This window comes from Lipophrys pholis, assembly GCF_963383615.2.
Source record: "Lipophrys pholis genome assembly, chromosome: 19".
Taxonomy (NCBI): domain Eukaryota; kingdom Metazoa; phylum Chordata; class Actinopteri; order Blenniiformes; family Blenniidae; genus Lipophrys; species Lipophrys pholis.
In genome coordinates, this window is record NC_137647.1 from 15,629,720 (window position 1) to 15,880,564 (window position 250,845).

The window sequence follows — 250,845 nt, forward strand, 5'->3', positions numbered from 1 at the left end:
AAAACAAGCCTGAAAACAAAGAATGCAGACAGTTTGCAAAGAATGTGTCCTCCTGACATGCCACAGATGATAATAGAGGTTTCACTTTTCTTTTTTACTTTTACTTCTCATGTATTCACTATCAGAAAATGCAAGAGATTGACAAGTGAGCACAAAGTACAAGGTTGCATGAAGGCTGTATGAGTGTCTGTTTATTGTTTGAGATATTGTGACAGGGTTACAATAAAGAGAAGACTGAACCACGTCACATTACCCTCATTATATTGCAATTACGTTCTTGATTTTGAAACAAAGGTACACAACAATGATTTGATAAGACCTCTTGCTTAATGAGACTTTGCTGTAACTCCTGTGTTCATTCAATTAGTAAATAGGTCTTCCATTCAGGTCTAGGCACCCCAATTCTCATTTTCCCAAGTGCGACACACCCCACCCCTTGCTTCTCCAAACTTTACCCACCCCCTGCCATTAGCCTTCAGTGTCCCACATTGGGTGTTGGCATTCCCCCTGAACATTCAGGACATACAAACTCCTCCCCCAAAAACTCCTCGGATCTTCTGCACCACCCCCCACCCCCACCTTTCCTTCCAAACCCGCACACACACCCATTTGATTGTGATTGACAGTGTCTTTGTTCCATTGTGCGGAGCTGTCGCCTCTGATGAAGACACATACACTGAGGCTCTGCTCTCATTGTACACTGCACATAAACTACAGGTCTACCACCAGTTGCACTGTCCTCTCAGGATCGTCCCTGTACATTTAGACTTGCTGACAACAACCGGCTTGGGCACAAGCAGTGTCCTCCAGGCCAGACCGCAGCTCTTTCACAGTGTGGACCAGGACCAGGGGGTCCAGCCCTGATGGGCTAAGGGGGCCAGCTGGAGAGGGAGGCTCGGGGCTGCGCAATGTGTCTGAGGTTGTCATTAGTTTTCACCCCTCCTCAGGGATGGGAACCAGGTCACATTCTCTCACACGGCACAAAGCCGGGTGTGTGTGTGAGAGGGCTGGGGGTTCAAGGGAGGGGTTTTGATGGGGAGCAGGCCATGACCTCTTTATATCCATCAACAGATCACTAACTTGGCCCATAGACATGCTCGTATAACACATTCACATGCATGCAAACACATGCTAATGTGTGCGCATGTGCACAGACAGGCACACTCACAGAAATGCATATGCAAAAAGTAGCATGTGCTCTGCATGGTGGCCTAATATGTATTTTTTGCTTGAAAATAAAGTCTAACAAATAATTTTTTTTAACACCTGTTGCAAAGCAACAATTATCATTCTGAAGCGATTTTCTAAAATTACCAGTAAAAACAGATTCTTCCAATTAATTTGAATAATGAATTAATATGAAAGAAATTAATAACACAAATATTCTTTAAAAAAAAAAAAAAAGTGTCTGCATCATCATCTAAAAGCTTGATAAGGTTTCATTGCACTCATTTTTTTTTCAAGTAAAGGCGATGTGTCTTTCCAGCTCTACTTAACCAGCAGGCATTTTGGCTTGACATCAAACAAAAAGCACCATGAGAAACTGTTTGTTTGTGATGGCTCTAGAAAGCTTAATATCTCAGTCAGCAGAATGCACAATTCCTTAACTTTGAATCTAGTTCACTTTTACTGTAACTAGTTGTTTGCTACATTATCTATTACACCTGGGCTTGTGGGCAGTGAATTGCCAAAATGTCTGCAGTGACAAAGCTCCATCCTTAGAAAGCAACAGGTTGGCTCCAAGAGGGTAAACAATGAAATACTGCCCTCTCCTGGTTTCCAAGCAGTCTCGCAAAGGAAAATCTTTGAATTTAGACTAGATAAGAAATTACAACTGAAATACCTGAATAATGACACGAATAACCCTGGGGAAAAGAACAGAAAAATTAAAAAGAAATATTCAGTTGGGAGTAAATCAGAATTCTGTTTATTTTTTCAAAATCAAAACCCTAGATTAGAAATATCTGACCCAACTCACAATAAACTTTAAAAACCAAAATATTAAGCTCTTCAAAAGATTAAAAATATGATTCAACAGCAGTTATCACTATGAGAACACTACATGAAGGCAACAATAAAATTAAGGGTAACAAGAAACACAAGAAAAGCAGATACATATTATGACTCTGTCATAATTGCGGTGAGCCTGAGTGTAAACTTATCTAAGGGGGAGAGTTTTATTATTATTATTATTATTATTATGTACTTATATATACACTTAATTCTTTTTCATGCTCATTTTTGTGTGCTAGGTTTTCTTGTCCATCAGACTTGTAAAGTGTTTCATGCTCTCTGTGTTTGCGAAGGCATTATCTAAACACTTTGATGACAGTCTATTATTTCCTCCCATTAAGAAAATACCAAGACATGGCCCTTTCTCCATATTACTTATGTACAATAATTCAAAAGGTGTTTGCGATTCTGTGTTGTGGTGCATGCTTGTTTCTGTGGCAGTACAAGAGGTCACCTTGCATTTAGCATCTCTATGACAAACTGTGCAATCGTGCATGTTGTCAGGTAAAGCTTATCATGGTAGTGTCGCTGACCTACGAGGCGCCTCATTTCTCTAGGTTACAGGATTTAATCTACCTGTGCAGTCAAAATCTCAGGGAAAGCCTTTGAGGAACTGGTGGATTCAACAAACTGGGAGGATCTGGGGCACGGGAAGGATCCAGATCTTCAGTTGGGCGAAATGGTGCGTCTACGCAAGCAGCTGCATGTCAGGCACTTGAGGATGCTCATGGTGATGTGCATGAGAGGTCCAAAATTGAAGAGTAGGTTGTAGAAGGTGTTCACAGACAAGCCGCCAGTCTCATCTGCGTATTTCAAGGCCACAATGGGGGTGTACAGGCTGTTGGTCAGATTCCTGAAGCGAGGGCTGTTTGACTCAATAACCTTTTTAGTGCACTGGAAAGATGAGAGACAAACAGTTTTTAGAGAACTTACTGCAATAAAGGCTGACTGTTTGTACATAAAAGGTATCTTGATGAGAGTGTGAGTTAGAAGCTAGCTTCCTTACATTGGCAATGTCCTCAGGTGTCTGGCCCATGGCCTCAAATATGTCTATGGACGATGGCAAGTAAACGTCTTTAAAATATCTAACAGTGTCTGCATCTGCTCCTGGATACTCCATCTTAGCCACATCCTCCATCATCTTTGTCTCAAACTCAGTGTGCACTGGGCCAGGCTCAATCATCGACAACCTAGGGGCGGTCAGAGACGGAACAGTCTGTGAGGATGCATGTATGGTGCAAACTGAAGACAGATGTAAAGGATCACAGAGGACAGAAGGTTATATACCGGATATTGAACTTCATCAGCTGCACAGCCATACTCTCGCAAAATCCTTCCATTGCAAACTTAGAGGCGGTGTACACATCATTGAACACCACTCCTAAACAAAAACAGGGAGACAATGACATCACTGCTTTATATTTTTTTCTTTCAAACTGTATATGGGAGCTTGGAAACAAAGTCAAACTAAATATTAAATATTAAACTAAGTATTCCTTAACCTGCTCTGGTAAGATACGTGGTGCTTCTTGATATACATTTGGATCATAATCATACCCTGAAGGCCCATAACGCTGCTCATGACCACAATGTGTCCAGAACGCCTCTTCTTCATGTCTGGCATCACTTCTTTGATCATGCGAACCACACCAAAGAAGTTAGTTTCGAATACTCTTTTCATCTCCTCGATGCTGATACTTTCCAGCGGCCCGAGCAAGCCCACTCCTGCGTTGTTGACTGACAAAAAAAAAGAAAAACACACACAGACAAACAGATGACACTCTATATAATGCTTAGCGCTGTTGCTTCATAGAAAGGAAGTCAATGTCTGATGTCTGGCTTAGAGATATTCTCTTGCAAGTACTTTCTAAGAGTGATTCAATTTATTTCCACAATCCAGTAATTGTTAAAAAAACTGCTTTTTGGTAAATTTCCCATAAGAGTGTGTGTGTGCGCGTGCTGGTGGATTACATGCAGTCGTAGGTATAGGGTATAGGGATAACGTAGGTATAGGAGGTGGTTGATCAGAAAGAATTGATTATTAGATATTGCCACCAGATGTCAGTGTGTGACCACTGCAGAAAAGTGTGACATAACACTTTATTAAAGAGCTTGTGGGTCTTGAGTAATTAGGTAAGAGGGTGACATGTTGGACTTTGGAAAAGGGACACGTTCAGTAATACATGACTTACCCAGACTAAACGTTTGCCCATAAAAAACAAAACAAAAACAAAAGCAAAAAAATGTTTGTCAATATAGGAATATACTTATTGCTTCATAACATAACCACCTAATAAAAAAGAAACCAGATATATTTAGTATTTGAATTTCATTTGAGCCCCAGTTTAGACATTGAAGCCTTTATGGGCACATAAAGTGGCAAGATTTTATCTCTTTACTGTGATGGCTCTCTCTGGAGGAATAATGTATCTGCCCTGAGGAATGTTGAAACTATTTCAATTTCCTCCTTCTACCTACTCCAATCATTCCAAAACAACAAATTGTGTAGCTACTGAGTTAACCCTTTATGGGTATAGGACCATATATGGTCCCTTTCAGCTTTGTATTGTTTCTTTAAAAACTAGCAAGTACAAGTGAATACAAATTACAGAACATATACATTTTTTTTGTATGACAATCACATTTTGTTAAAGACTGGTACCATGTGACGATTGTGATGGAGAAATGTTTTTTATGTAAGTTAGAAATTCAACCTGTTTTGATTTATTTGTTTATTTATTTAATTGATTTTATGAAAAACAGTGTCATGTCATTTTGATCTGTTTAATACTTCTCAGTGGATTTCTTATGATGACATTATGTTGTCTGGACTTGACCTGATCAATAAGGCACCCAAATGGAAGTACGACTGTCAATGATATGCAGTAATGGGACATTGATTTAGTTTGTAGAATACGTTGAGGGTTTACACTAAATCTACGTATTCATAATATTGCTGAAACAAGCTTGTTTTCCTCATCCCTTGCTGATTAATTTTTCATCCGTCAGCAACAGAGAGCATCCTGGCTTTCTGCTGCACTTAGTGATTCTCCATCTGTAGAGTGGACGACTGAGGACTCAGTGGGTGGTGAGGGTGGCAGAGCACATCATTGACGGACCACTGCCTCCCCTCAGAGACATTTACACTGACCGACCTCAAAAGATCCGGTATATCTTAAAGTACCCAACCCACTCTGGATATCAGCACTTTTTCCAAAACACATTGAAATACATTTAAAACCGGCTCCTAACCCCAGACATGCACAATATTATCTAGAGGTAGAAACATTTAACTAGCAATCATGTCTCTGGATTGTGTAGGGGAAGCAGGAGCACCTGTAAAAAGTTCACATTGGAAAGGAAGAACCTGCAAACTCCACAAAGACTGTCCTTGGCCTATGAGACAGTAGAACGCAAAAGTGAATTTATCCAGATATGGATAAAAGGATACGTGAAAGGATCTCAAAGCTGGACAAGGAGCGAGGCAGAGAATAAAATGTTGTGTCCCACTCACTCAGAATATCAATATGGCGGTCCTTAACTTTGTTGATGCACTGCCTGACGGACTCGTCACTGCAAACGTCTAATGGAAACAGCGTCAAGGTCTTTCCATACGCATCTCCAGCTGCTTCCACAAGCTTGTCCTTCTTCTTTAGGTCCCGCATTGTGGCAATAACTGACGGAGGAAGAAAGAATGTTTATATCCTATTCAATTGATGCAGATATTTTTTATTTGGTGCGCAATCACAAATCTGAAATGTGTGTGATATCGAGGTGGGAAATAACTCGACCCTTTATGTTCCTCATCGCTGATGAAGTGGCACACGACTGAAGCAACCATAAAATGAAAGTTGACGCGCAGGAGAAGAACACACATTCAACGTTGTGATAGAGTTAAAAGCGTGGCGTTAGTCCCGAGAAAAGACCACGCCTCAGTTTGCAGAACATGAAATTGATTTCATCTGAACTTTACACGCTGGGCCACATTAACCTACATACAGCACGAGTATCTATCAGGACCAGTCTCCCTGGCTATCAGCGGTGTTGACTCGCCTTCCATGGCTTCTTCCACGCTGTTCGCTCGACTCACACTTTGCTGACTGACGTTATCTCGCAGGGAAAGTGAGGCAGTGCAGTTGCATAATAGCAGTAAGCAGGAGTAAACAACCTTGTATTCCCAGATTCATCGACATCTACCTGTTGTCCTTGGCAGATAACAGCAAACTCAGCTGATTCTTGTCTCAACAGACAAAAAAAGAAAAAAAAAAAAGAAGAAAATGTTATTATGCTGTGCATGTTTTTCCGCTGTTACACATTTCATGATGGAAAAAGCATGAAAAAAATACAAAACAGACCTATTTTCGGTAAGGTTACTGTGTCTGTGCCATAAAACACGTCTGTATAAGCAGTCAGACAAACTGTTCATTACTGACATCTTGTGAAAACTGATTAATTCTAATCTTGTGATTTAAGAAAAGAGTGTCTATGAAGCAAGAGAAAGATTTACGTATTGCTAGAGAGGCGAACAAGAGAGCCATTGTTCCTCAAGCCCCTGAAGGAATTACTCTTGGGCAGCTTAAACATTCTTGAAAGAACCACAGTGCATTGCAAAGAACTGGGGCAGTCTGGAGCTTTCTTTTCCTGAGTTATGTGCATGTTACTGCAGCTAATTATTACTTTATGTACGAAGCAATATTTAATCTCGGCTGGATTTTCCAAGAAACTGAGCAGATCAGCTTGATTGCTCAGACATGGCCTTATTGAAAGCAGGTCACAATGTGAAAAAAATCTGCTCTAACCAGTGTTTGGAGGGAGAGCGCAGTTAATCGCTTTTGTTTGTCATCTATTTCAATTTCATAAATCCCATCAGAATCCAGTGGCCCTAAAAAAACCCAAAAGAAAACTTACTCTTGCTCAGTTACTTTTGAGGAGACAAAAAACAGAATCTGAGTGACTCCACTGATGTATTAGTTTAATTACAGGATGAATGAAATGACAACAGTAATTAAGGGTTTCAATGTTCCCTCAGGCATGGTTGCAATTCTGCGAGGAGTCAAAACCACTAATAAAGTCGCAGGGGTCCTGAGGCGAACCTCCACCAACAGGGGTGGGGCTGATAAGGTGGATAAGGTGAGCTAACACGATTCCGTCTGAGGCACCATGACGCGGAAAAGATGTTGGGTTCAATTACAGTCTCCAGAGTGACATTAATGATGGCTGGGAAGCAGGAGACACACAGACCAACAATGTCAAAGTGGGACACCCTAACTCCTCCGTGTCCCAATGAAGACTTCAAACAAGGCCCTTGCTTTGGAGTGAACCTTCGCTTGTACAGGTCTCAAACTTTGTCCCCCTTTCAACACTCGCCTCAGTGAGGGGACTATAGGCACATTAGACACGGCACTAAACCGGAGCAGGCGGTCTACAATTCACCGCAATAAAAGGGGGCTTTGTGCCGGAGAAGTCACTTGAAAGAGAACTGACTAGAGTCCTTTTATGAATCCTGCCTGGCAAGCGGCATCCTTGCAGAGCCCTGCCCTGGAAACTGCGCTTTCAGATGATAATTGTCGAGCCGAAGGGGCGACTGAATCCCAGTAACTTACAAAAGGGATATGGATCCGATATTAGTGGGGTTAAAAAAAAAAAAAAAAAATCTCAAAGGACACGACGCTGAAACGCGTACGAGCGTTTACGATGGAGCGACGCGCACGAAACTCGTCCTGCGTACGCGTCAAGGAGGCATGTCGCGATTGCGGAGTTTTGTAGGTAAAAGTAAACACGGGGATAATTCAGCGACTGCTAAAAGGCTTTCTACTGATAGGTCCGATCAAAGAAACAAAGTAGAAGACGGCGCATTTACCATGGTAACGCTTCTTTTCATCTCTGGCCAGCGTGACGGCAATTCGTAACCCGATGCCGGAGGAGCAGCCGGTGATCAGCACAACTTTCTGCCCGCTGTTCGCCATGATTTGTCCGCGTAGACTCTTGTTTTTCAGCGGTCCTCTCTGCTCCGGATGGTCGCTGCAGAAAGAGCTACCGATCACCGGACTTTAAAAAACTAAAGCGGATCATGCAGCCACAGCAGCCATGTGAGCGCTTAATTCAGTCACATGTTCAATAAAATCAGTAACTCACAAAAAAAAAAAGAAAAAAAAAAAAAAAAAGAAAAAAAAAAGAAAAAAACTAACGTCGCAAACACCCCGTGCAGGTTGTTTTTTTTTTTTTTTTGAAAGAAGTTGCTAGATGTTTCCAGTCCACAAAATGTAGTTAACCCCCCCCCCCCCCCCCCCCCCAAAAAAAGTGTGGACGTGCATGTGCGTGTCGCAGAGGGGGCAGTGCTTATTTGACTTCTGAGCTGTTGACCCCAGCAACAAATGATAAATAATAATAAAAAAATGTTTCACAGAGAGATCCACCACAATAACTTGTAAACAATTTATATTTTAAACTTTGATTTTCATTTTTCCACGACACAAATCAAATTTGAATCATAAAAAATAAAACTAAACTGCGTTGTTTGAACGAGGTTTTGAACGAGTGTGGTATAAAATAATTAAAAACAAATCATAAGAATGATTATTTATATGGCTTTTATTTCGAGGCATATTTCCCAGCTGTTGCTTTGACAATGGACTCAGTTCAAGGAGTCCTTGTTGTAATTCATAATACTTCATTCATTAAAAATATTTTCAAGGACCTTAAGTTTGGATGGGATTCATTGTAATTAGTTAACTTAATGGACTGCATTGTGCTGCCATCTAGTGGTAAAATACACTGCAGCACGCATAGACGTTATGATTAATGGAGAAATGATGCTCCCTGCATCTAAATGATAAGACAGTTTAATACAATATGAAATGAATGGTCTGAGATGTGTCTGTAATTCTTTTAGCAAGGGTGTGTGATGCTCAGTCGCAGACTTTGTACCTGAAGCATGAAGGGGACAAAGTTGCACTGATAAAATCTCAGATAAGACTTCCTTCTTTTCCTATGATGAAAGGACATGGTGCAACAGTCAGGGTCTATCTTGCTCGGGCTTGTTGTTACATGTGATGCAATCATATGCAATCTGTCATGGCATTAAGGGAGACCTGACACACAATGTACACTGCGTTTTGATTTTTTTATAGGCCTGAGGAGAAGAAGACTGAAACAGTATGTTTTCCAGATGCTTTTGGAATGAGACTAATAATAGCATGCAGTGTGTCTAAGGAGTTATTCAGAGCGATAATAACTAAGAATCAAGTCGATGAAAGTTTTCTGTTTTCTTTTCAACACAATTGAAAGTTTTATTTTTATCTACGTAAGTGCATTGTAAACATTGCATGTGGATTTCAAACACAGCTGTTTCCCTGTGGATGTTTTCTTATTGTTATTTTTAAGCAGCTTGATTGTATTTTATACAACTTTTCAAAGATACGTAAATCGCACAATGTGTACACATTACGTTGATGGTTCAATGTGGGTTCGCAAATTAATTGTGAATAGATAAAATCCCCAGAAATCACATTGTCTGCCATATAAAATGTACATTTATGTTGATATGCAATTTTTCCCCCTCCTAAAGGCATTTACACCAAATGCATTAAATACACAGTGCAATATATAAGTGACCCAAAAATCACAATTGAACAAAATACTAAGAATTTTCATAGACTTCCAATCATGGCTGATTTTGATATACTGTGTGTTTTGCTGACAACACCCAGCAGACTGTCACCCTAGTTTCTTTCCCAATTTCCTTTTTCTGTGTCCCAACGCTGATTATTTAAAACATCCCTAAGCTATGACCCATTTCTCACATGGGGAAACAGAAGTTAAAATAAGATAATAAGAGAAGAATTTACATTGTCAGATAAAGTATGTTTGAATCCAGACTGACAGTGTGAGAGAAAAAAAACAAAAAAACAACAACAATGGGCTCTGCAGCAACATTTCAGTTCACATATTTGTAATTCACTACATTGTCGACATTTGACTGACAGTAAGTACATCAATATACCACAAAACATGAGCTGATAAGATTGGTTGAATATGATTTTTTTTTTTAAGGATTCACTATTGTTGCCACTGTATTTCAGGACTAAAACAAATGTGTGGCAGGTCAGTAACTGGTGGTCTTACCAAATGGGTCATGAGTGAAGAAAAAAGTGACTGTGAACCGTTCACCTAGATTATCCATCTAACTCTGACTTAGTACTTAATCCTGTGGCTCTTTTGTAACCGAATCACTGAAGTGAAGTGAAGTGAAGTGAGTTCTATCCATCCATCCATCCATCCATCATTTATCTATTACTGTTACACACCAGCCTGAACCAAGTGCTACTATTATTGTCACATTTTTGATTTGCAATTGGTCACCATAATTGTTAAATATATTATTATTATTATTATTATTATTATTATTGCAAAAGAAGTGAAAGTGGTCCAGACTGATTGTCATCTACATGTGGATAGAGTGTTAGAAGAGCTCCCTGAAGCCACTGGGATTAGGTTCATGGTGTCCTGGCATGCATTCTCCTGTGCCTGCGGATAAAGTGGACAGGTGTGGATCGAGACGAGGGAAGGTGTCGAGCTGTGAGTGATGTCTGCCAGCCTTCAAGCTATTTTTTGTGGAATTTCAGAAGACTGAGGAACTAAGACAAAGAGGGAAAGGGACAAACAGGAGGAACAATGCAAGCCCAAACGTGTTTTATGATGGGCTTTTTCTGTTTTTAAAGTATCCTTGTAAAGCTGTTTCCTCAAACTTTCTCCTTTCCACTTTCTTTACTGCCCTTCTGCACTTTTATGCATACAGTAGAAAATTCTCATTCAAGCATCTGCTTTTTCATTATTCCTACTCAGAACTTTTCACCTTTCTCAGACACCTTGGAGCATACTCCAGCTGTGCCCTGGGCCCAAATCATCTCCAACCTCATTGCCAAAGACAGAGTCATAGAAAATGACACTCCAATCCTTTCTAAAGCCTTTTTTTTTTTTTTTATAGCTTAATAGTCAATTTCCTGTGTACTGGCTTTGAGGACACATGAACAGATGCTCCTGGACCTTTCTCTGCTTTTTCAGCTGACTGTATGATGTCTGTTTTCATTCATCATTATTAAAGATGCTCTGTGTGATAATAGTTGCTCATGAAAAACGTTTTTACTATTATAAAAATGAATGCAGTCATTGTCGTTCAAATACATCCCTTTCACACTTTACAAACACAGTGTCAATTGGACACAGATAATATGGGAATGTTTGAGTTTACAGGGGCCGGTGACACATATTGGCAGCCTTGCTTCCGTCAGTCTGACCCTAGGCAGCTGTGGCTACATACGTAGCTTACCACCATCGAGTATGGAGTGAATGAATAATGCAATGTAAAGCCTCTTTGAGTGTCCTGAAAAGTGCTATATAAAACCTATGCATTATACGTATGCATTATTACATCACACATCAAAGCCATCACTTGTATTGGTCTTCCTGTTGAACATATCTGTGCGGCAGCATTGGACAAGTGACAAACTGAGGATGATGCCAGTGAAAAGATCATTGATGGTAGCTACGTGAAAAAGGCCCAAGGGACAGGAATGTTTGCCACAGGTCAGGAGTGGCGCTTTCTCCTCTTTTGTGTGCAGTCTGCAGAGGAGGTGTGGAATGCAAACTCCATGAGAACAGAGGCTAAGAAAGGGACGCAGGAAAAGAGTGGCCGGGGGTCTGTGCATGGCAAGGAGACTTGAACTGAGAAAGAATGGGTGCAAGGAAGGGAGTGAAAGGGTTTTGGGGAGTCTGAGAGAGACACGGTGCAAGGTTAATTGAGAGAACGTGCTGAAAGAGAATCTCGCAAGCTTCGTCAAAAGAAGAGCGTTAACTGTGGCTGTAACTGGGGACCACATATAATGCACATTGCTCAAAGAGTACCTTGAAATCAATAACATCAATGTGGCTTTTCTGAGCGCCATAGTGAAGGACATTTTGAGGGACATTCATTACTGTTACGGCTAAAGCGAGTACATTACTTGCACATTTTCAAGCGAAGGCTGCTTAAAATGCTTTATTCAAATAGTGTACAATTTAGATTGCACCAAACAACCTTATTCATGTTGAGGCAACAATAAACAACAATTTACATGGCACTACATTGAAAATTCAACAATCATATAGGCTGTGAAACGGGCAGTTAAAGATTAAAGGAAAAAGAAATGTTCGACTCGCTCTTGGTTAAAAATGTAGGCAGATCAGGTCCTACGAGGGCTGATTACTTATCCTCTCTGGAACCAAGTGGTAGAGCTCTTATGATCAAATAATCCTAGTTTTTTGAAGTTATATACCATGAGTGACTATAAAACTAGAAGTAATTTCAAAGAAAATTGTATGACTACATTTTGCATTATAACCTCTACTCATGATAACATTTTCCCATAACTGCTGTCCCACTTACAGATTTAAACACAATCATGTTGCTTCTTGTCGTCAACCAGCAGTGGAGAGGAGTGTACACAGCACGTGTGCGTGTGGTCACTGTGTAGTATATTCAGTCTATTTGTTCAAACAGTTCATTTAACAGACATGGTCCTTAGATGTTAATTAGCTTAGTCGCCCCTCATCACTAATGATTATAATTATCACCAGACTGGCAGCTCCCTTTACTTACTGGTCTAGTGCAAAGGAAGTTTTTCCACATGCTCTCTCATGGTCACAACCCTTGGTTGGTAACTTCTTTACAGAAACATTCATTAACCGACTGTGCAGAGTATTATACGTTAATGCCAGAACTTTGCTTTGAAGTGCATGCTCTGGTGATGATTATGTTGCTTTAAACCAAGTTAAAGTGCAAAAATACTAAATAGGAATCATGTGCAGTAAGTGCAGGCATGATGAAACACCAAGCAGCCAGTCTTGTCCTGTCCTATGTGCTCACTCTGCTTTTTTGCCCTCCTTGGTGGTTTGAGTGGTTACAAGATGGTGGTTTAGTATGAGGCGGTGTCGTTTGGTGAGAGCTCATATATATGGACGCATGCTGAATAATATTATCAGTGGTCAGTGCTTCGACAACCTATGAGGGGAAAAATTCCCAAAAGTGTTTAATTCATATATAGCACACATTGGTCGATGCTGGGCATCTGAATTTCACCAACTGGGGATGAATAAAGTACTCATCTATCTATCTATCTATCTATCTATCTATCTATCTATCTATCTATCTATCTATCTAACAAACAAACAAACAAACAAATAAATCTGCTATTTTAAACTTAAAGTGTTCCTTTGCTCAATTCAGTTTTTGAAAAACTTCAATTTTAAGTCATTCTGCATAAAAGTGCACTGAGACCACGGAGCTTCTTTTTCATGTAATATGTACTGGAGAAAGATGGTAGCTTGAAGTCACAGACTTACAATGTGCAAGAAAAAGAAAAGGCCAACGCTCTTTTAAAGCTGATTCATAATTCTGCTTTAAATGGTGAAGTTAATTGACAGTGGATTAGTTGCCACATTGTAGAATACACATTGCTACTAGTAAGACATTCATCATGCGTGACGTATGACAGAAGGTATTCTATTTTTAAAAAAGAGTCTAAATAAACAAGACAACATAATTTAATAAAGTTGTAAAATAGGACCTGAAATTATTAGTCGGTAGCTTTTTGATATCATTTTTGATATCATTGTCCTTTCTGATATCTTGAATAACAGCAAAAAAAATATAGATAAATACAGTTCTGCCTTTAATGATACATAAATCAGTTATGGAGAGTTGAAAGGGGGAGCTGCCTCTTTCTTCCTGATCATTAACCTGCTATCCTGTTCTGGCATGTTCAGCAACACAAGAAGCAGATTGCAGAGGGACTCAACTAAAGACTCTCTATTTCTCAATGTTCATCTGCTCCTCACTGCACTTCAACCTTTCGTGATTAATCACAAAAAACATCATTTATCAGCATGGAAAAAAATATGGAAGGAAAGATTATTTCACTTTGTGACGCAATATCACATGTCAATCATTCTCTGATTTCTTGGAAATATCAAATTAAATTGACATGTGACCAGACATAAAACAGAAAAGCTTTTTTTCGTCCCCGATGTCTGGTAGAGATACATCTTTACCAACTTATCTGCAAGAACATGCAAAAAAAGATAAAACTGAGTATTTTAGTGGTTTCTCGTTTGAAGTTTTTAAAATTGTGTTGATTGATCCTTTGCTGCAACTAAATAGGCCATCCAGCTTCCAGATCAGTTTTTTGCAACATGTATGAGATTATTTTTGTTGGAAAATGATGTCTATCTAACGTATTCAGTGTCAGACTCAGTAATCAGACCCTCCCAAGTAATTAAGTTGACAAACCACTGGTCTGAGACAAATTAATTGATTTAATCTTAATTTCATTTTTTTTTTTTTTCACCTTATCACACTGTCTTGCTTAACATTTAAATGTATGTGTTGGCACATGCTGGCACACTCAGTGCATGTTTGGTGCGCACCATGTGGAAAACTGATGTCTGGAAGTTGTTAATGTGAAATTTATTTCCGTGATAAGGAAATTATTCCATAATGGAAGCATGAGTAGTTGTGGTTTGTGTGTGTGTGCGGTGCGTGTGTGTGTGTGTGTGTGTGTGTGTGTGTGTGTGTGTAGGCTGTCCAGGTTCAGTGCTTGGACATTTGTACATAGGACACGCTCTGGAAATATTTCTCACCCAGAGCTCAGACTACTCACTGGACTCTTAGTAACTATCTGCTAAAAGCTGCTCGGAATGTGGCCCTGACTCAGGCTGGCTAAGCTGGCACTGAGACGGGAGATGGTGGGAGGTCAGGGGGTCCATTGTTTACCTACCACATCAACTTCACTCTGCCCAATCATCTTCATGTTCCCATCAAACCTCTTTCTGTCTCCGACTGCCTTTGCTGCCTGTGTTCTGTCTCCTCAGAAAGTGTTTTTTCCTCTCACTGTGTGGTTAGAGACTCTTCTCCCTGCAGACATTAAGGGTTGGCTCATTTTCTCCAAATATTCTGTGGGATTTAATCTCACAGTTACTTTACAAAAGCCGTCATTGCTTGGACTCCAGAAACATTATCTTTGGTACTTTTCCAATTAGACAAGGTCTTCACATGTCTTATCTCTCAGCATGTCTGAACTGAATCCACTTGTCTTAGAGTTAATTAGACTTCTGGTTGGCTATATTAAGCATCCCCGGGTTATCAAAATTACACAGGTTTGGGCTTTGGCAGATGCCTGCAGGAACAGATGTTACCTGCAGTATTAAGTGTAGGTTACATCACCAAATCATTTATGCAATCACATCGACATCATAAAAACCTCCTGATGTTTTGAGCAAATCTCATTATTATCATATATAGAAATGTGTTGAAATTAAACAGTACTCCATGTTTCTCGGCTACTTTCTAGATACCCTTGCATTCAAAACTCATTTAGAGCTTTTCTAATCCTAAATGAACATTTTTACCTGTTTAGCAGGCTGGTAGCAGTTTATATTATTGGTTACATTAGGGAATGTGCAACAATAAATTCTAATAGTTTTAAGTCTTGGTCATACTGCCAGGTGTAACTTTCCTTGAACTCACCAAGCTGACCAGTCCCACATTGTCAGCAATTGGTAACTTCTGAACTGAAGTCATTCTCCAACAACGTCTGTGTTCAAGCTTCAGCCTGAATTAACATTACAGAAACTCTGCGGGAGATGTTGACAATAACTTGCTTGGGGGGGAAAAAAACATAAGCATTGAACTACTCAGAAGTGTTGCAATATATTTAGTCAACTCATCGCCATGAAATTCTGTCTGGAAACCTCCCACAGCTTTAGACGATTTAACCAGTGAACTGTGAATTTGTTGGAAACAATATATAAATAGTAGCATATCACATCATAAAATCCATTCTTATTATGCGTAAAACCATAATAACAGGCACCCTGTGTCATGTAATCTTGTTTCTAATCAGATGCTGAAATCGGTACCCTACAATTATGTAATTTCAGAAAACTACATACTTTCAAACTTTATAATCACAGACGATGAAAGCACTTGTGCCAATAACATAAAATTACGCTCTTGTAAAAATGCATAATTCCCATGGATCAAGTTTCCACCAGCCTTCATAATGAGTCGTTGGAGGACCCCCCAAAACAATATGAGAAATAAAAAAAAGCCCCAATCGACACTTACATGAAATGTTCCACCTTGCATGCTACTTTTGTTTCACCTCAGCTTGTTAATACAAGTACTCTCAACAGGCAAGATCTCCAAAAGTCAAGGTTTTGACAGGTTACGAGGTAAGAACTTTGTCCTCTACATCACATCTGCGGGTAATGACAACCCCAAAGAAGCGAGACCTGACAAATTACCGCTGGTAATAAAGGTGATTTACGATGGAGTGCAGGCGCAGCGCTCATCCGTGCGCCCCAGGACAACAACATCCCGGGGGAGGGCAGGGGCGGAGGAGGAGAACCGAGAGGGAGGGAGTGATGTTGAGAGGGAGAAATTGAATGAGAGGGACATAGGCGAAAGGCGAGAGGAGCCACCCGGACAAAACTTCTCCAACAATCAAGCAAGTGGAACTACAGAGCGGCGTCTCTCCTCGCCTTTACGCATGGCTGCCTAGTTGCACCAAATTGAAAGTTGCGCAGAGTAAAGTTGTGGGTGCGGTAGCAGACGGGTTGTCCGCTTTGGAAGATGGACCAGTTAATATGGACCTGGTCGCTCAGGACAATATCGCTGTTTGTTTTTCTTCTACTCCACTTAACGACGGCGCAAGCTGGTAAAGTATTAAAATGAACACCTGCAGATAAATAATAAAGATGGTCACGTGCGGGAGATGGCCGAGTGTTGCTTATAGAAAGGACACAGCAGTGCTTTCTATTTGAGACACAAAGTCCCCTTCGTTTTAATACTTCCCAACTTGAACTTTAAGGTACCTTAATTTAACTCTTGGCCCTCAGCCAACCAGAAGCTATGAGCGCTTGGGTGTAATTTTTCTGCCGTGGATTTTAAGGTTCATTTTGTGTAACGCTGACATCAAAGCTTCGAATCCATGTGAGTGTTTAGGTGATGCTGCTCCCTGCCCAAAGGAGCCACTCAAGGCTGCGATTAAAATTACGAGCTGCTTCAGATTACAGAAGTTGTCGGGACGATTCAAGTCTGTGCCAGTGATTGCAGTTACATTTTTATATTATTTATTGTAAAAAGTGCACCCTAATGACTGATTCCAGTCAGTTCACCCAAAGCAGGTTTTGCAGTTTCTTCCCTGCGTCAGGTGAGCTGCAGGACAGGACAGCTATCAAGGATGAATGATGTCATGTTTGAGTTTGCTTGTGACCGGCGTCGGTTTACTGTGAAAAGGTTTAACGTTGGCTTGAGAACGCGGTGAATGGCTGAACACTGAAAGAACTGAGTAGATTAAAATTCCTGTCATGGATCTGTTTAATGTGCCCTCTGCTCACATAGGTCTTAAGTGAAGGCGCTTAGTACTAACACTCTTACTGCCTTGGTCATGATTATTCTGCCACACTTAAATATTTGACTTGTTTAGTTGTAAGAAACTGCAAGAATCTCTCATGTTAAATACTGACTTGTCTGACTCAGTGTCACCAGTTTTATAGATATTACAACTGGACTAATGTTTTTCAAAGATCCAGCCAAAAATAAGACTTCCAGTTTCAATGGCATAGCTGAATCTGGTTTTATCAGTCTTATGCAATCAACATTTAGTTGACCAGCACGTGCAGCTGGCATTTTGAGATGCAACTCCTGCATACACACTCCATATCATTTGGTAGCTGTCACCCACACAGGTAGCCATGCCCAGAGGACATGTTGTAGTCTATCTAACTGGTGCAGACTGCTTCATTGCAGGTGCTGCAGTTAAGTGACTCCCTGATGGAGTGCACTGTGCCTCTACGACTGGGGCGAACCCTATGGTCACCACAAGTACTCACAGATATTTCCTTCGCCGGTGCCTTTCCACACCCATCAACTTTATAGCTGGCAGGATTTCTTGGAGTTCACTTACTGAAGTGATGGCAGGAGGAAGTGAGCCAGCCGACCTAATCGCATTCTAGTGGCACAGTGGCTGTGGTGTACGCTGCTCTCTAATGAGTGCCTGTGAAGTGAGAGGCTGAGATGATTCAAAAGTGCATGGGACATATGGTGGTGCAGATATGGCAGCCTCCGATTTGTGCATGTGGTTGATAATGTGTTTGGGTCTCAGTGACTGAATGTTTGTGTGCGTGTGCGTGTGCCTGTGTGTGGGTGTGCAAGTGTGTGTGTGTGCATACTACAGTAAAATAATGTTTTCCCATATGCTTTCTGTGTGTGTTCGAGTGAGATGAGAGAGTACTTTGTAGTCCTGCTTGCTGACAGGAAGTGAAGCATTCTTGCACACGTTCTCATTTAGTTTCTGTTGGAAATCTCTGTTGCTTTGCCTCCCCACATTTTGCTTTTTGTGTTTTCATTCATCCATTCTAAATCTGGGAATGGCGTCTGTTTGTTTTTATTTTATATGGCTTATCTCTTCGTTTACATCACCCCTCCCTTCTCCTGCTTATACCCTGCCTCGTCCTTAACTGGTTCTGTGACAGGGGGGAAATTGTGCATAGAGCCCTCTCACTGTGTCCCGTTTGATCCAGTCTCCTTGCCAATCCTACAGCAGACTCCCAAAGGAAAGCAGCAAGCCTTGTTCGCCTTTGATCCAGCAACAAATTAGTGGCAAATGAAAACAAATGGAAAAGGCAGCTGAATTTAGCAGGATGGAGAATAGAGAGTGAGCAATTTCATGAATGTCACAGCTCTGCTGTTTTCGATTACGCAGGTTGGTGTTAGTCTAATGGAAGCTTTAAACGTTAGAAGTGCCAGATATGCTGATGTGCGGCCCGAGCTGCTGATACCTTTAGATTAGGCAAACTGTCTAGAAGTCTTTAAGTAGAAACGATGCTTACACAATTTGTGGCACCAGATTGCAATCTATCGTGCTCAACAGACATCTGGCTTCCAGAAACTCTGATTCCATCAGGGTTCTATTGCTTATTGTATCTGATCACAGGATGCTTTAAGCAGGGATGGGCTAGTTGGAGACACATCCTGATACACCCAACTGTAAAGAGCATGCATCATGAACACATCATGTCCACCAAGAGGTTGTCTTTCCTCTTGTTCCACTTTATGAGTCTCAGACCAGTCTCAGCATCCATCACATTCACATCTCAGTAAAAGTCCTGCCAAAGTCACCTGTAGTCACTTTTAAAACAATATGCTAACTAAACTAACAATGTGGCCTGTCTCTGAATATATGTTGCACAGATCTCGGTCTGAGATTTACACTCACCCCAGAGATTATTGAGCAACTCCTTAAGTGTCCCTCAGAAGCACAAATACAATGACCACACAATCAAACCTGCATGGTGTGTTTTCATATTGTATAATTCCCAGATTTTGGCCACTATGGTTATACGTCATAATAGCTGCCTTAATGTTATGTCTGAGAAAGTAAATGATGGCTTGGGGTTGAATCTTAAGTGAACCTGGTCAAGTGTGTGTTTGCATGTTTGCTTTTAGGCTGTTGTCTGTGCATGATGGGCGCATGCTGTATGTATTTTCATACATAACCGTGACTTTACGCTTGTTTATGTATTTATTTTTGCCGTACTTATGGTACATATTTGTGATTACTACTTACTGCACAAGCCTTTCAATGGAGTTCTGTGATTAGAAACCAGGTCAGGCTAGGTTAGGGCCAATGCTCGACAGCAGGGGGACACTATTGTTTTGGACTGGATTTACTGCAACAAAAGTTCTCATAAATATAGAAATACAAATGCAAGTATGAGTTGTGTGTTTGCCTGAAGCGGCTGTCCAGTCAGTTGCCTGAGGGGCAGGTGTTTTCTCCATGGGCTAAGCAGCTTTTGGCATATTACACTGTGAGCAAACAATGAGCAGAGCAAACTGTGGAGATCGAAGAATGTGGTGGTAATGTGAATTGGAAAGAAATGTGGAACCAGATTCCACCAAAATCCTTTGGCTTCAAGACTAAAAAGTGCAACTGATGTCAACAGCATGTAGTTATTGACCCACATTCAGAGGAGAACTCTGGGAAAACCACATTTTTTCAATTGTTGTTGAAGTCATGACTTTTGATATTCAACTCTCATATGAATATGAATGGTGCAGAATCACTGTATATTAAAGGCTCCAGTCCCATGGCCCTAGTTTTGAAAAGTGGCTATTGAAGATGGCTGGATAGATGTATTACTTTTTAGAATTACATATTACTTACTTTGACTTGACAAATCAATATTTGAGCCTATGGTCATCCCTTTCATCATCTCTTTTGAATATTAATACAACCTCTTAATCCCATCACTCCAGCTGTTAGTGATAACTGAAAACTGTCGATAAATATCTCTGCCTCTCACTTGCTCACTGCACACTTCCTGACCAAGAAATGCTTCATCTTAAATGTATGATAAAAAATATATACTGTATAATCTAATAAATGTCATTCATATTTCCACCATGCTTTCCCACATTTGAATAAGATCTATTCAAATGCATGCGTCAAAGTGTATGACACATAAATAAGATAGAGATTCAGAGAGAAATTTAAACCAAGACCAAAGGTCCAAAGTGCTGTTTCTTTCTTTTCTGATTGCTATAATTGAGCCACACTTAAACTGTTGTTTATTCATCGTGGCGTGGCTATGTGCGAAGAGTCAGTCTATCAGTCTTACTTGCCTGCACGTGCTTAAACTTTCATCTGTTCCGCGCGTAATAGCAATCTTCAACTCATAGTGTTTTTATCCTTGCACACCATGACCTAAACAACAGGTCACGCCCAATCCTAATTGGATTATAGGCTACTCTTCTTCAAGCCTGGGAGAAAATATGTCTGGATTCAGTCAATTTTCCACTGGATCTGTTATTATTTTTTCAATACAGTACTAATCAAAATCTTTCCAAGGTTGTCATTCTTTAGGTGTTGTCTGAAGAAATGCTCTTTTTGCAGAGTATGGCATTTCACTGCACTTGATTTGAAAGGGGAAAGAGCTATTTAAATAAAATAATATTGCTGGATCTGCACATACTCAACACACGGTCATGTATCATCATTTGAATGATTATTTGGTGTATGCGCACGCACGCACGCACACACACTAATTTAAAGTTCAGATGTCACTTTATTTCCTTCACTCATCTCAGGGTGTGGTCCAAGATACCATGGGAAGTTCTCAGTTCTTGCTTTTTTGGCTTCATTTCTTGTTGAAATTCTCCAGTTCCCAGATGCAATAGTGTTTGACAGTGTAGTATTGTGTGTGTGTGTGTGTGTGTGTGTGTGTGTGTGTGTGTGTGTGTGTGTGTGTGTGTGTGTGTGTGTGTGTGTGTGTGTGTGTGTGTGTGTGTGTGTGTGTGTGTGTGTGTGTGTGTGTGTGTGTGAGAAAGAGGGGTATTTTCTGGCGGAGCTGTGAGTGTAGGTGGTGTGAGTCATAAAGAATGTCTTCAGAGACATTTTTGCTTTAGAAACACGGAGAACACCATCCATTATGTCCATGTATGACTGAAATGGTGCTGAGTTGTGTGTGGCCGCAGGGTATGGAGAGACTGTGTCAAGTGTCACACATTCAGAGATGATACACAGATCTAGACTGTTTAGTGGCATTTCCAGGCGATAGAGCCCGGTTTGTGAGTTGGAGGACTAAACCCGTTTCTGTCAAGAAGACTGTCTCTCACTGTTGCTGGGCAGACATAGTTGTCTTAGATCCGAGAACAGGACATTTTTGATCTCTGTGTTTATATACATTATTATGTTGTTACATCCTACTTACAAGCTGTTAAGTGCATATTGGTTGTGGAGAAGGCAGACAGAATTGCCGGATGTCTGTGAAATAGCTCCATGTTTCACCTCCCTCCCAAGTACTCTGACCTTTTAGTGAGATTGGAAAAATTATTCTGAGTCATCAGTCTTCGGACGTTTTTTTAATGCTAATTCCAACATGTTGAGACATGCTTGCAAGTGGTGGGGTTAGTTATGTTTGTTAGTAGCCACACTGAGGCCTTCCTAAAGGTGCTGTTCTCATTTATGCTGGTACACTCTGAGATTCTCTTGAGGTAACACACTTTGACAGGCGAGCTAAGGACATGCCTACAACAAAGCCAAATGAGATGCAAGCAAAACCTGTTCAGACAGTCAGTGCTGCAGGATAGGCAAAGGGCCTGCAAGAATTGGCATTACTCAAAGTAACATAAAAGAATCCCAAGCAGGGAATAGGTAACATTCTTTCATCGATTGTAGCTGGGATCTAGCCTTCATATGGCAGGTTTCCAAAGAACCTGAGCTGTCGTGCTTAATACCAGATCAGGGTGTTGAAACTGTGAAATAGGGGATAAATTCTACAGAAGCGTGATTGTGTTTTATTGGGAACATATCTGTATCTTGTGTGTCGTGTAAAAACTGCATTTTAAACACCCAATTCGAGGTTTTCTCCTGTTCTTTGAATCAGCTTACCATAACCTATCCTCTAGAAGCTTATGTTGCTCACTTGGGCGTGGGATGGCTATTATTGTGTGCACGTTTAACTGCCAGATTATTATGAAAGCAGTTTCTTTTCTTTCTTTCTTTTTTTTTTTTGAAGTGTTGCTGCTACCTGACTCAAATTTCTCCCTGTGGCATTGTTTTTGGATTTGGACTGATCTCTGTTGGCCTGTGAGTGTCAGAGGTCACAAGACTCCTGTCAGACGGTTCCTCAGCTATGTTAGAAATTGAGGAGCAGCATGGCAATTGAGGCCAAATCATCTTTTTTTAAGTGATTCAAGTGATACACATGGAGCTCATGAAAATGTCCTTGTGTACAAAAGTTATTTCCTAACTGATACTAAAGACACTGAACTGAACTTTTATTCATCTTTTAACAATCTGCCTGTTTCAAAGAGGGCGAGAAAGAGAGAGGGAGAGAGTATGTGTGTGTGTGTGTGTGTGTGTGTGTGTGTGTGTGTGTGTGTGTGTGTGTGTGTGTGTGTGTGTGTGTGTGTGTGTGTGTGTGTGTGTGTGTGTGTGTGTGTGTGTGTGTGTGTGTGTGTGTGTGTGTGTGTGTGTGTGTGTGTGTGTGTGTGTGTGTGTGCGCGCGCGCGCGCGCGTGGGTGGTTGTATTAGATGCTGACATTTGACCACAAATAAACTTTCAACTTTGCTATCCCAGAGGAAATTGATGTGCTGGAACCAAACATGGCCACAGCAGAGCTACACAGAGCTCACTTGGGATCGGTCAAAGGCTGAGAGTCCCACTAAAAAATTCACCGAAATGCAAATATTAAAGATTAGATCCCAGGCATGCTGTAAAGAGCAAAGTCAACTTTTCTTAAGACTAAAGCCTTCAGACAGAAATACAGATGCTTCCATGTTACATGAACTGACCTTCAGCTGCAAAAACAGATCCTCACTCTGCAATTTCCTTAAAAAGAATATTAGGCTGTTAACTCACTGTAACTTTAACCGGCATTTGTTTATCCAGTTTGTCTGCCTTCTAGGAGAGGGCTGCATAGTGGTGTAGTGGTAAGCACTCTGGTTTGGTGACAAGATTGTTCCCAGTTTGAGTCCGGGTCTGGCTTAGATGCCTTTCTTTCTCTGTGGGCTTGCCTTCGCCAATTTCATTTTTAGCTCCAGTGACCCATGCATTGAAATTGAATTGATAGAAGTAGTTGCTTTTCTTGGTCTGATTTTAAACAAAAATATTGGAAATATTATTTCTCCAAAAGAATTGCAATTTGTACATTTCTCAGTTATATTAGCCTTTAAAATTGAAAATAAAATCCGCACTGATGTCCATATTCCTGATCTGGGTGTGCAATATAAGTTTCCCTTTTGAGAATGATCTATGCCTCATTCCTTCTCACTCACTTCTTAATCTGCTGTCTGACCTTTAATGAAATAATACAAATGACTGTGTGCGGTGAAATTTTAAAGTCAGTATTCATACTTTTAGTACTTTTCACACTGTATGACTTCTTTATTGCTTAGTGAAACTTAGTAACTCGCACTGAAGTCGCGAGTTTCTGAATGCTTTTCTATATGCGCCTTGTATTTTTAGTTGTCAAATTGTGTCAGTAATAAAAAGTTTAACCTATTTATAACTCAGTTGCCATGCAGTAGGACTGAGAGGGCTATCTCTCAAAGCTGCTTTAAATGAACAACGCCTGCTTTGCAAATAAATAATGCCATAAAATGTAACATGGGGTTTTTCTTCAAGCAATGTCTGGGCAACAGTAAACTCTCTCCACATGTTTAATTAACAAGGAGTATAAAAGGCGAGCACTGTATGAGCTGCAAGAACTACAGGAGGCAATTTGGGTTTAGGATCCTCATTTCAGATGCCTGGAATGCTAAGTGCTGAGTGGCTCTCTCCAGCAGCTGGTGGGAGACCGGCTGTGCACAAAGCTCTGATCCTGACTAATGCTCACGGCAGCATTTTATCAGCAGAACATCTAATAACACGAACAGTGGACTGCAAATAAAGCATGGGTTCATTGTAATGAGCAAAAAAACTTTACAGTGGGAAAAACCTCATATCTAGAAGGGAAAAAGCTGCTGTGTGAATTGGAAATACACATAATTTGACAATGTGTTTGTGCTACCAAAAAAGCATCAATTTCCTGGATTAGTGAAACTGATTGTGGTTTTCAAAGTTAAGTGTTTACTCCAGAATCAGAAATGATAGGTCGTGCTGTGGCCATGTCTGAAACAAGGGAATACGCATAGAGATAAAATCATCTTCAGTTTTGAGCCCTAAAAGTGTTTGGATTGTTTTATAATAAGCTGACTGACATGTTATGGCTTATTTCATCAGTGGGTATCACAGTCATTCAAGCCAGTGTTTTCAGACTGTGACTGTGTAGTTACTGCCTGGTGCAGGGTGAGCGGTGTGCAGGTGTCAGCTGTCAGGTGTGCTGCAGCAGGATTATGGGTTAGGCTGTGCACCACCCCTATCCTCTAATAACACCCACAGAGACCTGGCCACCTGCCGCCACATCTCAGAGGAGCTCGCCTCTTCCGACTCCGAGGAAACAGGAAGACTCTGCACTTTAAAACCAGCTTCCAGTCACACTAAACCCAGCTCTTCAGCTCGCAAACAACCAGCACTTAATAGAGCTGGGCAAAAAAAGTGCAGCGCTACAATTTAAGTGTTAAAATGACCCGACTAAAACATGTTTCTGCCATCTGCAAAAAGCTTCACCTTTTTATACACTACTACAAACAGGAACAAACATAAAGCAACAACAACAACAACAAAAAAGCTGAAAGCTTCTTTTACGTTTAATAACACTACCTCTTTAACAATATTGATTTAGCTCCTATTAGCATGAAAACATATTTTCTCTATTTTCTCTTCCGCTATGACCAGATGGTTCATTGTCTCTCTCTTTCTTTCTTTTCCCAGCTGATCCCGTTGATGTTCTCAGAGTGCTGAAGCTTTCAGAGAACATGGAGGGGGTGTCCTTGGAGGCTGGCCTCTGCAGTGACAGGAGGGGCATGAAGGAGGCAGACCTGGCCTATAGGATCAAAAAGATTCAGTTCAGCACTCCCACCAAACAGCTCTTCCCTGGTACTGGACTGTCTCTTCTAAACTTGACCATGTAAAGAATAGCCACTGAGGAACTTGAAGATTTCCAGAACAGGGAGAAATCTCTATTTTTCTGTGTGAAACATTAAGAAATATGACTGAACTCCTTTTGTTTTCACCTTCCTCACCTCTTAGAACCCCACTATTTTAATGGCCAATATTTTTCATCATTAATAGCTTTACTCAGGTCTCACTGACAGCGGGTGGTGCCTGGATGTTATAAAGATGTCTGTTCCCTGCTGTGTTTACTGTTGTACAACTTTCCAATTCTCCTCTCCTCCATCCAGCCTCCAGATTTCCAGAGAGTTTCTCATTGATGGCCACCATGCGAGCAAAGGAGGGCTCTCAGTTCTTCCTGCTTTCATTGTATGATGATCAGGGGGTGCAGCAGCTGGGGCTTGAAGTGGGCCAGTCTCCTGTCTTTTTGTATGAAGACCAGCATGGGAAGCCACCTCCAGAATTGTACCCCATCTTCGAGAAGATCAACCTAGCTGATGGAAAGTGAGTGTTTTAAAGGCTTTTACGTTCAACATCAGCTATTAAGAAAATATCTATCTTTTGTTTGATTTATGTGTAGTCAAGAGATCAGATCCCCCGGCAATATAGTCATTTTTCGATAACATTGGATGAAATATATTCCCCCAAACATTCTCAAATATTTCAGCTGTCTGTTTATGTAGATTACTGTTAGTGTGTTTGGCTTCAAGTGTCCTGAAAAGGAATAAGATGGTTGTGTGACACTCCATGCAATGCTTTGAATGATCTGATAAGTCAAGGAAATCAATGCTGCCTCATTTCTTGGATTCAAAGGCCCCTCTGCTCTGCTTGACTTGTAAAAGGAGTGAAATAGTTCTTTGCAATTCTGTTTCTACTGACACACATATCTTAAAATATAAAACACATCCATATCCATTGGATTTCCATATATTTCCCTCACAAAGATATACCAACTGTTGTTGTTTTTTTACACCAATTGTTCTTTCAGATGGCACAGAATAGCCTACAGTGTGCAGGACAAGACTGTGACCCTTTACTTGGATTGCCTCAAAGTTGAGACCTTGGATCTACTACGAGGGGACAATGCTGTTCTCAGCACCGAGGGTGTGACTGTGTTTGGGACACGCCTCCTGGATAAAGATGTTTTCGAGGTAGGGCGACCTTATTGCGCTCTGTGCACTTTCAATTCTCAGTTTTTCCGTTTTTTGTCTTAGCATTTCTGGTTGCTGAAAATCACATTGCGGTAGACGGCAGCACAGTGTTTTAATCTCGTCTATAAAACTACTTTAAAACAGAACAAACAACGCTGCTCCCACGATGTTAAAGTGGGAACACATGAAATACTGGCATCATGTTGCCCCATCCTTCCTTAATTTGGACTTGAGAGGACGAAATGAGAAAGGACTGTGGTAACTTCCGGTAACATCTTCGCCCTGTCATTAGCGGCTCACGGAGCAGCTATGATAAACTTTAAGAGTACTGAGGTGTACCAGTATCTACACAGTGGAAAGGTGGGCCGTGTGCTGCCCGCCAGAGACAGAGAATTCACCTTTTGAAGGCAGCCACGAGTCCCAGCCGGTCAGCTAGAACTAACCACCATGCTGACCACCGTGTTAAGCACTTGCAGTGGCTGAAGCAGAGCAACCAGCTGTTCCTGCTGCTTCAATACTGTGGAAGGTTCAAATCTCCTGATATGAAATAAACCAAGATGAAATCCTTTCAAACTTGTTATTCTTTATTACAACTACGAGCTTTACACAGTTGGACGTGGACAACTCTTTCAATTAACAGATGGATTGTCAATCCCGTTCACCATCCAGAACGAGCCGCTACCACGAGCAATGGCACAACACTACTGTAGTGTGGCAGCGCCCTACTTTTGGCGCCAAATAAGGTCAATACCAACCATTACAACTCTTTAGAAAGAGATAGGCAAATTATTATATCAGCTCCACTTTCTTATGTGTTCTAATTTTCCCCACTTAAAAGATGTTTGTAAAAGGTTAAAAATAGTTTGAATTACCTGTCTCCGAATACCTGATGCAGGGTACTGTGGTGCTAGTATGCAGTTTATATGAAGCTTGTGGTTTTGCTATTCTGTACTGAGGCAGACAAAGTAAATGTGAGTATGTATCTTGTGACTGTTGTGTTAATAAGTTATGTAAGTGATTCCGAGCTTCATGGGGTGATATACAATGCATATTAGCTGAATCATCCAACAAGGCTCAGTAGGTGTTATTTTGATGACCCTGTTTTCTCAATATAACTTTTTGTTTATTATTGTATTTGTCAGCAAAGATTTCTCTCATTTAATGAGAAGACTCGCATTTTACTGACACTGCTGCTGACCTGAACAACGCCACAGCCACATGAGTAAAGCGATTATGATTGAGGCAGGTTTTTGATCAATTTACACACTGACCTAATGGTGATCCAATTATACAGCTATACCTCTATAAATTTTTCCAAATCCCAAGTGTGAAACCAAACCAGGCAGGCCTAATTTCACAGACATTTGCAAAAATCTCTCTTCTAAGGAATTTAGGATTCTCATTCAACTTCGTTTTCACTCATTTCACATTAAATTTCTATTTAAATCACACTGTATGTGCATTATTTAATACCACACAGATTAGAAGTGAAAACCTACTATATAGAAAGACTGAAATATATTTAATATGCTCAATTCTTTACCTTTGGCTTTAGAACCTTTAAGAAGAAATGGCAGAATTACAAATGTTATAAGATGACAAGGGTCACTTGTCTATCACAAGCTTTAGGAACAAGACAGGAGGTGTTTAGAAGAGAATTGGGTGGAGAGGGCAAGCTGTTCAGACATGTCCAAAAATAACACAATCTCTTTGCTTTTTGGATTTGTCAGTATATATCTGTTGGCTGTAGCTATAGATGTTCAGCTTGGGTGGCCATCTGTGAGTCTCATCAAAAAGGAACATGCCTGACAGTACATGTTTGTAGTTCACAGCTTCTTTTTTTCCTTGCGGAAAATGCCTGCTTCATATGTGGCCTTATAGAGTAGCGAAGGACATGTATCTCATGTTAGAAGGCTAAACTTTTTCAGAAACATAAAGAAAATATTACTCTTATTTTGAAATTCTTTTATTATTGCTATAGTATAATGAAAACAATGGAGTATGCATTCAACTGCAAAAGAAAAAACTAAAAGCAGAAAAGGATTCCAACTAAACTGCAGAAGTGATCCCATTTCCCTTTCTTTTTCACTGTGGTAACCTTTATTCTCAAAAAGTCATTCTCTGTGCGTTGGAAGACAATACGCTGCCGCTGCTGTATTGTCATTCCCAATGAGGCTCCACTCTAAATCTCTCACCCACAGCATGAAATAGAGCTCAACCCCTTCTGCCTGCAATGTCTTTCAGGCTGTGTGACTGATCAGGAGCAAGAAATGAAAAAAATATCACCAAAGCTGGACAAAGGCATAAGATATTTGGGCTTGTGGGGGTAGTAGGTAACACTTAAGTTCAGTGTAATCACCATGTTACCATCCCCCTGTCTCCTGATACCAACAAAACCCCACAATCTGTAAAATAGGAACACAATGTGTTGAACTGTAAGAAATTATAGCTCTGGGTGATGTTATAACTCCTTAATGCTTAACAGAGAGAAACCACAAACATCTTCAACAAGTGGAACAGATGCCCTTGGCCCTAAAAATTGAACACTTACATGACTTTGGTCTTTATATGTGGAGTTTAGACCTACCACTCTGACCTTGTCCACACAGTAACTTCACCTTCCCTGCGCCCCGGCTTAACCTCAGCAGCCCCTCCCATGTCGTAAGTCACGCTCCACTCCCTCTTTGCCCTTCCCTCTCTTTTTTTTCCCAGGCTTTTCAGTTTTTAAACGACTTTATGTCCCTCCTCAGTTAAAAAATATGTCTCCTTGTGGTCTCTATAAATTTCCTTTTTTCAGAAGCAATAGAGACCATTTAATCTCTGGCTCGGCTCCAAAAACACTCCCACAACATTATTTATCATGCTGCGTGAGGAGTTATGACGGTGATACCAAATTGGTGGTGATGACTAATATGTTTTAGATTATGTGTTCATGGGATTCATCTTTTCGATCAGTCCATGCACTTCTTGTTCTCATGTTTGCTCCGAATGTAATCTATTTAATTGAATCAGTTTTCTGTGAAGCATGAGAAAAAATTCCCAGTTGTTATAGATTTTTCACTTATTTAAGTGACGATAAAATATGAGGTGTGCCCCTATGTATTCCAAGCTGTGTTAGTGTGCATCTGAGTGTTTGTGATGTACACCTTGGGTGAGACTGGTATCACAGGGGAGAAATGGGGCAGGGTGACCTCTGGGCCTGTTTTCCCAGGCCCTGGTTCTTGGGGAGGAGGCCAGTGTTCTGGCCCAGTTCTTTCACCATGGGAGCTCAGCGTGGGAGCACAGGGACTGTGGTCAGCCACTAATGTCTCTATTGCTTCCAGATTGCATACAAATGACCAAAACAGTTTGTTGTTCAAATTCAACACTCTCTTTGCATTCGTAGCAAAGTAAACAACAAGACCAGTTGGGCTCCTGCTTAGCCGCTGTGTGCCGTCTGTATGTGTGTCCAACAGGCTGACTGCTTAGATAAAATCCAGCTCCACTTTCAATTGTTGGGAAATTTAGATGAACTCTGTCTCACTTTGCACAAGAAATAGGGAATTGTTTGGCTCAGTATGACAGACATGTTGAAACAATGGTTGCTGACCATATCGTCAAAGCAAAGCTTATTTAGAGTAAACAAGACTAACTGGTGGAATATCGTGCTCAGAGCTTGACTTTGCCATTTTCTGATGGCAGACGGATAGTTTGGTCATTCCTCAGGGTTTTCAAGCATACAAATAATGTTAAAAATGTGCCTTTTTTTGTTATAAAACTGACATTGCTCCCTCACACAGTTAAGATTGTGACTCAGACAAGAACACAAGTATTTTTCTCAGAGATAGAGATCTGATTAAGCTAGGGCAGGAACAATTCTTCTGAGAAGGTAAATTCACTTAAAATGTGTGGAAGTAGTATAACTTCTGGCTGGGCAGCACACCTTAATGCAGACAGCATGGGAAGCCAGCGACCACTCTCCGAAACACTAATGAGCCTTTGCCAGCATGTATGACCTCATGAAAACTGTTTGTGACCCATCAGGAAAAATTGTGGATTCGTCTGAGGTGTTTTTATTTTAAGCGTGTCCTCACATGTCTTCAAACGTCTCGCCCTATCCTAAATGCAGGATTGCAACCCATGCATGGTTTTGGGCAATGCTTAACTCGCTGTGTTTCTCCAGTGAGGACCCCTGCAAGGCAAGAAAAACAGGAAAACTTCTCTTTGAAAGCATTTTCTTTGATCTCAAATTGAGATTGGATTAGATTGGATTACCTCTCTCTCCCCCTCTCTCTCTCACCTTAGAGTGCTGTGTTTCCTTTGCTTGACATTGGCTTCTGGCCAAAACAGAAGACAAAAGGATAATTGGATAAATTCTTCCTAAATTTTAAATCTCAATGACTATTTAACACTCATTGAGGCTCACAGTTTTACATGCAATTACTTTGCTTGGCTCTGCATTTCCTAACACACAAAAAAAGTGTTTTTATCTGTATTAGAAGATGCATGAGTTAGTGGGTAATAGAGTAACTAAAGGGTTGTAGTTATTTCACCTCTGGCTGCTAAAGTCTTAATTAAAGTGATTACATTGGGGCTATAATTAACACAACATCAAACAGTTAATCTAAGTTAATTCATCACAAATGGCTGCCCATCTGTCTTTTGGACCACAGTTCAACAGCAATGTGTTTGCTATAGCTCATCAATTACATACATTTCTATCCCAGATTTAAAATCTTGGCCAACATTGTGCTGCAGGGCTACCAGAATTTTGTTTATTCTGATTTACTTTCTGATTAGAGATCAGCTCATCATCATCAAGTTTTCTTGTTAATTTATTTTTCTTCAAATATTTAATTAGTGGAAATGAGCAAAAGAAACACCAAACATCAATAAAAATTTCTATAAAATGCATATATAAATATTGGTTTGATAGCATTATTATGGTATAATATTATGTGTTGTTATTCATGATTTGTGGATAATATTAGATGTTTAGTAATTTCTTGTTAAATCGCAAAATTATCAGGCAACTAACTTTGTTTTGAATATCTGTTCATTTTATGGGAACTATAGATACTGTGTGATAATATGATGTTGACAGACGACATGAGTGGTGTTGAGTGTAAGGCCACTGAAGCTAAATGAGGTTTTGGGCTCGTGGCTGCAGGGTCCAGCAGGGCTGTCTCCGTGCATGTTTGTATGTACACTGCGGCTCTGCCTCCAAGGCAGGATGGGAAGTGAAAGGTCCTGACAGGGAGGTGAGAGACAGAGCGATTTGACTGTTTTATGTACACAGTCAGACCCTGCTGGAGTTATGGGAACACAGAGCAGGAAAAGTCACAAGCAATTACAGCAACAGCAATTTGATAATGACTCTATGGTACACTTTGTTATGGTCCTGAACACATGTAGCCAGGCTGCTATGGTTCACAGCACTTGTACTGTTGTAATATGTTGTTACAGGTTCAATCTTCTTGTCATCTTTAGTTGTTTTTCACTGTGCATTGCTACAAAGCAGACTTTGTATGTGTGCCAAAGAAGTGATACCTCTCTGTCTATTTTCTGGTTTATTTCAGGGAGATATTCAGCAACTACTTATTCTGGAAGACCCTCAGGCTGCTGCCAACTATTGCGTTAACTACATGCCAGACTGTGACTCTACTCTGCCCTACAACAGCCAAACTCTGGACCTGAAGGTTTGTGAGACGAAGCCTGATCACACACCCAAACGTTTGTACGGTTCTGTGTCTTTGCAGTAAAACACAGTTTTAGGATATGTCTACTAACTACAGAGGCATGGTTGGTATTTTTGAGTTATTTATATTCATTGTTCTGTCTAAGCAATATGACGGTTTTCTGCGATCATGTATTTTTGGATTTCAGCAGACCTGCGGGAGCTCTTGCTTTACAGCCAAACAGTAAAAGGAGCATAATATCTATCCACATATCTACGTGTCGTACAGGCTCTATGTGTATGTCAAAAGAAACTTAAGAGATGGGACAGAATATGCCATCAATCACAGCAGACATGTCTTCTTTTTAAAGCAGCCAGCAGTAAAGCGTTTCTAAGGTCAGGTGTTCTTTTTGGAAAGACACTCACACTCAGTTAGAAGCCCATAACTCACATATAATATAATAGCTCTTGCTTTCCTCAAGGCATGTATAAAAATAAATCTATCATGGAAATGAATTACCGCATATTTCTTTGGTTGTCTGAAAAGTTGAGATCAGAGGAATGATAGTAGCTCTGTATTTTACAACTTTTACTGAGTTTTTCGGAAACACAGTTCCAAGATAACTGTTGCGTTTGTGTGTGAGACAGACTAATGGGAGTGCATGCTTGTCAGCAGTAAGCTTGGTGGGCCAAGTCCGCGATGATGCACATGTTGAGTGTTCGTCAATGCTAGCGTGAGGCCAGTGATACTCATCCAGCTGGCTTTCACAGAACTACAGCTGAGCAATGAGCTTTGAATCAAGAACATGGTAACATCTGTCACCACGATGACCTACTTCCCATCATTCTGTCTTACACGTTGACCTTGTTTACAACGGAAACTAATTCAAGTCACTGATGTCTTTTACAGGCTGCGTCCTTATTTTCAGTCATGGCCATTCATATCACTGACTTACAATGGTTAACATGGGCCACGGTTGCAGAGTAAACAAAGAATTAAAAGCTCTGTATGGTCGTCGACAGGGTGATCTCTGACCTTACATGCAAATATGTCTTCTACTTTGACTGAGAGAAAGCTGCTCTACATTTGTTTGCGCCTTCTCATTTCGTGTTTGCTTTAGGTTTTACCAGCTCAGTGGGAATCACAGCGGGTGCTTGACCTCTTGAAGGGAGTCACAGGACCTGTGTACATTTCCTGAAGAAGGCTGTTTCTTTTATTGTGTTTTCATTCACAACAGTGTTTGTTTTCTTCCTCCATCTTCCACCTGTGCCCTCATCCTGCATTCTGCTTTCCTCCGTAAAAGAACTCTCCGCTTGGGTCTGATGACTTGATGCAAAGTGACGAGCCGGCAGAATCAAAGGTGGTCTCCAAAAAGAACAGGAAAGACAAAAAGAACAAAAAGAAGAGGGACAAGGGCTCTAAAGGCAAACGCAAAGGCAAAGGCAAGGGCAAGAAGGGATCCAGGAAGAAAAAACATGAGGAGGGCATTGATGAGGAATTCCTTCAAGTGTCCACAACACTGCCTCAGTATCAAGCACACGGACTTTTTCAATCCATTGTGTTGCCACAAATTAAGAGTACTCTAAGCACTGATTTTTCCACGGGAGCTTATGACAACACTGTGCAGATGCCCACCCACGAATCTGTCTTCACAACTGACGGCCCCACGGCAGTGCCTAGCTTGCTACCTGCACCAAAGGTTACCGAGGAGGTAGACAAATTTACCTGTAGATGTTGTCCACCCCGACCCCCACCACCAGTTCTAACCAGTCACTCCCCTCCTAACCATCCAGAGCACCTCTTCCTCATCTCACCTCTCCAGTAGCTCCCTCCACTAACCAGCACATTCCTAACCACTACCTTGTTTGCAGTGTTGCCAGAAGATATTATTTTTGGATTCATTCGTTATGAATAATGTCCATAATATTAAATTGCCATTGTATTTTTTTTGCCTTCATTTTTTTTTTTACATCTAATAGCAATAAGAAATCTCTGCATATGTCTGCTTCCTATTTGTTTACTAATTAGCCAAGTAAACTAATTGTCGTGCTCATGCTGATATTGTAGCTGTTGCAGTCTCTCTCATGCTGTCATATGAATCGTGATGTAGTCCATCAGCTAATTACATTCCAGCATTGTAATTAACTGCACACCTGTCAGCCTGTATGCTGGATAAGCAACACATTCTCATTAATTCCACCTGTTTTGCTAACATTCCCGTTTTACGCTAATAAATGTGCCTTTCTTGGCAGAACAGTGCACTGCAGAGAAATGTTCAGTGCCTCATGTTTTCATCTTTGCCATGACTCATATAAGTGTACGCACTGACCCCTAGGAGGATGCAGCAGTGAAGAAGCCAGTGATGGAGGACCAGGGAGATGATCTTTACGAAGGCCTCAATGATAATCTGTCAGTTTCCACAGTAACAGTGAGCGCCAATGTTACTGATTATGGGGTAGGTTAAATGCAATTTCCAGAAATGACTTCACCTTGTTAAGGAAACACTGAGAGGTAGTTGGATATTCACGTCACCTGTTACTAATGGAGCGCCCAATCTCTTCACAGATTCTTGAATATGACGACTTCAAGAATGACACAGAATATGAAGAGTATGAAATATATGATGAGGGCTTTGACTTTGCAGAACGGGAAAGAGCCGAGACGTGGGCTGGAGAGGTAAGACTCCAAGTGAACTCATACATCAAGTGAGTGGTCATGTTTTCAATTGACTGTGTCAAGTGATTTCTGACAGTCCACATCTATTCATCTGCCTCCCCTCCTCAGGCAACCCCCAGAGCAGAGAAAGGTCAGAAGGGAGAGCCAGCCATTATTGAACCGGTGAGCTGCTAGAAGCATTTAATGAATGGTCTCAGAGCTTGAGTTTTGACAACTGGAATGACCGGATACCCTCCTAATATACACTAAATACTGTCTGTGCTTGTTTCTAGGGTACATTGGTGGAGGGGCCCCCAGGCCTACCAGGGCCGGAGGTAAGCCAAATCAGTCTGAACTAAAAAACAGAGGTGCAATCATTTTGACAGTTTGCAAGAGGTACACACTAGGAATAGATCAGATACTAGAATATGATAAGATCTTGTATGTGATGCTAAATAACTTCTCATACTGGAAATGAGGATGTTTAATTTGAAACGTTTACAGGTATTAATCACTGAGGCATAAATACATGTTTTCTGCAAATGACTGATTTGTTATTTTGGTTCAGTCATACTCTTGCAACAGTGATAACTACACTGAAAAAAGAAAATAGTTGGAAATAGTTGGACCAGCTTAACTGAATTGCCTCAATTGGTAACATCTAAATGAATCAAGTTCTTTGCAGTTAATCTAATTCATTAACTTAAGTTAAGATACATTTAGATGTCACCTGTTGAAACAATTCAGTTAAGTTGGTCGAACTATATTGTTTTTTTTCCAGTATATTTTATGATACTATCAGAATTTATACATACTAATGCCAACACTTTTTTACCATATAATTTTTTTTTAACTATGAAAAATTTGATTAGCTTTAGGCCTTTGGAAGATCAAGCAGTGTGATCGTAATTTCATTGCAAGCATAACTGTAACAGTTGTTTGTTTGTGTACTGCTATGATTGCTTCCTCTGCAGGGATTGCACGGCCCAGCAGGACCAACAGGCCCTCCAGGTTCAAGAGGAGATCCTGGTCAAGTGGTGAGCCTGATTTGTTACCTAGACATACTACTTGAATGTTGACGTGCTTGGTTTGACCTCACTTTGACACTTGACTTAAGGGACAGAGCAGTAGATTCTATTATGACCTTGAGACATGTCTGAGGGATTACCATGCCCTGGCTCACTGAACCAAACCCAGTGGAGATCAGGGACCGTGTTTGCTCACACGTGTGACCTGATTCTTTTTTATTTTTTTTTATTTTGTGCCTGTATGGGATTGCTGGAATGACCATTTGTTCGCATGATTCATCACAGTGGAATACGCTCCCACACACAGATACACAGACAGGCAGATGTACTTCTAATTTTCGAGAAGTTGAAGCTTTTCATAATTTTTGCTTATCAAAAAATGTGTTATCATCGCGTAAATTTCAGATGTATTAAGCATGCTTTTTATTACAATTTTCAAAATTGTGTGCTTCAAAATTGAGTGAATTTTATTTCATATAGCTGTTTTAATGTAAATTGAAAGACTTCTGCTGCAGCATAAAACACCTGAGTTGGTTCAATAGCTCAGCTTGATCCAGTAACATGCTTAAATATGCTTTGTATTCCTTCAAGTAATGAAATAATCACTGACACTTTTTTTTTTTTAGATACATGATTATAAACAAAAATGTTTACCTTTGAGGTAACATGGTGTTTTGGTCTCGTCAAAAATGTATAGAATTATACAGAATGAAAAGTCAGTTGCATGACAAAAGGCAGCACTGAAGAAATTACCATTTATGCATAAAAATATTTCAGAGTTGCAAAGCTTTATGACTTTCACTACAAGCTACATTAAACGACTTCCTAAGATGGGTATTACAGTGTGTAAACAGAAGATAAAGTAGTGTGTAAATGTGTGGGTGACATAATGTGGAAATGTGCCTTTTTTTGTAAGATTAGATTGCACTGATGTTTTCCCTTCCTTTTAGCTTTCAGGTCTTTCTGGTTCTCTCCCTCCCACATGCAAACCATAGCCACACAAACATTTCAGTCATACTTCCATCACTACAGAACACACAACATTGATTTGCATTCATTTCCTGAAGGCCTCTTTTACCTTGAAATCACCTTAAAGTTTTCTGAATTACACTGCTGTTTTTGTCCCCAAAAGTGCACAGATCCACACACTACAACACAGAAAAGCTGAGACTCACATTTTTTTTTTTAATGTTCTCACTCTCAGGGCCCCCAAGGACGCCCTGGTCTTAATGGTGCTGATGGGATCCCAGGCCCTCCAGGAACCTTGCTCATGCTACCAGTACGACATTTCAGCACATCATCAGTGTGGTGCAATGCCCTGACCACAAGGGGGAGCTATGTGATCTGACTTCATTTGCATTTAGGGAATCCTGCAATGGGAGGTAACTCCTCTGCTTCTTTTCCAACAGTTTCAGTATGGAGGCGATTCCCAGAAGGGACCAGTGGTCTCTCACCAAGAGGCCCAAGCACAGGCTATCCTGCAACAGGCTCAGGTATACTTCTCAGAAAACCACAAAAATGGTGACATCTTATTTATGTCACCATTACACCACAGGGATGTGTTGCATATGAATGCCTGCTCTACCTCATCGCATATGTTGGATGCCACATCATTGTGCCTTTAGATTCATTACCAGCTATAAGTTACTCACTCGTCACCATACTTTCTTTGCTAAAGTAGGATGGTCGTCTTTGTCCACTTGTGGGCTCCCCAACTGGTACACCTTCAACTTTAAAGCTATTATTAGGTTACTCCCACCATACCTCTGCTTATACCTCACTTTAAGATCAACTCCAACAAACAGCTTGCATCCTTTGGGTTTTCTATACAGCATGTCTCTATCCCCAGAACATAGATTGAGTTTAGGAAGAGGGCATTCATGTACTCTGCTCATCTTGCCTGTAACACTCCTCAAAAACCACTAAACTGATCACCATTATCAATTGTAAAACTTGTGTTACAGACTTTTTAATGGGCATTTGTGAAGTGTGTAGATGTTTTATTGAATAGTACCGTCATCATGTTTGTTTTAGTGGTCTTTTAGTACATGCTATGGTCTTGTTTTTCCTGCCCAGGTTCCCCTGCTACATCCTTCTCTGCTCCATCTCGCACTCCCCATCCTCTAATACTCCCCCATCTCTCTCCGGACTGTGTAACATAACCCACCCACAGGACTCTTGGACTTTGTCCGTTTCTTGGCCTATTTATGATTTCTTCTCTATGTGTGTCTTTCCATCATCCTTTATTATTAATGCTGCCATTTTGGCCCGGCCTTGCTCGTAAAAGAGGTCGTTTGATCTCAAGCAATTGCTCTAAAATAAAGATCAAATACCATCAGTAAAGCTTACATTAATCCATCACTATATCATTTCATGTTAAAAGTCCTAACGGTACCTTTCCCGATGCCCAAAACACCTCATAGTTGTATATTTTCTTTTAGCTGTCTCTTAAAGGTCCTCCAGGTCCACTTGGTCTTACCGGGCGCCCAGGGCCACTGGTAAGGCTTTCTTCTTTTCTTTGATCAAGTTTACAAAAGACCTTAGGGCTCCTCCAACCTCAGCTTCACATTGTATAAAACTCTGCTCTCTCATTTTAACTTCATTATTGATTGTGAATATTAGGCTCAAATCCTTTGTAAAATCCTAATTCACAAAAATCAAGAAAATAAGAACAAAAGTTCAAAAATTTGTAGTTTTTTTTTTTTCCTTTATGGTTTGAGCTTGTGTGTTTTATTTCTTCATCACATTATTGAGTAAAGAGTTTGTTTTTCTGTTGAATCATGCTACAACCATTTCAATTAGATTTTTACTTTTCAGGGTGTTCTCGGGCTCCCTGGTTTGAAAGGAGACGAAGGAGAGAGTGGCCCTCCTGTAAGAGCAAACTCACGTATTGCCTCCATCATAACAGTTTTTTTTTTTATCATATATCGATTTCCTTTTGTTCTTTCACCTTTCTTTTGACACCTTTTCCCATTTGTCTTGCTTTTCTAATTTTTCATGTAGGGACAACGCGGTTTGCCAGGCCCTCCTGGAATTAATGGGAAGCTGGGCAAGAGGGTGAGAAATCTTGAGTCATGCAGGTCTCCAAACCTTTATATCTGCAAGTTGTGTTAAAAGCATACTGTGCCTGATGTACTGTAAAGAGGAAGCTGTGTTAACAGAATTGCATATCTCATAGGGGCGCTCAGGAGTGGATGGAGGTCGTGGAGCTCCAGGGGAATCGGGCATCAAGGTAAACTCTTAGAGATCCTGGTGTACTACACTAGACTGATAATGATCTCTGCAAATAATAAATAGAAATGAATATTTCTATTCCTGTACAGTGATCATGTTTTTGCAAATGTGTTATTTCCACATGGCTATTTATAAGATTATACCATTGCTGCTGTTGTTTTTGTAGCTTCCTTGCCATCCTAAAATTTCGTTTGTTTCCTTGAGCACAATAATACCACACATGTTTAGGCGGCACTGTTTTATACAATAACAAACTATCTCCACTTGCAAGTGTAAGCCTTTAGGTATTAGGCAGCCCCCAGCCTATTATACATTTGTTATTGACAACGAGGCAACTCAATACGTAACAGCTGCAGGAAGAGCTTAGTAAATAAATCAGTCTCCCCTGATGCTGGGTCTGACAGAACAGCACAGTCTTTATCAGTCAAAGCAGCATTTTAGCAGACCTACAGCTAATCTGAGAGCTCCCTCTCCCCAGCCCACACTCACAGCAGATGGGAGGTTCTTGCCAGGGGAGACTTTCAGTACAATTCTGCTAATGTTTACACATAACCATGTGTTCCAGGGATTAATGCACTTGCCTCTCTTACTTATCAGGGTGACAGGGGTTTTGATGGCCTGCCGGGTCTCCCAGGAGACAAGGGACACAGAGTGAGTTTGTGACTTGACATTGCAACTGTAATTATCAGGTCATTCAGACTCAAACACTCAAACATATCATGCAAGAAAACTTTACACATCACATTGGAGATGTTTATTTGCATGCATTTATGATGATTTGTCTGACAGCTGTTTACCCCAAAATGCTTGATGTTGTTCTGCTGTAAATAGAATGTTTTGTTGTAGGGGGACAGAGGAAAACCGGGTCCTCCAGGACCATTTGGAGAGCAAGGAGAGAAGGTGAGTGCATAGTAGTAATCAAACCTAAGTTCAAAACATGACTGAAAATGACACAGAAAGAATAAGCCTACAGCTTTGTGCTTTGTTTCTTACAACGTGTCTATCATGCTGTGTTAAAAGGCAATCCCTGTCAGATCACTGTATGAACTCTGTAAAATATTTACATGGTAAAGTACCACAGAAATAATAAACAGCTGCAATGTTAACTTCTCTGTGTGCTAACTTAAGTTCATTCAAGGCACCAAGATTAGTAAAAAACATGAAAACTAGCAAGTGCACCCATGAAACAGAATTAGGAAGAATAGCGAAATGGGTTCTGTCAGAATACTGCCAATCCAAGCAGGTAAACAGGTGAAGTTTATGATGATGGCACATGAGTATCTGCCTAAAGATTGGACAGCTCTACCTGTCAGGAAGTGAATTGTTTTAATGAGATTTTGTTCCACAGGATATGTCTGCAGGGGTGAAAATGTTTTGAATGTTTCCAGACTTAAGACTGAATATTAGATCTATGTGTTGAATCTGTTTCCTACAAATTTGTTTTCAGGGAGGCGATGGACCTGTGGGGCCAAGAGGGTCACCAGGTGAACCTGTGAGTGTCTATATTTTAGAGTATATGATTTCTTCTCACCCTGCAGCAGCAGCAATAAAAATATTTGTTGTTGCTTGTTTCCCTATATGTACAATGATTTCCACAATCCATGAGGGGATTGCAGGTGATTACAGTACTCCTGAAGTAATCAGCCTCAATACATGAGGACAATAAAAAAAAAAGATGCTGCTCAATACAATCATACAATAACAAAACTGCACAGCATTTCACATCTCTACCTCTCTCTGCTCTTACACACACAGTCACACACTCGCACAAAATGAGGGCGGTCACACCTTATTAAGACAATGCTGCCACAGTGTTCACCCTAGCATTGAGAGAGAAAAGGTCACTGGGAAAAGGCTTGCATCTTGATTTGCATTGTAGTGTATTCAAATTCTGTCATAGAGACTCTGTCTGGAAAACACTTTTGAATCGCTTAGAGACAAAGACTAACAGCACCACTGAAGAAGCTGTCATTGTTCCTGTGTAAGTGCAGTGAGCACTGGTTAATTGGTTATGACTCACACTCCATCTTTCCCCCAGTAGGTGAGGTGAGGGCTCAGCAGGACTCTGTCCTTCCAAATAGATACGTAGTGCAGGAAGAAATAGAGTTGCCACAAGACATATTAGGAAAACAGAGTTAAACCCTGAAGACACAGGGAGGCAGAGGAGTGAGCTTTTCTGATGAGAGAGCAGGAGTGATGGGAGAAGTGAGGCTGCAAGAGACAAACGCGACAGAAATTTGGTTTGGTGCTGAATGAGATAAGAGAGATGGAGTAAGGAAAAAGGAAAAAAGCGAGCCGGAGAGGGAAGAGATAAAATCCTGGCCTGAATGATTATATTTCCATATCAATCACTTCCCAGGAGATCACAGATGTGGCTTTGGAACAGGTGGCTTGGCCAGCCTACAAAGAGGGAGGCTGACAAAAACAGCACACACACACACACACACACACACACACACACACACACACACACACACACACACACACACACACACACACACACACACACACACACACACACACACACACACACACACACACACACACACACACACACACACACACACACACACACACACAAATATAAAAGTCTCTCCGTGCTTTTCACTCTCTCGTGCTCCTTAGTGTTGATTTGTGATTTTGTATTCCAGGCTCATTCAGTCTCATCATGAATGCAGGTTGGCTGCTGACTATTTGCTATGTTTTCTCTCCAGGGTCCTCGAGGTCTAGTTGGGCCAAGGGGACCACCTGGCCCACCTGGCCCACCGGTAAGTCAACATGGCTTTGATTACAAGATCAGAGCCATTCAGTACCTTCAGCTCTATAAAAGATTTTCCAGTGCAAAGGCTCATCAATATGCTTCTACAGACAAACCCCACAAGTCCATTGAACAGCCTCTTGTTTTAGAAAACCATTTTAATAACTTGTGTGCATTTTTTGTCAGGGACTTCATGGCAATGATGGAGTACAAGGGGCTAAGGGCAACCTGGTCAGTGGTGTTATACTTATTATTGCATTTAATCGGAAAACACAAGTCGTTATGTCCTTTTGGTGCTCCTGACAAGCAGCCATGTGATATAAGTTTATGAGAGAAATCCTTTGGTAACAAACTGAGTGACTCACTGTGCTGCTTGTTCTCAGGGTCCATCTGGTGAGATAGGGCCTCCAGGTCAACAGGGAAATCCAGGAGTGCAGGTAACATCCTGATATAAAGAAACCGTCCCCAAGCCATGACAGTTAATGAACTCCTTGTACAATTTACAATTCAGACATGAAACTTTCATGCAAGACATGACATTCAGACACAGGAACAATTGCCTGTGTTTTGATAAATCTGCTTCAATTGAAGGTTTCGAACATTGACTGTACTTTTGTGCATTTACAATATTATTAAGCCATATAAAGTGAAAATAAAAACTTTGCTTCATGAGCCCCTGAAAGGGTCTTCATGAAGATACAAGGTTATTTGTTCATTAATTCATAGAAATGAAATACTACTTACTCTTGTAAGATAATGTAATTTAATGAACACTAAACTCTGCTTTACATCTGAGTAAAAAAAAAAATACATTGATAATGCATTCATGATGTGAAAATACACACGTGCATTAATAATGCTAAAACCAAACAAAACACTCTGAGGGTTTTTTTTTTTCTGCTCATCTTTTGACTGCTGATTGACACTTTGTTGTGGCCTAGGGCTTGCCTGGTCCTCAAGGTCCTATTGGATTGCCAGGAGAGAAGGTAGGTGGCATGTCTTTCACTGAATTTTAGAATTAAAGATGTGACCTTGCGAACCTTGTCATCACATACCCAGGAGATGCAGTCTGAACAGGACAGTATACCCCAGCCACTTCTGGCTCCCATTCAGACAAGACAGGGCTAGACAGGAAATCAATACTCAGGAAAGACACACAGGCATAACAGGCACTCAGGGCGGCCTCAGTTGGTGCACATCGGGAGGCCAGATTAAAGAAATAAAAAATGGACTCAGTCATAAATACAATATGTAGCGGTAAAGTGGGAAATGTGGTCTCTTAGGGATGACCTGAGGTGTGATGTATTTTAAGCTCAGCTCAACTATTCATACCTTTTCATATCCTACACAGGGTCCCCGGGGGAAATCAGGCATGCAGGGACTACCGGGCATTGATGGTCCACCTGTAAGTAAGCACAAATGCAAAACTGTATGCATTAGCACATACACATATAACTTGGGATTTCTGTGTCGATGCCTTCGCACGTCAGGCCAAGTGCTCAAATCGGCAACTGTCATCTGGTTTTCAGTATTTTATTCAGACAATATTGTCAGTCTCAATCTACATCCATAAAATAAATAGACTCAGACACATCAGTCTAATGTAAAATCTGAAGTACTGGAATTTAATCAATGCATTGATGTATAAACTTCGAAAAGTAAGCTTGTGCATACAGCACGGTACAGTAGTACATATATATACATAGATAGATAGATAGATAGATAGATAGATAGATAGATAGATAGATAGATAGATAGATAGATAGATAGATAGATAGATAGATAGATAGATAGATAGATAGATAGATAGATAGATAGATAGATAGATAGATAGATAGATAGATAGATACTTATATGTGTGTGTTTGCCTATAAACAACTCAAATCTAATGTATTCAAGATAATCAAATTTAAAAACGTTTTTTCCACCATGAGGAAAAAATACACAAATGCCAGTTCATTTCTAGATTGCATCCAAAGCTGCATGACATTTAGAAAAAAAATCATTTCTTATCCACAACAAATTATTTTAGACCATAGGTAAACACATAAGAATGAATCTCTGTAAAACATCGTCTATAGCACTTCCCTTTCACTGTGACTGGGAATTAATGCTATTTACTTTGGTTCCATTCTAAAATAAAAAGTGACTTTATTAATGTTATGTATGCAACAATTGGAGAAAATGCATGATCATTTGAATAATCTGTGTCATGTATGTCTGTATGTAAGTGCACTATTTATGTTTTTTTACTTTGCTGCAACACCAATTGCCCTACGGGGCCACAAATAAAACTGAATTGAAGTAATATATATGTTGGTTGTACTTCTTTTTTAGGGCCACCCAGGACGAGAGGGCCCCGCAGGAGAAAAAGGCATCCAAGTGGGTGACTCCATGTCTTAGCCTTGTCTAATATAAGCTATATAATTATATTAAAAATGGTGATTTCATGCCGTTTCCTTCAATCTATTTTAACTCTGCATTCACCCCCATTAAGGTTCATAATTATGGACATTGTGTTCCAACGTTGTCATCAGCGTTATTATACAAGAGTATTAGCCCATTAGAGTCAGCGGCATGCACTCATCAGAGTCAACTGCTTCATATGCCTTTTTTTTCTGATAATAAAGGACGGAACACAGTGACATTATGATGATCATTCATATGTGGTCCGAAACAATTGTTTTTGCTGGCTGCTTTAGTACAAGCAAAGTACAGCCACTGCTCCAGTTTACTACTTTTGTCTTTGTCATGTAGGGTTTACCAGGTGCTCAGGGGCCTATTGGGTACCCAGGGACACGTGGAGTGAAGGTGAGACATAAATGCATCGTGATCTCTGGTGTGATGTTCACTGATATATTTATTTCCTCTCACATTTCATTCCATGCTTATGTCAGCCTGTGACGGACAAGCTGTTATGACTGACAGGCAACAGGTGGACAGAGAGCACCTCGGCTCTCAAGGGGACTACTAACAACAGAGTGTGGAGCGTTTGACGGATAGGAGAAATGTCAGAGCCAGATTGAGCTGAGCTGCGTGCGTGGGAGTAGAGCAGTCCATCTTGCCTGAGAGTGCTTTCAAAAATGTGGAATAAATGGCATTCCACTTGGTGTTTGTTTTTGTTAGATCCACAGGTTTGGTATTTTATTTGGTAGTTTAGCTCATCATCCTTTATGGGAACAAGACCTTGCTGGTAATTATTAGCATGAAATGAATGTGAGGTCAATGACTGCTCAACAGTGAAGCCAAGTTACTTGAAACGAAAATCAATACATGTTTAAAGATGAGTTCAGTGTTTTAGAATGAGTTATTTCTGGGAACACTGGTGAGACACAGACTAAACACTGTCCAGGAAGTTGAGGGTAGGTTTGTTTGTTAAATTGAGTGTTTTTCCTTCTTTTTCACAGGGAGCGGATGGACTCAGAGGTCTAAAGGGGAGCAAAGGAGAGAAGGTTCGTCAAACTGTTATATTGTTGCTTGTTGTCAAACTGCGATATGTGACTGGAAGAACACGTTGCAAATTATATAGTGGTCTTTCGATTTAAAAGAGATCACTTGACTTCATCTCTTCTCAATGCTTTGAAGGGAGAAGACGGCTTTCCAGGATTCAAGGGTGACATGGGTCTCAAGGGGGATAGGGTGAGTGGTTGTGCCTTCTTAGTAGTAGCCTCAATATCCTCTCTGTAAGGTTCTTGTCTTTGGGAAGAGATAAAACAGCCCCTTCCTTTGTATCCTTGTTCTTGACTTTAGGGTGATAATGGAAGTCCTGGCTCTCGTGGAGAAGATGGGACAGAGGGGCTAAAGGGACAAGTAGGACCCTTGGGAGATGCAGGGCCTCTTGGGATCGCTGGCGAGAAGGTACAAAATTTACATTTCAGTTGAAAGAGGCTGCAAACACAAAAGCTTAATCATCCCTCTGTTGTGCTGCTAAATTTGCAGTATTAGCTTGTGTTGTTTTATTGTTTCTCAGGTTTAAAATATGATTAGATCTTCATTTTTAATGAGTGTTTGATTCCACTGGAATATTGAACATATGTGTTTTTATTCACTTGTATTTATCATATATGGTTTTTACTCGGGAAGAATTGTCAAAAGAAAAGTTTGCATGTTTGGCATTTCATTTTTGTTTCATGACTGCAAGCGTTAATTTTAAAAGATTTAACTACCTTAGCAGATATCCAATACACTGTGTGCCATAAAATGTTAAATAAACAATACGTTTTGGTTTTTTTTATTCGTCTTCCCCATTCCTGTGCCTTTCTCTCTGCAGGGTAAACTTGGTGTGCCAGGCTTGCCAGGATACCCAGGAAGACAGGGTCCTAAGGTGATTTTTACATTGACGGGCTATTATCGTCAGTTAATGTGTCCTCTGGTTCCTTTATCATCACTTTAAACAGCAAGATGTGTGTCTTTGGCTGCACAGTTTCCTGTCTAATTAAAAATAAAGGAAGATAAATTACACATAAAAAAGGCTATTTTATTTATAGTTCATTAATGACATCAATTCATTACATGTTGATGAATGGTGTGTTTAAGGCTGTGTTGGGCTTGTGGATTAGATTTGCTTTAATTTGATACAGTAGTTAATTATGAGTTAATGAGACATTGGAGGTGATGTGTGATGAATGGAGCGCTGATGCTGATTAACCTCTACTTGTATCTCCAGGGATCACTTGGCTTCCCCGGTGTGGCCGGGGTCTCAGGAGAGAAAGGACGAAGGGTGAGGACTGTGCCTGACATTTAAATCCACACCACATTCAGACTTCTTTGGAATATGCATGTTTGTGTCTCACGGGAAGTATCTTGAAGCAAATCGTTAGTAATTGCTGACCTTTACAACGTAGGGTCCAGCTGGTCAGCAGGGTCCTGGAGGTCAAAGAGGTTCTAATGTGAGTATTACTATAGCATCCATGCCTACGCGCTATACTGACTTTAATTAGATACCATCAATTTACCATAACTTGAGGGAGTGACTCACTCATACATGATTGCAATGTTTTCATAACACTACATATTTATCCTCCACCTCCAAATGAGTTATATATGTGCTCATCAGACTGTTGTTTGTTTACCAACAGGGAGCTCGGGGGGGAAGAGGAGCAAAGGGGCCCACTGGAAAGCCTGGAGAAAAGGTAAGCCTCACGACATTGGTAAAGACATATGCACCTGCAGTTATACATACATAAACACACATCTGGCCATCTCATAAAGTATGGATGAATGCTTCAGCCAAGTTAGAAACTGGTTGTTGCTATTCACTTCGAGATGACAGGCCATCTGGTGCAGCGAGAAGCTCCTGTCTGGCAGGGGATGCTTCAGTTTACACTCTCACCCTCAAATACCAACTTGGGAAAGCTAAAGCCTGTTGTCAGGCTGGAAATGTTTGAGAGGCTGATGTTTGACTGTGTTTTTATTTGTTGTTGTTTTTTTTTTCTTTTCCCACATGGCAGGGTTCTGCTGGACAAGATGGTCCCCCAGGATCCCCTGGAGAGCAGGTAATATTTCCACTGTTGCACGATGCATACACAAACCTAAATATAACCTCCCTAGAATCACTGGTGCATTTGGCCTACATGTGTTATTATTTTAAAGGGTCCCCCAGGGCCACAGGGAAGACATGGTGAACCAGGACCTAAAGGGCCTAATGTGAGTGGCCTTGACATTTTATATTATATATACACTTATTTTCACCTTTCCGGTTCACTTTTGGTCATTTGGAGTTTGTCACAATGATGTAGAGGAATGTATTATTTCAGGGTCCACCTGGAAAAGATGGGATACCAGGCCATCCAGGCCAGAGAGGAGAACCAGTGAGTCACCGCTAATCTAAAACAAGTTTCATATATTTTGTTTTTCCTAAATAAAGAAGATACTTAATGTTATTGTTAGAGTTCCACAGAACGCACACTTACTTTTCTGTGGTCTCCAGATAAGACGATCTTTGAGCGTAGCATATCTCACCTCCTAATCGAGGGTCACCAGACTCATTTGTCTTTTTCTTTAGGGTTTCCAAGGCAAAAATGGACCACCAGGCCCCCCTGGAGTTGTTGGACCACAGGTAAGAAAAAAAAAAAATAGTAATATTTTGATTTCTTTAGTATGTGGTTGTCGTATTTGAATAGTTGCTCACTGTGGTTGTTTCAGGGTAAAACTGGTGATACAGGGCCAACTGGAGATAGAGGCCATCCGGGTTCACCAGGACCACCAGGCGAGCACGGTTTACCAGGAACTGCCGGAAAGGAGGGGGCCAAAGTGAGTGCTTTTCATCATAATGTCAGGATCATTATCACCTGCTCGTACCACCTTATTACCGTTATATTAGATAAAGCCCAAGGACTCTCCCAGTTCTGCCTGAATATCTTATCTCCTGGGTCACATCCTATCCGTTAATTGGCTAATAAATAACAGAGGAAACCTCATAGTGTTGAGTGTATTATGGCTCATAAAAGATAAATGTTCTTTCGTGGTGTGACTTGCTGGTTGGTGTGATTTGTTACTGTGTAAGGGGCCCACTATCAGCTGGCTACTTGCTTTTTATCTGATCATGTTTGTGCTTCTGTGGTTTCTAGGGCGATCCAGGTCCACCTGGCACCTCAGGGAAGAGTGGCCCTGTCGGGCTCCAGGGCTTCAGAGGGATGAGAGGGTCTCCAGGAACAACGGTAAACTCCACACCATCACCATTTCTCACAGATTCTCTCTAACTGTAGAGCTTTGAAACAGATACAACTGTGAGAAGTCTGAATCAAAGTAATTTAAAACTATTGTACTTCCCAATTGGTGGTAAATGATGCAGTTGCTGCTTGATTATGGAGGCTGTTTGTTCTGGTGCTTCTCCAGGGTCCTGCAGGTTTGAAGGGAGGAGAAGGCCTACCTGGGGTTGCAGGATCTCTTGTAAGTCAGATTTTGTGAAATTGCTTTCCATCCCATTCTCCCATAGCATTCAGCCACGATGTAATATAGCATGCTAGGACATATGAACCGGGAGGCTGTTTCCATGGTAACCAATCATTGGGCCCACAGCATTAAATAAGAGAGTGAGTCATGTGATGCACTCACCTCATCTCTCTGTCTCCCTTTATTCCCAGGGTGCCACAGGAGAGAGGGGCCCCGCTGGGCCGGCTGGTGCTATTGGACAGCCTGGACGACCTGGCGGTGTGGGTCCTGCTGGGCCGATGGGAGAGAAAGGCGAGCCAGTAAGATTTGGAACATTGTTAATTTTGTTTCTTGGGCAACATTGTCCATCGACACATAAGGCACCGTCAACTCCCACCACTGGGTGATAAACATGTGCTCCTGCTTTGGAATGTGTCATTATGAGACAGAAAGCAGGAGAGAGGTAAACAAAATACAACAAAACATGGCTGTGATCAAGCCTGTTTTCCTCGAAATGAGTTTCCTTCCTGGTACGATACATTAATCAATGTGTCTTGCTGCTATATCAGAATCATACGTGTCCTAGAACTTGCTAGATGTGTGCTGTTTTTCCATCTGTTCCCCAGGGAGAGAAGGGGCCCCCGGGGCCAGCTGGGCGTGATGGGGAGCTGGGACCTGCAGGACTTCCAGGAGCTGCAGGACCTCCTGGACCTCCAGGGGAGGATGGAGATAAGGTACAGTAGCGGCGAGAATGTACTGCAGCATTACTGTAGGTTTCTTGCTGACGTTTGGACTCATTTGTGCGCGCGTGTGTGTGTGTGTGTGTGTGTGTGTGTGTGTGTGTGTGTGTGTGTGTGTGTGTGTGTGTGTGTTATCACCACAGGGAGAAACAGGAGGACCTGGACAGAAGGGCAGCAAAGGAGACAAAGGAGAAGCTGTGAGTATAATTTCTATGTGAACAGTTGCAACACGACATCATTACTTTGCATCACCAGGAGGTAGAGGACAAACTGTTTTATAATTGGTTTGAGGTAATTCATTGTAATAATGTGTTGTCTGGACAGTGCATCCTCTTGTGGAATGAACAGATGGCTTTAATCATGTACTTTCCTCAGTGAATGTGTACTTAACTGTGTTGTTGTTTCTTCAGGGACCCCCAGGACCTGTTGGAATGCAAGGACCTGTGGGCCAACCCGGACCTTCTGTATGGCCACCACAGATCACATGATAATACATCATCGATGTCATCGATTTGTTTGTGCATAGTTAGCTGTTTGTAATCTTTTTGTGTTTGTTTCAGGGTGTTGATGGTGAGCCGGGTCCCCGTGGGCAGCAGGGCATGAACGGGGCCAAAGGAGATGAAGGACAGAGAGGCTTTATGGGGGCATCTGGTCCGGCTGGACTACAGGTAAAAAAAACTAAACCCAAAAAACACTTTCAGGAATCACTGTGACTCTGTTTGTTCTTCGATTTGACATTTACATTTTAGCATTTTCTTTTCCATTTCATTCTTGTCACTATATCTGCATTTGGCATTTAGGGAATGCCAGGACCTTCGGGGGAAAAGGGAGACAGTGGACATGTGGGCTCCATGGTGAGTAGAGCTCAGCCATCTACCAAAGACTACTGTCATCTGAAGTCCATTACTGTGGGTCACTGCTCATTTCAAGTATGCTCTCCACTTTACCGACACGTTGTATTATGATGACTTCTTTTTTAGCAGTGCTTCACACTTGACTTGAAGGTTTCTGAAATTTTTGCAGTGTAATGAAAAACATTTGATCACAAAACAACTCATTAAATCTTAATGCTCTTCAAACAACTCATTTTGGGAAAAACAATTAATTCTTCGCCTGAAAGATCTTGAGGATGCTTCTGTTTACCATAGCTACATTTCCATTTATGTTACAAACACGTGTCGCACATGAGAGGATTGAATTGGTCGCTACTTTTACTACTCTCATTTTTTTTTTTTTTTGTGAAGTTTCATTGGAATGACATCAAAACGGGAAGTTCTGTGTGAAGCCTCCAATTATCATCGCAGAAGTTATGCTTTATATTCCCTATGGACCCTAAAGTAAGATATCATAATGTGAAAAACACAAGCAGGACCAGCATTTACAAATGTTTACCTATGTTTGTGAGTAGACATAAAACGTTCCAAAATAACTTATTCAGTTGTTACTGACAGTGATAAGAGAATGGATGAAAAAGGCAGAACAGTGTCCTAAAATAACAGATGCGTACTGCTATAAATGTACAGTAATCAAAACAGGTACAATTTATGAAACAATTAATGTGCAAGAGAAAGTTGTTCCAAACACCCTTGCTGACCTGGTGTTTGTATCATTAAGTTTTACTGTACCTGCGCTCTATGATCTGCGGTTTCCAGGTTCACAGACAACAAACTTGAGCTTATTAAACTTTAATTAGTCGCACACATTAAGTTCATTAGCACCAGCTGTGCTGATTCTGCTGCTGTGTGTCAAAGTTGTGAGCCAACACTTTCCTCTGCTGATAATCATTAACACTTACTGCCCCCAAACTGCAGGAAGCATTTTCAGAGGAGCAGAGTTTGCTGAAGTTAGTGACTAGTTTTAATATTGTTTTGAAGCCAGTTGTCTAAAGAAGTAATATCATAATCAAGAAATATGGCTCTTTAGCTATCATTTGCATGTGTTAGAATTCCACACTGAACCCTAAAATTAAGCTAAAATGAAAAAAACAAGCTAAATCCAGAAATTGAGCAGTGCCTGCAGCATCTAATGAGTTGAGAATTGAGTTTTCTGATGCAACAACCTTGACAGCACTGAACTGGCATGCAGTTGCACCTTTAATAAAATGAAGCAAACCAAAGCTACTGTGGTATTTTTCTAAACAATTATCAGAATTGACTTTTTGATCGGTCGTAAAAATTAAGGCAGAAAAGTAACCATTATTGTTAATTATGCTCCTGCTTTTTTTTTTTTTCATAGTTACAATAAATTTCTGTATTCTCTATTTCTGTAGTTTTGGAGAACAACTGAATGGTTATTCAACAGTATCAGAATAGCTTTTCAATGTCTGTTAATGCTTTCCCTTTAATGTGCAAATATGTGCATTTTGGTAGTATCTAATGAGAATATATTCAGTGGGAAATTGTGACAAGAAAGAAAGTGGTTCCAAATTTTAAACTTTGAATATTCTCAAGGCACTTCTCAAGGTCTGATGGATCCTGTGATAAGTCTCAGATTTATAAAACACAAAAAAGAGACAAGCACCCGAGAAAGAAGAGGTGGTCATGTAGAAAAAAAAAAAGAGGGGCAAAATAGAATAAAACAGAAAAAGAAACAAAGTGACAGAAAGGAGGCAGTAGAGCAATGGAGTGGAAAGAAGAGGCGGGACAGTCATTGTGAGCAGGAAGACGGTGTGACAGCTGCTAATCAGATTAGCCTCAGCCTTGGCTGTCTAATGAGCATCCTCCTTTGTGACAGTCATCTCACAACGCTGTCAGCCATGAACACACGCTCAACCAGATTCTCTATAGCCCCTCTTCACCACAGCCAGATTAGGGAGGGAATGCATTAAAACGGAACCAAAACAAGAGAGAGAGAAGAGATGCAGAGGACTCAGTGGGAAAGTTTCATTCGTGTGTGAGTGTTGCGGATCACAGAATTCCTCCCACTAATGCAGAAGTATCTCTACATCGAAAAAAATATCTGTTCCTCTCGTCCCGCATGGTCTCTCTCTCTTTCTCTCTCTCTCTCTCTCGCTCGGCCGATTGTCTGTCTTTCTGTTTCAGTGTCTTTACAACATACGGGTCCCTCCAAGACTTGGGAGTGATTCAGAGCACAGCTCAGCATCTACTCAACTGAAACTATAGCAGAGCACAGTTAGGATTAATTGCTTGGTGCTCGCTTGAGCTACACAGAAAAGTCAAATCACATGCTGTCACTGGCTGAGAGAATATGGTCTTGCACATCACAGCCAAGAGGTTTCTTATTAATAAGAGGGAATAAGACAGAGAGAGTGGGTGGGGGAAATGAGAAAGAGTCAGAGCCAGTGTCATATTGAGGGTAATGACCTGTCCGGATGTCTTCATCATGCCACCATGATAATAATCAGAGCTACTGGGGCCAATGCATAAGCAATCCGCCATAGCTGACATGCACCTGATGTAGGACACGTCAGTGAACTCCCTGCCTACATTCAAACTGTGTGTGTGTCTAACTAATCAACTAATTTCTCTTTGCACAGGGTCCTCCAGGACAGCATGGCCCTCGAGGTCCTCAGGGGCCTATTGGTGGAGAGGTAAAGAGAAGCATTTGATTCATATATATTTTTAATCACTCTATATTTTGAATTAGTCATGACTGCATTACATGTTGTATAAAAACATTAACATGTACAGGCCCTCTGGAGTGTGTAAAAGCTGAAATAATAATTTGCTTCTCCATGGGTGTAAATATGCTTTGCTTCAAACATTATTCTCCAAAAAATTATCCAATGGAACAAAAAGTGATGAAATCACTTGATGCAATAAGTGCACAAGCACAGTCAATTAAATCTGGCAAAGTTAATCAGTATAATCAGCAGTACCAAATATAATAATTTGGCCTCTCCTAATGAATAATGTGCATATATTTTCATAATCTCCGTCTATCGCATGTTTGTCTGATACCCTTGCATTGCCGGATAATTTGATGATGTTTAAACAAGTTCATCTGTTGTTAATAATCATGCTCTTTTTGAAAATGACAATTCACATATTAGGAAAAACTCTTCTGTGCTATTTTGGTAGCTGAACATACCAGATGGATAGCAGGGAGAGGTCTTTGTGAATCAAAAAGAAACATCCGAGTGAACACAGTTTTGGGGATTAAAGGCGCTGACAGTGTTTTTCAAATATGAATACAATAGCTTATACCTTACATGTAACAAAAGCTTTGTGTTTCTCAGCCCCTCATCTCTACATGCAGTCTTTTTTCAATACTCCCTCCCAGAGACCCTCTGCTGCTTTTGAAATTTGAATTATTAAATAGTAATAGGATATAATCCCAGGGAGAGAGTTATATTTACAGCTCTATGAATCATTAAGAAGTATTAGACTATTATCCCTGAGAGGCAGTTATATTTACCTCTCGTAATGGCCGTCCCTCCGCAGCCTCTCATAACGGTCAATTATTCAGCAGAGAGCTGCGGAAAGCTGTGTGACATGCAAGCGCTTCATCACGGGAAGCCTGGCAATACGGCAGTGCCGAGATAGTGTGATCCATAAATGGATTGGTGCAGGAATAGAGAAGAGTGAAATAGGGGAAAGATAGCATGTGAAGAAAGCAGCAGACGGCGGGAGCTCAGTAGTCGTGTGCCGCTCTCATGTTTGTGCACTCTGCCGACGGTACGCATTGATGGGTTTCATCTCAAGAGTGCAATACATTGACATGCATGTACTTTAAGACACATGTCAATGCACACGGACAAACAAACAAACTGATGGAGAGGAAAAAAGAATCCACTTTACTGCCAACGAACAAAACCGACACAGCAGAAGGGACTGTGCTTCACTAGCCTTGCGATCCCTCTGCAGTCGGTTTCTGTGACAGACAAACCAAAAATACTGCAGCAAACTGCAGATTTAGATTTTTCAAAAATCAAATGAATATTTCAAACTCGCCCTTGTTTTATGATGTTGGAGTTCAAGCTGTTCTTTCTCCTCCACCTCAGGGCGCACCTGGACCGCCGGGTGGGGTTGGTCAGCCTGGACTTGTTGGAGAGAAGGTCGGCGTTTCCCATTAGCTTCCATTAACTGCGTACACTGCCTGTGCCACTGCACATATAAATACAAACTATAGTGTGTGGGGTATGTTTGTTTTGTTTTGGGTTTTTTTATCGTGGAAATCTTCCTTCCGCATCAGGGTGAAGACGGAGAAGCAGGAAACCCGGGGACAGCTGGAGAGCTCGGCACAGCTGTGAGTCGTATTGTGTATTCACCTCATTAATGCACAGTATTTAATTGCTTACTGTCTTTGACCTTTTAATGATTCTCGACTGATTTGTGGGTGTCTCAGGGTGCCAAAGGCGATCTGGGGGAAAAGGGTGATTCTGGCCTTCCGGGTGCAGCAGGGCCTCCTGGGCCCCGAGGAACTCCAGGAGAGGATGGATCCAAAGGCACCCTTGTGAGTCTCTGTGGATCACTGACATTTTCTCATTCTGCTTTTCAGGTCAGGCCGCCTGTTAATGTCATGATGGTTTTTAACTTGCTGTTTTTGCCATCAGGGTCCTATCGGATTTCCTGGAGATTCGGGCCCCGCTGGAGAGCCTGGTGTCAGTGTGAGTACCTTTGGTTTATGTTAATTTGTTTTGTTTGTCACGACTGTATCTTGTGGTATTTAACCGACATGTTTCTTCATTCAGGGTGTAGATGGTGGACCGGGACCTAAAGGTGACAGTGGAGAACTTGGCAAAGCAGTAAGAAGCATTTATTTATTTTTTATTTATATATATTTATCACTATCAATGTCTTTCTTTTTTGTGATCCAATCACCACCAATATTATTGTAAAATACAGTCACCGTTATGTTGTTTCTATATTATTGTTACTGTTACTGTGTTTTTTATGTTTATTATTATTGTTCTCGAATGTAATCTAATGTTATATTAACATTATGTTCAGTAATCTCTCCTCACTGCTTTTATAAGTAGATGAACATTCATTTTTTATTCAACTTCTGTTTCTGTCAGGGACCTCCAGGTGCCTCTGGAGAGCCCGGTCCTCCAGGACCTCCTGGACGGAGGGTGAGTTATATATTGTAGATTTTTGTCTGCAAGTAATCTTATGCTGTTTTAGTGTACATGATTCTTTGTTGTTAGCAAATCATGGAGTTTTCTCGACAACTGTCTGTTATTTCTACCAGGGTCATGTCGGTGCCGTGGGGAAAGAAGGGAAGCAAGGTGCGAAGGGAACCAAGGTGAGGGTTAAAACATTGAGTTTAATGCCCTTCAACAATGCACTTTGATCCAGTTTGTTCAAAATATCCTGCTATCTGTATCCGTCCTTTTGACGTACAGGGGACGACAGGAACTCAAGGCTCAGTGGGGAAGACCGGTCCGACAGGAGCCCAAGGCCAACCAGGCAGGTCTGGCCCAGAAGGGTTTCGAGGAATTCCAGGTCCTGCGGTCAGTATGCTGAGAATCTTGAATACCAATTCTTTTTTTTCTTTTTTTTATTAAAAATGTACATGCTAACTACAATCGACTGTGGTCATAACCTCAGGGTGAACATGGGCTAAATGGACCACTGGGACAGACTGGACCCTCCGGACCAATAGTAAGCAGCGTACATGTAGCAGACAAGGCTATGTGCCAAATACAAGTGATATTTTCTGTAGAAAGCAATTTTCAACACAAGAAATGCATATTTTATATGATTTTCTTAATAGGGTCCACCAGGACTTCCAGGATTAAAAGGAGACTCTGGAAGCAAGGGAGATAAAGTGAGTGTTTAGTCCTTGATGTGCCATTCTGAACGTACAGGAAAATACTGATGATCCACGTCTCTCGCTGCAGGGTCACGGTGGGTTGCTTGGTCTTATTGGCCTCCCAGGAGAATCGGGTGAAAAGGGAGACAGAGGCCTGCCAGGAATGCAGGGTACACAAGGACCTAAAGGAGATGAGGTACACATGGCTGTAACGCGATGAGCCTGATAGACATCTACACAAAGAAAGTTCAGTCCAATGACAAGATATGGATGACTGTGCTGATTTCCTAGGGTCTGACCGGTCCACGTGGCCCGCCCGGCGCTCCAGGATCAACTGGACTCATGGTAAGTCACAAAGCTCACACAACAAGGTGCTTTACTTTCTCCAAACAGAACAATTATCTTTTCAGCTCCTGCTTGATGAGTCATTTGACTTGGAGTGCAATCAGTTGTTCAATCAGAATATGCAGATGTATGAGTAAACAATTGTAATTTAGCTCTTTTTTTAAACATGTTTTAATCGTTCATCTCTAGCCATAAACGTGCTCCATGAAACACACCTCTGCTAATATAGAATACAAAAATGAGCAGCAGTAATTATCAACAACAGGAATAGTTGCAGACTTGCTCCTGCTGCAAAACTGTTGCCCGGTTTAATATCCCACCATCTGCTATCCCGCTTGAATCAACTCGGAGTCGTGTGGAGTCTGGGTCAATCCCGGCTGACTGCTGGTGAAGGCAGGGTACACCCGGTCAATCACCGGGGCAAACACAGAGAGAGACCGTCACAAACACTTAGTTACATCTACGAGCAGCTTTATGGTCAGCAACAAAGCTGAAATGCATGGTTTTGAATTGTTGGAGCACACTGGAGTTCCCAGAGGGAAAGCCCATGCACAGGGAGAGCATTAAAAAGCTCAAAGTGGGGATATTCTTGCTGTGAGACGAGAGCACAAACTACCACACCACCATGTGGCCTTTATTTGATATCAGTTAATTATTTTCTTAACTGTTTGCTTGTATGTTTTGCCTCCACTATAGGGTGCAGGAGGTGAGAAAGGATCCAGGGGTGAAATGGTGAGTCGATTAATATGTATTTCTTATCTTTGCGTTCACACCTCTGCGTAAGAAACCAGCTGCTGAAAACATATGCTGGGAAGGAAAGATTGAGTGCATTTGTTAGCCTCAGTGTACCATGCTTCATAAGCACAATACTCCACTGTGTTTAACGCATGTCTTTGGAACTAAAAGCCTGCCGTACATCCACGCTTGCCTTGTGTGTAATTTCTCCATTGGGCCCTTTTAATAGGATTTGGTTCTGGTGTGTGTGATGTTATGAAAACCACTATAGAGTGTCTTGAGAGCCAAGGCTTTGAGCACAGAGTGCTGATGCACACAGATGGATAATCCTATAAAGCGGCAGCCATAGCTGTCTGGACGAAGTCAGGATTTGGCCAAAGGGTGTGAGAGAGGCTCCAGGTGAGACATGATTGACACATGGTTGTGTTCTCTGCTCTACTCCAGGGTGCCTCCGGTCCAAGAGGAGACCGTGGCCCTGCTGGCCCCCCAGGACCCCCGGTGAGTACTTACAAAAATGATTCACTTCCTGACCTTCTTTTTGTGCCAGCTTTATCCTCTTACTTTCTTTTTTGACCTCTTGTTCACATGTCTGTGCTCCCTTCAGGGACTCCCGGCAGCAATGGTTGAACCCCTGCCTATTAGGGAGGGCAAGCGAAAAAGACGAAGGCACTCAGATCGGGCAGGAGAAACAGCTCAATCAAGGGAGACGGCTGTAGACTTGGAAATGGAGGAGCTCCTTCAAGGAGATCAGCCTCTGGAGGATGCAGAAGGAATGGAAGAAGTCTTTGCAACCCTCTCCTCAATGAAAAATGAAGTGGAGCTCATGAGGAGGCCTCTTGGAACTTTTGAGAGCCCTGCCCGAACTTGCAAAGAGCTCATGATGGTTCAACCGAAGTATAAAGATGGTGAGCAAAAACCTTGGTACATATTTTGTGTACCACCAAGTAGTAGGGGTTCCAAGATTTCGTGACCTTCCAAAGCAAATGTTGAGAATGCTAAAAAAACTACAACAATAAAGAAACACCTGAGCAGAGTCCATGAGGAAAAGCCTTTTCACTGGAGTCAGCCTATATGCTTCACTGCAACATCATTAACATTTCAGGGCTCTGACTGATTGGCGAAAACAAATGGGCTGGCAAAATGTCAGATTATAAGACATGTAAGTTTTATTCCCATTTATTCATTTTTTTTTCTCATTTCTTTTTAAGATCAAAAATTAAACATTATGATAAAAAAGAAGGCTTAATGGACAAAACTCCGACACAATCCTCCCAAACTGACTAAGGGGTTGCACCAGCATACATGCTTTGCCTCATTTATCCTTTTCACAAATTCTTTTTATTGGCTACCTCAAAGTAGCACGTACAGCTTTCAGTTTTGTGAACTCTAGTCTGTTACTACAGTTGGCACTATTGGGCAAACCTGTGGTGCCTCTTAATTATGTGTGAAACAATTAAGTAAAAATTGTGTTTTACTTGTTATTTTAGTTCATTGGTCTGTGTATTCCTGGGATTTCTAGGAGAGTACTGGATAGATCCGAACCAAGGCTGTAACCGAGACTCCATCAAGGTCTTCTGTAACTTCACAGCTGACGGAGAGACTTGTCTCTACCCTGACTCAAGAGCCGAGATGGTGAGCCTGCAAACTCTTGTTGTCATGTTTTAGAAAGCTGACCATGTCACTTTATATTGCAGCACAACTCACTCTTTGTTATTCTTGACCCTGAAATTTGACTCATCCTCCTCCGTCGACTACATCTCTCCCCTCATGTGTGCTTTAGGTGAAATTAGCAGCATGGAGCAAAGAAAAACCAGGAAGCTGGTTCAGTCAGTACAGAAAAGGCAAGCAGGTGAGAGAAATACAAATGAATCAAGGCACAACTTCTCTGATTAATCTCAGCCTGCTCTAAATGCCAGGCAATCTTTTTTTTGGGTAAATTGCTCATCACAGCTGAGAGTGTCTGACTAATATCCATGCATGAGATAGGGATGGGGGCGTCCCTCATGAGTGTTTGCATGAAGACATGTATGTGCGTCCCTCTATGTGCAAGAGACTGCAGATACCAGTCACTGTTTATTCAAAGGTCTGTTCAGTGTATAATCTGATAATTCAAGGCATTGTGTGCAGTGAGACAGCTGATTTCATATTGCAGTTGATGTGAGCAGACAGAATGAGTCACTGGCAGCTGTGACTGTCGATCATTCGTGTCCTTTCATGTGCACCTGATCCGAGGTCTCATAACCCTCTGAGATAATCACAGAGCTGCCATCATGGTGGTTCACTGGCTGTCTCACACCAGGTCCTTGGCGCAACTTGAGTTTTGCCCTAATTCTTGTTATCAAATTATATTCATCGTGGAGTTTTTTTCTTTCTTTTTCACACAAAATCAGAATAAGCTGGAAAGATTATAATGATGGTAATATATTTTTCATTTGAATCATTTTATGACATATACTGCATAGGGACAGTTGAGATTTAAGTATAAATATCTGTTTCGAACATGTTGCTGAAATTATTTTATTTCCCTATATTGTACATTAAACCATGTGCATCTGTGTCGTCCAGTTCTCCTACAACGACAGGGATGGGAACCCTGTGCATGTAGTTCAGCTGACCTTCCTGAAATTACTGAGTGCAACAGCCAAGCAGAGCTTCACCTTCACCTGCCAGAACTCCGCCGGCTGGTTTGACAGCACCTCCCGTTCCTATCAGCATGCACTCCGCTTCCGGGGCAGCAACGATGAGGAGCTGACACAGGCCAAGAGCCCCTTCATCAGTGCACTGCATGATGGATGCCAGGTCAGTGCTCCAACAGTCCGGAGGAAAAAAAAAAAAAGACAAGATTAGCCCTAATGAAACTAATGTTTTGTCAGTTCTGTTGCTGTTCCTGGCTGGTAATTGATTCAAGATGTAGGCAACCATCAAGTCACTGACTTGAATAGAAATTTAAGCGAGACAGAGGTGAACTAGTTAATCAATTTGCTCCGAGAAGATTCTAATAATGGGTTTAATTTTTCTCTTTCAGTTCCGCAAAGGTCAAGAAAGGACTGTTTTAGAGATAGACTCCCCCTCAGCAGAGCTGCTCCCTATAATAGATGTTGCTCCGGCAGACTTTGGCGGCAATAATCAGAAGTTTGGATTTCAAGTTGGACGAGTATGCTTCAACGGTTAACATGCTGGCATCAAAAAACACACAAGAAGACCTGCGTAACCTGTATTCACTAAACGTAACAGGACTGGAACCACTGCCCAAAACAATATTTATTATATTATGCATCTGTCTGTGGTGGGTTTGTGGTATGATATTTCAAACTCTTCAACAGCCAATGAAATCATTTCCATGGCTTCCAAACAGTAAGAACGGTGGCAAGAAAGAGGATTGCAACTGAGGAGCCAAAGCACATTGACCAAAGGGAATTATTTGAATTGTATTTAATTTTAATTGTCTTTTCAGTTGTTTTGTGTTTTGTTTTGTTTTTATCTCACTGAAAAAGTGAGCCGTGTTTGATCCTCCAGAATTCTGAGGACTGCATCACTTGACGATGACCACTCATAAAGAAGGTGTGTGTCCTCAGATTACGAAGAGGAACAGTCCGTCCTACTGTATGGGTCAACTGAGGGGAACTTCGCAGACAAGGATGAACTAGTCACTACCTATTGTTTCACAAAGACTGACAATGAATAAATCTGAAATGTCATCATACTCATTTGCTTGCTTGAATTTCCCCATAATGACAATTGCATTGTGGTTGTAAACGAGCCCAGCATATTAATTCCACTCAAGCCCCTGATAATTAATTTCCTGTGTGCGGGAATGATAAATTGTCCTTTTTACCCTTCAACTGCAGTTTGCTCAGTGAATTACTTTGCTTTGTATTCCATGGGTGTAGGAAGTTATTGAACCCAACATTTACTTGAACGAATAAGGTTGTTTCCTCTATTGGATTGCCTCCCTCCATGGGCTTGATAACAAGTATTCTGAGCTATTCATGTTTCCGCACCCTACAGTTATGTACATGTCAGAATCTTCCTATAATAGGATGTGTAGGGTGTACCACATACCTCAGCACCTAGGTTGGAGATATTTCAAAGCATCGATAAAGAGCAGGTTGATTCCAATATTCTTTAGTGTAAACTACAGACTTTTAAACTGATATTTTTCGTATCTGTTGAAAGCTTTGTATTATTGGTGACACTGTCAGTTTTCGTTTTTTGCCCCACTTAGAGGTTTTTTCTGTCTGTTTTGTTCATATATTGGAATTTAAACATATTGCATTATTGTTTCTTTGGTATGATTTGCTCAAGTGGTGCTAAAGATAATTCAACTGTGTTATTTTTTGTGTGTGTGTCACTATGTTTGTGTGTCTCTGTGGGCAGGATTATAGGACTAGAGAGAGAGTAAGGGTTATTGCTCTTTCAGCACCACAACACAACCTCAAAGGCCGGGGACTAGTCTTCTGTTTTTTGCACATCTTCTGGCTGACTGTGCCAGTTTCACAGGGCCAGAGAAAAGAGGTTAGGAGCAGTTCAGAGCAACATGATTGATCCATTTAAAGGGAAGAGCCACTCACAAACCATATTTGCATTCTGCAATTCCAGTTTTATTGGATTGTAAATTTGATATATTCAAACACAGACACCCCCCCCCCCCCCCCTCCCAAAAAGAAACATTATATATATATATAATGACATCAAGACTGGAGTTAATAATATGACGGTTTGAGAAGTTGATTCATTTTAATGTTTTTTTCCTGCTATGGGATTCTTTTTGAAAAATTCCTTCTTTTTTTTTTATAGAGCTGTGAAAAAGAAATCATCACATTCCAATAAAAATTACTACGGGTGCTATTACAGTGTCAAGAGTGTAATTCCATTATTCACTGTCTGTTGAGCAGCTCCAGGATTTGTTTGTAGAAGACATTCTCACTACAGTCTGTCTATGCGCATTGGCTTAAATTGTCTTTGAATTAAGAAATAGAGCTGTGAAATGTTACAGAACTGACACATGCATGTGAATTCTATTTTATGGTTGAATTTCCTTCAAACAAAGGAAATATCTTAATGCGCCAACTACCTCCTGAGACTCAGATAGCAGACTGTAATTTTGCAATTCATTCCCACGGTTGTATTTGCCTAATGGCATTGAAACAGTACAGTTAATAACTGCTGCCCTCCTGGCCCATTATCCACTGCTCTTCCTGTGTATAATGTTTGATGAGCTCAATTTATATACTGTACAGTTACTCGGACTTTTAACAGCAATAACCCGTTGTCTGAATGAAAATAAAACGGCATTTGTCAAAAGTTGATGTGCAAATAAAGACAAACAAGAGGAATTGTGCTCTTTGTTTCCATCTCCAGGTGCTACAGGCATGTTGAAACGGTATGCATGAGGGCAAGTCGCTGTCTACATTGTCCAGTCAGAGTGTAATCAACAAACAAGATCTTTCATTATCAACTAGTTCTGCAACATTCACTCAACAAGCGTGCAATCAGGATCCCCATGCAGTCGATGTAATCAACTTTGATTTGCTCCCCAGTTAATTTATTTCAATTAGTTGTGTTTCAGTTCCCAAAGGGGAAGGAGGCGAAGAAGCGGAGGCGAGGAAAGGAATGGTGGAACGACGGATGATGAGAACACAAGAAGAGGTCAGTAATAATATTCAGGCTGTGACGTTTTGGTCATTACCTTGACAATAGAGAGCTATCTGGATGAAAATTTATGCAATAAGGAAAAAGTAATGCATTTTCAGAGTCGTGCAGAGACATGTCACATGCATGCACACAGACATTCACACTTGAAAGATCCTTTTATTGCACATATCAAAGTACAAGGCTTCCATTCCCTTTGGGGCCCATTGTTCAAGGTCGGCATCTGTAGTAGAATAAAGGTTAACTTTTTTTTCCCTCCCTTTCTTTTCCACGCAATTGAATTTTAACCACACTAAGCTCTTGACCAGGAAAGGTCACCTGCTGCCACACTACCTCAGAATAATGATCAAGCAGAAGAGCTGTGTGACTGTCAATGGTCCTTCCACAGTATTTTGCCCTTTTCCATTGTCCACATCCCACCCTGCAGTTCCCATCATTTCTGTGACATTGCATCTTCTGAGAGGTCTACTGTTTTCTGTTTTGTATTGAACCTGTGCTCAAATCACTGTCGTGCCACGTGCAAGTGTGATCAAAGCTAACCGATTTTCCCCAAAGACGAACCAAAAAGAAAAAAAACACCAACAACTTAGAATTGAGTTGTCAAACATGAAAACCATTTGGAAAAACCACCGCAGAGCAGTTTCTTCTTTGGCGCAGAGATAAACTACTGTGAGCAAAGCGACGAGGGGAACTCTTCATCCAACTGATCCCAGAGCTCAGCTCGGAGAAAGCCTGTGGGAGTCCCGTGGAATTGCTCTCCCATGTGTGGAAATTGGTAGTTTATGCTTACAACCATAAACACAGAAGACAAATAGCGATGCTTAAAAGTGTGGATGAATGATGTTTTGATCTGTATTAAATTATATGGCTCTATAAGAAAACATTCTAAAATGATGCATAGATATTTACTTTTTCAGATGACAGGAAATAGGTAACTCGTCATGTGTGTATCTGTCTTTGTGTGCAATCATGACTTAGCTTGGCACATGTCAATGACCTGTTTCTGAACAATATGTCAGAAAATGAGCCACGTTTTGAACAGAGGGTTGGGACTTTTTGATTTGAAATAATTCCATTATATCATTCATTTTGCAACTGATTGCAATACATCAAGGAAACGAGACTGTGGGAGAAACCACTGCAGTGTGGCGAGACAGGATTTCTGTGATGTGTTTGGCTTCAAACATTATCTACACAGTGACACATTAAACCTGTCTTTGTTTTACATAGAGAATGTCTACACTCATCAACTCATGTAATCTTTATCATACTAATCGGAAAATGTCAGTCATACTTCAGTCAGCTAATCTATTGGCCAACTGTTCAATGATGTTCACTGGTCTCTAAAAGCACATAAGCACTTCTCTGATATATGGTTTGCATTGATGAGCTGTTTCAGACTTAGTTGTAGATCAGTGTAACCGAGAGGCAGGCGGGTGCTTAGTTTCTGCATATTGGAAAAAGAAAGATTGAGGGGTTTCTTTCTCTCTTTTTCTTTTTCTCATATCTTGCACTCTTTCTGCCCCCTTCTCCCTTGTGTCCACATCTCTGTCTCATTATTGTGGATCTGAGAATGTTAGATATGTTTCTTTATTGTTTGTTAGACTGTCTGGTCGCCCCGGTCTCTCTCGCTCTAGTTTTCCCTGCCCACAGCTCTGCTCCTGTGACATTGATTTTAACTAAGCCTAACATGTCGCAAAGTCACGGAGAGAAATGAACAAATTAAACAGATGTTCAGATTAATTAGAAAGAGTCAGCGGGAACATCTACTTTTGCGAATGAAGCATGGGACATTCTGTATGTCTCAACATGTCTTCCTAAATCCGGATTTCGTGTCCCAGTGGATAATAGCCAACTTGATTTTCCACACTACTGATGTGGGTATGAGTGTGCATGCTGTTCTCACTTTAACATCCTGCACTGTACATGTGGTGGGCAATAACTGGCATCATCTCTGGCTTCTGCTCAACATGCTCCTTGATGCGTAGGACTGGATTTGTATTTGTATGGGTATGTGAAAGCATGAGCATTTGCGGTGGAGCAGAGGGGGTTCTCTTATTAGTGTGCATGCAAGCGCCTCTCCTGCCAGGTCCCATTCACAGTTCCTTTATCTCGCGAAGGGTGGGGCAATCATTTCCACACATGCTTTTTTCATCAAAAGCTCTTATCACCAAAGCTAACATTAGTAAAACTGGTTTTTTTTAAGAAAAATAGAGACAGAGAGAGAGAGAGTTGAAGGCGAGGGAGGGGAACAGAAATCCCTGGGCGAGTGGACAAACAGCTCGGTGATGATTCGGAAGCCCAAGGCCCCATGTGACTGAAAGAGTGTCAGATGATTATCTGGCAGACGGAGAGCCCAGATTTAAACACGCAGCTTGAGAACCACCCCCCCCCCCCCCCCCCCACCACACACTGCTGCAGCTCTCAGCATCCACCACCACATCCACAACCACTATGACTGTCATGCCATCCTCACTTAATGTCCTCAGGAAAAAGAGAACTGAGTTATCTCAAAGATTCCCCGGACAGCCAAAGTAATCAGCGGTGTCTTATTTACCAGAATGGGAGAGGGAAGGAGAGAGACGTAGAGGGATGAGGGTGAATTGGAAGCAGATATAGATAGATAGATAGATAGATAGATAGATAGATAGATAGATAGATAGATAGATAGATAGATAGATAGATAGATAGATAGATAGATAGATAGATAGATAGATAGATAGATAGATAGATAGATAGATAGATAGATAGATAGATAGATAGATAGATAGATAGATAGATAGATAGATAGATAGATAGATAGATAGATAGATAGATAGATAGATAGATAGATAGATAGATAGATAGATAGATAGATAGATAGATAGATAGATAGATAGATAGATAGATAGATAGATAGATAGATAGATAGATAGATAGATAGATAGATAGATAGATAGATAGATAGATAGATATTCATTCATTGGATATAAACGGTCTTATATGAATCACTCAGGCCAATTTGCACATGAAAAGATCTGCATCAATTAAAGGCAGGAGTTAATGATCAAGCTTAGCCCTGATCAGGAACAAAAACAAAAAACATAAGGAACAACCACAAGAGAACTGTATCTTTGTGTATTAGAGAGAGAGAGAGAGAGAGAGAGACCCAATCACTCAATAGAAATGATTTTTCCCATAAATCAGACAAGGCAGTGAGAAAAGAGCAAAAGTGAAAGACAGAGACTGAGTGATTCAGCTGTGGGAGTACATTTGCTCAGACCTCAGTTGAAAAGCCAAGGAAACTAATCGTTTCCATTCACCTCAATAAGTCTGGCTGTTCTTGTCTGTGGTACTGCATGCAAAAAAATAAATAAATATAAAATCCTCATCTTCTTCCCTCCACCTCTCCCTCTGTCACCCATTTGCCTCATCTGTATCCCCCCTTTTCTCCTCGCTCACACTCCAAATGATCAATGCACGCTGTCTTTTATCTGTGGCGGCACTGACACGGTTGTTATTTTATCACAGAGAATCAGAAGTGGCAGCATTTCATGGGCACCTGGACATTTTTCATAAATCTTGCAAAGCAGAGGGTGAGCTAGATAGAGAAAATATCTGAAAGTATGGTGCTCAGCATCATATGGTGGTAAGAAAACACAATATGTTTTCCACAAATTTGTTTTGCACAAAATTGACAATGTCATGTAATTTCCTGTGTTTATACCAGCAAAGAGATAAAGCATAGCAATCAATACACTTTCAGATGAGACCGAATGCATTCCTTTCTCTGAGCATGTCAGTGCGACCGGCACGGTTTGAATAATGCTTTCATATGTTTCACTGTAATGAGGACAATTGGGCCTGACTCTGCTGCTCTTCAATATTTTACAGCCAACCTGAGACATGAAGCAATAATGTGAATCTGCAATCGGGAAATACTCTTGCAGTCACTCTTTTTCCTATTTCTGTCAAATGTTTACTTTTTCATTATACAATCAAACATTCATAGCTCTAAAAAAAAGAATCTATATCCTTTATCTTATCCATGCAGACACATGTAGTATCCACGCTGTGACCACACAAACATGCATTTGGGGCTCTTGATTGGTGATGGGGGGGTGGGGGGGGGGGGGTGGATTTTCTATCACTGAAGCAATTGGAAAGAGTTGGCTACAACACTTGTATAATATGCCAATTCACTTTGTATGAAAGTAAGAGTTTCTGTTCGGATGATTATTTCACTGTTAAAAGAAAACCTTTTCTTTGGGAAGGGGAGCAGCTCTTTGTTGAGGGATTCTCACTTTCTCTAGAAGTTTCTTAAACACTGTGTACCACAATATAAAGATAGAAGAACCAGTCTCACTGCTCTGCCCTGTTTCTATGGGAGTGAGTAAACTAGTATAAAGGTAGAAAAAGCAAGCCAATGTCAACATGAAACCTCCATCATTTAAAGAAATAGGTTTTCATGCTGGTGTTTCATTTTCTTTGACTGTTCCACACACTCTGCTGCACAAACAGAGGTCTTTAGTTAAACCCCAGCTCTCAACCCATTTCCTCTAGGACACATAAAACGGCCATTTCTAGTTAGGTCCCATATGTATGCGCGTTTCAGGATCAGATGAAAGTGCAGTGATGTGCTGATTGAATGCTTTGCCGCCTGAATAAACCAGAACCTACTCGGTTTAAACCACAACGCTTCAATTTGAATTCTATTGAAGATTCAGGCTCCACTGGTGCTCTGTGTGCTGTATATTTTCTGTCACGTCTTTACACATCCGTACGAGTTTATGGTCATGTTGTAGAACGAATGTATGCTTGTGATAGAGAGGTGTGTGCTGCAGTGCTAATGAAAGACTTGGGGTTTCAGGTGCTGGTGCTTTGAGAGAGAAGGTGAGTGACAGGGCTCATGAATAGTGATGGTCGACAGCTGCTCATTAACCAAGAGACTGTCAGTGAGCAGACTGGAACAGCAGCCCTTCCTCTATGTTTCTACACACTTTCTCATAAACACACGGGTATGAAAATACATACACATATGCAAGAACCTATGCTGATTTGCCCACAAGAACACTCTTACACACACACACACACACACACACACACACACACACCTCCCCTTCATCTAAGTCCCGTCCCTGCTGTCGAACGGAGGCCAATCATACGTTTCCCTGTTGACAGCATGAACACAGTGTGCCTATTACCTGTGAGCTCCCACCACTCCCACAGGGGCAAGACCCTCACTGAATATGAAAACACCTGCTGGATGTAAATTCTGAATGAGACTCAGAGTGCAAAAGGTAAAAAACATTAAGGCACGGTGCTGAGAAAAGAAGCTAAATCCACTTTTTAAGTACTTTCAGTCTGCTGTGTTGGAGGAATGTCCACCACCTTCAGATTCTGCCTCTCTCTCATTTTGACAGCCTTGAAAGAAAGTTAATACTCTGATGCAAGGTGACCTAGATACTGGACCGACATATGTTTTGTTACTTTTACAAGTTTCTCAACTGTAATGAAATGGGGAGCAAAATAAAAATACAATAATAATAATAATCATTGAATAATGATTCACCAGACACTTATGGCTGCAGAGTCACAATGTGGGACTTCTTTATATTGCAATCCCAACTGTGATAGATTGTGTGGATGAGTAGACAAAATCCTGTTTCTGTTTGACTTAAAACATAATTCTGTATGTTTACATGAAAAGACACACAGACAGACACGCACATTAAAATCAGCTGTAACTGTCAACCCATTTCTCTATCTTCTATGTTAACTCATCAAAGTTGCAGGGGGGGGTTGGGAAAATCCAAGCTCATGATGCGTCTTCACTCATTGAAGGGTACACCCATTCCAACAAAGGCAAACAGAGAGAAACAAATACCCAAATAATTCATGTACCTATGGGCAATTTTAGAATCACTGATTAAATCTTAAATGCATTTTACAGGAGTGTGGGAGGTAACCGGAGTGGCCAGAGAACACACAGTAAAGCTACAAACCGGGACTTGAACACTGGCTATTCACACTATGACACAGGAGTGCTAACCACCACACCACTGTGCCACCCCAGCTAGATCTACGAATTGTAAAACTCTACTCCAGTAAGACCCTGAAGTTTCTTTTTAATTGTGTGGCTCAGTTGGTAGAGTAGGCTATCTTAGAATCCAATGAAAGTAGATTCCATCCCAAATATCCCCCCGTTGAAGTGTTCTTGGGCAATACACCGACTCCAAGTCGCTCACACATGTGCTGGCACCTCGCATGGCAGAAGGCACCCTTGGTGAGGGTGAATGTAATTTCCTGAAAATGTATTAATTTAACTTCCCCTTTCTTCCACAGGAGTTCATTTATATTACTGTACAATTGGGTTAAGGTACACAACAGTATAGAAAACTGATTTACTGACCAGTTGACCGGAACCATCAACCATCAAAATGAACAGCTTAAACTTTACCTTGTCTTCCCAAACCTAAGAATACATCTTGCCCCTAAAAAACATGCGTGACATTATCCCAGTGATTTGGTCATCAATCGGAAGACGCCTGTGGACTGTGTTCAGACTTTAGACAACACAAAGTAAGTTAAACAATTATACTTACGTATGAACAAACACACTAAGGTAGACATTTGTTGCTCTTCAATACAGTAAAGAAAAGAAGTATCTGATTTTATGTAGACATTTAACAGGAACAGAATTCTAACAGTTGTCACCACCATTTATTTGGAAACATATCAGTGAATTTGACAGCAGCACAGAACTGTTGTTGCTGAATGACAAAGAATAAACAGCAGAACAATATCTACTTTCAGGCCTACCTGGAATCCTAGTCCCCTTCTAACTTTTTGGTCAAATGTCTGCTTGACATCAATGACAGCAAAACATCCTGCAAATTATAAGTGCAAATCATAAAACAGACACTCTCCCAATTCTCACTTACACAGAAGCAAGAAACAAAGCTGTGCCTCACTACAATTCCTACAACTACCATGGTAATGTAAAAAGTCCTTTCTTTACTCCACGATCTTCACACGGGTCGCAGCTCCTCCAAAGCCTTTTTCCTCCCACTCTTTTAATACAGGCAACATAAAGCCACTGCTCACTGAGACATTCCCACCCACACAATCTTGCTAAACAGCTTTCTCCATGTTAGTAGTCCATTATTGATCCCTTTGCAAATACTGCCAAGAGTCCTTTACACCCCTTCGCCTATGACTCCAGTTCAACCCCTCACTCTCCTCCCCATCTTTTCCATCAACTAATGTGGGGATCTGCATTAGTGCAATGTTCATTGGGGAATTGAAGCTTAGATCAGTGGCTTGTCATCATCCAACTGATCCACAGTGAAAATGACAGGGTTGTACAGTATAGTGCTTATTCAGTCACTGCATAACATTGTGTGATGCAGGGCTTATGCTTGAAGCTTGACTGAGTTTGATGGCTGATGTGTGGAAGAACAAATACCGTCTGTAAAGCACTGCTTTTATCCTTCAGGCTACAGGTTTGAATTTTTTTTTTTTTTTTTTTTATTGAGACAGTTACTTTGCTTTTTCCAGAAAAACAATCAAGCGAAATGTCCAAAGTAAGCATGTAATCCGTAAACTGCTGACAGATCAATCTGCCAGTTACAAAATAACTGAGGCACACGGCCATTTGAGAGCACCCACACCACTAATATTGCCTTTCAGATACAACTACAGAGAAAACTTCAATAGGGCGCCCGTGATGCACTCTTGCATAGATGTCTCCGTCCCACGGGCAACAGGACGTGCCCAGTACTCAAGCTGCTTGCTGCAGAATTGCAGCAGTGATTTAGCAGGTTGTCTACAATGATCAAACCACTTTTTAAAGTTGCCTTACAGACAGACTAAAAACATAAAAGTGCTAAGTTTGACACTAAACACCAACTTTCACGCAGATCGCAAAATCTTGACTGCTGATGAAGTTTTAAACTGGGTTTCAATCATCTTCATAAGGTTTCCACTTGTAGTACTGCTTTAAAAACCAGTAGACGTCACATTTCCTTCTGAATATATTGTTACATTTTTGCTCATTTAAAAAAAAAAGATTTTAAATGAACAAATATCTGTCATTAAAATATATTCAGAAGCTGAATTCAATATATATCAATATTAAGAGGTCCCTGTAGCGGCTGCTGCTACTATGAGCATTCTTAGGTAAGTCATGAAAGGCTTTGCGCACCTGGATTTGGGCAGTTTATCCAATTCTTCCGGGCATATCCTATTAAGCTTCAGCCGTCTGTGTTCAAAGCATATGTGGAAAGCCATCTACTGATTTATCCACAGACGCTAAATGAGTTTAAGCGCGGGCTTTAGCTTGGCAACAATAGAGAATTTAAACTTGTGATGAAGCCACTACAAGATTGTGTCCACTTTGCATATGTACTGGGTCCTTGTGGTGCTAAACGCATGGTTTTGTGCATTTTGGAGCAAATTTTCTTGCTTAATTGCAGGAATTGTCACTTCCCTCGAGTCATCCCATCACTGTCAACTTAAAGTATTCACAAAAATAATAATCACAACTGACCTCAGGGATGATTTCAGATGAGTGTACAGCTCTTGGTGTCTTCCATGATGCTTTGCATTCAGCATAAAAAAGCTTTATTTCTTTACTTATGCATGGAAATCATCTCCTCCTATTCACACATACCCTTAAATGTTGATCATCAAAAATACAAAAGGGCTTTTTCCTCTGCTCTACCTGCAGAGGCTGAAAGTGCTGCTGAGATGATCGTCTGTCTGCAGAACCTGCCAGAGGGACAGGATGAGACAATTGTCCTTCTGTCAGGCTCTATTAGCTCCAGGCGTGTTGGTTTCTTCTTTCCAAGGACCGCAGTCAGTAACACAACCAACTGTAAGAGCTTTTACCTCTTCCAGTTTTTAGTGGGCAGTGCACACACAGCAAACACTCAAAGCCTTAATGTATTCATGCATTTCTCTGATCAGTGCTTAACCACAATTTAACTGAGATGTGATACACATGTGTGAGCCTTTTTGAAATGTCTGCACAATTCAGTTGCTGCAGTGGATTCATGAACTATGGCAGATGTGTCTGACCGTGGTTTCAAACAATCGAGAGTAAGCGTCTTCTTGAAAAGAAATGCGAGAATGTTTCAAACTGTGTTTCAGCATGGAATAAGTTATTGCCAGTTGAGGATCAGTAGGAAAAGCCAAATAATTGTGCACTAAATCAAGGGATCCATAATTCACCAGCAGAGCACACAAAACACATCTACTGTGTAATTTAAATGCAAGAAGGGCTGTGTTGCCAACTATTGCACATTGCAAGTGAAACACACTCTGAACACAAAGTCTCAAGTAATGAAGTTTAGCTCATTGCCAGAAAGGATGTATTTTTACAAAAAAAAATAAAAAATACCCAAACATAGCAGTGTGAATGAACTGACGACAAAAGGCATCATGCGAGGCACATAAGTAAATGTACAGAAACATTCCTTGTTTGTTAACAAATTGCAGCATGCATACAGCTGCAATATTTAAGCACCAACCACAAAATATCAGAAAACAAGTTTCGACCTTTAGAGAAGCCTGTACACACCCCTTCTCTGGCAGAAATAGCACTTTAATTCTCCTTAGATAAATTATATTGGGGGGGGGGGGGGGGGGACAAAATTCTCTCTCCATTCCTACTGCCAACACATTCAAACGAACAATGAAGGAATAAGGTATAGACGGTATGCGTGGAGCAGCAACTCTGGTTAAAAGCCTCTGATGGAATGCTCCTTTTGTTTGTAATCGATTCAAAGAGAAAGGCATCCACTGTGTAATCGTAGCCTCATTTGATCTCAAATAAACCATGCTGTCCTACACAAGGGAGGGAGCAGGGCAAGGATAAGTTGGAAACACCTTCATTACACTAAACTCACAAAGCACACTCACTTCCTTCGACTCACTCTTGCATGGTGTGTCGCACACGCACGCACGCACGCACGCACGCACGCACGCACGCACACACGCACACACGCACACACACACACACACACACACACACACACACGTAAAAGCATACACACACACACACACGTAAAAGCATACACACACAAACACACTCTCTGTGCCTATCTTTGAATGAGCTTGGGATTGATTCTAGTCACACGAGAGTGAGGCGAAATGAGCAGTCACTCTGAATAGGCATAGACGTCAAATAATCCGGATATGAACGTCAGAGGAATAATTGAAGAAAGTGTTTTATATGTAAAAGACAGAGCAGGATGAAGTGGAATTGAATCTCAGAGAAAATGAGGAGTGGGTTCTGGTCCCCAGGGACCAACTCACAATAACTCCAGCAGTTTTTGAAGAACATAGAGGATAATTAGACTGGTCAGTGGGTTTCACGGGGCTTCGACAATGCTCACGTTCACTCTTGTTTTAATCTGTCCTTCATTCTCACTCTCTCTCCATTTGTTAGCCTCTTTATAGCATCTCAAAGTCAATTGTCAGTCTATGTCCATGTATGCTTAAGCTCCCTCCTTTCTCTTTGTCTCTTGTTCTTCCTTTGTTCGCTCCTTTATCTGATCATTGCATTTCTACGCTCAAATTTTTTCACTCACTCCCTCTTCCTGCCTCTCTCTATCCATCTATTGCTCTATCCATCCCCCAGCCGACGTGAAGCTACATCAGTAGAATTTATCAGATATTCCAGGCACACATGGATGGAGCTGACAGGCATAAAACATGAGAATTTTAAAGTGCCCGTGCAGGGTTCTTCAGATTTCTCATAAAGAGTGGGAAAAATAACCGTGAAACCAACGATGAAATTATTATTGCCTACATCCTGTTTGAGGGCGAATCTCTTTCACTTATTCTTTGTTTAACAAATGTGTAACTTTCACCTCTACAACATCTCCTGCTTATGTTTTTTTTCTGACTTTTCGATCAGGGGTGACCGAATAAGTGTGGATACTAAAGCAGCCTCCAAACCCTCCATGTGCGCTCACAGCCTCAGAGGTGGTAGATTTCAAAGAAGCCGTCACCTCACCACTCCACAGGAAAGCTGTGAGCTACATGTCATCCTGTCACCTTATCCCTTGTTTTTCCAAATAGTATACCAGCTAGTTTATTGGCATGACTTAACATGTTTCTATGGCAACAGGCTGGCCCCTTTATGTTTGGGTTGTTGCTTAAAGCCCGTCGTCCCAGGGTGGTGGGACAGACGATTACAATCGATCGGAACCGAAGGCATGAAACAATGCCCTTCCCTCTCACAAACACAATCAGTGCCAGACTAACATTTGGCCATTACACAGTCTCTATGTTACTTTCCTCATCACATTACCATGAACAACACTCAAAGACAGAATAAGAGATGAAGGATCTCAATAACTGGCCACCGTTCATTGTTCAGTTTCCCAATTTCACTTAGTTGTAAGTGTCATCATAAACTAAGAAGACTTTGAACTAATATACAGCTAGTCAATATTGTACCCAGATGAAAATCATTACAAAATCAATTGACGCACCATATTCGCATAGGAGATTCCTGAAGCTTCCCATAAGCATTTGTCTTTCTCACTCACAGGTCATAAACGTACAGGGAGCGCAAATAAATCTTTATGCTTCGCTCTGTCCTTGCACTTTCTCTTCCTCTCACTACCTCACTCCATATGACTCTCATGCTGTCTTCTCCTCTCACTCCAAGTCCCTGATTATTGATTGGGACCCTACAGGAGGGTGCAGGGATAAGATAAATAAGGAGTCAGTGGCCATGAACAGCTCTCTCATTCACCCTAACATGAAGGAAAGGATAATCATCTGTCAAATTTGAGGAAGGGCCCGTGTATTTCTCAAGCCACTTTCATACAAATGTTCTCACCGTTTACCTTGGTCCAAATGATCTGCCAGTTTGAAGCCTTTCAAAGCTTCGACAATCAGAGTGACTCTGATAGTTTGGGCTGAAAAGTGTTTTTACACCTTCAGTAGAACTTGTAAGAGGTTTCTTTTCATACCAATGCATAGAGTTCTCCTGTGAAAGTAATATAAAGCTTTCAAATGAGTGAACAAATGAAATTAAGTCCAGCTGATAAACATTCAACTGAAACCAAGTGGGTCCTCAACTGCAAAGTGGAAAAATGCATCATTTGAACAAGCTCATGCATTTTTTTTTTCACAGCGATAATCATCATAGTGGAGCAGAGTTCATGAAGTTCTTCTACACGAACCATAACACATCGCATCACGCATTTCCCCCATTAATCACGCAATTTTCACAAGAAATACTGTGGAGCAGAACACAGGTGTCTTCACCCAAATACACAGCATGCAGGCATGTATGAATTCATCTATAAACACGAACACACACAGTTGGGTAAATAACTGTCGGTATCTCCTGCAGCATCGAGAGCAGTGACGCGAAGCTTCCCCTCAGATTTTGAAAGGCCTATCTGTATCAGGAACAGCAAACCGAAAAAGCAATTTGCTTTGTCACACAGAGACATGCTTGACTACACTGAATAATTGCACTGCAGTTCTGGAAAGAGCTGTTTTCCTTTTATCTAATGAAGGCCTTCAGGGAAATGAGCACGGGTCTGTGCGTGAGTATCCGCATGTGTGTTTTGTGTGTGTATGAATATGTGATATATGTGTCTTAGGTCTTGGGTATGAAAGATACCGTGTGTATGTGTCGTCGTATAGAATTGTGCAATGGAAGATAAGTGGTATACTCAGAAAGAGAATATTCATTGCATTGAGACGATCTGATCCAATTTTTCCGTGTTGCTTTCCTGTCTGCTTTTCTTTCACATTGTTCCACCAAAATATATTGATGCATCAAATCTGCATGTTGGCTCTGTCCGTTTGAAGGCTCCAAGCAGTCCCCTGATTCAATAATGCAGAAGCAGACTGGAGAGTAAAACCCCAGTGCCTGGCTTCAGAAACTAACCGGTGAGAAGTGCTGAGTCCACACTCCTTCCTGCTGGCCTGCCTCTGTGGAGCTTGGCGAAGCAGTCTTGGAGCAGAAGGGACAGCTTCAAACTCCAACCACTATACAACTGAGAGTTGCAAGAAGCTCTGGTGAACATTTGGTGAGTTGAGACTTAAGAGAGTCTGTTCAAAAAGGTAAAAAATGTTTCTTCTTCCTTCTCTCCACTCAGATTTATTGGTCACAACAGGACCAAAGTCAAATGAAAAAACCTCAATATGAAGAAGAGAATACAGAGGGATTAAAAGAAAGAAAGTGGGATGAGAGACAAAGATGAAACAAAACATCTCTTATGACCGTATTCAGGAAAAGGGGCTTGTGAATTGCCATAAAAGCTCTAAAACATTTGTTCCACTGTGGAACTGTAATTAAGCCATCAGCGACAGTTTGGAGTCTTTGACTTCATAATGAAGCTGAATGTGTGCAGTTCGTGCTCTCTGGATAAGCTGCTGTAATCACTTCTATCGGCTTAATTATGTAAAACCATTCTTTTATCTAGCTAGTGTCTACTTCTTTATCTCTTACTCCCTCACTCTCAGACTGCCATGTCTCATATTTCGAAAGTAGAAAATCACAGGGACAGAGCAGGTATGAACATGTGCCATGTGATATCAATGTGAGACAGATAGGTTGGTAATTGTCAGGCCAGATGACGTCTGGAAGATAATGTACAGCAAGAACTGAATGTAACAACGGGCCCTGTATAAGGGATGAGGTGTGTCAGCTGCAGGTAACTATCAAATAAGCACAAAGCTTTCACTACTGAACAGCCTTTTCTTATCTTCTCCTATACTTACCTTAGAACTGGTCAAAAGAACATTCTAGCAGAAAAGATTCTGCTTTCTTCTCTCTTTAAAGATCATTTGAGATGTTAGGACTGTATCTTCTCATGTACACATTTCTTGAATTACAGTCAGACACTGCAGTGGTGTGAAGGAAGTAAAGGTGAGTGCTGCAGGTTATTTGCAAAGGAAGTAAACATCTATCCCCATGTCCCTAATGGACGCACCCTGACTGTCCCCGTCTGAGATGGACCGACATCAAAGCTCCCATTCCACAGTGCTTCAGCTATCACGACACCACAGCGTGCATGCTGCACACAGACAAAGACACACACGCACACAGACACACACACATACACACATACACGAGCAGTCGCCCCCGGAGTCTGGCAGTGGAGAGTGAAATCTTGTGACGCTCAGGAACTTTACAACACAGACAGGCTGCAATGGAGGAAAAAACCCTGAATGCACGAAAAAACTGGAAACTGCCACCGTTCCAATGGAGCAGAAAAAACTGTGGAGAAAAATGTCAACAACAAATAGCTGCTGGTTTCTATTGCTGCAGGCGACGTGGACTTTGGTTCCCTCATGTTTCTTTCCTCCCACATTATGCATCATCTTTTCATCCAATTAAACACAAACACACGGTACAGAGTACAACTCAGGGAGCATCTTATTGCTGTTCATTCTGGGATAAAGAAAAAAGAAAAGAGAGAGACATATCAGTGAGAAAAAGATGAGAAGAGGCTCTTTCAAGATAAAGCAGTGGTCAGTTGTGGCTGTGTGTGTGTGTGGCTTCACTTAAAAAATGAATTTCTTGGCGCACCATTCTCATGTACCTGCTAGTCTGTGTCTTCCCTCACTTTTTCATGTTTTTGTGAGTCGATGGAGGGCAGCGATCCACTGTTTTCACTTGGCGACATGAGCAGACTGCTGTGCACTCCTTCTAGAGGATGATTGATGATGTTTGTGCAATTATGGCAAGGTGCAGATGTGACGCACAACAGGGCCTTTTTGCAGAAAATGCAACTGAACATGAGCTGTCCTTGTCCTGAATGTCTTGGTTGTGTGTGCAGGTAGTAAAGTGAGGCGACCCGAGATGGATGTGAAAAGCCACGTTTAATTCCATCTTCAGGCAACCGATGAAAGTTTCACACCTTTTCTCATGGGCACTCAAGCGCAGGTTGCTATGGCAACGGAGCACTCTTAACCCCCTGACCCAGCAGCTGGTAGAATGTCACCACCACTAACTAGCATTAACTCCTTCAAATTCAAAATATTTATCCTTGCAAGAGAAAGGAATAAGAAGATTTGATTAGCTGACTTTGACTCAACACAGATATGACAGCATAATGTTCTGAAAATTGACATTTTATCATATTCAAATTTTCACAATGACTCACCGTGCAGGTGAGTAGCGGAAGCTGTGGCCTCTATTTGGCTGCACAAAGATATTGCATGTTTGGGGCTGCTGAATAAGGTGTTTCCTGCTGTTTACACAGACGTGGCTTAATTAGACATTCATTAGAAAATGTGAATGCAAGATGGATGTGGTTGTAACATTTTCCGAAGGCTTTTTTTTTGGCATAGCTGTCTGTGTTATTTGCAGGAGTGTCAGGGTTAACACTTCCCCATCTGTGTGTTTATTGACATGTTGGTATTGCAGCAAAGCGTGTTACTGTGCGAGAGATTGTGAGTCTATTGAGTATTAATTTTGAGCTGAAGACTGGGAACTGTAAGCTTCACACTATCCCATGCGCTCACTGAACAACCCGATCTAGATTTAACATTCTGGATACCTTCAGGAAGCATATGGTCTTTCAGTTCTATTGCATAATAACTCTGCAGCACAGGCAGCAGCAGTAACATTACAAAGATCAATAATAACCACAATGTTTGTTATAAAACAGACTCCAATGTTCACTAGATGGATAGCACAGTTCATGTACTTCAACTTCACAAAATCCAATTAGACTGTGCATCTTTGTGATGATTCACAATCCCATCAGTCACAGAGCATGTGCACCTGTCTAAAATTCACATTAACCATGAACAAAATACAAAGCATCTGTTTTTCCTTGCCATTGCTGCCACAGTTCACTCTCCGTGCATGTTTAATATTCTTCCTGCTTTGTGATTGTTTGAAAAGAGTCAAGTCTGGGAAATAGAAAATCTATATAATGATAGGCTTGGCAATGGTGGCACAATACAAATAGCCACATCTAAACAGCTGTGTTTTTAATGCATTAGAATATTACCTTTGACAAGATTGGTGCCCGTAGGCAGTCAGAGGCAAACAATCATACACACACATGCAAGCAGGCACACATAGACAGACACACAAACACACGCAAGAACAGAAGCACACACACACACAGCCAGTGAAGCACAGAAAAGCTAGTGGTTGTTAAATATAGTCCTCTGGCCACTTCAGAACAGTAGGTGTGTTGCATGGTTTCAAATATTTTAGTGACACACATACACTCACTCAGGGAAAAGCACAGAGTAGGGCCAGATTAAATCACAGAGCATGAAATACAATCAAACATCCACAAGCCAATAACTAACATAAACAGTCAAGATAACCAGGAGAAGATGAGGAGTGAAAGCGAGAGAGAAAGGCAGGAAAAATCCTGGTCGTGGTACATCAGCCGAACACTGCGTGGTTGCATGTGAGGTGACAGAAAGGGAGAGATGCCTGGTTGCCTGAGAGGACACACAGTCGCCCTGAAGGTCTATTTTCTTCTTTCTCGCTGCCTTGTTGGACTGACTTGGGGATAAAAAGAGGGAAAATGCTGCATCTTTAACAAATAGGTCATGCTTTGTTTGCATTTACCTTAGAAGCATTCCCCGAGCTTCCCCAGTGCCTTAGGTCTTTTAAATGTAACAAGGGAAAGAGATGAAGGACAAGATGGAGCGAAGCAACCAGGAGAAGGGAGGAGTCTGTTAGTACACAGTATTTCCTCAGCATGACCATTAAATACCGGGGCACTCTGGCCCAATGCAATGATTCAACATCACTTTTACTCACCCTGGCAGCCTTGGGCCTCTCTATTATTCTCAGTCTCGTGCTTTACTGTATACATAAGCAGAAGCACCATCCAAGATGGTATGCTATAATACAATAACATTGGTGAAAACAACATCACAGGAAAACAGGAACAATTCCTGCATTCTGTTTTGCAGTCTTCTCATTCCCCCCATCACTGTTTTGCCCCCTCTCACCAGCTCGTTGCACCTCCTCATGCTTTCTCCTGCTGGGAAAATAGAGGGGTGTACACTGTGCCTGCGAGGGCAGCAGCAGGGGTGGAAAAAGTCAAGCCTCTGCTGAACTATACAGGGCAAAGGGACAGGAAGAAAAAAAACCATCACAATGATATCTTTCAGATCATGTTATGTACTAATCACACTGTTTTAGGTCTTAAACCCATGATAAACTGAAGTCACTGGGCATTTGCAGCCATTCTTTCATTAAATACATTTGAAAATTTCAAGAAATATTAAAAGTGGTGGTACAATTTCAACACACTCATGGAAAGGTCACCATGTTTTGGGATTTGGAGAGAAACCTGCATACTAACTACCAGCTCCGCTTCAAACCTGGATTTCTTCACTGTGTCTTAGTGTCAACCACTGCAGCATCATTCCCCCCCAGCGAACAAAACAGAAGAGATGAAAGAAACTATTGTTTAGTGTTGTGCGCAACGACTGTAATAAATGAAGACCATCTGTTCAGCCATTTTTTTATTTTAATGATATACAGTACTTATGTGAAAATCCTTCTAAACTTTCTGTTACTGTAGAAGTCCTCCAGCCCAGCACACCTTCGTGTAAAATAGATTTGTTACAGTGTTTATTTTTGCTTTTATACTGCAATATAACTACTAATAAAACTATCTTAGTCTCTGCAATGGATTAATGATACGACGCGTTTCATACATATTGATAAATTAACTGATGGACTAGATTAGACTTGTTGGGGCATAGGGCTTGCCTCATTTGTTATTTCAGCAGGAGACAAAACCTGTGTGTGTGGTGCTTTATCTCTATACATAGTATAATGTTCTAGTTCCCTTTTAATGTAACTGCTACATTAAAAGAAAAGTGGCAGGCACTGAACACACTCTTTACTCTGTAGTTAGTCAGAGATTCATGTGACATGTAGTGCATTTACTTCTATGTCTTTAAGCCAAGCAAGTCATAGAGGGCATGGACAACACGCACCGTAGAGGTTTATATATTTTTTTTTCTCCATAAATTCAACTCCAAGCTCCAAAGATACAAGCACAGGTTGTCAGAAAGTGGTGCATCACAGCCCTTCTCTATAAATCCCCATGACACAGCTGACAGCGCACAAGAGGCAAACATATAGAAGCTGTGTACTCAAGCAGAGACACCATCAACTGGCCTGGACAAGACTTAATTAGAATGCAAACCCATCATTCAATTACCTGCATAAAACTAACAACATTCATTATCTTCATTGTAAGTGAGGCTACAATATTTTTTTTGAATTTCTATAAACCCCAGAGAAATGCTGTGTTTTGACATATTATAATTAGATATATGTCACCCGTGAATTAATGGTATTATAGATCTGATAGTCAACAATCCCAATCACTCATGATGAGCAGAAAGGCATAATTATTTTTAATGGCAGGTCTTTCCTTAGGTGCAACAAAAACATATACAGAGCAAAATTTCTCTCTCTCTCTCTCTCTCTCTCTCTCTCTCTCTCTCTCTCTCTCTCTCTCTCTCTCTCTCTCTCTCTCTCTCTCTCTCTCTCTCTCTCTCTCTCTCTCTCTCTCTCTCTCTCTCTCTCTCTCTCTCTCTCTCTCTCTCTCTCTCTCTCTCTCTCTCTCTCTCTCTCTCTCTCTCTCTCTCTCTCTCTCTCTCTCTCTCTCTCTCTCTCTCTCTCTCTTCCAGGCTTGTCTGCATGTGCTACTTGTTTGACTGGGCTCCTCTCACACAGACGTGCTGCTCCTAGCGTCAGCACCTTGCAAGCACAGCAGTCACCTTCCAACCTCTGCGACTCTCCACCGCTCCCCTCGCTCAGTCGCAGTTCTGGTTTGTTTTTTTGTTTTTGTTTTTCTGTTTTGTTTTTTTCCATTTCTTTTTGCAGGACGGAGAGGGGCCGCTGTCTGTCCGCTCAGCCCGGATACAGTCCCCCTCCCTACAGACACACACACACACTCAGAAGTCGGAGCTTTTGCTCTCACCACCCGCAGAAGAGTCTATGCAACACAAAAGACATACGGCTGGTCGCGTTCCCGAGCCAGAGAGGGCTGCCGTGCGTCCTGGTGATGAGGCTGGTGGCGCACAGCCGATACAGCGTTGAAGGAATCCCTCTGTGTCCGAAGAAACCGCCCCAGTGAGGGAGAAGAAACGGGGGGAGAGCTGCAGGAAGTGGGGTCGGCTGGGACGCGATCATTCCGACAAGAATGCATCTCTTCAGTGCCATTTTCCTACTTGTGATGTTAGCTGTCGTGCCCATTGAGGTAAGGACGCTTGCTCTATGAATCAGCATTGCTTGAAAAGTTCTTAAAGCGCCGTTTACTGCCTGAATATGAATTACCCATTATGGTGATGATTAAGTAGGAACCAACGCCTTGATAGGAATTGTACCACAGTTTAAAACAAGTGGCACAGACATGTGAAGACCTGGTACGGTATCTCACAGGCAAATTGCTATAAAATAAATAAATAAATACATTATATTGTTCAGAAGGTGCATCCATTCAGTGTGTGATGTACTCTTGGAGGAGAAAACAGCGTAGGAGGAAAGTTCACACTAATAAACAGAGCAGCAGAGCCGACTGTAAATCCACTTCAACTCTCACATTTAAGACGTATGTATGGATGTCGTTTACGATTGAAGTGAGGGCGCTGTGTCAAAGAGGAAAAAGTCAAAACAAACAATGAGCATTTAGTCCTTGATGGGATACTAATTGATCTGCAGGCGCTCTGATGCCTGTGATGCCCTGGAGGTCGTTGTTTACAGATCTCCTCTTCCACCTATACATCACTGACAGAGAGATCCACCTGCTCCAAACTGAGAGCGCTGACCAGGCTGAAAGAGCTCAGAGAGCCATTTAGCATTGTGTGATTTGTGGCTGTGAATACAAGCTATGGGTAACTGGTGTAGTGTACCAGAAAAAAGGTTGTAGATCCCTGGAGATGCGGGGCGTGTGTCTGCGCATGTGGCGTGAGCCAGTGTATGACACTGGAGAGGAGAAGCCGCGTCCGTTTGCTGTGAAATGACGAGCTGTGATGTGACAGTTGTGAATTGAAGTGAAGGACGGTAAATTATTTGACCCAGAAAAGCTTTCTGTCAAGGCAGGAGCGTTTGAACTTGCAACGGGGGTTTCAGCCGGTTATTGGGCATAACTCATGACAGACCATAAAGTGTATTGGTTTCCTGGCAAAGCAGCCACAATGTACCTGTTACTCAGATTTGTATAAAGGAGGCAGGTTTGTGAGTTGGACAGGCGCGGTATGGCACCTTGAGTGTGATGCGGCAGCAGATTCAGAACTATGGACAGCTCCCTGTCGCACCCTCGGTTAAAAGCAGTCCGAGTCAATTTAGCACCACGGACAGCGCCTCCTTGTATGCTGGCAGTGAGTGTCACCATTTGGCAAAGGCCACAGACAGACTGAAGACAATGTGAGACAGAGACAATGAAAGGCTGGTTCACACACACACACACACACACACACACACACACACACACACACACACACACACACACACACACACACACACACACACACACACACACACACACACACACACACACACACACACACACTTTTGCGGTTTATACAAAAATTTGTTCAGCAGCATCACACTGAACAGAACTGAGAAAGATGTCTTCTTCTTCTGACTTCCTAAGCATCATGTTAGGCAAAGGACACTTTCACTGGCTTTATGTGTTAGTGCACTATTTTTTGATATTGTTTTTTAGTTACATGCATCAATTAAGTAATTAAGTCCAAACATAACAGCAGCACCTATCATCACATATCACTTATCACCAAGCATGGATATATTCAATCAATGTTCCATGACTGTCATGTACATACATTTATTAAATTGGAAGAAAACAAAAAACAACAATGCAAAGTGAACATATTTGATCATTTGCTTGATAAAGCTTTCAGGAATTAGTGGGTATAGTGGAGATGGTTCTCTACAAACAAAATGTTGTGTTTCCTTGGGTTTGGTCCAGCATTTGAACATGCTGATGTTTTAAATCTTTAATACACAGAAACATTTGCCTAGACGTCATTGTTTTATACACCGTGTCCACAGGGTGAGTAAACACTGCAGTTGACCTTTAACAGAGTAGAAACTACAGGTTTTTTTTTGTTCTCTCTACAGGAGGTGCTTTGATGAACAGGTTACACTTTACATCTGTGTGTTGGTTTCCAAGTATAGCAGGTTCAGCACAGATGGCATTCCAGGAGATGCAACTGATTATACTAGTAGTAGTTTCCACCACAAAAATCCCTTTAAACACACCGTCATCTTCTTCAACCTCTGAATGTAATCTAAATCTAAATTCTCGGTTATTTAATGACGAACTGAAAAAAACGACAATCTAATAAATCAAATAGCAAAATCCAGCTTTTTAAACTAAATAATAAATTATAAACAGCCTCTGTCTATCCGGCAGACCTTGACAGCACCATGAATAATCTTCAGTGAGTCAAAGTGAGTAACTATAAATGAAGTGTGGAATCAATGCACAACTGAGGCAAATGTGACAGTTGAAGTGTAGCTGATGATTTGCTATCTTATTTCAATTCCTTCTTTACTGGGTTCATACAGTAATTGGCCCTGGGGGGCAATTTGCAGTAAGTGTTTACATTAAATATTGAAAGGTCTGAAAGAAAATATGACACCACCCATCTTTTGAAGATTGCGCTACAAGCATAAAGAATTGATGATTTCGTGTGTATCTACAGCAACGAGGTTAATACTCCCAAACAGCACAGTTGAGATATTCACCATTTTTTTGAATCACAGTTTCAGCACAAGCCTTCATGAAATATTTAAATGGCTTTAATGAGACAGATGCACTTGTTTGTACGCTGCATGTATTTGCTAAGTACCCATGAAACCCGGAGGTCCTTGGTGCTACTGATACAGATGGGCACCTGCTTGACCTTGGCACAGATAAGTTGTAATGGTGCACACATCGAGTCATGCATGACAGTGTCACTCACGCAATCCATGACCATAAGTGCCTGTATGCACATGTGTGGATTTTTACACAACATTTCCAGTTTATTCAATCACTGTATAATGAATTGCACACACAATACATTTGATTTTGAGTCACCTTATACAAGGTTAGTATGAGGGTGCACACTAAAGATGTTTATGTGCTTTATTTGGGCTCACATTTTAATGTGATTTCTTTGAATAGTAAATAATAAGGATGTCAGATATACTGAAATACATACGTTACGTTAAGATGGTTAAAATTCATTGTTAGAATGCTTGTGGAGCTTTTATATTTTCACACATAATGTTTCTTTGAATTCAGATGATGACTGTTCATGAATAAATATAGTTTCTTTGTTGACACCAAAGCCTTGGGAAAAAGATCAGTCAGAGGCTTACAGATCACAAAGATATGGCTTTACTAATATTTTTGTCCAACAATCATGATGGGTTAAACAATGCGCTGAATCCTCACTGATTTGTGAGAAGCCATTGTCGAAGGAGACAAAGGTTTTCTTTTTCTTAATTCTCCATAGCTATACAATTAAGAAGCTGGTTTAATGAACTCTTTTATGTACTTGAAAAATTAAATCGCATGTTTGGAGGCAAAAAAAAACAAACTGTTCTTGTGATCCCAGTGGAGCAAAACAGTGCCAGGGGATCGCTCCTATTGGTTTAGGATGTCTGGCCTCAGAGTCTTCCAACATTATGGTTGAGAGTGATGGAAATGAACACTTGCTTTGGTGTTTTCCTTTTCAAACATCCAGTGCAGTGGGGAAGAAAACCTAATTGCTTGTCATTCTCAAGAGCAGAGACAGAACCCGGAGAAAGCAATTGGCTAGATTTTCCAGTAATTTATTTTATCCCTCCACTCAACAGGGACTCTGATAAACAATCTGTTTGAAAAGACGACCATTTAGGATCTTGTTAAGTTTAGTTTCTTTATTCTAGGATTGTGTGATGAATGTAGCAAATTTTCAGCTAAACAGCAAGTGGCTGTTAAGTATCAAGCACTTGTAAATCATAGTGATCTTTAAAGTGCTATTTGGCTCAATCATTCAGTTAATTTACATTGAACTATTTATACAGTAAAGTGCTGTAATTTAGCAATAAGTGAAAGAAATTGTTTATTTGTAACGAACAATGTTATCAATCGTAATGATGCATGCAGAGGATTTTCTTGGCCTACCTTAGAACCGACTCCACATAGAAGCAAAGACAAACAATGGAGTACAGCTTCCACGTGAGGACAGCCAGGACAGACCTTGGGCAGAGTCGGGCAGGTCAAACAGCTGGGTTGGCTAATGTCCAACTGAGACAGCTTTAAACAGTCCACCATCCGGGCTGTGACCCATTGGCAAAAAAAACAACCTCTTTTCCTAGTGCCAGCCCAATGAGAACAAAGCAGTGTGATCAAAATGAAAGCCCTTCCCCAGACAGAACCATGATCAAGCTACTTCTGGTACATTTCTCTTCCTGTCTACTTGACAGAAGCTCATTACACAACAATGTGACCAACTCACTGCATGCAAAATTATTAAAAATTTGGATTTGTTGGGTTAAAAAAACAAAAACAACCTTGAAATGACTGTGTTGTATGTGGCTCTATATAAATAAAGTGAATGAATTGAATTGAATTACACCTGTCATTATCATACCTGAACATACACAATCACATTTTTTTGATGAATATAGAATATTGATGCTGTGTGCAGCTGGATGACAGTGGAGGAAACAGTGGTGTCAGTCCACACGCATCAGGAGGAAAGGCACGATGTAGCAGGCTGGACAGACTGTACTCTGCCAAGCAGCAGTGTAACCACCACCTATAGAATTAAACAAATGAAAGGCCGTGGGAGCATGGGTGTAAATCTGCCAGTGAGATTCAAAGACATAAGGTCTTAAAACCACAGTGATATGCAGCTAGACAGTTGCAGTGCCTGCATGAAATATTAATGTTGCATGACCGCACAGGCCTACGCAATTAGGAGGTCAAGCTGCAACATCTTTAGATCATATTCAAGAATATTACATATTCTGTATGTAGATCAACAAGCATTCATTTTCACCATTAATGAAGTCGATGTCCATGAAATTAAGTTTCTCTAATATGCAGCAATAATCTGCAATCAGTCAGTTTTGGCCCGTTAACTAAAATAGCACACGCTACCGAACATAAGCAAATTTTCTGTGTTGTCTGTCAATCACTAACAATCATGTCTAGCACCATGTGGGCGAGGAAGCGAGCAGGCAGGGTTGGATTAGCCACTCTGTCTGTATCCACCTTCATACGCTCCTCATCAATACACAAAGGTGCTGCTTCACAATCAGCCATAGATAATGAGGTTGCATTATGTTTGATTCACTGCTGCTTGGAGCGATTGAATAGTATGTGCTTGTGTCACGACTGATTAGAGCAGAGCTTGAATTAGGGCTTGGTAATGACACGGCATTGTGTGAATCAGCCACTGTAGAGAGATTTGTGTTATAATAGAGATACTGTTTAAGACGAGAGCCACAGCAGAGAGAGTGCTATTGAGCTTTTGTGCTGTGTGCGGCTCACTCGCTCCTCTTAATGTTTGATGTGCTTTCATGTAGCTGACTGCATCATCAGAGGTGTTTGTATGTTTGTGCTTTATCTATCTGCACCCACATCAGCAATGTATGAGGCCAAAAATGTAGTCCTCAAAAGGCTAACGTTTTATTAATCGTGCAAGACCTGTTTATAGGGTTGAGGCTGAGAAATGTGTTTTCTTTAGTTTTTTCTGTTGAAGAATCAGAGCAAATCAATCCTCCCTTTTGGCAGATAGAGCTACAGCACATTGAGTACTTTTTTTAACACAAAGAGTTGTTGGCATATGTGTCATGCGTTTGGTTTTGTGACAATGGCGTACCTGTTCTGGGTCAGCTTTCCAAGTGTAACATGTTGATGACTCATGCTAGGGTGACATTAGTGTGAAATGATGGTAGTTTGCTTTTTTTTTTTTTTTAAGGTGCATTTCAGCTACAAAGTGAAACGGGTGGCTGATTTCACTGCTGCAGTGCCTCGGATGAGGTTCACAGTCAGGCTGAGGTTTGCGTGGTAATTGGTTAATGGGTGCAGTGCTAGGCAGGGAAGCATGTGAGGTCAGCGGCCTGATGTTCAGAACAGCACTGTGTCCTTGTCATAGCTGGTAACCCTAAATGAGCAAGGCTGTGTCAGTACGGCTGTACATTAGCTGGAATAGCATTTACACATACATGTGCTGACAACTATCTTGTGTAATGTATACCTGACAACAGATATAGATATAGATATAAAGATATAGATATAGATACAACATTTCATTACTTGTGGCCTGAGCAATAATGTATTACTGTTATATTTGTTATTAATGCAAATAATGCACTTGCATTTCATTACATAATCTCATCAGTAACTGAGCCTGATTTAGCTACGGTTATTTCCTCACTAAAATACAGTTTATTGGAGTACTAGTGCTCTCGTCACTTCTGGATTGAATCTTTCTGACAGGAACATGAAAGATGGACACTTGTAAGTAACATTATCACAATATCTACAGCCGGTGTGTGGTATTAGCAGCGTTGAACACATGACAATAACCTTTCAAATGCCAGTTAAATATCAGCAGCTGCCTGTAGTTAGTTTCAGCTGTTTCACTGGTGCTTCATCTTATTTGTTCTAAAGGCAAGGCGAGTTTATTTGTGTAGCGCCGTTCACACACGAGGCAACTCAGAGTGCTTCAGAAAGGCAAAGAAATACATCAGATTACATTAAAATCATAGTATTAAACGAGATATTAAGAAAACAAAAAAGCATTTAAAATACAATGGGTTATTAAACAGGAGAATAAAGAATAAAATGACGCTAATAAAAATACACTTAGAATAGTGAGAAATTCAATTGATTAAAAGGAATAATGTATTAAAATCATGAGAACGCTGCAGTGAACAACGTTTCAGCCCTGATTTGATTAAGCCGGCAGTTGGAGCAGACCTCACGTGTTCAGGAAGTTTGTTCCACAAGTGAGGAGCATATGAACTAAATGCTGCTTCATTTTGTTTGGTTCTAGTTCTGGGAACACACACTAGACCTGTCCCAGGTGGCCTGAGGGGTCTGGATGCTTCACAAGGGACTAATAAATCTTGCATATATTTTGGTCCAAAACTATCCAGAGTTTTGTAGACCAGCAGTAACATTTCAAAATCTATCCTCTGACTCACAGGAAGACAGGGGAGTGTTTTGAGGGTCGGTGTGAGATGGTCCAGTTTCTTGGTGTTTGCAAAGACTCTGGCAGGAGCTTTCTGGTTCAGCTGACGCTGCCTGGTTGATTTTTTTGTTAAGACCTGTATGAATACTGGTGCAGTAATCTAGCCTACTGCAAATGAAAACATGAACAATATTTTCCAAAGAGGTAGTCGAGTGATTGATTGAACCTGGCAAATTAATATTGTACATTGATCTCATTTGAAAAAGAGGATTTGTGTCTCAATAAGGTTACTTATATAATAAAGATCAAATAAATATAATTGGTCTGTGATGCAACTCTCCAACACAACTCTTTAGTTTGGCAACGAGTCTTGGCTACACTAAATTAGTATTGCCACGTGTGCATGATTATGACAGCTTTGTAAAGCAATTCAAAACTAAATTCCTTTTAGTAATGTTTTTCTCTCATTCCTTCAGCAATGCAGAATCGAAATCTCTTGCGTACAGTTTGTGTATACTCAATGTATTACATATTATCCTCAGAGGACATTAGCATGTTGAATATTTTGCAGACGGTTTAATGACAGGAGACCCATCGCTTCAACTGGGGAATGTCAAAGTCAGTATAAGAGTCAGGTAACCTTGGCATTTAGTTTGTGTTTTAAATGACCACTTACTCATTCTGGGCCACAGAATGACCACCACTCACGCTCCCGGCTTGTGTGGGCTCTAAGTGACCTCTATTGCTGTTTTCAGCTGTGTGCTGTCCTAAAATGACCATTAGCATTCCTGTGGACCAAGCTGCTTGACTCCAGGGCAATGTGTAATAGCCATTAGAAAGGTCTTTAAGGGCTTTTGGGATGGAGCACTAAATACAGTTGTTAGAACTCCCTCATTTGTACAGACATGGTTAACCTGGCAGCTAACCAGCACCCAGCTGTACACTTAGAGATTAATGACTATTTTATACATGCATGAGGAAAGGCAAGTCGATTTACATGTGTCATCTTTTGAGTGTCCCTTTCTGACCCGTTTTCTCCCTACCAGACAATTTCACAATGTCTGACTAATGCGCAAATCATTTCTCCAAACATTCACCGTGCTAATATAATGCATAGGATGTTATTTGTATGCTTGCTGTCAACAGTGTATAGACGGATCAGCTTGACTGGTGGGATGAATATCATCCCTATATCACATTCCCTCCCCTACTTTCTCCCTTTCCTTCTGTGTGAGTATGCTGGAGGGAGCAGGACTCCCAGAGGTTTATGTCTGTGACTCTAAGCAAGAGTGACAGTTCTCTGACAACACAGAAAGCAGGCATACACACGCACGCCCACGTGCACTTTTTCTTACACACACACACACACACACACACACACACACACACACACACACACACACACACACACACACACACACACACACACACACACACACACACACACACACACACACACACACACACACACACACACACACACACACACACACACACACACACACACACACACACACACACACGTTGTCTTTGTCTCTCCTCCTCTCTCCCCTTTGCTCTCTAGTTCACAAACATGTCGGCAATGAGATCCACAAGACGAAGAGCCAAACAATGCATCGACTCCAACAAAGATGACTTAGGCTATTTAGACTGCAGCAGTGGACATTTTGAGTGACAGCTGCCAATTAGAGCACAGCCGTGCTTGATCATGTGGTCAATACTAAACACATCCCATCAGCAAAAATGGTACCCATTCGTTACCCTAGTAACTGCCACCATGGGACTCACCCGGTAATTTTTTTTTTCTTCATGTGTGTGGGTGCCCATCTGCTCATTTTTACATTGCAGTAGGCACCTCCTGACCAGTTTTCTGTACGACCTTGCTTTCCCCTGCTCGATGAATCTTTTATGAGCCTGGCAATGTGGGTTTCTGTGTAGAAGATTGGAATATAAATATGGCTGTTGTGCCTAGAGCTCCTCTTCCCGCTCTGATACAAAAGCTTTCATAAGACTGAGCAGATTGGGCAAGCTGCTACTTGAACAGTGCTCTTCACATCTCTTCACTTTTATCAGAAGAAACACATCAGGAGATGTTATGCATTCTCAAAATCCAGATTTCACCTCCACCTGCATATTGAGATGGCGAGACAAAACATCACCTACCTTGAAAAAGTTGTTTCTTTTAATAAATGCAGTTGGCTTTCATGTCAGATCCCCAGGCAAGTCTGTGCCGTTTTTTTCAAGTTAATTGGTCACATTCATGAAACTGAGAGCTGCAGCAGCAATCAACACGGACTGAGAAGTAATAACAAGACCCAAAGTAAATCTTGGCTGGCTGAACTGAGACTGTACTATTTCTTTTCTACCACTGCAGCTCTCTCTCTCTCATCTCATCTAATCCTTACTGTACTTTAACTCCCTCTGCCTTTACTTCATGTGCAAGTTTTGTTTCACAGCGCTGTTCTCTTCGCTACCATGTGTGAATGCGACAGCAATGCTTCCCATGTTGAAAGCTAACTCAATTGCAGGGCTTTTATTTTGTGAAATGAAGGATGAGAGCTGTGCAGCATAGTAGAAGCGGAAGCAAGAGGGGAAGAGGAACCATTTAATCGATGTTTTCCGCGTGGCACTGTCGTGGCCACTCAGTAGGGCCATTGATGAGGGAGGCTCTCCTGACTGCGCCAAGGCTTAAAGGATCCAGTCAGGGAGGCGTGGGAGCCCAGCAGCCGCCAGACACTGCTGCATATCAAGCAGGCTGGCAGAGCTGCTCTCTGCAGCCCCACGGTGAGCAAGGTAGAGAAGTCTTTGATAGAGACGCTACATATAAGAGAGGGGAGATAACAAGACGCTCCAGTGGAAGGAACACCAGCTTGCGTTGCATTATGCTGCCTGATGTAAACCCCTGGGATTTCTTCAAATCGACAATACACATATGGACGTAAAGTGTAATACTGGGTGTGAACATCACATCTGGAAGTAAGATCCCAAACTGACATACGTTTTTTGCACCGAATTGGAAACTAAGTACTTCTGTGGGGGTGGGGGGTGGGGGGTGGGGTGGGTGGGGGAAATGACAGGGGTGAGACGCATAGACGAGATATCCACGTTGCATCAAATTTGATGTGTAAACATCGTGCCTTTGGCAGCAATAATGTATGATAGTTGCATACAATTAGGTTGAATCTTGGGAAGCTGGAGCATTTTGTTTGTTTGAAATGTATCTGTGGTAATTGCTGGAGGAGACTGGAAAAAAAACCTCACACATACTCCATCAATACTGAAAGCTGGAGTGAAAACTTTGATCAGAGACGAATGGTGTTGCCATCCACGGTTATCGAAAAATGTAAAATACTCCAAGTACTTTGTTTTCTCAGGGTCTTCTATAAAGTAGACTTACTGTATCTTCTCTCTCACAATGGACAAAAGGGTGAATACACCAGTCCAGGTCAACACAGAAAACAATCAGCCACCCAGACAATAGGACCAATAGCTGATACAAGTCTTTTGACACACCTACATATAACACTTACAGTTGTTCTAGTTCAGAGAGAAATCAGAGAGTCCAGAATTCTACATTTACATAAAACCTTTGTCACATAACTATATGAACAATAGTTGTTGTTCTTTTACCTACATTTCAATATTCTGTTCCCTCACACAGTTTGTATTGGTATTGAACCACAGTGCAACACACTGAGAAGTGTTTCTAATATTTTGTCCACTTCATTAACATACCGTATATGGAAGGAACATATGATTAAAAGCACATCTGCTTTAATCACATTACATAGAGCACATGTACCTGATGAAGCAGCTGTTAAGTACATATAATCTTGTAAAACAAATACACACACACACACACACACACACACGCAGACTACAGAACAGCTTGGCTATCAGGGTTGGTGGGCAGTGTTAGTACAAAGTGAGAGGATGTGGACTGGATTTGAATTGGTGCCCACTGGAGTAACTGAGCAGGACAGAATGGCGAGGAAGTGAGTGTGTGTGAGGAAGAAAGAATGAGAGGCAGAAATGAAAAGACTGAGTAGACATGCTGGAAATGAAAACTGGAGGTTGTGGGCACGAATAGAAGGAGAAATAGTCAGACCGAGCTTTCTGACTGCGCCTGCAGGGTTATTATCTCTCCCATCCTGACCAAAAGGAGAATAATAATTAGAGGCCTATCACTCTGTCACTGTGATTTTGTTCCCCTCTCTGGCAATGACACTCCTTGCAGATTGTCTTTAATTAGCTCTACATCACTTAATCAATATGACCAAGACCATGACAAAACAATGGCATGTGCATCATGTCGCTCAGGCGGGAGGGACACAGGAAGCACCGGGAAGGAAGGATGAGGGTTGACAGACAATATGTAAATGGGAAATGATGTAGAGTGGCATTTCTTGCAGGATAGGGTCTGGGGGATGAGAACCAAAGAGGATAAGTCATGTTCAGACAATCTGCTCTTGTGATAATTAGAATCTGCACTTGTTTATCTACTGAGGTTGACTGCTTGTGAATGAGTGGCTAGATATATAGATGTCTGCAGTTTGTTGGATTACAAGGTAAGGAAAGCAAGCAAGGTTGGAGGCATGGCTGTGTATCATCCAGCAGTGATGATAATATCATGACAAACCATGCCATGGATCGAATGCAGTAATCCCAGTTATATTTTTGAGCAGCAGAGCTGAGTGCTTCAGCCACACTAATGGCAATGTGATGAATAGGTATTCAGGAGAGGTCTCTCTCTTTACGCCTTAGCGCCTCAGGCTACTGGTCCTCTCAGCCTCAGCTCTCATCTCTTACTCTTCTCAGTGAGAGTAACAGCTTGCAATGAGCTGGTGCTGGGATCTTCAGAGGAGAGTACTTCTCACTTGTCAGGCACATTTTTCTACTTGGTATGTTCTGGATCAATATCTGCAGCTGCCATGGTTATCCATCTTGATCCTATCCAAACAGCTCAGCTCAAGATGACTAAATGTGAAATGTAGGATTTGTTGCAAACTAAAACCAACTCCAATATTTAAACCCTGAAAGTTGAACCAATCGGACAGAAAGAAATGTAAAAATGTTATTATGCACTCTCAGAGACAAATGCTCCTTATACATGGACCTTTTCTTTTCATTTTTTTTTATTGAGACAAACACGCTGTTGTTGTGCAGAGGTGGGACTTGATGCTATTAAAACTAAAATTAATGATTTAATCTGTGGGAGGAAGAATTGTCTCCAGAATGCATGTTCCCCTCTCAAGCTCATTATTGTAGGATATTTCTGTCAGTCGAATTTCCCGAGCTTTGAGGTTGGATATCATTTAAAATGCATTTTTGTCCATTCTCCCCTTAGGAATGAGACAGTAATCAACAATGATATATCCCTGAAGAAGAGCAGTGGTGTTTCAGGCAGTCACGTCTTAAGGCCAGCATATGAAAATACTTATGTTCATGATTAGCAAAAGAAGCACCTCCTGAAGATGGGGAAAAAATCCTCAGCATCTTGTGCTGCACAGAATATTAATGCAAGGGATGGCCTTTCTGGTATTGTATTTGCATTAAGATATGCGGCTGCAAATATCATCATTAACTACTGTAGATTTGCATTGTGTACACGGTCAAGAGCCGTCTTCTGTCAGCTGCTGCTATTTCAACAGGCAAACTCACAGCTGTCATTTGTGTTCATTTGGCCTACAACAAAACACACAATTTTCAAAACACATGAATCTGCCAAAGCAATTCATACTTTCAGATGACAGTCAAATTGACATAATAATACAGAACATGCCGCCACATTCACGGTACGGTTTATTGGCCTGTAGCTGCTGAACATTACATCTGTTGCTTGATCCAGCTTGATGGTCCAGTATAGCCCTGAGTGGCTCTCGGGCCGCTCTTTACCATCAGGGCCTCTCCACAGTCCTCCCACCAGCACCTTCCTACTCACTTGACTCACACAATATACTTCTCATCTCACACTTGGCTAACTCCACACAATATTACTCCTTTATAATATTCTCTCATTTCTCCTCTGTATACTCATTTCCTCCAGTTTGTTGATATTTTCCTGTCTGTTTGCCTGTGTAATCACTACACGGATCAGTGGCTCAGCATTTTGACAATGCAGCAGAGACTTTGGGGGATTATGTGGTTGAAATCGGCAGATTGTTGGAGGAAGGTACCAGAACACAGGCTATTACAAGACTTTTTATTTATACTAATAATCCTTTCTGCTTTTTCCACAAACATGGCAAAACTCTATAAAAGAACACAGTGACAAGCCAATTTGTTTATCTACAAGTTTCTCTGAACCATTTTGCCCATAACTCCATGTGGCTGTAAATGTAATATTCAGTTAGGGGCTGTTTTGGGATTTCTCTCCGTTGCACACTGCGCCTCTGTTGTACTAATAATGTCTCCCTAATTAAATGTTACAGCTTCTGTGAGCATTAATGACCTGAAGACAGAGGATACAAATGGAGCCTTCAGTGTGAGCTCTGGCAAAGAGGTTGGACACAGGACTGCAGGCTGGTTGTGTTCCCTCACTAATATACAATACATAAATGATGGGCTGTGGTCATTGTTTGCTCCCGTCTATGTCAAGCAGAGATCATTTTGATGTTGGTTCTTTTTGGTGTGCTTTATTTTTGCAATTGGCTGTGATAAAGTGTTTGTAAACCAGCCTGTAATTGGCCGGATTTCACCACTCCTCTTTGGTGCTGTTAGTTTCGCTGTTGCAGACATGGCAGAAAACAGACAAGATGTAAATTCATCACCTCAGGGGAGTTCGAGATACATCATCCACTCTTTTCTCTCTTTTTCATTTCCTCTCGCCGCATCTCTTATAACCTTTTTGTCTCTTCCGTGTTATTCTCTGACTTATTTCCCCCCTGTGTAACCTACCAGAGTGATTAGCTAATCATGGCAAAACCTTCACTCTGTCACCGCACGACTTTTGTAAACAATGACTCAGACACAGACCAGATGAGAAAATGCACACACTTTGTGCATTGCCTGTCTTTATTCATCTGCAGGCACTGGGTGAGCTAAGAACCATTTTCTTTTGCAAATATAGATGAATCTATCACTAATGAAAGTATAGTAACATAATAATGGAACGGCACTCCAGTTCCAGGAGTGTAGTAGTTTCAGAAAATGCTCTCTGCAGCAAACATTGTGCTTCTGTATGGAGGCCTCCTTCAGATTCACACATTTTTCTAGTCAGTTAGATGTGTTTTATCAGTTGTGTTGTCAAAACCTGAGCCGCTATTTGAAAGGGGAAATGAGGTTTCCAGTATTCACTGGAAGACAAGTTACCATCTGGATGAAAAAAACTCAATTATTCGGGATGATAGTGACAAAGCCAGAAACACAAGATCGGTGAAGGGCGCTTTGAAGAGGCGAGTAGCCATGGGGGGCATTCTCAATTAACAGGCTCTCTTTGAGCCCAAGCTACCTTTCTGCTTGAAAGAACACTTCCAATTTACTATTAGTAATTACTCCATTTACAGGAATAGCTTTCCCTTTGTAACAGAGAGAATGTTTGATTAGGTGGGTGGGAGAAAAGGTCAGAATGTGGCACTTTGCCTTCCTGCTGTTGGATCCTGAAATGGATAGGTTTGTAGCACATTGGTAATCAGGTCATGGAGTCAGGAAATGATTAGTGCGTGTGTGTGTGTGAATGCATGTGTATGTGTTTGTTGGAAGGAGGGGGATGGGGGCATTTAACTAGGCATGTTTGCCTCCGGAAGGACCGCAATGACTCGTATTCAGCTGGTGCAGTTGGCATGAGAAGGGGCAGTACAGCGAGCCATGCTGAGCTCCAGAATGCATTGCAGCTGATTGCTGCATGTAGCTCTTGTCAATTGGTTTGATCAAGGCTTTTCTTAGCAAGCCTGAAGCAAAATGTGGTGCCCTGCTTGTGTCTGATTGAGCTATCAGAGTTTGAACCATATACAGTTATCATGGTGAATATCGCAAGAATATTACGTCCAAAGACTATTGAGATTGTAATCAAGGAAGCAATCAGCAGCAATCAATCATTCTATGAATAAAATCTGAATTTCTATTCTCACAATATTTTCGGGAGGCTTTTCAGTACCTGCACAAAGGTGTTTACACTGTCATCTTTGCCATATCAACACAATCGGGAAGATACTATCTATCTTTTTATCGATCTGTACATCCATTTGTCTGTCTACCTTTCCAAATCCATGGCACTGCTTATTATAATGTCAGATGAGCTTCAGGAAAACACTTATATTTTCTGTAATAGGCAGAATGCACCCACATAGCGCCATTTCCCTGCTTCAGTCACCAAAGCATTTTGCATTGTTAATCACATTCATCCATTTTGAGTTCAGTGTCTTGCTCAAGGACACTTCAGATGAACAGAGGGAGATGTAGGATCAGAACTGAAACCTTATAATCAGAAGATGGCCCACTCTACAAACTGAGTCACACACACCTCTAATAGCAAAGTTAGGAAGACAATTCTAAATGTATCTAATAATTAACAATTTTAATCTTCATGCAGGGCCACACGGTTATGTAGTTATTATCACAACCACCTCAAAGAAAGAATATCCCTGATTTGAAACCATACTTAAGGTCTTTTCTGTGTGGAGTTTGCGCGTTGTACCTGTGCATGCATGTTTGGTTATTTTTCTTGGTGCGCTGTATTGTCCCCACGGTTCAAACATTTGCATTTGAGGTCAATTGGTGACTCCTAATTGCCCATAGCTGTGAATGAGAAGACGACCTGTCCAGGATGTCTTTTTAATGGCAAATTATTCATGACTAAATTCCAAAAACAAGGTTTAGGTCACCTGAATAGGTCTTGGATGAGCACTCTACCTTAATGATATATCCCCGATGATCTGGTCCATCCTGAACAATGCAATGCATTAGTGTTTTTTGAGCTATTTCTGTTAATTTCATTCTTCTATGCTTATGCCAGTCAATGCTTTGCCCTGTATATATTAATGTTCAATATAACTTGATTCTGTTGTATTACTTCTTTACTATTTATTTATTTATTTATTCTGTGTTTTCTTTATGTGTGGAGCTATGCTACAAAACATTCCCTCTGGGATTTATGAAGCATTTCTATTCCATTCTATCCTATATTATGAATGCATTCCCTTGTCTTTGTTGTGTCTTGATTAGATGAGCTATACTATATATGCAGGAAGGGTAGAGGATGGACTCACTGCAAGGCATTGTATGTGTGTTATGATCAATACAGGCTGGCAGACACACTTACAATATTGATTTTCTTTACCACTTGATCCCACTGGAAGGACATATTCTCTCACCTGTTAACAGCTGTTATTGTAGTTAAGCTATACGAGTCTAATCTTTGGGCAATGCTCCTGTGTGATTTCCTACTTATTTTCTTTATAGAATGAGAAGGTACTATTACATGCATGGCACTACTCAATCCGGTCCCTCACACGATACCCTGGCAACCACCATTACAGTGTACTGTAGACATTTCACAGCTCGGTGGAGAGAAAGGGTTGCTCATGCAAGTGGACACAAATATGGAGAAACACTGACGTGCACAGCCAAAGCTATGTGAAAGTAAATCTATATACACAGAAATAGAAGTCTTTTATCACATATTTTAAATGCAAAAACACAACTTCACATGTCGTTTTTCAAAAATAACTAGACCATATTTCTTATAGATGTGAGACTCTGACCTTATAAGAGTGTACAGGCTGAGTGTAAACAGACAGCAACTCTAAATTCTCACACATGCCATAATTCTATTACTATCAATCACGTCTAGTTGGAGTGCGACAGATGTTTGAATTTATTTGTGGTGATAGCGAGCTCACAACTTGGTATTGCAATATAATTATGGGGGGGTGCTATGTGCCATGTGCATGGGTTGATGTCTGTCTGTGTGTGTTGTGTGTTTGCAAAAGTCCTCCTGTGGATTCATCCACTTCTCCAATATACAAAAGCCCAGATGAGTTTCTGTAATCAAAGACCCACAGGAGCCATTAATAGATTAAACACTCCACGTTGAAAACACACCACTGTCTCTGCTGCCTGAACCTTGGGGTACAGCCTATTTATGCCATTTAAACGGTTGCCATGGCAATGAGGTCACACTTTGTTTCAGCTGATTTTGATCCTAATACATTTGGAAGGCAGTGGGCCTTCATGTCCATCAGCAAATTAATGAATTATGACTAAGAAAAATAGGCAGTATTCTTAGAGCCAGAGGATTCGAGCATCTTTCCAAGCTCAGGCACAGTCCCAGTCACTGCATGGCATTGCTGCCTCGGTTATCACAGCTCTTCCTCATTATGAAGGCCGTGTAAATAAATTAATTCGAAATCTTCTTTTTTTTCATGGTGTTTTTTTTTTTTTTTTCCGTGAATCTCTCGCTTTCTCCGTGTTTGTGCGCATTGACAATGTGGCTCGTGCCTGGTGCTCTCTGCTCCTCGGTATTGTTATCTCGCCCAGCGCTTGTCCCTGAGGCCTCAGGGTTTTGCAGCGCTCTACTGCCATCCATGGATGCGCACACATACTGCCATTTTTTGCAGTTGGTGGAGATTTTCACCATTTGAACTGATTAAAAATGCCCTTTATAGAGCACACCCACAGGCTAAAAGCAGACTTCTTTTTTCAGTTGTTTATGGTAAAGCAATGTGGAGTAGATTTTGTTGCATCACTATAAAAACACCTACACAGCATACATGTATGTAGAGGTCCCACAGTACAGCCACAGTATGTATTACAAATATGCATCCAAGCATGTGACAAGGCAGATAAGATTACTGATGGAAGTGTATGCACTCAGAACATAAATAGCAGAGGCCAAGACACAAGCAGGGTAAAAGAGAAATGCATGATAGGAGGGCACTTCTTCTCATTGCCACGGGGCCCAATAGAAACAGCAGGAAGAGGGAGAAAGTGAGGGGAGTTAAAAGCCAAATAAAATTCATGGTGAAAGAGAACAAAAGAGAGCGACAGAGAATTGCAGATAATGACACAGCAGAGTTCCAGAGAAAATGAAGCTGGCCAATTATTAGAGTGGAAATTATGAGGAATGAAATGGCTGTGAAAATTAATCAAAAAGGATTAAATTAATACAGGTTAAATGGCTGACTTCCTCTCGAGCTAATATTTAATGAAAGCTTGTTCTGCCAACGGACTCTGTGATTAGACAGTTGAGTGGCAGAACCTGGAATTCTTTGAGGTGTGGCAGATTGTCCTCATCATTTTCATTATTTGCATCCTTTATTTTGGGATAAGGCTTTAGAAAAGGATGGCATTTGACCTGTACTGTGTGCAGTGAATTTCAAAGAGTTCCATAACACTCTACTACCATATGGTTAAAGCATGTTACCAACAGTGAACTGTGATTTTAGAAGGCGTTCAAAATACAAGAAGAAATATTCAAAGGTAAGAACATCTGAGAGCAGCTGTGATGTAGGAGTTTCTATTATTGCCTCAGTCATCATTTAACCTACAGGCACAGCATCTAGTTAAAAAAAAAAAAAAAAGCATTTGGCTTAAATGATCTCTTTGCTCTGTGAGAAAAAAAAACAGTGTGCTGCCAAGAAAAAATGACAAACTCACACTGAGTAAGGAAAATTAAAAGGACTGAAATAAATCAAGGCTTTCCTTTTAGTTGCAACACCGCGAGATGAGCAAAGCAACAGTCACACTGAAGGATGTGACGCTGAGCAAAGCAACTCAAACATAGTCATCATTGTCACCTAAGGACACACACACACACACACACACACACACACACACACACACACACACACACACACACACACACACACACACACACACACACACTATATTGTAAAAGTTACATGTCCCAATATCGTGTACTATTTTTTACAGTGAATAATGCTTAAAAATTTATAAATTATATAAAGATAACATTCTGCTTTGATGTAAATGTATTTTAGAATCCAAATTCAGGAAATGTTCTATTATATGGATTTGTCTCATTGAAAGTCTCACTACTTTATTCGATCTCTGTCACAGCTGTTACAATGGGTTTCTAGAATCAGCAAAATGTTGAACAGTTTGATATTAACTTTGACTACCACCATTATACGTATTAAGATCTCAGTGATGCTGTTCAGTGGTCTGTCCAGTAATTTGGATTTCATATCAAATTTGAGAAATGGCACAGCAAACAGAAACTGCTTCACGTCCCCTGGAACAGAGGATTATTAATTTCAAATGCTGGATGTGTTTATTTAAAGATCAAAAGTACATGTTTTCAGTATTTTGAGAGAAATAACAGGTTTCTAATTGTGAGTAATCAAGTTATTTCAGGAAGGCTGTTTATTTCAGAATGGCACGCCAAAGAAAAAAGAACATTCGGTTATCATCAGAAAGCAACACAGAGAAATAGTTGAATTGCCCCTGATATCACTAATGAGTTACACCGTGTGTCTTCTATATAGTGATGAGGAACAGTTTGACTTTGGAATAAAGAAGCGTGAAACCTTGTTGCTTGTCTTTTAAACTCTGCCAGGAATTGCTGTAAAGGTTGAAGACATAAGTTTACTGGTTGTGTGGAGGGAGGCTAGAGAATGCATTAAGCGAACCACAGTCATCTGTCCACACGTTTCAGCATTTATATGTTGCCCTGATTGTGCAGGACATATTTTTGGGCATGTAATAACTACGAAGCCAGACTTTACAAACTGGAGCGATCAATGAAAATTTCATAAAGACAGTAGTTTGTAGTAAAGGATTTCTCGTTCTAAACCTTTGTTAATTATCTAGTTTGTTTCATGTACAATTCAAACTCAATATGTCTGAATCCATGTTTGAGTCTTTACTGCCACCATGTGAATATATGAATTACTGCATTCTGTGTTTTAGAGGAAATGTTCCTGTGAATGTTCCTCCCTACATGAAGCAAGTGAGCAAGAATCCTTAAATGTACCCAGTTTCAGCATCATTGATATTAAGTTATAATAAAATGCAATTGAACTAAAATGCAACTATGATATAAATCATAAATTGTCAAGAAATTTTACATTATACTCCAGATATTATACAGAAACTACTGATGGTTTGGAGCTTTATAGACCTATAGTCAGATATTAAATCTACATTTTCTGACAATCCATGTATCTGTCGAGGCAGGGTAAACCACTGTGGACAGGTCATTAGTCCGTCACAGAGTGAACATAAGCACAGACTTGAAACAGGGATATTCTCACAGTAGGACACGAGTGCTATGCTCAATATATAACACTATCTCAATATATAAGATGAATTTCAAGTTGACACAATTAAATTTTCTGATTTAAATTATACACTGATGTAACTGTACTAAAAAAACAGAAGCAGTGTGTATGCTTGTGTGTGCGTGCCCTTGTTGGACATGGAAAAATGTCACTCTAAACATTTCTGCCATGTTCACCTTTGTATCTCCTTGAAGCTTTCCCCTCAGATCCAGTGAATGACAGCCACAGGCTTTCATTCATAAGTGTCAGACAGCTTTCAGTCTCCTTTCCATTTGCAACCACATGATGGCAGTCTTGTTCCAAAATTTAAAATAAGGAAACGACAGTGGCAAGGCTGTTGTGGGAGCTCGCAGGTGAGCTGAGGAGGGATGACATTTTTTGGATAGGATTCAGAAAGCTGTCTCCTCTCATATCACTTCAGAGTACACCCCACACAGAGGAGCCTAGATCACTCACCCAGGGTGACTGGGGTGGGGAGGGCCGCCCATCCATTGCTGACTAACTGAATAAGTCAGCAGACCAGGAAGAAAGCAGGAAAGGGAGATGACCTGGCCGTTTTGTCTGAGGACTGTTCTGTCATCATTATGCATGGCTGTTTAGGACATAAAATGACACCGCCAGTGGAGCAGTATCTGCCTAGAAATTCAAGCGAGAGGCTTCAAGGGGAAATTTGAGACATCCTCTAATTTCCATACGGCTTTATACCTCATTCGATATAGCCCATAGCTGGGGAAGCGGGTGGAAAATGCAGGCAGCTATAATTTGGAGACAGACTACTTTCATAAGGTCCATCTTGACTTCAGAACACGTCTCACATCTGTCATGAAATAAGCAGAAATCAGTCTTGAGACGAGGTCCCTGAGGTGAAACGATACCAAAACAGGCTGTTGGAATGATATCTGACACTGGCTTACCTGCAGTGATTGTGTTGAAAGCTGTAGCCAGATGGATTACAGCGATACAACAATAGTACAACTGAAGCACTCAGGAAGTAACATTTAATCCTCCTTTGTTGAAGGAAATAATGCCACAACATCCAGGTAAGGCTTACTTGTGGGTTTTAAATCCCAAGTGTATTGAGCGCTATGATACACTTCAAACTGCAATTTTGCCATTTATGTCAATTCAGACTTTGTTCAAATGTATCTCCATGTACTGTAAAATGGCATTTTAATCATATTATGGTATTTTATATAGTTAGTATCAAGCCAAAACTGCAGGTCAATATGACAATGTGGTTATACTAAGTAGAGTGGTGAGATACTTTAAATTGGGCAGTTGTAGGAAGAAGAATGATTGATGAGCAGTCCTCACCAGCATTAATAGCTCACCACCTGCGTGAGTCCTCAGGAGCCCCTTGCAAACCTTTAGTTTAGCCACCCAGGCTTCAAAATCGTCAGTCTTCTGTTAAAGCGATGTGATGAGACTACAGGACAGCGTACTCTACTGAGGATGCTACTCAGGTGCCCTGGTCACTTTTACGTCACGTAACATAAGGCACAGATCAGCCAACCAGAGTCAGCCCAATTGAGGATCTCTTCCCACCTCGGAAATGTGTGCACAAACACACATTTTCACAAACATGCACCAAGATGCGAGCCATGAAAGAAAAAACAAAAAACAAAAGTCAGTGAATGGGAGTGAAAGTGAAAAGAATGGATACATGCATGCAAAACAGGGCTGGCAGGAACAGAGCAGAGGCTGATTGGGAGGGGATGAGACGTACAGGCAGCCAATGCGCAGCTCTGCATCTTGAGGACGAGAGAGGGGAGAGAGAGAGAGAGAGAGTGATAAGGGGCGAGTGAGGAAGTGAGAGGGAATGAGAGAGAGAGGGAGGGAGGGAGGGAGGGGGTGAAGCTGAAGCAGTCACTCTGAGAGGAAAGGCTCCAGTGTGATGCTTTTGGATGTGAGCTGCTCTCCTCTAGCCGGTCTCTGTCCATCCCTTTGACTGAGCCGGTGGTGTGTGGGTCAGTTCACTACTCTTTACCAGCTCTGGGCGCTCTGCTGCTGCTCACGCTGAGGCACGACCTCACTGGTCTGTTTCCTGCCGAGACTGTCTGGAGCAGAGTGGGCTTGACCGGAGCCGAGGTCTCGAGTAGGGCAGGGAAGGGGTGGCTTTTAGGCCATTTGTGCCGGGGCCCCACTGGAAGCAAATATGAGCGTTCCTATGCTAAAGATCGGGGCAGTGCTCAGCACCATGGCTATGGTGACCAACTGGATGTCTCAGACTCTTCCTTCCCTGGTGGGACTCAATGGGACTGCCGTCTCCAGAGGGGGCACCTCAGAAAGGATTGTCAGTGTGCGTATGACTTTATTTGCTCTCTTCAAAGTGTGTGAATGTGAGTGTGCAATGTGTTTTTGTGACGATGCTCTCAGGAGTGTAGGAAAGTGAGAATGTGCCAGAGTAGATGAATGAAAGAAAGTGAGGAAACGGTGTGATAACAGCATTGAATTATAGTGTCCTCACTTTTTTAACTACAGCTATACGAGGACTGTTTTCAAAGGAGATGTACAGATGGACGTCTTTACTCTATTATCAAGAGGGATGATGGATGCGCATATGCATGTGAGAGCAATGTTTTAACCAAGCGTGAAGGATGTGCATGTTGGTGTGAGAGTTGCATTAAGGATAATGACGCTGCGTTGTGGGCTTGTGGTTGTGAGTGGTAGTGAGATGAAGCGAGCACAGTGTGGACGTCTGTGGTAAATCATATGTTTTTGCCAAGATGATGGGAAGGAGAAAGCCGTTCTGAGTGATGTTCGGGCTGATCCCATCTGTCAGTCACCTCCAGGGTGGGAGGATAGCAGTCAGATTCAGAGGTGATGAAGAAGGCTGAGAGGTTGAGACAGTTTTGAGTATGTCTTGTTCCTGCTCTAGTCTTTAACATCTCAACTGTTCTAACTTCACAGTGCAAGTTAAGACATGAACAGTGGTGTGAATGTTTTCTTTTTTTATATATATAAAATATGGTACAAGCGTCTATTATAGGGACAATATTTTGTCACATGTTACATTGCACAGACACGAATGAAAGTTGTTTTTATCTCTTATTGTGCTGACTCGGGGAAAGACAGACAATAAACCAAACAAATTACACACTTTGTGACTCATCATTAGATAATGATTGTTGTTGCCTTGAACCCGAGTGTTTTCATCGAGTGCTCTCCATAAACAAAATGTACTGATCTGAATCAAAAAAAATGTGAATGTCCCAAGACATCTACAGCCATCTGGATGAGTGTGCTTGCATGCATGTGTGCACATATCTTTGTGTGAATGTTTATATCTTAACATACTTATACTTAGGCATTCTGATCTCAGGGGAAATGTCCATCTGTTTGAAGAGTTTTTTATTTATCATGGTTTGTTAAAGCACCAATTCCCTACTTCATGTCTCCTTAATGTGATGCTGATCTGTCAGGTTGATTTTGTTTTTCTTCTTTGAAGGAAAAAAGAGATTTGTTTAGTGATGTCTTTGTGAAAATGTCACACAGCCTTAACGTATCCTCCCTCCAATGCCTTCATTCATATGAAAATGAGGCCACTTTAGTACAATATTGAACTGCACCATTGATAATTCCAATTTAAAATGTGTTTTCAAAATTGACAACATTAAACTGTTTAATCCCATTGAACACTCACTTTCTCCCTGGAGGGGTATATCTTTTAATTTTCTATGACTGTATATCCTGTTTAGGGTCAAAGGCAAAAATTCTGTTGCCTCATTTATTCTCTATTAACTCATTCGAAATGAGACTTGTGACTTGAAGCTATGTAATTTACATTTCAAAAGACTGGGTATAATAAAATATTATAAATAGTTATGAGTGGATATTTTGTTTGGAGGCCACCCTCATTCACTACCATTAAAGAAAAAAAATGCTGCTATTGAACTTCATTTCATCAAAGTTTAATCAAAACTGATGAGGCAGTTTGAAGCTGCCAGGAATTATTACAGTGTTACAGTCTGTTGTGATGGGAAATGTCTTTGCTCTGAGATGGGAATAATCTCTCGTCTTAGACAATGGCACTGAATAAAACTTTAATGTAAACCTCGCTTCAAAGTGCCATCACTATTAATGAGACATTTTCCTGTGATGATCTTGGAAGCAGTCATGACTCACAAACTGTTTGGAGCTCTAATCAAAGACTATTTAGCTCTTTCTTGTGACACTCTGGTGCTAGCCCGCCACTGGCTATTGCTCGCCTGCTCCCCACCCTGGCACCCATGCATGCTGCGTTCCATATTCTCCCAGCTCAGAGCTATTTTCAAATCTGCTTCACTTGCTGTCTGTGCCCGTCTTCTAACCATCTGATCCAAGAGCACAGATGACTGAGTTTATGTGTTCCTCTCTGCCATGGCACTAAGCACAACACTGCCTGCATGCTTGTACACATCTGGAGAGTGCAAAACCATGTTCCTTAATGAGTTGAAGAGACACGGGAACTACAACACTTACGTGGAGCTGATTTTTTATATACAGTGTGGTCAAGACAAGACAAAGCTGCCAAGCTGTAAACATAACATGACTCGGATAAAACAAACAAAAAAACCTTTCTTTTATATGTCAAAACAAAACTATACAGTGTGAATGCATTTATTTTATTCAGTTGTACATATAGAGATCTCCGGTTCAGATGCTGATGCTATTCTGTTTGATCAGTGATTCCCAACCTTGAGGCCAGGACCCGTTGGGGTGAAGGGGCACCTGGGATCGCTTTCTAGTATCAGAAAACAGACCAGGAAAACTGATGAGTGACTTTGAAGGCTCCTTCCTTTATGCATCTATGAGAGTGGGTGTGTCAAATAGTGTTTGGTTTCATTGTAATGTTTGGAAAATCAGATACCAGAAAGGGAGTTCACTGAATATAGGGAATCTAAGAAGCACTTCAGGGGAAACTGTCAAGGAACCACTATCAACTGAAATTTACTTAACACTTAAAAATATATTCTACATTCTACATAAATTCCCTTTATGTTTCATTTGTATAAGTCTGTCTTAGAACATTTTTTTAATTTCCCACAACTTTGCATTTGACTTCTGAAATAATTGCCAACAATTTCACAAAATAACTTTTTACGCATTTTTACAAAGCACTCTGAGGAGGTTGTGAATTTTTGTCTTTGTGTGGCAGGAAATCTGATTGAAGTGCTATTCCTCAAGTGGAAGTGGAATGTCTGCCAGGCGACTTAAAGTCTGGGACAAAGAAAGAGGAAAATGAGAATTCATTTTGTAGAAAGTAATTTATCAAGAAGAAATGTTAAGCTTAAATATATTGTGAGATGTTGGTTGTTTGTGTATTATCTGTGTAATCTGGTCAGTTTGATGATGAGAAAATGAGCTGTGTGTTTCATATATTTGGAAAAAAAAAAAAAAGGACAAGAACAAGCTTGACTGACACAAATGGGATAAAAACAGGGGTTGTCAAAGATTTAAACCCTGCTGTGATGTGATCTAAGATTAAAGGAGAAACTCTGTCAAGACAGGAAATGTCTCAAGAAGATATCCTCTGATACTTGCAGAGCAGTCAATGAGCCGAACACTAAAGTCAGTAACTATTGCTGCATTCGTTTATTTCTTTTAAATAACTTCAACTGAGTGTGCGCAAGATGAACATGCATAAATCATAAACTCCTTGTATCTACATAATACTGCATAGGAAGATAGCGCAGCATTGTGTGTGTGTGTGCGTGCGTGCGTGTGCGTGTGATGATGCTTCCTTTGAAATCTAAAATAAGAAAGCTGTGAGGCGCATGAGTGAATTAAAAATTCCCACCATCAAAGAAAAGTAAGGACAACAAATTGCAGCGTACCAAGAGGCGGAAGTGAGAATGTGAATGGGGTCACCAGGCCTCTGTCTGTCAGGATGTCAGACTGTAAACTTAATCACATCCACTGTTCCATCTAATAAAGTAGATTGTAAAGATTGCTCCTCAGCTATGGATTAAAGATTAAATACAGCTGGAAATCGTGTTTATTGTGTTGCTTTCAAATAGGATTTATTTGGCTTGTGAATCTGACAGGTGTCTTTTAAAGCTTGGCCACTGTAATCTCATTTTAAACTGCTTTGTACAATAACTTATTATGCAATAGCCTGTACACAAAGCCGTATTGATTCCAGACTGGGAAGTCAAGCTTTTAGCAAGCTTCATTTGTCTTCATGAGTGTCATTTCAACCTGCTGAACCCAAGCCTGGATCAGTGCTGCCTCTTTAAAATGCAATCTGATGAGCACATAATTCACACAATTCTGTGATCCAAATTTCCACCAATGAAGCTCCGCCTGTGTTATAACAGTTTATACAGTGTTTTCTCACACGCGCCACCCTGGCACTCACTCGACTCTCTTCTCTGTTTATCACCGAACGTGATAGAGCGTTCTTGTGCCGATGTAACAGCGGCGCTGATGCCAAACACTTGTCACAAGGGCACCTGGCATGGCGCTAGCAAGCAGCCCCAAAAAGCATGAAATGTGAGCTCCTTGCTCGTTGTTGAATACTGGTGAGAGTCTTTTTTTTCCTTTTAATTCAAAACTGAGCACCCACCTCCACTTGGGGGGGGGGGGGACAACAAACGCATACATCCACCCAACCCCACTGTCATTCGAGAGAGATCTGAATTGGAAAAAGTAAGCCACAGATGGAAGGTGAGCAGGACACCGCTCAGAGGAGTGGCAGCCACGGGAGTGATGGAGTGGGAGAGAGTGAAAGTCAGCAGGGAAGGAAAGGGAGGCAGCAGGGAGAGGGGCATGATGAGTTTATGAGTCATATTATTGACTGGCAACCATGCTGTGCTGATTGTGGTAATCGGTTTTCCTTGGGAGCGAAAAAGAAGCAGGGACTTTGCTGGGAGTCTTCATTGAGTTTTATTTTAAAGGCCAGCAGCTGGCTTGTGCATAGAGGATTGGCCGATTGTTCATTTTAAAATGTGCCGGTGTGTATTTGCTTGTCTATTCGTATGTATTCACGTACAGCAATGAGGAACAATGAGATCTGATTTCTTAGCCATAATATAGATGAACTGAGCTCTGTGCAGCAGAAACAGATGTTAACTGGGGACAAGTGCTAAGGAAAGTTAATGTCTGGCAAAAACACCATGCTGCAGAGAGAGAGTGAAAGTTACATAAATAAAGCTGGCATTGACGGACAGAAATGGGAGCCAGACAAATTACATAGCCGGCACTTCTTATATTGTTAACCTGACTTTCAGACTAACTCTCCTTGGTGTTTCACATTATCATTTCCCATCTCTAAATCATTGTTCTTACAGTTCTCCTGCTCCTACACAGTCCAACTTCAGTACCGTTGCAGTTTCAGCAGATGTGATGCTCTGCCTTGTGCAGTGGTCAGTTCTCTCCTGTGTCTCAGGTCTTGTGCCTGTTTGCCTCTTCCGCCTGCTGCTTATGAAAGTTATAATAGACTTCTCGTCATGCTCATAAAGAAGAGAGCTGCAGATTTATGATCTCATTTAACTCTGGCTTCACCGCAGCCAGCTCCAGGCCCAGTTTAATGAAACGCCAAAGGAAGTCCATCCTGCAAGTCAACATTTGCACCACCAGCCCAAATGTCTAATTGAATAAGCCCCCTGAACTTTGTTAATCACTGAAACCACAAGGCGCTGTGCTGTGGAGAATCACTCTGATCATCACACAAGTCAGGCAATAAGTGGATATTATGTTCTTTGTAAACTGCAAATGCACCCATACTGTAAGTTATCCACAGCAGTGACCTGATATTGTACACAGCATATAGAAAACACATCAGAACAGCATTTCTGTTTCATCTCTCTCAGCAATGATTCAAGTCGTCAATCAGCACTGCAACTGGGCATTAATAGGACAGCGCTAGAGGAAATTAGAGATGTTTTTTCTCCTCCCTGTCAGCCTTTCCAAAACCACAGGGTTTCCTCTTTGCCTGAGTGTATCAGTAACTCCTACTTTAATCAGTTTTCTTCGGGGAGAATGGAAGGTTGTGGTTGGAAGCTATGCCAGAAGCTGATGGTGAGGATTCATATCATGCTATCAAATGTGATGCCATGGGAGGACAGAGAACCCCGGGGCGGGACGAAAGGGGCAAGCCAAAAATCTCAGAGTCATTTTCATTTTAGTCAGTGCACCCTATTGATTTTTCCTTACGCGTGCCCTCTGTGGTTTCCTGTTGTTTTCATTGCTGCTGTTATCTTCCTTAATGTGCTTTTGCATGGCGGCCATGTGACAGCTTCAAATCTGGTGCTTAACTATATTCTATATTACCCTTCACATCTAATGGGGGAATTTCTGGGACAGTGAACTCAACACCTTCTCGGTGCTGAAACCAGTGACTGTGTCTTGGAGGGGAGGATTATCCCCTCCTAAACCTGAAGTGCCCTCAGCTTGCCACCACTGATAGTATGATAATGATTATAGTACAGGTTATGTTATTGTCCCTAACCAGGCATAAGAGTCTAATGCACTGTCTGCCCACTGTGCTATATCTCTATACTACTCTATTCCACCCTGCATATACTGAGCTTTTTTGGATTACACTGGATATTGAGAAATGTGTTTTTGCCACAGCTAATGAAATAACTGATAGACTAACAATCCTAAATGGACCAGTGTCAATGACCCATTCTTTATTGCGGAAAGACAACTTAATCATTTTTTTAGATTAATGCAACAGTGTTCCAAAACATATTCAAGTTTACTACAATCACTCTGAGAGATCATTGGCTCATGAGCTTTAATATATAGATCTCCGTGCAGCTGACTTAAGACAGAAAGCGCCAGGGCAAAGCAAATTTGCATTTCAGAATTACCTCTTCCCTCCTGCTCTCTAAACCGCCACTGTGATGAGAATGGGGAAGTTAGTACAAAATGGATAGGTGGGTGGTAATGAAATTGGAACCGATTCGAATCAGCTCTTAATTCAAGCCCGGCATTTATGAAACATTAATGAAGAGAGGGGAAGATGTGTTGCTGTGAACGCTCCCTGGCTCAGGATAAGCAGAGGAAGAGCCCCAGCATGGGCTTAAACATGTTTGAAAATGAAGATAGTACTATAATGGAGATGCCATGTCTCCAATATCACTGCAGAATTTAGCCCCTTTGTACTGCACATTAAAGTGTCATTACTAAAAAGAAAAGTCACGCCGACACCAACTGTCTCCCTTTGAAGCACATAGAAACATAAAAGATTAATGCACACTTCTGCAATCATTCGCAACAATCTTTTCAAACCTAAAAATTAGTATCTGGTGCGTGGGCAGACCACCCCCGCATGTATGGATATGAGATAATTTAATTGAAAGCTGCACGGTATTGTCGCATTGACTAACTTAAGTGGATTCTGCAGTTTGAAGCCAACTTCCACCTGTTAACACGGCAGGGTATCAACTGTAATGAGAAGCTATTGTGTCCTGCTGTGGCTTTGCTTACTGTAGCATCTCACACACATCCACGGAATTAAAGCAGGTGTTTCATATGATCTCTTGTTCTGTAATGTCTTGTTCAACTGCAGGAATTTGAAGAGAAAAACAAACGCACTGAGGCTACTTCAATAGTGTATGTTGCTTATCAGTGGCGGTCAAAATGCATGAATTATTAAATATACACTCACCCATCATTTAATTAGGTACACAGTCCAATGAAAGACAGTACAACAGCTCTGTAATTGATTGTGTTTTTAAAAAATGTATTATATTTAATTCGGCTTGGAATCATCTCAGAAGTTTTACGTTTTCAATACATGTTTATTTTTGAAATGACATTGAAGTTTTTGCACTACATAGAAGAGACATCTCCCAATATGTTGCAGGACAGTCACAGATCCTTGAAATGAACAATAGGCTCAATTCAAATCTCAATTGTGAACATCATTACCATTGCATAGGCAGAATGTGCGGTTGAGCTAATGGAATGAATCACATAAGACTGTATCGAATGAAGTGGCCAGTCGGGGGATATATGCGTCAGCTGATATGTACAGAAATACACTGGCATGCTGACAGAAATACACAAATCGACACAAATGAGCAGTCACCCACACGTACACTACAGCAAATCAGAAATCTTGACAGCTGAGTGAAATGCAGGCAGTGGAACAGACAGAAAAATAAGCCCCACCTTTCTGCCCCCAGGCAATAGCAGAATGAACAGAGGCCATTGAGAGAAACAGGAGAAAGCTCTGCAGTGAAAGCTGCTTATTTTGTGCCATCTCAACTCCAACTGCTGCTACTGTAGGCCTCTGTTGTCTCTTCACCTATCAGCCTTCTGATCTATGATTGCCTCAAAGAGGGAAGACGTATGATAAGAAAGGTGCTGAATGACAGAAAAACTGGGCAAGTCAGTGCAGATATTGTACAAAGACTCATAAATCTGCTGCAATATAGGAAATAAGACATATTCCGCACAGTCATTCACACCAGCGTAGACATTCAGTCATATTGAAATATTACTTATGTATGTACATTACACTGAAGGAATCGTCAATTAAATTTCCATGCATTTGTCTGAGAATTTCATGAGTCTACTTGATATGCATGGAATATGAGAATACATAAACTCAAATAAAAACGTCTAATTAATGTCATTACTGAGAATGTGAGTGAAAATGTTAAATGATATCCAAGTCCTGTCAGCCACAATTCAATTTGGAGTAAGTCCGTTTTCAGACTCACTCATTCGGAGGCTGTGAGTGGAGATCTGGGGCGGAAAAGGGGAGAGGGGATGGAGTGTCGAGGGAGCGGCAGGAGTGACAAGATGTGACAGTGAGCACATTGGCTCGCAGGGTGGCTGCTGCTTTACACTCCAATCACACAGTCCCCTTGTTCCCTAAGACATTTTAATCGGATCCCCCACCCCAAACCAAGGAGACGAAAGCGCTGCACAACACTGCTCATAAGGAAAGCAGGGCGGAGCTACAGGAATTTATTTCCAGACTTTTCCTTCCACTTAGGAAAAAGGCTCCTTAATTTCATGACTCAAATGGCTGTTCTTTCTCTCATTACATTGTACTTCATATGCTGACTGTGTGTAAATGCAGTGTGAATGAACGGATCGCCACAGCCCAGGCTTTATGCATACACTGAGCGCTTGTATATGTGTATGTGGTTGCAGGCACGCAGCACTACTTCTGATTGGATTAGTCAGACAGAGACATCCATCCTTTTAGCCTCAGCCCCTCCTCCACTGGTAACGGACTGCATTATTGATCCTGAACAGCTCCATTTCCTTTCTGTGTCCAAACTTATTAGATGCTCCACTTTCACACAGCCTGGCCCAGTCCCACCTTCTTACTCTCTTTTTGTAATCCTAATGTTTGTCACGTTTGTCTTTGTCTTTCTGCTTCTCAGTCAAGCTCTTCTCTGTCAAGTTGCTGTGTTTTCGAAGTCTCTGTGTCTATGCTCTTGTCTCATCTTCATCTACACCCATTTTCTGTTTTCACCCAGTCCTTTATCCATTTTTATTGCCTTTGTTCCATCTCTCTCCGTTGGCATCTTTACTACGACAAGCAGCATCTCTGTCAACCTCTGACTTCTCTGTTGCTCCCCAGTTAATGCTGAAATTAGACAACAACTGATTTGGAGGAGTGGGTGCATCACCTGCCATTATTCGCCTTTGTTAAGGAGTACATTTTGACAGAGTTGCAAAGAGAACAATAATGCAATGGAGAATTTATGACTCCACAGCTAAGTTACGGTGACAGAATGGGTGCAACTAATCATCATATAGATTGTATCAAAGAAGTATTTTCTCTTATAAACACTTTCCACAACTCTTTCAAGAATTAGATGAATCTATTGGTTTAGAAATGTTGTCTGAGAATGCAAGACTAACTGATGATGTGTGCTGGCAGAATGAAATATCTCGTCTGCACTTATGCATTTTGAAAAGCCGTGTGGTTGCACAGTAGATAAACAACAGCAGACAGAATCAAGCCATCTTTCCATAGTCTAAGATATACGTCTCTCTCTGTTCCACCAGGCTCTTTACCCAAGTCCAGAGGAAGGCTGGCAGATCTACAGCTCGGCACAGGACGCAGATGGGAAGTGTATCTGCACCGTGGTTGCACCAGCCCAGAACATGTGTAACCGCGACCCACGCAGCAGGCAGCTCCGCCAGCTCATGGAGAAGGTGACAGCTGTCAATACATTTCGCTCACTTTTAGACACGACTGTTCCCCACACACACAAACACAAACTGCCACACTGTGCTCGTGTCTGGCGCCGTCTGTCACATGCAGGCTGCTGAAGTGAACAGTCTTCTTTTACCTCACAGTGAATCAGTCAAGCAAATAAATGTGACGTTCACAGGATTAGTTTTGAGCAGCACAGTTTGTTAAAGTGAATAAATAATGAAGTGGATTTATAAGAGAAGTTACCTCTTTATGGGCCATGTATCTTTAAAATTACTCATACATTTATGACAATTTAAAGAAACTTTTTTTTTTAGTGTAACACATTATGTTAGAGAACTTAGTGGGCTTTAACAACACTTTTAAAAAAGTGCTCATGAAGAAGAACCCCAACTTTAAGTTGCTTAATGGCTCTTGATTCACTGGGCAACCAAGCTTGGCATTAATTGTTTTATTTCTTTTGTATACTCAAAAGTGTAGATTCAGTTAAAAAGAAAAAAGAAACCGTGTGGATGAACAAAAAGTGAGTGCCTGGAAGCCAACAAGTAGAATAAAGGACATGAGACAAGAGGGGACTGACAATGATGTGGTCTTATGAGGAGAGATGGGCATAATTCAGATGCTGTATAGGCGCTGAGGCCCTTATGGATCAATGAGACACCTGAATTCCCATACTGCATTCATTCTCATTGAAGTTTCTCTTTCCCCCCTGACAGTTTCTGTCTGCTGCTGTTTCATGCAGAAGTTCATACAGATAAAATCTCTGCTCATACACACTTTAAAAGAAGTGCCGGCAGAGTCCCACAAAAAAGGTTCAGTCTGACAGAGTAACAGATGGAATTGACAGACAAAGCTATTCACAGAAAATGACTCAGATAACCTCGATCCGTGAAATGCATGCACATGCACACATAGACACACATACGATACGGATATATAATTCATGTTTTTTTGTGTGTGTGACTGCCTTTTAGTGTTCCGAATACTTGTGTCTGCAAGTCTTATGAGTGTGCAGATTCAAACCTAGAGACAGCATGATAAATGTTTATTACAAGTTGTAAATTTGAGTGGTTTTTAGTACTAATAGTGCTCTTCAAACAGCCCACAATGAGTTTATGTTTGATTAGGTCTTCATTTACAAAAAAACTGATACACTTTCAGGCAACAAGTCCACTATACAAAAATTCAACCTTTTTTTTTTGTATTGTTTTGACTTGTCTGTTAATTCTACTGGAAAGTATTATTTATTTGCATTTGATTCAGTTTTAACTGATCATGCTACTGTGCTTTCTTAGCTCACACACTTGTGTCTCAAAGAGTTTGTTGTCCAACATAGAGGACATGATTTCACCTGGACACAGGTGAAAGCTAAAAGTCAAACTAATATGGCTGACTCGGTGTATATGTGCAGATATTTGGCTGCCCTTTTGAACCCAGTGCATGTGGCAAACCAGTTTAAATAGACCAGATCTGCAAATCCTCTCGTTGACACAAAAAAGTCAATAATACACCAACAATGTCACTTTGGCGCTGTGCTCAAAGAAAACTAACCTTGTTCATAAACCTTGATGCAGCTCTGTGAAGACCATTCAAAGCAAAACTGCCCTACAAGAATCGTACTGCACTCACTCAGAACACTTTTCACCTCTGCCTGACTGATTGAGTTGAGATGAAAATGAGATAAAATGAGTTTGGAAGGCAAAGCCAGGCCATATACAGGCCAACAAATCAGGATTCAGTGCAGTGAATCATCACAGTGGACATCAAGCAGATGCATCTGCAACTGTTCGGAACTGTAGGACAGTGAGGATGAGAAGGGAGAAGGATGCTATGTGGCCAAAGCAAAGTGTGAAATGCTTGTGTTTGCGGATCAGTCACAACAGCTCAGCAGATTGAGCCATTCCAACTGCCATCCGAGCATTGGAGGGTAGTCGCACTGCCTTTGTTTGGACTCCAGGCAGCAGGGACGTTTTACTCTTATTCCTCCAACTATTCCATATGTACTGCTATCAAACAAGTTTAAGAAGAAACTATTTTCTGTCCAAATATTCCGTACCCGCTTGATGAAGCATGTGGGAGATAAGCTGGGTGTAGAAAACTGACTGGACACAAAGTAGTTGAGTGGGCTGTCAGAGAGTAGGCATGTCGGGCATTTGGTGCAAAACAGACTTCATGCCAAACTGTGACCTTTCAGAGTTAGGTCTGTTTTTGTTTTTGTTCGGAGTGCTATGAATGTTTTGTGCGCTTGAAGTTTTGACGGCACACGTCTGTGCAGGCGGGCGTCTGTTTGTGTGGGTAGTTGGACATATTTACACGTGAGCCTCCTATATGCACGTTAGCGCTGTAACATTTGTCGACATTCGCTTGATTCCTGGCCCGTTCAGTGCAATGTGCAGGAGATGAGGGGGCGTACGAAGCAGTAGGCTGGTTATGCAGCAACGGAGTGGGAAGAGAAGAGTGAGCAAGCAGAGTACTTCGTAAAAATTAAACATAGTGCAAACAGAGTCCACTGAGAACCAAATTCAATAAACACCTACCTAATAGCACGTTTACTTTTCCACGGGGTTCACTCTGTTACAGTCAGTATGGAACCATTTGTGTACACGGTCATAATTCTAATAAAGGCACACTTTTCTTATTTTACAACTGTGGTGTATTTGTAAGCTATGCACCAATTAACAACCTGTTGACTTCTATTCATTCTTCTGATCCATGAAAGAATTGATTATTTGTTAATAGATTTAATGTAGCAGCGTGGATTGTATTCCTCTCCTGCTCTCCACTACCCAATATATGCTATGGCAGATTTGGTAGAGGGGCTTTCATTTCCCCTTAGTCCCTTCTTTACGCCCAGTTTGAAAAGATATCATTTTTTATATGAATTGGAATATTGCAATGAAGAAATGCAATAGACAGATGCCTTAAGGGCAATACATTTTTCCCATACTTGAATATCCCTGTGGAGCTGCAACTAATCACATACATATGAGAGTCTGGAGTTTATTGAAGGTCAAACGCACTGACTGACCAACACATCCACAGCTCAGGGCCCGGACTTTTTCTACTTAGAGGAACCTAGAAATGGATTTTGGATTTATTTTTTTCAGGAACTATGAGACAAAAAGAAGAAAAGTACTCATAAACAAACCATACCCTTCCCCCAAAAAAAGCAGTGTAGATATTTTTGATACAAGTTGCTCAGGTTCATCTGTTTTCCTTTTTCAAAAGACATTTTTGGGAAATATATATCAACTCTTTATATGCAAGATGCAATTTAAAATAGAAAATGAAAGGGGCCAGACTGAATATTCGCTGCCTATTATGTCAAAGCAGTAAACAATCAGTGACTCGTATTACAGCCGGCTGCAAAGTATCATGTTTGTTTTGGTGCGTCTGCCGATTTCAACTTAAACACAGTGACAATTTATTCATTCATTTGTTTGGTGAGATTTGTTTATAACAAGCATCATTAGTAAAGAAGTGATTGTGTGTTTGGTTGCATGCATGTGACAGGTTCAGAACATTAGCCAATCGATGGAGGTGCTGGACCTTCGAACATACAGAGATCTACAGTATGTGAGGAACACGGAGAGTTTAATGAAAGTGGTGGACGGGAAGCTGAAGGTAGCGTCTGAAAATCCCCGGAGCCTCAATCCAAAGGGCTTTCAGGTAAATTGTTTGTATTGTTTTCTGCATGGCAGTCTTTGTCAAATGAATGCTCATGGTGTTGATGTAGCACTTCTTGCCACACTTGTTCCAATGCATTGCAATCTATTTCGCCCTTCACACGCAATAAAATTATATGACTCACAATTGCCTGCTGCATATACATAGACGCGAATACTACATTCCAGTACTATGTGAGTTTTTGACTTACACACTGAGGAATTCATTGTGAATACGCACACTCCTGAATTATTAAATTCCTGAAGCTCAATGAAGTGGTTTTTTTTTTCATTTCCTTTTATTCGCCCTCTCTCCCTTCCCATCTGCTATATACACTTAACATTCTTTTGTCTGCTTTCAGATAACAGGCACATATATTCATATTTGTCCATACCGTATCTCTGTACAAGTTAGAGTATAGCTGCCATTACCACTGGGCCTTTTGTCTTCCTGTCAGCAGCCTGTCTCTCCGAGGCTTTCTCCACATTTCTCACAGATATTAGATGGGCCATAAAATTGTTTGATTAAAAGATGCCCCGATAAATGCTAAGTGTGCTTTACTGCTCGGCTCACGCTTCAGCACAGGGACAACTATTGAATGGCTATATGTTTTCCCTTCACGGTGTTTCATGAAGGCCATTCCAATTAAGCGTTTATGAAATTATCCAGCCTGAAATGAGTGAAAGATGCAGAATGAATAGTATTTTGGTTCCACATTTGATGCATGGGAATCAGTGTAAAAAAGTAGGATTTGACCAGAGCCGGTTGGCTGATGAATGCGTGCAGCTTAAAGTTGCCGATGGCAGAGCGTGGGAGATTAACGAGAGTGAATTTTCGTGGCTTGAAAAAGTGAAAATGAGATTTATGATGTGGCGCCACAGGGGTGAGAGCTGCTCCATCATCAGATTTACGATAAACCTTAACAAGGAGGAAACAGCCCCTCCTGTGGCGACCACACTCTATTGATACACCTATTTCTCTCTTGAGCTCGGAACCTTCCATGCCGGCAGCTTAGTTCTCCTGCAATCCCATCTATGGACACATTGTTCTTTTCTCTTCTAAATACAACAGTGAGGCATTGCCCAAGTTTACAACTTGCAGGTCGTGCTTGAGACTGTAGGTGAAATTTAATCGCCTGAAACAGATGACAGCAAATAGACTTCAGGCCAAATTGAAAGTTATGTCTTAATCAAATGGCTTTCACATCAACACAGAACAGTCGAGGGAAATACATCTATAGTTACAGATGAAACTTGGTGGAAACCTTTTCCAGGAGCCAAAAAGTGAAAAAGATAAATAAAAAAAATTAAACACATCTAAAATTGTTCCCTAACAGAGACAAAGTGTGATGTAAATACAAGGAAACCTGAAATGCGAGGAGTCCATTTCTTAAAATATTAAGAAGTTGGAAAAAACCCAAAACCCTCCAAGCTACATAATTGGAGGAAGACTGCCAAATTGTCCAGATTGAGACAAAACCAGAAATGGCCCCAGGAGATTGAGTTGCTGCCTCCTCTGTGCATGATTTCCTCCACTGACCAGCACAGTCAGCCTCCTCTTCTGTCCTCATTATTCTCACTACCCATGCGTTTTGCCATGTCTCCTTCCCTGTGATAACTATCTAGGAGTTGAAAGACAAGGTGACCCAGCTGCTCCCCCTGCTGCCAGTGCTGGAACAATACAAGACTGATGCCAAGATGATCTTGCGTCTCCGGGAGGAGGTGAGGAATCTGTCCTTGGTGCTCATGGCTATCCAAGAGGAGATGGGGGCCTACGATTACGAGGAGCTGCGCCAGAGAGTTCTGCTACTGGAGACCAGGCTCCACTCCTGTATGCAAAAACTAGGTATACAAAATCTATGCTGATTAATTTGGGTGGTTGGATGTGTGGTTATCTACTTATTTATATCTCAAATGCATTATCCTGTTTAAACAACTGGAAGTTTTGGCAGCTGCACTGCAGAAAGAATTAATGAGTGAACATTGGTGATCTTAAGTTAAAGTTGCATCTCATGACTTTTTTATCTGCATGAATTAGGAAACAATAGCTCAAGAAGTCTAAATTAATACTGTAACTTATTTCTTTTATGTAATATGTTAAAATGCATGATTTTACAAACATGTAAGCTGATGACCTAAGAGGAGAAGCAGCATTTAGCTCATTACTTCCTTAATCTACAAGGATTAAAAAAAGTCTTCACAAACATTTAGGCCTTTTTCTTAGCACCACGTGTGTTTTAAAGAATCATTCCAATTTCTATCAGAAAACATAAAGCCAAGTGTGATAGAATATCGTGTGTGTGTGTGTGTGTGTGTGTGTGTGTGTGTGTGTGTGTGTGTGTGTGTGTGTGTGTGTGTGTGTGTGTGTGTGTGTGTGTGTGTGTGTGTGTGTGTGTGTGTGTGTGTGTGTGTGTGTGTGTGTGTGTGTGTGTGTGTGTGTGTGTGTGTGTGTGTGTGTCCTCTTGAGTAAATAGATAAACATTTCTTTTTACCTCTTTGGCTCCTTTGCCCTCCAGGATGTGGGAAGCTAACCGGCGTCAGTAATCCCATCACAGTGCGTGCGTCAGGCTCGAGGTTCGGCTCCTGGATGACAGACACAATGATACCCAGCTCAGACAACAGAGTGAGTTTCTCAAGCTCTATTCAACATGTTGTTTTGCAACAAATGGGATATTTTGTTACCAACTATTACTGAAGTCTATCAGCTACTCATTAAAAAAAGGCAACACCCCCCCACAGCAGAGTTATCACAGTGTTCCAGTGACTGATCGACTGTTTTGCCTGAGCAGGACTTCTCATGAGCCCTCGAGGAGCAGAGACAGAGAGAAAGAGGAATGCAAAGCTGAGTCACTGATGAATAGCATCTTTTCACTCCACCCTGTCTTCCTCTGTCACTGCAACTGCTGCTGATTGATCACTTTATCATCACTGGAGGAATGAATGAGTTGTTTGGGCTAAACTTTTCTAAATCACCTGGGTAATTACAAAGAGACTGCTGAAATGCTTTGGACCTGGCTGACATAGTAATGGCTAAAGCTGATTAGGCTTGACGTGCAGTTTCATATGGGCAGCCACAGTGGAAGTGGGCAAAGGAAATGCACACAAGAGGGGAATGAAGTGATGAAAATGTGTGATGTGTAGTGAATGGGGACATGGTGTTGCTGGAGAGGTTGAAGAATGGATGATTAGTCATCTGAAGAGAAGAATTGAAACTGATGAAGTTGAAGAGGAGAGATGAGGTTGGTCTTTGGCCTCTTTGCAATGACTCATAACAGTCTAAATAGGCATTGCTGACAGGAAAGGTCAGTTTCTGTGATTGAAGGGCCTGATCTTTGCCTTTAATCACTTGACATGCTGCAATCATGTTAGACTTCGTGGATCAATCTCTCATTGCATTAATAAAGAGATACATCAGCAGCGTCACATCACCATCCACAGCAATCATTATAATCATATTTAGGAAATGCCATTGTCGCTCATGAGCCAAACAGATGAGAGAAGAAACTTGGTCTGGAGCTCAAACTTGGCTCGGCTCCCACTGAGCTCTAGGGACTTATTTAGCAAGCACAGGAGAAACAATGCCTAATGCTCCATAATCTCCCCTCGTCCATAATTCAACTGCTGTACCTCTCGACACCCTCGACTCCTCCCATACCCTTCCCCTCGCCTCTCTGCAATCGGAAAATGCTTATTCCACACCTGAGAGGGAGGCGAGAGTGGGACAAGAGGGAAAACAGGAGAAAAATGATGAGAAGAGAATCAGAAAGAGAGCTGCATCTTAGCAAAGCACTCTTTTTTTATGTTAAGGGCATAATAAATATCGAAGCCAACTGCAGTTTAATTGAATGAATTAAAAGCTGAACTGTGCCTCAGCGGAAGCACTGAGGGAATGAGAAGGAGACACAGCCAGTGAGGGGCCATGTCAGTGGAGAGATCCGCTGAGAGTGCTTGAGGAAAAAGATAGAGTTGCTAAATGGATTGATTTTCTGTAAATGTGGACTGGAAAGGGCAGGGAGCACAAGCAGTGGTTGACTGCAAAGCACAGGCAACATCTTCACTCCCACATACAGGAGAGATCAATAGCCCTACACACACACGCAATCGAGTATGCACATTTTCATGAGGGGGTACATGCACACACAAACAAGTACAGATTTACCACAGCGTGGACATGCACGCGCACATCTTTAGCTTGCCCTGGTCCTTACCACAAGCAATAATGAAGCATCACTCAGTGTTTTTTTGAAGAAAGGCATGCAAGATGGGCCACAACAACTTCCCCTATGACCGTCAGATCTTCTCATTATATCCTTCAGTTTGACCTGTCTTCCTACTGGGATTTATTTTTCTTTTTTTATCCCCCCCCCCCACAGGTGTGGTCCATGGATGGTTACTTCAAGGGGCGGCGTGTCCTGGAATACCGCACAATGAATGATTTCATGAAGGGCCAGAACTTTGTGCAGCACCTGCTGCCACACCCCTGGGCTGGCACCGGTCATGTCGTCTTCAACGGCTCATTGTACTACAACAAGTACCAGAGCAACATTATCATCAAGTACCACTTCCGTTCTCGAAGTGTGCTGGTGCAGCGCAGCCTGAGTGGGGCTGGCTATAATAACACCTTTCCATACTCCTGGGGAGGCTCCTCTGACATCGATCTGATGGCAGATGAGAACGGCCTCTGGGCTGTTTACACCACCATCCCCAATGCTGGGAACATTGTCATCAGCCGCCTGGAGCCCCAGAGTCTGGAGGTGCTGCAGACTTGGGATACAGGCTTTCCCAAGCGCAGTGCAGGAGAATCTTTTATGATCTGTGGCACACTATATGTCACCAACTCCCACCTGGCTGGTGCCAAGATCTATTTTGCCTACTACACCAACACATCAAGCTATGAGTACACAGACATTCCATTTCATAATCAATATTCTCACATCTCCATGATGGACTATAACCCCAGGGAGAGGGTCCTGTACACCTGGAATAATGGACACCAGGTGTTGTACAACGTCACACTGTTCCAGGTCATCAAGACTTCTGGGGACTGAAGCTGAACCTTCAGACTGATCAACTCAAAAAAATGCTGTGATTATTGTTTAGAGCTGGGTGGAGGTGGGTACATACTGTGGGAGGTGTGGGTTGGGAACTTCAGTGTTTGGGGCATAGGATTCGATTTTTTAAGACAATTTCGACCTTCATAGAGTGCTATTCACATTCTCAAAAAACACTGACAGTCGAGTCAGTAAAGATACAAAGACTGAGAGCTTCTCTTTTTTTCCTTCTGTAATGAGTAAGCATGGTTCTTTTTATTTGTGATGAAAAATAAATATCCTCTTTACCATTTATCACCTCGTATGGCATCCTAACTTTAAATCAAGCTTTTCTGTATACTGGAGAGTGGCCTAATGATTTTGTATGAAAAACTATGTAAAGTCATGGCTTCAAACTCTGAAAGCATCAACAGATAAAGCCTTTCTTTTGGAGCTGGAATTATGTCACATCACAGCAGAAGGTTTCTTGGTTCAAACGTGCTGGAATGTTCGACTTGAGTGGGTTTCATCCTGGTGCTCAAACTAAATCCCTCAATCCAAAGTCCTGCTGGTTGAGTTATTTAATCACTCAAAATTATCCAAAGGTGTGAATATGTGTGTGAGTGTTTCTCGCCTCGTGATGGACGGGCAACCTGTCAAGCGTGCCCTGATGGTACTTTGTCTTTCACTCAATGTCAGCTGGGATAGGTTCTAACTCAACATCCTGAGACTGAATGAACTATAGAAGCTGATGTGTAGGTCACGAATGAGAATACAAAAATATTGTCTCATTTCACTGAAATCTCACTGAACTTAGATTATATCAATGTTGTAACCAATCTACAATAATTAATATACTAGAATAACTATATCTATCTTTCCAGTAGTCAGTAGCTATTAGTTTTACAACCAAAGGCTTTACATGATGTGGTGACAGCATATGTAAACTGAAAAGGCAATCTCTAGGTCTGAAAGAAACCTATTGATTTAAAGCTTTCCATTCATTTCTTTTCCCCACCTTGAAAAGCCAGGTATATGGTTCTGAGCATTCTGGGTCATAAAACTGTGTGCTGTCAAATACTGAGACAGTGCTGTATTTAACGGCAACAGGCCTCACTTACATTTGATTTGGCCAAGGTGAATCTAAAGTGAAAGCAAAATTTCAGACGTAAAGAAGAAGTGGTGGTACCAGGGGTCGGGAATAGCTTGGCAGGAATGCGAGACACAATGTAAAAGGTGTTTACATCTGAGCAGAGACATGACGCTTTGCAGTTATTGTTGCTTGTCAAGCTCCAATCTGCTTTAATTGTGTTAGTCACATAGTTTCTCTCGAGTGCTTTCTGCAGAGAGACACTCAAACAAAAAGCACACAGCGGGGAAACCGCTCACGGGTAAATTCTTAAACTGCAAACTTTTTATTGCATCTTTTTCAATATTTACTATTGAAAATATTTCTGTGGCCAGATTGGCATTTTCTGTTGTATAGAGGATTCTCTTTATTTTTTGCCGGGTGGGGCGGGGACGACAACAACATTGTTCCTGCTGTGCTGTTATTTCAATTCTTTTGCCGAGAAAAGGTTTGTAAGGTCCGGTACATCCATTCTTTGCAGAAGGACACAGCAGAAAAATAAAATAGGAGGTTCCACTTTACTTGTCCTTCGTAACCATGGTGATCCTATTCATCCTGGATAACCTTTCTATCAATAAGCGTTGCGCTGAAGAGAACCCTGATGAATTCATACAAAGTAGTGGCTGACATTTAGCTCACAATACAGTGCACAACAGTACGGAGCGTAGGATAACATCAGACAGAAACTAACAAATCAAAGTGTATGAGAAAGATTATGAATATGTTTTAAAATTTTACTTAAAATCCAGATATTGGTGTAATTGGTTTCCAAAGAAACAGATAAACAGGTAATATGACTCAGTGTGTTTCGAAATCAGGTCATTCACTTTTTGCTCATATACTGCCTACACGTAGAATAAGAAATGATGATTTACAGCCCTGTGACCTGCAGAGAGAGAAAAAAACAAACATCCAACACATCTTAATATCAGCTGATAATCTGTAGACTTTTTCAAAACAGGCCTAAATGATTCACTTTGTAAAAACACATATTTCACACCTTATTGTCCAGTAAAGTTCGGAGCTTCTGCTTTCCACCAAATGTATTTAATAATAGGCTGATTGGTTACAGCTAAGACTGCGTAGAATAAGCTGACACTTTACAGCCAACAAACTGTTTTCCTCAAGAGAGACCGGGGAAGGAAATAACTGCACAGAGATACCCCAATCTCTGCAATGAGACAAACCCACAAATAAAGCCAGGAGACTGTAAGAGGCTGCTAAGCTGGGCAATGTGGGGCAAAGAAACCTGCCACTAAATACACTCCTCAAAAAACACAGATATATGTAAACCACAATTATTTTTCAAAACGGCTTTAGTTGGGATTTTAGAAAAGAAAATGACATACATATTACTGTGTGAGAGAGACAGAGATGCATAAACTTTGTAATTGATTACTTCTTTATAAAAGTACTTTTACACCTAACTGGCCCAGATGAGATGCATGTTATATGTGTTTTGTTTTTAATTTAAAAATATTGATGTACAGATGGCCTGAACATATAAATTGTGTTCGCCCAGGGCGGAAAACCAGCCGTATCCGCCACTGTAAATAGACATTGTGTTTGAAATGTTGTTTGTGTAAATGCGAAGCTGTTCTGAAACCAAACAAAAATAACAATGTGCTTTCACTTGAAACAATGTCATGTACACCGGGCCTAAGTTTTTAAAAATAATCATGAGCTCATGAATGCAAATAATAGTACCACTATTGCGACAAATCCTATCTTATGTGTGATTCACAATACAGTGGTGCAGAAATTATATGTGAGAATCTTTTGGGTTAATTACTGCAAGAGTTTTGTTGCTCATAGTGTTTTCATAGTACCCAATATTTTGGGGGTCCAAATTAGCTTGTGCCTGCAACTAGTCTGAGGGACGATCAGCATAAAGATCAGGGAGTTGATCAACAACACCACAGCAAATTGAGAATTGCTTCAGGACAGAGGAACTCAAATATAATTTGTCTGCAAAGTACAGTTTGTCACAGTACATGTATTTCATTTGCTGGGTGAATTCCTAAATAAATGAATCTATGGTTCAAAATTGCTATACACAGTTTTGGTGTGGAGACACCGACCACAAGTGTGACGGAGATTAACTTCAGTGTTCAGAAATCATTGTGAGGGTCAGAAATGACTTTGCCAGAATGAAATCTTAATAGAACGATGGCACAAGTATCTAGGGAAATCAAAAGAAGCAACTTTAAAATAAGGCCAGCCTGAATAATAAGTAAGCAATACAGACGTCTTATTTGCACTAAAATGCAGGAACTTGCATTATTCCAGAGCGGAAACACCAGAAGAACAATAGACAACATAGTGACTTTCCATCTTGATTTACCTAAAGTGGCTATGAATGTGCTTTGTCACATGCACTTGAGGTGGTTGGGTGCAGGGTCGGTGAGTCAAGAATTAAGAATCAAAGCCAGTTCATGCAGTCAATCACAGTGATAGGAAATTATTTTGAAGGGGACACAGTCGTTGTGGTGAATGGTCCTGAGATACACACCTTCGATTAAACTGTCGCAAACCAACAGTTGATTCGCTTTCCATACTGTCTGTTCATTGAGTACCAACAGCAACTTTTGTCCTGTGAACTAAAGACTCAATAATGGACGCTTGTTCCACAAGTCTGCTAATTTCAGTCTTTACTTTGTTGTTCCTATTTGCATCACCTTCCTCATTACCCACACCCTCTGTCACCCAGGAGGAAGAGCACCACCTCTTCTTCAGATCCACAATAAACAAACTTTCCCCCCAACTCTGTGCCCCTCGAGGTGGCAGAGAAGCACCAGCAACAGAGCTTTGAACATTTGTTTCCTCATGATTAAACATAACTCCGTTACCTCGTTTCCACCCAAATTTCATATCCACATTTAAACTGAAAGGGGATGCAGAAGTGTCACGGTGTGCAGATGCAATCACGGTTTAGCATGCGAGAAGCTAAATTCTCTCCGGTTACCTCCTAAGAGATCAACCCTCATTAATTGGCTCTTTAATTGTGTTTTGAACTTTTATCGATTCGGCATCCGCATCCCTAATCTCATTAGGAGGTGTTTTGTAAAGGACAGTAGAATGATTCTGGGCTGAATCCACGGGTGATTCAGTTTTATAACTTTAATGTCCGGATAGTGCTCACCTCCCTGAGGCAGTTAAGGTTTACCGTCAGGCACTAAAATGAATGCTGTCGTGGATCCCTCTTCTGTCTGTAATTACTTCAACATGCAGTCATTGGGAAAAGACACAAAGGTTTTGGTCGGATGGGCCAAAAAAAGAGAAGAAAAAGGAATGAATAAAAAACTAAAATTAGGACCTAGTGCAATATTTAAGAAAAAAAGAGGTTATACAAAAAAAAAAGATATATTGGATAAAAAACGCTTTTTGTCTTGGGATTGACATCACAGCTATAAGATAGAAAACAGATGTTCTCATATATAAACACTGCTTATTGTTGCAGCTGTGTGGCTAAATGCAAGGTGAATCACCATTAGCCGTTCTATTACGTGACCAATTTCTGTGAGTTATTTCTCCTTCTTGATCGAGGTAAAATCGTAAATGTAATGACTTTCCATCAGTCATCATAGTCACATCATTGTGGTGAACATGCTGCTGCATAATAAACAATCTGTCCCTCGGCCATCCATGCTTGACATCAATGACAATGCTGTATTTTTTTTTTTTGTTAAGACAAATTACTTGTACCATTCCAATGCCATGTTGAGACATTGGAGCTTTTGTCAGAGATGCTTTTTGACTTTGAATGCAAACACGAAAAAGAGCTGGAAATGTGCAACAATGATGAGGGTAACAAAACAGACTAATTAATATGGGCAAAGCAACGTGTAGTAGAAACTTGCTTCCAACTGGTGCTTATAATTTGAAGGAAATCGTCTTTGAAAAGTGGATTCTGTGAGATGTGAAACATTATTGTTCCGTTTCAAAGACAGGTCAAATCCGTCGCAGATTCAAGATGTATAGAGTTTGAAGGTCAGTCACATAAACAGTCAGGGAAAGTTTCACAAGTCCATATATATATATATCTACCGTTTGAACAGATTCACATTTCTCTGCAAAGTTTCCGTCATTGCAGGGATACAAGCTAACACAATGAAACTAACCCTGAAACTCTGAAAGTGAGGTATATATACTATATTGATGGACATACAGATGTAGAGAGTAACTTATAGTTCACTCTGTGAGTAGTGACATACTTGGCCTCCTGAGGTTTTCAAGATTTGTCACCAAGCAACCTCCTGATAGAGTGTTTGATGAGACTCGGAGCAGAACTGTTGCACTTCCAGATTATTAATAGGTGAATGCAGAGACTATACAGGGTATATATTTGGCATCTTGGCTCGAGCTCTTCTCAAGTACCATACTCTTGAGGAGTGATTTTGATGTCAACGTAACAGAAATAAACTCCCAAGAGCTCCGTGGTGAAGCTGATAAGGAGGGAAGGTTTGCTAAAGTAAATCTGTTCCATACTCGATACAATCATGGCGGCGAACATGTTTCAAAAACGTTGATATGCCTGCAGTGGTCAATGAAGCTGTAGAATGAGCTGCTCTGAGCCCAAATCAACAAAAGAAGCATCATATTAGGACACCAGCAGGGAGCAGGAGTTTTTATAGATGACTCAGTATTGCGAACAAATGAATCACTTGATATTTTCTCCCTTTTCAACACAGGTTAAGCACTGCTTAACCTACTTAAATTGAGAAGCCTCTCTGAATGGCTGAGCACTTCAAAGTAAGATAATGGTTTAAATAAGTGCTTTTCAGAGCTGAGGTACTTTTTCTAATTACATTCCTGTAAAAGTACACATCATTGTTTGCCAGAAGAGAGCGGACATGACAATATGATGTCAGTCACAGTCCTGGTTCATTTGTACATATTGCTCAGTTATTAGAGGCTGAAACTTTGCAGAAAATGTTACTAAAAGGAGCTTGTTTTCAGGGCATGCTGTAGGCATATCAACAGTCTCGTTGCTACAAATGTATGGTGTATCATGAGCAGCAATCAGACAGGAACGACTTCAATTGCGGCACTCTAGAAATGAAAGTTAAAGGCAAGAGACAAGTGGAGTGACAGACAAAGTGAAATCCAGGTTAAGTGAGGAGACTGTCAGATCACAGGCCCTCTATACTGTATGTCATTGAGACAGGATGCTGTTCTTCCCCCCAGCAGATCAAAAGACATGGTTGGAGCACTTGGATGAGACAGAACCTTTTCCTCTTCCTCTGTCCTTTCTTCTCTGTGACAAATGAGAAAGTTTTCAGAAGAAGAAAAATAATCTCTGTCAGAAAACACCAGGGGGCAGTGGCCAAGTAACAGGAGAGCCCATTTTACAACCTGTAGTGTTTGGGACTAAAACAAAGAATTGTCTATTAAGAATAAAATCCATGCATTGGTGCATTGTGATCTGGGTAACAGTGCTCAGACTGTCACCCCCGCGACCCGGAAACGGATAAGCGGAAGAAAATGAATGAATGAATGAATGAATGAATAAAATCCAAGGTCAAATCCAAAGCACCTAACTTCATATTTCCCGTGTCTCGACCCAGACTCGACCCAAAAACATAAACAGTACATAAACTATACATGCATAAATAAATGTACAAATGCAAATTATCTAATTTTCTAGGAGGAATGGGATGTGGCCTCAAAGTGGTGTAGTTATTTGTCTCACTTCATAGGTGAAACATCCCTTATTCAACTCTAAATTGCTAATAGATGTGAATGCAAGAGTGTGTAATTGTCTGTCTCTCTGTGCCATTATTCATTTACTTTGCTCTGTTATGTTTGTTTGGTTGTTTGTATTTTTTTCTTTTCTGTTTTGTTGAGTTGTTGTTCCCACATGTCCAAAATAAACTTTCAAATTTAGATTTAAATTAGTAGGATGGACAAATAAATGCCTTTAAAACATAAATAAACCTGACCTGTTGATGGTAAAGCCACCCATATTAACTCTAATTTCACATGCCACACACACTTTGCTTCACATGAAGTACTGGAAGTGATTTTTGGCATCATGTTGGACATCATGTACTTTTCCAACAGGCTGTTGGCTTCTATAAATCATAAACATGATGGCACAAGCTACTAAAATTGTGAAAGGTCTTCTTACTCATTTTACTTCGGGAGCCACACACAGTATAATTTGATATTAAATGGGCCGGACCAGTAAATAATAGTGTTATAATACATACAAATAACAGATCACAGTGGATTTTTAGTTACACATCTTCAAAGGCATAAAGCATGTGGTCTTAAAATTATACTTTTACTTAAAATATAGTAAACTAGTTCTTATTATGATCTGAAAATTATTATCATTGTAGACACATTTCTACCTCAAGTGACTCACCAAACAATACAGACTAAAGTGCGACCCTGGTGGTCAAATAGATTTCTCACACAGGGCAAATTTTATCTCATAAACCGCATTGGACCCTGGGGAGCTGGTTCTGGCCCACGGGCCGTACGTTTGATAATCCTGCTTTATGTTTATATAAAGCTCCGCTTCTGTTAGAACTGTTACACTTATTGTCTTATGCTTGAGTTTGATAAGTATTTAAAATGTGTCTTTATTACATTGGCATTACATTCAATTGAAAATGTTTTTTTTAAATAAATTATTAAAATCCACATTTCCCCTGTTTAATATCATGATCTCTTCACACACAACAAAACTGCATCATGCACACACACATACACACACACACACTTCTACACATCAATGGTTTTATCACTAATACGACACTGCATATAAAGATACATACAAATGTTATCTCAGCATATACATTATGTATCATAAGTCTTGTTGGAGACTGAATTTACTCTTCATAGAGAATACATTCTGTGCTGCAAGTCCATACCAACTTTCAACTGAAAGTGTCGTTTCTCATTCACACCTGCCTCACCAAATGATTAAAGATGACTTCACCTGAGAGCAGCCATTCTGCCTTAACATCACACCACAAGTTCACACAAAAATGCTACTGTATATAGTATAACACCAATATTTACAATCACAGCCTGGTTTTTGTATCCAGAAGTCAGGAGATGATGTGTGTATATATGCAGTATAGTGCACATGCACAGCTTCAATGCCTATTAAAATAATCCACATATTAGTAACACTGTACTGTAAACAACTGATGGAATAAATAGAAAAATAGGCGGCACACCCTGCCTATGAAGTTGCGTGCCTGCACTGTCACCTTGGCCCCTCCCTCATGTTTCCAGTCTGTTCACTTTTCAGAATATACCAAAAAACTGCACAGACTGCTAATGATCCCGATGTCCCAAAATGTTATTGATTTAAACAAAAACGTTTAAAAATTACAATGAAATATTTTTTTATTGGAAATTCATTTCCTTATTATATTTGGTCACTGTTCACTCACAATCTGGAAGCTCATGGTATTTTGATGTAAAGATCTGAAGGATATTTGTGTTATTATGTGATATTTTCATATGGTTTGCACATTTATTATTTGTGAAATCTTTATTGTACATTCACTTTTGTTGCTTTGTTATCTATGAACACATTGAGTCGTTAGCAGCCTGTATTGTCAGAATCTTTACTTCACGGTTTTTTTTTTTATCACAGTTTAAGTTTCTGTTGAAAAGGATATAAGAGGAGGAAAAAAAAAACATGCATACTCCACAGTTACATTACAGTAAGTGGAATAACGGTTATATCATAATCTGTACAGACCAAGTAGTTACCTCAGGAGTATATTTAGATGACAACATAGTGACTATGTAGCTACTTCTGTAATTACTACCTAATAAGTATAGTGTATGTCTTCTGTACCCTGGAACAGCAACTCTTTATGTCCTTCCCAAAATAAGTATGAGTATTTTTTTTTTTTTTTAATTGTAATTAAAAACACATTCGTTTTAGAATTGTAGAATAAGAATTATTAAAAGGAGATAGAAATAGAGTTCTTAGTTAAGTTCTATTCAGATAGTGCTAATTACAACCCTGTCATTGCACAGTACTACATATGGAATGGGAAACTTACAGGTCATACGCAACTCCTGTTCCCATAGTTTGTGGCTCCCAAGTTAATTTTCAAAAATCAATAAATGATTGGCTTTTTGGGTAATGGTATGATGACAGTCATTTCATGCACATTAGAACCAGGTAGCGGTTGACATTACACCAAACTACTGCATTATTTAGTTTATATCAAGGTGGATACATCAAATGCATGCAACCTGATTAACTTATAGTCATACATTTAGTCCTCTTCATCATATTAGCTGCCATAATTGTCAGAAATACTTGTCATCTGCACAGTATGACCTTCTGGTGGTTGGAATGAAACAGTGTTCCTCCACCTCTGTCAGACTCATTTTTGTTCTTTTATGCCTTTCTTTCTCTTCTTACAGTGTGTGTGCTGAATTTTGCTTTACGTAAAGACAGGTGAGTTCACACTGCTTCCATAAAACTGTTGTATAATTCATGCCCATAGAATATAAATTCCATTTTAAACAATGCATAAATCTTCATCATGCCAACACATTCATAAGATGATTTCACTATATCGCACACATATTTAATGAGGCCTTAGGTATTCATTTATGTAGGAAAGCACAGGCGTCTGAGAGTGAAATCATTGAAGAATGAAATACAAGAGTGTGGATTTATCCGAGTTGGATTATATTCCTTCAACTTGTATTCCAAAGATATACCCAACCACCAATATACCTTTTTTCAATAAATATGCAGAAGCAGTTGGATGTTTCCACCAGGGAAATGCTGCCTTCTGCAGCCTCCACTGCGACGCGATAGGACTCCACCCTTGACACCTCTGGAGCAGCACAAAGTAAAGGTAATTAAAAAACAGTCGCCTCAGCCCCACCCATCCATAAACATTGCAGACAGCACGCACTGTGCTACATTAATATGTAAATTGGGGCTAGGGCTGTGATCAGGGTGTTTTCACTGATCCAGTTATTAAATTAATTTCCCCAAAACAAGCGTCAGGAGCTGCTGAGGTAGTCAATGGGTTTTCCCCTCTATCTGTGCATATTAATGACCCTTTATCTGTTTTACATTTATCACAACGGGGAAGATGGGGGGGGGGGGGGGGGGGGGGGGTGCGCGATGGCGCCACCTCCCCTATGACAGGCCACCCTGCTCTGCAGTCATTCACAGGGTCGTCCATCACAGAGGCAAACCCCGGACAAACAGGGGTCCAGGATCTTAATATCATTTTTGCTGTTCTCCCCAGAGCAGTCTGTCAGGAGATGCTTGCACTGCTACACACACAGATTGAGTTTTGCAGTGACATCAACAGGTGATGTCACGCAGCAGCCAAGATGCTGCAGTCTCTGAGGAGCAGTTCTGTCAAACTACTACATTGGCTGGTGATTGTAGCAGACTGCAGGCCGGCGTGAATTACTCACAAACACACTGCGTGAAGTTACACACAGGATGTGAACGGACAACAACGAGCACAAGGAGAAAAGAGGTCCCACTGGTAGGGCAGTGACACTTTGCAAAAGGAGAATGAAAACGACAGGTGCCTGTTATAGCTTGTTGTTTCTTTGTGGAAAATGCACACAATGAGACACACACAAAATGGTCCCCCGTCAAACTGGCTTTCCTCAGTATGAAAACAACTTACATCCAACAATCAAATCAGTAAGGAGGAGAGCGGGGAGAATGAAGCTCTCCTCCTGGGTGATATGTCCGGGACAATGGATTGTTTGTTTTACTTGCCCTCTTTCATTTGGATCTGGAATGACCTTGAGCAAAGACTGGAGAAGGGACATTAGCAAACCAGAAAGATTGCAATAGCAATTACTACAAAATCACAGAGCCACAGGGAGCAATTATGAACTTTCTGTTTACAATCCTCCATAAGAGAATGATGGGAGGGTAAAATAAAGAAGAGCAAGCATTGAAAAAATTGAGCTGAAGACAAGCGGGCGGCAGTGGAACGATGAGGAGGGGAGACAATGAAAGGGCAGGGTGGAATATCAGCAGAGGCAAAAACTGAAGAGGCAGGATGAGGATGAGAGGAGAAAGAGGAAGAATATGAATGAAGGAGTGGACTCACAAGTCTAATCAAGTGAACAATAGCAAAAAAAAAAGTGGAGGGGGGGAAAAAAAATCAGCAGCTAGTCTCAAGTCTCTAAAACAAGCGATGACTTGGATTTTTAAAACAGCAACTTTGCCCTCTGAGGCATACGTTTCAAATGTCTCTCTCTCCCCGCGGTGGCTGCCAACACTGCCAGATGTGAGCGGTGAAGAGCTGGCCCGGTGACACAGCCGGGCTGAGTCTGGGGCTCAGCAGATAAGAATGAGGTGAGAGGAGGTCAGTAAGCTCACTGTATTGAGACGTAACCGCCGGTCAATTCAATTTCCTTAAGGACACAGGAGTCCGAGGCACCATCAGAACATTTCATATCATGGCCGGGCTCCTCTTGCCCTTTTCACAATCTCAGTGGAGGAAAAACAGACAGAGGTGGGGAACGAGGGGGAGAAGGCATGGAAAAAAAGAGAGCGTGTCAGGAGATAGTTGTCAGTAGAGGTGGGAACTTTAGAGGTTACTGCACTGGCCCAGAAAATCTTAATTTCCTCGCTGTGTTTTTGTAACCAGTGATTAAGCTGTAGCAGATCTCACAAGGGAACAAGGGGAGGAACATCAGAGAGCACATTCACAAACAGATTCAGTAAGGCTTTAGAGCTCAGACAAACAGGCTAACACTGTCGGGTTGTTGGGGCCTGTAAAAGAGAAGATTCAGCTTCAATTATTCATATCAGTGTGTGCTTGACTTTCAGAGGAGAGGAGGAGCAGTATACATGCAGGCCACCCAGTGGATCAAACACCATGCCGACTGCAACAGAGGCTCCAGCAACAAAGACGCCAAGCCACCCTCTCATGCAGAAAAAGGAAGAGTGGAGGATGAATGGGAGGAGAAAAGAAGAATAGAAGGCAGAATTCTAAATTTGTCTTGAAGCTTTCGGATGCATATGGACACCCACAGACCTGGAGCTAAATAAAAGATTTAAAGTTTGCCTCCTGCAGCGTTCTTAGCCTAAACACAGCCAAGATATTGTAGTGTTTTTGTGAGACTTGATTGTAGATAAAAACCTTCTGAATGGTGTCAATTGGTCAGCAGTTCCCACCCTTTGCATCCAGTAATGGTACTTCTCATAAGACGACCATCAGGGCTGCCATTATGACTCCATTAAGCCAACACTTGAGCAGCAGTGGAACAATGAGATGGTGACATGATTGCTCTGAAGAAAACATCAGATGTTCATTCGGTGGTTTCACACAAGTGTTGAATGAAAACACAATAGAAGTCAAGATTTCTCCAATTGAAGCCAGCGTTGCTCCGCGGGAAACAATTGACTGCATTTAAGGATTTAGATTCAAGAGAGCGAGAGCTAAAAGCAAAGAAATCGGTTCAGCTGTCAAATGTTTCCTCTGGGTGATGCTGACATAATGTTAGAGTCATCTAGACAAAGACACATCATTATAGACAAGGCAATTTCTTTTCACTGCCTCGAACCGTATATAAATATGATATGTAGGTGTGTATATGCAGACACAGCCTGCTTAGCCTGTGAGGTCTTGTGTATACTCTGTATGTTAGAACATACAGTAAAAGAAGCTTGGCTTCAGTTGGACCACAATTTATCCACTTTGTTGCTGTACTCTACACATTTAAATTAAAAAAAGTTATCCACCTGGTAAACAGTCCAACAGCAGCCGTCAACTTTAGAGCTCACAGCGGAGGGATTTCATTTTAACTGCAGCCTTGGCTGAATCATAAATCATGCGGCAATGGCTAATTCTGTGGTTTGAAAATCAATAGTTTGTGGGACTTATTCAGACAGCACTGAGACGGGGTTCACACACAAGTGGGTGGATGAAATTAAAGTTGCAATAAAGAAACCAGATGCTGTTAGAGGTGCAAACAAGTCTTTTGTTACAGCCGTGAATTCAGCAGCAGCACAAATGCGGAGCCAAAGACGAGAGGGGATGAAAAGGTTGTGATGAGCAGCTGACAAACAGAAGAGCCGCTGATGAAATGATTCAAGTGTTTAGGATCAGGACAAAGCAAGATAGGGGCTCATTATCCAGGGCCATGGAGCCAACAGCAATCACACAGCATGTCTGTTTTTCCCAAACCACCTCCAGTGTTGGAAACCTGCAAAAGTATTAATTAAACAAGTTTTCCATGAGAGGCTTTTAATATTATGGGTCCATTTAACACAAACAACATAGTACAGGAGACAAGCAGAGGGAAATCATAGGCAGACAGTTACTATTTAGAAAGACATTTTAAGGGTATAGAAATGTATCAAAGAGGACAAAGAGGTCGAAACTCCTCCGGTTTGCATTCCCTTTGAACTACTTCGAAGTTTACAAGATAGTAAATGATTATGATTGAGTTGTGCGGCATGGTATTCTCATTTACTGGATGAAAACAAAACAAAAAAACAGAGACAAGAAAGATGTCACAAAGTCAGCAAACTCCTGATAGTGTTACTGATAAAAGTATCTCTGGAGCTTTGTTTCCACACCTCAATAACAACATCTCAGCTGTGTGGATGCAAACATGCTATAGGTTTTTCTCATCTGTCTTCTCTTCATCCCGTACCCCATCCCGCCTGCTCCCCCTGTCATTTTCTTCTTCCCCATAAATGTGACTCCCAACACACTTTTTCATCTCCGCTCGGGAAACCCTCTGACTGACTGCCTTATTTGTTCTTTAATGTTGTTGGGAATGCAGCAACCCTTCTGTGGGTCATTGCTTTGAGGTTGAACTTGCATCTCACTGCCTGACAGGGGAAAGGAGAAGGCCAGATAGGAGAGTAGAAAAAGAAACGGGGCCCGTTTCATGCTCAACAGGAGGGACAGATAGAGACAGAAGGAACAAGTGCAGACTTGGGGAAGAGAATTCTCCCAGAAGACCTGCCATTCTGAGGTCTTTACAAAAAGAAAAGAGAGACAGCCAGTCAGAGAACACTCGCACACCACCACAGCAGGTTCCCCACTCCCTTACAACCTTCCATCACACTTAAACGCAGCCGCTGACAGCAGCTGACAGGTCCTACAGCGGGAGGCTATGCACCCAGCACATGTTCTCTATGCACATGCATGACATGTGCACATCCATGCATGAAATGAAGTGTACAGCTGCTGACGTGAATAACGCAGTCAGTAAGCGTGGTGTATAATTAAAATACCTCCGTCATTAGGGTTTAGCCTAATTTGAATGAAGTTTGTCTTTATGTAATTTCAGACAGGCCGACGCACGTCACAGTATGGCACCTGGTGACAGCTTGTTTTAAAAATTGCCTGTTTGAATATATCTTGAAACTTTAGAATATGCCTTCACAGTAATATAAACTGCACAACAGCCACAACACTTATACCATTTCAAACTCTGTATTTCTTGTTAAAGCGCAAATATGCTCAATATTAAATATGTATTAAATTATGTGCACGATTCGGTACATATCCAGGGAGTTAACGCAGACATATCAAATAGCAGTACCACTGATTGCCTATGGGGGCAGTGTCGTGCAGTACAGCCCATATACATGCAGCGAATGTGTGCCTGGACATAGATTTATAGTTTCCAACTTGCACTTAGATATGACTAACTTTCCAGTGCATCCTACAAATATGTGATTGAAGTTAAATCTGGGAAAGTTCAGTTAAGTTGTTACACAAGCTTAACAATTTCAAGTTATAGCAATGGTTTCGACCATCCAGCTGTCCAATCTATATATAGTCATTATATCATGTCACCAAATGTGATTACATCATAACATGCATATGACCTATCACAGAGAAATGATGAGCGTATATCTATGTGATGTGGATAGTGAGTGAGAGATTGAGGTCATCCTGCATCCATCCCCACTTCGATCTTTGTTATAGACGACAGAGTTTGTCCAATAGCTGCCACTTCAAAAAACTGAACCTGGCTATTTCATCACTCCATCCCCTGCACATATTTAAAAGATTGTGACATTATTGGGACAAACATGACAGAGACAAGACGAGGTGAGAAACTATAATCCTCTTTTATTCAGTTCTGACCATCATTCATGATTGAGTGAGGAAGTTCACTAATACGGTAGATTGCTTGTTGTTTAAAGTTACTTTTCTTAATTCCATATATGTTAGTGGCAAAGTACATGTATTGTTTAGGTACTTAAGCAGATTGTTGAGGTATTTGTACTTTACTTGATTCTGTAAACTTTCTTCTTAACATTCTTAATTGTTTCAACCTCTTTAAGGACCATTCAAGTTACAGTGAAAGAATGTAAGTCGATGGTGGTAACAGTTATCCATATGGAAGGTGCCAAATGTGACGGATAATGATCTTTGGCAAACATTATTACAATACTTACCTCTTTTTCTTTTTACTTTTACTGAGGTAAACAATTTCAGTCCGTACTTTTCCCAAAAAAAGTATCCGTACTTTCAAGTAGAGAATGTGAATATTTTTCTATTTACTATCCTCAAACTGTCGGAGTCCTTTAATGTTTAATTGTTCGATAATTTATTTATTTTTACAAAACAACAGAAACATGATTTATTCAGTCCAGTGTTCTTTTGTGTTTTTCGAAGGAATCTATTCAGATTATGATTTCTAAGCAGTAATAGAAGCTGCACTCCACCAGTCACAACACAACTTACCATAAATACCATTCAGGAGAAACTTGTTGAGTACAGCACCACAATCTGAGATTGCTAATTATAGACTGTGCTTTTGATTAACATGGTCTCTTTAAATAGGTTTTGGCCTAGTTTCTCTTCATATAATGGTGCATTTTATGTAAGTGTGCAGCAACGCACACACTTCCAGACAAAGCAAGGCATCAACTAACAGAATTAGATCATTGGCACCCCGACTAATGTAATCTCTGCAAGGGTTAGTGGGTAAAGGGTTAAAGGACTCCGTAGATTTAAGTAACCTCACAGCAGTCCTGCAGTCCAATGGATGCATGGGTAAATGCCGCAGAACGCATTTATCCGTTTTTATTTTGTGAATGATCTAAAAGGCTCCACATAATAAAAGAACAAAGAATAATAGATCAAAAACAATGAAAAAAAAAAAAAAAACTGTCAGTAACTGCAAACAATATCACACTTTCAAAATCTAGAAGAGAAACTTCTAAATTGTCTTTTGTGAGGCACTTGATCTAGATGAAGCGAAGACAAATAGAGAAATTTGAGAGAAGGTCCTTCACACCTGGCAACACTGAACTCGGTGTACTCCATACGACGTTGGCAAATAGAACCAGACTAGTAGAATAAGACAGAAGTAAAAGTGTCTTGCCTAGGTGAATGTACAAGAACTACAGAGAATATACTCGGCAATGAACCAGAGCAAAGACCACTTACCAAGTTTCAAGCTATATTGTTAAGAAAATAAATCCAGACATCTACAGTGTATCTATAATTGGGCTCAGTGTCCGCTCCTCTCTCAGCTCCACAGCACTGCACGGCCAGACTCTCACCGAGGCAATTTGTGCCAGCATCAGCTGGGATGTCAGGGACAAGAATGATAATGAAGGAATAAATTTCACCTAAATGTTCAAATAGGAACCTTCAGCAACTAATATAGATACAGTGGGTGTTCAATTTTCATTGATCTCACCTTTTGTTTTTATAATGTTTGCATTGAACACGCCTACAAGATGATTTGGCAAACAAATATTGTTTGCTGCAGAGTCACCAAGGCTCATTTGAATTTCAATTTGGCGTGCAGGAAAGCAATAAGAAGAAAGGAGAGAGGGAGAAATGTGAGGTTGCGCGGGGCACGGCAGCAACAAGTCCAATCACTCATAGATTAGAGTCATTTGTCTCAGTCTGAGGGATACTCGCTCTCTTGTTCTTTAACTGTTTGCTTTAGAGCAGAGCAAGTATCGATTCATTTCTCCTCACTCCACATCAGGAAAACAGACTGGGGAAATAAATAACAGGGTTTTCTCAAAAGCCTCAGCACAAATTAACAATAAGATATTAGATTTTGTACCAATCTGAATTTTTTCAGCAGTTTATATATTCTCTGTCACAATGAGTGAATTCTCTTGCAGAAAGGTTTCATACAAAAAAGAAAGGCAGCCAAGAAAGACACTGATCTCTGATCTTTATCAAAGCCTTGAACGCTTCAGCGCTGTTGAGAAAGACCCAAATTGCATCACTGACCCTGTCGTACTGAAATGACAGCATGTGACAAACGGTCCCGTCAAAAAATACCAACCACTTGGATTTCATGTTTTGACTGTCAAAGGTATCCAACGTCCAGAGAGAACCAGCTTTCATCCTTTGACTCTGTAGTGAGCATAATGCGAACAAATAACAGGTAAACACTGGATGAAAAAGCAACAAAAAGGATTTGAGCTCCCCCGAGCTGGCAAAGCTCTGCTGCTACAAGGTTTGTCCTACAGGATGTGGAGGAAAAAGGAGTGTTTATTTATTTCTCTAAACAAGTGAGTCATACCATTATAGATGCTGACTGCAGGAGGAACAATGTAAATGTGCACATGTTCCAAAAGGATCTCTTCATAACTGTGTAATCAAGTGTACACTGAGCTCATGTGTGCGTGCACGGCAAACATGCATGTGTCAGTGGTTGCAATTAGGATGTGGATATATACGAGGAGCGTGAGCAGCTGGAGTGAGGGGGGGATGGAGAAGAGTGAGAGCCAGCGGAGAAGAATGGCTGTAAATTGTTAGTGCCGAGAGCCAGCTAAAGTGCTGACTCATGTGTGGTGCCCAATTACACCCAAGGAATACCTGGCAACCCCATTATGATGGAGCAGGAGTTTGGGATTTTCATTAAAATCTGTTTTCATGAAGATTCTTTATTGGATTTTCATGGAACAAATGGCTGCCAATGAGTTTGATATATTGCATCTGCTTTGTTCCAAACATAGTTGTCCTTAATGGCATGTAATATCTCTCCTCAATATATTCTTGGATGTTTGCCCACACAAAGTGTTTCTGGCAGTTTCTATCAATTAAAAAAAAAAAAAAAAAAAAAAAACAATAGAGAAAAACTTTCTTGGCCCTTATTTAAAGCAATCAATTTATAGATCAACATTTTAATAGTGAAATATTTCATTTGTTGCCAGAAAGAATAAGTCTGACATGTTTCCCAAAACATTAAACCGCTCTAAAAACACTTATTTAGACCTGGAGTTCTGCAATGCTAAAACTGCAGAGGGAACAATACTGTGCATGTATTTATGAATATATAAATTGCTGGTTTGTTAGAAATGGCACTTAAAAACCTCAATTAGCCACAGCTCCAAGCAACTACACAACTGGCTTTCGGAATAGACCATAGAGAGAAAATAGGAGGATTAAGTTGATCAAAAATAATAGATTGTCCTGAGGCAGAGCAATGCCATTTTAAAGTTTCAGGTTGAGTGGATGAAAATGTGGGTATAATATGAAGCCACTTTGGCCCAGACAACACAATAACCCCAAGCGAAAACTCTGAGTTTTAGCAAATTGCCAATGTAACAACTCTGCATTATAAGGCAGGCTGTAAAATTGAACAACAGTCTCTTCATATTGTCGTCGCAGCGAGCTAACCGGGAGGGGTTCAGTCACCTAAGATGGAGAGGAATGTAATCTGTTGAATGAGACAAAGCTTTAAAATAAAACTCATTTCTTTCCCCTTGGCATTTTGCTTCGTTGGCAAAAATGAGGATTTGCAGCGACTTCTCAGACATTCAGGGCCACTGGTGAATGAAAAGAGTTATTATTCACATTTCAGTATAGCACACACACACACACACACACACACACACACACACACACACACACACACACACACACACACACACACACACACACACACACACACACACACACACACACACACACACACACACACACACACACACACACACACACACACACACACACACACACACACACACACACACACACACACACACACACACACACACACACACACACACACACACACACACACACACACACACACACACACACACTTGGAGATTTCCCCTTGCTGTAGCTGCTCATCTATCGCCGCGCCTCTGCTTGGTCCTTTATGACTCCCAGTAGCTCTCAGGCTGTGTGGTTACAAGCAGTACAACTCTGCTCAACAGCTCTCACATATTCAGGAAGCCTCTAATAAAAGAGGGAAAAAAGAGGAGGGCAGCGGCGACGCACTGAGAGGGCCAACCTGACAGCACACGTGACTCAGTGAGCTGAACTCCAGGCGGACGAGAACAGGGGGGCAATTCTAACACAAAATATGTCTTAATTAGGTCCATTCAGGATGGTAGAATCCACTGTCCAGAAAATTACTGCTATGTCTGTGTCTAAATTATGCTACTGTCTATGTGAGAATCTGTGAAAAAAAGAAAAAGGAAAAAATCACAATATACTGAACAGAACTGTCAGGCAGTTCTTATGGCAAATCAGGTTTTCAGATTTATTTCTTAACTTTTGTATGCTTAATTAGGCGTCTGGGCAACCACTACTTTACTTTACAGGTATTTTATTTTTCTTACCTATTTTCTAACAAATAAACACCAAAAGATAAAACGATAATAAAAAGATAGAATGCTCTGTTTGATATGCATATATAAACAATAATCCAAGCATAGCCTATTTGAAAAGGAAGAAAGAAGTAAACACTTCCCTTAATTCCTCTCCATTTGTTTCAACTAAAGCTACAACTAAAGGTGTTTTTTTAAACTGAAATTCCATCACCATCATATGTTGTTATATATGCATATTGTATACAAATATACACACACATACACACAAACACACTTCAAACACTGTTCTCTTACATTGATGATTGTCCATTTTGTCTTTGTGCTTTTTGTTTATTTCCCCTGACTTCCACACAGTAAGACAGCTGTTGTAGTAATTGTGAGCAGAATAGAGCGTGTCATGGTTCTAAATTCAATATATGTCTCTAAAATTACTGCAGGCTTTCCCAATATGCTTCATATGTGTGTTGCATATTGGAGCTCTCCAAAAATGTTATTTTCATAAACAAATTTGATGTATCTGTTTATCATAAATATTTGTGTTGTGATTTCCAAAATGAGCTTTTCTTGTTTGTTGCATATTTAGAGATACTTTGCTTTAGTCAAACCACATTTTCATTCTTTTATTTCTGTACTGATTGTATCCTAAATGTGATGCAGATTGTCCCAAGAACAAACAATATTAGTATAATCTAAAAACAAGTCAAATGTATACAGTTTTTATACATTGCAAAGATTATTAGTGTCTAAGGTCAACAATTAGAACCTCATACTGGCCCTTCTTGCACCCCATAATTAATATCTATACAATTTGATTGAAGTTCACGTATGTTTATAAAGTGTTTCCGGTTACCAGGTAAGTTCTCAGCCAGTTCAAGCCAATTCCCTTCATCAGGTCATTTTCTCACTTGTCTTACATTATGTGGTCAATGATGTCAAATGCTTGTTTGTTTTTTTAATCAATAAATATTCCATTAGCCTTGTGATGACTTCTTCTCTTAATTCCATAAGTGCTAAAGAAGCTGATCTGTCTGCTCTGAATCTGGATTGACTGTTGGCAAGTTGTGTTTTTTTGATAATAAAAAAAAAAAAAAAAAAAAAAAGATCCAGCTTATCATTAAAACATTTTCAAGTATGTTTAAGAGGAGAACAAAGTAAAAGACCAGGGATTTATATTATAAAATGCTGTCTATCTCAGGATCCAGAGTGGAATCACTTTTGCTATTTTACCAAATGCACTATGCAGATGTGGGTTAACAGATTAGCAATTTCTTCAATGACGGTTTTCACTGTCATGTCGTTCCAGTCACTGGAAGCTTTATTTTTTACCTTTTCTTATTGTCCCCATGATTTAGTGTTCATTACCTGCCCCAGGAACGATTGTGCTTGGATGTCTTCTACGGACCCATCTAATGTTGTCTCTGGTTCCATTTCCGGTCCCATGTTTACGTTACATTCTAAAGCCGTTTCTAACCTCCTTCATATTATCTATGCTTTTTTCTTTCTCTACTGAATATTGAAGAGAATTTGTATTTTTGTTTCTCTTTCTCATAATATCATTATTCTTCTCTGATATTCTATAGTCTATATTTGTATCAATTTAATATAGTTAACATATTAATCATAGTTTTTGTTTGTATTCATTATTATTTTTTGCATGTGTTTCATAACAATTTAATGACAGAAATATTGTTGCATTTATATAAATTACTCAAAATTAATTTACTCTAAATTATTGCGTTGAAGGACAATTTTTGTCAGATGATTCATTTAGATTTAGAAAATCATTGTGTTTCATCAATATCTTTTTCCTTGTATGTTTGCATCCAGCTACGTGCTTTTAGTGATTCCCATTTTAACAGAAGCAATTGGTTTTTCTGTTTTCACTCTTTTACGTCTATATCTTTTATAGATTTTCTCCTGGCAGGTGATGACTGATGTCTGTCACTCGCTCTGTGTTGCTTTCCATAGTGTTTGTGAAGATGTAATTAATTAAAGTACAGGGAGAAGTCTCTCTTCTTGATCTGTTGAAGTTGCGAAAAGAGCCGATATGGTATAGAGAACTGTTAAAATATTCTGTCATTGTGGGTATATTGTAATCATCACTGAGTCCTGAACAGCTGCTGTTGATGTTATAAAGTAGATTGTTTTCCGGGTCAGTGTTATTTTCTATATCTTCTGTGTACATAAAACTTTATAGTTTTGTTTTTTTTTCTCCTAAAATCATCTGTCCATGATATTTGTTGTTGTTGTTGTTCACCGTCTCCAGATGGAGAGGAATGAAAAAATACTGTCAGGTGCTGTCACAATCGACTTGTGTGTTCATTAACTTTCTTCATTTGTATTTGTTCAGTTCATTGGTTTCATGGATAACATCCTTGCCTCTTTTGGCATTTATTTAAATGTGACGTATTTGGCAGTTTTGGGTCTATGTAATTCACATTTTCTTTGCTCCCACTGTAATCAAGCAGTCTTCCTGACATGCTGACGTCCTGCAATGTCAGCATTTCTTTTGGTTGTATGTGCATTCAGATAGACATCTGACCTTGGTTTGGTCTCCAGGCCGGTAAATGTACCGTTCCAGATCAGCCACTCTGTTTTCCATCGTTCTCTCACCCTTTATGTTCTGCAGTCTCAACCATTTAACTTCGATTTAACTTCCTCAAACAGCTCCAGGATGTTTTTGTGCCTCGGCTAAACAGCAGAAACTTTCTCCACTCAGAAGTATAGTGATTTATTTGAATATGTCCTCCACCTCCTTGCCTTTCCTCATGCCACTGATAATGATTCCAGCAACACTGGCTGATAACTGAAAGGCCAATGGCAGGACATTTCTAAAACTCACAATAAAATTTCCAAAATTGTTGGTTTTAGATTTTTACCTTGATGATCACTATTCCTATAGTGTGTCATCTCCTTGTTTTAAAATCAAGATTAGTGCATAATAACACATTTTAGGATCCATTCTTGTGGTAACTTTTCTGACGCTTTGTGTGGCATTCCACACAGTTATTTTACAATGGGTCGTAAAAAAAACTGTCTTTTGAGGATAGAAAATTAATCAGAAACAGAACTATAGACAAATATAAAGATAACCTAACTAATATTTTCCATCAAGCTAAACAGGAATCTTATAGTATTGACTTTACAGGATTAAGTAATTCTGATGTTTGGAGAATTCTCCACAATTGAATTAGAGGAAGCACCAGACAAATGAATTAACCAATTAACAAATCAAAAAGTGTAGGGACAATATTTATGACATGAGCAAATTCAAACAAATGTTTTGTAAACATTGGGACAAAACTCACCATTAAAAAAATAAGGTTACATTTTGGGTTGACAGAATAGATGCTGAAATGTCAATCAATAAATGACAGTGTGATCGTTTTCTACAATTAACAAAACACTGTTTTAGCAATCGACAAGAATTTGTGAAAATCCTTCATCAATATAATTTTTCTTGCCATTGCTTGTGGAGTCTCTCAGGGATCAGTATTGGGGCCTAAACTGTTCATTTTGTACATATATAGAAAGTTTTGAAAATATTTTCCGTTCAGGTGAGAACTTAAAGCGACACTTCGATTTATGTGGTCTGGAAATTGTAGAGCAAATATTGATGTCCAAGTTAGAATAAATGGTGTTGATGTTTGAGATAGGGAATTAAATTATATTTCTGGAAGTGACGGAAATCTCAAATAAAACATGCACAAACTAAACTATCCAGGAGTCCTCGGTAAAGTTAGACATTGTCTGACTCACAAATTATGACATATCCTGTAATGTTCTTTGATTTTACTGTATATAACTTAGTGTGTATCCTGTGATAGACTATTTGTTTTGGCTTGAGTGTTCGCTGCCTCTCTTCTTCGTTAGGTGGGTAGCAGAAGTAGAAACAAGTTGCGCTTCCCCTACTCTTTGACAGACATAAGATGTTACTGAGCATGTATTTATAGACAATAGCTGGAAGTATATGTGTATATTTGTACATGCATCCATCTTGATTATGATCATAATCATCATCATACATTTGGATAAAATTTAGAAAAGATAAATCCATTAAAGGAAAGTTTAGTATAAAACGAAAATATCTATTTCATCAAAGGGCACATGTGTAGAACTGAACATAATGTAAATGTGACAAAAATGCATTTGAATAATAAAATAGCCAAAAGTACAACAATATATTCTATATAAGGACCAACGTTCCTGACTTCCACTTTCAAAGCTAAAGTCTCCAATAAGCAATCTTTTGTTAATTTTTGTCAACAATAAAATGTCAATGTGAAAATACTTAAGAATTCCAACAGCAACCAAAAGTTAGCACTCAGTGTTCAGCCTTCAGCGTCTCAGACTTTAATAGCGTGATTTCCCCACTCAATAAGTGACAGTTGGCAGCTCAGCTTTACTTGGATTTTAAAATGCAATTATTTGATATCTTTTGTCCAGTCTGCTGGTGAAGTAGCTTTAATCATTATGAGAAGGAGATCCATTTCATCCACTCTGCCATAAAAATAATTCAGTGTAAAAGGGGATGCGTTGACCATTCCTCATTTAGATGAATGTCAGGTCAGCAATAAAATTCACTGGCAGCAGACAGGACTTTTGAATGTACATTTTCTCAATCCTCACAAGTAATCTAAATGATCTAAAGCTATATTTTTTATTTTATATATATTTCAGGTCAATAAGTTTGCTATAATACCCACAAGTCCCTCTTGGGGGACTTCTATGGTTTCTATGTTTGAACTTTGAATTTAGGTTTCCTGGAGTCTGTCTTGAATTCAATACCAGAGCATGTTCTATAGAAACTAGACAGACCTAAAAACACATTTGTGGTATATAATCTATCTTAAGGAAAATGTGTGTGTGTGTGTGTGTGTGTGTGTGTGTGTGTGTGTGTGTGTGTGTGTGTGTGTGTGTGTGTGTGTGTGTGTGTGTGTGTGTGTGTGTGTGTGTGTGTGTGTCCATTTCTTAAAAAAAAAAAAAAAAGATGTGAATTCAAGGAGAAAAAAAATAAACCTTGAAGCAAAGGAGCATGAAAAATAGGAATTTTGATAACCAAACGGTATGCTCTTGCTCATGCATTATGAATGATGTTGAGGGGGATGGCTGGCTCTTTAAACCATCTATAAAAGTAGCTTCAGCTAAGAAATTGAAGATATGAGGAGATAAATTTGCATTTGGGTTTATGGATTAATTTATGGTATAAACTAGAGTTACTTTCAGTAGAGGGTTGTTTAATTAATGTCAAGAGGTTTTTCAGATCTGCTACAATAATTCACATAATTTCAAGCTGGACCATTTAGACAGCAGCTCCAGCCCCCAGAGCACCCCATCCCCCTCTTTTGCACTTAACTCAACATTATCATGTATATTTCTGAGCAAGCACAGGCCAGACCAGCATCACCACGGAAACCACAGTCAGCTTTAAGGAAAAAATATTATCTTGGGAGCAGAAAAGTAAGTAATTATGCAAAACTGCAGTAGATTGAATATATAGCACTTGTTATAGGAAGTGTTATTCTCATCAAATCACTGGCGTGCATTGAGGTATTAAGTTTTTTCTTTCATCTTCCTATACTAACATTAGTGTTTTCCCTTGCTGACCTGCATAAACACCAGAATTGTCTTTGAAAAAAATTATGTATGTGGTAACAAACAGCAGAGAGAGAGAGAGAGAGAGAGAGAGAGAGAGAGAGAGAGAGAGAGAGAGAGAGAGAGAGAGAGAGAGAGAGAGAGAGAGAGAGAGAGAGAGAGAGAGAGAGAGAGAGAGAGAGAGAGAGAGAGAGAGAGAGAGAGAGGAGAGAGAGAGAGAGAGAGAGAGAGAGAGAGAGAGAGAGAGAGAGAGAGAGAGAGAGGAAAATGTTCCACTTGGTTTGTCATAGCGTGATGGACCTCATTGGAAACACAAACTGACAGGCGTGTTTAATTTCCTTGCAATAACTGAGAATTGAACGTCGTAGATAAACACTGACAAGGCTTTTCATCAAGTGTAAGTGCTTATGATTAACCATTAGATACAGCAAAACCTGCACCCAGCACAGAAAAAAATAGCAACATTTAAAAATATATTCTAGATAAAGTGTGCAAACTCAACTTCACCTAGTCATTATAAAACATCAGTTTGTTTACATTCATGAACTTCTCATGTATGAAATGATTTAATGAGGATCTGACACGAAAAACACAATTTATTTTCATCATTATATTGTGAATTTGTAAAGATTCGCTAGCTAAACTGATAAACAAAAAAAAAAACTTTAATAATTTGGTACTTTATTGTCGCTGGTATAAACAACGCTTTGCATTCAAAATAACCTGTTTACATTTATCATAATCATCGTCTTATTGCCATGCTCTATCCTGTGAGACTTTAAAATATTCCCCAACGATTCATAACACAGTGTACTTTATATTTCAATTTTATCATTTGTATTGAAGTGAGAAGCTGCATTTCCACTTAAAAAAATGTAAGCTATGGACTACCATAAAGATTAGTCAGTGAGAGCTAAATGAGACTAAAGCTTATTTATATCTTTTTGAAGTCATAAAGCAACACAAATCTACAATAAAAGTCAAACAATGTTCATTAATTCTGCATAACTCCCTGGATTGTCCTCCATTTAACAGCTGTGTGTGTTCAAGTCTGGAAATAATGATCACTTCAGAGCAGGTCCCAACAAAGTTAATCCGCCTGTTAATGTTGAGCTGACGTTCACAACCCGAGAGTGATCTATTTTCTGAAACTGCAAATGTAGATAGATGAAAGTGTATCAGCTGTTGATGCAGAACACTCAGGGAGATGAATATTTATACAGAGGTACACATGGGAACACTTGAGCGTTGCGGCTGAAAGCCAAAAATGCAACCGAGCCATCCTCCTCCCTTTCTCTGTCAGCCCAAACAGCCAAGCAGTTCATAAAAAAAAGAAATAAAAAAAAGAACCCAAACACACACACACACATCTTTTTTTCGTCTTCTGTGAGTATGCTGCATGCCCTACTCGTGCATCAGAAGTAAAGAATCCCTTCGTATTCACTCTGCCTCAGAAACAATCTTTTCAAGAGGCCAAAAAGCCCAATCCATCCATGAGTGTGTGTGTGAGACCCATGTGATCAGAGGAAATTCACAGCTTGCCGTTTATCCTCAGACAAAAGCGGAAGGCAGAATGAAAGCGAAATTGGAGTGCTTACTGAAGCTGCTGAGAGGGCCCCTAGCCGAGCCACAAATTGCTTTCCTTCTCTCCATACAGCTCTGACATGGCTGAAGCCATACATCAATTACCAGCCACCTCAATGGAACATCTCTGCCACTGCCGTACCTTTTTCGGGTTTAATGCCAGCTGAGTGCTGCGAGTGCTTAACATCGTGGGAGTCAAACAGGTTGTACTGAGAAAGCAGGTGTATTATAAATCTGCTGCCCATCCAAAGGAACTAAGGAGCCCTTGACAGGTGCGGGTTGCATCTCCAGAGAAAGCTGACAAAGTTCTACGAACTGAAGTGTGAGGTGGCTTTCCGCCTTCACACGCTCCCTTTCGAACAGTAATGATTGGGTTTTGAGGCATTTTTAGCATCCTGCTTCGGGCAAGCAATTGATGTTTTTTGATTGCTTCTGTGTTCATTAGAATGAAGAAATATCCTTTAACAAGTTTTTACTTGCGCAAACATTTTTACTCCAAACTCCCTATTCCCAGTAACAACTTAGTTCTGGGCAGTCTTCCATCAGAGTCCAAACAGAGGAAAAAGGGGGTTGGTGGAAGGAGGACGGGAGCTCGACAACCGTCACTGGAGCAGCAGTGTGCCACATCCCAGCCCCTCATCTCTGGCCTTGGCAGCCTGCCAGGCAAACCAGCGATTCCAAGACATGTGCTGGTCTATCCTCTACAGCTATTTAATCAGTCAGGCGCATGTTCCCCGTTTCATGACAAGCGCAAGGTGTGTCTGCACGGGGAGATTTTGGCACCAGTACAACCTTGGATTAAGCCTAATCTGTGCAAAAATAAAGCACAGGCTAAACATATTAAAATCGGAAATGTATGGGGCATTTGGAGCCGTGCAGGGAGGTAAATGATTGATGGCTCGCTGCACACAGTTTTACGCTAAGTTGGTTTCAGTGTTTCTTTTTTCTTTTCTTTTGAAAGAGCAGTAATGGGTCTTTGAGCCCCCGAGCAACCACACATCTTGTGCTTGTATATATCATGCATCCCTGCATGGCCATGCAAGAGCCTGATAATGGAACAGCAGCATGTCTGGAGGTTTGACCAGAGGTGGAGAAGAGTATATGCTAACACAGAAGCCAATTAGCAATTTCAGTGGCTGCTCATTGAACCTGCACGGTTCAGGGGTCTCTGTTATAATAAAATACAAATGCAAACCTGCCAACAGGGGGAATGAGTGCTTAGAAATCAGATCACAGTCACTTCAAGCGCAAAGCCAGAAGACAAGGCACAAATCAACAGTTTTTAAAAAGTTTTTAGAAAGGAAAGCAAAGACCAAATCTTTCTCCAGAGACACCTACAGTGGCCGCCTAAGGTTATAAAAACACAGCACAATTTAAGTTCTTGCGTTGCGTGGTTTGATCTGATTCCTACACCAGAGACGTTTCTTTAATTGCTGTTCGCATGGGAAATCACTCAGCCCTTGGGCGAATGAGCAGTGCTCTCAAAATTCTGCACACACATGCAGGAACACACAAAATCCCATCCTTACACTCTGGTACTACCGAGCTAGCCAGTTCTCCTTCAGCGTACTGATTTGGCTGAAGCAGAGCTCGAGAGGAAACAAATTGTTGTCATCCAAGCGCCATAATATAATTGCACTTTATTTTCTGAATAGGACTACGACATCCATTCAGTTTGTGGAGATGATTAGAAAATAAGACTGGATTGGATCGAAAGATTTAAGCTTCAGCATCAGCATATAAAGTTGAAGACTTGACCCAGGTTAAGGGGAAACAAGCGGCAGACAGCTGCAATTTGAATTAGTTTTTACAATGATGTTGTGCTTGTATTGATGTCGTTACATGAAGTTAACTGCATTATCATCTCTCTTTATTCTAAATATTAAATTTCCCAGCTGGGACTGTGATAGCAGGCTTCATAGGTTTTGTAAGATTTCAAACACTGTGGGCTTTGACTTGAAGCGCCTCTGTGCGTCTTCTAGTCTGTTAAACTGCAAAACTATGCACAAACATTACGCTATGTTAAGGATGGTGCCTACGCTAATTTGTCTGACCTGTTTTCATATGAAGACATTCACTATCGCTCCACTGAGGGTGTATCTGCTACAGTGTTGACATTTAATCCATGCCAATTTATCACTACTGCAGCCCACCACAGCAGATACTACTGGGTGGTATATTGCTGCAGAGTGAACCACTGGCACAGATAGAGCAAACGACAGGTGTTTTTCTTTTTATTCCATTTTGTGTCTATGTGCATGGGGGCTGAATGCATTGCACAGAGGTGGGTGAGGTGTGCTTGATACATACTTGAATAAAAGGATATAGGGTGATCATAAATGAAACCATTGTTTGCACCTGTTTATGGCTGCATGGAAGCTGGCCAAGTTTATTGTTGTGAAGAGATACAATAATGAATCTTCTCAATAGCCAAGGGAGTAAAAGAGCATTACGAAGTTTCTAGAAGGGGGGGGGGGGGTGCTTTATTACCATATTTGCAGCATTGAAGGAACAGTTGATGATCACGTGCTTAACAGCAATGTAGTATTCGCTGCTTGTTTATGAAAGAAGATCGCACCGAGAAGTCGAGCTTAACGGTGGCGGTATGTGTTCACGGGGCTAAACCTGTCGGATATTGCTCTTTCCTGAAAATCATTACCAGCATTAAGAAACATCTTCTGCATCTCCTGTGATAACAAAAACACAGATTAAATTATTTCCTGTCAGTTTCTCGAGGCTCACTGTGCATCACAGTGATTGATTCTCAGTTAATTCACTGCGGTAAGATGATCAAATATGTGTGTCCCACAAAGGTAGCGCACCAACAGATTATAGGAGCAGCAGTCTGTCTTCCATACAAAACCTCATTTAGGGTGATGCCCCCATTCAAGCTGTTGCAAGCTGGCAGAGGACACAGAATTCAAAACACTGTGTGCACAAAACGAGCTATGTGTGTAATATAAAGTTGCATGTAGACAAATTGAAACATCATTTTCTGTTATTTATGCATTTGATTTGAAATTGAGCCTAAACTCAATATTTCCTCCTCTCGGGCTATGTAGTGCGTCCACAGCTCTCCAACCAATCAGGATTGTAAATGATTACAGCTGAGGCTTTGGGTTATGTCGACCTAATCCTCACATGAGGGAAAGATTTGTGTGAAGTTTGAAAGATCACTTTGAGACTGGGTTCAGAAAAATTACTTTGACCGCGCAGAAAACGCTGCATTATTCTTTTGACGCTGCAACTGTATGTGGGGCACAGCAAACACCTGATGGATTCTCAGTGAATCTCACAGTGAATATTAAGGTGGGGGGTTTTGCTGTATTTGCAGTACAAGAATACATACTGTAGGTTGTGTCATGCATTTTAGCCATTTTCCTCATACTCCCACTTTTGTCTCTCCACCCTGATCTGTCTTATACTCCCACTTGCAGCGCTGGGCTTCCTGAGGCCCATGACCCATCAGTTCTGCTAAGACCTCCGAGGGGCCATCCATCACCAGAGCAGTGTTGTAACCTGGGGATAGATTTCCTCTCTCCTTGCCCACTCATCAATCACCAGGGGCTACTGTGCATACCCAAGCAGGCTGCAGAAGGTGGGAAAGGCCAAGCAATGTCATTCACTAGGCCAAGAAGCCACTTGGAGATTGGAAAAAGTAACAACTTTAAACCACTCAGTAAAATGACTGTATAACCTTTGTGTTTGTTCCTCAACTCTGAATCTCAGAATGAAAAGGAAGAAATTTGATTACATTTTCTTCAAAGTTGTTATTTTTCCTATGAGACCAACAACACATAAGCATCCACAAACACCCGCAAAAGATAACTTGATTAAAATTGCATGATTAATATTGCTCTGTTAATTTCAATAAGAACCCGAAGCAGCTGGAACAAGGCGAACAGAAGGGCTCGGTGTTGGAAAGAGCATGCTGGCAAAGGTGGTGATGTGCAGCTTAGTGTTGCCTGCGAGCCTTGGCTGAACCCACCAGTGCCCTCACAGACGCAAATTGTCTTCACTTACAGTTCACTAGAAGGCCGAACAAATATACAAGCAAGTTGCACGTGTTATATCAGCAACATGAAGCTATTATGACATAGAAAGCAATAAATCATTGATACATTTCATGACTGGGGGTACTGTTAGGAGGATCCATGGTGATGCAAAACAACGAGGGAACAATGAAAGAGACCCAGGAGAGGTGAGAATTCAGGGGGGCGCTAATCATTCACACTACAGAGGAAAGGGGACGTGATGCAACCAAGCCGAAAGAGCAAAGGAGAGAAAATAACAGGCGGAGGCAAAGCTAGTGTTTCACTCAGGCACCTACAGGAAACCATGCTCCCTGTCGGTGACACCGACAGAGAAAGGATGCAGCAGTGGTTAAGGTTCTTGTCGAGTCGATAGCGCCAAGGCTGAGCACACTGGCTGATTGTGTAGACACAGACAGAGCCAGGTGTCCCTTTGACATGGACACCACTCCCCTAAATAGCTGAGAGAGAGAGAGAGAGAGAGAGAGAGAGAGACTGCCACCAACACCCTTCCAATTAAAACCTCTAATTAATCAGAGCTATTTAAAGAAGCCTATTCATGCCTGATGGCGGGAAGCACGCTGACGAGAGAAAAGATATGAACCGTGCTCTGATCTTTGCTCTGGTTTACCTTTTCTTTAAGTTGCCCTTTGGCATTACTGCTCTCTTTCCACAGCGATGGTATGCAGCTGTCAAATGAGAAAGACAATTATAACATAAAGAATAATGAATAAAGAATAATGTCACTTGACTAGCAAAAAATATAAAAAAAAATTGACACACATATATATATATATATTGTAAGTCTTCAGTCTTCAGACTCAAGTAGATGTGAAATACTGCAGGCACTACTGCATACAGAAAAGCTCATTCAGCCTTGCTCTAATATCATGTTTTGAAAAGCATGCCGTCCATTTTCTATATCATGGGTGTCAAACATAAGGCCCGTGAGCCAAAACCGGCCCACAAGAGGCTCCAATCTGGCCCGCGAAACCACCAAGCAAATCGTAAGAATTTCAAAGAAAACACAGAATGTTTTTACAAAAGAGTAGTGGGCATAACACAACACTGAGATATCACTGATGCGGCTATAAAAGTTCATTACGAAAATGCAAACGGGCATTAATCTCAAAGCCATATCATGAAGGTGAGTTTGTAAAAACCTGCAACACGCAGCAGCTTTAGGAGGTTTTCTTTACAAGTCGCTGTATTTTGCACCGGAATGTTACATTTAAATTGGTTTCATGCTGAGATTGTGGTAATTTTCGGGAGATATTGTTTGATCCGAGTGCTTCTTCTTTGTGTAACTATGGTTGACTGAATGAAAAATGAGAGGTCAGAGTAGAAACCACTATTCTAGAGGCCTTAGACAAATGCAGTCTTTTGTTCTCAAATTTGGCGCTTCAAGCAAACGACACAAGAGAAAACACAGGTGAAACGACCTGTGCCAGAGTAAATCCTCACTGACAAAGACATCACAGGATGTTAAAGCCCGCTCTGTACAGAACTGGCTGGTGTCACCGATTGTTTGGTTGTTTTTTTTCCCCCAACTCTCCCGGAATTTCCTCGAGCAACCAGCACTTCATCACAGTCCAAACTTTCTGAAGTATAGAGGAGGGAACACATTTTGGCAGCTTGCTTTTTCTCATTGGGAAAAAAGAGCTCATTAGCTTCTTTTGCCCTCAGCTGGGCTTTGCAGACAGAACTCCTCCCATGCTGAATACAAATCCTTCTTCCTCCTTTCAGATTTAGACACCAAAACCCTAACCATGGTCGTGGCCATGACAGTTTTTCAAACGTTGTTTTAGAAAACATCAACACTTAATTAAAAGAAACTCTCAGTGCACGTGCATTGTCGGGATGTGTGATACCAGAGGGGATCAAATGAGGACAAATAAATTTACTTGGGATAAAATAAAAACAATTCGGTCTTTTTTAATTTTCTATTGATTGATTCATTACAGAAATAAAATATTAATGCTCTTCTAACCTTCATTCAAATGTCCCAGCAGCCAAATTGCCTTGCTAAGGTAATCGCCACCATTTGCATATGAAATCCGAACTCTGTACATACTTATCAATTTAGTACCTGACAATTTGACTGAGGAGCTTTGAACCTGAATCGTTCCCATTACAAAAATATGACCTCTTTTTTTTGTTCTGTTATTCAATTAAAATCTGTAATTATTTCCAAATGCCTTGAATCTGAAGAGAGCCACATTTTCGCAGGCCAAAGTTGCACCGAAGGACTGAATGTACAACTACTGACGCCTGCTATAACATTGGCTCATATGTTTAATAGAGCATTTTGATAAATGTAAAATGGGACATTGACTTGCATTTCACATCGCTCATTGCTTCTAGGTGAAAGCGGACATCGTTTGAAATGCAATGAATACAGCAAATGGGCCGCTTCCGACAAGCTGGTTAAGGTTTTGGCTGCACAGAGGAGTACACGGTGCTCTTCTCGTCTTACAGCCAGAATATCGCCGGTTGAAGTCCAGCTGGGGGCCTTTCTGTGTTGGAGTTTGCATAGTTTCGCTGGGTGCTGTCCAAAAATGTGTCTGTCTGAAGGTGTGGATATGGGGGCGTCTGCCTCTCTGTGTTTGGTCTGTGGTGGACTGGTGACCTGTCCAGTGTGTACCTTGCTTTCACCGACAGCAAGCTGGTTTCTACTCCAGCAGCCAGAGCTGAATGCAGCCGGAGAAAAAGATGGAGGGATTGATTGACAGGTATATCATAATGCATGTCATCACAGTGTGCAAGTCTTTAAAAATAGAGCTTAAATTTAGTACTTTGGTCTTTTCTTAAGCTCAATGGGAAATTAAAACTTAAAACAATTCAAATTAAAAAAAGAGGAAGAAAAAAAAATGAGGGTTTAATGACTTTATAATGATTTTGTGAAAGCCCAAATTTCTACAAGTTAAGTCAATGGAAGTGACAGACAGGTCCAAATTACTGCAAAACTCAAAGTATAACAGTACAGACCATTGTATGCTGTATCTCACCTGACGTTAAAAATTTAAACCATCTTAGTTGTACAAGAAGAGTTGCTTTTTATTGCCTTTATATCTCAACCACCATTAACAATAATATCTTCTGATGTGCTGCCTTCAATAAAAGAATATTACACTTATACAAATCATTAGGTGGGCTCATCCTTCACCACTTTGAAATCCCCTGGTTGATTAAATCATATGTGAATACTTATTCTAAATTGTATGAAGTGGCAATTACAGGTGGTAACCTGCCAGATTTTAAACTTAAAATGCATTACATAACTTTATTGGGAACCAAGTTATTGAAATGTATTAACTTGGAAACCAAAAATGCAACTCCTGATGTACAGGGCCAGCTACTCATTTATTTAAAACGATGCATGAACAAAAGGATAACAATCGGATAACATTCTATTTACTGTATATTTGACATTATAAGAATAGTTTTGATTGAATTTCTGTCAGAGAATTAAATGGTTCAATATATTGCTGGTTATTATTTACTGGTTCTAAAGGATTCACTCTCGCATTAATAATTTATGTCTGAGCAATGAAGCTGACAGTTGAGTGGTGGCAGTTTTGTGTTACCCCTGGCTCCGTCTGATCTGAATGCAGGCCTGATGGATGTATGAAGATACTTTTGATTAGCTGAGCTCAAGGCTCTTTGGATCCACGTCGGCAGAGTGCCACCACTGAATGTGGCAGCAGCACGCTTCAACAGAATGACTGCGAGAGGACAGAAGTTGTAAACAGACCAAGAACTGGCCTCCAGCAGCACTGCAGGACTGAACATGAGGCTGTGATTAATCGAGGAGACGTTTTCTCATGTATCTACTGTAGAGCAACAATTAAAGATTCAAGCAAATCCTGATTATCTAGTCCACATTTCATTGAAGAAGAATTGAACTAGTTCAAAACTCTGAACTTCAAACATTATTGCGAGATTTTTATTAGTGATCTTCTGAAGTGTCTTCTCTTAAGAGTCCATTCATACAACTATCGGACCACATGAAGCTGCTGAAACCCTTTAAAGGTTTCCCCTCAATCTTTGCCTTTTTTTCTGTAGCCACTCGTGAAAGATTGATTTCGTAAATCTTTAATCACCTGTGGTGCTGCAGCGTGGGAAATATTTGCTTATTTTGTAACAGCTGAGGGCCATAATAAAAGGGGAAAGGACCTTTGCTTACAGTCGGATGGAGACTGACAGGGTACAGTTAGAATAATCCTGCCAGGAAACAATCACTCACAATCCAGCTTTTGTGTCAGTACCATTCAACCTACCTGATACAACAGCTAATGACAGTCGAGATGTTGCAGATGACTGTGGTGGAAGGGGATCCAGATGACCTTTCTGCAGAAATAAAAAAGATAAATTAAAGAGTGACTTATTTTATCCTCAGCTTAACATCCTGACATCTTCTCACTGTGCTTGTGAGTGATGTCACCTTTATATAGGACTTGGATTTGATTTTCTATGATAGAAATGATCCGAACATGTATTACATACAGCTTTTGATTGTGAGTTAATTGAAAAATTCCTCATCATATTTCTGAAAATGTGGGGTTTTTTGCCAAATAGCACAGAAAATGTGCTGCTGATATGACTAGGGCTTGTTAAATATAATGCTGAGTGATCATACTAAAGAAGCAATAATCTAGTCGGAATTTTGTGACTATGCTGCATAGTGGTATAACTTCCGGCTAAAATATAACCCATGATTTTTAATGCAATAAGGATGTTTTAAAACACTGGAAGAATCTGTAAATGAGACCAGGTTTAGCATTGTGTGAAAGGATGTGGATTGTATTTACAGGTTCAAATAAAAACCCCTATTTCCATTCATGAAAAGTAGATCACTCAGGGAAAGTAAAGTGATATGAAAAGAATTGGCCATCCCACCTGCGAAAGGGAAACCTAATTTTTCACAGCACTTTGTTTGGACAAATTGAAAATGTCTGCACTCACTTGTCCTGGTGGCTGCAACACTTCTTCGTTTGATTACTAGGCTTTCCTAAATGATTCTATCATTGAGAAAAATAAATGTGCATCACTTAAGTTTATCAACACTAACTTCGAACTGAGCATCATGTAAATGTGTCCTAGTGACACTTCTATGATGGAGAACTGTTTTTCCTAATGAAAACAATGTGACACTCCATCCAATTCAGTCCTATGGTGCCACGTGCAGGACAAATTATCAGTTTAAGTACCCCTGGAACAAACCATTGTAAATTAGTAGGGGGATTGGAGTCAGGCACACTGCTGCTATATCAAGCAGTTTAAGGTTTAGAATTGTCTTTATAATTAGTGGGGGGTTTGATGTTGTTTTACAATTATTTACTGCGTTTAAATGGTTTATAGTGTTGTTTTAAGTAAATATTTCTAACTTTATTTGCTTTGGATCTTCCCTGTCTTCCCTGCAGCTGATGTAGTCACTAATTAGGATCCCTGCACCTGTTTGTGTTTCCTCTGCTACGCTGTTATTAAAATGCAAGTCTTTGTGCCCTCATTGTGTTTATATAACTGGTCTGTCTGTGAAAAACTTTAAAGCCACTGACTGTCAAACTGACAAGCTCCAGTCATCGGGTGTGAGATAAAGTAAAAAGCTTGTTGGAATATGGAAATGGGGTCATCGCTGTTATCAGTATTAAAAGGTAAGACTTTAATTATAATTAAAGGGCACAAAGAGCCACTACATCATGCACCAAGCCTGTTTGGGTTTTTTCTTATATGACATGGCTATATATAGTTTTTTGTTGTTCTGATAACAAAAACAATTGAGCCCACAATGTATAATACAGGATCTGCTGAAGTGTTCACTGCCAGCTGTTGGCTGGTTCCACTGGTCTTATTGAAAAACTGACCTTTAATGCATCTTGAGAATAGAGGCTTTGCATACAAATGACGATCTGATTCCTCTGTCATCTAACCAGTCAGTCAGTGCCACGGCGTGCTGCGTGCTCCCTTTGCTCAGCAGAGCTCATCGCACCTTAACAGCTCTTCTCCTCACTTGCCTGCTGTTGTGAAAAAGGTGACGTGAAAGTGGAGCGCATGCCAGGTTCAGGTTATTTAATTTGTCATTATAAACAGAGTGGCTTCGAAGCCAGTGCAATTTAATCAGGTATGCAAATGCATGTCCTATATTGAAAACATAATTATGCAGCGCAGAGAGTTGATGGCGAACATGTGACACTCTCCTGAAGTGATTCAACGATGCCACCTACTGGACTTAACCTGCATGTGCTGTTTTAAGTACAATTATATAGAATTATGAATCCATGAAAAAACAATCGATGAATGAATCGTGTGTGTGTGTGTGTGTGTGTGTGTGTGTGTGTGTGTGTGTGTGTGTGTGTGTGTGTGTGTGTGTGTGTGTGTGTGTGTGTGTGTGTGTGTGTGTGTGTGTGTGTGTGTGTGTGTGTGTGTGTGTGTGTGTGTGTGTGTGCTTGCTTGCTTGCATTGTCAGGGTTTTTTTCTTCATCCTATAAGTATTATTGTTGCCTCTCAGATAAAGGGGAAAAACTCCATTTAACTGTATCAAACCTGAGGTTAGTGTTGTAAACAAACCAATAGGTGGAGTGTCACAGGAGATTGCAGGAAGTATAGATTGAATTGCATGCTTCATTTGAAAATCTGAAACCAGTCTTGTGGCTTCCTGTTTACTTTATTTCATTGTATGAGACCAACACATGCAAATTCCCCACTTTTAATCAAAAGTAATGCATGTCTATAAGTACCAAGCCAACATGCTCGAGAGCAAAAACTCTCTTAACAAAATATCTAAAATTGGTAATTATTAAAATCATAGGTACTCACAAACTTATATAAAATGACTATATAGACCTCAAAGTCACAAAAACATCAAGGAAACAGAACAAACCATTTGCTCAAGTTATTTATTTAGCCAGGTCTAAACATAACTGAACCACTTTGAAATGTGCTTGACATTTATTAAGTAATGGGGAAAAAAAAAGAATATCTTGAATGCAAAAATGGTATATACATACAATGCTTTTAACCAGAAAGGCACCAAAGACACACAAGCGCTTACTTTAAAAGTAATGCTTTTTGCTGGCTCCATAACAATGTAAAAAATAAAAATAAAATAAAAATATGTGAAAGAGCTTCAGAACATGTGAAGTAAAACCCAATAAAATATTAGTGACTAAATTAGGTACTTCACACAGCATGACAATCTTTATTCAAATGGTTAAAAGGCTAATAAGACAATAGTGGTGTTGTGGTAGCTAAAATATATATTATTTCTTACATAAATACAACAGCCCTAATGGAGCACATTTATGGTGCATTAACTCCCTTTTGTGGGCTACAAACTGTCCTATGTTTACAAGGACATAAGAGAAACATGATAACAACCTTAATACAAAGTACAACTTCTGTCCAACCTGAAAATGTTTATAAACATTTTCAATAAATTATTTTAGTACAATTTTCAGGTTGTAACTGTTAGAAAACAACAGCCACCGCATAGCCTTGCTTCTGCTAAATGTCTGAAATTACCTTAAATGACGATATGGCTGCAATTGTCTGAAGAATAGAATGTTTTTATCGTAGCTGTGTGAATGTGATTTTTCTCTGCCCACACCTTTGGCCTCACAAATGGCTGAAAACCAAAAGCAAAGTGTAACGTGTCCATCCCCCAGGGAAAGAAGTGGCACAGTTGAGTGAAATGAAAACTAAAACGGGTCATGTATTCTGGTTTCATTGATGGTTGGGGTTGCTATGGGTCACAGCAGGTCAGTTTTTAACTGAAAGGGTAAACAAGTGAGGCAACTTCCTCCTAGATATTACTGGTGGCATTACTCATTGTACAGATGGCAGCAGCACTCATCACACTCCTCCTCCTCCTCCTCCTCCTCCTCCTAACCCTCCTCTGCTTATTACTCTCACATCGAGAAGCAAATGTCTCAGTAGGCTGTGAAACACGGCAAGCACTTGTACCTTAATAGTGCCTCACGTGTGAGCAGGATTGCTTCATAAAAACAAAAAGTAAAAAAAAAAAACATGATATCAGAAAGTAAATATGCTACACCTCACTCCAGACATCAGAGCACCTTATTAGGATTTTCCTGGGTACACACGTGGTCCTGCCAATGTTTGTGCCTCTATGTGATTGGTCCGATGGGAAGAACTGTCCACAGTTGATCCGTTTTCCTCTTGTTCATCGTGTCATTTACTCAGAGTGATGGTGACATAAGATGTGGGTATGTAGCCTTCATCCCCATTGCTCCTACGGACTCGGGTCCAGCCGTCGCCTTTGTCTTCCTCCACCACAGCCAGCACCTCCCCTTCCTGCATTGAAATGGTCCCTTCACTGGCACCTGAAGAGGAGCGGCGGATTAGATGACACCGTGCCGTTCTGCTTGATACCAGCCTTGTGCAGTCAGTTTCAGCTGTAAACCTCTAACTTGTGTTTTACTGCCTGTAATTGGCTGCCATTTCTGCTTCTCTGTTGGTTTGATAAATGTTTTCCTTCCACCAAAATCAGATTAAATACTGCTTACGATCACGGTAACTCAAAGTAGTATTTACTCATTACATAGCAAGCTATAATGGTTTGCATTGAAACTTTGCTTCTTTTACCACCGAACAGCTCCGCTTAATCTCCAAATGTCCAGCTGTGCAGTCTGAATATATTTTAGCCACACAACACAATCAACAGAATGAGAGTGGCTGTGGGGAATAGTACTTCACAAGTCTACTTTAAAAGAAAGTAACCGGGAAAGCTGAATTTTAGAGTCGTCGTCTCTTATTACCAAGAGTATCGTACATAGTCCACTTCAAATTTGGCTCATCTCGCAAGCACACTCCTCAACAAAAGTGAGTGAGAGACGCAAAGCAAGCTGCGACATACCCGGGAAATTGTACATGGCTGTGCAATTCCCAATCGGAGCAGTGAGTTCTTCATCCTCAAAGTCATCGTCAAACTCGGCATAGATGGCCTGCGAGGGATCAGGAGTGCTTTCGTCCGAGTGAGCTCCATCAGGGCTGGAAAGACAATACATGTTTGATATACAGAGGCGTCAACAGACGTGTTTGAAGCCACGTTGTCTCTTATCAGTTCATGTGATTACCTGTGTACATCAAGAGTGCCATTATTGTTAAATGTGTGTGGTTTATAACGTAAAGTCTCTCCACGACCTCCAGCTTCAGCCAGCCAAGTCTGCATGATGGAGGAGAACCAGAATGAAAAGGACTGAGAGCAGAACATATTACTGCACCCATAGCTATACAGAGACATATGTTTGGTTTACACTGATAAAGAGGAAAACAGGGCAGTATTTAGCAAATCTGTCCAAGAGCAAACATCAGCATTAAAACAGGATTTTTTATTTAATTTTTTTTTAAGCATTCGAACTGGCCTTCAAAAGATCCCGTCAGGCCAAAATTACCTCATATTTGTTCAGCTCGCCTCTGAGCCGCTCTATATTCTGGGATGTCTGGTTGATTTGGGATGCCAGACTAGCCGGGTCTCCCATTTGAGGATTTTTCTCATAAACATCTTTCATTTTTCCTAGAGCTTCACTGAAAAGACAAAGATAGAGGGGGGAAGACAGATAAAAGAGATAGAAATAAAAGATAAAAAGTGACTTTCAGTACATTTCAGTTGACTGTAAAGCTCAGGGGAAGGCAAACAGTTAAAACACAGACACCACAGTGGTAAGACATTTCTAACCGAGGTGGTTATTAATATACACACAGATAAGCACACACACACACACACACATACATACATACACACACCTCTGATCCACTTCCTTCTGCAAATCTTTGTAAATTTCCTCTAATTTTTGTTGCAACCTTTTCCTGCGCTGCTCTGGAGGGAGATGGGCGAAATCTTCAGTCACCGTGGGCTGAAAGAGGTCACAGGAAGGGTGGGTAGGCACGGCATGGAGTCTCAGCATTTTACCAGTTTCACAATAACAGTCACCGTGGCAAATGAGACACGAAACTCTGGAGGAACAGCAAACCTGCGGTCTGTGTTCAGCTCAGGGGACAATGTTTTGACTAGAATATAGTGGTTTAAAATTTCCCCCATGTCACATTTTGTCAGGTTCCAAATGAATGTATAGCCAGTGATGGAAACAGCAAATCCATGAGCTGAGCACAATACCACCACCCATGAACCAAAACACTGCACAGTCCCATTTATCAACAGAAACCTTCAAGAAATATGACTGGAAGAAAATTGAAAACTCAAAAAACTGTTCACAAATCAAGTTATTTCCAAATAGTTTCAGATTGTTCCGTGGTGCTACCAAGCGTCCCTCCCTTCCTTCACCACCAGGTGGCCACCTCTTCAATCCAAACCCAATCAATCCCACTGTCCACATGACAGTGAGGTGTTTGGTGCATGTTAAGTCCACCACAGCAGAAGCTCTGGCAGAGAAAATCACAAGGTGATGAGTTTTTGTAAAGAAAAGGTGGCCATCTTTAAGTTTCACATGAAGGAAGCCCCCCCACACCAGCTGTGTTGAGCTTATTACCATAATCTTCTCTGGAGTAAATTTCTGAGGGGGGGAAAAAAATGGTGTGTGTACAGAAAAATCTCAAAATATCTTGCTTCTTATCTTCAGAAGATTCATTTGTTTTTTTTATATGTATTGAACAGAAACAGTGTCTGAAAGTGTAACGTGATCACAGATGAAGCGCGAGCCCGTGTGAGTGGAGGTCTCCTGACACCTGATCCAAGTCGTCTGGTGACTCACCGATCTCCTGAGCGTCCGGAAGGAAGAGATTCTGGGTTTGACTGTCTTATTGATCTCCTTCAAACAGTACGACAGGGGGTCCCGGCCAAACTTGGGGGAAGGGGGTCCATTAGCGGGTGAAGGGGTGGGGGGTGTGGAGGAAGGAGTGAGCGTGGAGGAAGAGAGCTTAGGTTGGGCAAGACCAAAGTACCAGCACCCAAAAGAATTGGGTATGCAGGCATAGATAAAGTGGTGTATAGGGGAGAAAGGGAGAGAAGAGATAAAGAAATTGGGAGGACAGGGAAAGACAAAAACAAAACGACAAAGGAAAGAAAAAGACAATGTCAACACCTTAGAGCACACCACAAAGCCAGGAAGACAACACTGGAGCAAACCCGGCACATGAGGCCAAATAGCATGAAAGCACATATGCACATCTGTGCCTTTGGCCCTTATTAACGTGAAGAAAATTAAATAATGTCCAGACGACAAAAACTACACAGCAAGCAACCAACCACAGTTTCACACTGGTGCACATCTGCAGCAGAAATAAAGCAGAAATGAATCCCAGTGAGGACCAGCCAGAATAAAGAACCCACAATTATAGAATTAGAAATAATGATACGAGTAAGGCAAGCCTTCCCAATTACTAACCAATTATATTTTCATATATTGTCGAGGTCACATATTTTAGATCATAATAGTTTTTTGGAAGGTTATATAAAATTATCAGATTTTGCATTAGTATTCACAAAAAAATTTAATTCCCAGAACTGTAAATAACTGTGAATAAGACCCATATTGAAGATTGAGTTTTATAAATTACTTTGAAGTGTTATGATCCCAAGTCTGATCCAGATAAACCATCAGCTCATATAGTAGTAGATTCGTTTAAAAATAGCCTGCATAATTACAACAGCAAGGCTGCGCCTATAGATTTTTTAGGCTTGATGAATGCCCAGAGTGACCCATTAGAAAGAAGTTATCCTGAAAACATGCCTGCAGTTAACCATGTGAAAATCTCCCAGTGTGAGCAGCACTTCTGAGGGTGGGGGTGGGTTCTATTAGGTAAATTACACAGGAGGCTGATGGCTTCTAGTCTTCAATACTGAATGTCTGAAATAGGCCTATGACAAGGTCCCTTGTGTAAATGCTAAGCTCTAGGAGTACAACACGGTTATTATGGGAACATCTACCCAGTAGGTGTTACTTTTCTTGAGCGTTATAGGGCTCTAAGTACAGGAGAGCAGCTGAGGATGGTAATGTTTAGGGGCCAGACATAAACCAAGAGCTCACTCCAGCCAGTATAGCCAGCCTCCTATTCAAACTGCTCGGGCCTAATTGGGAGAGCATGACTGATGACACAGAGCACTGTGCCACACACATACGCAGAACAGAAAGAGTGCACAGCAGAGCCCAGCCAGTAAGACAAGCAGCAAGAAGAGAGGTGCTGAACAAGCAAACACCACGGGGAAGGAAAAAGGGATCATTTAGAGCTGGGACTGGAGGAGGGGGACCATTAGCTGGTTAGTGGTCTGCCACTCATATCACTGCTTTAATTCTGAGCATCAGCAGAAGTGCCCCTTTGAGGGAAGAGTACTGATTTGCAACGTAATGTAGCGGTAATGCCCTGAATAGCACTGAAGTGTAAGTACAAAAATGTCAACGTTCAACAATGATCCAGTTTTTCTGACCTGGCAAACCTGGTCTCAATCTGATGTTGATACAAAGATTTTATTGTGATGCGACACATAATGCCAGGTTCTGGGCAGTATAATGAAAGCAGTGTGTTTGTGAATGCCTGTAGAGGAAAATTCAATGTTGTTTGAGTCCCGTGCTGATGAAAGCACAAGCACAGCAGAATGCTGGCTGCCAGTTGACCTATTGGAAACCATACTGCAGAGGCAGGGGGGGTGTATGGAGGGGGGGCAAGGTTTATTCACTTACAGCCAGGGACAGACTCATGCAAAAGATCTTTTCTAGAAGTTTCGGTAGGTGTGTGTGAGTTCGTGTATAATACAATGAAAGAGGTTCATGCGTTGTAATGCGAAGATGAGAAGGGTGTGTATGCATGCGTTGCGTGTGTGCAAACGCAACCACAGGTTCTTCATAAGTGCTCTGTGTCGGGGATTTCCTGCCCCTGCCATGCAAGAAGTTGAGCACGAATCTACCCGACTGCCTACCAGGAGTTTTCAGATTATTAATGCATTGGAGTTGATAAGTCATATGCAGCCTCATTTACAAAACATAAAACAACACATTTGTTCCTGTGAGTCTCCGTCAGAATGCTAATCTACTGTATATAACTGTGATATGTCAGAGTGAAATGTCATACCTTACTTCTCTTGCTGAAAAGCCAAAAATTTTTGCCCTTGTTCTTCCCCAGGAGGTCCATGGGGCCTTTAGGCGTCCCGAGGCTACTGTCGGAGGAGGCTCGGTTGATGCCTTGACTGTAGTCCTCAAAATCCACATCCCCAGGACGCTCAAAGCCTGACTTATTCTGCTCTATTATAACCATGGAGTCCTGTGTTGAAAGCAGTTATAAATGAGATTGGCCGGGAGTTCTTCTCAAGCAGACATACATGACGTGAAGCCATGTTCCAGATTAAAATCAATTTTGCATTTTTTTTTCGAAGCGACTCACATTCTTCTCATTAACGTTAGTGCCGGCTTTAGTGATGCCCTCCAGGCACTTGCCGATGATGGGCATCACATGCTTCTCTGTGTCTGAGAACAAAATGTAGCCGTGCGCCAACTTCCGTACTCGCCTCTCATCCAGATCCTGCAAATTCTGGTAAATATAAAACAAGAGGAAAATATTAAATCATTAGAATATTTTCATGATGAAAATCCAATTTGCCATTCAGTATTTCACAAGACCCAGGAGACTTCCCCAGGGACAAAAATCTAGCAGCCGATTTTGTTCAGTAACATGTATGTTTATTCACGACACATTTTTGATGACATTTCCAGAAACACAAAACACTTTATTTCTGGCTTGGGGTCAATATGACTCTTACTGGGAAGAAAACCTGAGTGCCAAATATGAAACAAATTTAGAAAAGGTTGAACTTTATCGTCCTTGCGCGTCCATATTCAAGCACAACACAATGAGATGCTTTGAGCGTCCAGCCAGTGTGCCACCCAGTAAATCAAACAAGATGGCGCCAGTTACCACAACATGATAACTCTCATGAGCCGTTCGGGACTTACATTGAAAATGAGAGGCATCTCATTGAAATAGAACTGGTTCTGTTCTTTGTTGTACTTCTGGAGCTGAGCAGCGTAGTCGTTCTTACACTCGTCTGCTACATGAGCTCTCATATGAGCTTGTTGTTTGGCCTAAAAAGCAAACAGAGGAAAATGGGTTAACACAGTGCATATGCTTTTAAAAAAAATAAATATTGGATGTTAATAACCCCCCCCCACTCCTTTTATAAGTACTTTTTCAACATCAGCTTTTGTGGCATTGATGTCTTGATCCGTCTTCTCGGCATACTGTGCAGCACGCTCCGCTTCTCTCCATTCCCTCTCAAAACGCTTCTTACTCTAATGGAGAGGGAGGGAAGGGAGAGTCAGAAAAAGAGATAAACTCACTGCTAAATGAGGCAAGCGCTTGAATGAAATATGAAGGGGTTCTACTATTTTAGGCAAAGAGCATTACTCATTGTCTGAGAGGAGGGATCGGGGAGATTTCTGGCTTTGGGAGCATGACATCTTCACTCATCACTAAATCGGCTATAGTCTGATGATCCAAGAGGAGTTTAACACGAGACTGTGTTCCAATCTTTTCATGTGTTTTGACTATAGACAAATGAGCCTGACCACACTCAGTGTGCCCTAGTTCACTTACAGAGTGCGTCATGTCCTTTCATTGAGGTCAATACAAACAAGAACACAAAATCATTACATTTGAGATTCCACTTAAATAAAATACTGTTGTTCTGTGGCAAGCATTTTAGTGGTTCAAATATATTTTGATTTATTCTTAAATTTTTTTTGAACAACAAATCTAGACTTACACTGTCGAGCTGTTTGTAGGTGCTCTCCAAATTCTGCTGGGCCCTCTTAGCCTCCATCAGATACTGCAGGCATTCATAAAAATAGACGGAGTGAGAGGAGGGTCAGATGACAGCGTGAGGGAGAGCAAGCCATGTGTAGGGGCAGACAGAACAAACAATGACCTCCAAAAGCCACACAACACAGCAGACATGAAAACAAGCCCCAGTGTGTCTTGTGTGAGACACAATGTCTTGAGTGGAGCTTTTACATGACTGTGCTGCAATCCAACTGCAAAAGCATTCTTCATACGGAAGTGGCGCACTGCTACTCAGACCATGCTTCTCCCAGGAGAAACTAAGCGAGGATTCTTTTTCATTCTCAAATAAAAAAATTCATTTGGCATATTGTCAGGCTGCCGTTAGCTATTGTGCTTGTGGGCACATGTCATAACACGAGCGAACACACAATCCCTGGTGTTTGCATTTATGTCACTCAGCGTGCCATCAGGCATGAGTTGAATCATAGAGTAAGAAGAAAAAAGATTGTGTAATGCAGACAACCACTTCATGGCTCCAGGTGATGAGATTTGTTCAGATTTTATAGCTGGAAAATTGTCAATAATTGGCAGTGAGTAAGTGCTTTCGCCCCTATTTCTAACAGAATTTCATCCCTGAATCTGGCAGTTTTTCAGTATAACTGTTTTTCTGGTAATGGATTGGAGAGTCATAGTGAGGAAGTCCTGGGGTTCACTGTAAGGACCAATGTTGCGATGCCAGTTATATTTCTTTACTTTCTGGTAGTCTTTGATTTAACTGGATATCATGAACGTTCTAGGAGGAATATGCATACTCAATCCTCTCAGCGGTGACATGATAGAAGTGACAGGCTTACTGACTTTTGTGGTGGGGAGGAATAAAGCAAAAGAATCTGTGCTGAACTGGATCCTTAGTGCACTGGTTGTGGCAAAGATGAACCTCTCGGGTTACAGCTTCATTCTCACCGCCTTGCGTTCCTGCTTGAGCTCTTGGAGGTACTTTGTGAGGTCAATACAAATATTCATCATCAAGTTCTCCGCAATCAGTTCTCTCTGGCCCGCGTAGTCATTCATCTCATTCAGGATGTCCAAAAATGACTGGTAGCTGGACAGCCTATCGTGTACCAGGAGGAGAGAGGAAAGGGTGGAGACATGAGGACACACTGATTGCGCCGCCGATATGATGATAAACACACAGGCTTAAAGAGATGTGAACAGTGAGTGAACTCATGATAAGTTCAGGACTTCCCTAGTCCAACTTCCTTTTCGGGCATTTACATAAAACAAACAACAGGCCTGTCCTCCTACATGGACAACACTGATAAAAGGAAAGGTTATTCAAAGACTGAAGGTTGAGATTTGCAGCTCAGTTCCTTTTTATTTGGTTTAGAGGCAGGGGCCTTCATGTAACTCACTCAAGAAGAAGTGATTCATGAACTTTTTAAAAAAAATTTTTTATTAAAGACAGACTTTACAACAAACTACACAATAACTCACCTGCATTCTGGCTCATCTTTGCTGCTCCGCTTTTGGTTATATTTTTTTGAAAGGTTCCTGTTGACAAAAAAAAAACAATAGGACAACAATGTAAGAAACTGTCAGTGGTGAGAGGCTTAAGTTGACATGGGTGTCTAATGTGAGCTCACTCAGACTATTCTTATGTTCCAATGGGTTTTTTTGCACAAGAAGATTAAAGCCAGCAGTCCACAATGAACATTTTTGAATGGCTGTTCTTCCTCCTTTCAGTCTTCCTCTGACCACATCCTGTCTATCATGTGCCAGTCTGCTCCCACTTCCTCTCCTCTCCAGCAAAGCTCAGCACTACAACAGATGTGGCCCTGAAGCCAGGGGAAAGCAGCAGGAGAAAGGGGAGAAATAAAAGGCAAAACACACGGAACAAGCTGGAGAATCAGGCCAGTGTTTCAGGGACAAGTTGGATTCTGTTCCCAAAGTAGTCATAAGACCAAGAAACATTTCATAAACAAGCCTTCAAACATGCACACGAATGCAAACACCAGCACAAAAGCAGGCACTGATGCAAGCTGCATCACACACACACACACACACACACACACACACACACACACACACACACACACACACACACACACACACACACACACACACACACACACACACACACACACACACACACACACACACACACACACACACACACACACACACACACACACACACACACACACACACACACACACACACACACACACACACACACACGTATATAAGACAGTTATCATATGAGCATGAACGAGGCTCACCTCAACTGTTTGGCATAGTTCTGCTCAATCTCTGTCCTCTCCTTCACAAATTTGACATATTTCTCCACCAGCTCCAGGCCGGACTGTGTGTGCTTCTCAATGCTGTCGTACTGGTCCTGGTGGTAGGAGCACGGGAGACAAGTGAGAAAAAGCAAAGACAACACACTGCAGGACATGCATCAACCGATCGGTAATGAACAAGATGTTTCTCCAGTTGAGTTCGAGGTCATCTCGGATTACAGGAAATGAAATAAACACATCAAGGTTTGTTTCCCTCGTGTTAGATTCCTGTAGTGCTCTTACCATGAGCGCAAACACGGAGGTCTGGAAACATCCAGTTAGTTTTAAAATTCTATATTATCCCAAAATTATGTGTAATGGATAAGTGGTGAGTGATGGAGCATGACACTTAATGTGTTTCAAAGAAAAATCATTTTTAACCCAGTAATCCAAAAATCCTTTGTATCATTCCTGTAGGATCTCTAATAGTGGAACTGGAAGTTTGGGATCTGTGCCTCCTACAGTCTCTCCATTAAGACGGCAGCGAGAGTATTTCAACTCGTTTGTTAGTTGCTCGCCGCTTGCTCATGTGGAATTATCTGGTTCTTCTCTGCGAAAGTGCAAAACAATGGCTATGTTGTAATTGGCAATATAAAAACTGTAATAAATGCATTTGAATTGAATTTACAAACAACAGTACAATAGGCAATATACCAGATATGAGAATGAGACACTCCTCCTCCACAGTTAAAAGAGAGACATCATTAAAAATAAATGGCTTGGATCATATAACACCATTGGAGGAAATCGTTTCAGATGGAACAATTATACTATATTTGAAGTTGCTTGAAGTAGCATAAACCAAATATGTAGTTAAAACACCAATGAGTTTGCTCATCGCACATCAGAGCACACAAGAGTGCTGATATCTTTGACAATATAAAGTTTCATTTTGTTTTAAACCACGAGCCTCACATCTATGTCGTTGATTCCCCCTTTTTCACGTAATACAGCATAAAGGAATTATAGTTGAGAAACATCTTGACACCTTCAAGCTCAGACAAGTTTGTCAAGAGTGAGAGACGAAACCGAAGCCAATTCTTCTCTCACTCCACACAAAGCACTTCTCTCCGTGGCCAACTTTAACACCGAGGTGGGGGGATATTGAAAGGGGGGGGGGGGGGGGGGGGGGATTCCTGACGTGTTGGGCCCTGTTCTTCTGCTCCCTTCCTGCCCTTCAGGTAAAACAAAAGAGATAAAGTCCATGAAAGAGACGGCGTTTAACCCAATTACAGAAGGCAGGTTAAAGCAGAGACCGGGCCTGCAATCCATCACCACAAGACGCCCGAACCAATAGGCACTGTTGGGGTTTTAATTTAGGGCCATGAATTGTGGAACAGTTGATACAGCCAACTTTTCAGTTTCCCAGGGTGCATTTGTTCAGATCACACGTTCTTTGAAGAGTTGAAACAAACAAGCAGGAACATTTTAATGGATTAGTTAAAAGATTGTTCGCTTAAAGTTAAAAAAAAAAAAAAAAAAGTATTGACAGCGTTTTAATTAATGATTTAAAATTGAGCCCCCGTCTGCATCCAGCACACCCTCACCACATCAAGAAAACACTAAAGTAGCTATTTTCTCTGGAAGTGACTATAAAAACAGCGAATCTCAGATTGGATTTAAAACTTTATTTTGCCACTAACCCAAATCCTATTTAGTCTCACCCAGTAACTCCAAACACACACACAAAAAAGAAAAACCCACAAACAAATAGGAGGAGCAATCGAAACACCACAGCAACACAATTAAATATCATGGAATGAGTTAGACTGTAAAAAAAAAATAAATAAATAAAAAAAGAGCACCGCCAGTCACTCACAGTTGTGCTAATGGAGTAGTCACAGTCTCTGATAAGTTTCCACAAGCCTCTCACATCTTGGCACGTGGTGATGGATGAGATATGTCGGTGGGAAGCCGAAACGCAATAAAATAGGGACCGGGGCCGCCTTACGTGTAATAAGGAAGTGCAGTGTCATCAACTTGTAGCTATGATTCCGCTCTGTTATTAGAGGCAAAGATTCATGGGTGAGCTTTATTTAGGGTACTGAAATAGAAGACTTTTATACATTTTTAGACTTTAATTACACATCTTCAGTTCAATAGCGTGTGTTGCACATCAACTGTGAACGTAAGAATAAAAATGCATACAGTGTGCCTTTGGTTCTTGTTACAGGGATTTTGTGTGTGTATATATATATATATATATATATATATATATATATATATATATATCCTTTTTGGATATTTAATTTGTGGGCTAACCATCATTTTATGACTTTGGGTACAAAAAGGTGAATAAGGAAAATGTGGTAAGAGTAACATTGGTGTTCAGGTGGTTTCTCCCCGAGATCAGCATATTTTTTTCCCCCTCAGACTTAAAGGGGACCAAAGTCCCTTCACAAGGTTTACACACTTGTGTATACAAAATATGACCAGTGAGAATGTGTTCATGTTGGCAATGTTCACACCGGAGAATGTAAGATAAAGATTCTTTGCATTAGCAGCTGTGGCTGAACTGGCAGGGGGCCATCTTTCTTATCAAGAGTAATATCCAGTATCTACCATAAATAGAAGTATCGTACTAAAAGTAACTGGTTTTAAAAACAACTTTAAATCGTTAGTTAGATAGGCTGTCTGAGCATTTATGTTATGTCACCGTGTTTAAAATAAAACACACACACACACACACACACACACTTTGACTTTACATCTAATGTCTTTTGGATTCCCACAACAAGATTGAATTTGTAAACGTTTATAGGACCATAAATTACCATAATTCCAGATACTTGCTTAATGCCTCGCAATAAGACAAATGATTGTACTCTCACTTTCACTACTACATCTATTACTCCTTAACTTACCAAAACAGTCAGCACCAGTTCGCCAAACAAAGACCAAGAAACAGGTCTGAACTACATGATTTCTCAAAATAAAGATGTGTTATATTAAAGCAGTTAAAAGACATTCCCCTTGATTTAAAGAGCCGGATTTCTGTTTGTTTTATCTTATTACTTTTATTATAACGACCTGTTGACCACGTCTTATCTTTCCCTGGTGTGTAGCATTGAAGGCAGAAATTGACCCTTCTGTAAGCGTTATATATTTATGTTACAACTGGCTGAAAAACTGCTTTTTCTTTCATTTTATAAATTGATAATTAATACCTAACCTAAAAAAAAACCTCATCCAAAGTGTCTCACATTAAAAGTTTTTGCAGGCACATATTCACAGTCTTGTCAAACCCCCAGTGGCTTTGAGACTACTGAAATTAATCCACCCAAAGCCACAACTTGTCTTTGCAGGTACCTTTAAACTGTTTTGTTTAAATGGATTTTCAAAGAATATAAATTAAAATTTGACTTTCGAACCTTCAAGTTTTGGTTTGGAAAGCATGTTTCCAGAAGGAGACAGTCATTTCATTCCAGTTCATTATGACATCATCCTTATTTACCTACTATCACAAGCATATTTACATACTGTAGATCAATTCCATTCAACATGCTCATCAAGCCTCGTCAACACTTCGAGGCATCTGCAGCGTCTTTTTCTCCTCGTTTCACAACTTCTAATAGATTAAATATTGTAGCTCTGCTCTGGTAATTATAGAACTTCCAAATAAGGAAAGCCCTAACCTATTTCCTATTGCACAGATTTAGGCAAGAGGGGGGCAATAAATTAATGATGGTCTACACTGTGCTTCACAACACACAGCTCCCACAGCAAGCGTGTGAAGCCTTCCGCACCTCAACCTTCAACGCTTCCAGCAGCCGTCTGACAGGAAATAGCAGAACTTTTACTTTAGTCACTCTGAAAGTCACCCAGACTTGGTTTAGATAAATGTTTTAACCCTGAGTCAGCCTTTCTTCCGAAAAAATGAAGGCTGGCCAAGCCGGGCCTGCTTCTGTGCAGTTCTCAGGAGTGGCCTGGTAGCACTCACTATCACAGCTAATGCCGAGACACTGATCTTTTACACTCTGCAAACGGGTGCCTTAAAATAGCCGATGGATTAACGACAATCAGGAGACAGATGCCACAGAGCTGACTTGGCCACAGGGATGACTCTCCAGTCAAACACTGCCAGGACTAGTTATCCCTGAAGGGCTTTGTCTTAGCGGACAGGTGAAGCCACAACAAAACACACAAACGGCACATTACACTTACTAAAAACAAAACAAAATCCCTTTTATGTGACTCTGACTGAACATGTGGAAAAATGTCCTCCTCTTGTGAAACAACTTGATGTGAGGGAGCAGGAGAGACTCAGGAGTGGGCACAGAGCTTCTGAGTAATACTGGGGTACTGATGCTTCTGTGAATCAAAGTAGGGCAAAACTAATTAGGCAGTTGCACCAGCACATAGAATGGAAAAGGACAGGGGAGGGGGCCTAGGGGGAGATTCTCTAATGAGGTCACAACCTCACAATCCTCATCTATGCAATGCTCCATTTTACATATCCAGGTTTGGAGAATGTGGGAGTGTGACACTGAGAATTGTTCTGTTCTGGATACTCTCACCGCTCCATGATGCCCACCCCCATCCCAGATACCAGCAGACGTGGTTACTTTTTTTTTTTTAATACCATATAGGTCCACAGACTTCTCTAGCAGTAAAATCTATGTAAATCATAGGAGGTTGTCTGTAATGATGCCACTCAGGTGGACACACATCAAGCTGGTGATGATGAAGCTTGTTGCCAAAGCAAATCCCAGCATCTGATCTTCATCGCTATGGGAGCAAGGTGTGCCAGACTGTAAACACAGCAGCATCCCGCAGGGTGCAACCCACCGCAGGCACACAAAACCTCAGCTTTTGTGTTTCGAGTACAATTGTAACTATTTTCACACGCGAGGCCCGTGTGAACAGCGATTTGTTGGTTTGGTGCATCACACCCACTTTATGTTTGATTTCGTGAAAATGCAACAATGTAACACTTGTTTGTGTCTGAAACTGTGCGCGAGAGGAGAGAAAGAAAAGAGGCTGCAAAACAAAACGTGCAAAACAAAAGCCAATCAACACGTTTCAAAACGTGGATCTGGAATTAACTCCGACTGAGATCCACTTTCCAGCCGAGCAACATGTTGTTTGTGGGATTTCTGCAACTTCGCTCATAGTTTCTCGTGTTTAAAAAGGAGATCTTGTGTGAAGAGTCGTGCAGACTGTCTGGAGTTCTACTGCTGGTGAGCGAGCCACCGCTCCTTCGTCTAATCCCGAAGCTTCCCTTCTTTCTTCACCCACACTGGCAGCAAACTGCTTTATTCTCCATGTTGACGGCAATGCAACGCAGCATGCAGATGATATACTCACCCAAAGCTCCGTGCCCCAATCCATGTTCAGCCTGGCGGCCAAAGCCGTCTGGGACAATCCCGAATACAAAGAACTTCTCCAAAGTTTATCCCGACAGGACGCAGGACGGCAGGCGGCCTCCCTCCACAAGTCTAATCCCGACGGGACCAAACAAGCCTCCGACACGGTACACTCCGCTCTCAGTGGCTCCAACAAATCATGGAAATGTGCTCCATTATTGGATAATTAATTTGGGCTGAGAGCCGTCAGTCCAGTTTGTCCAAATATTTTTACATTGCGGAGGAAACAGGGACAAACTAGGCTGCGTATCCGCGTCACTCCCAAATCTTAAATCTTAAAGGGGCAGTACACTGCAGGACGCACGACCCTGGACACACAGACAGACCCTGGACAGACAGACAGACAGACCGACCGACCGACCGACCACCAAGTCACTGCCTACCGGTGGCAAACACACTCTAGTTCAGGGGCCACAACCAGCACAATGTCATCTTGAAATGTTCCCCTCATAACCTTTCTTTGTTGTGGTGCAGAGTATGTCATGTATATGTCTGTCACAAAACCAAGCAGTTACTACAGAAAAATTACTACAATCTCAACAAAAAGCCAATTTTAATGATACCTTCTGGTGCAAAATATAGTTAAATGCCTCTCAAAAAACGTATAGCTATAGCTACTTATAAACCTAAAGCTGTTCCATTATACATGTTTTCAGAAATTCGCCTTGACAGCATTGCTTTGAGGTGAGCTTTATTGCAACGAGGTACTTATCTTTCATGGCAGCATCCTGATATCTCCGATTGGGTCTCAGTGTTGTGTTGTGTCCGCTTCGCTTAAGAAATTTATATTGAAAGTCAATTCTATCTTCAAAATCTGTACCACTTACTCGGTTGGCAGTCAGATTAGAGCCTCTTGCAGGCCGGTTTTGGCCCACAGGCCTGACGTTTGATATACCTGGTTTAATGTTTGGTGCAGAGGTAGGCAACTGATTTTGCCAAGGGGCAACATGAAAAAGCAGCACTCCTACAGAGAGTCGAGACATTAGTTAACTTCAGTTTTACTTCAGTATTTACCAGTCTTTGTCTTGTAATTGCAATTTAGTTTATCTAAATTTTAAATTGAGTAAACAAGTTTTAAAAAATGGTATTCTTTCATTATAAAATACCAAATGTGCGAGGTCGCAGTTCTTTGTTAGGCTGGCCGAATTGTTGGGCACCATGTAGAAACTAATAATGCATCAATAGCCATCAATTTCTCAGTAACACCCTGAGGGCTGGTCAAACACATCCAAAGGGCCACGTATGGCCCCCAGACCTTATGTTTAGTCTAGTTTGTTCCTTTTTTGGTCAAATGTGTGGGAAAAAATTTAATCTGCCGAGATGCCGCTGGATTTCCAAATATTTGTGGCTGCCAGTTCTTCCATCCCAGGCTCCAACAGTCATACTATTTACTTTAGAGAACTCTGATAATTAGGGCCAAATGTGGAGTGTGCTGCTCCATCTATCCATCCCTCTTCTGTATCACCATTTTCATCAGCATTTTTTCAAAAGTGTCTCACAAAGAAAACAAATGGTAGTCATATCGTATCATCCTTTATTCAAGTCATGTCAATAAATACAGCAAAACTTCTTATTCAAAACCAGCCAAATTATTTCACTTCTGCAAATTTGTATTGAGGTGTCACTTCCATAAAGCTTTTGTTATGTTAGTTCAATATAAATATAATCCTTATGAAGCTGGCTTTTCTCTATTTGAAAAATACGTATTTGTTTGGCCACAAACATAAAGATGACAGGGTTTGAGTTGTCATTCAAATTTTGAAAATAATCACTGGTAACGTGACCTTAAAGATTTCATCCTGTAGATTTAGGAGTCAGGGGGATGTTCGAAGCAGCTTTGACACGAATAAGTTTATAATGTCCATGTTTTTTCTGTCGTATGTAGAGAAACACCGCCAGCATGAGGAAGAACAAGATGATTATTATAATAACAAGCACCCAAACGAATTTATAGGAGAATCCTCTGGATTTACCTGAAAGACAGCAAAAAAAAAAAATTGTTTAAAGAGTTGTTCTTTTTGTTTTGATTTTGCCCGTGTATACGTTTGCACGGTGTCAATAATCATACCTGGAATCACCAGTGAGACCGTTCTTGTCACATGTCCAACTCTATTCGTGGCAATGCAGCTGTAAACACCAGCACTGGTAGACGTGGCTGCCGTGACAGTGATAGTCTTCTGGTGCCACCTGGCGTTCACTTCTGGAGTCACACTCGAGTTGAAGAGCCAGAGCACCACAGGGGGAGGGTTTCCCTCCGCCTCACAGTCAAGGGTGACGTTTTGTCCCTGGGTCAATTCCATTGTTTGGTTTGGCTGTTTGAGCTCTGGGGCATCTGTTCAACAAAAAGCAATGAGAAGCAATGTAATGCAATGCCAACCTCTAATCTCATATCATTTACTCGTGTGCAGAATGTTGAACTCCACCAGTAAATGTACTCGTGTTTAAAAAACCCACTAAAATGAAATACATTAACTAAAATCAACTCATAATAAGCATCTATTTCAATCCCATTTAATTGCATCATCAACAAGTCTTTCTATTCAATTTACTTTTTGAACATATCTGCATTCAAAACACATTTGTCAGATAAACAATACATTCAACTACGTTCATTTGTTTTGTAGAAAAAACAAAAACAAAAAAAAACCATTAAAGCAGGGGCTTTCTTGTGTAAATTAATAAAATCACTGGCTACAAACATGCAGCTCAAAAGGTCTGAATGTTAATTGAAGCTATGAGCTCTTATTTTAAGGAGCAAGCTCACGCGGTGTAAATTGTGAATGTGTAACTAGGATAATGGGGAGAGTGTGAAAGGTTTGACCCTCTGCGCCAAATTGTAACACAGAACATTTTGAATGTATAATAATGTAAAGAGACAACCAAACATCCTCAAATCAAAATGAAACTGCAGTCATTTGATCATTCCCAGCTTATGATTTGTATACTTTAACAGTTTTTCCAGTGATCATTTTCAAATGGGAATCTTTGACCTTCCTCTTTGCATAATCATTTATGTAAATTGTACTTTGATACATATAAAAGGCCAAAAATCTACCGGAAAAACTATTCAATTACGGAAAATTGAGGCCTGTAAATCAACAGATTACATATGACTTTAGGAAACTGTATCATTTTCAACCATGTAAGTAAAAAAATTGAATATGAAAGCAATATGCAGCAAATTATGAAATAGAAATGTTTTGAAACTGTAAATACGAACGAGAATAAAAATCAGGTCGCCAGCACTTTCTTGTCGCGACCCTACAATAACATGGATTCTCCGCTGTCGGATTTCATTCGTTACCTCCAGAGCAACTTACTGAGACCACACATGTCTTTTTAAAAATGACAAAACTTACACAGAATATCCAGATAAAGAGTGTGATTCGCTGTTCCATGTGTGTTGGTTGCTTGAAGTACGTATTTTCCACTGTCATTTTTTGTCCACTGAGCCATCTTCTTTCCATCTTTGAGCCAGGTGAGTGTGGGGGAGGGTAAACCCTTTGGTTGACATGGAGTCTGGATATGGGTACTCAGTTCAATCTTATAGCGGTCATCACAGTCAATGGAAGGACCATCTGAAAAGATTTAATCAAAATGTATTACAGGGTCCTTACAAATGGATTATTCTAACTTTTAAAGTTTAGTATAATGCTTTAGCCAAATGTCTTGCACTCACATTCAACTGTGATATAAACAGAGGTGTTGCTGCTGCCATGTTTGTTTATGATTCGCATCATGTAGTTTCCTGTGTCATTCCTCCAGAGTGGTTTAGATGAATCCACCACCTCACCGTCATAGAACCACTGAACTTTAGGTGGTGGGTTTCCATTGAATTGACACAGGTACTTGTTCAAACTGAACTCATTTTCCACAATAATGTGACGGCTTGGACAATATTCAAAGAGTGGCTTATCTGCAAATGAATGCCATAATAGAATCATAAACATTTGTAACAGTTCAATTATACTGAGAAAAGTGTGTAATGAAAACCTACATTGCACCACGGCGGTGTAATTTGCAGAAGTAGTCGGTACCCTCTCTGGTCCATTTGGACCCAGATGTAGAACGGCCTCACATCTGAATATTGATCCATTGTAATCTCTTGTAGCATTGATGATCAAGGTGGATGACACACTGAGTGGGGTCAGACTTGTCTCAGAGAAATGTATGGTGCGATGCTCTTGATCATCTTTGTACCATGAGACTGTGAGCTTGTTTGCAGGAGCCACATTGTCGATGTTACATTTCAGCTCATAATCGTTGCCCTCCAGGCCATAATCTGGCCCAGAGACTGACACTCGGTCTGGGGTCTCTGTGAATTAAAAAAAAAACAAAAAAAAACACACGCAAATATAATAATGAGCATTACAACGTTGTTCTTTTATCCACAGCTCAGTGGGCTTCCACATAGAAATCACAGTATTCAAATCTTTGCCATTTCACAGTATTGCGTACTGTTATGTTTTCCTGAGCCCCTAAAATGTGCACGGAAACATGCAATGAAGAGTTCTCATGAGTGACGGACATCTTAGGCTGTAATCTATCAAACATGAAAAACTGAGATACTGCATGGACCCAATAATAATGTTTAATACAATCTGAGGATTTGTACTTACTGTAAAGTGTGATGGGCAGTGTTAAGTTACATTGGTATTGATCCACCAAAGTAATGTAGCAGAAAGGTTGTATAAGCCAATCCTCCAATTTCTTCACGCTCCAAGGGACGTGAGGAGGACGTTCAAAACCTGTCCCTTGGACTGGAGACTCCCAGCCCATTCCTACAGCATCTGTGGCTGATGTGTTGCAGTCAGCCGAAACTGGATCTCCAAATCTTGCCACAATTTCAGGAGGCGTCAACGTCAGGGGGCAAGCTGCCACTCACAAACAAAAATACTCAGTAAGATCAATTTGGTTCACAGTGACACGTATCCACTGATAATCAGGGTAGAAGTTGCTTGTGAAGTAAATAAAGATGTATACCTCTTGGTGTTTGAGGTTTAGGGGTGGTTATGGCTGGAGGGTCTATTTTTAATATCTGGTACAGCTTTGTTGTGTTTCCCAGATGATTGGTAGCAACGCATTTGCAGGTTGAAAAAGGATTTACTGGAGCAAAAGAAACATTGTCTGTCCTCTCCAGCATATCCACCCCATCACAGGTCCAACTGAAGACAGGAGGAGGGTTTCCCTCGGCTTCACAGTTCAGGGTGACATTTTCCCCCTTTGGCACAACTTTCACGTTCACATGACCATTCTTCATCTCAGGTGCATCTGTTCAAGAGTATCAATGATTTTTGTTAATGTGGGTAAAAATGCTGCTCAATGAATAAACACCTGCATTTTTTTTTTTGCAGAATGAAAAGTAAAAGTCTGAAAATGTTGTCTGTATCTGGAAACCACAGGATGCTCACTCACACAGGGCGGATATGTTGTGTGTTTGAGAAACAACAGGAAGTTGCACTCCACGTGGCCCAAAATCCAGCTGAGCCTCACATCTCAACCGAACTACACCTTCACTTCTGCTGATGTTGACTGGGAGAGTGATGGTCTCATTAACTGGTGTCTTGGTTGAGCTGTTGAATTCTTTTGTCATTATGGTCTCGTTGTCTTTGTACCACCTCACAATGAGGTTTTGAACCGGGGCAACGTTGAAGACATCACACCGCAGGTCATACTCCTCCCCTGTAGCACCCGCATGCTTTATAGCGGAAGCTACTTCTGGATTCTCTGGCAAGACAAAATGAGATCACAGTTAGTTGCATGCCAATGCAAATGTTTTCCTTTCTGTTTCGTATTTAGTTGAAACAATCTCTTACTGTACACTGTAATTTCAACGTCTTTGCTGCATTCATAAGTCTCGTTCAGCTTTATTCTGCACTGGGCCGTCATGTTGTAGTCTGACAATGACAGGTTGTGGGCGATGAAGTTCCAGTCTTCCTCAATGTATAATTGTTGATCTCCAACTCTCCAGTAGATCCCTTCATGCTCTTCGGCTGTGCTGGAACAGTTTATGAAGAGCGAAGCGCCGTAGACTTCTGCAACTTCAGCAGGCTCCACAACAAGAGGGTTGAGGTCTGACGGGCACGTGCTTTCTGTACCTGTGAACAGACAAACCGCCATGTCACGTTGATGCACTCTGGTGGCTCAGCTCCATTACACAGGTCCTATCAATCCATCCAGCTCTTCGATATTTCATCATGTCCGGCCCTGATTTGGATTAAAAGGCACTCTACGCCCTGGACTGACCACCAGTCTAGTCACCCTATTAATTCGGAGACACAATCATTTAGAATCACACCTACAGATGGTTAATGGGCATTATTAAACAAGCACATCTCTAACTTGTGCTGAAATTCATAGCAACCTGAAGAAAAACCCACATGAGCACAGACAAAAAAAAGGAAACGCCTACCTATGAAGTGAAGGTAATACCCACAACGCCATATTGCCGCCATAACTCACCCACCTCGCTTCAGATGTGACTCAAAGTTATAAGCCAAAGTCAACAGTGTTAAGAATGAAACTGGCAGATATCAGCGAGCTCATATATGTTTCTTTCAATAAAAAAAAAAGGATCAGCACAGATACGCTTTTCAAAAGTTTTTAAAGACGATCTTGAATTAAATAAATGGAACCTTCTAGTGTACAGTAAAGTGTCAGGACAAGTGTGTGTGTGTGTGTGTGTGTGTGTGTGTGTGTGTGTGTATGTGTGTGTGTGTGTGTGTGTGTGTGTGTGTGTGTGTGTGTGTGTGTGTGTGTGTGTGTGTGTGTGTGTGTGTGTGTGTGTGTGTGTGTGTGTGTGTTATAGCAATAATAAGTTAATGATAATGTCAAGACAAGGCAAAAATTGTGAAAATATATTACACTTCATTCAGTGGTTTCCTCAAATGTTCTAATACTTTATTTGATAGTGTCCAAATCCTCACCACACCCATTTTTTTTTCATCTACCTCCCTCACCTTTATCTCTCTTTTTGATAAAAAGAGAAAGATTTCATCAATGACTTTTTTTTTTTTCTTTTGGATCATTTATGACTGAAGTACACGAAAACTTTACTTAATCATTTTTATTTGCCACCACATAATATATATATATATATTTTTTTTTTTAATTACACATAGATATATAAATACAAGAAAAAATGCAGTGCTATAACAAGATTTCTTTGTTCATGTCACTGAAGAGAAAAGTGATAACCTATCAAATCTCCACAGCGCTCTTTATGGGATTACTCACCACATGGTGAAAGCATGAGCCAGAGAACGCCGAGTATCCTGAGAGGCAGCATGCTGGATCAGCATGTAGGCAGAAAGGATGGGATGAAGGAAGAGTGCAGTGTTTTCAGATGGTCAGGATGTTAAGTTCTCAAAAAACTGGACTGTATCAACCCTGACTCCGAGCTGACTGTGATGGTGCTGACAGCTACAAGCTGAGATGGAAAAAACACAGTTGGGCACGAGACAACGCCCCATGAACAGGAAACCACCAGCATGCGGAAATATGAAGCTCGAAAACGCTCATCAAGCTGTATATCACACATGGCAACACAAAGAGAACTATTAGCGACTTGGAACGTCTTCGAAGGATAAATTACTGCACCAGTTTAGACACAAATATACTCAATTCAAAAGCATCGAAGAAGAAGACGTACCAGGTGCTATCGCATTCGGTTTATTTACCTAGTTATATACCTCTTTATTTCATTTTCTTTTTGTGGTTATTTAAGTTTATTTAATATTAGTTTATTTAATATTAGTTTATACGATATACGTGTATATAATATTTAAGGGGCAAGAAAAAAAAAAACACAGGATGCAAACAGACTGAATGGAGCACAAGCTTATACTTCCTCCAACTTTCCAAGCTTGAATTGAATCATTTTCTTTTCATTTATTTATATTTTCACATGCATTCATCCATTCATTCATTCATTCATTCATTCATCCACTGACTGAATCAAGTCCAAAACTATTTGTTTATTGATGACTCAGCTAATAGCTGGCATAGGTTTGTTCTTTCCACATAAATAAAAGTCATTTGCATGAATTCTTTCCTTGTCACATGTTGACTACGCAGCGACTTTAAGTGGGCTTGATCATCATGGAAACCCTCTTGAGGGAGTAGGACCCTCCATGAAACTCTGCCCAGTAGACTCCATCCTGGTAGCGGCTTCGATAGTGTCCTCCCCGGTACCACACGCCATTCAGATTTGAGTGGGCACACATGTGATACCACCAGCCTCCTTTCTGGTAGTGAGCACAGTTACCTGATGATACAAGAAAAGAACCAAGTTAGGACCGTTTTGAAAGATGACAACGGAGCGCGACCAAACAGGATGAGAGGAGGGACGGACCACTGTAGCTGTCCTTATCTCGATCCAGAGTGGTGAAGGCCTTGTTGTTGTGCCACGAGAGGGAGTCTCCAGCGTTGCCCTGGTATTGTCCCAACCGGAGGCGGTACCAGTCACTTTCTGGTTCCAGGTGGAAGCTGTCATACTCAGCAAACACCGTACGCCCCTGCCAGTCTTCGAGGGCCACCCGCAACTTGTAGTGGGCCTGTTTAGCCAGCCAGTAGAGGTGTTCCAGGCCAAGCCAGTACTCTCCATCCAAGTTTCCAAATCCTTGCTGTGGAACACAAAAACACTGCTCAACGTTAAATTGCACAACTTCCTGAAACATTACTTAAACCAGCTTGACAGATTTACCGGATGGTCCCCCGCCCCCCTTATACACACACTCACACACACACACACAGTTCTCCCCCTCAAAAGGGTGAATCATAACAACTCTTATACCATACTTTTCCTCCTAAGCAAAGAAGAATAAGTTTAATAGAATCAATTTTTACTACACTGAGAGGAATCAAATCATAAAAAAATTCAATGTTGAATTAAGCATCAAAGCCTTGAAATGTTTGCTTCTACCAAAAAATGTACTTTTATTATGCACTGTCATCCGGCTGAAAAACCAAAAAACATTCGAAATAAGGGTGTTGATGTCCCAAAGTAAAAGTTTGTCTTCTTCGTGTCGTGAATTTCAACGTCGTGTTAAAGACTCATAGATGCATGGGATGACCTTGTACTGCTCCCAGTTCCTGAAGAAGTTCACCGATCCATCCTGCCTCCTCTGGATGACCGTCCAACCTCCCTGAGCCCGACTCTGCTCACACCAGGCCTGCAGCAGCCGGTTGGCACTCTGCAGGTGCAGGAGGTAGATCCCACTGGTGGTCTCGCCTGATTCCAGCACATGCTGACAGTCTCGCCAAGGCCCTGCGTTGCCAGGAAATATGCAACCGAGTGACAAACAAGATCGACTTGCATCTCGAAACACACTGTGAATTTTAGAAGTCTGGTCTATTAAGCAACAATATCACAAATATTGCATTGATTGTTTACTGTCTTGCTCCTTCACTTCTAATGATGGAGCCAAGGAACAATAGCTTTAGGTGGAGTTCTCCAAACACATTTGAATTCAATAGTGGCACATTGTATAACACACAACAGTTACAAAGGGCAGAATCCATAGGAAGGATTGCAAACTGTTTATCTGTTTTTCGGGCTGAAGAATTCTTGTTTCCAGCATATGTTCAGCGTCAAACGTCTCAGTGATAAGATGAACACTGCAATCTGCAGAGAAAATGTATACAAAGAGGAAAATCTCCCCTCCCCAAATGTTGACATCTACCAGTGTTTTCACAGAGACGAGCTGTGGCAACGTGTTCTATTTCGTGAGACATTTAAGGAACTGTTGAGTCACTTTTGCCCTTCCTTATAATTTCAAACCTTCTAGTTGTGCGCGTTTACTCTTTACGTGTCATCTTGAAGTGTGAGCTCAATGTTCTGGTTTCGAGTGGGCCCTAAGAAACGTCTCTGCTCTGATGCCGGCTGCTTTTCGACATTGTTTAGGTCTTCCCAAAGAGATAAGACTTTTACCAGAAGGTCATTGACTCCAACGGCTTCTGCTGCTTATCCAAGTAGTTAAAGGACTCTAACAGGAGATTGATACATTCATCCTCACAGGCTTGAGCCCGATCAGCTGTCACCACAACATGCCTTCCTTAGACGAACCTGGAGACTTTGTGACAGGGAAGCTAATGAAGGGATTCTCTGTCGGAGGGCTGGTCGTGGTTGTTTGGAGGGAATTTATCCCCCCTGTTGTTTCTTGCTGTGATGGAAGTGCACTCTGGTCCCTTTGAACATCATTTGTCCTTTTGTTGGCCTCAGAGCTGTAATTATTATGCACATTCGGCTGGATTTTGGGTGGTTCAGTCAGCACCTGTTCATACCGACACACAAAAACAACACTTCTGTCTCAGTTTGACTGCACAGACTCAACAAAAATGTGCAACATGCCGGCATCAGTTCATTCCTACCAAAGAAGACTGGGTCGAGTCCTTGCACTGGCACTGCTTCTCCAAACGAGCAATTAACTGGTTCTGGGAGCTCATCATCGAAGTGAGCGCACCATATTTCTTCTCCAGCTCCCTGTAACTACTGGAAACCTGCAGTGCCTGAAACGTTGCGATACGTAATGTTAAAGCAAGACGTCACTTTTGATGTTGCAAAAAATCACACACTGACTGCAGAACTCACCTGTGTTGTGGCGTTCAGAAGGAGGTTCTCCACCTTTTTCTGTTCCAAAGCCTGGTCCTTCTTCTGTATGACCTCTTGCAGTAACTCTGCATAGAGCTGAGCAATGCGGGAATTCAGGCTGTTGCTTTCTTTGCGCAGTGCTCTTACCTCCATGACAAGGGCCCCTTCCTGCTCCAGGCGGCCCCGGAGCTTCTCCAACTGTTCCTGCTGCTGTTTGAGCTCCGCCCTCAGTGCTGCCACCTCTGACTGGTTGGCAGTTGGAGACCGTGTGTTTAAACACAGCGCCCCTGTCAGTTTCTGCTGTGGCACAATGAAGGTGTAGGAGCAACGACTTGTTTTTGTATCTGAAGAACGATTGCTGTTGTCGTCCGTGGCCTCCTTTCGCGCCCCAGCCTCTGGTAGGCCCACACAAAGTGTAAGGAACAGAGTCAAACCCGTAGTCAGTGTCCTCTCCATGGTTTTGGAACACTTCGTTCTGGAAGTCGAGGAGAAGGCATGCTTTAAATGACCGCAGCAATAGCAGGAATATAACACCTAATGCTTTATTCTAAAAAGTTCAAGGTATGGATTGAGTCTGATTTGTTTGCCAGATGTGCTTAAATACACATTTCCCTGCAGGCTTGTACTTAGCAGGTCAACAGTGGAGAAACAACAGTCAACACAAACCAGCCAGAATCAACACGGCTCCATCCTACAGTCAACAGAACAGTAAGGTCCTCATCAAACCGCAATACCAATAGTCAACACCATAAATGAAGCTAACAGGCCAACACAGGTCACAAACTCAAAAAATGAAAATTTTCTTGTGAAAAAGCTTGACTGGTACCACTGTGAAACCATGTCGTTTTACAGATATAAACTACCCTTCCTCTTGGTCATAATACGTTGTGCGTTGTACATTTTCAAAGACCATTTAAACATGAATGACAATGATGTAACCAGCCTAATAAAGGGATTTTTCTATAAACATCACATATACATTTAAGACAAATTCAGAGAATAAGTGTGACATCAAGAGTAACTTACGGTTCTGTGGTGGCAAAAAACAGGTTTGAATTTTGCTCTTCTCAGGTGTGCAGCAGCAGCTCCCAAGAAATGCAAGAAAAAAAAAGGTGTGACTTTTTAATCAAATTCCATGTTCAAGATAATGGAAATTGAACAAAAACTAGATGTCTTCTAAAGATTCATTGTAGTCACACGTAGATGATGAATTGAAGCCAAAGGCATAAGTTGTCTAATGGAGCGAACAGAATGAGGCTTTGTCTGGAGCTGCATTACTTCTTCATCTCTTGAGCTGCTGTCTCGGGGTCTCAGAAGAAGGAGACGACTAATTACAAACTGTCCCAATGACGCCGCCTCCCAGTACTCCAGGAATCTGGGATGGCTCCTCCCTCTGCCATCCCTACCACCCTGCTACAGTCCTTCCCTCGTAGACCGATTTTCTTTTTTGCCTTCTTAGGATTGCTGTGATTTTAGATTTTGGATTTGATCACATTTCAATTTACTGAAGAGAGCAACTCAGTTCAGTCAAGCCATTTCACCTGCAGCAGCACTGCATGATTTATTCTTGTGGGTATTGCTGCATTTATGGCATAAACAATCTGTGATATCAAAGTTTGTGGTGGGACTTGATAGTTTAACTATATAATGTCAACAAAGATCAACATAGGCTTACTGTTGAAGGTTAGAGTGGTCTTATGTTGATGCTGTTCATTAGAAAGTGTTGTTAAACGTGTTAGTCATGTCAGCACTGGCTTATTTTCTTAATTAATTAATTTCATTTTTGTTTAATTTCGTGAAGGATCCAAGCAAACTACTTTAAAGTTCTCCCCAGACAAGTCCATTTAACATCACAATCATAAAATACAGAGGACTCGCGTTGGAATTTAGCTGATGACCAGCAGATGGCACCAATACGCCAGTGTTGCGTTGAGTCTGCCTTATCCAAAGAAGAAGAAGAAGAAGAACCCAAGCCGTTGCTGAAGCACACGGACATATTACTGTGTGACACAGAGGTAGGACCATGTGGAACACCTTGTCCTGACTTCGTAGTTGAGGTTGTTCTCATAGTTCTGTTCATTTCATCGATATCATGCCCGGCACTTGTCCTGGTAGTGAAAACACGGTGTAACGACGCTGCTGGCGGTGTGTTGATTCGGTTCAGCGACTCCACGTTGGGTGAAAATGGGGAAATCAAAGGTAAGCTCCGGCCTCAGCTAGCATGTTAGCATAGCCGAGCTACCATGCCGAAATCTAAACTTTTAATATTTTGTTCACTGGTGACATATTTGATTTAGAGATTCGTTTAATAAGAGCAGCTTCTCTCTAGATGTTAGGGACATTTGAACACGATTACTGTACTGAATTGTCATTCGTGTGTTGCTCGTCAGACCAAGAACCAGAAGAAGTCTCGGGCTGTAGCCAACCATGTGGCCGAGGAGACGTATGGATCTGTGCCCCACTCCTTCGTCTTTCATCGGGGGCAGGTGGGAAAGAACGTGGCCCAGCTCATCCTGGACGTGCGGAGAACCATGGAGCCCTACACTGCAGAGTCTCTCAAGGTTTGTTAATCCACGTGTTTCTCCAGAGGTTGGCCATGTTGATCTGAGGCAAATCAATAACACATTTTTTCTTGCGTTGTTGTATATTGGTCCTAATCTGTCCGTTTGCTTTAAATCAGGTGAGAAAGAAGAATGTGCTCAAAGATTTTGTGGCCATAGCAGGGCCACTGGGAGTGACACACTTCATGATATTCAGCAAAACTGACAGCACTATCAATATGGTGAGATTACATTGGACGATTGCAAAATGCAGATGGGATGTTTTCCGCTTGTGGTTATCAATCCATTAACTCTTTTCTTCTCATTGCAGAGACTTGCTCGTCTTCCCAAAGGCCCGATGCTGCATTTCAAAGTTCTCAAGGTAACTGAACTCCAGAGAATCACAGATACCTGTGTTAGTAAATGATGGGTTCAGATGATGACATTTTAATGTGTGATTGTTAAATGATCCATTTCAAAGTAAACGCACTGATGTTCCCACTTTTACCTACGTATATTGGCCTCTTTAGTGCGTCCTATTGTTTAAACACTCACTTCTCTTCCAGTATTGTCTCGTCAAAGATGTCGTCTCCTCTCTGAAGAAGCACCGGATGCATGAGCAGCAGTTCACTCATCACCCACTCCTCATCCTCAATAACTTCGGAGCCGATGGCATGCATGTGAAGCTCATGGCCACCATGTTTCAGAACATGTTTCCTTCCATAAATGTGCACAAGGTTTGTGTTGCCTATGAAGCTGGTGTTGCATTGGTGGGCCGGCTCAAGGGTTAAAATGATGACAGTATAGTCTTCTGAGTTTGTGTGAAGATTGTCAAAAGTAAACGCTTTCTGATTCCTACGTCGGTCAATTTAGTCATTTAGTTTGCAGAACTTTTATTTGATTTTTATGTTTTGTTTGCATTTATTTTGTTTTTCCAGGTCAACCTCAACAACATCAAGAGGTGTGTGCTGCTTAATTATAACCCCACAACAATGGAAATCGAGTTTCGACACTAGTAAGTAAAATACATTCTACATTTTGTTCTTGGATTGTTAAAAGAATTTACTTTCCTGTTGTAACCCTAAAATGTGAAGCGCAGCTGCTTTATGCTAACAACATACAGAAGCCTCACTTAGTTGCTTCTTTAGCAATAATTTTAGTAAAAATGTATTTACTGGGCTCAAATGATGGTAAACTCTTGAATTGACTGTTCAGTGATGTACACTCAAAGTAAATGCACTGATGGGTCCAATCACCTTCCGATGTGCCTTTAGTCTCGTCGAGGATTGTGAGTAAAATGAACCGAGATGTTTTCACCCTGCAGCAGCCTGAAGGTGGTCCCTGTGGGAATGAGCCGTGGAGTCAAGAAGCTGATGCAGGAAAAGTTCCCCAACATGAGCAAGTTTGAGGATATCAGTGAGCTGCTGATGAAGTAAGATTCTTACGTAGGTACAATCTTTACAGCCACGAGGTCATTAGGAGATGGTTAGGGCGTCGGCTGTGAGGCGTCGCATCTGCTGTAAACTGTTGTGCTCCCTTTGTCTTTCCAGGGGCGCGAACCTTTCAGAAAGTGAAGCCGAACAAGATGGAGATCACAACATAACTGAACTCCCGCAGAACTACTCTGGAAGAGGCAATATGGCGTCTCAACAGAGCGCCGTCCGGTTGACTGAAGTATGTATCCCGCGCAGGTTCACATCTTTGAGATGGTGTTCAGGGTCTGTGGATCGTAGGTTAACATTTTGTTTGTCCTCAGATCGGCCCTCGCATGACTCTGCAGCTTACAAAGATTCAAGAAGGGATGGGCGAGGGAAATGTTCTCTATCACTCTTTCGGTGAGTACATGCACCTTTCTCTTCGACCTCTGCAGGTGTACATGATGACAAAAGCAGTATGACTTCTGTGATTTCTCTCAAAGTAAACGCTTACTGATACATCAGGAGTCGACTTGGTTTTATGTGGATCCTGCACAAACAGGTCTTGAATGTGGGATTTGCTTGTACACCGTGTTTACAGTCTCCAAGACAGAGGAAGAGATACAGGAGATCCTGAACAGAAAGGAGGCCAAGCTGAAGGAAAAGGAGCAACGTCGGAAAAAACAGGAGCAGAACATTGCTGACAAAAAGGAGAAAAAAGATGAACTCAAGTAAGATTTCATTGAAATTACTACTTCTGTCTTGTGTCCTTTTTTCACAAAGGTAAAGTATGAAACATTGATTTTTTATTTTTTTTTCTTCCCCCCACTTCAGGAAGAAAAGCCTGCAGGGCATCAAGAGGAAGCACGCAGAAGCTGAGGAGGACGACAGTGAGGTGGAGGATCCAGGAAACCAAGACGCCCAGACGGCTGCTGTTGAATCTGACGATGAGGTGGAGTACTACAGACAGGCTGTAGGAGAGGAGCCAGATGAAGGTAAAAATGACTGATCTATTTCATGTTGCCACTCAAGTGTTTTTAAATGTATTTATTCACTGGGATGTTTATTTTCTTGCAGACATGTTTCCCAGTGCCAAGAGGAGGCGCTTCTCAGAGAAGTCTCATGACCCTGCCAAGAGGCAGAAGAAGCAGCTCCCTCCTCGTCAGGGCAAAGACGGCAAGTCACCGAAGAGAGGTCCAGGAGGGCAACACGGAGACAAAATGGACAAGAAACAGGGAAAAGGGTGGAACAAACCAAGAGATGGAGAGAAGTCGTTTGGAAAAAATAAGAAGCCCGGAGGAAAGCCGTTCAAATCAAAGAAACCCTTCGATAGGGACAATAAGTTCAGTGGGAAAAAGAAATTTGACAACAAGTATAAGGACAAAAACTTTAAATCTAAAGGTCAGAAAGGAAAGCCAAACTTCAAGAAGAGCGGCTCTGGACCAAAGCAAGGCTTCAAACAGAGGAAGGGCAAAGGCTGAGTGGGCCTGTTACTCTGACTGGACTTTGTACAGTTCCTTGTTGAAGCAGCAGATGGCAGCAAAGTCGAGTTTAGTCTTTTGATACTAACAGACTATATATGAACTGGAGGGCATTTGGCATCAACCAACCCAAAAACGATCCTCGTCATTGATTCAGCTGAGCAGTTCTGGGCTTCATTACACAATTTTGTATTTAAATGTCTTTTCTAATCCCACTTGTAAATGCTGTTAAACTTGGTTCTGTATTTATAACTACATTGTTGGTGGAAAATAAACCTACTCTTGCAGATCATTTTGTGCTGCTTTGATTAAAATCAAATCACTATATTTATTGCTGTTTTGTATCACAAACACGCTGCTGGGGCCATCCAAGTTCTGCTTCTTTGAGTTGAGCAACAGCAATGAGGAAGTTTCTTTTTGCTCAGGGCAAGTCATCCACATCTCACTTTATCATGGTTTGAGGTGGACCTCATTTCTTAAGGCTGTCGAACGCGTAGACTGTTTCACACGCAGCCTTTTGGTGAGTGGAATTTAATGCTTTTCATTTTTGCTTGCTTATTTTGTGTGTGTGTGGAAGAAACCTGATGAAATGACTCTTAAGTACCAAGATGTTTTCTTCAAGGACCTCTCCTCGGCTGCTTTCTCTTTGCAGGGGTCGCCACAGCAGGTCACTTGCAATTCCATTTACAGCATGATGAGCAACTTTTCAGTGTGCGAGAAGTTTCAGATCGGCGTGCTGCCTGCTGTGTATGGGATTGAGTTTGTCGTGGCCCTGGCAGGGAACCTGTTTGCCCTGTGGCTGCTGGTGGTCAGAGAGAGGACCCACTGGCACACCGGAGTCGTCCTGTCCTGTAACCTTGCAATCAGTGACCTGCTGTACGTCCTCACCCTCCCGGTGCTCATCGTCTACTACTCGCTGGGGAAAAACTGGCTGTTCGGAGACGCCGTGTGTAAGATGGAGAGGTTTCTTTTCACCTGCAACTTGTACGCGAGCATCTTCTTCATTATGGCCATAAGTGTGAACCGATGTGTGGCCCTGCGCTGCCCCTTCTTCACCCGCTCCCGCGTGGAGCCTGTCCACGCCAAGGTCGTCAGCATCATCATCTGGGTGGTCGTAGGAGTCATTTCCTGCCCTGTGTTGAGATTTTCCTCCGTTTGCCACAATGACTACAATAACAAGACTCAGTGTGTGTCCTTCTGTGACAAAGTCCCTCTCGATGAAAAACCTCACTTTACCTACAAACTGATTCTGGCTGTGTTTGGGTGTCTTGTTCCCTTTCTGGTCACTCTCACTTCATATTGTGTGGTTATTTCTGTAGTGTGGCACAGTGTTAATGTAACCATACTTGAAAAGCGCAAAGTCGCCCTGCTGGTTTCATCAGTGCTCGTGCTGTACGCTATTTCCTTTGTGCCTTACCACGTCTCTCAGATCTTTCACTTGTATCTGAGAATCCGGGATCCGAAGAACCCTGTCTGCTGGGTCTACAACATGTACCAGGTGTCCAAAGGGCTGGCAACTCTCAACATGTGTATCCATCCAATCCTTTACATGGCGGTGTTTGACAGCATAAGAGTAGCGTGTTGTGGGAGGAGTCCAGAAGATAACAACAGGGAGATGGAGAAGAAGTAGAGCTCCTTCTTCATGTATTTTTCAATAAAGTACTTATTAATACTAATACTTACTAATTCCATGTACTTCAACTCAAGCTAAATTTAATTCTGACATCTACAAGTCAGACTATGACTCTTCTTTATCTACTTCTGGTATTGTCAGATGTTGCTGTCCTTTATTTTTAACTATGACATTTAACTATTTGTGCATTATCATTATTTCTGATTCATATAAGAAAAATCACAACCAATATTCAGTATCAACTCTGTTTTTGTTAGTATCTATCAATGTCACAACAAACAATATGTTTTTGGTCTATAACTGCAAAAAATAATGTTTTTTATGTTTTTTTCTATACATGACCCGTAGTTAAATATATTATTTTAGTTTGAGTTGTTTGTTCCATGTTTGTTTGAATGTGATCAGCTCAATGTTTTCTATGGGGGTATTATTGTAGCAAAACTATTTGTCAGTGGATATAGAGTATTGCCTGTCTGTATTTCAATCCGACAAATAGTTTTGCTACAATAATACCTCCCTAAGGGATCTCCCTTGATTTCCTCCATGAGGTGCTTCTCCCATCCACTTTGTATGAGACATTTTTCCGTAGTATTTTGTGAAGTCTTCGGTTAAAAATATGAAAAAGCACACAGCATAGCATTCATTTCCCTCTCCAGGCATGACTATGAAACAATGCAAAAGTCTCAATGTTCTTGGAGGATTCCACCTCGACTCCACTGAGCTCTCTGTAGAAAAGCATGTTGCTACCTCAAAGTTTTATTTACTTGAACATCGAGGAAATGATTGGTGGAGGGGTACTGGTGAATGTGGACATGAGCCTTAAGTACAAAGTGGCGAACAATATGACAACAGTGATGAATGATGTCTTGGAATGTTTAACAGTAGAGCTGTATATGGAAAAGAAAAATAATGTAGTTGAATGCTGCATCTATAGAACACCAGGTTCTAGCTTAGAAATCTTCAGGAAGTGGGTTGAGGAAACGTATACAACTTGAACAAAAAAGGTCTTGTTTATCTGTGGGGATTTTAACATCAATCTGCTGAACCCAAATCATCAAAAACCAACGAAAGAGATTATCGATGCAATATACAGTCTGATCCTTTACTCTAATATCAGCAGACCCACTTCTCATAGCGCTACATAAATAGATAACACATTCACAAACCTAATAAACAGTACGCTGATTATCTATTAATAACATCAGCCATCATCTATCAGTTTGTTTGCAGTATAGTATTGTTGAATTTTCCCCCCATTAACTTAATTTGAATTAGGTTCTTGTTTTAAGTTTCAAATAAATATTTACAACATGCATCATAATCATATTAACAACATGCAACCCGACCCCTATAAGGCTTTGTGAAGATTGTATTACAGAACGTATAAGTGATTCTGTTAATTAACCCCCGAAAAAGTTTTAAAACCAAGAGGAAGAGGTCAGGAGCACGTAAACGGCGTACGTCCGTGACGTGGTGACGCTTACGGAAGTGCGCTCGGTGGTTTGGCGGCACGTCCCATCGCTCCTGAAGCCGAGCTCAGCTTGCTGCCGACGGGATGTCTATCGAATACGACGAGTGAGTTTTATTCGATGTATTTGTACTCTCAGAGAATGTGCCTTCATTGTTGTAATATCGCACATCCGTGTGTGTTTCAGCTCCAAGCCCAGCTGGGCGGACCAGGTGGAAGAGGAGGGAGATGAAGGTAACATAAGGATCGTTAGCATTGCTAGCATCGTCAGCTCATGTCGCTCGGCGTTTCGGATTAACTGGTTTTCCTGTTAACTGGTGACCAACTTCGATAGTCGGTGCTGCTAGAAAGAGGAAATGTTAAAATAAGACTCACAGATAGTGCGAAACATTATTGTATATGCGGTTAAACAATGCGCGCCAGGATAGCTACGGATTTATGTCAGGTTTTTAAACATCGAGCAGTGACAATGGACGCTATAGAAAGTCGGTCATCAGTTAACAGGGGAACAAGTTAGTCTGAAACACTAGAGACTGAAGAAAGAGGCCGGTAAGGCGGCTTCCACTCCCACGTGGTTTTTGGTCTAAAATACTCCCGTATAAATACGCTCAAGTGTGAGGGTTTATATCGGTATGCGCTTAAAAACGTCAGTTACACTTCATCGTTGGATGTCTTGTAGCCGTTCCTTTTTTTGACATATGCTGTGGCCTATAGGAGCTAGCAAGCTGCGCTAGCAACGTAACGGCATGAGCGACAGACCGTCTCAGGCTTTTTCTTCACTTTCTATGATTTCAATGTACCGATGCTGGAAAACAAACTGCGTAAATAAAAGGATCCCAGAAACGTATGCAAATAATTTTATTTTTTTTTTTTTGATTAGCCACATAAATGCTTGGATATTGTTATAGGTAGAAATTGGACTTGTTGGCCATATTAAACCCACAGAAGAAATAATAAATACTTAATTAACACACTCTGTAAACAACTGAAAATCCGATACACATTGTAAAATAACACTTAGGATATGTTTAAAGGTAAAAAACAACAACTGAGCAGTAGCTAGTGACAAAAGGACAAAGATCACGTGACATATATATATTTTTTTCTTATAAAGCAGTCCGAGGTGTGTGTTGACTTCTCTCTTTCATCAACACTCATCAGATTAATGTATTTGTTGTTTCAACAGGAACACTACCATCGCCCAAGGAAATCACCAAAGGAAACATCAAAACCATCACAGACTACAAAATAGATGATGATGGGAAGAAGTTTAAGGTGATTCTTCCTATTTTGCAGCCTATGTTATAGATTGTTTTTGGTGGGTTTAGTTTTTGTTTTAGCCCTTAATTGCTTCATGTCCTTTCTAAATCTGAAGAAATAAATATTGGCCGCAATGAAATTAAATACGTGTGTAAAATGTGTGACCCTTTCGTCCTGTAGATTGTGCGGACCTTCAAGATCGAGAACAGAAAAGCCTCTAAAGCTGTTGCCAGGCGAAAGGTCTGCTACCATACTGTGTTCAAGTTGTACTAAAAGTTGTACGTGACCCCTGTTGGCGTGTAACCAGATGTTCAACTTTGATTTTCAGAACTGGAAGAAATTCGGCAACTCTGAGTTTGATGCCCCCGGCCCTAATGTGGCCACCACCACTGTCAGTGACGATGTCTTCATGACTTTCATCTCCAGCAAAGAGGTGAGATAATGTGAATCCTCGCTTGTTTCCAGGCTGATTGGTTGTGGTAGTGCTCTGTATTCTGCTGGTGCTTTACTTCTGAACTTTGGGGTTTTCATTTGTTTTTGCTTTCAGGACTTGAATTCCCAAGACCAGGATGAAGATCCAATGAACAAGCTGAAAGGACAGAAGATCGTCTCTTGTCGTATTTGTAAAGGCGACCATTGGACCACCCGCTGTCCGTACAAGGACACCCTGGGCCCCATGCAGAAGGAGCTGGCTGAACAGCTCGGTCTCTCCACTGGAGACAAGGACAAGCCTCCTGGCTCTGGTACCATCTTCTTACCTTTTTATCACTCTGCCATTGTTTATTAATGTGTAATGATCCTAAAACGATTTCCTTCTTCACCAGGAGAACCAGAACCTGCACAGCCGGCACAGAGCAAGACTGGGAAGTATGTTCCCCCGAGCCTGCGGGATGGAAGCACCAGGAGAGGAGAGTCCATGCAGCCGAACCGCAGAGGTTGGTCCATTTTAATGAAGTGGCTTCACTATCATTTTTTAATTCTTTTTTCCTCCATCAAGAAGCAAGCGTATTAACAGTTTGTGCTTGCTCTCTGCAGCTGACGACAATGCTACAATTCGTGTGACCAACTTGTCTGAAGACACCCGTGAAACAGACTTGCAGGAGCTCTTCAGACCATTTGGCTCCATCTCCAGAATCTATCTGGCAAAGGACAAAAACACAGGACAGTCCAAGGTCAGTGTGGCGCTTGTGAAGGGATTATTGAAGCGAATGTCCATTTGAGGAGTCGGGACACGAACCAGTGTCTCCTGTTCTCACAGTGACCTGGAGGTTCAGATGTTGGTGTCAATGTTTGATTAGTTGGACTGATTAGCAGCGGCCATTAATTTGAAATTTATTCAATCCAAAAGTTTCACACACTTCTGAACAGGTCAGTTTCCATGTGAAAGTGGCTTTAGGGTTCCATGTTGACTCGTCTGACAGTCACTTCCTGTTTTTGCTGTAGGGATTTGCTTTCATCAGTTTCCACCGTCGGGAGGACGCAGCCAGAGCCATTACAGGAGTGTCAGGATTTGGATATGATCATCTTATTCTCAATGTTGAATGGGCCAAGTAAGTTCTTGATGACTTTGAAGGACAAACTGCTGATCATTGTGAGTGATTGCTAACACAATTTAACTCTTTGCAGGCCATCAAACAACTGAGGAATTCGGATGAATATTCCCGGAATATGCCAGATTTTATTGATGTGGTAAAATGTGGCTGTTACCAAAATAAAAGTTGCCGTGTATTTCCTGGTTGTCTTTTTCTTTTCTCGTTTAAATTGCCTGATCAACATTTAATTGAGCATTCACTGACTTGCGCTAGAAAAATACAACTGAGATTCTGACAGTTTCAAAAGACAAATTCACAAAAGGACCTGCTTATTTTAAAAAGCAGTATGAACATCCCAGCTAGTAAATACTTGTTTTAGCTTTGCACACATCAGGAATTAGTAAATGTGTAAAACCAGTATTTGATAGTTAAACTAAAAGGACTTAAATCAGAAGCCACATACAGAGGAGTTGGTCTATTCTGCAAAATTCACTTTCTGATGGTTTTCCAGCAGTAATATGTCCCCATACCTGGCATGATGCACCAGAAGTGGAGAAAATCTCATCTCTCCCTGGCTTGTTTCAATTTTCTAGGTGTGCATTCCAACAAATGCATCAGAAATCAAACACTACAGTGTCAGTTTAGCCAGGCCCTCCCTTTGACCCTACGGCAGCTCTGCTCTGGCACCACCAGGGGAAGTACTTTCTCTTCTTCCCAAGATGGACATTAGTGGGCGGAGCCAGTCCAGTCAGAGACAGACCCAGCAGATTCTGAATGCAGCTCATGATCCAATGTTGAAATAGATGAAAATCAACAGTTGGATTTGGGGCAATAGACTGTTTTTGGACCAAGGAGACCCCACGTGCAAGTGTTAAAGCTGGATGATATGACTCCTTTTAAGTTGTGCAGCCTGTTGATTTCCAGGCTGAATCAGTGTCCTGCTGCTCGGTCCTGGGATGCCCACCTGGGACAAGGTGTCTCAGTTGGTAGAGCAGTCGTCTCCCACTTGGAAAGTTGCAGGTTCGATTCCCATCATGTGTCTACAGGCCGAAGTGTCCTTGGGCAAGACACCAAACGCCAAACTGCTTCCATTGGAGTGACCGCACCTTGCAGAGCTGCATACTCCATTTGTGTGAGTGAATGGGTGACAGTGATGAACTGTGTAAAGTGCTTTGGGGCTCTATATACAGGAAGTTCTTTGACCAGGTGGAGGTGGTGGGAGAGAGAATGATGGGTAAGCAGTCTTCTAATGAACCAACTCTCACCTCATGAAAGACAACCCGAGAACTCCTTGGAACAATATCACAGGACCTTCCTCCCTGCAGCTGAGAGACTTAATACTGCTCTCAGTTTCAATACCAATTGAACCAGGACATTTATTGGTCAATTCATGGATCCAACCTGAATTCACCATTGAGCTCTTTGTTAAAGGTCACCCAAAAGCTAAATACTCAACTTTTTGTGAATACAAAGATGTACCATTGAATGAGTTGAGGAATTGGCCCACGGGTTGTGAGAATTATATTTTTGTACCACTCATGGTCAGAATTGAACTCCCTGATCGAGTGTTGTGTGCTTGACTGACAAACACAAAATCTACCAACTGTTCTATGAGGTTTTGCTGAGTGGAAAACTAGCATCAGCCTGCATGTTAGTATCAAAGCATCAATGATTTTATACATCAAAGGTGAGATTTAATGGCTTTATTTGAAATATTACATATAAAAACTACATACAATTTTAATACACATTAGGTGAACATTTCATTAAAATGATTGAAAGCACATTTAAAACTCAACATGGAGCGACACTACAGCGAACGTCCACAGTGGCCAGTTAAAAAAAACAAAAACAAAAACTCACCGTACAACAAAAAAAGAACTATTTCCAAATATCAAGATGTGCAGCAGATTCTTCCTGCTTGTGAAGGACGGAGTGACTAATCGGAAAGCTCCATCATCTCCATTTTGATTTCTGTACAGAAAAGAACATTTGTTTCTAGGAGGACTTATCAAAAGTCAATTATCTGAATAAATACATTGGTTCAGAGATTAAGTTACCGGATGTCTGTTCTTCCTTGATTCGCTCCAGGACGCACTGCCTGATCTCCAGGCCAATGGCTCTGGACAGTGGAGGCGGCACAGCATTTCCAACCTGAGAAGCAGCAACAGGTAAAACCGGTGTCATGAAGAGGAGACTGCACAGTGGGTCCGTCTGCTGGGTTCAGTGTGAAAGCTGCAGGTTTGCCCAGATTTTACCTGTCTGTGTTTGTCCAGGATGTTTCCAAAGAAGCGATAGGTGTCAGGGAATCCCTGAGAGCGAGCACACTCCCTCACACTGACCACTCTGTGCTGCTCAGGATGCAGGACGCGGCCCTGCGAACAAACACTCCGGTTAACATCCAGAGGAGGCACATCTGCCACAAGGACGAGATTTATGCAGTGCAGCTCCTAAGAGGATTTTGTATATCAGTACCTGCTTGCCCATGGGCTCGGGGTTGGTCACAGTTGTGCTGAAGAAGCCGTCCCACTCCAACCTGCCGTAGAGTCCAGCCCAGTGATTGTGGCGGTTTCCAGTGTGTGGCAGACACCAGGGGATCAGGGTGTTAAACTGTCGGTCTGCAGGGTCACAGGGCTTCCCTAAAGTGACAACAAGAAGATGTAATCTCCAGCTCCTGGAGGTTTGAGATCCCTCACGGCCTTACTTGTGCTGTGTCTGACTTGCATACCTTCTGCACAAGTACAAACGCCTCTGAGTGAACCGGTGCTGCTGCGGCCGTTCTTTTTATCAGAGTGTGTGTAACGCAGCTTCTTGGTCATGGTGCCGTCTTTCAGCCGAACCTCGAGGTTGGGGAGGTCTCTCCAGTCAGAGCCTGGAGCCAGTGGGATGTGACGCATTCGGCCCTCAACCAGCGCACTCATGTCCTGAACACACATTTTAAAAAGATAAACTTCTTCCGGCAACATGGAGATGGGAAATGTTGAAGCAAACTTTGCGCGGCTCACCTTGCAGATATGATCCTTGAGGATGGGCTGGTACTGCGTGCCTCTGATCTGCCTCTGGAACCAGGACTGAGGTTCTCCGTTGTAGGAAATCTCCAGTGCAGCTGCACCATTGCGGATCTCTGGCAGATCAGACATGGTGTCTCTCACTGTGATGGTGCGGTAAATTCCACCGTTTCCCCTGTGAGTCGACATTATTGGATTCAAATAAAAGAGCTAGAGGTTTCCAATCCAGCTGCACATCAAGAGGAGAGATGTTTACCTGGTGACGTTACTGACATATTTCCTTTCATCCACCACCACACTCAGAGAGCAGGCGCGAGGAGCAAACACGTGGAGAGGTTCAGGATAGTGAGGCAGCTTCTCTCCCGGTGCAGCAGCCAGGATGATGGCCCTGCGGCGGGTCTGCGCCACGCCGTACTGACCAGCCTAAACACAGGGGGAAAGGAGAGCATCTTAACTCAAGTAACACACCTTTATTGGCATTTTAGTTTCAGAAAAGTTTCACATTTACACAGCAACATTTTGGTAAACCATGTCCATTTACACAAAAACGTTGTCGTGTAAACGAGGCCTTGGTAGGGTTGAAACCCAGACTTCAGCCTGAAATAACAGATTCTATATAAAACTTACCTGAAGGACGCCAAAAGTACACTGGTATCCCATTCGCACAAGGCAGCGTAAAGTCAACTTCAGGACCATGGACTTCTTAAACGAGACAAAGTTCCTCACATTCTCAAGCAAGAAGAACTTTGGTCTGTAGTAGTCGCAGTAACTGCAAGAAAAAAAAAAAGTGTGTGAAGAGTTTAATATTATATCAATGAACTGAAACAACCAACCCTAGAAATGGCTATAGAGTGGAGAATCATCCACTGACCTGAGATAAGACACCACCAGGGAGTTCTTGAACTTAGAATATGTGCGGGAGTTGAAGCGGTTCATCCCACTGAATCCCTGGCATGGTGGCCCTCCGCATAGCATCTCCACGTCGCCCTTCTGCGGCAGCTTCTGTCCCAGAGAGTTGGTCTTCTCTCCGGACATGACCAGTTTCAGCAGGACGTTGCAGTCCTCTGTGAACACTGTGGTGCCGGGGTTGTTGAGTCTGAAGGCCTGGGCCGCCGGCTCCCACATCTCGATGGCCCAGAGAGTCTCAGAGATCCCTACACAGAACGGAGGGAACAGGATTTGTGCCATGCACAGAAAAAGAGAAAACGACATGTGGTGGATCTCAGAGGTTGGATTTACCAGCCTGGTGGAAGCCTTCAGAGAGACCGCCACACCCGGAGAACACGTCCAGTGTGCGATATTTAGTCATTTTGGGTGCTTGTTGTTCCACATTAGAGTCCTGTGGCTCCTGCGTAGCTGCTTTCCCCTTTCCTTTACCTTGTAGGGATTAAAAATAAAAAAAGAAAGAAATTTGATAGTTTCCAGCAAACCTTCAACAAATGAGAAAGTATTTTGTTGCAAGTCTGCCTCTGTACCTTTTCCTTTGCCCTTTCCTTTTCCCTTGTGAACGGCTGAGCGAGCATGATTTGGAGGATCTTCAAAACTTTTAGATTTTGCATTATAAGCCTGTGCAGGAGAAATGGGTCGTCAGTAAATATACCGCGGCGAACACCTGCTGGTGTGCTGGAGTCATTACAAGTCAACATTTGATCAATTGAATGACTGAAAATGCTGCAGACGAAGTAGAAAAACAACATCACCTCCAGGAAGTAGAAGCGGTCGGGTCCACCACTGGAGTAGTCTTGGATTGATTCGTTCAGATCTTCAGCATATTCAACCTGACAGCAGCCGAGCACCTCTGTCATGCTGACGGTCACCTCCTCGTCGCTCCAATACAGCTGATTGACGTCAGTGTGGTAACTGGCTTTGACGCCTTTGTGAGTGTTCTCGGGCCTGGGAGCAGAAACCATCCTCATTAACCACGTCAACACATTAAATCCAGGATGACTTTCTCATTTAAACTTTACCTGTAGAACTTGTAGAGTCGCAGTTTGACCTCAGAGCTGTCTGGTTTATTGTTGCTCCGCCGGTGACAGAAGATCTCTTTGATGCGGCCCACGCGGAACGGTTCTGGAGCGTCCAGGTTCGATCCCTTGATGTAGTCTGAAGACTTTCTGTAATATTCTGCATACAGGTCCTCATCCACATCCTCCTTCCTGTGGGAGCGCTTCTGTGGGCTCGCTAGTTTCACACTGTCAGGAAGAATGAATCCATAAAGCAATAGTCTTTTTTTTATTAAAGATTTATATGCATAAATATTTTAAATCCTTTCTCATTTATTTTGCAGCTCGCCTTTGTGTATATTGCAGACATTTTAAAATAGTATATATATATTTTTTTTAAATATTTCGAAATAAATGATCCACTTTTAATGCAAGCGCTCAAGCTGGGTTAACAGCATGTTCCCGGCAGCCATGGCAACCACGCTTCAGGCCACCGTGGACAAAACGGGATGGATGCGAGACAACGCAGGGGGACGGGATATGCAAACGTCACAGGTCGCGATTGCCATGGGTGCCTTGCCAGATTTTTTAAACTGTCAAAAAATGTGCCACTGTGCGGATGAGAAACTTGGTAGGCCGTAGCAAAATGGGATGAACGTCACAAAACGTAGCAGCACGTAATAGAACTTGGAGGTGGTCCGTAGTGGGACAGGAAGCTTGTGTATTTCCCGGCATCCCATGGTATTTTCATGTTCTGTTACCTTCAGTGCGCGTTCTAGCACGGTTGTGCCGCGTTTTATCACGGTTCTCACGGCAAGCTATGGTGTATGGTAGCCGTTTCATCACGTTCAATCGCGGCTTGTCCCGGCGTGTGACAGTTTGTGGATCCGATGCGTTGCGTTCTACTAGGGTCTGCCACGGTGCGCACGGTTTGGGAGGAAGTATATAAAAGCCGGTGTTCCATATTAACAGGTGACCATTTTAACTGGTGACTGAGCTCCTTTAGCATCAATTGTTACTGCTGGCAACAGCAGGTGTTGGAAACCCGATGGAGGTTCATAGCTGTCGTAGCGAACGCCTGTTAACCACATTCCCAATAAAGTTTCAAAGTATATTACCTTCGGTGAGTGTATATCCTTGTTTGATGAACATGTGAGAACGTGTGTGTCATTCAGCTACTGCAGCACCTGCTCATTTCAGAGTTACTGAGAATACTGAGATGGCAACATTGGGGTCTTGAGACATCACAAAGGGGCGGGGCTATAACTCAGGTCAAAACTTAACATGTGTGAAGACAGACATCTGTCCTGAAGCTGAATCATCTGTGACTCTTGTCAGGTTGATCAAGCATCGGTGGGATTTATTTATAATTATTATTATTGAAAGAGCCAGTGTGAACATGAATAGTACAGAAAGTAATATACTTTGAAACTTTATTGGGAATGTGCTTAACAGGTGTTCGCTAGGACAGCTATGAACCTCCATCGGGTTTCCAACACCTGCTGTTGCCAACAGTAACAATTTACGCTAAAGGAGCTCGGTCACCAGTTAAAATGGTCACCTGTTAATATGGAACACTGGGACTCAGCAGCCACAGCAAAAAAAAAAAACAAAGAACAAGAATACTTTGCCCCATGAATCTTTGGCGCCCCCTGGTTGGGAATCACTGCTTTGGTAGACACACCAACTAAATCTCATCATCATTTGACTGTTGACTAAATTCATGAAGGATCTTTGGTGGTGTGAATTACACAAGGCCACACAGACAAACGTTTAATAACAAACTGAAACACAACACTGTAAACCATAACCAGGTGCTACACAATGACTCAACCTATTGAAACAAGAAAGATCAACTCACCTGAAATTGAAAGCTTCAGGAGGCAGGTAGACTGCATCTCCCACCTTGAACTGCTTCCCCATAAAGCAAGTCGAAGCATACAGAGCTTTGTTGTCTTCATCTTTTTGATCCAGGGGTTCAGACACACGAGGAATTTCCTGCTCCTCTCTCGCTTTTGTCCTAACGCAGCTGCCGCAGAACCTGCAAGCGAGAATAGTTAAATACACATTAACAATAAAACAGTCAAGGTAAAGAGCAGCACAAACTCACGCAGGACTAATGCTTACCTGAACTTGTTCTCATCTGAAGGAGACGTCTTGGGAGGCATCACAAATCGGGCAAACTCTGTATCGTACCAGAACTGATAGAAGAAACTCTTTCCATCATCCTCAATGACCTTGATTTCAGAATCCATGCCGCCCTACAAGACACGCAGAAGTAAGCAACTAGGAGATGAAAAGTAAACTGAACAATTAAAAGCTACTTGATGGCTGTCAAGCTAACCCACCTCCATAAACCAGTTGTTTGACGGGGCCTTGTACATGACGTCCACTTTGCCTTGGATGTAGTTGAGCGCCATGTCTTCACACTCGTCGACGATGACGAGCTCGAGCGGATCAGAAGACTCTCCGAGAACTGTGTGAATCCCACGAAGGAACCAGTGGGCGTGAAACATCTTCCCATTGTTGTCCTCCCAAAGCGACGAGATTCTGAGGAAGAACACATCATGAAACACCGCCATCAGCGCTGGGGGGGGCGACAAAGATCTGGTTGCATTTATGGCCACATGATTGAGAAATGCCATTAAATTGTCACCTCGCCAGGTAGAGCGGGGTGGATGGATCCTCTGATGAGACGGAGACGCAGTCTCCCACCTCCAGCACTTCATCATTCACAGACACCTTGTTGTAGTACTGCTTCTTGCCCTCAGTCTGGAGAGACACAGCGACAACAGAAATTAGAGCAAAAAATAGCTGCATTACAGGAAAATAATCAACACCCAGAAAGAGGAAAATACTTTAACGGGTCCTCCAATCCAGGATAGTTTGCACTGGGTTTGCTTCTTCCTCTTGGCATGAGAAACCTTCTTGGTCTTCTCCACTGGAACATCTTCCTCCTCAATGGTCTCGTCATCCTCGGCCTCCTTTACTGCCAGGTTTGGACATCTGAAGAGGGGGATCATATGCAGGATATATAAAAAAAAAAAAAACTATTCTGGCAACAAAATGCCTAAAGACACATTTGAATTTTGTTGTATAATTTCCATAAAACTACAATAAGGATATTCAATTTCAGAGTGTACAAACGGCTGACACATTCTTACCTTCTCTGCTTACAGGCCTGCTTGTTTTTGCCACTTCCTCCAAATTTGATCATGTCTTTACAAGCTGCACACTTGCCACAGTCTGGAGATTGACAAACCTTAAAACAAAAAAACACATTACGGTTACTTGTTTCGACAGGTGTTTAGTTTCTGGCGTTTGCTTTCTATGTAGCCAACTCACCTCACAGACGCCACAGCGATGTCGTTTGGCTCCGCCTTCTTTGTCATTTTGCTCAATCTGATCGGAGAAGAAGGTATCAAAGATCTGGTAGACCAGTGTGGTGGTGGTCGCCTTCGTCGGCCCCTTACTGTCCTTCTCTATCTTTGTCGGATGGCGAATTGCCTGGCGTCTGGCAGCGCGCCTGCTCAAAAAAAAAAAAAAAAAAAGTAAAGTTCAGAGGGATGCTCATTAAGAACTAGAAGAGATACCCGATGATATGTGGAGCGATGGCATAATGAAGCCCCAGGCTGTCAACACACCACAGCATCAGGCCATGCAACAGAAGAAACAAGCAAAGAAAAAAAAAAAAAAAAAAAAGTAGAAAGGTTAAATGTGGTTTCCACTAGATGAACATTTTTTTTTTTTTTTAAATACTTAGTCATTTTGGAGATCTGATTACAAACTGAGCCCGTTTCTATTTAGACATCAAAAACAGAAGAGTTACACACTTCTGATTTATTCAGAAATAAATGATGCATTATTTGTTGGAGTTCAATGACATTAAGAACATGACAGTGGGAGACGTCCTCTGTTCAAATGTGGACCTTCTCAGGCGTCTTTTGCCACATGAAGAATGAAGCACAATGAGAAAAGTCCACACCAGTTTAGCTTCGAGAACAAGGCTCCCATTACATTTCCTATTGGATAAACTAGTAGATTTGGTGACCACCGGCTCAAGACGAGACGAGAAGAATTCACCGAGACTATAAAAGGTGAAACGTGAGAATATCATGAGATTGGCCACACTCAGATGTTCAATGGTCAGATGTCAAATATGCCAGAATAACTCAAATCAAACACAATGTGAAACAAAAGTATACGTTAAAGAAATGAAGGTAAAAAATTAAAAGTCCAGCGTGAACTTCGGTAAAGTGCTTTCATGTGATTTTTCTCCAGGAGGTTTCTGAATGCTTCACACTAACACACCACCATACAAGCTGAGGATGCAGTCACAATAAGGCCCACCTACCAGTACAGCAGCATGCTGCATTAGGAAACGTCAAAGGAGTGTTAGACATTAGGAAAAACACACAAACGGAGGCAAAAAACTGAAGAGGGCCATTTTCTTTCAAACCCAGTAATGTGTACGACAGAAAAGCTGCTGCGAGGGAAAGTGTGACAGACTGTTTTTTGTTTGTGTGATAGTCCTCAACCAAACAAATTAAATATTCAAAAGGGATGAAATCTTCCTATCTTTTAAATGTTAAGAAAGTTGATAAACTGTTAAATTCAAGTACTAAAGGATGCAAGATTCCATAATTTTTAAGCTGTACCTCTTCCCCAGGGTGACTCCAGCGAGCTTGATCAGGTCTCTCATGCAGGGAGTCACAATGATGGGCTGCTCATCAGAGTCGCCAGCCTCGTCGTAGCTCTCCACCTGCTCCACCACAAACTGGGCGTGACGCAGCAGCGTGTCCTCAGTGAAGCAGTTGAAGTTCAGCCCCGCTGGAGGCACGGTGGTCTGAAGATGGAAAATAAACACAAAACAGAAAAAACAACCCACCAGTGTGTTAGCGTGTGGTGACCCACTTTGTAAAGGGACACACGAAAAACTCAATACGACACATTGAATTCTTTTAATTTCCCCCAAAAACAATAAGTCGTTTCGTCTGAGAACTCCTCACCTCAATTTTGTTGAGAAGGTCTTCATAAGTGGCGTCAGGGTTTTTCTGAAGAAATTCCACTACAATCTTGCTCATATAGATCTTCTCCTGCATCAGTGCAAAGATAGGAGCATACTCCTCACTGGGGTGCATCAGGATGTAGTCGGCAAAAGCTGCAAAGGAAAGATCCAAATGGATCAGAGTTGTATGTTTTCATGCACAGTAACTGAAAAAGTCAATTCTCACCAGTAGTGAAACCAATCAAAGCCTTTTCTCCACCGTCAAAGCCGGTGATCCACCAGGCATTAATGGGGCCAAGCTTTTTGGCAGGAACGCCACCTGAAGGGGAAAAACGCACCGTTTTTAACAAGTCACAGCAGCATTAGGCTTTTCTTGTGAGAGACTCAAGTTTTCACACCATCCAAGCAGGGGTTGTCATCGTAGATGGGTTTGACCACGCAGCTGAAGCAAAGCTCCACGTTCTTCTCGATCAGTCCAGAGTCAAAAGGACAAAGATGGCCGCGCTTGTCATACACACTGAAAGAAAAATGTGAGGTCACATTACATCAATTTCTTTTTAAAAGGTCGTGAATGCGGGGGGGTGGGGGTGGGGGGAACAAACTCTCACCTGAAGTTTGTGATCTTGTGCTGAGGCAGTTCCTCATAGCTCTCAAACCCGTCCTCATTTGAATCGAACAAGGAGAGGCGCTCATCTGTCAACATTTCTGGTTCATCCAGCTGAAGATGAAAACAGATGTTTCAAATCCACAGAGTCCTGACAAACCGCACGCTGCATCACTTCAATACAATGTGAGAAATTCTCACCGCATTATCAGGATCTCCTTGAAAGAACTTGAGATCTGAATCATCCAAATACTGCCTGCAGTCTGGACATTTAGGAGGTGGCGTCTAAAAAAAACAAAAAACAGAAACATGACATCTGTACTAAACACTGATGCGCCACACAAGCTGAAGGATTCAATTTGTCACCTTTGCGTCGGGTTCTGGTTTAGCAACTTCAGTCTTCATTTCTTCAGCAGCAGGTCTGTGCAGGGGAAGAAGTTAGTACGACTGCTTGCGTTGCTGCAGGACAGGAAACATTTAATGTGGAAGACTTACTTTTCATCGGATTCCATTTTGAGACGTTTCTCCTCACGAGACTACAACAAATTTGCAGGCACAGTTACTTTAAACTGTCATCCACACACACTTTATTATTTTTTTTTTTTTAAATAAAGTGAGAGTTCACCTCACCTCTTCAATGCCGGGCTCTTCCTTCATGTCACTCGCTCCGTTGACAGCCTCTCCATTTAAGTCCTCAGACTTGCGCTTCTGACTATAGAAGAGAACACCAACAGTTTACACAAGTTTCAGATTTTAAACTTGGCTAAAAGTTATAAATGGAAAAACGGCATGACGTGAAGCTCATATACGTACACTTTGGAAAACATCGACATGATCGTTGGCTGTTTCCCACTATTTCTGGTGACTCTGCTAGAGGCAGGAGACTCTACAAAAGAGAAAAATTTAGTTTTTCCAGGCACCATTGTTGTAATTAAATTTGTGGTGATCAGTCAGAGTTAAAAACTTACTCTTTGTGTCAGAATTAGCTTTGCTCCTGCGCCCACCCTTCCCTTTGGCAGCAGTCGGAGACTTGACAGCGGCTTCTTCTTCTTCTTCTTCTTCTTCCGGAACTCCCATGGCTACGTCTTCATGCGAGCCATTAGAAAAGCCGTTGGTCTTTCCATTTTGCTCCACGCCATTCTCAAGATGAAGTTCTTTTCCCAGCAAAGCTTTCACTTTAGAGATGTAGACCTCCTGAGGGCCGCAAATGAAAACATCAGAAGTCAAATTTGAAATAACGGCAATCCGGACGTCTAATGATTGGCTATACGGCTGTAACTGACCATTGTGATCTCTGAACTTTTCATTTTTTCCTCCAGGCTGGTCAGCTGGTCCTGAGCGTCAACATGCAGGAAGTCCTGCACCAGCTTGAGCTTCTCTTTCACATGCTGAAACAACAGGTTGGGAATGCAGGAGATAAGTCAGGGTGGAGGCACCATCACCTTCATCTCAAAGACTGGCTATAGCTAAATGCGGCATGTCAGTTTTTAATGCCTGCTGATGGAGATTTGTTTAGAAATCTGGATATATTGAAATGGGCCTTGCATGTTGCATGACCTGTCAACTTGTAAATGCCAGCACCCCCTCAGATGGACTGGCTGACATTTCCCCAAACATCTTGAAAGACATGACAAACCATCAATAACTTGTCTGCCCCCAAGCCATCACAGGAGCTGTACTCTATTGCATCCTGACAACACATACCAGTGGCAGTAACATTTTATGCTTCCATACATAACTGTATGCTACAAAAACCATAGTGGAACAATCATGTTAAATAACCACCACTGCTCTGTATTCTTAAGGTTCAAATGGATTCTGATTAAATTTAAAAAATAAAGCACTTATGGAAAGACCCAGGACTCATTACTGCGTCTTTCCATTTGCCGTTAACAAAAAACCCAGTCACTCAATAATTGTTTTAATTATCACTCATGACACTGGTTGTACAGGGCGAGTAACATTTTTATTAGAGAATGATTTATGACTCATCCATCACCTTATCAGTGAAATCAGTTTTAGTTCCGAGCAAGTAATCAGTGCAGCAGTTGATCTATCTCAGCAGTTTCATTTAATAAGATGTTTTCAGGTTTGCAGGATCACTCAAAACTCACCTCGTCTGATGATCCATCCTCATCCAGCTTCTGCAGCCTATAAACAAAGTCAAGAGAGTAAAGTCAAAACGACGTCACGGTTGTGTTACGGACTGCAAAGCGTGTGGAAGAGCATCCCTGCTCTCCCGCGGTGGCAAAACAACTGGGATGTGGCGCTAAGAGAAAAAAAACGACAACAAAACTTCCTGAGTGGCGCCAAATCTCACACGCTGCCTGATTCATTGACAGGCTAGCGTGGCTAGCTGGCTAACAGAGCAGTCACTGCATGCTGCATCAAGCCCGACCAGCTAAAGCTAGCTGCAGCTACAGACAACAGGTAATGTGGCGGAGACGCTCGATGCAGGTGAGGCACCGGGCTGCAGGCTTTTGTCACACAGGTGTCACCACCGCTTGTTGTCGCTTCGCCACAAAAACAACAAGCTGCTCGTTAGCCACAACATCCGCACGGGTACGGTACCTTTTCCTGACATCTTCCGGCAAAGACAGGGACGTCCTGGCAGGCATCGTAAACAGCTACCTAATGTGTAAAACACCGACGATAAAATCACTTTAAAAACAGTTAAAACAACGTTTAAAACCACTGTCGACGTTCACCGTGCGCTCCACTGTGGCTGTCTGACGCGTGCCGCCTCTCGCAATGGATGCTTTATGCAATTCGGGCGCGCGGGCCGTCTTTTCGCGGGGAAACCCGGGTGTTGTGGATTGTACCACTTCAGCAATCTGCGGGTAAAACTATTTCTTTTGGCGACATATTATGTTTCCATTAAATGTAATTTCAATGCCATAACATTTAAGAATTCCTGCAAATTATGCAAAAACAAAAACGTAACTACAAGGTGTTTTATTCTGAAGAATAAGGAAATATTGTAAATAGTAATGAACTTGAACTACCCCTACACTTTGACAGATGTGGAAGTCAGTTGACCAGGCGGAAGTAATCTGAGTGATTGCATCTTTCGTCAAAACAATGCAGTCAAATGATATAAAACATTGTTTCCCTTTCATGGACGGATTACGAAAACCACACACAGATACCGTGTAGGATTAGTCTGTGTCTCCAAGTGTTGGGTTTGCAGCTTAAGCAGCGTTTTGTGGTTATTGATCTTTTTAGGTTGTTATTGTATTTTACACATGTACTCAGTTTGAATAAATTCTAAATGTGTTTGTGTATCTTGTTGCTACGGAAGAGTTTAGGGCCACTGTAAGAGACAGTGCAGCCTGCTGCGTTGTTCCGTCGCGGAAGTTCGTGGAATACGAAGGACAAAGGCACGGATCCCGGGCTGCTTATTTAAATGTGTTCGTATTAATCAAGGAAATCCTGTTTAAAATCACATGTCCATAAGCAGTAAGGAACCCTATATAGTCACAATTAAGTGATTTAATGTGATTTCACGTCGACGGGCACATGATGAGGGATTGATAGACGTCTCTCCGTGAAAAAAAAAAATTAATCTCGACTTTGATTTTTAACTTTTTCTAAAGTGCATGAAGGTTGTTTTTTTTCAGCCTCCGATTTTTTTTTCTAAAGTGGCCCTAATACTCTTCCGTATGATGCAATATGTGTTCCATTTTGTTTTGTTTTTTAAGTTTGTCCCCAACCTTTTTGGCATTTTAATTTGTTTAATATTCACTTAATTTTGTGTCGACTTTGATCTATGTATTTATTCTGTGGTTCCGTTTTACTTTCTTCTACCCCGTTACAGACATGTTAAACCAAACATGTGTATTTCTATGTGTATGAATGTGCACATTGAGTGTAGATTTATTTATATGGGGTTATATTTAAGAGGTTATATTAAGAGGGTTATATTTAAGATAGGATAAGTTCCGACTTTATTAATCCCACATGGGGGCCTCAGTCATCACAGCAGCTCCACATTGCACAAATACAGTTAGGATAGTTGCACTCAAGAGAAAAGACTACGTCTATATGAATAGATGAATAAAGGAATATTTATGGAAATTTACACATGGAAGTACACTTTATATTTATGTGTATGCCTATAAATTCATAATGATATGGAATATTTGGGTTTCAGACTGTCACCACTGTCAGAAGGGTCAGATCTTAGATGACCCTATAAACTTTGATTAGTTGATGTCTTCAGACGTGTCATGGGGGTTGTTACTTTCGATATAAGCTGAGTAAAACCTGGAAATGGCAGAGTTAGGGAGAGCTCTACTCAGCCTTGCTCTCAATCAGCTGACACGTGTTTGTATGCTCTCCAATTCTAAATAAACTCTGAGGTCGAAACCCTGACTCCTCATCTTTGGCTGGGTCTGAAAAACATTCTGCAATAGTAGTGTTAATAGATGTGTTTTTCGCTCTCTTTTTTTGTATGTTTACATTTTGTTTCATGCCATAGTTTTGACATGTCTGGAACACATGATTAAATATAAACAAACAAGTAAGCAAATAAATTCAGTTATAGTTTGCATTTTCTCTCTTTTGTGCCACATTTTTTTCTTTAGGCATTTGCACCTTTGTGCTGTCCATCCATCCGTCCATTTTCTTCCGCTTATCCGTTTCCGGGTCGCGGGGGTGACAGTCTGAGCACCGTCACACAGATCACATCGCACCGATTAAGAACCTTCCTGCAGGTGGTGAGCCCACAGGAACCTTTGTGCTGTATGTTGGTTAAAATCTCACTTCGTTATTTTGGTTGTGGCTCTAACTGTCTTTCTTGCCGTCATATTTGGTTTGATCGGTGTCTGGTTAATTTCTATTTTTTTTTCAGTAGAACCTGGAGTCTGTCTCAAATGTTGGGTGCACCCTGGATGTTTCCAGTACTATATCAAATGGCAAGCGTGAGACAAACACTCACACACATACACAACTACAATTATACATTCACCAATTATCATCACAAGATTTTCATTTTGATTGAGAAAGTCAGACCGAGTGAACCTGGGCATTCTCCAGGCAGAGGCCCAGAAAGACATTGAACCTGTAATATGCAAGAGTGCTCACCACTACAACCAATAGTTCTAATTACTGAAGAACTTTCGTCTTGATGTCGCTATTCTCTTGAATAAACCCTATCTTATAAAGCACTTCACAATCAGGCTCCACTATATCCTAGAGAGCTGTTAGTCCCACATCTTCCCAGCAGAACACTTACTGGGTTACTGGAGGTAGTTTTTAAAACTCAGTGTTAAACACCTATGTTTTCCAGTATGGCTGTAATGCACATGGAACATATAGATATTATCTGTGAATCGATACCTTATGTGTGGATATTTTCCTCACACACTAGGACAAAGTTAATCATTAACAAACTGACTTCCCGTGGGGAAACTTCTCTTCAATCGTGAAATATATATGCGTGTTTCACCACTTGGTGGCACTATATTATCAGTAATATCAAAATAGGAGTCTGGCGTTTTCGTGGGATAAAAAGGGCTACAATTCTTCCATCCACTCATCTTGCTTTTTCTTTTTTTTTTTTTTACCGCTTTGTATAATTCAGGGTGGCTGGGGGCTGGAGCACATCTCAGCTGACAACAGGTGACCCTGGATAGGTCAGCAGTCCAATACAGAGTAAACACAGTGAAATACAGGCACACACATTGACATTTCCACCGGCATCAATGTAAAGTCACACTGCGAGAGGAAATTCACACACACAGAACATGCATAATCCACAGGGAAAGCCATAGTCAGGATTCAAACCCACAACAATCCCTTTATGAGGCGATACAGCAAGGTGCTACACCTGGCCGCAAAACGTCAGGTCCCAATATAATAATAATATTCCATAACCTCAGGATGTGATTTACAGCAAGTGTTGTTTTTTTTGTTGTTGTCCAGGGTAAGTGTTTTTTCATTGTGATTCGAAAAGTATTCCTCAGTGTCTTATTTTGCAGAAGGACACTCACATGTTGTCTTCAGCATTAAAGTATTTATATATACAACTTCACCTACAAGTTTCTGAGCCTGACGTAATATCCTGCAGGGCAATGGAAACTCTTGGCAGTCATCCCAGCAGAACAGCCTCCTGGGGCAGATTCAGCCCGTGTTCCCACCCAGGAATCCTGGACGACTGACAGGAAACAGGCCCAAATCTCCCAAGGCCTCTACAAGTTAGCCTCTCCCTTCACCCCAAGTCTCCCCCCAACCCGGAAACCTCTCTTGGGGCCTTTCTTCATACTTCTCTCAGACACAGTATCTTTCAAATAGACGGCCTTCTTCACCACACCCCATTTTCAGCCTTTTCCCCTCTGCCCAGCCTTTAAGCACCAGTAGTTTTATTTGGTAAAAGAACAGTGATTAATGACCAAGCAGCATTTGCATGAGCAATATTGGGTTTTCATGTTGAAGCTAGTGTTTTTCTGACCTTGTCAGAGCATGTTTTGATTTAATGCTACATTTTGAATACCTCTCAGATAGAGGCACAATTAGAAGACATCTCGGGGCCTGCAAAGAAGGAGCTGTTGTTGGTTTTCCCTTCAGCCAAAAAAATAAATAAAAATCAACTGGAACACACAAGTCTCTCTTTTTTTTTTTTTTAGGATTTCATTTATTTTATAAAACTGGAATGCAATTAACAAAAAGTTTATGTACCTACATTAGTGTTTCAGATTGTACCAATTCAACACAGGCAGCGTGCTACTGGACACACAAGGCTATTGCACACGAGACATTCCATACAAACACAATCATACATCCTGTACAGAGATACATACATACTTACAAACATAGTTATTCATATATTTATAATAAAAAGAAATCACAGACATACAATGAAGTCACAAGCACATACAATTGAAACATCTCTCCATCTGGGGAAAAAAAACAAAACTGTGGGAAAGCAAACATCACTGAAGCTGCCAAAGTGCTTTTCACCAATTTTACTCAGCCATCTACAAAGAGTCAATCTAAGAAACACTGACGGAGAGAAGAGTTTTAATTGTGTGTCTACAGGAAGAAGGTTAGTGTAACCCTGAACAACAGGAACAGGACAATGAAAAACAGGACTTCCCATAGATGTAGGAAGTTGTGTGTTGTGGGATGTCATAGGAGGAGGATGAAGCGGACATCTCAGGAGGCCAGATCCCTTCTGTGCATTTGAAACCGGATCTTCTCCTTTTCTGAAGGGGAGATGACGGGGTCTTCGGAAAGAGGAGATGTGGTATCGTCGCTCGCTGCAGATGGCATATGGCCAGCAAATTAAACCTAGATGTTCACTACTAATTCTTGTTCATGGTGCTATGGAGGACTTCACAGTGAGAGTGACCGACCCTGTTCATTCCACTCTCTGCTCGCCAATAACTTGGTAATTCAAACTGATGATCAATAATACTGTCAACAATGGAGCACGTGCCCCGAACACTTCATACATACATTCAGCCTTGTTCCCCTCCGAGAGGAAGGCACAAACAGAGGCAGCACATTGCTGCTACAACACTGTCAGGACATCAGTCCCATTGGTCAAAGCTGCTGGACAGCCATCATTGAATACAAAAAACAAATCATCAGTGCCTACTCACATAAAGAAATGTGCTTTCTGATTAGGCCTTCCTCAATGGAAACTGTTAAAATACAAAAGACAACAGTAAAGCAAGAGGGACAGATTAGGACAAGTGACAGGAGGGGTGTTAGTGATGGAAGCTGGAGCTGGGATATATGATACACACTAGAGCTTACAAATGAGTTAGAATTTCATGCAATAAATGTAAGTGGATTATGCAAGTTTGTTTTAGTTTATCAAATGGTTTAAAGCAAGGTTATATAGACTATATAGCCCTGATATTGATAAGGAACCCTGAAGTAATTTGGCTCCTAAGGAGTGGAGTGTTCACTAATGTTGATCATTGCTTCTGGCTCTGTATAGACGTCTAATGCATTCGTATAGCAGTAATGGAAAGTTCTGTGGTTAAACCTCACAGAGAACAAATGTCTCCAGTAATCTACAAAGTGCAACTCTGCAAGCTTTGCATTGATACAGTTCAAGAAAGGTCAAAACAAATCCTCAATACAACTATGATATTAAGTATGTTATATTTTAGTTTTGGGATTTTATAGGGGTTTATACGTTTAGAAAGAACAAGATGACAGGCATATAAATGAAATTTTTTTCTCCCTATTTAAAACATCATAGTACCCATGAAAGAGCTTTGTTTTTTCACATTTCTGTTCACATCTAAAAGTTGATTACCCTTTGAAACATTGTATTTTCACACCTACTGCATGTGCGGTTTATTTGAATGCTGATTGTGATTTCACACAATTTGGATTATAATATATATATATATATAAAAAAATCTAACTGTGAAATCTGTCTCAGCAGACAGCTCTGTCCCAGCCTCACCAGAGTGCTACGTCCCATGCTGTCTGTGCTTCTCTTTTAACATCTGGGTTTTCCATCACAGCCTCTCCATGTGACTTTTTTTATGCACACTTGCTGTCTCTCACACACACATTCACATACACATAACACATCTGGTGTATTTGCACCAGATCAGACGCAGGTGGTACAGTCTGTCATGATGGGCGTCATTTGGTGTTCGTGTTTGGTGGTACAGTGTTCCAAAGAGCTGGAGCTCTTTAAAGGGACCAAACAACGGTCAGAGGGCCGCCCGCTTTGCAACACCCCCCAGCAGCACAACACACGCAGGAATTCCTTTCTCATGTCCTTGCTGCGCAGCGTGTAGATCACAGGGTTCAGTGCTGAGTTCAGAGTGGCAAACCCAAAAAAGATGTCTCCTTTGGAGAGGATGGAGCAGGATGGTATCTTGCAGGATGTATCTAGGAGTAAGATGGTAAAAGCTGGCAGCCAGCAAATGATGAAGACGCCTAACACTATCGTGACTGTTTTCAAAAGGGAATAGGCTTGCGAGTTGGTGGCTTCCTGGTGGCTGGAGCGTACAATCAGGTAGATCCTCACGTACAGGATGACAATTGAGAGCAGTATGAGGCTGAAGATGGTGACCACGAAGAGGATGTATTTCTTCGAGTAAAGTGGCAAAACAGTTGAGCATTCAGGGAGGTTGTAGATGCAATTCCAGCCAATGATGGGAAGCCCCCCGAGCAGAATCGAGGTCACCCAACAAGCCCCTATCAGAAGAAACATGCGGCATGTTTTGGTGGAGCCGTACACCTTTACTTTGGTGATGGCAATGTATCGTTCAATAGCTATCGCCAACAAGCTGAAGACTGAAGCTGCCAGTGCAATGAACACTGTGCCCTCTCTGATAAACCACTGTACAGGCACTAGTTTAAATGTCCTGGAGCCTGACAGGAAGATGTTGGCTATGTAGGCAGAGCCTGCCAGCAGGTCGGAGAATGCCAGGTTGCCAATGAAGAAAAACATGGCAGAGTGAAACTTCTTGTTGCGCCAGACAGCAATCAGGACCAGCAAGTTCTCAAGGATGATGATGGTGCAGAGGACCACGATGGCAATGCTGAGCGAGGTGAGTTGTTTTTTCCCCTCGATGTATTTGTCCATGTCCTGCGGGGTCATGTTCTTCGCATAGGCATAGTATGCGTGGATCAGAGTCTGATTGTAGTACTCGGAATATTTGCTCTTCATCTTGACGGGGTGGCAGAGCACAGTGGCTTTACGGTGAAGATTCATTCACACAGAGGAGTGTCCATGCCAATAACGACTGCTTCAAAGGAGAGGACAGGAAGAGGGCTGGGAGGGAGACTGCCTGTCCCACAGTCACGTCTCAGGAGCTCTTTGCGGGTCACCTGCAGACACAGAGAAAGAGAGGTGGTCTGTGTTACTGTCGGAAAACATTGTTGTGATCATGAAATAAACCATTACAAAGAAAACATACAATTTGAGCAAAACGATATACTTGCTTAAGTACAGGGAATGCAACAAAGTATGCAAGGAACAAATAATTTCTTAGTGTTAACTGTATGATAGGAACAACATTTTTGAAATTGCTTGAAACAAATGCTACAGCAAAGCAAAATGTTTGACGTGATAACACAGATGATCAGGTGAGGGGTGACAAAGTGCGACTGAAGACCAACATCATGCAACAAAAAATGAATGTCTTAAAACCCATGAAGGAAACTTTTACAGTTCGCTGCAGTCTCAGAGGTTTTGAAGGCTAAGTTCAGGATGCCATCATGTGATTAAGATTTATGTGCTCAGAGAAATAATACCACGTAAAGTTGATCCCTTTTTCGGAAGGTGTACCTGTGCTCTCAAAAATCACCTTCAGGTAGAAGAATAAATGCTCTGTTCGGCCCTGCGAATGGCGGCGCACAGACAAAAAGCCGCCCTCACTTTCTGAAGGGGACATTCCACTAACCTCGTCCGTGCACTCGGCTGTCAACACACAGCATTGTTGTGGGGAGCGAACCTTTCCACTCCAATGAACTACCTCTTGAAACTACAACATAGCTTGTGGATCAGCCAGGCCCCTTCATCCTGACTTGCCATACCACCTGCTCCCAACCAGTTCCACAAATCAATCAGAGAGCTACGAGGAAGACGTGGGGGCTTTCCTTTCTCTACGAAAACAAAAAATCCCTTGCAAGACCCGATTGACTTTGAATACTTGATACTCAATCATTATGATTCCCAATGCACTACAAACGAGGCTCACAATATCATGGAGATTTTGTCTACGGGATCAGTGGTGGTTCTTGTTAACCTGATCCTCGATCGATCAGGTATGGGTTACATATTTGTGCTATACTGCTGTCTCTCATCAGAGGCTTTCTGTTTAAATGTCAAGTAACAATTAATATGCAATGCAATAACCTTACAAGTAAGATTTCAATGAGATGGGGGCATTTGTTTTTTTGACCAAGTCTCTTCAATATGAAAACAATTTTACTGTTCCATTGGTAGTATTTTCTTTTCTATTACAAGTAAAGATCACCTAATAATTTTAGGGTTTTAACCTATTGTTGAAAATGCATGTCTTCTCGTGTGGAAAAAGTTTAAATTGATCAGTTGTATGAGACGTGAATCCGGTATTAAACGACTCATTTCAAGGAGAGGCTTAAAAACAAACAAAAAAAACCAACAAAGTTAGCCGCAGCCACAGGAGTGGAGACAAAGGAAAGTTGGAGAGTCTGGAAATCTAATTAAAGGTGGAGCTGGTGGAGCTTAAACCTGTCAAAAGTAACAGGATCGCTCTGCACACCGGCTCCCTCGGTAATTCAACACTGATGCTTCTACCGCTTGTCTTCGCGAGCCCTGGCTAGCTGCAGAGGTTCTTGGCTAAATAAATCAGTGGAAACTGGGCCTGCAGCTCGACCCTGTGCTGCTGGACTTTTACTCAAAACCCGAGAAGAGAGGATGGAGAAGGAAAAAGACAAAGCCAGAGCGGGAGCATGCATGTGGAACGGCATCTGGACACAAAGGCAGGAATCTGAGACATCTTTGTGACGTGCATACACACTTACACAAAGTCATCAATGTGATATGTTGCACCACACGTCTTTTTTGTCTTGTTTTTTTTTTTTTTACACATGCATAGGCATTTTTCTTCACACACACCACTAATTGTGACAGACACAAAGTACTGCAGCAAAGAATTCCCCAGTATATAGGCAGGTTGAGCACACAGCTGCCATTGGCTTCCAGCAATAACCAGCACGCTGTTTCCTCAAGCAGGAACAAAGAACAATAGTCTCCTTCAGTGTGGATAGCGTTGGCCTTCAGCCTCAATGATGGGACAGCACACTTCCATTTGGCTGAAGCGACAGTACCATAGCAGAAATGTATTTAGAGTTGAGCACTCCCTTATCGATGTAATGTTGTCTTCTCCCCATCCTCTTTAGCTCAATTATTAGACACAGATAGGAGGCTTGAGCCTGAGCATATGTGCCAGCTGTACTGGGGTAATTACATTAGCTTACATTAGTGCAGCCTATAATGGTTTTATTCATGGAAAAAGACCACCTCTGTATCTCCACAGACTCCAGTCTGCGAGAAGAAACACACACTGGTTTTGCTTTGTTTCGTCCCAGTTTTTTCGCTCCGCTCTGCCAGGTTTTTTCAGGACAGTTCTGCTTCCATCTGTTCTGCAGACAACTCAAGGTCTTTCTGTCACCAGGGAGTCTTTGGCGTCTGTCATCAAGGGATTGCACTGAATATGGGAAAACCTGACAGGCTGGTTTGCCCACAGCGCTGCAACAGCAGCCCTGCCCTGCTCCTCTACCTGCAGTGTGCCATTCAGGTTTCCACAGCGATTGGTCACATGGAGTGCAGACTTCCTGCAATGCAGCCTTTCACACCGCCCCTTTGTCAATAGTTTGCCCTCCATTCGACCTAGACATCACTGTCACACTTCCACACTTCCACAATAAACAAAACACATTGTCAAAATTGTGGTCATGGCATGACTACCCAAGACTCAATTTCTCATTAAAACAACAAAAGCAATAAAAGCAAACTCTGGATGCAAGAACTCACAGATCTAGACCAAACTGCAAGGGATCTCAGGAACATTTAATTAAAAAAAAACTACAAAGGCAACCTTTTAAAGTACACTTTGATAATTAATTCTCCCAAGTGAGACTCACCGATCTGCTTTTTGTAATAATGGCCCGGCTTGTTTATCCACGTTTTGTTTGTTTTAACTGATATCACAGTGTAGTTAGCGCACATTGGTTGTGTGTACAGTGGATTTATACCATAAAACCTTAACCTTACCTTATTGAACAATTAGGCTACCTGGGAAGCTGGAAATGCAGGCTTGCTTATTTCTTTTGAGGGGGAAGATATTTTTGCTATATGTATCAAATAATTCCTTTATTGAAAAAGCATATATTTTTTGAAAACCCCAAAACAACAATGGATAATGTTTTTAAATTATGAAGCAGAAAAAAGCAAACCAACAGATTGTAGTTAAAAAAAACCTAATATTTAAAAAGATCAAACTGAAGGAGATAAAGCTACAATGTCTCAAACTAACCTTAGATTTGAATGCATTTCTTAAGGGGCTGATGATAAATCAACTACATCTACATTGTTTTCAACATTATACAAGTTCTAATTTAATACCATTTAAGCAATTATGAGTTATTTCAGACAGCCGTGGAATATGAGCATGTTTATGTTATAAAAAATAGTATCTTACCTACAAAGTAGCCAAGTATTTGATAGCGATATTCAAACTGTTCAAAGGTGAGTTATATTAAAGGCTAAAACAATACACACTGCATGCATAATCAATTTGGACAGCATACCAAGTAGATAGAAAAGTGCTGAATTCCTTTTTTCTCGTATGTACGGTCGGTGAAGGTGCAGCGAAGCAACAAAAAATATGATCATATCCTGTCTGGACTCTTAGTGCGAAACCTAAATGAGATCAGAGCAGGTGATGAAAACAGCAACTGCGAATAGCACAATAAAAAAAAATGCAACAGAGGGAGGAAGTTAAACAAATGACAGACATCTGAGGCAGGATATCATCAGAAAAGCTGTTGTAAACCTTGTAATGTTTCACGATGCCATGCATTTCAAACACACACCTACGCCTACTTATTTCACAACCTACATGCAAAGGTGTACACCGACCACAGATCACTGCACACATTTCTGTATATAACAAAATATGGTTTTATAGAGTTGAATGCTTCCTTTCCCGCTCTCGTAATCTGAACAAAAGACAGAGCACCCCTGACGTCTGCACAAAGGCCTCAGGTGCCCCCCCTCGCCTTTTTTTCTTCTTCTTTTTCACAGAAACACCTGATAAGCCCCAATTAGCCAAGTGTGTGCTCACCAAAAACCAAGGCAACACCACCTGCTACCTGTCACACTCCACTAAGACCTGACCCAACTTTCTCTGCTCGAAAGCACTGAAAGCATAAACAGAGTCCCTGACACGCATCCCCTCTCCGCAAAATCTCAATCGTGCAATCTCTAAAATCCTTTCAGATAAAAGTAGTGACTAACCTTGAGTTTGGACAGTTTACGTAACCTTTTATCTTCATTGCATCTGATGGGATTTGCGGTTGGAATATTTTGAGGACTCGTGTGATCTGACAACATCCTGCATCTCACCTGTCTCCAGTCTCACTGCTCACAGGCAACGCAGCAATAGTACAGCCATCTTCTGTGTTTCTCCACAGTGCTCAAATATAGAAATAGTGTGAGGCTAATAACAGAGGCCGTCATGGCACAGATAATATGAAAATGGTATGTGTAATTTTTCCATTTTAAGAAGATTTTATGGCTTCCTGTGACCTCTGCAAGACATTGGGCTTTCCTTCTGTACTAACTTAAGTTTTATGAACAGATACAAAGAAATCCATCAGGAGTGCAGAGAACCCTTCTCCTGCTGTGATTTGTTCTTTCCTGTTCGGTTTCTGTGCCATTAATATAGCTGTTAATCTTCTCAGTGACAGTGCCGTAATTGTGCGTGCGATCAGTCTAGAGCAGCCTTCCTCCTGCTCCTCATGATCCTGTAACAGACCCAGAAACTCAGTCGGTTAAACTTTGTATCCCTTTCTGTTCATATCAACAAAAAGTGAGTCAAAACAAGTCTGCATACATATGACTGCATAAAATCAAGGTATAACTGAGGTTCAGAGGAGGAAAGCTCTGCATGCAATGCAGAGTGACAAATAATGTTTCCTCAGTCAAGTGTTGACATGCCAGAAAAAAAAGAAGAAAGCACGACTAATGGCACCACAAACATTTCACCACTGCTCTCACAGAAGCTTGAAGGAAATGACTGAAGCCTAAGATGTACACTCAGAGTGCAGTTTTTCTGCGCACTTCAGGGTTTTGTAAAGGACATATAGATCACTATAAGTCTGTACAGCGACAGCTCAGTGCTCCTCATGGTTGACACAGGCTAGTGCACACACGGATTCATCAAGGGAGGCCTTTTCTTGCATTGAGCAGCTTCATGCAATCACGCTGTGCAACCAGAAAACACAAAGATGAACTGTCTGCTGGCAGATGGCTGATGGCTGCAGCGTCTCCGCCGTTCTATCTATCACTGGCTCGCCGGCCTCTGGGGGTAAAACATTTTTACAGCAGCACAACAACATTATTGACTTTTCTCTGGATGTTTCCAAGAAAAGGGCGTTGTGTTGCCAGTATCAATGCAACATTGACAATGAGGATACATGCAACTGCTGTGACATAACTGAACTGTGTCCCAGTCCTTCAAATGACCTTGGTCACAACGCGCCATGAAGTTTCACTCGCACACACACACACATAGTGACTTACTTGGCAGTGTCTTTTCTATAAGGCCAAAGAACAGAGCGGACCAGTTCTTACTCCGTCCTGCCTGAGCTTATCTTAAGCCGGTGCTCTTATCTCAGTCGCATGCCAGACTGCAGACAAGCGGACCGATAAAAATGATGCTAAAAACACTGACAATGGAGCAGCACAGCTGACATAAAGACAACATTAAAAACACGCATGCTTGAGGTCAAACAAAGCACCAAAGCATCAACAAACACCAAATTCCAAGGTGCAAGGAAAATTCAATTCAAAGCCTCGTCATGAGGCCTGATTGTTTATTTAAGTATGGAGACACTTGTTTGTTCATATTCAATTTCACCAAGCTTTTTACTGAAACCTAAAAGAGCGAAAATTACAGTTTCAGAGATGAGACAAATCCCAGCAGTAATTTGCCAGAGGTGGAAAGGTTGTGAGAAGTACCCACTAATGAGTACACCCACAATTCAAATTAACACTAATTTCAATCCCATTTTAGTGGTCAAATGTATTCTTATAACAGAGAAAATTGTAGTTGTTTATATGTATTTTTGTTTACAATTGGGTGATTTCTTTGAGACTTTGTTTGTCTGAAAAATGTTCTTTAGTTGTACGTTTGTTAAATAGGTAAATATAAGTGAATACATGCTAGTGGTAATATAATCTGTTGTGTCAGATGAGCAGTTAAAAAAAAAAAAAAAGCACTACACAAATAACAAAAATACTCGTGCAAAAAAAAAAGAAGAAAGAAGAGTGTGCTCTGTAGTTTGTATCCTCAGGGGACAAAGCAGACTGCAGCATCAGAGATAGAGGTCTGCAACATCTCAAAGTTTATGTTTCAGAGAGGAAGCACAAACCAGACACACATGATAAAAAAAAAATAAATCCAGAAGTATTTATTACAAGTTTGTATTGGTGCCACACTTCAATCGTGGCATTTGTTGAGAGGCAACAAACAGAACAGTTCCTCTTTAGCACCGGATTAAACGGTTCCTTGTTGTGTGGTCACGCTGTGTTCAATGTTTAACTTCAGCTCCAAAGCAAACCTCTCTCTTTGTCTGCTATTATGCTAACACAATCATGCTTCATTAAAAGTGCATATAAGCTGCTGAATGCTGAGGGAGTGGGTGTCCCCAATATAGAAGGCTTCTACATATAATTAGGGATTACCCTTTCGCTCGTCAAACTCTGACAGTTTGGGTACAGCCTAGTCGGAGGGCTCCAATCTGTCAACATAACTCTGTCTGTAATCGGATTTTTTTTATTTTTTATTTTGCTTTCGCATTTTTAATAACAACTTGTGTTATTTTCTGTTCTTCCCCGGAGTTGCTGCATCTCTGCAACTTTGCATTGCTTTATTTATTGCAGTTGTTTTTGTGCTGAGGGGTTCTTAGAGCAGTGGTGAGAGGAGCTGGAAACAAAGAGCGGCGTAAAGAAGGGCATCGCACAGCCTGAGGAGCCATAGACCCCCATACTCCCACCCCCACTTCACTCCACTCTTACACACTGGGGGGGGGGGGGGGGGGGGATCTCCAAAGGTGGCGCCTGAGAGGCAATTACTGGAATACGTTCACCCTCAGACTATTCCTGTCGACTTAAATCTACTTTGCAAATTATTCACGTTTTCATATTAGTCTGCTTTGCATATTTCCCTTTCATGCAGTTTCCCGATTTGTACAGCCACATCCTCACTCTCAACCGCCCCCCCCCCCCCCCCCGTCCCCCCACCCACACACACACGCCTTGTATATTTTAAACTTCACCACAGACATCAAAAGACAAGGCCACAAAGAGGTGATTAAATGTATATCAAGAAGGATTTATTTAGCACACATCTGGAGCAGACATGCTCTTATAGCCCCCTATTAAAGACTTCATTACAGCACAGACCGTGCAATCAGTTCTCCCTTCAGAAAGCTCCAGAGCTCTTCACTAAGACACTATGTTCTCAGTCAGTTAGCAAATGTGGGCGGGCTTTCTCTACCAATGATTAACATAAAAAATTATAGGTGTCATTCATTTTTGTTTCACTGCAGCATGCTGGAAAAGGATGTGATGCGCAAAATGTCTGGAGATTCGACAGGTAAAACTGCTGAAGTCATTGCAAAACTCCAGCTTCACAGGTAAAAGCATTCAAAGAAACAAAAGAGAACACACAAAAATACAACCTCAGCAGTAGATTTGTCACACTTGCATGTTCACAGATAGATTAGTGTTAACCACACGGCGTCGTGAGGAATGATGGTAGACACGTGTGCATCACATGCATATCTCATCTCTGCAGTCTGCAAGGTTGCTGTTTTTTTCCTAATCACACCATTTACATCTGCAGCACAAAATATGTTTCTAGTAACCAGAAAACAGAGGAAACCGTCAGATCTTTTTGGTCTGCCTCAAAATCTCAAGTTTCAGCCACTCTGCCCTCTCACACCTGCCCATGTTCTTATCTTTACAGCGAGCTCTCTGCTAATGAATGGTTTTCAGCCCTCTTTAGGTATCTTTTGTCCTGGCTCCCCGCTCCTATTCTACTCTGGTGCTAGACCTTGAACTCCACCCCTTCTCATGTTCCCCCGTTTCGATGTGAAACTTCAAGGATGTCGTGAGAACACTCGTGACATGGTTACACGCTGTTGTGTGTATTAGTCAAGTTCTGACTATGACGATCACATTATGTCCACTGCTGCTGCAGAAAGTTTTGATGCACTGAATCACTCGACAGACTTGTATGCCAAAGCTCAGCGATGCATGGGAGGAAAATCGGGAGGATGCTGGCGACAAGCAAAGCACTGCACAATGGAAAATGATAGGGTCTGCACACAGGGACACAAAGCCACCGTGATTGCGCCTGCGTGCTGATAAGATGATGAATTGATGGAGGCCCTCCATCTCTCCTCATGCTCCACATGTGAAAACAACTCCAGACTGTTCTGGCAAACACAGATCCATTAAACTCAACCCTGTTTTTGGAGAAAAACACTGTTGCCTGGAGAGGGAACACTGTTGTGTCCACACAGCTCTCAGCTGTATCCCAGTATTTTAGACAATTTAAAAAAAAAAATTCTTTCTTTGAAGAGGAGAACTTATTTATTGAAAAAAAAAAGAATCCTTGGCATGAGCAGGTAGTACGTTAAAATTTGAGGAAATATATGCGGAAGGTTAGTACAGTTAGATTCTGTATTTAAAGACCTGTGAGTGTGTGCATGGAAAGAGACCCAGGGGCTTTAAAATTCAGGCAGTTCTGGAGGGATACTATGTCTGTTTTATTTCTTGGAAACACTACACAAGTACATTTTCTATAAACAAAGGACTCGGCAGTAAATAACCAAGCTTTTTATACAGTTTTAAAGAGCTTTATGCACTATGACTGTGGCTGTGGTGTAGCTGTTCAGGGGGTGCAACTACTCACAACTACTTGACTTTTTGTTAACATGAAGCTCGTCAAAAATGACTGTGTGTGTGTGAGCAGTTGTCAGTTAAGTAAACAGCATCCACTTCCACTCAATGTGTTCCAGCAAAGCTGTCTGGCCTCTATCATGACCCAGGCTAAGTCTGTCATGTATTTAAGCTGGGAAAGACTTGAGTTGAGGTTTTTACAAGATAAATGATTTAAACTGTTATTTTTGACAAAACATACTGTCGCAGTTTAAAAGTTTCATTTATTTTTTTTATTCTGCCAGTCTTTAGAGAAATTAATGACCCACGGAGCCTGTTAGGATAAGAGATCCAGCTATTGTTGAGTTCCAAGCAAAACGAATAGCTGCAATAAGTTCAGATTGGCTGCACAGGGTAATTCAAAATCCAAGAAAACTGTCTCCAGCTTACTTCTGGATCTGGATAGGTGGAGTGTTGTAGTAATCCTGTTGAGTTTTCCAGCTGCACAAACAAAGCCGAGTGGATAACAAAGACTTCCAAGAGGGAGAGAGAAAGAGGAGGAGGTGGTCTCCAAAGCCACAGCATCTTCATATGTACCTGCTCTACGATCAGTCCAGCGTGAACTCTGAAAGTGACCAGAAATCAGAAAACCACAACATGACCACACTGATTACGCCCACTGCTAGAACTGACAGTATGGAGTCGTTCGCATTCAGTTCATAAATCACCCTGCACAGCCTAAATAGAAGCTGCAAAGTTCTGTCGATCCCATTCAAAGCCACAGCAGTAACCAGAAACGCTGTACTCAATCTACTTGTCATTGTCACTGAGAGATGTATAATGGTCCTGCCCGGAGAGCAACGCTGCAAATGAAAAATGCCAGTCAGAGTTCGGAAAACCATTTGCTGCACTACTTCCAACTGGCAGTGTTCTGCAGCACGGGCTGGTCCTTACTTGAAATGTGGGGGAAAAAAAAAACCTGACTTATCCCCACACCGGGAAGCGTTGGGAAATCCTGGCATGCTGCTACAAGCATCAGTGCCTGGTCATGGGGGGTCTAGTAGTTTGTCCAAGTCCCTCAAGTGGAAAAGGAATGTAACAGGAGATGTAACAGCTAATGGGTTCTTTCATTGGGTAAAGCACCTTTCTAATCTATTCAGAGCCACTTTATTTCTCGCCACAAACTATCCATTTATGTAAATGTTTACGTAATAATCAGCAAGGCAATAATGGCATGTTTTTTTTTACAAATCAGAAAGGTCATGTTGAAGAGGAGTGACAGATAGGGTAAGTATGCATGCACATGTGGATTTGTCCACCTGTCAAGCAAATCCTAGTTTCAGTTATGGTTATGGAATAGGTAAAGAGCATGAGACGCCATATTCATTTCTCTGATCTGAGACACTCCCAGCTCTTGGCTGTGAATCAGAAAGCTCCATGCTGTCAGCTGTGTGTTGTGACTTGCGCTTCAGCAGCTTGCGAACAGAAGGCATTTATTTTGCTCCAGCTGCCACACCCAGGGAAAGTGTTTTTCTCCAAAGGGGAGCACCAGCTACAACTATGAGCCCATGGAACCCAGACGGCTGTCCACAAGCCACTATAACGCCACAAAGGAATAACCAGCAGATATGTAAAGTCTGAGGCATCCTCTCCGGTGCCTCTAGTATTGTTTCTACTTGTGTGTAAGCAATGAGCCCTGACTGCGGTCATTTAACCAGGTAAAAGACAAAGTGCCCCGAGCAGGTCACTTCACTGATCTGTTACCTGTCTGATCTGCTTGAATAATACAGAGAGCATCGACGACAAAAGAGAAGTTAGTTTCCCCAAGGAAAAGCCTTCTCGCTGCTTCCTATTAGCAGACCGCTCCCAGGCCTGAACTGAAACCTGAGCATCCTTCGGGGATCGACACCACCCACCCACCACCCATCTCCGCCTTCGACCGCCCCAGTGACCCTTTCCAATAAAAAAAAGACCCACAACTGCAGTTCCCATCGCCACATTACCATTAATTTATTTATCCATTCCTCCACTTATACATCTATTTATTTATCCGGATCTTCTGTTTGTCTTCATTTCTCACGCTCTCGCTGACAGTCCCCATTGAGAAGGGTCCAATTACAGCAGTCATCTTCTGGAGGAAAACAGGGCCACTGAGCACAGTGAGCTGGGTCAGCAACACACAGATCCTGAACTCATGATGTAATGGGCTGCTGTTCTGAGGCAATATCCCCACAGTCTAACATAAAAGTTTTAGAGCTGCTTTATATAGACTTGAAGGTTAATATAACACAAGCTCCATTTCTGTTAAAGATGGCATATGCCATTAGTTGGGGAGTATCTGGCCAAAAGGTTGTCGCTGCTCTCTGCCCTCTCTGGTTACGTCTGCCAGGACCAAGAACGCAGGAGAGGAGAAAGAAGGCTGGCAGCCATCAGGTCCACAGTGGGGTGGCGAGTGTTGTTCAGCTGCAATGAGCCATGAGATCACACTAGCTATTACAGATGGATGGGTGGCTGCATCATGCCCCGTCTGCAGCCGCTCCAAGAGACATGGAAAGAGTCACCCGAGTCCAAACGTGGCCGAAGCATGCCCTAAACAAACTGAGCAGCTCTTGCACAACACTAGCATCAATGAACCTGTTGACAAGGCCTTCAACACTTGATAGTGTTGTCGACTGTGCTTCCTCTTAACCCTATGCTCTTGATGTTATCACAGAAAGGTGTTTGTTGGTCCTACTATTCAGGCTTTTGGGCATCTTTGTGGATTCCAGATGTCTCAGCTGAGTTAATAGTGTCACCAGCATGTGCAGTCGCAGTCTCAATACCACTTTCCTTACTTTTTACACCTTGCCTTAAAAGTGTTAATAATCCCATGCGTCTTACAGACTGTCTAACACAAAATAAACCTTACTCACTAACTTACTAATGAGCAGCAGACTCCACACAGGGGAGAGGATGATGGATTGAGGCTTTTATCAGAGCAATAAACATTAGTTCCTTTACCTTATCATCTTATCTCTCTGTGATTTGGGGACTCTCCCTGCTGACACCTATGCATCCCTTACAACGAGATTTATTCTCCCTGACAGAATGGACTAATCTTTATTTCCCCACTTGTCCTTAATATGAGTCTTTTGACATTTAATTATATTCTAATGTTAATTTTAGTGGGCTCATTTCCAATCTGTGACAACAATATTCTGCTAAGACCCTCCTTGTTGAAACCCAGAGCTGGCTTCCTCTCTGGAGCCCATCTCCAAGCCCATGAGATTAACTCCGGTACACGGGGATAATGGAGGCTTTTGTCTTATTAATACATCCTTTCAATACAATGCCTTCTTTAGAGTGACGGATGAACAAGCCTAAACAACATCGGAGGGGTCAGAGCAGGAGGAGGAAGAGGAGGAGGAGGTGGGGTGGCACAGCAGGCTGTGCAACGGCTTCAGGAGTGCATACACACACACACACACACACACACACACACACACACACACACACACACATCAGCGTGGTCCACATACTGTATAATGCAACAGACTGCACCCCCCCATAACCCCACAACCCCCCTTGAATGATTGACAGCTTTAGCTGTGCGTGTTAATAGTTAACACTGCGCAGTGTTATTCATTAAAAAGCAGAGATGTTTCACAAACGCAGCTGTCACACACACACACACACACACACACACACACACACACACACACACACACACACACACACACACACACACACACACACACACACACACACACACACACACACACACACAGGATGCAGCACACAGTTTCTGCCGGTGGCAAGAAGAAGTAGGAGTTGCGTGTGATGTGGTCGACCATGATTATAATAGGTGTTTATGAGTCAATGGGACATTTCGTGAGTTTGAGCTGCAATAAAGATTTTCCGTTTGTGATTGACACAACAGGCGGATCGTGCAATCAGGGAAGCCTCCACACCTTAACCAGCAAACCTTACGGTTTCAGCAGTAAAGCACAAGAAATAACGTGGCGGATTGTAAAGTTGCACAACTCTTTTGTTAGATTCCTGCAGCACATGCTGTTACACTTAATGTTTTGAGGAGGTGCCATGACTTACCCCATGAGAGATATGATAGAGAGCAGCGAAAAACACGCTCCGATATTTGCCTCCAAACGTCCTCACATGTGGTCACCAGTCTCCGCAACTTAAAGCTTCCCCCCCCCCCCCCCCCTTCCTCTGTTCCGGGACCGAGAAGCACCGATGACAATCAAAACTTTTCTGGACGACTAGACGGCGTGTCTTGTCTAGTCAGTGTTAAATCCATAGTCTGAGCGCCACCGCGGAAACGGCACTAAAAACAAAAAGAAGAAAAAAAATCTACAAAAAGCCGCGCAACGGAACCAAAAACCGGAGAGAAATGCTTCAGTGCAACGTGTTTGAAGCACCAGAGATGGCACTTTCTCTTTTGTGGTTCTAATCCAGCTGCCCGTTGAGATTGTCCTCCTGCTCTGTGGGAACAACAGCTCCACGGGGCTGTGGAGCGTCTGGGGAGGCGCGCGCACAAAACGCGCTCACACACGCACACAATAACACACACCCACACGCGCCACGGGACAGTATGGGGTGTATGGAAACGTCATGTGCTCCATAAATACTCGCCCGTCTCGCCGCGATCGAAGCAAAACGCAGGTTTGTGGCCAACAAATGATACGCAAACGACTTTTTTTTTCTTTTTCCAAGCTGATTTCTGAAGCTTTTCGTCACTCCGGAGCACATAAATGAAGTCCAGATGTTCCACCTCCTCACTTCCTCTCTCCAAACAGATCCCGGCATGAACCGGAGTCCACACGTTTCAGCTCAACCTGGATCAGTTTCCCTTGAGAAAAGTGACCAGCTAAAAATGCACGTATATAAACTAATCTAGATATGACTAAGACAATGAAGTAATCATGTGAAATTAATTGTCTGACAATTCCCCACATGTCTTGAGCTTTTTTTCCCCCTCTCTATTCTACATCAAATGAATGTGTTGTTTCTGATGACTCAGCCTAATTTTGGATATTTATCCCTCAGGTGTGGGTATAGGTCCAATAAAAAGGGTGAGGTGAAGGTAAGTCAGGACTTGTTAGTCATCAGCCGTGCCTAGACTTACAGCTGCAGGTGCTGCAGGCTCGACAGTGAAAGAGCCTCTGTCCAACCCCAGAGGAGGTAATAATGTCTTTACAGCCATTACGTTGAAAGCCAAAGTCATCTCAAGCGGCTATGATGTCATTTGTGTCTGTTAAAAAAAGTAGCTGCATAATGTTATCACATTCATTTCTTATCTTTTCAAACATCTGAGGCCTTGCAGGCTTCTGTACGACAGTTATGCGAGTGGGAAATAGAGTATTTACTTTTTTCATTACAATGTTTTGTTTTTCACAATGCTTATTTATGACTCGATAAAGAATGTGTAAATGGAAAGTGAAGACTGAAACGAATCTGTTTCACAAGAGGGACTTATTCCATAAGAGGAACTCTCTAACGTGTTTTCCCTAAGATGACCACAATTCATGGGGCAGCTACAGACTTCTTCGGAATCACTATCGTAAGATGTTTTCTGTGAGTCATACCAGCCTGAATGACACTGCAAGCACATCAAGCAGGTAAACCACATCACTTTTCTTTATGGAATCCACCTTGAAGAGTCAAGCAGACACCCAAAGCAGAAGTTCCTTGGTTACCAGATGAGTCTTTGAGTGTCTCTTCTCTCACTCTTTCAACAACTTTGACTCATGCTGTGTCTGCTGATGTATGCTGGAAGAGAGAGATTGTGCAATCCTCTCACATTGCATTCATCCATGCCGCCCCCACAGTAGCAACTCAAAAGAAGAATAACAAATTTACGCAAAAGAAAAAAATTTGCAATACGTTTGTAAAAGTTTGAAAAATCCTTCACCGTGCCATGTCAGACGGATGGAGCCAACTTTAAGTGTTTAACGGGGCTTCCTTAAAAGCTTTTGTTCACACTTTCTGTATTCTCAGCTCAAGTGCTGGCAAGTTGAAAGAGAAGTCCGTAATGGTTGCGCACCAGGCAGACTTTATGGACTGACCGCTCACTGTCAGCAAGTTTATGATGGGACACTTTCAGGAGCTCGTCCACGAAGCTGCCCACTGCTGTGTCTCTCGCTGAGCCTTTGGGGGAGGGGTCAAGAGCCCTGACCTCACTTCCTGCTGGGGCTACTCACAAGCATTCTTTTGTCTGTGAGAATGTGCACAGGCTCTGGGGACGCTGCACATCTGGCAGCTGTTATTAGCAACCTCCTGTACCCAGCCCTCCACCCCTGAGGAAGATTACTACATGCGCTGGTGGATGTAAACCCCCCAAAAAAGCACAACAATGAACTTTGCTCGGGCATTGTTTCATAAGTCTAGTCCAGCTGGACAATTTTTTTCTTTTTTTTAAATAAAGAATAGCAAGGTAAAACAAAAAAAGTATTTTCGTCAATTTCGATTTCTTGCCCTGAAAAATCATGGCCGTGTACTGTGACTGGCATAAGGAGGAAATAGCTTTTCATCTTCAAGTGAAAGTACCAATACATGTAAAAATACGAGTACTCTTGTAAACTTCTTTCCGTGAAGTAAGGGTAAAGTTTAGGTGCTGAGACGTGGTTTCTAACTACAAAAAATGTGTCTGATGGACACCAGCTGACTTCAAAGGCTTCTTTTAAACAAGGAAATCGATGCTGAATGTGTTGCCACTCTGAATCTGCTAAACCGTCAACACTATGACCTGGTTCACTGTCAGTCAGACTAAACTGACGCAGAGTAGAAATAATAACTAATCAAACAACATCCTACTTATGAACATCTATACTTATTGAGCAGAATTGAGTTGAACTCATGGCTCAGTCCTTTACAAAAATCCTATTTTTGCACTTGAACTCAATCCTATGTGTGAAAGATATTTGTGATAACGATGACAAATTCCAAAAGTAGTTAGATAAATAAAAATAAATGTTTTAGATAAAGGTCCGTTATCTGAAACCAAAACATTTGGCAAAGTAATGATGTTTGTGCTTTCTTACCTCCTAAACATATTAGAACATTTATGTTTCTAGGCTTTAGAAGGTTTAGTAGGTGGAGTATTTAAATTTTTTTTTTACCACCGACTAAAGCCCGGCGAGCTGTTTCCAGCTGTTCTCTGTGTTTGTGCAGAGCTAAGCTAACACGCCGCTGACTCCACCATCATTTGTATTGCACAGACACAACAGTGATCTCAATCTTGCCATGAAGCCCTTGGACAAAGATAAGTCGCTGATTTCCCCAAAACTGCTGAACTGTTGCTTGGAAGATATGATCTTTTCCATTTACTGTAGATCGGCTTCATGTACATGAAACTTTCAGACACCCAGACTGTGGTTACCTGAACTATATTTAAACTTTCCACCAGAAAGACAGTAAGGCGGCATGAAGAAGCATGAAAAAAAAAAAAGAAGAAGCTGGTGCATCATTTGTCATTTGCACCAATCATCTTGGTAACTTTTTGTTCAAAGAGCTGAACACCGAAAAAGGCAAAGGGGTCTTGAACATCCTACGCTTCTACTTTTAGAAGCAGGGTTACACAGGGGAAGTCATTACCAGTGTTCTCAGGCTCTGTTTTGTGTGAGACGGCAAACTTTCCCTCTCTTGTTTCTGCACATTTCTATAGTGTATATAAAGCTAAACCACAAATCCACATGTCAATGTGTAAAGTCTGAAATACAGGCAGCCACTTGGTTAAAGCATGGATCTGCAACATCATCTTTGCCTGAGACTTTAGTGTTGAGCTATCTTGACAAGAAGCAGGCTGCTTCAGATGTACATAGAAAACACATCAAGAAAGTGAACCACAAGGGAAAGATTTCACATCACTTCCTTATCCTAATAATAAAAAAAAAAGCCTCTCAGACATAAAAAAAAAAAAAAAAAGTCTCTGTGGAAACCTTCCTCTTCCCCGCACAGATTCTCTGACCACTGCGAGAAGTGTATTTTTAGCACTGCTTATGTTCCTCAGATCATGTGCAGCAAAGTTCATTCGCGCGGGCTGATGTGATCTGGATGACATGGTGGCAGCTTGCGTAAACAGAATAGGAAATCTGGCCAGTTTGCATCTGTGAAACTGATGTCAACACCATTTTGCTGTCATCGCACCTAAATTAGATCTTTAGTTGTCCAATGCGGGGGACAATAGACAATGGACATTTACGTTTAGGTGTCACACAGATTCTATAGTGAGAACAAAAGGAACAATTTATGTGTAGTATCTGTAGCTTTGTGCGCAGTTTATTGGCACAGAATGGAAACTAGTGGCGGTGGAGATTTGGTTTCTTCTTTCAATACCTAAGAGCAAAAGAGTGAAGCCTGGAGTCAGGGTGGCTTATCTCACTGTGCACTTTAAACACTGGGCTTAAGTGCTGCCTGTGCCACATGTCTCTGCTGTTCACAGGTTTAGATGAAATCCGTCCACCCCTGCATTCTCTATCCCAAAACCTGCAGTGTTATCTTACTGCTTATCTCTGGAGCATCGAGAAGTTTTTTTTTTTTTTTTTTAGTCTTGCAAAAAAGAACTTGATCCGCTCACCGTGTGTGAATAAAGACGTCTGTATTCTGTCTGAATTCAGGTCACTTTATCTACTTACAAAGAAACTCTAGGCCTCATGTGTCACTTAAAAAAGTTATGGAATAAAACCTGCACCTTTTTTTAAACCTAGTGGTACATTGAACAATTTGTGGCCGCAATACATTGTTCCATGTAGATTTGTTTGGAATATTTCTGTCTAATTAAATGCTTCTCTGTTGCTTTGTTGTTCCACCCATCTGCTGAAGTGTCTGTCACAGGAATATAAAGTTACCTCATTTTTACAGTATGGCCTGTAAAGGCTGGTTCAATTTTGTGCTGGTCTGTATACTTGTTACCATGCCTGAGTATTGGATGTCTGCTGTCTTCACAGTCCTCTGGTCCACCGAGGGAAAGAGTGTTAGTGGATAGTAAACTGTGGGGGCCCATATGGTTGTGAAAGAAGAGGGGGTGGGGTGTGGGTGTGGGTGTGGGGGTGTGTGTGTGTGTGTGTGTGTGTGTGGGAAGGGGGGGGGGGCAAGTCATGACTTTTGTGGCTTCCTGCAGATTAGACTAGTGTTTATAAAGCCTTGCTGAAATACCCTTAACACAACATGCTCAAATCCATGCATTCATTATTGGAATCTTTTCCATTAACATTAGAACTCAAAGCTTGTGGTTTTACACTGTCAAAGAAGAAGCGACGAAACTCCTGCGTGATCTTTGGTCAAACAGTCACTTGGCAGTTGAGGGCTTTTTTATTTTTTTTCTTCTGAGGTGCGGAAACAGCTCAAAGGTTTAGCATCTAGCCGATCCACAGATACGATCCCTGTCATTTAATCTGAGGAGACATCGCAAAGGGCACCGCTACAAATCTGTTGTTTTGACCTGAAACCATATGGCAGCCATCAGTGGCTCCTTGAGCTCTGACTGAGAAACCCAACCCTGACATTTCTTGCTAATTCACCGACTACAAGTTCAAAAGGTTACTCATAACCTGCATGGATGGGTTTGCTTCGGCGAGCAAGATCTGAAACCAACCAAAGACAAGCTCACAGAACCAGCACGTTTTCTCAGTTTGAATCTCTGTGCAGTTGGATGGTTTTGCAATCAGAGAGTGAGCGGTTTCTACACGTCTGACCTCATATTGTACCGGATTTTGATGCGAAGTGGTATTCTGTTGCGGTGCAAAAGCGATATGACACCTGCTCTTACTCTCTGTTGAAGCAGGATTTCAAAGAATGCTGCGAGCTTGTCGAGGTAAGAGAGGAAAAGCGCAGGTGTTTCACAGCATTTGCTCCAGTGCGATAAATAAAACTAAAAACAAAGCTGCCTCTTTTTATCCTGTCGGGCAGAAAGCTTCGGAAGATTTTACAACAAGAAGTGTCACAGGAATGTTTGGAGCAGTGTGGTAAGGTTAGAGGAGTTAAAAAAGGAAATAGAAATAAGATGGATGTGTATAGGCAGAGGAGGAAAGGAAGTGAAGGGAAGTTGGTCAATAGAGGGTAAAATAAGCTTTTAGCAACCAGGTCAAGCGTGCACCTATGGGATTCTTGCCTGCAGAAGTTGGAATGTTATTCGACTGAGACAAAGAAGCCAGACTCAACAGACTCAGTGAGTTGATCTTTGTGCATGTTTGCTTGAGGCAATATGTTTGGTGTTTGTTTATAAAAGTGTGTTTACAAAAGTTTGTCCTGATGCATGCATCAAAAGATGCTCATTTATCCCCCTTGAGAAGAATCAATCTCCCTTTTTTTTCCCTCAAAAGGAAGCTGGCACTTGGCTGCCGGGATCAATGTTGGGGGTCATCAGATAAGAAGGATCAGGGTCAGGCCATTACATTAATCCAACCGTCCTCTCACGTGACCCCCGTGGCCCTAGTTAAATGTGATCTCTCACAGATCTAAGGTACATTGTTGTAAAATGTATGATAAAAAAAAAGGAGCGTGACAGCGTGGCATAAGGGAGGCATTCGAAATGTCACACTCTGCTTGTACAGCCTGAGGGAATCCTTTATGTAAAGCTAATCACAGTCACATATAGAGCATGACCCAGATCTGACTAGAAAATCATATGAACGTAGAGAGACAGGGACAAATTTGTCATTTTATCTGTTGCCAGACACTTTAAAGGGCTTTAAAATGTGCCTGAATAAAATTCCCAGACATGAAAAATAACTTTTCATTACATCACACCTAAAAGGATTATTTTCCAGCCATCCACACTACTGGGTGGGGTATTATAAAAATCGAAGTTCTGCCATAATCACTGAATTGCTTTTCATAGTGTTTTTTCAACACTCTAAATCACCTTTCAGCCGGAGAAAATCCCTCCCAGGTTTATTGACTGCACACGGCTGCCTCCCCTGTGGTCAAGCACCACACGCCACCCGGGAAGTCGCGCTTTGATCAGCACACTGCACACATTCTTCCCATCATCATCTCACTTCCCTCCCCGGTGTTTATTATTGGCTGCAGCTGGAACACCTCCAGTCGCTCAGAGCTCACCCCACCAAGGTCACACTGACAAAAACCCCACTCCCCAGAGCTGAAACAGCCCACCTCTGTTTGCCTTTTGTTTACATATGCAATCTAGATGGAGCTGAGGAAACCATACGGTCCTTTGCTTCCCTCTTTCAGCCGAACAATGATCACCACGAAAGAACTGAATTAGTTCCTGTAGTATTTTTAAAATCAGATCATAAGTTGAGCTCTTCTATTTGGCTTCTCCAGCTGATCCAGCCACTTTGTTGTTTTTATCCTGACCTCTGACCCCTGTGTGTGCAAGGTGACAGTGATTAGACACCACAATGAACTAGTAATCAAGTACTCATGCTGTTCATAAACACACAATATTATCCTTTAATAATAGATGCTTATATGATTTGTACAAAAGGAAAGGAGCAATCAACCCAGCAATCATTCACTATTGCAGGTCCTTTGTCAAAACAAAAGCACAGAAATAGCATGCCAGATGCTTGCGATGTGGTGTTCACTATACAGAGCACATCTAATCCACGTGATTGTTGACAAAGGAAGTGTTTCTCTTTTGTCACGTTGTCTGAGTCATGTCATACCGCTACCATGCTTTAATGCTACTGCTGTTGACTGTGTGTGATTGTCAGCCATTTACACAGGGAATGCTCAAGCAGAAATGTACTTCACTAATTACACTTCGTTTGTACAGTTCATCCTGTGTGTTAATGTGTCAAACTGAGCTTGTTCACACTGACAGTAACAAGGTTTTGTTACTTTCAAAACAAGCAAAACCTTCCTGATACTTTCTGTAAATACAGAAGTTACACTGAAGGTAAAAGTGGGTGGTTACACAGCAACCACAGCAGTCTGTTACCAATCGTGTGACTTCACTGGCCACATTCAGTCAAGGTTAAAATCACCAATACACCATAACCTGTGATGAAGCTAGCAGAGATTTACCAGATTTACAAAAGGAGTACGAAGCAATTAAATACTTATAAACACATTAAAAGCACCACCATAGAAGCACAATCAATATTCAAAATGTATCAACAAGTTTAAACTTTTCCCACTTTTAATGACACCCAGGAGTCACTTTTTCCTTGCCCGAGTCCATGATGAGCCATGATGACTACAGCACGATGCCTTCTGTTTGACTTCGCACTGAGCTGATTGCAAGGAGCTTCAACGTCACTCGATCTGTCGGGATACACACATCTGTGAGTGAGGTTTTCACAGGATGATGATTGTTAGCTCATGCTGCTGCATGCCAGCTGGTCTGGTTCTGCTGGGAGATTTGTGAGTCATTGTCATTAAGAGCTTCAAGTCTCCCCAGACTGCTCCACTGGTATCTAATCAGACGGCTTCTCTGATTAGCAACAGCATCCACTACTAAAAGAACTTATAAACAATCACCCCTTTAGGCAGTGGAGGTGGATGATGGGAAGTGCGAAGTCGGAAAGGGTAAAGTATTCAACCATAAAATGCAGAATCTGGCAACAGCTGCTGCCACAGAGAATGCTCCATAAAACTGACAACTAAAACACTGCTGGATAACAATAAAGTAATGTGGCTTTAATTAACAGCTCCCACAAATTCCTGTTTGAATGCACTGTTAAAAAAAAAACCAAACACATGCCTTAAAAATTCAAATAATCAACGGGCAGTTACCGGGAAGTAACTATTACTGTAAAACTGCTTTAGAACTACTTACAGTGAAATACGTTGACAGTAAGTTACTTGAAAAGAATTTTACAGAAAAAAATATTCTACAAGTTACTCTGAAATAGTTTTACAGTTGCAGTTAAAGTTTTGATATCAGCTACCCTAAGCATGCTCCACAGTAACTTGCATTACAACACTTTTACAATAAGCTGTCAATTGCTGTTCATGTGAAAGTATTTTACAATACGAGCTGTGTTTTGATTACTATGATTTTTTAAGTTTTAAACCATGAAATCAGTGTTGAAAATAATTTAAACAATTTCTTCATTAGCACTGTAGCAGTGCAATGATGTCCAGTACAATTACAATTAGTTACAACTAATTACAGAGAAAGTGCACAAAATACCTTTAATTCTTTATGTTTATGTTGAGTTGTTTAAAGGTATAATTATTTTTGCACCTAAAAGTGGACTACAATATATTATTATTATTATTATTATTATTATTATTATTGTTGTTGTTGTTGTTGTTGTTGTTGTTGTTGTTGTTGATGATGATGATGATAATAAATGTGATTTTTTTTAAAAACATTGGTATACTATTTGATTTTTACAAAACTATGATTTTGACTATAATTAGTGATGATTCCATAAGATTTACAGGGATTTTTACCATGTATTTCTTGCTGTAAATTTCACTGTTAATGGTTGATTACACATTTGTTTTAGAAATATTTTTTAAAATAATATAAAATGACTCACAATTATAACTGTAGAAATCACAGGAAATTATTGTTGATCCCATTAATGTTATTTAATTCAAAACATATTTAATCACACAATTGATTCATGGCAATGCATCAGAAAGACTGTAGTTAACACTGAAATTCAAATGGTGAAACCAATCCAGATGTTGCACACAAACACATATGAAAAAAAAAAAGAAAAATCGGGGAAAACCCACTAATTGAGTCCACAAGTATGAAATTTGGAAACTCAGATGCTCAGTTATTTATAATACAGTAATGTGTTTTCATTTTGTGGAACTAAATATTTGGCTCGTGAAGGTGTCACTTTTTGAATGATGATTTTCTCATTTTTCTCCGACTCGGCAGCAGTAAATTCATACTGTGGAAAAGAGGGGAAGGTCTATACGAGTAACTGTGAGACTTTCATTAATGTTTTTAGGAGATCCGAGCTTTCTTCTAAAAACACGTTCACTGTATGAAGTCACGTAACGTGTTGCACGGCTTCCAATAACATGACGAATCTTCAGGCATCCAAGTTGGAGAAGTACCCCTGAAACCTCCTGGGACCCGAGCAGGCTCTGTGTCAAAGCAAGTTGCAAAAGGCCAAGACAGAATGTTCTTAAGCTCTGTAGTCCGACTCCATCAGAGGTGGACTGATTTAATGGCCAGAGTGAAATACTGCTCAGCTTTGGACCAATCTTGCCCCCTAACCCCATCTTCAGCCAACCCCGCCATCCCCTTCTGAACGGCCCTCCATTCCAGGAAAAGTTGCAGCAAAGTTCTGGTTTTCATAAATCACAGTTTCCCTCCGAAGCTGCTCCCTGTAGAGCACCGAGGGAGAAACATCATCCCCTTCCCTTTTCATGACCCCCCCCAGCTCCACCTACTCTTCTCTGACTCTTCTAATGCTGCCAAAATTAGCCGATGAGAACTTCCTCACCATTTTACCACGGCCTCAGTACGTCTCTTGTTTCACTTGAAGTTGCCCGCTGTGCGCTCAGATCTTTATGGCCCCGTCTGTCACAGCACTGTGGCGTCACAGTCATGCTGCTTCAATCAGTCTCATTGCTTTATTTACCTGTTAGTGTTTTGGCATGTGGTCGTGTTGTTGTTTGGCTTTTTATTATCCGCAATCAACATCGGTGGTGCCAGTCAAGTCTGACTAACTGTTGTCTTCTAGCAACAATAGTACAGCAGCAAAAAAAAAAAGAAAAGCCTTCTGAACTTCTTTTATTAACCATTATAAAAAAAAACCAGACAAACAAAGTATTTGCAAGGAAAATTTCCCTTGATACAACACAACCCTGGTAGAAAAACGTCTTACACAATCATTGTTTTACAGTACAAACAGAAAAGATGACTATTGATTGGCCTGTATTTATGCCCTAAAAGAATCTTGTGACTGTAGTGCTGTGACCCAACCCATATGAGTTATACGACCTGTCTCTGCATGCCCATTAGATGTAGGTGAGCAGATTAATCCACAGGGTTAGGTTCACATCTGAATAACAGATCCATCACATGGCACGGTTTCTGGGGCAGCATGGCCAAAGGCTTTTACAGGAACACACTACACTGCTCTCATGAATAGCACATAAACAGAGAACATCCGTAAACACTTTGGAGGACTCGTTTGGACTTGGTTCCAAGAGGGTGGGTGGAAAGGAGGGATGTAGAAAGGGAACCGAGGCAGAAGGGCAAGACAGTGAAGCAGCGCAGCTGATATTCCTTCCATGGCGGCCCGGTTGGGAGGAGCAACATCAGCTTGCCTCAGTTCTCCTCTGGGACCTTCTGCCTGTACAAACAAACCGACCCCGGGCCTCTGGTCTAATGGGAACCAGACCTGCTCAAAGGACCAAGTCCCCTCTTTCTCCGTCCCTCCTCTTCTTCTCTCCCTTCCCTCCTCGTCCGTATGACCAACGCTCCATCGACACACTCTCCAGCTGAAGGACGCACTTCAATTATCCCAAACAGACCTGAAAATATTTCCCTTTTCTTTCCCGGGTTTTCCCACACAGCGGCGGTTCATGACGTTCCATGAGTCCACATCAGCACTGACCTTTTTAACCCTGAATCAACCAGACTCCAGTGATGTGAACTTATCTCCACCATCACACTTTCTCTCACTTTGACATGCTATCTATATCACTCCTGCTCTTTCCCACTAGAGTTCCTCTCTATCCTCTGAATACGACAACTTCATCTCTAGTCAAGTCCATATACTCTATCTCCACAAACTTCTGACCTGTGTTGAGAATAAGCATTTTTTTGCTTTCAAGTAAGTGCGTCACTGGATTTCAACTGAATGACAAAATCATGGGCTTCGGGACCAGAGGCCCCAGGGTGATTCGTTGGGTGCTGAGTGATTGCAGGCCATCCATACAAAGTCTGAATGTTCTCATTGTAAGGGTTCAGAGTTTATCAGTGAATGTCCTCCCCTGTCTCACTGCTGTCTCTATCTGAATGTTCTGTTTCACTAAAGTATGAATATTGGCACAGAGTCAGACAAAGAGCAGAAAAGGCCCTCAAAAAACACATAGAGCCTCCACATTGAGGGTCCATCTGATGCAGAGAGGGCCGATTGTGATATGGCCTAGTGACAGTGGGCCTCACAGACATGTGGTGTTGCTTAAATTGCATCACATTATCACCGCATTCTTCTTCCTGAAGGATAAGTCAGAGATAAAAAGTACATGTTAACACTTCCTTCTGTTACTTTTCTTTTGCCGCATAATTTTGGCACATAGAAATGCCTTGAAGTACACACAAAAACACGGTTTCCAATGCCAGAGCTGTTTATTTTTTGCTGAAAATTGTCAACTGGGTCACTAATGCCAAGTGTCTGGAAGTATGACAGATTTATTGATGAGAATGGTGTCTGAAAAGCTGGGAGGAATTCACAAACACTGGATAGGACTGTTCAACTCTGTCTCCCTCCCACACATCTGGGTACAAACCCATCAATGTTCCCTGAGGCAGAGAAGTGTGATGAGCTGCTGCCCGGTTCACAGTCATTTTACACCCCCTCCACACACGCATGCAAACACGCACACATGCACTGTCTCATCTTGTCAACTGCTATGGGGTTCTTCGTAAGTCTCTTTCTCCATGCGATCGCTGCAAGAAATCTGGCAGTGCTTCCCTGTTTGTGCCGTGTGAGCCAGGAGTGGCCAAGCCCAGACTCTTTCTCTGACGCTGAAGTGTGTTTGTGCACAGTCAGCACAAAAGCAGTGACAAACGTGTTGCAACTGACTCACTTTTGGCTCCATGAAATGGTGTTAGGACGAGGAGTCCTGTAAGGGATGTGAAACAAATGTACTGTAAAATGTGTATTTTCCACATTTGCATTTGAAAGTATTGATTTGTATGTGCACATGCTTACATGACATAGCTTCAGGGCATATTCAATTGGTGCTCCATTGATTTGTTGGAAACATGTACTTGCATGCCAGTCACTTTTGATGAATGTAGATAGATCAATACCGGAAGCCCATAACAAAACATAAAAAATAAAATCAACAAAACAGTCAAATTTAACTGTAAAACTGTCTTAATTTGCTTTGTGACCTTCTACGTATTTAAACTGTCATGCCGTAATTAAATAGCGTTGAACAACATGTACCTAATTTGTGCCACTGAACCACAAATCGTTCCGTGAGGGAGAAGACTGGTTGGGTGTATCCACCAACGGATTATCCCCCTGTCCATTTATATTTTATATTCCCATTGATGTCATTTGTTGAGGCAACAGAAGCATGACAGGAAGGGAATGATAAACAGTCAAGGTCACTGACCCACTTCAGGGAAAAAGCTACCAATCAGTTCATGTGTCCCTGATGTTTCAAATTAATGATTATTTCCCTGATGTAGGGCACCAGATGCAGGAACAGAACTGTCTTTGTCCATCGGTGGTCCCACACCACATCGTTGTCCATTAATGGTTAAAGATCTACGTATTTCATCACTCATTGAAAGCTTTTCTTCTTCTCTCCTTTCTAAATCTGGTCTCTTCCTCCATATTGTTCTACAGTCACATCACAGCCGCTTGGAGCTGAGGAAGTACAAACACCTGGATTGGGCTTTTTCTCTTTTTTTTTTTGACTCAGACTTTTCGTCTTCCAGGCTAAGTTACGTCGAGCCTAGTGATGATGTGGCAAATGCTGATAGTGAGAGACTTTTTAGTGTGGGGACTCCACACCCCCGTGGCCCCGCAACGCTCCCCCTATCCTGAATCTAATACACAGAGATGTGTGGGATTACTCTCACAGGGGGAACTTGAACCCTTTGACTTCCTGCCTGCTGATGAGGTCACTGGTCTCAGTGGGAGTGTCTGTGAAATGCCTGGTCAATAACAGCAGACTGACGGCAGAGCACGGAGGGAGAGTGAGGAGGGACGAAAAGGAGGAAAGGGACACGTAGTGGGGAGAAGGAGTAGATGACAGGTTGAAGTGGGGGAGGAGGAGGAGGAGGAGGAGGAGGAGGAGGAGGAGGAGGAGGAGGAGGAGGTAAAGGAGACCATCCAGAGCCTATCATTGGTGAGCCCGAGGCTGTTGGCAGCACGCAGCATGTGTTCACGTTATGGAGCGGACTCACCGCCCTTTTAGAAAATTAGACAACGGGGGTGGGGGGCGTGAACGCTCAACCGCCAGGAAAATCTCGCAAAGTGACTAAAAAATGCTCCTCCGCTGCCTGACAGAATCGTCTGTCTTTCATTAATCATATGTGACCCACTTAGTAATTGCTATAGAAGGTTGTACGTGCACCTAAAATGTGACTTTATGAATCTGTTGGTTCAGATAAAGATCTTGACTCTGTTAGTCCAGATAATCTGCGTCAGCCTGAGGCAGACCTCAATCATGGCCGGCAAATATGAGGCCCTCAGCAGACCACATGATTGTCTGTTGAACTGTTACAGCTGTCACACTTTCAAAGTTATATATGTATGCAGCAGAACTAACAGCTAACATGTGGCATCACATGCTGCTGCCTGACAGCTCGCTTGCCTCTTGCTGGCTCCCAGCTGATGTTTGAGCGCTTGTGATTAAAGAGCGGGCGGCCTGCGCTCCCAGTGAAGGTCAGGTTGCTATGAGGTAACTGCTGCTCTCTATAGCCGTGAATCAAAGGAGGGGAGCACCTGGTGCACGGTGCCTGAGGCTGTGGCCCTGTAGGTAGGGTTAGAGGAAGGAAGGGAGGGGCAGGATGGTGATCTTACATACAAAGCCATCTTGTTTTAGACCAGGCTCAGATGGAGTGGCTCAGTTGCCAAGGGTCCAGAGCTCGACATCCTGCCACCCAGTGAAAGACCCAGTCTTCAAACAAGCTGCATGAACAAAGAGCCTATGTGGTTCTGTGCAGGAGCACCCATACACACTACTTTGGACACACAGAAAGAATCCACTACATTTTGTGATCTTCTTTCAACTCACCGATTCTCCAATGCGCTGCCCCTCTCATTCAGCTTCGGCTGATTTTTTTTTCCCAAGAGGTCACAGTTTCATGATCTAACTCTCACAAAACAATGCAATTAAGTCATTCTCTGTAAAACACACACAGCTTGGTCAAAACACACTCACACTCACTCCCCCCTCCAATCATCATCATCATCATCTCCCCCTGTTTCACCCCCGGGCAGCATCAGCAGCGTAATGCCTTCCAGATGTTGAGATGCTGTTCTCTCTCGCCGTACCAAAGTCCATGCCCCTCTCTCATGGCGGTAATGGTACTCAGGAGGCCTGGGAGTGGGGGAAGGCGGGGGTGAGGGGCTATGGAAGAGGGGGTCACAAGACCTTTAAAGCTCCTACTGAGCTTACAAAAAAGGACCTCAGGATCCTTTCCCTTTTCACAGGGTAATTGCTGATCTGTCCCCTCTTTGCATTGATCAGCAGGGTTTCAAATAAAAAGCTTAATGAGAGACCTGGGTGTGGTTGAAACAACAGAGAAAGAATAGGCGACTAACAAACAGGGTAACAAGTCCTCTGCAGCTGTTCCTGGTCCAGATGGGTAGTGGTGGTAAACACTATTAGGTTTTATTTGCCTGCATCCTTAGGTCGGGCCTTTCATCGACTTATTACCATCGGGCCGTCTTTCTCTCTGCCTCTCTCATAGTCTAATTCATTGAGCCTCGAACACAGAAAAATCGTTGAATCTCAAGAACTAGCTCGTGTTACCATCTGATTCTTCATATCCCTCCTGTGACCGTCTAATGATTTTGTGTCACAATCTCAGATTTATGTTCCATACAATGTTCCATGCAAAAAAGAAAAGAAAACCCCACCCTAGTCATTAGGGTCCTATCTGTTTCTCAATATGGACACTAAAAATCTTTGGGATGTATTGGATGGGCACAGTCCCTCTGGACATATATTGCAAATGCTAATGCTTTAAAACAAGCATTGAAAGTCATTCAGCTGTGTAGAAACTGTTTCTTATTATTTATGCTCATTTGCTTTGGCGGTTTGTGGTAGTTGGATGATGAAATGATCAGTGACATGGGATCATTTCCAAAGATGGTTTTAGGCTTTTTGTGTGTGTGTGTGTGTGTGTGTGTGTGTGTGTGTGTGTGTGTGTGTGTGTGTGTGTGTGTGTGTGTGTGTGTGTGTGTGTGTGTGTGTGTGTGTGTGTGTGTGTGTGTGTGTGTGTGTGTGTGTGTGTGTGTTATTTTGGCAACTTGGAGCATAGCAGGGGACAGACCAGTTGACATAAACTAGCATGTCCAGGGCAAAGGGACATGAAGTGAGACGACACAATAACATTCTGGTTGTGGATCCTCTGAGGCTACGAGTGAGCCATAGAGAGAGAGAGAGAGAGAGAGAGAGAGAGAGAGAGAGAAAGAGAGAGAGAGATGGAAAGAGAAGGAAAAAGTTCCAGACTGAAGAGCTCTGTGAGAAAGTGTCCATCTGCAGCACAAGCTGGAGGCCACCCAAAACAAACAGGTTAAAATTGAACCGCAGAAAGACAGCCAATCTGTGAGTTTAAAGATCTTACAAACAGAGGATTACCGTGTTACCATTTCAAAGGTCTTAGAAATCGTCAGTTTTGTGGTCGATCTGACCACAATACAACCAATAATCTCCGTAACAGCTACACGGCTGGCTGAGGCACAGCTGGAGGCCACATAACGAGGAAGCTTGAACAAAAAAATATGAAAGGTTTCTGCAAATGTGTGCAAAGTGTTCCTTCACATATATTTACCCGAAGGGGTGACACAACTTCCCTGTCCATATTATTTTCAGAGAATCAAATAAAACACTTTTAGAGAACTTGAAATATCATTTATTTTTAGATATGATAACTTCTGTTTTTTAATTTCAAATAAAGTAATATGAAAATAATGGAACAGTCAACAAAGGTGCTGTAGTCTTTGCAAGTAGTTGCAAAACCCCCCACAAAAACCAGTTCATCCTGTGAGACGAAACCAGGCTAAAAGTTAAAGAGATTGAAAACCCAATTCCGCTAAACGTTCACAAGCTACGTGACTCTCACGAAACGAAGCACTGATTGTTGTTTCCTGTGTATACGTGTGTGCAAACGTTGAGACGCCAACTTTAACAGGATTGCAAATGCACCTTTGCGATGTGGTTAAGTAGAAGAAGACTATGACAGAGCAGATTTGTGGCCTTCTCTTTCTTCCCGCTAAGAACGATTAATTCAAATCAAATCTAACAAACTGGGATCCCATATTTCTACCCGTCGGCTTTGACCTTGCTAATTGGGTTTCAGCTTTGTTATGGCATCAGAGTGAGTGAATGTGGTTGCTGTGGTTGCCACCACTTGAGGTTTCCCAAATCCATATGATATCCGACTGTTAGCAGCTGCCCCCTCCTCCACTTCAGGCAGGAGCCAAGGCAGTCCCACAAGTCTGTGCACAGCCGGAGATCTGATTTGTATGATGGTTCATGAGGGAGCGTCAAGGTTGTGGTGGTTTGACACTATGCTGCTATCTAGTGGTGACAATCAGACCTGACCTCTGTGTGGCATCGCCTATAAAGTGTGTTTTTAATGGTGGTTCCCTTTCTGCAGCAACCGGGACTCCAACCCGAGTACGACAGACTCAAACCAAGATTCAACCAGACCCCCCACCATGTTCCAAAACAATGGAAAACCATTGTTGCATAAAATAGTTAAAGACACTAATTTGTAACATGTGTACCGAAATGAAAGACTCATTCTGGTGGCGAAGATATTTAAATTGGTGGATATAAATACTGTAATTTATTGTGGTAACGTCTCGTTTCATTGACTCCAACTCAAGAGGGAGCCAGAGATCAGTGGTGTTTAGCGGTTTCTGCAGCTTATGCACTAAAGTGAGCCCCATGGGGAGATATTCCAGAAAGATCCAAAAGGCGAAGCATCCACACATGTTTCTGTTTCTCTCTGCGGATGCATGCAACCTCATAAAGCAGCACTGTGGAGGAGATCATGTAAAAGGTTTTCTCCACAGAGGAATGTCACCCAGATGATGTGGGAGGGTATTTGTCGTTCAGCTGGAACAATATTTACAGTTTATTGTTCCCAGAATGTGTGACATCATTTTTCTCAGCCTCTTCTGCACACAGACCTCCTTAACTCGGTGTTCCTCCTCAGACAACACAAATGTATAGTCTTGTAGGTTTAAATGACTATTCACCAGCTATTCTTTTTAGTTCTGTGCTCAGATTTGTTCTGAATTAATAGATTGCTACTTGAAAAAGACACTGAATGAGCTGCTCTCTGAGGTCTTTGTATTTGTTTTACATCAAGCAGACTCTAAATAATTCCATATGACTCTTACGTCAAGCTATATGTTGTAGAGCAGTGATCCTCTCCTGAGACCATCAGGCCCGGATTGAATGGTAAGATCCTCCCTTAAGGGGGATCTGAAACCTGCTGTCACAAATCATCCGTACTTCTGAATTGGCTCTTTTAGCTTCCCTGAAATTACTTTCAGGAGCTAAAATGAAACAAAGTCAGTCAATATTTATGTGATATTAGTACAACATTGCTTAAATTTACCTTGATCGATCTTTTCTTCACTTCCACAGTTGCCATTGTTTGGCAGATATTAGGCCTCATTCTGACACAAGGGAGTTTCTGCTTGATTCTGACTGTTGTTGATACACAGTTGAGGCCTAGAAAGGGTAGATTGTTCTTGGACAGATCTTCTCTTATGACTCAGCTAGCAGGAGTGAGCCTCTCTTCACAAAAGAATAGAACTGAGGAGAAAAAGCTCCCAATAGCCATCAGGAATGACACTTCTTCATTTCCAAAAGAAAAGCACTACTGCATGTTAAAGAAGTTGGAATGAAGAAGCAGACATAGTGGAACAATAGCAAGAAGAGGGGGTGGGGTAAGACAAGAGAAAGATTTAGGTCAGCTGCATGCTGACTTTCTGAGATCAGAATCTCCTCACTGTGCACTAAAAGCCCAGGATCTATTGCTTTTGTTGACAAAGTGAAATAAACAGTGGAACCCACACACAGTGTGATTAATAAGACACACAATTCCCATGAGGAAATAACAAATGTAGGTGACAGAGATTTATTAAGAAATAAAATCATTACGTTAGTAGAACACAAAGCCACCTGATAAGAGCTCACACC

The 250,845-nt window shown here is 41.4% G+C and overlaps 11 protein-coding genes across 16 annotated transcripts; 5 read left to right on the forward strand and 6 right to left on the reverse strand.

The window, feature by feature from the left end:
• Nucleotides 1–1,906: 1,906 nt before the first annotated feature.
• Nucleotides 1,907–8,129, reverse strand: rdh8a (retinol dehydrogenase 8a). Its single transcript, XM_080488875.1, has 6 exons — nucleotides 7,874–8,129; nucleotides 5,528–5,689; nucleotides 3,571–3,750; nucleotides 3,301–3,394; nucleotides 3,020–3,203; nucleotides 1,907–2,907 (listed from the first exon to the last, which is right to left on the reverse strand). The coding sequence occupies exons 1-6, from the start codon at nucleotides 7,977–7,979 to the stop codon at nucleotides 2,680–2,682; spliced, it is 954 nt and encodes a 317-aa protein (XP_080345001.1). The 5' UTR covers nucleotides 7,980–8,129; the 3' UTR covers nucleotides 1,907–2,679.
• An 8,349-nt stretch (nucleotides 8,130–16,478) lies between these two features.
• Nucleotides 16,479–62,835, forward strand: col5a3a (collagen, type V, alpha 3a). Of its 2 annotated transcripts, XM_080487272.1 has the most exons (67): nucleotides 16,479–16,766; nucleotides 25,429–25,593; nucleotides 25,899–26,112; nucleotides 26,597–26,759; nucleotides 32,318–32,437; nucleotides 33,720–34,127; nucleotides 34,752–34,871; nucleotides 34,982–35,092; nucleotides 35,201–35,254; nucleotides 35,365–35,406; nucleotides 36,046–36,108; nucleotides 37,304–37,378; nucleotides 37,509–37,592; nucleotides 38,541–38,597; nucleotides 38,917–38,970; nucleotides 39,103–39,156; nucleotides 39,278–39,331; nucleotides 39,931–39,984; nucleotides 40,180–40,233; nucleotides 40,781–40,825; nucleotides 42,048–42,101; nucleotides 42,278–42,322; nucleotides 42,475–42,528; nucleotides 43,033–43,077; nucleotides 43,443–43,496; nucleotides 44,429–44,473; nucleotides 44,849–44,902; nucleotides 45,499–45,543; nucleotides 45,677–45,730; nucleotides 45,842–45,949; nucleotides 46,362–46,415; nucleotides 46,758–46,811; nucleotides 46,936–46,980; nucleotides 47,170–47,223; nucleotides 47,542–47,586; nucleotides 47,684–47,737; nucleotides 47,848–47,901; nucleotides 48,096–48,149; nucleotides 48,236–48,343; nucleotides 48,661–48,750; nucleotides 48,929–48,982; nucleotides 49,177–49,284; nucleotides 49,591–49,698; nucleotides 49,848–49,901; nucleotides 50,115–50,168; nucleotides 50,265–50,372; nucleotides 50,505–50,558; nucleotides 53,201–53,254; nucleotides 54,668–54,721; nucleotides 54,859–54,912; nucleotides 55,012–55,119; nucleotides 55,220–55,273; nucleotides 55,358–55,411; nucleotides 55,685–55,738; nucleotides 55,858–55,911; nucleotides 56,012–56,119; nucleotides 56,217–56,270; nucleotides 56,383–56,436; nucleotides 56,510–56,617; nucleotides 56,713–56,766; nucleotides 57,463–57,498; nucleotides 57,946–57,999; nucleotides 58,106–58,406; nucleotides 59,021–59,133; nucleotides 59,282–59,350; nucleotides 60,067–60,300; nucleotides 60,527–62,835. In XM_080487272.1, the coding sequence occupies exons 1-67, from the start codon at nucleotides 16,682–16,684 to the stop codon at nucleotides 60,671–60,673; spliced, it is 5,604 nt and encodes a 1,867-aa protein (XP_080343398.1). In that variant the 5' UTR covers nucleotides 16,479–16,681; the 3' UTR covers nucleotides 60,674–62,835. The 2 variants fall into 2 exon arrangements, with proteins under 2 accessions (XP_080343398.1, XP_080343399.1); XM_080487273.1 differs by lacking the exon at nucleotides 33,720–34,127 and having other exon boundaries at nucleotides 16,497–16,766.
• A 19,004-nt stretch (nucleotides 62,836–81,839) lies between these two features.
• On the forward strand, nucleotides 81,840–123,825 carry olfm2a (olfactomedin 2a). 2 transcript variants are annotated; one of them, XM_080486938.1, is made up of 6 exons: nucleotides 81,840–82,373; nucleotides 114,522–114,671; nucleotides 118,186–118,341; nucleotides 119,964–120,183; nucleotides 120,854–120,960; nucleotides 122,711–123,825. In XM_080486938.1, exons 1-6 carry the CDS (start codon nucleotides 82,317–82,319, stop codon nucleotides 123,383–123,385), a joined length of 1,365 nt encoding a protein of 454 aa, XP_080343064.1. In that variant the 5' UTR covers nucleotides 81,840–82,316; the 3' UTR covers nucleotides 123,386–123,825. The 2 variants fall into 2 exon arrangements, with proteins under 2 accessions (XP_080343064.1, XP_080343063.1); XM_080486937.1 differs by lacking the exon at nucleotides 81,840–82,373 and adding an exon at nucleotides 104,431–104,856 and having other exon boundaries at nucleotides 122,711–123,681.
• A 37,305-nt stretch (nucleotides 123,826–161,130) lies between these two features.
• trip10a (thyroid hormone receptor interactor 10a) lies at nucleotides 161,131–176,983 on the reverse strand. Of its 2 annotated transcripts, XM_080487511.1 has the most exons (15): nucleotides 176,648–176,983; nucleotides 171,281–171,396; nucleotides 170,496–170,552; nucleotides 169,965–170,112; nucleotides 168,985–169,047; nucleotides 168,407–168,511; nucleotides 168,176–168,304; nucleotides 167,607–167,753; nucleotides 167,298–167,486; nucleotides 164,984–165,148; nucleotides 164,019–164,128; nucleotides 163,667–163,799; nucleotides 163,349–163,437; nucleotides 163,129–163,262; nucleotides 161,133–162,595 (listed from the first exon to the last, which is right to left on the reverse strand). In XM_080487511.1, the coding sequence occupies exons 1-15, from the start codon at nucleotides 176,669–176,671 to the stop codon at nucleotides 162,444–162,446; spliced, it is 1,761 nt and encodes a 586-aa protein (XP_080343637.1). In that variant the 5' UTR covers nucleotides 176,672–176,983; the 3' UTR covers nucleotides 161,133–162,443. The 2 variants fall into 2 exon arrangements, with proteins under 2 accessions (XP_080343638.1, XP_080343637.1); XM_080487512.1 differs by lacking the exon at nucleotides 164,984–165,148 and having other exon boundaries at nucleotides 161,131–162,595; nucleotides 176,648–176,950.
• A 1,240-nt stretch (nucleotides 176,984–178,223) lies between these two features.
• On the reverse strand, nucleotides 178,224–184,182 carry LOC308124597 (intercellular adhesion molecule 1). 2 transcript variants are annotated; one of them, XM_080487681.1, is made up of 10 exons: nucleotides 183,943–184,182; nucleotides 182,523–182,804; nucleotides 182,122–182,433; nucleotides 181,690–181,977; nucleotides 181,326–181,586; nucleotides 180,704–181,021; nucleotides 180,386–180,622; nucleotides 180,066–180,284; nucleotides 178,775–179,038; nucleotides 178,224–178,679 (listed from the first exon to the last, which is right to left on the reverse strand). In XM_080487681.1, exons 1-10 carry the CDS (start codon nucleotides 183,992–183,994, stop codon nucleotides 178,501–178,503), a joined length of 2,412 nt encoding a protein of 803 aa, XP_080343807.1. In that variant the 5' UTR covers nucleotides 183,995–184,182; the 3' UTR covers nucleotides 178,224–178,500. The 2 variants fall into 2 exon arrangements, with proteins under 2 accessions (XP_080343807.1, XP_080343808.1); XM_080487682.1 differs by having other exon boundaries at nucleotides 181,326–181,580; nucleotides 183,943–184,178.
• A 481-nt stretch (nucleotides 184,183–184,663) lies between these two features.
• Nucleotides 184,664–187,753, reverse strand: angptl6 (angiopoietin-like 6; the record flags this gene model as incomplete). The annotated part of the gene is made up of 6 exons (XM_080488294.1): nucleotides 184,664–184,972; nucleotides 185,060–185,330; nucleotides 185,781–185,974; nucleotides 186,773–186,980; nucleotides 187,078–187,215; nucleotides 187,298–187,753. 6 exons carry the CDS (start codon nucleotides 187,751–187,753, stop codon nucleotides 184,788–184,790), a joined length of 1,452 nt encoding a protein of 483 aa, XP_080344420.1. The 3' UTR covers nucleotides 184,664–184,787.
• Nucleotides 187,754–189,239: 1,486 nt separating this feature from the next.
• ppan (peter pan homolog) lies at nucleotides 189,240–193,058 on the forward strand. The gene is made up of 12 exons (XM_080488651.1): nucleotides 189,240–189,496; nucleotides 189,688–189,858; nucleotides 189,978–190,079; nucleotides 190,169–190,219; nucleotides 190,404–190,574; nucleotides 190,776–190,852; nucleotides 191,162–191,269; nucleotides 191,388–191,511; nucleotides 191,594–191,672; nucleotides 191,854–191,983; nucleotides 192,087–192,247; nucleotides 192,330–193,058. The coding sequence occupies exons 1-12, from the start codon at nucleotides 189,482–189,484 to the stop codon at nucleotides 192,731–192,733; spliced, it is 1,593 nt and encodes a 530-aa protein (XP_080344777.1). The 5' UTR covers nucleotides 189,240–189,481; the 3' UTR covers nucleotides 192,734–193,058.
• A 115-nt stretch (nucleotides 193,059–193,173) lies between these two features.
• Nucleotides 193,174–194,737, forward strand: p2ry11 (purinergic receptor P2Y11). The gene is made up of 2 exons (XM_080488660.1): nucleotides 193,174–193,253; nucleotides 193,386–194,737. The coding sequence occupies exon 2, from the start codon at nucleotides 193,425–193,427 to the stop codon at nucleotides 194,361–194,363; it is 939 nt and encodes a 312-aa protein (XP_080344786.1). The 5' UTR covers nucleotides 193,174–193,253; nucleotides 193,386–193,424; the 3' UTR covers nucleotides 194,364–194,737.
• Nucleotides 194,738–195,223: 486 nt separating this feature from the next.
• Nucleotides 195,224–198,827, forward strand: eif3g (eukaryotic translation initiation factor 3, subunit G; the record flags this gene model as incomplete). 2 transcript variants are annotated; one of them, XM_080488871.1, is made up of 10 exons in its annotated part: nucleotides 195,224–195,941; nucleotides 196,022–196,068; nucleotides 197,021–197,109; nucleotides 197,275–197,334; nucleotides 197,423–197,527; nucleotides 197,642–197,837; nucleotides 197,919–198,029; nucleotides 198,130–198,266; nucleotides 198,538–198,644; nucleotides 198,721–198,827. In XM_080488871.1, exons 1-10 carry the CDS (start codon nucleotides 195,922–195,924, stop codon nucleotides 198,734–198,736), a joined length of 888 nt encoding a protein of 295 aa, XP_080344997.1. In that variant the 5' UTR covers nucleotides 195,224–195,921. The 2 variants fall into 2 exon arrangements, with proteins under 2 accessions (XP_080344997.1, XP_080344998.1); XM_080488872.1 differs by lacking the exon at nucleotides 198,721–198,827 and having other exon boundaries at nucleotides 195,834–195,941; nucleotides 198,538–198,648.
• A 1,475-nt stretch (nucleotides 198,828–200,302) lies between these two features.
• On the reverse strand, nucleotides 200,303–211,983 carry dnmt1 (DNA (cytosine-5-)-methyltransferase 1). The gene is made up of 34 exons (XM_080488178.1): nucleotides 211,761–211,983; nucleotides 211,304–211,340; nucleotides 210,473–210,577; nucleotides 210,158–210,383; nucleotides 210,003–210,075; nucleotides 209,820–209,901; nucleotides 209,685–209,725; nucleotides 209,556–209,610; nucleotides 209,391–209,474; nucleotides 209,194–209,303; nucleotides 208,984–209,102; nucleotides 208,812–208,904; nucleotides 208,587–208,738; nucleotides 208,236–208,423; nucleotides 206,923–207,103; nucleotides 206,742–206,839; nucleotides 206,436–206,583; nucleotides 206,234–206,349; nucleotides 205,926–206,127; nucleotides 205,705–205,838; nucleotides 205,439–205,618; nucleotides 203,602–203,826; nucleotides 203,335–203,527; nucleotides 203,110–203,200; nucleotides 202,874–203,011; nucleotides 202,506–202,788; nucleotides 202,262–202,403; nucleotides 201,891–202,057; nucleotides 201,632–201,809; nucleotides 201,355–201,550; nucleotides 201,102–201,265; nucleotides 200,885–201,001; nucleotides 200,687–200,780; nucleotides 200,303–200,600 (listed from the first exon to the last, which is right to left on the reverse strand). The coding sequence occupies exons 1-34, from the start codon at nucleotides 211,805–211,807 to the stop codon at nucleotides 200,566–200,568; spliced, it is 4,494 nt and encodes a 1,497-aa protein (XP_080344304.1). The 5' UTR covers nucleotides 211,808–211,983; the 3' UTR covers nucleotides 200,303–200,565.
• A 5,333-nt stretch (nucleotides 211,984–217,316) lies between these two features.
• Nucleotides 217,317–232,336, reverse strand: s1pr2 (sphingosine-1-phosphate receptor 2). Its single transcript, XM_080486968.1, has 2 exons — nucleotides 231,916–232,336; nucleotides 217,317–218,996 (listed from the first exon to the last, which is right to left on the reverse strand). The coding sequence occupies exon 2, from the start codon at nucleotides 218,878–218,880 to the stop codon at nucleotides 217,765–217,767; it is 1,116 nt and encodes a 371-aa protein (XP_080343094.1). The 5' UTR covers nucleotides 218,881–218,996; nucleotides 231,916–232,336; the 3' UTR covers nucleotides 217,317–217,764.
• Between the last annotated feature and the right edge of the window lie 18,509 nt (nucleotides 232,337–250,845).

What these genes read in the sequence shown, in the direction of transcription:
- rdh8a (XM_080488875.1), bottom strand. Translation starts at nt 7,979, where the DNA reads ATGGCGAACAGCGGGCAGAAAGTTGTGCTGATCACCGGCTGCTCCTCC. An exon ending in TGAAAAGAAGCGTTACCATG is followed by an intron (nt 5,690 to 7,873) that starts GTAAATGCGCCG and finishes TTCCTCCGTCAG; the next exon opens with TTATTGCCACAATGCGGGAC. An exon ending in CAGCGTTATGGGCCTTCAGG is followed by an intron (nt 3,395 to 3,570) that starts GTATGATTATGA and finishes GTTTTTGTTTAG; the next exon opens with GAGTGGTGTTCAATGATGTG.
- col5a3a (XM_080487272.1), top strand. Translation starts at nt 16,682, where the DNA reads ATGGACCAGTTAATATGGACCTGGTCGCTCAGGACAATATCGCTGTTT. An exon ending in AGGGAAATCCAGGAGTGCAG is followed by an intron (nt 42,529 to 43,032) that starts GTAACATCCTGA and finishes GTTGTGGCCTAG; the next exon opens with GGCTTGCCTGGTCCTCAAGG. An exon ending in CAGGGACACGTGGAGTGAAG is followed by an intron (nt 44,903 to 45,498) that starts GTGAGACATAAA and finishes TCTTTTTCACAG; the next exon opens with GGAGCGGATGGACTCAGAGG.
- olfm2a (XM_080486937.1), top strand. Translation starts at nt 104,713, where the DNA reads ATGAGCGTTCCTATGCTAAAGATCGGGGCAGTGCTCAGCACCATGGCT. An exon ending in TCCGCCAGCTCATGGAGAAG is followed by an intron (nt 114,672 to 118,185) that starts GTGACAGCTGTC and finishes TGCATGTGACAG; the next exon opens with GTTCAGAACATTAGCCAATC. An exon ending in CTCCTGTATGCAAAAACTAG is followed by an intron (nt 120,184 to 120,853) that starts GTATACAAAATC and finishes TTTGCCCTCCAG; the next exon opens with GATGTGGGAAGCTAACCGGC.
- trip10a (XM_080487511.1), bottom strand. Translation starts at nt 176,671, where the DNA reads ATGGATTGGGGCACGGAGCTTTGG. An exon ending in GCGAGCTGAACAAATATGAG is followed by an intron (nt 163,438 to 163,666) that starts GTAATTTTGGCC and finishes TCCATCATGCAG; the next exon opens with ACTTGGCTGGCTGAAGCTGG. An exon ending in AGCCATGTACAATTTCCCGG is followed by an intron (nt 162,596 to 163,128) that starts GTATGTCGCAGC and finishes GCTCCTCTTCAG; the next exon opens with GTGCCAGTGAAGGGACCATT.
- LOC308124597 (XM_080487681.1), bottom strand. Translation starts at nt 183,994, where the DNA reads ATGCTGCCTCTCAGGATACTCGGCGTTCTCTGGCTCATGCTTTCACCA. An exon ending in ACACAACATATCCGCCCTGT is followed by an intron (nt 181,978 to 182,121) that starts GTGAGTGAGCAT and finishes ACTCTTGAACAG; the next exon opens with ATGCACCTGAGATGAAGAAT. An exon ending in ACTGCCCATCACACTTTACA is followed by an intron (nt 181,022 to 181,325) that starts GTAAGTACAAAT and finishes TTTAATTCACAG; the next exon opens with AGACCCCAGACCGAGTGTCA.
- ppan (XM_080488651.1), top strand. An exon ending in ATCAGTGAGCTGCTGATGAA is followed by an intron (nt 191,270 to 191,387) that starts GTAAGATTCTTA and finishes TTGTCTTTCCAG; the next exon opens with GGGCGCGAACCTTTCAGAAA. An exon ending in GCGCCGTCCGGTTGACTGAA is followed by an intron (nt 191,512 to 191,593) that starts GTATGTATCCCG and finishes GTTTGTCCTCAG; the next exon opens with ATCGGCCCTCGCATGACTCT.
- p2ry11 (XM_080488660.1), top strand. Translation starts at nt 193,425, where the DNA reads ATGATGAGCAACTTTTCAGTGTGCGAGAAGTTTCAGATCGGCGTGCTG.
- dnmt1 (XM_080488178.1), bottom strand. Translation starts at nt 211,807, where the DNA reads ATGCCTGCCAGGACGTCCCTGTCTTTGCCGGAAGATGTCAGGAAAAG. An exon ending in AGGATGGATCATCAGACGAG is followed by an intron (nt 210,578 to 211,303) that starts GTGAGTTTTGAG and finishes CTGTTGTTTCAG; the next exon opens with CATGTGAAAGAGAAGCTCAA. An exon ending in CGTTTGTACTTGTGCAGAAG is followed by an intron (nt 201,266 to 201,354) that starts GTATGCAAGTCA and finishes TTGTCACTTTAG; the next exon opens with GGAAGCCCTGTGACCCTGCA.
- s1pr2 (XM_080486968.1), bottom strand. Translation starts at nt 218,880, where the DNA reads ATGAATCTTCACCGTAAAGCCACTGTGCTCTGCCACCCCGTCAAGATG.